Raw genomic sequence first — 288,358 nt, 5'->3', positions numbered from 1 at the left:
ACTGAGGCTGAAAAAGTCAGTAGAACTGAATGGGAAGATATGTGTCTGCTATCTGCTCCCTTCAAAATAAAAAGAGGCACAGCTGATTAGGAGCCTTAGCATTGGCTAAATCCAGATATTCAAGAAATAACAGTGGGTAACAAACAATAACATTTTATTGTACGCCGATGACATTGTTCTGACATTAACAAATGATTCTCACTAATTAGCAGCGTTAACTGAATGTGTTGAAGAAATCAGGCTAATATGTAGGTAGAAAGTAATTTGGCAATAATTATCCTAAATAGTGGAAGAAATAATGAACCAGCCTGAATTCAGCCTTGCTGCTTGGTACCGTCGGGGTTTGTAGCATGAGCTGTTTGTAAATCTAAACATGACAACATTAGAACCACCAAAATATCGTAAAATAACGCATTCATTTTAAGATTCTGCTTCTCATTTTTAATTTTCTTCTGCACATCACCATTCCTTCCCTTCTGAGAGCCTCCTGCTCTGTTACTCCTATCATACCATCTGCTCGTCTGACCACCATGAGCTTTCAGCCGAGTAGCCCCTCATCCTTGGAACCTGAAAGAGCTCTCACACATTGTGAAAAACAACCATGTGATAACTTATGCATTATGGGCCTGGAGGAAACAAAAATATTTATAATATTCATCCTCTTTATCGTATAACAACACTGACAGATAATCTTGCAAAGTTTACACTTTGACAAAGAACTGGCATTGTTAGAATCTTTGACCTCTTTGAGAATGGGGAATTTAGGACATTTGACTCACTGGAAGCTCGATATAATATATCAAATATATTAAGACTTCTACAAATATTTATAGACCAGAACCTTTGTATACAAGAGGAACAACTCACTAGAAATTCCAGATGACTCACATCCGTTAGATACGATTTTTTCTTAAGTACAAGCAGCAGAAACACAAATTTTATTCTGACATGTTTTGCTTGAATCTGGATAAACTTTCATGACTAATGATGTCCTGGAGTATTATCACCAAATCTGTAATAGATAATGATGTGTGGGACAAATTTCTTTGAATACCTTGCAGAATTTCAATTTGCAGGTCTAAAGAATTACAATTTCATATTTTGCACCATATCTACGTACCGTAAACCACTCAATCAATCGGTTACAGATACTTCTGATTAATTGAGCTTTATTTATAGAGCTCCAAATCACAACAACCGTTGTCTCACAGTATTTTATAGTAAAGACTCTAATAGTATAAAACCCATTCCAACCTCTGCACCACCAAAAGCTGTCAAAGAACATCACTGACAACACCGTAGATCTGCATTATGTTACTTATTTCACAACCTCTGCTGTTTTTCTGCATAAACTGCAACATATTCAAACCATCTTCTACATGAAAGAGGTATGAGCTAAAAAGCAAAGTGAGACCATGCTGATAGGCGAGTTCACTGACGGTGTGATTTATCCTGCAGCTGCAAACATTAACCTGCTGCAGAGACCCGTTACTGTCCATCACTCATATATTCTTTAGATGAGTGCAGCCAATTTTCATCAGTGGGCCATGCACTGTGCCCCACCCCCATTTCTCTTGGTCACTCTGCACATGAGTAAGGTCAAAATGTCCTGACCACAGTTACTGGCCATAAGCTAAATAGCTATTTTTTGCTGCTGTCATCAGGATTATCTGGTGGCTTAATTGCACTTCCTTTTGCTTGGCCTTAGCTCAGCAAAAGCATTCATTTACACGATAAAGTGTCTGAAAGCTTAGACGTAGCAGATGAAGATGATACATTTCTTTGAGGTTTATGTAATGCAAGCAGGTTGTAATGTGTGCTCGTTTAAAAAAAATTAAAAACATATTTACATTCTTATTAAAACATTTCTATAATTTCCAAGCTCTGTTTGACACAAGGATATCCTGGTGGCAAGGTGGTTAGCACCACTGCTGCATCGCAAGAAGGCCCAGGCTCTGAATCCAGGCCGAGGCCTTTCTGTGTGGAGTCGCTTGTTCTTCCCGTATCTGCATATCTGCATAGGTGCACTTAGTTGGGGCTCTACTAAAATAGCTGTTGGAGAAACAGCTTTATAATTTTCCCTGTAGTACCAAGGGCCCAGGATTTAAAGGTAGAATAATGTCTCAGCATCTCTTTAATTGTACTTCAATGTTTCTCCTACAGGCCTCCAGATGGAGTGAGCTGCAAAATAACTGTGCAGAACCCACGAAGGGAGAAAGAGAGCAAATTGCAACAGAGAGTCAGAGAGACATACAGAGAGACATACAGAGAGACATACAGAGAGAGAGACATACAGAGAGAGAGAGAGAGAGAGAGAGAGAGAGAGAGAGAGAGAGAGAGAGAGAGAGAGAGAGAGAGAGAGAGATTCCACTGCTTTGACCAAAGTGCAGCATTATACAAGTTTCTTCTTATTTTCTTTCCCCTGAGTGTTGGTTATTGTTGTGCTGGATACAATATAATATAATATAATTCCTGATAAAACAATAACCAATCAAGCAATTTACATTTACTGCCCACACACATCATCAGCTTCCTCCAGAGTTTCTAGTTAATTTCCAAAAGTTGAAAATTACAACAAAACATCTTTTGAAATTTCCCTGCTCAAAACAAAAGAAGAATATGAGAACAATCAACTACTCTTATAATAATGAACAACAATAAATCAAAAATACTCCTCTTGTCATAACATAGTGGACATTCATTCTGCTTTTTACGTTTTAGCTGAGCAGCGATTTAGAGGAGAAAAACTTCACACATTTCCCTGATCTGTCTTTTGATTTCCAAGTGATGGAGCTGGTTTAAACGTGTATCCTGCTTATTTCTGCACCCCTCCCCACAAAAATCCACACAATTCATTTAAAAACAATCTAATTTCCCCACAAGCCGTAAGACAGTTTTTCAAACTCATGTCATTTGGAAACGGTCAACTTTTGACAGATAATAACGGCCTCATTTCTCTCTGGCTGTTTAATTAGATTACTGTTTTTATGCATTATGGTGATTGATGGTCACAGAAGGGGTTAATTGTGACACTTGGCTTTTTCAACCTCCCCCGTCATGTCAAAGACAAATACAGCAGTTAGGACACCACTCATGGGGACGAGACACAGACGTTTTTGTATCCTGTTTGAGAGACTTGACTATGTTAGCAGCCGTATCTATAACATATGTCCTGTCGCTATCTCTCTGGTGCACATGCACACACACAGAAACATGCATAATACAATCAGCAGCACTGAAAACAGCCTCAATAAATCAGTCATTACACGCAGATTTAAAGATAAGCTAAGTAACATTCTATACTTTCTTGCTGTCAACAAATCCAATGAAAAATATCTGTATTGTTCCACTGTGGAGCTCCATTGTTGCTGAAAAACTATTAAAAATGCATTAGTGAGCTACACTGCTGCGATGAGTGGCATGTTCCTTCTTTTTTGTTTTGATTTAATCTCACATGCATGTTGCATTAAGTACCCACTGGAGCTCCAAACGTGTATAAAAATCCTACCAAATGACATGTTATTCCCCTTTGAGAACTACAGCACAGAAAGGTTTTTTGCCTTTTTAGCCACAGTCGCCGTTCGACTCTGTGGATTTAGCTGCCTTTCTGTCGGCTAGTGCTCTACCACTTTGGTCCACACAAACATTTCTTAACTGTGTTTATAAAATTCTGTGTTACACATTCAGTACGTAAAGATTTTCATGGTCCCCAGAAGGCAAACATCATATTTGTGTTTTTGACATGGGGGCTGTTATTCATCAACCCAGTCTCTTGGCAACTAAGAAAACTGAGCTTTAAAATAAGTTACGCAAACCTTATCGAGCAGCTTTTATTGTCTAAACCTATCATTTGGTTGGGCAGCAATACTGCCCAACCAAATACCTTTTTCTAATTAATAACTTATTTTGAATCAATAATATATTCATACAGTATTTAAAACAATACAAAAGAAGTGTTAAAAAGAAATCTTGTCCTATTAAGAAGTGAAAAATGTCTCAAGCCAGCAGCTTCCTGTTTTTTCATCATTCAAAAGAGGACCTTATGTGTAATTATGGGAGTAAAATAAGGGTTGGAAATCCACATCTAGAAACACAGGCGCATTAAGCAAAGCAAAACAGTCAGATAAGTCAAACTTTCTTGCTTCCTCCACTTCCGTAACATTGATTCATTAATGCTAAATTCTCTCGCAGCTGCTCTATTCCCATGTTCTTGCAGTATATTAATGACTAACCTCATATTGTGGATGGATTATCCCAGTTGTTCTCCTGACTGAAGTCTGATCCCTTAACTGCATCCTGCCATGCGATCGCATTTGTCCCTAACCACCGGGAACCCTCACGGAAACTTTTATCGAGTGGAAAAAAGTTAGTGTTCATCATCCAACTTCACTGTGTTTATGTTATGCTAATATAGTTGTGTAGCACATCATTATATACCAGCTAGTACAACTTCAGTAACCCTACAAAAGTCACTGCTGTTTAGTTTTCTGTCTTCATTTATGTTGGAAGTGATAACAGAGCTGTATGTTTTCTCAGAGATTTCTCTGAGATTTCTCAGAAATCTCAGTCAGAACAAGCTGTATCATGTTTAGGTTGAAACTAGCGAGCTGACTTCCTGCTAACTTCTAACTCTATTAAATTTAATAAATTCTGTTTTCATGGATGCCTGGATGTTAAACTTAATTGTTACACCTGGTAAAGCAGCAACACTGATCATTTTATTAAAGATGAAAGAATTTAGACAGTTTGTAACTCTCAGTGATGCCGCAGTGTTTGTTTGACTTTGTGACCTGAAAGGCGGAGTTTAGGACCCAGATTATTCCACGAGGCTCCTGACTACGGCAGCCGTAATGCTCCGACAATCCATCAAGCGGGACGACTTCGTAGCTTACCAAAGTCATACTAAAACATTGTTTGACAGATGGAGTGCCATGTACCTCATAAAATCGATTCGAGGTCAGTAAGCACAACCAGCATTCATACATAAGGTGCACCGGATTATAAGCCCCACTGTCGATTTCTGAGAAAATTAAAGGATTTTAAGTGTCCCTTATAGTCCAAAAAATACGGTACTTATCTTTTTGGTCAACATATTGTACAAAAAGTAAAGCTGAAAGGAAAACATAAAGTATAGAGGTAAGTGCTAGTGGGGGATATTTGTGAATCAGGGATGTAGCAACATCAGAAAACTGAATGTGTTTGTCTTACCTATTACCGTTGTCTTAAGACAACAATTATGCTGAAGCATAGAAAATATATATACAGTGTTGGGGGTGGATTCAAAAAGTCTGGGGAATGTAGGAGAACATACCTACATCATGCAATGATTAAAAATATAATAATAATAATAATAATAATATTAATAAAGCCCATCAAAACACACTTTCTGTTTTGTGAATGTGTAATATGTCCCACACATCTGAGCGCGTGTAAGGTTAAACACATGTGGACGGGAAGAGTGAAAGAGAGGCAGCGCTTCTGCCAGAACCTTAAACAATAATCAATCTGTTTCACATTTAAGTCCAGCAATGGAGGAAGAGAGAGAGTGAAGAACGGAGAGGGAGCGTAATGAGAGAACGAGCGGGTGAGTAAAAGCTCTTTTGGATCAAGTACAAGGAAAGTCTTTTACACTTGAAGTGGTAAATGCACAAAGCAGCCATGTTTGTATGTACCCTGACGCTCACTCGCTCTGCATTGACTCGTGTATGCGAGAGTGATCCGATGGATCATGTTACCTGCTGTATGCTCGAAACAACAACCAGAAAAATCTAATTATCCAATGATTCATTGCTCCGATAAATAATTCTCCTAAACAAGATGATCACCAATCTTTTTCACATTGAAAAATAAATCAATTTTTGTCCCCCAATCCATCAAGACTATTTTTTCTCAGTTGATATTCCTGATATTATTTCATTTATTATCTTTATTTATTTATTACTGTGAAATTTGAAAAGGAGGGCTTCTTCGATTTCCCGGGAGTGTGAGCCAGCAACCTCCCAGAACCACTCACCAACCAGTTGGAGAATCGTTTCCCCTGTGGCCGGTGGTTGCTCCCCAGTCCCCAGCGCTGTGTGATTGAAGCCTTGGATGGACTCTATGGCTGTAGCAGGTAGAGGTTTTAAAATTCTCAGTGTGGCCTTGAAATGAGCTTTGATAATAATAATAATAATAATAATAATAATAATTTAAAAAAAAATCCTGATTATGTCAAGCATCCAGTATTTATAGAAACCGACACATACTAGTGATTTGATCAACTCTTTGTCACATGTGAGTCCCCCAGTTGTTTTGGAAGTAAAAACTGAATCACAGGAATACCTCTCTACTACAACCCACTTCTTGTTTTGCAAGTTTGAAAGCACGTCCCCCTTTATTCTTAGGACATGTGGAAGCCTTGGGCAATTAAACAGAAGGTTAAATTTGTCATTTCTACTAAATCGTAATATAATTCCAAACTAATGACCCTGTTTCAGATGGTATTGAAGGTTTTTCCCTTTTAAAAAAAAAGTTTTTGTTGTATTGAAGTGGTCTGCAGCCCTGCAACGGAGTACTTAATTCTGAAGATGTTCATTTTTCCTTCAAAACATTTTCATTGAATGGGCTGGGCATTTGTTTTTTATTGGAACTTCACTGGTTCATTGAAAAACGAATAAAATATTTGTTTCAGTTTGTCTTTTAAAGTTTTTAAACTTTGCAAACCACAAAGTGAAATTAACTACTTCAACTGTACATTTAATGGTATAGATCCATTCTGTATGTATACATCATTAAAAAGCACAACGCTTTTCAATTCAAAGGCTATAATCCATTTTAGTATTAGAGGAACAACAATAGTTTCTTCCTTTGTAATAAACAGCGGTTCCTGATATTAAAGGGACTTTTTAAATCGCTGTCCTGCCTTCACACTATTTTCTCAGCAAGATACTAACGAACAAAATGCTTCGACGCTTTTAGCTTTTTGGAGGTAAATGTTGAAGAGTTAATTCAACCTCTTACCTCGATTGTTATTTATGAAACCAAGGAGTTTATCAAGCACTTTCAAAAATACAATATTCAAAATTAAATTTTATTCTGAATGAGGCCTATATATATATATATATATATGTGTGTGTGTCATTTTGCTTGAGCAAGTTAAACTACAGTTAACAGAACTTCACTGCTTCACTGTTTCACACAGGACGAACAGGAACTAGCTGACGTACCCGATTGTCCACTAACACAGAGGTGGCAGGAACGGAAAACATTAAAAAGCCTGAAGCTCCAACATCACTTGTGGTATGAAGAAAAACTTTATTACCTGACCACGGCATTTTTTGAAATGTAAAGAAACAGTGAAATGTGTTAAGGTTCATTTCTGTTTGAACTTAAATGCAGACGTAAGAAAGTAAATAAATCAATAGATAAAAAGGTAAACCAATGCAAAAACATACAAAAATAACAAAGCACATGACCAGGAGTATTAAAAACTCACACACGTCAAAACTTGTAGTAACAACAGACAATCAAAGACAACCAGATTATTTATACACAGGGTTGATTGCGAAGAACGAACAAAAGGGGAATGAGGCACAGGTAAAAGTAATCAAGACAATCGACTGACAGGACATAAAACCCAATGCAGTGGTCCCTCGCTATAACGCAGTTCACCTTTTGCAGATTTTTTTGTGCAATTTTGCATGCTTTTTTGGTTTTTTTGTTTGTTTGTTTTTACAGCGCATTGTGTTCTGCATCCTGATTGGCTGTAGACCATTGTCAATTGATCCCCTCCGTGCTGTGTCTCCTGTACAGCAGCGGTCCCCAACCTTTTTTAATGCCAGACAATATTTTCACGGACTGGCCTTTAATGTGTCGCGGATAAATACAACAAAATAAAATGATACGACCCAGACAAAAACTGTGGTATTTTGTAAATATAATAATAAAACCAAATTCACAGTGTAAATGTGTAACTTTATTAGCAGCATCCTCCTGAAAATGCACCAACAACATTGAGAGTAACATCCTCCTCTCTGCCCCTTAATGCTCTCTGGTCGCTATGGTAACGTGCAAACATTTCTTTCAAAATAAGACACAACTACAACACGGGAAAAGACCCAGGAAAACAGAGTTAACGATAAAAACCCTGAAAACCATAAATTTCACACCCAAGCCTCAACTCTTGCGGCCCGGTACCAAATGACACGGACCAGTTCCGGTCCGTGGCCCAGGGGTTGGGGACCGCTGCTGTACAGTACAGATTGCGTCAAATTTACATAAATCTTCGATCGCTAGAAGTGCGACTCTGAAGTGCTGTACTGTATGTTTGTAAGTTTTCTTTCCCCCAGCAAACACAACAATGTCGACAAAACGTTTTGCACCCTCAAAGGCACCTGCGGTAGCACCCAAAAGGCAGAGGAAGATGCTAACCATCGCACAAAAAGTTGGACTTCTGGACATGCTGGGAATGTAGAAGTTACCGTATTTTTCGGACCATAAGTGCATTAACCAAAACAAAAGAGTCAGATAAGTCAAACTTTACTCACTCATTCTTCTTGCTTCCTCTGCTTCCGTACCATTGACTCATTAATGTTGCATTCTCTGGCAGCTGCTCTATTCTCATGTTCTGGACCTGAAAACAGGGTTTGATCTTTCATTTCGTTTCATTCTATAATGCTGGACTGATTTTTCAACGAAACTTTGAACTTTGAGAGTGTTTGAACAAGAGTGACAGTTCATGCCTGTCTGAGAAAAGTGTATAAAGTGTGTAGTGAGGGGTTTTACAGCCTTAAAACATCTATAAAAATTGTAAAAAATAAAGCTGGCTACTTCGCAGATTTCACCTATCGTGGGTCATTTTTAGAACGTTTCTCCCGCAATAAACGAGGGACCACTGTAAAACAGACAAAAAAAAAATTCACACTAAACATGAAGACATAAATGAGGGAACACAGAAGGATGAGCTGTCATGTTTCAAAGTAGTGATACTGAGATCTTAGCGTGATTAGATGAACCATAACCAGATCCCCAGTCCCCGTCCATAAACAACGTATACTAGGGAGCATATGTCCTCTGCGTCTTATCAGATCAGTACAAGCTGATGGAACAAGATACAGAGAGGGGACCCTTTGTAAGCAAGCATCCTATGCATAGTCTTTATCTAAAGATCTGGACATCACAGCCGCGGCCTCTCTACACACAAAATCCTCTCCTCCCCGATCAATACACCACCAAGCAAAACAACACTATTGGGTGAAGTCGTCTCAAATTCTTCATCATTTTTTTTAATGTCACCCAACCCCCTTATTTTCATCTGTGGCTGGGTCATCAACACCCAACCAGTAATGCCCAGAACAGTGTGCATGCATCTGTGTGTGTAGATCACAGGGGTAAACCCAGAATCAATGTGCTGGAGCAGGCCATGGAAGAAGGTTTATGTGTGAGTGTGTGTATGGGCTGTGTGTGGGTGCATGTGTAACCAGATAAGCCTGTCTCAGCCCCTCATTAGTAACCGGGCTATGGACACCAGAGGCCTCTGAGAGGCTCATGCAGATGAGCAGAAATCTGAGGAGCTGTGGTAGGAGCTGGGGGGGTAGGGAGTAATGAATAACAGGGTCTCTTTTCTCTTTTCATTCTTTTGCTATCTATCTACACCCATCCCTCTTCACTTTAATTTGTTCTTTAGCACCAGCTCACAACTGCTTCGTGACAGTACAGAAAAGAGGTCTCTAGCAAATCTGGAGGCCCAGCATTGGACAGTTTAAGCTTTATCAAAAAAGAAAGCTTTAGGCCTGATCTTAAAGTAGAGAGGGTCCCAGTCTCCTGAAACTAAACTGGGAGCTGGTTCATGCCTCCCATTTCACTTTTAGAAATTTTAGGAACTGCAAGTAAGTCAGACGTCTAAGAGCAGAGTGCTCTGTTGTGAGGTCTTTAACATCTCCTAATTGTTCAGGACTTTTTACACGAGGACATAAATTCAATTCTAAATTTAACAGGAAGCCAGTGAGGAAAAGACAATGGAAGAGAAAGGTCATCTCTCTTCCTATTCACAGTCTGCACTCTCACTGAATTTGGACCAATTGAATGCTTCTCAGGGAACTTTAAGGACATCCTGACAATAAGGGATTAGACTATTCCAGTAAACAAAAGGACTGGACTCGGTTTTTAGGCTTAAAGCCTTTATGCACCATGCAAAATTCAAGTCAGCAGTCTTCTCCATGATTGTGTAGCCTACAGAAGTAGACTGAGTGACCATTTAAAGGCCTTTGCAGGTGTTTTGAGTTAACTAGCTGATTAGAGTGTGGCACCAGGTCTCTTTAATATTGAACCTTTTCACAATATTCTAATTTTCTGAGATACTGAATTGGGGTTTTCATTAGTTGTCAGTTATTATCATCAAAATGAAAAGAAATCAACACTTAAAATGCATCCGTCTGTGTGGGATGAATGTATAAATTATACAAGTTTCACTTTTTGAATGGAATTAACGAAATAAATCAACTTTTTTATGATATTTTAATGATATGACCAACACCAGTCATGCTCAAGCAATTTTGAGCTGGTGAAAGAAGGAAACAGAGATTCTGGGTTCATTCAATTCTCAAGAGAAAGTAGCAGCAGGAAGCATTTCATGGTTTGATCCAGGAGCTGAAGCTTTATGACGCTCGCTTTCATTGTTTTTCTGTGAGTGAACTGATTTTCATTCATTATAAACTAACTTTGAGATACATAGAGCATGTGACTTAAGCCTTTGCTCCACTGACGAGAAATATTTGTGGTTTGGTTTCCAGTTCTTCTCCAGACTGAAGAGCTGCTGCTACCAGCTGTTTATCTCGATCTTAACATCCCCGGTGAACCCTATTGTCTTCCTTATTTTTCACATACAGCAGTCTTATATTCAGCGTTGTCTGCCTCCAGTGTCAATTACTCCTTCTCATCATAGTTTTCAATACAGGTCAAGAGCAGCAGACCTGGCAGGCAACGGCAAGAGATGCATCAACTACACAGATGAATTAGTAAAGGGGAAATCAATGAGTTTACAGCAGGCCCATAAAACAACCTGTAACATCACGTCCATAAGCAGCACACAGCACTCTCTATCTAAAATAATTTAAATTATTACTTAAATTATTTTTTAACCGTTTTACCTTTCAAGATCGATAACATGAACGAATAAAGTGACTATTTATTTCAAAAACATGCTTCTGTGAAAAAAATAAGACTGAAACCTTTATGAAAAGATTTTAAAAATATTTAGTTTCGTACTTGTTATCAGTGGGATAGTACTCACTCATATTTTATGATTGTAAACAATATCAGATAATGTCTAGACTCATGTCAAACCCGAACTTACTTTCAGACAACCCAAAACTGAAAAAATCCCTGCTTCCTGTGGTACTCTGTTACCAAATTATTCCCAGAAATATGTTTCTGTATTTGTTCCATCACATTATATTATTATGTATCACACTGGCTCTAAACAAGGTGACACATTTTTGCTTGCTACAACACAGTTTTTATATTAATAAGCATTTGGGCAGATTCATTTTTTATAAACTCTATTCCAAGGACGAGATAAATTAAAAGACAAAAATAACTTGAGAAGAATAAAAAGATGGCAGATTTCCTCTTTGTTTACCATTGCTGTCCTGCTCTGCCCCCCTCTCCCTCCCTGCAGCTCATATCCATGTTTATAAAGAGCTGCTCTCTATTATCCTAATTGAAAAATGAGGGTAAAGTGCCACTTTATTCACAATACGTGGCCATAACCCATCTATTCATCTCATTCATGAAGGTTCACCCAGGGGCAGCAACGACAAATCCCTATTACTCCAAAGCAATGACAAAGTAAATAATAAAAACTGTTTATATGTTTCCGTCTTACAAATATCACATCCATATTTATGCTTTTTAAATCATTTACAGTTTATAATATTTTACAGTTTGCTGAGAAGCAAACAACACACACACACGTACATTTATTTTTTCCAGCTCCACTCTGGCTTCTGTTTTACTTCAGAGTGCAATTTAAGATTCTTTTACCGACTAGCTCTTCACGTACAGGCACCAGGTTATATCAGAGGGCTTCTGTACCCATATGTGCCTGGATGGTCCCTGACGTCCTGTGACCAGGGCCTGCTGATGGTGCCCCAAACTAAGCTGAAAACAAAAGGAGGCTCTGTCTTCTGTTCAGTTGCCCCCAAACTCTGGAACTCCATTTGAGGTCGGTGGACTCTGTGGTCTCTGTTAAAAGCCAGTTAAAAACATATCTCTTTAAATCTGCTTTCTATTAATTTCTTTTTGATCCATTACTGGCTGTGATTTTATATCTTAAAAGGTGCTATATAAATAAAGTTTTACTTACTTATATGCACAAAAAGGCTTCCAGAAAACCTATGTAGAGCAAGAAAAACACACACACAACACAAGTACGCACAAAGTGATGATTCATCGGATGAATTATTTTTATGACTGGCCTCTCAGGACACACACAAACTTCCCAGAATCACTAGAATTGTTCATAGCATTAACTGCGAGCATATTCTGACTCATCCAGTAAAAGTAAAAGCTGTATGTCCAAAGACGCTCATGGAATGAGCTTCTGCAGCTCTTGGAAAAGTCAGTAATGTAGAAAAATACATAGCAGGGACGTTATAATCACAAACCACTCTCATTCTGTGATGCCGCCAGTTATTAGTGGAAAATAAATTACAAGTACGGCGTAACAGCCAGCACAGCGGACCCAACTGATGGAGAAAAATAACAGCCACCTGAGGTGACAGACAGCAGCTCTCCATTCTTAAACCATCATATTCTATGAAATATTTGTTTTTTCATGGACGGTATGTTCAGAATAACAAGAAAAAGCCCAGTAATCTGTGATTAGATTCATCAAGCAGTTAGTTTTAATAGATGGTTAATTTCACTGTTAGTCGCTGTTTTCATTATTCACACAGGAATGAGTTCACCAACACAAAACAAGCTTTCACAGCTCTAATTGTCGAGTCTGATTTTTCCTTCCTGATGAATCAGTTCCTTTCTACACATGCAGCCTTAGCTGAGAAGTTGAGCAGGTGACCACTTGCTGCAAAACTCGGGTTTAACTCTGACCTGAAACAAAGCCCCAAAAAGTAATTAATTCCTTTGTAAAACAAACATAATTTTCAGTTTAATGTCATTTATATCGCCTGAAGTCTCAGGAGATGCTTGAAGGCTGGTCCACTGCCAAAGTCCTCTCAGAAGACTGTGCACAGCTTTGGCAGACGATGCTGGCTTTACCTGGCGCACCTGTAGTTTTACACTGGAATTCTTTTTTTATTGTTTTGTTTGTTTTTTTAAGAGTTCCAGACAAAACTTTCTGATATATATCATCAACTTTACATGTTTGTCCTGTTTCTCCTGCACAGTAAGAATTCATATTAGAGACCTATACATGCTTTTCCACTCCAATTAGTAGTCAAGATAATGCTCCACAATGAGTGGACGCTGCATTATCTTCCATTTTTTGCATGGTCAAAGTTTTTGCTTCTTGTTTTTGGGCTAATCAGCCCAAATATTAGTCGAACCAGTTGCCCAAAAAAAAAAAATTTCCCCTCTGGTTTATTATTATTAATACTGACAACTGAATCTTGTTTTTGTGCCATTTACAAAAAAATAATGACAATATTACAAAGTGCCAGATGAAATCAAGTCTGCACAAAACAACACACATTTTGTTCATTTGTACTCAATTAAAGGAACAAATGCATCTAAGCAGATTCTCTGCATTTCATTCTGCCACATGTTGGTTGAACGTTTGTGAGAACAAGAAGCTGCTGGGAGACCACTGAGGAAGGATTGGCTGCTACTCTGTGAGCAGAATGGCAGATCAGCTGTTACAGCGCCAGGAGGAGTCAGAGCAGCTCTTTCCAAGTTGTGCAGCACCCTGCAGAGTGAAACACAAAGGACCTGTGTGTGTGTGTGTGTGTGTGTGTGTGTGTGTGTGTGTGTGTATAAGGAGGAAGAAAGGGAAATCCCTCTAATGTTGTTTAAGTTACTTGAAAAAAGTAATTAGTTACTTATTACCGATTACTTATTTTCAAAAAGTAATTATTTACTTAGTTACTTTTTATAAACATGATACCCAACCTGAATAAAGCAATAGACATTTCAGCCTAACTAAATTTTTTTCTGCATAATCCATCATATAAAATTGAATCAAATGGAAAAATCTCTTTTTAAAAATTGTTTTATTGGTTTTAATCTTTTAATTTTATGCACATTACATTAAGCAAAAAGTAAATTATATGCAGTCTTTGACTTGAAGAAATTTCTTTAACATTTAAACCTATTTTCTGCATATTCCAGCATATCAAATGAAATCATTTTTTGTGTTTACACTCACTCTTTCAAATAGATGCAAGTAAACACAACAGGGAAAAAAAAAAATCAAAGATTCAGCTGCACTAAGTCCTGTCACTCTTAAATCTATTTTCACCTGTTTAGCAGGAGTGGAGCAGTTGGAGATGTGCCCGGTGCCGCAGTGGTCATGTCAGAGGAGGGATCTAGGGGTTTCTCTGTGAACGTCACATTCCCATAGCAGCGTGCTCGGTGCTCGCTCAGATCTGAAGTTTAATTTTTCGCTGTAGAAAGAAGTTTTCTTCCCACACAGAGTGCACAGCAGACGCTAATGTTTTTGTAATGCAAGTGTACTTCCACGCTTTTAACGCTGCATCGTCATACTCATACGTCATACAGCATCATCAAGGACCACAGCCACCCAGCACATCAGCTGTTCTCCTTGTTACCATCTGGCAGACGTTACAGGAGTCTGTCTGCTCGGACTACAAGACTTAAAAACAGTTTTTACCACCAAGCCATACGACACCTCAACCACAACACTTAAACACACACAACACTGCACTCAGAAGCTACCCTGCAGCTTCACAAGTACTCTGTTTAATCTGCACTGGTCACTTCACTTTATTGTTATCGATATTTATATTTAAAAGTGCAATACTGTAATTTTCTGCTGCTCATTCCTGTGCAATATCCCATCTGCCCTCCCGTCATATTTCTTTTAAAGATTTTCTTATTTAATCACTAGTGTACATATATTTATATTTATAGATACATATATATTTAGTCATCTTTTCTCTTTTACCATGTCTCTCTAATATTTTGCTCCTTACTATTTTTCTATTTTTTTTATTATTTTATTTTATTATATTTTCTCCTACTGTATCATGCTGCTGAGTGACTGCTGCTCGTCAAACACATTTCATTGCAATGTTGACCCTGGGCTAACTTGCATATGACAAATAAAACTGAAAACTGAAACTCTCTCCTTCACTCCATATTACCCATTGTTGATCTACACACGTCTGTTGCTGCCACGGATGTCGCACACGCTTACGTCATTGTCATGAGACACTCGCACAAACAAAATCACGGTTTAGTAACACAGTGCTTACAGGAAAGCAACAGTAATCTAATTACTTTTTTGCAATAGTAATCCTTGCATTACTCATTACTTGAAAAAGTAATCGGATTACAGTATCGCTTTACTTGTAACGTTACTTGTAATGCCTCTATATCTGCATGTGTGCATCTTTTGTGGCTGAGTCTATGTCAGCATATTTCATCTGCAAGTCATTTGGAAGGTTTGAATGACTGACACAGTGGGCCATAAACAGCTGTAGGACTATATTAACTATATTACAGTGTAGCCACCTGAGCAATCACCAGTTAAAAAGTTGGGTAAGACAGTGCATCTACATTGTTGCATAAACTGACAGGTTTAGGACTGAAATTGTACCAAAGAAGGATTCTTTTATTCTTCTGATAATACAATGTGCCACGGTTCTGGGTCAGTTTGACCCAGCATTTTGAGTTGTGTTTTGGTGTGTTTTTGCATTTTGGATTCTTTTCTTATTGTGGTGCTTTTGATGACGATGATGTCCAATCCCTCCCAGCTGTGTCTCCCTCCTGTTGCCCATTCCTGATTACCACCCTGTGTAAATAAGCCCTGTGTTTTCCTGTGCTCTGTGTTGCGTCGTACCCTCAGATTATGCCTGTGTGTTTTTGGTTTCAGTGTTCAGTCTCCAATTCATGTTTTGTTTCCATGCCAGCAATAAAGCTGAGGTTTTTGGAGTTGTAAATCCGTGTCAGAGTCCTGCATTTGGATCTTCATCTCCGCCTGCCCGCACACAGAGCCTTGACACAATGCTGATGTGGATGATTATTAAAAGGTTAAAATTAATTATTGAAATTAATTTAATTACTTACATGAGCAACTAACTGAAGAGTAGTTACCGTTTCAATCAATCGAGATGTTCATTAGTTACCTGCTGCCAATACAATTTTAATGGAATTTATCAACTGAGAATCAGAAGTCTGCACACAGGTTTAGAGCAGCCCATCCAGTGCAGAGATGTTTGAGCTGTACCATCAGACTTACACTAACATTTCAAACTGGCTTCATATGTTTAAAAAAAATTGGGAAGAGGAAATCAAACTGAAAGAAAACTTGAACAACAGACTTCAGCAATAAACATTTTAAGAAAGACGGGACAACAGAGTTTTCAAAGAATTCTTATTATCGAATAATTAGTCGTAACCACACTAGGGTAAGAAGTACGACAGACCATGGCAGTATAAATGATTCAATAATGATTTCATTGTCCCGGCCAAGAACATGACCAACAACCCTTGGGCAACATATTCATTTCTCAGCCAGATGTATGTTTGCACCCTGTTCAGGCAGAGACTTGCCCCATCCCATTGGCCAACTGAAGACAGTCCTGAAAGAGGCTATAAAACTGCCATTTTGGCAGGATGGATGGGAATCAGTCACTGGCCTGTGAGAGGTGGTTCACCAGAAGTCTGGCAGTAATCACAGTCAATTGATTTTGAATAGTTTTTATGTCAAAGCTGCACAATAGCCACATAACATGAGTGTGTACGGGATCGGGTACATAGACGCATGCAGTAAAAGTACATACACTTGTCTTAAGGTGAAGGTACTGTGGATTTTGGGCTCTGAGCCAAACCATGTGAGCATCAATCAGCAAAGTGGTGCAAGGTGCTTTAGAGTGGTTTGGACTGAGGCCAACAACAAGAGTCTGCATTCAACCTGGAGTGTCCCTCTCTTATGTATGTCACACATACTGTACATTTCTACTCTCTAAAACTTTCTGTGAATCTTCTCTCATGTATGCAATGTTTTGCAGTGTATGCAGTGCATGTAAAGGTCTGAAATGTGTCAGATATTAAGTGAACAGTCAGTTTTCACAGTCAGTGTGTTGGATGAAGGAAAACTGAGCTTCAGGAAAGGTCAAGTAGTTCCCCATGGGCAAGGATTTGGTGAGATTGGGGAGAAGGAACTCCCTTTTAATATAAGGCCCTCTGGCATAACCACCTGCAGGGCTCTCTGGTGGGATGAAGAACAGACCATGTTGTGTTACGCTTATGTTGGCACAATCATAACCAGCAATTAGTTTCCAAAATTCCAGCCTCCTAGTTGGCCACTCAGTTTGTTCCTTCTACACCGGGGGTGGCTGTAGCTCAGGAGGTAGAGTGGGTCAACTTCTAATTGGAAGGTTGGTGATTTCCTTGGGCACAATACTGAACCCATAGTTGCATTTATGAGTGTAAATGTGTGTGAATGGGTAAAAGAGAGTGCTCAGTAGATATGCATGTTAGGGGAACTGGTGCCTGTAAAAGCTGGATTAGGATTCTGGCTCATGGAACTCCCCAAAACGTCCCGAAAGATGCATCATTACATCTTCAAGTTCAAGTTCAAGGTTCTTTATTTGTCACATGCATAGTTATACAAGTATAACACACAGTGAAATGTAGCCTGACACGCTCCTCGACATGTGCAAAAAAATGGGGGGGGGGGGGGGGGTGTAGAGGAAGAACATACATATATATATATATATATATATATATATATACATATATATATATATATATATATATATATATATATATATATATATATATATATATATATATATATATATATATGTAGTATATACATTGGGTGAATGTGCAGTAGTAGCAGCAAGCAGGTGAATTCTGTACATTAATATGAATAGACATCTGACTATTTTACAGGATAGACAATATAGACATATTTAAAATTAAAGGAATTACCAGTTGTTGTGTGTTCATATGGTCTCCTGACAAGATATATATGACATACTCATTGAAATCAGTCCTTAATGCTGAACTAAAAAAAACTTTAAGGATTCAGAAGGAAGACATTCCCAGGTTATCCCATCCACCTGATCCTTTTATATCCAGAGACTGCAGTATTCCCGCCTTAGAAAGAGCTGTGTCACGTCCTTTTAGAGTAATTTAACTGTATACAACCAAACCACTGGCCACGGGAACGGTCATATAATTCCCAACATTGGTGAAAATGCATGCAAACAGAGGTCACAAGCAACCTTTGAAAAAACTTAAGGCCACTGAAAAATTAGAAAAAAGTTCAACCAGGCATTCATTATACAAAGTCCACAAAACAGCAAACACTTCATGCACAGACTCTGTCATGACTTTGTTGCTTTCATCGCACACTTCTGTAGTATATAAAAGAGTTTTTAGGACACTGGGGTTAGTTGTGAATCATTTGAGCCTGAAACCTTAATTATGTCCAAACTACATAAATTGGGCTTCAAGTGGCTCTGGTCCGATCCTGTAAAAAAATTATACTGATTGGTGCTATTATCAATGCCCAAATGACAGGCGCACTAAGTTTCTTCCTGCTGTTATGCTTAAATAGAATGAAAAGATGGAAGAAATACACAAAATGTTAAAAAGAAAAAAACAAAGCAGTGAATGATGATTTCAGGGCTCCGTCCACTTCTCCTCACACTGTTGTTCTAAAATATCCCCTTTTATTGCTTTTTTTCAGTCCTACTTATGTGAATGATTAGTACAAGTAGCAATTTGCAAGACTTTTACAGTCTAAATAATTCTCAACTAGTGGCTTAATTGAAAAAAAAAAAAACAACATTGATATTTACTTTGATTTCACTGTTTATCAGCACACCCTGCATACTTGTGAGAAAAGATGAAAGAAATTATAGTATGATCGCAACATTTGAGCAAATTGTCTGTGAAGGTTCTCAGTCATCCAGGTCATCGTAGTCTAAGGAGCTTGGAAAGGAAAGCGTCTGGACTTCTTTAAGTTACTTGAAGACGTTTCACCTCTCATCCGAGAAGCTTCTTCAGTTCTAAGGTCAAATGGTGGAGAGTCCCAGATTTAAACCTAGTGGGAGTTTCCCCCCAAAGAGGGACAAAAGGACCCCCTGATGATCCTCTAATCACCTGAGCCAAGGTGTGAAACTGGGTGTGGGCCCCAATCAGCCAGAGTTTCGGGTGTGTTCATAGTGAAACCTGGCCCCACCTTATCATGCGAATTCCTGAGGTCAGATGGCCCAGGATGTGAGTGGGCGTTAAGGTGTCTGGGGAGGAAACTCAAAACTGGATTATAGATGGCAGAGAGTTGGTGTCGTAAACCCCCACCTCTGTTCAAAGATGGTCGCTCACAGTGGACATAGATGGCTTCTTTCACTCCTCTTTCAAACCATCTGTCCTCTCTGTCCAAAATGTGAACGTTGGCATCCTCGAAAGAGTGTCCTTTATCCTTAAGATGCAGATGGACTGCTGAGTCTTGTCCTGTGGAGGTGGCTCTTCTGTGTTGTGCCATGCGCTTGTGAAGTGGCTGTTTGTCTCTCCAATGTAGAGGTCTGGGCATTCCTCGCTGCACTGTACAGCATACACCACATTGTTAAGTCTGTGTTTTGAACAAATTATTATTGTATTCACAACGTTTAGCACATTTATGCATAGGGATCGCTACCGGCACCGGTTCTGACATAAACGGTAGTAACCAGACCGAAAAGCAGCGCACATTTCGGTGCTTTATTTTGGTGCTTTATTTTCCTGAGATGTCATACGCTTTGGATTCTAGCCAATCATTTTACCTTTCCAAGGATAGTAGGCGGGCCCAGGTACGTACGTTCTTTTAGAGCAGAGCTACAGATTAAAAATGCCCAAGGCGAAGCGGTCAAAAGTCTGGCTGTACTTCACAGCAAAAGATGCAAACTCAGCAGCCTGCAACAAGTGCTTTAAGGTGATACTGTGCAAAGGAGGTAACACCTCGAATCTGATGAAACACCTGGCGACGCATAGCGGGTTTTTTTTTTAAGTCGAGAAATGCACCGTATTTGATAGCTTGCTGCCGGTTCCAAACAAAGGAGGTATGTTGTATCAACAGAAAAGGCTAACTTGGTTATCATTTTGCAGGAAAAAAGAGACTGCTAAAAATAAAAACATAAGAGGTTTTTGGACAAAGTTTGTGTTCTCCATTCCTTAAGCACCGGTTCGAGCACCGTTTAAGTACCAGCACCGTTTCAAAAGTACCGGTTTGGCACCGGTATCGGATAAAACCTAAACGATACCCATCCAGAGTCACAGTCATGAGTCAGAGTTCACTGAGAAGCAACAAATGCTGAAAACTATTTTTCACTCCTAATTCTGTTTTTCTTTTGATATTATATCAGTACTGTTCAATGCATCTGTAGCCCAATAACGTGTAGCTGGTCCTTGGGTTCCCAATCTGTTATTTTTCTAAATCACCACTATCCAATCCACCTGGCTGCCTGACAGCTTTGTGGGCAGTCGGGAAATCACACTTAAGGAACAGAGATGAGATTTAGTCACTCTCCCAGGAAGTACACCAATGAGAAATTATGCTCAGCATACAGAGGAGATTATTACCTAGACCACTCCTGTAAACATTTCGTTCGGTTTATTGATCTAGAACACCAAATCAATGGGTTGATGCTGATCAGCTTTGTATAAAAAGCAGAAATTTGGCTGCCTGTAGACGCTGCGAGAAAAATTTACTTCAAAACTAAAAAGAAATGATAAAATTGCAAAAAATCCTTGAAATGGCCTCCCCATTTTCAGGCGTGCTTTGTTTCATCTGATGCATATCAACCGACCTCTGGCAGTATCGGTCAAAACTGTGACCATGACCTTTGTCGTCTTGCAGCCCTCTGAGGGTCAGAACAGAACTAGCCAAGTCCCAGGGCCTCAAACCAGATTGCTCAAATACACGATCAGGTCACCATCGATCACAGGACGAAGACAGCATGAGGAGTTATTTGTGTAAAGGCTGCATCCATGACCAGCAAATATGTCTCCATAATGTGTAAATGTGCAGCAAGTAAGGCTTTTAGTGTCCTAGTTGATGATAAGATTTGTACAGGGGTTTTGTGAGATGGACGATTAATACCAGTGAGTCAGTAGCCGCCAAAACCTCCTTTCTCACCTCTGAACAAAACCTTCTTACCGACATGTACCATTTCGGCTCAGTCTCCCGATTTTTTTCTCAAAAGAGCATGCTGTCTTTAAAAGCAAATCCATTTCTCCACCACAAAAGAAAAGTGAGGGGTATGCAACACAAACAGCTGGCACTCAAATATTGTGCTGTGAGGGTTGAGCTAATGGGACTGCCATCTACTCATTTGTGAGTCACATCAAATGAATACCATACGGCAGGGATTTCCAAAATCTGACGTGCGCCCCATTCCGCTCTCCCATAAACACCATGCAGTCGTTATCACTTCTATATCATCAACTTAACCTCAGTAAATATGCATAAATGTCTGTTATAATCATTGGTTTGGGCCTCTCCTTACCTAGAACAAAGAGCAGCTGCAGCCAGTCAAATGAAAACCCGAAAAACTCGAGGTTCATTATGTTGCCATCATTTGGTTAAGCTCCTGTAGTTTCAGGTTCTGATGTTCTTAGTGTGAGAATCTGGTTGATTTTTCTATTTCAAGCGACTGCTGCTGCTGCAAAAGCTGACCACGGGCCGAATCGGGAAAACAGAGTTCAATAGTTAACTTCCTGTTCTTTTCAAAACACTGACGCTTCCCTCTGCAGTCCAAAGTGAACCTCTTAGAACTATATTTCCTTATTTAAGTTATCTGCAGCCACGGGTTTAAGAGGGCTGAAATGATCAAGAATGGCATCCCAACACTTGTGACTTTTCAGTCACACACACGTTCATGCAGACAGTGAGAGAGCTGCGGTTGCTGAAGGGATGTGAGCAGAAGCTCAGTAACTGTTCTGAAATGTACTTCACTCTCAGACATGGATTATGACCTAACAAAGAGAGGACAAGACAGGACAGGAAGACCAGAAATCACTTTGGGAGATGAGGACTGCTGAGGTTAATGAAACGTGATTACACTTAAACCTTATTCTGTTCTAGAAAAGTTAAATTTTGTATAATTATTTTGAGATTATGATGGTCTTTATACTAACATTATAGTGGCTAGGAGTTGGAAAGGCTAATGTAACTTGATGTACACACTGCAGTGAGACTATCTGAGAATTTCTTAGTTTTACTATACAAAGCCAGAGTACATACAGTTTACAGTAAATGCAGTTTAATAAATAAAATAATCATTTAGAAAGGGGAAAAAAACTTACCAAACCGACCTGGGCTTGTGTGATGAGGTAATTGCTCCCTTTTTAAACTCCAGCTAACCACATATTTTCAAAAACAACATTACATCTCATTAATCACACCCAGGCCTGATAACTACCAGCCCAGTCAAACTTTTAAAAATCACTTAAATAGAACCTGTCAGTCGACGTGAAGTAGGATAGAAGATTCCAGAAAGCAGCACATCATGTTATGATCTAAAGAAACAGCTGAGAAACAAACTCCTTAACGTCTGGAAAGAGTTACAAAGCCATTTGGAACTCCAGTGAACCACTGGGCCAGCCATTCTACATCAATGGAAAACTTTGGGACAGTGGTGAACTGGTAGGAGTGGGCAGCCTATCAAAATTACTCCATTGACATCTCATCCAGGAGGTCACAGAAGAACCCAGAACAACATCTGACGAACCGCAGGCTCAGTTAAGGTCAGTATTCGCGACTCAACAATAAGAAAGAGTCGAGCCAAAAATGTTACCCATGAGAGATTTCAAAGGAGAAAACCACTGCTGACCAAAAGAACACAAAGGCTCGTCTCATATTCTCAAAAAACACTTTGATGATCTCCATGACTTTTGGGGAAATATTTTGTGGACTGACGACACAAAAGTTCAACCTTTTTGACATGTTTACATCCCGTTACATCTGGTATAAAACTAACACAGCATTTCATAAAAAGATGTAATTAATGCAACCTTAATTCAGCTTTTTACTACAAAATCTTCAAGCTCGGGAGCACTCGGCTTATGGCCCAGTCAAAGTCCAGACTTTAATCTGATTGAGATGCTTTGACCTTAAACAGGCCGTTCATGGTCAAAACCTCCTCAGTGTGGCTGAATTTTCATGAAAGATATTGCAAAGAAGAGCGAGCCAAAATTCCTCCACAGTGATGTGAAACATTTGCTGCCAGTTAAAACAAACGTTTGATTAGAGTTCTTGCTGCCAACGGTGGCACAACAGTTATTAGGTTTTCAGGACAATTACTCTTTCACGCAGGGCCAGGTAGGTTTGGATAACCTTTCTCCTTTAATAAATGAAATCATCACTTAACAAGTGTAATTTGTATTAACTCCGGTTATCTTTGCCTGATCTTAAAATTTGTTAATCTGATCCATGCAAGTGTGAGAAATAATTGAAAAAGCAAGATATCAGAAAACAGGAAGTGGGAAAACACTTTTTTACAGCAGAATATAAACTTTGGAGCCAAACCACACAGCCAGTCCACAAAGACAGACCTGTTGGAGCTCGCAGTATAAATCAATTTGGAAGTTATTTTAAGGGATCTCAATTTTTTTCGCCCCTTGCTGCACTGCCACACCACATTTTAAGGTTCCTGCAGCTGCCACAATCGACTTTGACCGCTGTCTACAGCCTACTGTATGGTCATAACATATCAAATCAAAGACTGTATTTTCTGAAGAGTGAAAATTCATCCCCATTTTCATCAGGGGGCATCAGACTCACTGTACTGCAGTCTACGGGAAATCAGCCCTCGGCGTTGATACTCTGTGACCTCAGTAAAAGCTCTCCTGACGAGTTCATGGTCACAGTGCCTAGTTTGAAAACAATATGATGTTTAACTTGTGAATTAAGCTCTCCATTGCAGGTAAAAATAAAAACGCAATAAATTTAACCTTACAGTACTATTCTACTTATTTCATTGTATATGTATTATGACAATAAAGGGCCAAGTAAGTAAGTAAACAGAGGAGGATTTGTTTCACTGTGTGTGTGTTTTGAGAGTTCATATAAGTGCAAACATGCTGACTAATTCTCTGAATTTACTTGGAGGACTAAAAGAGACCAAGTGTAGTAAACACCTTTAGAAACTTTGTAATCTGTGCTTTATTTAAAGTGTTGTGTGATATCTTATACATTAGCGTAGAATAATTTGGAAGGATATTAGACCCAAAAATTACAATATTTATTTCTGTGTAGCCTTTCATACACAGAAATTGACATAAAAATACACCTGCAGACAGCACCACGTTTTGAGCTTCCTTCCTGAGCCGGCACTGAACCCGATGCTATATTATTGTACAGATGACGTGCTGATAAGTGGTTTTCTGACACAGAAATGGTTGTAAAATGAAATGATCTTTTGAGATCTTGATAAATGTGGCTGCAAGTCCCTGGCCTTTCATTTTGTTGTCATGTGAGGCTCACTATGAGCTTTAGGGAGTTGTGAAGAACCACGAGTAGGAGTATGAGTATAAAGACAGAGCTGTGGGAGAGCAGAGAGCATGAGGAGATTATGATGAAGGGCATTAAGAAGAAAAGATGGGTGCTAACAAGAGAGAAGGCTGAAAAGAAAAAAGGGAACAGAGAATGGGGGACTGCGGTGTGAGTGAAAGAACAAGAGAGGGAGGAAAAAAATGGAAGAGGCAGGATAGAAAGAAAGACCAGAGTCCAACGAGAGAGACAGTGGGAGTGAGAGCATAGGAGAGATGATGATTTGTGGCTCTCTCCAGTGTGCTAGCGTTACAGGAATGGCCCTCCAGGGCAGCATGAAAAGCCTCTTGATTGTTAGGAGTGGTAACCGGAGCCCCCGGCTCCTTGCCCTGATAGATTTATTTACATTTCAGCGCCTGGACCCTGCTCAGAAAAAAATGATGCGAGGCAGCCAGGGCATCAATATTTGGTAGTAGCGATGATCCTTTTCTCTCCAGCCCCCAGCGCTTTTTGTTTCATGACGATGACTTAATACTGCTGGCGATGCTGCATGCTGGACCAGTTAGTCATCGGCTAGATGACTGGGCACAAGTGGTTTACATGCAATTAGACCCACTGTCTACATTTCCAACGATATACATCAGTGACTGAGAAAAATACTTTAATTTTTTAGCGGCCGAGCAGATTCCATCGTGAGTCCGAGAGCCGTTTTGTCTGTAATTAACTTTAACTAACACTTAATCAATTACTATTCCATGGACGTGATTGCATTAGCGCATTTGACTGAGCACACTACCGCACTTCTCTGTTGTTGTACCACTGTTGATTACTTTCAAGTCGTTCCAAATGGTGCAGCCATCACTTCATTTTGAAAAGGCTTAAAAACATTTGTGCCGACCCCCCTGCTGTGCCAAATATTAGGCCAAAAGTGCAATCTAAAATTATAAATGGCCCTCAAGGTTTTAATTTGCGCCTACTATGTAATTATTACAAATCAGCCAGCAAATGCCACATTTTCCCCTCAGCGTTTACGCGTCATCTCTGACTGCTTATTTTCTCCTTTTACACTTTAGTTTTTAGCGTTGCTTCCAGAGTTGCCTTGCCTTAAAAGAACCTACAGTAAGTGGGAAAAGATCAATGCTCACTTACTCATATTTTCCAGACAGCCAGGAGAAACTCTGCACACAGTCCCGACCTTTCAAACCTCTGACCTCCCGTCTGTATGGAGGTAAGCGGCAGGCATCGACCACGGGCTGATCGGCACGTGGAGAACGAAGAGTAAATTGACTGGTTGTCGCAACAGAACAGTCTGCAATGTAATGACAGCAACATAAATGTGAGGATTTACTGCTGTGCAATCTCAGTTTTTAGTAAAGCATTTGCTATTTAGCACACGCTCATAGCAATGGAAGAGTCTTAATTGTTTTTTGTTTTATTTTTTGTATAGTATTTAGATTTTAGTTTGGTTTGCAGTTTCAACGATTAACCAGGTGAGATTACTGTAAGTGTCTGCACAAAATATTCCAGTTTGGACCAAAACACTATATTTAAATCAGATCTATGGAATCAAATGAAGTCCAAAAACTAACAGCAAATTGTTTTCTGTGGAAAAAAGGAAACATAAAAGCCACAAATCCAGACATCCCGCTGAATTATGATGCCAAACCACTACCTGCTTATTTACTCTTTACCAATAAGAGCAGCTACTAAATGCCAGCAACTGACATTTATTATCCTGATTTTATTTTATAAACAAATAATCAGCAAGAGGTTTTAAGGTTAAAGCACATTTTTCATCCTCTGATTTTTCCTGGGTTTAACAGCACAGCGCTCTCATATATGACAGTCCATATATTCAGCTGGGCAAGATTATCCAATGGGAAGGTAGACAGGTCGCAAATTGCAGACAAGCTCTGGCATTTTGTGACATATTTAACTTCATAGCCGACGCACACTTGAGGTCCATCAAAGAGACAAATGGATAAAAATGAAAACACCAGAATTTTATTCTTGTAAACTTGAGATCTTGAAAGCATACGATCAGATCATTGATTTATGTTTTTTATCAGATTAAAATAAAAGCATTGGTAGAATACAGTAGTTACATTTCACCTGCTCCTCTCCTCCCTACACTTGTAAGACCAGGACTTTCTCCCAAACACAAACATCACTTCCAAAATGAATGAAAAAGAGTGGTTTGTTTAGCACAGCTTTTATTAAAACTGTCTCTTCTTTTCAACCAATTCAGGATGAAAACATTTGCATTTTAAAGCTGTTGAGACAACCTTCAGTAAGATGCCAAGCGAGCTACTCCAGAGGTTAGTTATAACAGCAATCACAATCACAGTGAATTTATGACTTGAAAGTGTGGCTGGACAGCTGTCACCATCAGTGGAGGGCCTGCTGCACCTCACAACCCAAGAAGCAAGTACGCAGGGAGAGTACACTCCCTCGTGAGATCTATTGGTCGGTTCTCTCATTAATGATGGAGAAGTTTCATGAGGAAGAACATAAATTCACCCTCCACAGGGAGCATTTCTGCACTGCCTGCATTATTTATTTATTTTTAAGAAGGAAAGAAATGTCTTTGCCTTTTCTAACTGGACATACTCCAAACATGTGCACAATCACAAGAAAAACTCTCCGGGAGCAGGACTGTGAATAAGTGCAACATACAGAGGGAGAGAAGTGATATTTGCAGGCGTTCAGAGGAATAAAAGGAGGAGATTGTCAGGCAGACAAAGAGAGAAAAAAGGAGACAAGAATAGATTTATCTGTGTATGATATTCAGCCAATATTAAGGTATAAATTTGAGGGATATCAAATGTGTTTATGTACACATTTATTTGAAAACTATACTGTACCTTTATTTGTAGTAGTATCTTCAATTGTTGTGATTAAGAGTAGTTAGAGTAGTTCAGGGTTCTATTGGCTCGACTAAGCACGACTCATCTGCATCTACTTGAGGCAATAAATGTGTCACCCTGATTAACAGAAGTGTATGCATTTTTCTGGTTGTTGATTAAAAAAGTATTTATTTCTAATAGTTTTTAAAACCTCAAAAAAAATTGCACAGTGCTCAGGATTTTCCTTCAGAGTAAGGTCGAATACGCTTGGGGTTTTTTCAAGTTATTGAGCCTTAATAACGTCATAAATACAGAAAACAGCTACATGAAAATTTCAGGGCTAGCAAAAAAAAAAACCCAAATCAAATCAATCTAAAGCCAAAATCATGTGAATTTGTGCATTGATGTGATGGTATATATCATAGCTTTAACAGCAAAACTGCAACAATTTCCTATTAATGATTTATAGCAACAGAAACAAAGACTCATACCAAGCATTGTTTGTTTTTTTTAAATCCACTACTTTTTAACAGAGCTTCAATGTGTTTTTGAAAATGTAATGTTTTAACTCCTGTCCTGTTCTTACGAGGGATCAAAAATCCTCAAAAACTAAGGCAAATTAAAAGGGGATCATTTTGACCAACTCAATGAATTTCAAAGGCTAGTCACTCAGAAAATCTTCAAAGCATGAAGGTAGAATACCGCATGCCTTCATTAAATATATTTTGCATGTTAAAATTAGCACATTTTGAGGGCATCATGTTGGGAACTTTTTTGATTTAAATCATTTTAAACAAAATAAACCAATCAAAAAAAGAACCACACATTCAAACGACCTCAACCGCAAGAACGCTTTTTCAAATCATTAGTATCCTGTGAGATATGAATAAAAAATTCATCTTTGTTTCTAAAGATGTGGAGTCACTCTTTGCGCCTTGAGTGATTTTCCAAAATAGGAACAAACAGAAATGGACTGCTGCAGCAGAAGCTCTGTGCAACCAGCAGATATCCACAAGCAGACGGCTTTCAGTCTTAAGTGGAAGGGCAGCAGCCTCTCTCCCATTTAGGATAGTGGGCTATTTAGCCTGACAGCCATTAAATATGAATTAAAAACCACACAGGCCTCTTTGCCTTCGAAAATGTCATTACATATCTTTATGGCAGCCGATTGTTGAATAAGCAGTTTGCAGGGCTCCCCTGGGGGCAAGGCTGGGGATGGGAGTGGAGCGAAGTGAAGTGGATGGATGGAGGGGAGAGGGAGGAAGAAACTGGGGTGGTCAGATGTGGAGTGGAGAGATAGCAGGATGGGATGGGGGGCAGATGGGTGGAGGACTAAGGAGGAATGAGAGGATGAGTTGAGGGATGGCAGCACCAAAGCAGAAAGCAGGAAGGGGTGGTGGTGGGGGGGGGTCGGATGGATGCATGTGGAGGATGGAGAGAGTAGTGGAGGAATAACGAACAGGCAGGTCTGCTAAAACGGATGAGGCCTAATAGCAGCTGAAATGGAATCTACATTACAGGTCCTAACTGAGTACTTCAGGGGCCGGGCCTCGAAAGGAGCAAATAATAGCGCTGGCTTGAAGTGGTGCTTCAGTTTCTCTCCAGTAGATGAGGGAGATGTGTGGGGGGAAATGAGATTGAGGGGGGAAGGGGAGTACGTCAGAGAGACACTGGCCTTCTTAGTATTTTCAGGGTTTTTAAAAATATCACAAAAGGTCAGCATGTGCCTGGCAACTCATTTTTATGGCATGGCCAGGAAGCCCAAAGCTCCAGGCTGTAATTATCCAAGCTGCACCTCCAAATTGTGATGCTATTGTTCACGAAATAAAGACATTACCATCAGTCTTGTTGTGTTCTTGAATAAATCCTTTGTTGCCTTAATACAGCTAATTTCACTTAAATATATTTTTAAATATGCGCCCAGACAATGTGCATTTAATGCTGTTATTTTCACTGATGCACTTCTGTTTAACCTACAGGATAATGCTTCAACAAGATCACAGAATGAGAGGGGGAAAATGTACCATAATGTATCTTTATACGTCGCATTATCATTAAATTCAAGCCAGTCAAACGCGTCCTGCCAAACTGCACTTGTCTGATTTGGCTGTGACAAAATAACAGTACAAAGTACAGTACAGTGGCAATTTTATATTCCTCAGAAGACTAATGCTGTTTTAGAGACCTCGCTGTAATTTGACTTCATTTTGCTGCTGAACTCAGGTTTTCACATGTAATTTAATGAGGAAAATCACACATTTCTGCTCCATAATCACACGTGAAGAGAAGAAAAAAAATTCTGAATTCTGCCCAAAAAGAAACAGATTTTTACATTCACCCCATGTGTGTTAGATGAAGAGTTTGGAAACTTTTAAGCTCATTTCCAGCTTTGTATTTTCAATTGTTCCTCAAGTTTGCACGATTCAAAGCTGAAAATAATCTCTACTGGTGCAGACCCCCAATTTATCCACTACCTAAATAATCTAACCAAATAATAATAATTATAGTAATAATAACCAAAAACAATCTTTTTAGCTCCCATCCACATTCTCTTAACACACCTTTCTTCTGATTGGCAGTTCCTCGTAACCGGAAGATTTGAAGTGAGGGTGGGTGGGGCCCCTGTGCTCACAGCTACAGCTGCATGTTAGAGTATTATTATGGATATCCTGTCTCAATTATTAATAATACAGAACATAGACCACCATTTTAACTGGAAATAATGTACACACACAGTCTGGATACTTTATACAGTACACCTTGCTTGTACTGGGTTGGACCCCTTGTGCCATCGGAGAAGCCTTAATTCTTAATGGCACAGATTCAAGAATGTGCTGGAAACATTTATCAGAGATTTTGATCCATAAAGCATCAAAGATTTACTGCCGATTTGTCAGCTGCACGTCCATGATGTCAATCTCCTGCTCCACAACATCCCAAAGGTGACTGCTGGATGAAGATCTGGTGACTGTGGAGGCCATTTGAGTGCAGTGAACTCATTGTTTTTTGAGAACCAGAATTGAGGTTGGTGACATGGTGGAAGCAGCCATGAGACAGCCACTGAGACTCATCAGAATCTTCACATCTTCTATTGTCCAATTCTGGCAAGCCTGTGTGAAATGTAGCCTCAGCATTTTGTTCTCAGCTGACAGATTTGCACCTGGTGTGGTCTTCTGCTGCTGTAGACCATCTCCTTCACAGTTCAGCTTGTTGTGCATTCAAAGATCCTCTTCCACATACTTTCATTATTTGCCTTACTTTTCCTTTTCTGCTAGCTCAAATCAGAAATTCTCCTGTCTTCTTGCATGAAGAAGGCATGTTCTACCAGAGAACTGCTGCTCACCACATTTTTTCTTTTTTGGACCACTCCTTAAACCCCACAGACAGGTTGTATGGGAAAAACCCCATAAGAGCCGCGGTTTTTGAAATGCTCAGACCAGGACATGTGGCACAGGAAATTATATTTTCTCCCAGGAAAATTCTGGGAAAACCTTAATAAGAATAAAGGGAAGATAATAGACGGATGGATAAAGTGAAAGTCTTCACTGTCTGTCTGTCTTCCTTCTCTCACCCAAACCGGTCGCAGCAGATGGCCCCGCCCCTCCCTGAGCCTGGTTCTGCTGGAGGTTTCTTCCTGTTAAAAGGGAGTTTTTCCTTCTCACTGTCGCCAAAGTGCTTGCTCATAGGGGTCATATGATTGTTGGGTTTTTCTCTGTATGTATTATTGTGGGTCTACCTTAGAATATAAAGCGCCTTGAGACGACTGTTGTTGTGATTTGGCGCTATGTAAAGAAAACTGAATTGAACTGAATTGAAAGTTTATACTTGGTTTGTCAGAATAATTGTTTAATATTATTGCTTTTTTTGCTAAAGGTTACCTTTAATTTGTTACTAGGTTTTTAACATTTAGCTGCTGTCCACCTAGTGTGAGTTACATTTGGAGAGGTTATTTTCCGTTGTGGAAACAGCCATCAATAGACTTTAAATACTGAAAATTGAAACAGTTTTTCCATCTTGTGTCCATGTTGATTCCACATGAATACAAAAAAGTTGGTGAAACAACTTTGCAATTCATGAATTCTAACAACCCAAGAAGCCACATGAATGCAGGGAAATTACCTCTGACTTTCTAAGATGTTTTTCCAACCTGGAGAGGCCACATTCATTTTCCCAGTGGGAAATCCATTTCTCCCATTACCTGACACCAAAAGCACAAACATCAGAAGAAATTTGTTTTTAGTAAAGTAAAAAACTTGCAGAGCTCAGACATACAAGCACAAGCATCATTCCATGTTCACCACCTGCACTCATGTATATATCATGTATATATCTATCTATCTACTTAGCACTTTTAATTCTTATTCTTATTTTTATTTTCATGTCTATTTAAGCTTAATTTATAACAGTATGTTTGCACTGAAGCACCGCAGCAATTTCCTAATGTTGTAAACCCGCTCAACATTTGGCAATGAAACCCTTTCTGATTCTGATTCTGAAGAAGCTCATGGGATAAATACAGATAACAGTAAACAGTTGTATTTATAATAAAATTAGCTTATAAAAGAATAAAACAAATACAAAAAAAGGAAGACTGTATAGACACATACTCGAGTTTCTTTGAATAAGCGGGCCCATCACTTTAGTTGAGCAAAGGTCTGAAGAAGCCTTTTGCATGAGAGTGAAAGTCTTAAAAAACAAAACAAAATATAAAGCAGTTCAGTCACCTTAGTTTTTCAGCTTCTTGAGACTGTCATCACGTCCAGACATTCAGCCGAGCACAACAGGAAACTCCCCCCCACACACACACACTAGACACACTTAGCTTGACAAATCGACCTCCAAATTCAGAAAAAGCTAATGGCTCAGTCATACGAGAATAAGCAGAAAAATAAAATATAAATATAAAAAATATAATGAAAATATAAGAAAACAAATTAATTTGCAGCTCGTCTTTATAGAAATGTTTTCAGCTGCTTTTTTAACGAGTCAATAAAGTCTGTACAGCATAAAGACACCTTGGTTCCACTGCCTGAAAAGCCCGATCCCCACAGGTTCTAAACCTAGCACGTGGGGCCAACAGCAGCCTCTGACCTGAAGACCTAAGTGCTCGGGAAGAAGCATGAAGTTTCAACAGTTCAAAGACATACTTCACCGTGTAGAGCTCTAATAGTTAAAGCTAAAATTTTTATATGAAACCTAAAATTTACTGGCAACCAATGAAGAGAAGTCAAAACTTGAGTAATATGGGATCTTCTGTTATTGCTAATAAAATCTTACTGCAGCATTCTGTACAGTCTGAATGCAATCTAAAACTGATTTGTCTGTTGCAGCAATCCAAATGAAAAGAGATAAAATCATGAATGATCATCATTTTGTCTGCTAAAAAGTGATTGCTGATGTTTGTATGAGCTTTTTTAAAATTCTAATATATTTCTTTATATTAGTAAATGGGCTTTAGTCAACAGGATGTATGAAGGGGTAATACACAGTGGCCTTGAGAGGTCAGTGCAACTTCAGAAAACATCAACCAATTGAAAATTGCTGCAAAACCACACAAAAACAACAGGGGCTGAATAAAACACAGCAGAAGTAGAAAGAAAATCTGAAAAACACAATTTAAGTATTTTGGGGGGAGACAGTAATGTGAGGAACAGCTGTGAAAATGACAGAAACCAAAACATGTGAAAGACTGTACTGAGAAACAAAGAAGCAGAGAATTATGAGTGTTGTGAGGGGAAAAGACATGAAATATAATGTGTTTTAATGATAAGTCAAATAATACTGTAGATACATTAGCTGCTTACTGTTGGCTTCTGCCACTGTCCTGTCATGTTACGGTCTCCCCAAAAAACACTTCCGCTGTGCTTTGTGACTGTTTGTGCCATTTTTTGTATTTATTGTAGATACAAAAAATATATCAGCTCTCCTTTGAAAAAGATATTCGTCTTCTACAGCCGTATTTCATATACCCTGCCTGGGGTGGGGTACCTGACTGGGCGTTTTGGTTGTGTTGCTCGTCTGCTACCTTGGAGACTGTGTTCCAGGGTGGCTTGGGCCTCTTTGTTGTGCGGTGGGGGCTCTGCCGGGTGTTGAGCGGTTCTGAGAGGTGCAAGTCCCCATCGTTGGCTCACCGTGGAGTGGAAAGCATGCAGTGGGGTCGGCTGCCCACTGCCTCTGGCCCCCTGGTACTCCCACCCTTGACTGTGGGAGCTCAGGCATCAGGACGTGTACCCTCAGATTGTGAGCTCTCCTGGGTGAGAGCTCGGTCTGCAGCAGTGGCCCAGCGTGTCTGTTTGCTTCACCCTCCTCCTTTTCTCTTTTTTGTTCTGTCCCTTTTCTTCTTCTATTCCTCTGCTTTCCTCTTCTTTTAGCCAATCTGGCCTTCACCCCCAGTCCGCTCCAGCATAATATCCCCACAGGCAATAATATGAATAATAAAATAAACTTAATAAATAAAATAGAAACATTAAGAAGAGAGAGTCTACAGAGAGTGTTGGAAAAGCAAATGTGTTTGGCACAACAAAGCATTCAGACCATGATTCTGCCTACAGGACAGGTTTAAAAAATAAAAAATAAAAGACATTTGTAACGTCACCTCCGAAACAGGTTAGTTTGTAGCATAAGTTGCCATGGTTATATACCCGGTAAAAAACTGAATCACCTTCGTCGTACTGAAAACCCGGACTTAACCCTAAAGGTACCCGGATAAGATTAAATCCTGCTTTGTAGTGTAGGCCTCTGGTAGCCTGCTACCACTCAATCAAGAACCGCGACCTTTGAACTGCAGCATCATGTGGTAATAACATCCTAATGTAAAATAATAATATAATATTCCTATCGACCTACAAATATGAGCACACTTCTTGACATTCCCGTTCAAATAAAACTGCCACTAAACAAACCTTCACTGAGGGAAAGGCACTGCTGCTGCCACTTAGCAGGTTTGATAGCTAATTAGCTACTCCGCTGCAGCACAGCTTGAAAACTCGCTGGCAAATGTCACTTCAGTCCGTTTAAAAGTTGTTGTGGCTCTTTCAAAAACCAGAAAGTCTAAACAGAAGTTTGGAGTTTCACACTTCAGCCAACTTTGCTAATATATTTTTCGCTCTTGTTTCCTTTTTCCTGCAGAGCTTTCAGCCGTCCAGCTGCTATCAGTCAAACACTGACTCTTTCGCTAAGAAGTAATGAACAAGGGCGGATGGAGATAAAACCCACCTGTATCCTGGCAAAGACTAAAAGATTGTGCGTGCATGTGTGTTTGTTTGTTTGTTTGGGGCGTGGGGACATATTTTGTTGCATATTTGAGATGTGCACATTGATAAGGTTTCAGCCTTTAGATAGTATTCTGAAGTTGTCTTGTATGCATTGATTTTATTCCTGTTTCATATTCCATTAGCTTTGGAACTAAAGCCAGGAGTGGCAGGAAAGTATGCCGTTGATGCAGGCCATGTATGAGGATAGTGAGACAGTAGTGGTGTGCAGTAGGAGTGACAGATGGGGCTGAGGTTACACCTTGCAATAGTGATTGACAGATGAGGTCAAAAAAGGGAGTCTCTGTGGACTATAATGTTCACAGACAACTTTGTGATCAGTTGTGAGATTAGAGAGCAAAACAAGTTTAAATACCTGGGGTCAAGGTACAGTGCACAAGAGAGGTGAGGAGCATGCAGGTAGGCTGGAGTGGGTGGAGACCAGTGTCAGAATGGTAGCAAGAGTCAAAGGAAAGATGTATGAGCTGGTAATGAGACTTGCTATGATGTGTGGTTTGTGGCACAAAGAAAAAGACAGCTGGAAGTGTTCTGTGGGATGGACAGAATTAGAAATGAGTATACAGGGAGACATACATACAGAGGGAGAGCTCATGTTGAACTGTTTGGAGAGAAAGTTAGAGAGGTGAGCCTGAGAAGGTTTGGACATGTGCAGAGGAGGGATCATGGATATATAAGGATGTCAAAGATGGAGCTGCTAGGCTGGGGGAAAAGCGGAAGACCACAGAGGAAACTGAGAGTGAGATACAAACACAGAATCCACTTTTTTCCCTTAAGAACCATAAATCATAAATTGTGTTTATTTTATTTTTACAATTCTTCTTTATTACAATTAAACGTCTTTTAATGAGCCATGCACTGCATTTATCAGGCAGCAGTGAACACACACTCAACCTCTTTGTAGTGCCTGTCCAAACTGCTCACACAGGACAATGTTATCGTGAATAAATACTCCAGAACAGAAAACGCCATTTCAGCACCTACAACCTTGATCTCTATAAGATCATCACATTTTTCCCCTCCATTTTTTTAAATCCTCTATTGTTTTCTTTACCTTTTTGTTATTCTGGTTATCTTTTGGAAAGTTTCCTGGTTTTAATATTTTGTTCTACTATGAGCCTGGATAAAAGATCCTTTTATATTGCTACTAGCCTGCGATACAGTGGTGTTAACCGCTGGATCTACTGAGGAACTTCCCCTGAACTGTGACAAATGATTGAGAGTAATGTCTAAATTCCCTCCTGGGGAAATCCTAATTGTTATCGTATTCTGAATCTGCATAGGTGAAGTGTTAGATATACACTATATAAGGGAGTGAGTAGCTCACAACTGTACTCAAGTACAGTACTTGAGCAAGTTTACGTTCCCTGAAGTGGTGACTATGTTCAGATTATTGATTCATTAGCTGGTTGATTGGGTGGATGTTTGATGAGAGAGGCAGCAGGTAAATGGTGATATGCAAGGACGGAGCGGTGGATAAGGAAAAATAACAGACAGATGGAGGGGCAGACAGCCTGCCAGACTGATTGTTGCTGTATTGACCATGTGATTGGTCAATACATCGCTCTGTCTGAAACATTATCTGCCACTATCGGGTTTTCCCAAGCTGTGTGCAAAAACAGAAAGACCTCTCAACTTGTGTTTTCAGTACGTGCATGTGGCACGGTTCATATATGCACAGATGTGTCCAGGACGTATCCATGGATTTGATTTCCAAATACCAACAGATTCCTGCCTGATCAACCCGGTCAGGAGCAGGTAACTGCAATATTTCGGTCGAGCGTCTATGCATAGAGGTGCACGGCTTCACTTGCACTCTCCTCCTCCCTGCATCGCTCCGTTTTGTGAGTTCGTATATATATGTGTGTGTGTGTGTGTGTGTGTGTGTGCCTTCGCTCCTGTCAGTCCACTTAAGGGCCTTTGGTTTCAGAGGAGGCCATTGTATTTCCTCCATTGCCTAGCAACCATCACCAAGGCCAGCAGTCCATTGTTGCGGAGGCTGAGCACCTGAATTGCCTGCTGCCTGTTTCTACTTTTCAAAATTGTACTGTAATTTCACAAAGTGGTGTTTCAGCATTAGAGTGAGAGAGAGAAGGAGCAAGAGAGGCAGCCTCGCTCCAAATTGGAGGGTTATGAAAATTAGGGTAAGCTTCGTTTGTTGGTTTCACATCAGGAGCTGCGTGCATTTTGCAAAAGCCCAACAAACATATTGTGCCGGCGAGGAATGAAAACAAACACTCAGTGATTTGTATAGTGTAGTGTGTTCAACCTATAGTGTGTGCGTGTGTGTGTGTGAGACAGAAAGAGAGAGAGATGGAGGCAGATAAAGAGATTGATGAAGACAGGAATGGAAAGATAAAGAGATTAGTTTAGGTTTACTGCAAGTGTTTATGGCCTCCTAGTTTGTTGAAATGCACTTTATGGACTGAGAGGCTGATAAAGCGAGAGCTAAACCCACAAAGATAGTCAGACAAAGAGCGCAGAGATGTGGAGATACAGAGAGAGAAAAATGGAGAAAATGGGAAAAAAATATGAACAGAGCAACATGTAGTGGGCGGAGCTTAAGTGCTGAAAAGGTTTATGGGCTAGATTTTTCTCAGTGACGTCACTTTTACACAGTTTCCTTGAATAGCACCTGTGTGCATGGGGGCTGTCTGTCTGTCAGTCCTGAGTAAAAACATAACCCATGCCAGCAAAAACACATCTATCAGTGTTCTCCACTGGGCAATGGAGACAGACTGTGCCTTTTTCCTCAGAGGCCAATACAGACTCTGTTGTCTTTAGATCTCACCGATTGGCCCCCTCAACGCTTCCATTTTCTCAACCGCCCGCCCCCCCAACTCAATCATTTCAGCATCTTTTCTGAGAGCCTTTGAAAAATTTTTCAATTCTCCTTTATAAAGTAAAGGTTTTTTTCACCTTCCTTCTCTTCGTGCAGTGAAATTGCTTTTTTTTTTTTTTTTTTGTGCGCCAGGAATCGACGCCCTTGTGGATGACCCCAGGTGTCTAATTCAGAAATGGTAAGTGCCACCAATTTTACCGTGAAAGAAATCCGTGTCTCATTACACTGAATATTCTTGTATTGTTTTTCTTATCTTTCGTTTGTCGCTTTTTTAAATATTTTGGGTTTTTAGCCTTTCCGTTGCAGAAATCTAGGTTTGCTTTTCCAAAGACTAATAATTTGTGACTATCTTGCCATTGTGTGTCAATGTCACCGACTTTCTCTTATTGATTTTCAATTGTGCAACTGGTCCATTCTGTGTCTGCATCCTCGCATTTGGCATCAAATTGCTGCACAGAGATGTAACATCCTGACAAATCAGGCTATTCTCACTTATTCACTATGAGAGGCGCTTAAATGCACTAATAATACTGTCTAAGACACACACACACCTAAGACTGGCATGCATCTTACACTCTGTACATGTATAACCCATACACACTCAAGCGAATCAGGTTTCATTGTATGTATACACACACATACACACACTCAGATGGTCTGGTGAGATGGCAGCGCTATTGGCTGATGTGCTCTCAAGTTTCAGTAAATACTTACTACATTCTCTGCATAAATAGTGGGATTTAAACGTACTTGGAATCAGTTTACACACTGAAATTTTACACAAATTGAAGGGGCAGAAAAAAAAAATCAAGATTTGAGCCATTTAACTGTTTTTATCAGCTTGAACTAAAGAGGATAATCTCACAGCAAACGGCTCTCTTTCCCTTGCAAGCATTTAAATATATAGGCTTTTTTCTCTAATATAACAAATAAAGTCAAAGCGATGGTCTTAAATAATACGAGCGTCTAACATGCCCATGTAATTCATTAACCGCAATGTTTCCATTGCTGTAATATGTAATACACATATTACATATGTGTAATATGTGCCTATGCAGCTAAAGCATTAACAAAATGGCAATTTGCCAATAAGAAAAGACCGTCCGCCCTCAAAAGCTGACTGCAGAGGTCCAAAATGCTCCTACTGATGTTAAATTATTGATCATTATCAATGACATTAAAAAAAAAACAAAACTTCCCTGCATCCCGCAGACTTTGTTGACTTTGTGGAACAGAGTGCAGCGTTAAATTAATGCAGTTGGTTGATTCAGGGAGATAAAGGTGTTGTTTTTCTTTCTCATGGAAAATAACACACATATTTTTCAGATTCCTAAAGTATTTAACGAAAACTGACGGAAAATGAAGAAAATCCTGTGGCGACGGATCACACAGCCTCAGTGTTTGCGTTTGTTCCTGCTTTCTTATCGATTAATCTGGAGATTATTTTCTAGTTTGGTCTAAACAATGAAAGAAAATATTGGAATATCCTGTTTTCTATGAATTGTTCATTACGTGATAAGAATAGAAGCTTCATCTGATATTTGAGCAGAGATTTGAAATTTTTTCCTTAAAAATAGACTTAAAGCAATTACCAGGCACACTGCTGCTCTCCTTCACACTGCAGCATTTTACAGTACTCTGTTGTGAAGCTGCTTTTAATCAGAAGGGATTTTTTTTCCAATTGTTGTGCTAAATGTTTCAAATCTATTCATATCATTTCAGAGGAGTCCTTACGTTCTGAAATGCCATTCATTTCTTGCAGTCACATTGCTGATGGACAGCTGAGTTTATTCATGTTGATGTTGGTACATATGAACACCACGCGACAGCTGGTTAGAGGGTGTTTTCTCTCTGTTTCAGCTTGCAGGGTGGTCAGGAGCCGCGCTGAGCCTTGGATCACATAGTTTGTACCAGGCAGATAACCCTGACGGTGACCCCGGGCGCTGCCTCAAACCTCTGTGCCTTCGTCCATCCTTTTAGCCTCGTCCTTTCTCCAGAACATCACGCTCGCAAACACTTAACCCTCCGCTAGTTCCATATTTAAAGAGAGAGAAACTGCAGGAGTAAAATTGTACTTAATAATACAAGTTAGAGTCAAAAAGGAATGAAATTCTGTATTCAAGCCAGCAGAGATGTAAGATGAAGGCTTTGTGATTCCTGCTTTCAAATACGAAAAATGGCAGATGAAAGATAACGGTCACACAGAGATAACTGCAGTAATTGAAATAATAACCCACACAATTTGTCTATTTTTTTTTTTTAACCGTGTTTCTTTTGATACTGGTTTCAAGCACTTTTACAGATGGTTTCTTGACAGGCTGCCAACTGAATCATTTAATCTCTGTGAGCACAAGGAGAAGGCCGCCAAGCACAGCCAGTTCTGCTGTGAAGCTCCGGCCTTCAACTGAGGAAACTTTGGGTTGAAGGTGGTTTCCCTGAAAGCTCCTTCAGCCCGCGCCTGTCTTCACAGGAAGATTTGGATTGTATGTTAGCTCAAGGAGGCCACCTTGAGTATGACCCAAAACTTGGCAGTGACACATCAAGACTAGAAGAACCCAACAGTGTTAACTGTGTTTCATTCAGATGTACTTAGCTGCTTAACCCTGTGATTATTTAACTGATGCTTTTTGCATCAGGAACGAAAATTATTGTATTTGAAGTTAAAGAAAGAAGCTGCGTGATGGGTGAAAGAGGTGAATCCCTTAACTGTATGGATGTGGAAGTCCACAGCAGCATGGAAGACTAGTGATTTTGTTGTTTGTTGTTTAAAAGGACAACAAATCATTGTCTCCCTCATTGCTGTGTGACACAAGCTGCAGGACTAAGTCATGTCTGTACGTTTTTTCAGGGCACGCAGATTTTCTTTTGAGACACTGCATTTTAAAAAAAGTAAAGTCCTCCAGTCTCCTCCATAGAAAGCGAAGCACTCTGATGCCTTACTATTGTGTGCAGCAGACCTATTAGAATAAAAGGAGGTTGTGTAAACCTTTATCCCAATTTAGAAATGGCATAAGTTTGGATCACAAGCTTAATTTTTATTATAACTGGGACCCATACTGTACTGTTTGCAATAAAACTCATTCGTAGCATGCAAAATACCAATGCTACTGGGAAGATGGAAAGGATATCAGCCTTTTTCTTTGCTATTGTCAAGAGTTTATATTCTATTTTGTTTCAGAATGATATCTATATTTAAATGTCTTTTGTATAAGGATTGAGTCCAGGCCCATAAATGGAGGGCGTGTGGAAGGTGATGTATTTTTCCTTCCTTTCTGTTTTGATGTGAGATGATTACAAAGAGAAAGCACACAAAATGTTGTTCACTTAAACTTATTAGAATTGCCTTTTTATCATAAACTGTAGTATTTCAATAACAAACTGCCTTAAGTGTTAAAAATCATTATTGCAGCACATCTTTACAGTGCCTTGCTTCGGAAGCTTGTTGTGAACATATTAATGAAAACATTTTTGGTATGTATTTCAATCTAAAACTGTCGACATGAAAAATAAAAACATCTGCTACCTCTTTACATGCTTGTGGAGGAGAATTTTTTCTCTAAACCTAAAGGTTGCTGTGCTTGAACAGATGAGTGCCTTTTTAATTTAATTACGGCTCTAAGGATTGGTCACTGAATCCACAGATGAGGGTTAAAGGATTATTTAAAAAATTTTAAATAGCAAATTGACTCGAATTGACTGGCTTTCAAACCTGTTAATAATGGCGTTCTCTGAGTGGATTAGGAAATACTGTTATTTCTGTAGATAAAATGGCCTCAGTTTAGGTAGCAACACACCTCAGTTTAGGTGGAGTCTAGTACATCACCTGCTGAAGGTTCTCCAGTGTGTTGAACCAGAGCTTTGACCCGATCCTGCAGCACTGCAGTGCTTTGGCCTGTGTGCTAAAGAATATTCAGTCTCTCAACCAGAGGCTGGATGCTGGACCTGCTGATTGTGAGAAATTACTTTAAAAATACGAGTCACAAGAAAGAGAGAAATAATAAGTTCAGACTACAGCGATGATGTCAAGAAATCTGACAACAGGGTGAAAAATGCAGGGTTTTTTTAAAATATATAAATAAAGATCTAGATTACGTTCATTCATTTTACAATGATTTATGGGGTTTACAAAAAGGTCTATAAAATTATAGTATAATGGTAATCCAACAACTATCAGGATTATATGATAAACCTTTTGTAACGTGGGACCCAAGAAACATACGCTGGAGCGAATATGATGACAGCAGAACTTTTATTTAATACTGTGGTTTGTTTACTGGGACACAGACACTCCCGCTCTGTCTCTGCTGTCACGTCCGCTTCCCCCCTCCGACTGTCACTGCCAACATATAAAGAGACAAAATCACTGTCAGATCCTAGCACACCTGTTCACCCTACCCCTGCGCCGCCCCGGGAGCTCACTGCATCACCCCTCCTCTGCAGCTGGCCAGAGACCACACCCACGCCACACCTTTCAAACGGTGTTTTTTCTTATAGTGAGAACCTATCATTGTAGAGACCAGTGTAATGCTGGTAAATGCAGGGGCCAGTTCTTTCATTTAAAAGGGGAATTTACAGTAATTCACACATTAATTATGTAAAAGAAAATTTGAAATGTAGACGCTGAAATATTGATTGGAAATTTTGTTTCACTTATAAACTGATTATCATATATTATGGTGGATATTTGATCTTCAACCATTTACATCATATGAACTCTGTTGTAATCAGTGGAAATATACATCTTACTATGTGTGTGGGGGGGGGGGAGTCAGTGAGGCAGTACTGAATCTAGGAGAGATTACATAAAAATGGAAGCACACTGCACAGAATCACAGCAAATGAAAATAAGAAAAACATGAAAACAGAAGAAAAAGACAGTCAGTATGTTTACTTTAACCATACAAGCAATACCATCTTTGTCTAGAGACATACAAAGAAACAGAAACAGAAGAGAAACTCTGCAAGCAGAGGAGCGGGGGACACGCCTTTGTCCTTGGTGTTCTTGCACCTATCAGTCCTGGTTAACAAGAGCTTGGTAACAGTGGGGATAAAGAACTTTTATTTTAACAGGAAGACATGTCCAACAGAACCAGCAGTTAACTGTCCATTGACAGGGATGGCAGAAGGGACAGAATACAAACAACAAGGGAGTAGACAGATGTTAATGACAGAGGTGTGGACTCGAGTCACATGACTTGGACTCGAGTCAGACTCGAGTCATTAATTTTATGACTTTAGACTTGACTTGAAAAAATGTTCTAAGACTTGTGACTTGACTTGGACTTTTACACCAATGACCTGGGACTTGAATTGGACTTGAACCGGTTTACTTGAAAAGACTTGATATTTTACCCCAAATATAAAATTTAACATGCATATTATATAGAGATTGAAAATGTGACGTCATTCACGGGTAGAACCGCAAAGGATTCTGGGAACTCGTGGCAAGCGGTACTAACGCACGCAGGCTTTCAATTAAAATCAGTTACACAGCGATAAAAAGAAACACAAAAATGTCAAGAAGCTGTTGTATCATTAACTGCAATAGCCGGTCGCATGACAGCCACGGGAAGCCGACGGGTAAAGAGATCGGTTGTTATCGGATTACGTCGTTGAAGAGAAATTGTTCAGCCATGTTTCCGAAGTAACAAAGACGCGACTGGATTGCAGCCATTCTAAGACCAAATATAACGTCCCAGAACCCTCCAGCTCACAGGTTAGTCTGCTCCAAGCATTTACACGAAGGTCAGTGTTTTTTAGTAGTTAATGCGTCATTTTCATAACATAATTGGTGATATAGGTTACAAGCAAGTCTGGCGCTGAACAGAAATTGTCGCGCTATGCTCCTTTGTTTATTGTGCATAAATAGTGAATTGTCCTGACACAATATTGCGTTTCGCTTCTGTTATTATGGTACATTGACAAAAACATATACTTTTATTCACAGGATAAAACAGGTTTTTTGTATCACTAATTGCCCAGTACGATTACAGCATACAGTATTATTGTCACTGCTACATTTCTGTGATGGGTACCAGAAATTATTTCCACTGCTAATTAATTACCGTTGAGCTCAAAGTTCCCATTAATAAACGGTTAATGAATGTGTATTTATGACGACAATTTGTGAGACTGGTAAACTTATGATACGTACGATGGTCTTTCGTTCTACACGGTGCATTTCAAGGTCCTGCACCCATCCGTCGGTAAACTGTACCTGGGCTTGTTGCAGTGACCTGAAGTTACTAAACTTCATGAGTGTATGCACTCACTCCAAGAACCGTATGATTATAAATATGCATATAAATATGCTACAATGAGATAGCTGACTTCATCTAACTAGCAAATGTTGTCCAGGCTACGTTGGTGATACAGTTTTTTTTAATGTGTATGATATTTTTGTCATGCGATTTTAAAGCCGGTCCTACAACCGCATCCAAGAATAACATGCAGCTTATCTCAGAACTGTCGGTGAAAATTATTCTTGGAGCTAGGTTTAATTGAGCTGCATTTTAAAGAGGTGCAATTTCACAATTTGTGTATATTTTCTAAGTTCACTATTTTGTCATGTGTTGAGAAAAACACAGATTTTAAAATTACATGGTCTAATATTTACATTTAGCATATAACTGCAACATTATTTTTTCGTTGTTTTTTTTTTTTTAAAGACTCAAAAGGACTTGAAATTCAAAGTTTCAGACTTGTGACTTGACTCGGACTTTTACACCAGTGACTTGAGACTCGACTCTGACTTGCCTGACATTACTTGAGACTTGACTTGAGACTTGAGGATAAAGACTTGAGACTTACTTGAGACTTGCAAAACAATGACTTGGTCCCACCTCTGGTTAATGACATGCAATAGTGCCATTTAAACCTGTGGAGACTGACAGAACTGCCCAGTACATCAATGGAAGTATCCCAGCAGTAGTAGCATAACTAAGAAAATGGTGCAGGGTCACCTGATCCAGCCCTAAATATAAACTTTATCAAAAAGGAAAGTTTGCAGCCTGATCTGAAAATAGAAAGAGCCTGATCATTCAGGACATTTTGTGTTTCAACTCCTTGTTTATACCTTCACTGCAGCATTTTAGATCAACTACATGTTACGTGCAGGCTGTGTGCAGGCAGGAATGGGGGACCCAAAGTTAGTGATGGGACGTTCTGTATCGAGGCTTCGGAGCGTGTGTCGAGTAATGGAGGGGGCGTTTCCGCGAAGCGCGTATCGAGGCTTGCTTCATTTATGGGAGGAGCTGAAAATGATGACGTCCGAAGCCTCGCTGCCCGGCTGTACCACGTGACTGGTTCATGAAGTGGTTCGAACTTTGCCGCGAGATATGACAGCGATATAAAGCCCTCAGACTTCATTCAAAATGTGGGTGTTTGATGGAGAGTTGCGGTTAGAGAGAGTTTGGAGACCGTTTGGAGGTTTATGAGAGTGAGGAGAGAAAGTCAGGAGAGAATGGAGCCAGCTAAGAAGAGGAGGATGTCCTCCCCTGTGTGGGAACATTTTGATCTTATTCCTCCCAACAAGGTATGTAAATTTCTACAGAAGATGTATTTTCATGATACTGATGGTGCAATACAATTTATGTTGAGCTGTCTTGACTTTTGTACAAGGTGAAGTGTTTGCTATGTGCCAGGGAGCTGGGATATAACAGCAACACCTCATCCATGCTTAGGCACTACAGAGCTTTGCATGAGAATAAGGGGGACACCGATTGTGGAGCAAGACCAGGTGAGCCATCAAATGCAATGATAATATAGGATGCAGTAATGTTACTAAATGATATAACAATATTATACAACTGTTATAAGTTACGTGTGTGATATTTATATTTGTGCTTTATCTTTATTGTCTTTCCTCAGGAGAACAATCTCAAATAGATGAAGACCTGGTCAGCATGGTGATTGAGGACTCCCAGCCATTTAGCATTGTGGAGGACAAAGGATTCAAAAGATTTGTTAAATCATTAAATCCTAGCTATGTTCTCCCCACTAAAAAGGTCATAAAAGCAGTGAAAATTTAGGTTTTACAGAATAAAATGTGAACAGGCAGGACTGAGGCTCAAAGCCTCAGTGTGTAGCTGTCCATACCTCAACGTTACAAAAGCACAACTACTGTCCACACCCCAACCACACCTCACCTCACAGTAAATGATCATTTCCATTTCAAGCATTTCCAAATAATCATTTCCCATACTGCCACTATAAATATACACAGTGTACTGCCATCACTACAATATACATGTTTTACACACTCCTTTTGTTGTTGACATTTACAGGCTGTGTGCAAAATGCCACACTCTTCAAATTCATGCCAGCTATTATTTTTACGTCCAGTAGGTGTCCTGCTAGAGCAAATGAAGCTTCATGAAGCTTCGCGTTGGGGTGAACCAATTGGATGAAAAGCTTCAGTGCTTCATGGGGCTTCATCTGCCCATCACTACCCAAAGCGCAGACGCTCGGAGGCACAATGTAAACTCAAAACAGCTTTAATGCTGAACTCAAAAAAGGTAACAAAACTGAGACTCCAAATAAACTCAGGCAAGCAGACAGAACACACAGCATGGAAACCGGTAGATCGCACCACAAACACAGGGCTTAAATACACAGAGGGAGCAATCAGGGAATGGGTAACAGGAGGGAAACACAGCTGGGGCAAATCAGGCCTAACGAAACAGGGGAAGCAAAACCAGATACATTAACATCAGACATGGACCTTCAAAATAAAACAGGAAACAACACAGACTGAACTAAAGACACAGACTCACACGCAGGCACTGCAACAGAGGGAACCGAGACGTAAACCATAAGACAAAACACAGACAAAGAAACCAAAGACTAGAAATGATAAATAATATAATAAACTCAAACCTCTGGGTCAACGACCCAGGCATCCTAACACTACAGGCTTCTCAGGGGGCTTTTCAAACAACCTGATAATGAGGTGTTGTAGAATAGTCCGGCCTCCAAGTAACAAATGCATGCACTTGTTTTTCAGGATTACCCTGAGGCAGATGTTACTAATTTTATCAATATTACACAGACAAAAGAAGGAAAAAGGTATTACAAATTTGTTAAATGTGCACGGTTATGAAAACATCCTGGCCAAAAATGACCCCAAGGTTCCTCATAGTAGTACTGGAGGCCAAGGCCAAGGTAATGTAAAGGTAAGTTAAAGAAAACCTTTTAAAGAATAACCTTATCCTGTCAGTCTTTGTGAACATTTGAAGTTGTATTTTTCTTTTTTCAATAATCAACATTAAACTATATATTACCGACAATATAAAAATATGCAGTTTTGATTATCTATGAATACGAGACCTGACTAACTTCATTGGTGAGATGAAGTTAGTCACATCTGTCTACTAAACCTGGGACCCCATGCAGCATCATCAGATGATGCCTAAAAGTGTTGAATCAATATTAAGCTCAGACATTTCACTTTTTTTCACATTTTATCACTAACAAAATCAAATACGTATGTTTATCCCTGTGCTATTTATCCATCTTAATTCTTATGCTGTGAGTTAGCCGATTTAAAAAAGGTACCATCTGTAGTGATATCTGTCTTTTGTAACTGGAAATATATGGAACTTGCAGTGCTCAAACACCATGAAAAATGCAGCAGCAATGTCATTTTTCCAGAAATCAAGATACTCAAATGAACAAACATAAAAATAAACATGCAGCAACCTGTGTGGCGGAAAAATGAAACATCATCAAAGTGCTAAAAACTGTAATTCTTCAAATGCCCACTCCAGGAGCTACCCAGTGTCCACAGACTCAACTTTACAGCAGGAACAGACATGCTTATAGCCCAGTAATTTTAGACATTTTAGACTTCAAATTCACCTAAATGGCAAATATAAAAGGGTTAATTTTTTTAATAACTTAATTGTTTAATTTTCATTGGGACTTACAGTTTGTTATTTGGGCTCTGGAGCTTTGACTGACAGGCGGATGTCAACACAAAGCGCTGTGCCCAACAGCTGTCTGCTGAGCTTTGAGTCATTAGTTGATGTGTGTCGCTAATTATCAGGTGTGTGTGTGTGTGTGTTTGTACCTGTTTAGACACCTTTGTGGGGACAGAAAAATTAAATGTGTCTATACTTGTGAGGAGCAACAGTCACTTGTGAGGACAAAAGTGACTGTCCTCACAAGATTGACGGCATTTTTGAGACTCAAAATGTGGTTTTAGTGTCAGAGTTACAATTAGGCTATGGTTAGGTTTAGGATGAGGGTTAGGCATTTATTTTTAATGGTTAGGGTTAGGGTAAGCAACTAGGGAAGCATTATGTCAATTAGATGTGATAATTGATATACAGTGTGTGGTTTTGGGTAGAAACTGTCATGTAACTTGTGGGTTCATTTTGGTAGAAAGTATACATTCTTACATGAAACTGCTTAACATTTTTCTATTTTTAAGTAACATATTTTTGGAAAGCGACCATACACTGGGCTTTTCAGATCAGTTTGTGGCAGTCTGACCAACACATATGGTGAGTGTCATTTCACTCTGTTATACTCACAAGAAGGCACACATCTCTGCAGACCAGTCAAAAACCAGGTAAGTCACATCAAAAGAATCAAGATGGGGATATGTAGCAACACCTGCACAAGAGAAAGGGAAAAAATACGGCTCCTTTAATCTCGCTGAATAAATCTTTGGACTGTTAAAATTATTTGTGAAGTCTTATCTTTTTCTTTAAATCCATTGTGCTCCCTTTTTCACCCTTTATTGTTACAGCAGCACGCAAGGTTGGACATACTGTGTCTGTAGTGTCACTATGGCAACCTGCATATCTGCCTGGCTTTGTACCTCCTGATATTGCACTGCACTCCTTTGAGCATAATAAAGTGATTACAAAGAAACTGTCTTTGTGATGTTTGCTTGTGTTAAGTCTGATGTGTTGTAGCGCCCAAGATGCTTTGGGTGTTATTTTTTTCTTTCAAACCACATTTGCACTGTGAGAAACTGCAACAAAGTCAGCTGAAGTCAAAATACGTGGTGATCTGGACAACTGGAACTGAACAAATGCAGCTTATCGCACAGAGGATTTGCCTTTAACCTCCTGGGACCTGGCATCCACATATGTGGAAATCACATTTACGGTCATTTATACCCAAATACTCAATTTTCCTCTACATTATACTGCAACTGTTCTATCGAAATTTTAAACAAGTATCCTAATTTGTGGCTCTCATTTTTCTTAGAAACAAAAGCTGTGTAAAAAGAAATCTGGTAATTCTTTGTTTTTACATTCATCAGGCCCCAATATGCCCAAATATCAAAGAGAAATTAAAAATGCATGCTGTGGAAGAGTTCAGGTCTTAGGAGGTTAATGTTAATACAGAGGTAGGTTGCACAAGCTCAGCATCAGAGGTCTAGAAGTTCAGTTCAGGTTTAAGTTTAGGAGGCCTAAAAACTTTGAACCTGTCATAGCCTTGGTTTGTGTTTGAGACTGGAGGTAGCCATCACTTAAGTATGCATTTATTTAAAAAAAAAAAAAAAGATTTGATCTTAAGTGGGACTTTTTTTGCAACAATGTCTATTTTTCACACTCAATTTAATGTCATTACATGTACATTAAAACTTATGGATCACAGTGAAATTATGCTTTCTTTTCAGCAATTTTCACACTTTGCAAAGCCGTCCAACAGGCCAGACCGGACCCTTTGGTAAGCCTGCGGAGCACATGTTTGACACCCCTGTTCTACACAATATTCACATTAGTGTGCTTAAACGAATCCACCATCTGGCAGATCTTACAAATGCTTTGATTCCACTCTGAGTACTACACTGGACTAGCTATAAAGACTCAAATGCCCTAAATCATATCCAAAAGGAGTTGCTCCCCGCTGGCCCTTAGAGACAGTGCAGGTTAAAGGGACTACCACACTTTCTTTTAAATACAATATATGCTTACTATGGGGCTTTGAAGGGTGGCTGTAGCTCCGGACGTAGACCAGGTCACCTACTGATTTGGTGATTGGCAGTTTGATCTCTAGTCGTTCCAGTCTGCATGTCAACTATCCTTGGGCAAGATACATGAAAGCATAGAAAAAAGTGCTCATATGAGTGAATGAATGAGGCTTGTTGTATAAAGTGCTTTGAGTGCTGTGCGAGAATAGAAACGCACTATATAAGTGTCAGTCCATTTACTAAAGATGTTTATCAGAACTACTTTAATCGTTCTACTATTTTGCTTTTACCCTTTAACCAGATTACACATTGCTTGAAGTCATTTCTCTACCAACACTTGATTTCAGTTCACAGTAAGAATAGCTTTCAGTTTACCATAATGACACCAGAATACCAACATGAACAGCTTTTATATGAGTTTCAAACACGTGGGTCAAAAGCGCGAGTGGATCCATGACTGCCCCCTGTTGGTCTTGTAACGTTTTTTTTTTTTTTTGTTTTTTACAAAAACCAAAACTCAAACAAAGATATTCCTAGTTCCTAAAAGTAAAATTCAACAAACTCAACACATAAATCCTCAAAAAAACCCCCAACAACAACAACAACAACAAAAAAAGCCTAAAATATGGACCAAGATAAAGAACAATGCTGCTCTTTTCACCTTCGCCTTATCTTCAGCAGCAGACTGTCACATCTTATGTTGTAATTTATGACAGGGAACAGCTATTCCCTGTAAACTGGGTAAGATTACATATGATGCAGAAGTCATATTAGAGCCAGTTCACACCAGTAAGTGTAATATAAGCAGACAAAATTATTAAAATTAAAGACACACATTCATCTCCTGTCTCCAGGTCATACAGTGAAATTAGAATAGCAATTGAAAATGAGTCTGTGTATACTTATGCCAAAGCATAAGAGTAACTGAGAGATAATGGGATGTGTTATCGGAAATCACAGCATCTCTGTCATAGAGACTGAATGAGCATGGATTTTTGAAGATGTGAGTCAAAAACCTCAGGCACACTGTCTCACTATGGATTGTAAGCACAATTAGATGACAGTGTAATAAACACAGGAAATGTTTAAATTCAGGATGTGAGCACAAATAAACAACAATGTTTTCCCTCAAATGTGACGTGTTTAACAAGTCTTCAGATTACAGACGGCAAGTGAGTGAATGTTTCTAATCGTCTCACCAGAATCTAAAAGAAGACAATTTAACACTAAATACAAAGTTTTCTACAAAATCCTAATGTACTCAGCAACAAATCATTGGAAATGGCAAGAAAACCCTATGATATATGTAAAGTGTGTCTATGTCATGTCCCATTGTTTGCCTTGCTAAAATCAAAGTATTTGATTTTTTTTTTTTAAAAACATCATTTTTGTTTTACATGTACAGACTATATGTAATTATTACCTACAGTTCTCAAAGAAATTAAGTAAAAAAAATAATGAGATACTGATGATCACATTCAAAATTATATGGACAAAAATGGCTTTGTAAAGTTATTCCAAAACACGCACCTTTAAAGTATTTAATATTATTTACCACGTGTGCTGAAATATTAGCTGCAGTGTTATAGGTTTATTCTAGATAAATCATACACTCCACTTGCAATGGAAGTGAGTGGAGTCGGGTGGGGTCCTCGTAGATGAATCAGGTTTCTTCTACTATCACTGCAATTTTTGCTCATTGCCTCACAGCACATTGCTGCAGTTGTATTCGAGTCTTTGGGGCTCTGGTGGTTCCAAGAAATTAAGAAGCCTGGAGAACTTTTCCTGAAGACTATTTACACAAATGACAAGAAAGGTGCCTAAGAGAGTTCAACTAAATAAAGGTGGTTACACCAAATACTACCTTTCAAGCTTGTTAGTTGTATAAACTTGTTTTTGTGTGTGTACTGTATTTCCATGTATGTTTGCACATGTTTCAATAAACCACTGCACCAGTTTTTGTTTTTTTTTCCAAACAAAATATGGAGAAATGACAAGTTGCACAGGGCTGTAAGTGCAGGTATCTTAAAACTACACCATTATAAACCTAAATGTGCCTGTTTGTGTAAATTTATTTGAGCCTTTTTACTTTCTGTGATAAAAATGATAGTTTTTTTTTTTAATTTATAATTATTTTCATCTTTATTTAGTTATTCTGTGTATTTTAATATATTGACTTTTATTTTATACAAACTGGCAACTTCCGCCTGCCTCTCAGCGCTTTTTGCGTACGTACGTTACGTTGGTCAGACGCATACACACAGAGACATCATGGCGGACGTGCTGGATCTTCATGAAGCGGGAGGCGAGGACTTTCCTATGGATGAGGATGGTGATGGTAACACTATTATGTTCACTGTTAGTGGCAAATACTTTACTGTCCCCGCGTTCAAATGATGTGTAATTATTGAGGTCCGAATCGCAGCCGCTATGTTCGTAAACGGAACAAAAGCTAGACTGCGTGGTGGCAGGCCCGATAAATGCTAACATGCTAACGCGAGTTAGCGCCGTATAGTTGATCTATTCAGTCGCTCCGTAAAAGTTAGCGAGGCTACGGACATAGAGATGTTTAAAATTCACCTGTTTCATTTCGAAGGGGAAATTTACTTGGCCGGTGACTTAACTCTCATTGTGAGTGTTGTTAGCAGCTGCTAACACGCTAGTTCGCGGTTAGTGCAGCTAACGGGTAATTGTTTTTGCGGATCGAACTGGGGGGAGCGGGCATGTTAAACATATTCCCAGTCAGTTGAATTAAATTGGCGAATTTTGTTCGTTGTTAAACTTGTAATGAAGCGAACATTGCAGCAGCGTGCGCTGGCTCTGACTTGTTCATCTTTCATTCATTAGAGAGCATCCACAAGCTGAAAGAGAAAGCCAAGAAGCGGAAAGGACGAGGCTTCGGTTCAGGTGAGTGACCCCTGTGTGATGGCGATAGTTTACATAGCCTCTCTTACTTTAGCTATGCAGTACAGTAAGTGTTTCTTTGTCGACATTTCCAGAGGAGGGAGCCCGGTCCAGAACCAAAGAGGACTATGATACTGTGGAGCAAGATGGGGATGAGCCAGGCCCTCAGAGATGTAAGTAAAGAAACAGTTTAACAAAGGATTATGTCACGAACTTGAAACGGCAGCCTGTGGCTTTGCGGTGATATAGCAGAAAGTACCACTGGTTTTCTGGGTAGTCTTACATCATTTGCTGTTAATGTGATAATCACTGCTGGGTAGAACATGTTAGAACATATTTAAATACATGTTCTTAATTGTAATTGTCTTAATACTTAAGCACAAAATAATTTGTGTGTTTGTCCTCGTTACAATTGTGTGGTGCAATTTCTCATGATTATCAATTTATAAACCTTTCACTACAGCACCACAGGCTGTGTTACAGAGTAATGCAAAAGTAAAATGATCAAGTAACTTGTAATTAGTAAAGTAATTTGTTACTTTTCTAAAAGACAATACCTGTAATGATAAGTTTGGTCAATAGTATAAAGTCCAAGCTACATGTGTGAATAGAAATCTCAGAGTTAATCAACAGCAAAAGAAGAAGGATTACGCTGGTACCATTGAAATCCATTCAGATTTACAAAATAGCAAACTTGCTTCCAAAAAAGTGTCACTACTGTTATTTATTGACTTAATATCAAAGCAAAACTTTTTATTTTACATTAAATGCTTTATTGCAATGTAGCACCTTTGGCATCACACTATCAACAAGTAGAACTTTTTTTATTTATGACTCAAATACAGTGTTTGTTTGTTTTTTGTCTTTTTTAAGTTGATACACTTGAAAGTGCTACTTGGTAAATGTCCTGTATTTGTACAGCACTTTACTCAGTCATCCACCCATTCACACACACATTCAAACACTGGTGATGGCAAGCTACATTGTAGACACAGCTGCCCTGGGGCGCACTGACAGAGGTGACTTGATTCATCACATGCTGATTCCTTTCCTTGCTGCAGCTGTGGAGGGCTGGATCCTCTTTGTGACGGGTGTACACGAGGAGGCCACAGAGGAGGACATCCATGATAAGTTTTCAGAGTTTGGAGAAATCAAAAACCTCCATCTCAACCTCGATCGCAGAACAGGTTACCTTAAGGTAAAAAAATACAACAACAAGAACCACATGCTATTATTGTTTGGGTTTTTGTGTGTGTGTGTGTGTGTGTGTGTGTGTGTGTGTGTGTGTGTGTGTGTGTGTGTGTGTGTGTGCGTGCGTGAGCTGATAACCCTGGCTAGTACAGGGTTGCCGTCTGGTGATACCTGATTCTAGCCCGCTACTTGGAGTTGAACCTCAGTGTGGTTTGCAGCTACACTTTGAGGAATGGGAGGCGTGCGGTTGTTCCGTAGATCTTTCAGACAGGTTGATTGTACACCCCAAACAATGCTACTGTTAAATTGGCTCTTTTTGTTTTGTTTGACTGGTTTTTACATCCATTTCTGTTTGAGTGGAGAAAAAAAAATGGCTTGTTGAAAACATTGCTTCATTCTGGGGTAAAGGTGGTTTGAGCCCAGACAGATCACTGTTGCCTTCCACCTGCATACACAACACCTGGCTGCATAACATGTTTGTTTGACTCTTAACGATGACACCACGATGCCATCCATGAAGAATAAACTCAGAAGCCAGAGCCATGACCATCCACTGAGTCACACTTTAACTGATTTCATACAAAGAGAAGTGCCAGTGTCAAGTTAGTTACCAAAAAAGTAACCAACATTTCTCTGGTCTAATTATTGCGAAACAAAACCCTAAATCCAAAGATTTTTAATACTGCAGATGTCCTTAATGTGTGTAAAGGATTATGTTTTGGTCTAACAATCCCATCTCCTCTGTCTGTGTGAAAATGAAATTATTGGTAACCTGCTTGCTGGTTTTCTGATCAGATTGTTCTCATTTTTAACATGTGATATGGATCAAACTGGAAATTTTACACACAACAAATTTTTACTAAAAGCACATTTCATTGTCCTTTTAGTGTTTTGTTGTTGTGTGCCGTTTGTTTTTGTTTTTTTATCATCTCATAAGTCAGTTTAACAGTGGCTTGTGACACTTTTTTATAGTTGGGTTAACTTAACCAAATTCAAACCAGGAATATACAGATATTACACATTTGTTTGTTTATATTCCACGCAAATGGTAAAATAGAGAAAGATTGTTTATGCAGCCAAACTGAAACAACTGCATGAATGCAAAGGAACAGCTATTTGTAGAGTCCTCATCCCACCATTGTCATTGTATTTCAGCTGTGTATAACACTTATTCCATGTGGGAAAAACACTTGTGCAGAGGATGCATACCTCTTCTCTCTTTTCCAGTTGTATTTCAGGGATGCAGACATCCTTCAGTAAGGCATCCTGAAATAAAATTTATTGGGGGCACAGTCAGGTCTAACGATGGGGAACTAGATTAGGGCAAAGAGGTGCAAATTAAAACTGTTCCTTTTAAATATAGAAACACATCCTCTTTTCTACCACACGGTGGCAGCATTGTTTTTGATGTAAAGTAGGACCAAAGGGAATTCTACCCCAACCTCTGTCAGCTAAGAATGGAGAACGTGTAAAGTTTTCCTTAAAGGCGGTTTGAAGCAAAAACAGATTGTTGTACAACAAAGTCAGAATGTGTTCTACCAATAACTGAAGTATTTGATTTTACTGTGTACATAAATATGCAATAATTCACACAGTCTTCTGTCCCCAGGGTTATGCACTGGTTGAGTATGAGACGTACAAAGAGGCTCAAGCAGCCATGGAAGGGCTCAACGGTCAGGACATGATGGGCCAGCCTATCAGTGTAGACTGGTGTTTTGTCAGAGGGCCTCCCAAGAACAAGAGAAGGTGAGGGTGGTGTCTTCATCCATCTTGGAGCAGAAACAAGCTCCAGTGTTTGAAAAATCTACAGAAACATACTCTGTACATTCATTTCAGTAGGATTTTGTCATCATAAGTGATCATTTTTTTCCCCTCTTACCATGCAGCCACTACTGATGACATGACTACTCAAGTTTTGTAGATAAGATATAATTTAGTTTAAATGTCTCTGTGACAGATGACAAAACATTAAACACAGCTCAGAAATAAGTAGCGTAAAGTCGAATTGTTTTAAAAACAAACAAACATAGAAAACAATATCCAAAACACAGTGGTTCAATAAAGTTAAAAAAACAAAACCAAGAAATGAAGGGGCTCAATAATTAAAAAAGGAAAAAACCCACAAAAGTCAAATTACGTTAAAAAAAAATCTTTATAATGGCTGACTATAACACATGTAATATTTAAGTAGAATTTTATTATGTAATTGGTGATGAATTTTCCTCTTTCTACCCAGCACTTAGTCTTTGCATTCATATTTGCAGTAATGACAATATAGATGTTACATTTTCTCGTTACATTGTTACTGAAAAGTTTCTCTTCATTTATTTATTTATTTGATTAGAATTCAAATCTCTCAATGAATACAGAATAAAGATCTACCACAAAGAAAGAAAGCACGAGATAAAGCTAATCAAAAAGGTGCTGACTGGAGCAAATGCTTATAATGCCAACCCTTTTAACAAAAGATCATTTAGGAAGCAGCTCATTTACAAAAGAGTAAAACAAAACGAACAAACAAACTTTCCATCTTAGATAAGTAAGTAAATTAAATTTCACAATAATAATTCGTAATAATTCGATAATCCACGCGAAACAACCAAGACTTTCTGTATTATTATTAATATTGCTCTCTTCATTCTTGATTAATATATTTTTCTAATACTCTAGTTTGTTTTTAAACAAGAAAAATAAACTACACCTTTTTAAGTCACTGTCACAGCTATTCCACAAGTTACTATAAATATACTTTATTTATGCTGTAGTTAATGTTAAAGCAGGTAAAACATAAAACACAGCTTAATAGGGTAATAAATAAATTACAACAATATATTTTTTTATGTTACCACCCATATTGAGTTATATGTAGTTATTTAAGTGAAACTCTGATTTTTGAATTTATTAATTAATTAATTTTAAGATTTCCCTTTTTGATTTTAATGTGTGTTTTGTTTTAGGGCTGGTGGACGGAGGCGCAGCAGAAGTCCAGACAGGAGGCGGCGTTGAATGGAGGAAGTCATCACTTTGATAACCAGTTAATAGGCTTCTAATGCCTTCCTACGAAGCAACTTTTGGAGTTTTTGTACAATATTTTCAGTAAACGTTGTGTAGCTGGGCAATTGGTTCTAACAGAGAATTTGTGCTTTTACTTTCAGACAGACATGTACATGTTTATGGTTTTCATGAATCCCTCACAGTGCTTTCTGTTTGCTCATTGTAACTTGGATTTTATTTTATATAACCTAGGGAAAATTAAAAATTTTAAAATGTAAACCTATGATTTGTTTGTCTTTTTGTTTTTAAAATAACAGTTAACAGAGAAATCAGCCTACCAGCTCATTTAGCATGAAATTATAGATAGATAGATAGATAGATAGATAGATAGATAGATAGATAATATAAGCATATATAGACATCATATACCGGTACATATGAAGAATGTAGAAAAGAACATTTAGGATTTACATATATAATACTTTATGAAAGGGAAAATGATAATGTATAGGTTCTTTACTTTCGAAATAAGTAAAATTTACCTTTCATGTTAAGTGTGTAACTTAGTGTCGTGGTGTGTAAAAGTTACCTCTTAATTTCTTTATATTTATTCAAGGGTTTGGGTTTTTTGGGGGGGGCATTGGCTCCTTTTTTTTTTTTTTTATTGCCTGTCCCGTTTGGTTCTTTTGCATCAGAATTATTGTCTAAAGGCAAAGAAAGATTTACTTTACCAAATGGACCATCCCAGCCTTGCCATATTGGTCTATTTGAGTCACCTTTGCTTTTATTGTTTATTTTATTTTCATTTGCTGAACACGGGACAGACTTGACTGGGGAAAAGAAAAAGGAGAAAGAAAGGGGGAAAGAAAAAGAGCGGGGCAGAGGGACGATGATAAAGGGCAAAATCAGACACAAAATACATATATCAATCACCTGTTGAGAAAGAAAAAAGAGAAAACAAGCAAAGAAAAAGCAATATAATAAACAACATCATAGAGGGGCTTGAGCACCCGCCCCTTTCCTGATGGGTGCCCAAAGTGCCCTTTTGTTGAAGCAACTTTTTAAAAAAATATATATATATATATATTTTTTATGTGTGTGTGCGTGCGTGCGGAGTCCGGTCTGTGCCCCTCAACAATAATATTTAACTATTAATCACAGTTTTGCTAAATAAAAGGATCTGGCTTGCATCAGTCACATGATCACATTTAACCAATGATCGCCCTTGACGGCAGAACGCGCTGGTTACGAGCCGGGAACGAGCTCACAAAGAGCACGCGCATTTTTAGTGGTCCGGAGCTGTAGGAGAAACACAAGTTAACTCAGAGACACAGACTGATGCGACAAAACCAGTAAGTAGGTGTACAGCGTACACTGTCGTGTATAGCACCCAGGAGTAGCTTATTACGTACACGTTGGTAAGTTGTCTTGTGGCAACTGACGAACTGAAACAAACGAGCGTGCTGTGTGTGCAACAGCGCGACAAACATTACCTGTCCTTTTATTAACTGCACAGGTAGTGCTGGTCATAGCTGCTGGCTACCTGTGTAAGGCTGTCATGGGTCTGTAGCTCTGTCACCGTTTTAGGGAACATATTTAGTTTTAAAGTATTTAGAAACATATTTAGTTTTAAAGTATTTAGAAACATATTTAGTTTTAAAGTATTTAGAACATATTTAGTTTTAAAGTAAGTTTCCGGGCTTTTCCTGCCTTTCTGGAGGGATTATATTTCACTAAAAAACGACCTAATATGCATGTCCACATAATAATAATTATAATTATAATATATAATAATAATAATGGATTGGATTTATATAGCGCTTTTCAAGGCACCCAAAACGCTTTACAATACCACTATTCATTCACTCTCATATTCACACACTGGTGGAGGCAAGCTACGGTTGTAGCCACAGCTGCCCTGGGGCAGACTGACAGAAGCGAGGCTGCCATATCGCGCCATCGGCCCCTCTGGCCAACACCAGTAGGCAAGTAGGGTAAAGTGTCTTGCCCAAGGACACAATGACCAGGCCGAGAGGCCAAGGGCACCCCACCCCCGAAGGAGCCTGAGTAAGCTCCAGGCTCCAGGCGCCGACAAGCAGCCACCAGGAGTGAGCCGGTGGGTACCTGGACGCCCATCCCCGGACACAAAGAACCACCAATGTCTGAGGGCGTCTGCCACTGGTAGGGGAAGTGGTGGAGGGAGATAGGCCTCCATACCATGGAGGGCCTGAGATGTCCCTAGAGAGAGGTGGCGTCAAACAAACAGGCACACACAGATACAAACATCCATTCCCACCCTCATGCTCTCATTGGCTCCTTTTCTTTCACTCAGTTGCAGTGCAGTCCTTGAACCTGATTATTTTCAGAGGAAGCCACTAAACAATCCCCCATGAATCATTCAAGGGCAAGGAAGAGCTTTAAATGTCTTTTAAGAAACCTGGTGAGCTATTCCCTAAAACATCTTAACGAAACACTAAGTTTGTCTTTCATGAGTAGAAAAAGTTTGACATGTACTTCCATTTATTTTTGAAAACAACAAAAAAACGTTTTGCATGCGAAAATTGACATCAATGGTCATGAAAAGTACTGAGACCTATAAAAAACAACTCTTAAGCTGCAAGCAATATTAACCATGCTAAATGTACACGTTTTGTCACAGCTTATTAGTGTTTGTACAATTCCAGAAAAGATGGATTACGGTCAGACGTGTTCCCTGCTGCGTTTTATTTAGCATCGCTAATGACGTAGGGTTTACATCATCCTGGATGACCTCATCCCGGCCACGGTGACGCCCCAGCTATTTTGTTAACTCCAAAGCACCTGTCACTCTGGCCTGAGTGCCGCACTGTCATTGGCTGCGGACACAAAAAACCCACTGGCCTCTCATTTTCTTGCAGCCAATTGGCAGGCGGATGTTTGGCGTTCTCATTTGGTGTTTACTCTAATGGGGAACGTCACTCAAAATGTTCTAGCCCGACCATTGGTTCTGATAAACGTCAATGAAAGAAAACTCCCGCCTCTGATTGGCCGAGTCCTCTCGGGGGCCGTCTGAAACCTTTGGTTGACGTTGTTGTTGTAAGTGGTGGAGAAATTACTTTGTCGCTGGTGGTCCGGTTTGGGATTTTACGCACCGTTCTCCATATGAGGACACTAAAAAGTTAGAAGTCGTTGGTACTGGAAACGTATTTGCTACTTACAAGTTGGCACTTGCTGGAAAACTGAATGGGACGATGAAAACAACATCTGCGAGGCCGCTAAAGGTAAGCAGTAGAGGGATACTCCAGCTCCTAGCGTTAACGTAAGCTACCGTTAGCTTGCTGCTGATTAGCCAGGCTTGAAGTAGCCACTTGCTAGCCAAAGGTAACGGTTCGTTCTAATAACTGAAAAAAATGTACAGGACTTCTTTATGGTGAGCATTCATGCGCATGTCTGGCAGACTTTAAATGGACGATTATAATTACTAATGGGTGCAAATAAAGTTAGTGGGATATGTTTGAACGGTGCATGAACCTCATGCGTTTGAACGCCTCAAATGCGTTTATGTAAGCATGTTTATTGTTCCCTGATATTTCTTCTTCAAAGAATAGTTCTAGCCATTAAAAGCTGGCTCAGAGTCAGCAGTGGGGACAAGCCATCATCGTGTGTAGCGTTAGGATTCAGCGCAGAGCAGAACTGGTTTCTGAATACTGCCTCAGCTGTCAGCTAAGCAGTGTGAACACTGATATCAATTTCAGCTGATCTCTTTAGTAGTTGTGCATCTGCCTGTGGAAGTAAGTTAAGTCATCATCTCGTTTTTTCTGGGAGCTTCTAGTCACGATCCAGCTTATCGGAGTCCGCCTTTTATTTAAGGTGCATGTGTGATGTAACATTGACTTAAAAGACCAGCTCACAGGAAATTACCAGAGCCAGCTCTTCACACACCACAATTTCTAACCAAAACAACTGGGTTTATTGAGTCTGAATAAGCATCTAACTCTGTGTGAGGCTCCTGCCTGAGCTGACGGGTCACAGGGTTCACTGCTTTTTACTCATTCTGAAACTAGAACTAGGTTTATTTGGCATATTTTTCTCTACATCACCACAGCGAGAAAGTATTAGGTTGCACTCTGCCTTGAATTATTTAGGTCTTGTAGTTGTGGACTCTTTTGTTTGCAGGGACACCAGGACAGACAGCCTATATGAAAAGTAGGACAGAGGTACAAGTTCTTCAGTGTATTTGGCCTACAGCAGGGGTGTCAAAAGTAATTTTAGTGAGCAGGGTATGTACAGCTCACTTTGATCCAAAGCTTGTTTGACGTATAAAACCACTGGATAATATCCTTTATATACACAAAATGTCTTTGTGTGAAGAAGTATGGGTACTTAGGAAAAACATTTGCAAATGATAAGCAGTCAAGGATCTCTTAGGCAAAAGGAGTGCAATTAAAACCAGTATTTCCACATTTCATCACTCTATTGGTGTTACATGTATTTTAAAATATATAGTGGCTATTTAAAGGCACATGACCTTCACACATGTATTTTGGATCTCAATAACACAAGTATTTTACTTCTGTCTGTAAAAGCAGAGAGAATTGCAAGTGTCTTCTCTGAAATTTGCACGCTTTGCAAAGCCATCCAGAAGGCCAGGCTGGGTGTGCTTTGACTGCTGATTTTGATTAAAAACAAAACGCACACTGTAATAAACACACAGCAGTGAAGAGGAAGCTCGTTGAGAAGTTAGGTATGGTGTAGTAGGAAAAAGAAACACATTCAGCCCTCCACCCATACTCACTGTTTCCAGTGGCTGTGAAGGATGATGCTTGAAATGTAGGACACACAAGCAACTGCTGATCAGTACCAGTGTGGAAAGTTGAATGAAACTACCAGTGCACTTTGACTGTAATATTTGTCTTTTCGCGAGTGACTTTTGCAGCTCGATCTGATCTGATTTGATCACAGCTTTCGGTGTGTTAATTTGATCAATTTCCAAATCTTATTTTCATGTCCCTGAATTTTCAAGTCCCCATATGTACTGATTTGTGTCTATATACATAAAGTAAATATTTTTCACCTCTAAAGGGTGCAAGAAGTCTACATTTAGAGACTGGAGGGGTTGGTGGTGCTGTGAATCATTAGGATGGTTACAATTCAACAGCATTATTTTGATTATTCAAACTGCTTAATTAAAAAAAAAAACAGAATTAAACTACAGTGGTTGTCACTTCTTTTTAGCTTAGTTTTCTTGGTTGTCAGCATGACTATGCTGGACAACAAGCCGTAGACATGAATCCTTCTTCCTGTTTAAATGCGTCACTCTCAAAGCTTTGCTAACTGTCATTACGAAAGTAGCCCAATTTTTGGCCATGAACGTGGAAAAATAGATTTTCTTCTCAACAGAGATTTTTTTTTTTTTCAATTTTGTTTTTTTGTTACGTAGTTTAAAATGTAAAGAAAGAGAAAGTGTTGAAAATATAGATTATAAACTTCAAGGTGAGCATTTTAATTGTTGCCTTCTTAGTGTTTTAAAACTGGGCGTGATGTATCTGACTAAATTATGCCAAGAAGTTGTTAGATAACAACCTAAATGATCCTTTTTTTTTTTTTCTAACAATGTCTGTAATTTGAAGAAAACAACTTTGTTTTATTCAGGATGAAATCACAGGGATTCATATGTTGCTGCATTGGTCAACTAATATGAATGCAATGAAGGGAACATTTATCAACATTTTAAACATTTTTATTTTCATAGGTGCAGTCAGTGAAGTTTTTGACCGCACCTCATATTTGCACCCATTATCTCACTGTTGGTAATTAAAGTGATAAAGCTGCCCAACAGTTCATGGTGGCAACTATTTACCATGATGCTCAGTTTTTCTGAGGGTTTGTGTCAGGTTTCATTATACAAGTCCTCAACACTTGAAGGAACATATTATATTGATTCATACAGCAGCAGAGAGAGCACCTCAGGCGAGTATTTTAAGAGGGGTGTAGCATCCTTCTGACTGCAAGACAGTTTCCAAACTGGCAGGGTGTAAAAGTAAAAAAAAGAAAAAAAGAAAACTGAAAACAAAAAGTGCTCTGCTGCTTTGTAAATATGTGGATTATAGGCACAGGTATGCAGTCTATTAAATTGCCTTCTCAGTGCACTAAACAGGCAGTAGCTCAGCCTGCATCCAGTGGAACAGAACAAAACAAACATTACTGAGTTATTGCTCTTTGATTTCCCTCGAACCATTTGAATTTGGTTGATCCAAGTTTAAATATGTGGTTTGTAATCTGCAGTGCATCATATGCATCAGATCTCTTAACAGGATTCAAATGTTATGTGGTTGGGAGTTCACAGTAGCCTCGGGTCACAGTGACACTGATGGTGCCCACTCAAGAGGTTTTGTTCTCGAAGGGAAATCACCAAGACCGGGGCTAAAATGTTTTTAATTGCTTTTTTCTAAAGTTGGTTTTAGTTTGGCTAACTTTAAAATACATTTTGCTTTATCAGAAAATAACAGGACAATGCTTACATTTATATCAACCAAAGACCTTTTACCTAAACTCAGTACAAAGCAGTCGCGCTTACCTTCATATTGACAAAGGCTTTGTTTGAGCCAGCGTGCTAAACTGTATCTCACTCAAATTTAGTTTGCAAGCTCTTTTATTGTTAATGAACGATTACAAAACTGTGTGGAGTGGGACATGAGCTTTTTCACCTTCTGAAGCATTGCATGCCCTGCTGTCATCCAAAATGATGAGATGTAACTAGACACTTATATTACCTGTGTAACAGGGTTTGTCATGACTCTGGCAACATGAAGTTTTATGAGCTGATGGTCATGGGCTTATTTGCACACTGTTTTGCAGTTACATGTGGCAATAAAGACAGAGCAGCAGTGACTCTTGATTTATACTTCACATGACGGACAGCCAGTTGAACTTGTTTGACTTTCTGTATGACTTTCTTTAAGGTTTTGTGCCAGTTAGTGTGAGAGTGCTGTAAACATGTGTCACACATTTATTTTGCTGAATATCCTTTGTGGCTGTCTTGGTGAATATAATGTTATACAAGCTAACCTGTCTGTTTCAGCCATGCAGAGGGTATGAAAATTTAAATTTTCCTCTCGCTGAGTTCCCCCAAACAGCTGCTCACTGTCAGCGGTGCAGTGTCAGTTACACGGCCAGGCCCGTTTGGCCTACTCCCACAGGAAAACACGGTCAGATTAATAAGTAAGTAGATGAGGTTAGTAGGACAACCAGATGATTTTTTTCCCTGTTAAGTGTGCATGTCCCACTGGTGGTAAGGCATGAACTAAGCCTTGTTTTGTTTGGACTCTTTGCAGATTTCCAAAAAAGACTTAAAACCCACATCCATCTGTGCTCTTATATCTTATATTTAGAAACACAGGAAGGGGATAAGATAAAAGGCAAAAACAGTTTTAGTCTCTGCACTGCCACAGCGACACGAGGATCAATAGGTGGCTTGTCTCTAAGAGGTCTCCATGTCCAGACAGCAACTCATAAAACTCTTTGCAGCCCCACCCTCCCCACCATGGCTGGTTGCCTGCCAGTCTTGTGACACAGCAGTTAGCCAGTGCCCAGGGCCATTTGTGTCCAGGATGGGTAGATACTATGAACTGAGGTGCTTACCTGGGTGCCAGCAGCTGCTTTACTTTGAAAACATGCATGTTTGAGTCCAAAATTTGTCATTTTATACCGTTTCTTCGTTTGTTTATGAGTAAAATATTTTTATTTGTGTAAAGAAAAACACAAAAATCAGGCATCTGTTGACACTCATTATATACCGTAGTACACTATACTATAGTATAAACTATATTTGATTTATCCTCCAAACTGGGGAAACTCTGTAGTCTTTGACAAAATAGCTATGACCATTAGAGGAGTTTATAGTTCATAAAGGTGAAGTACACTTTATCAAAACAAATAAGACATTTCACTAAAATAAAAGCTAGTTTGAAATCAAAATAAATGTAATTTATATTTAAATAAAAATACTTAGTGGTAATATAATTTATAATTATTATTTTAAATTCACCCAGCAAAATACTAAATGTAGAAAAACAGCATAGCAACTATGAGATGACATTTCAGCCGGTATATGTAACAGTAAAGGTTTGTCTTGCATTTGAGAAAAAAAAGTTTTTATTTATTAAGTGGCCAAAATACAGTGCATACTTACAAAAACTCATTTTAAGCAGGTATTTGAACAGCATTGACATATACATATATTAAATACAAAATTGTTCTTAGGCTACAAGTGCAACTTAGGGATGTCACTGATACACAGGTTGAAACTTTTTACATATCAGATGATATAAGTTAAAAAAATATCAGTAAATAGATGCTGGCCACACAGGTCCTCACCCCATGTTCCAGGTCTCCACTCTACACCCATGTTAAGTTGTGGATAGCAGGATTATGCCCGGTCTGTGTTTAGTTAATTCATGCGGTTGACAGAATAGAGGCCAACGCAAACTAAGGTGTAACAGTTTTATTTGTTCCACCTGAAAAACTATAATCCAATACAGCATGGGCTGCCACTCCCATGAGAAAAGCTGTGGTAGTGAAAGCTTGTTGTATCACTTTGATCACTGTACCACACCAGACTCAAGAATTTATTACAGCTGTACTTGCCAGAACCTCACAGTCTTATCTGTCATCACCACAGTGCTATTTGTCTTTCACTTTTTAAGCAGTGGTTGTTTTATCTATTGTTGCAGATACAACTTTTTCCTTTATGATAGGAATAAATGTTTTCAGCCGATTGGTCTTTGAGGAAGTTTATTATGCTCATTTCTAGCTACATGGTTTTGTTCTTTGACTCTGCAAGGGTAGCTTTGCATGAGTCACAGTTTCAAAAAATCCTCAGTTGTTTTATTGTCCTGTTTTCTCTTCTTTTGGCTGTTCATGGTAAGCAAAGGGCTTTAACAGTGTGTGGGTGGGGCTTGTGTACTCGCTATAATATCATCCAAAGCCAAGTTTAGAAAAATAGTTTGAAATGACTGCCCTATTTGTACACTGTGTGCGTGTATGAAACTTCAGACATTTTAAAGTCTTCTGGATTGTTTGGACTTCTGAAGGAGCTGGTGCACTGCAGCTGATGCATGGTTAACGCAGACCAACATAGAAGTGAATTAAATACATTGGCCCGTTTTAATCTGTACCTAGAGCTGGGCGATATGAGATTTTTTCATATCACGATATGTTTTTTCATTTCAGGCGATAACGATATCTATCACGATATAAGCCAAATAACTATATTTGTAAGATTTAAATGTGCCGTTGCTCACAAGTAAAATGTGAAATAATCAGCAGCTTGTTTTTATTTAAATATTTATTTCCCATAATAAGTTCAACAGGGTAGATGTACTTAAGGAACATGAGACTTTTTCAGATAAATAAAGGCAAATATTGCAAACTATACAAAAGGCAGCCGCTAAAGCGTTTAAGTTTCAAAATAGAACAAACAAAACAGACTAAATTGTCAATTCCACTTAGAAACAAAATATTAATTCTAAAAATAAATCTTAGTTTGTTTTACAGAAGAACAGACAAAACTGACTAACTTTTGTCAATATCAAATAAACTGAGAACTAAAAGGAAATTCTCAATCTCTCCTTGTTGTATAGCTGAGCTTTTCAAACAGTTTTAACAGTTACTTTAGTCTGACAAAAGCCGAATGACGAATTAGCGCTTCCAGTCAGAGACTGAGGCTACGTCCACACGTACACGGGTATTTTTGAAAACGGAGATTTTCCGTTTACGTTTTAAAAAAATAATCCCGTCCACACGTAAAGGCAGAAATGAAGGAAAACGCTGCTATGAACATGCCAAAGCAGCAGGTGGCACTAGATTCCTAACCGTGCAGAAATGTTGGCCAATCAGAAGTCTAGAAGCCTCGGTGGGAAAAAGTAAACAAAGCTGGGGCATAGAAGCAGAACCGAGTCGTATGTGTGGACGGACAGTAACTGTGTGTATATGTAAGCATTTAAACACTGCAGAGAGTAGAATTAACAGTATTGTAGAAATTCATTTCACCGAAACAATAACGTGGCGCACAGTGTGACGCATGCACCAGTTTATTGTATTTTCAGACTTGCTTTCGGCACATTTACAGTGAGGCTACTCTATTTTTTGTCAGACTTGAAATAGCCGAAATACCTTCACACTACGGAACTTCTATGGCTCTTCCGTTCGACAATCTCTCCGGCATTGGAACCATCATCTGTTTTCTCTTCGGTCACGCTCGGTTGATTTTTCTAGTCGGCACACTCATTTCCTCCATTACCCGCTGGCTGCTTCCCAAACAAACACACGTGCGGCTTGGCACTTGTGCTGTATGTAACAAGTCACGCGACGTGACGCTGCGGCTGTGATTGGTTCGGCTCTGCGCTACTTAATTTGGATTGGCTGACCTTTTTTTTTTTTTTTTTTTTTTTTTGAGGACAAGAGCGGCGAGGTCTATCGCGATAGCTTAATTTCTCTATCGAGTAAAAGTTATATCGTTATCGTTCTATCGCCCAGCTCTGTCTGTACTATATTTATCTTTTTGAGTCATTAGTTAATTTTGGACTTTAAAGTACTGCAGAACCATGCTGGTTCATGCAGCAGTCATGTGTCCTGTATTCCACCTTAGGGCTGTTCGATATAACGATATATATCGGATGACGATATAAAAACATCTATCGTTGTATTTTACACTATCGTTTGTATCATGGTGTCGCAAAATAAACTGTTTACGGCAATATTTTTTCATGGTTTTGATGGTCACTGTAGTGGCTATATTCATTTCTTAAAGTTCTCTCTTTCTCTTATATTTAATATAACCACACGACTGACGGACAAGCGCCTCTTTTTATTCGTTGTCGTTAGCAACAACGACAGTAAAACCATCACGTGTCTGCTTATTTTCCACAAAGTTTTCACAATAAAGCTCAAGATCCTGTTGAGACTTTCCAAAATAAACTGAATCACGTGAAAGAGCATGCAGACTATTTACGGATGAGAAGCAAAAAAGAGCCGTCAGGCGCTAAAAAATAAACCTTAGACTCAAACGTTAGAACAGGCTTTTCCCCGCAGCACGCCGTGTAATAAATACTCACAAAGAAAACGGCGGCCGTTACAACTTATGTCTAAAAATGTATCGTTTCATGCATCGGTTAAAACACTCGACTCCAGGTACACGACGCCCAGCTGGAAACACTTCCTGCAAGTCGAGCTGCCCGAGATTCACAGAACTTTCAGAAAATGTAAAATTTTTGTGATTTATATCGTTATCGGGACGATAGATGTCTTAATATTGGGATATGAGATTTTAGTCATATCGCACAGCCCAATTCCACCTGGTAGTTTACATTGTTAGATCACAGAAAGGCACAGAGGCAGGTGGTGTCATAGTGATTTAGAAACAAACGTTAACTTGGGTTGCACATTATTGTATGGATACAATATGGATAATTAGTTTAACCAGCTATTATTTTTGCTGCTGACTAGTGAGAACAGAGATCATTTAGTTGACTGTTCCACAAAATCTAAAGGTTAACAGGACTCCATCAGGACCAAATGAGGACTTCTGACTGACGGATTCTGGTGTTTAGGTTGGCAGCTGTCTGAAATAGTGAAACAAACTCCTAACAAGTGAGGTGATTTCTATTAAATTCTGTCCTTCACAGCTAGAACAACACTAACTGTAAGGTGGGTGGCAGTAAAGCTGGACTCATTGATCAGCATCAGTGTCTTTAAGTGGATGTTCAGTTTGGTAAATTCGGCAGTTGTAGTAAATCACTCAACATGTTCTTTGAGATTAATGTTTATTTCAAAGCATATTATTGGGCATGTGCCTTTTCTTGTGCAGACTAGGGGACATTATCGTCTCCTGCTCTGCCTCGTTGATCCAGGACATCAGGAGTAATCCCACACACAGCCCTAATGAGGAGCCTGTTCCCCCAGGATGACATCATATGGGGTGTGACGTGAAGTCACCCTGCTGTGTATAGCGACTGGCCTGCAGCACGTGGGGATTCACATGAGCATTAGTGCTGCATGCCTGCAGAGGCTGGTGCTTGTTTAGCCGCTGGCTTTAGATCGGGCAGGGCTTGGTTGGCTTCACATTCAGCCTGATTTAGTAGATCTTCACTGTTGTAGGTATTGTACTTGCAAGTCACAGATCCATTTTGTTTCTTGTATTAAGCAGTTTCTAAGCTCTTTTATTTACAACAGTTTTTGTATTGCAGGACTGGAACGAATGTGCTTAATTTTAAAATGGCGCAGCCGAAGATCAAGTTGGAGTGTAAGAAATGTCTTGTATTCCTTGAGGGTTGATATGCAAATGAAAGCAGTAGTCATCTCACTTGCCTTTTAAATGTGAATTATGCAATACTAATTGTTTAGACATGAAGCAAAAAGGATATTTTGGCATCAGTGTCATCCCTGTAACATCAAATATTGCCAGTTTATTTTAAAATTAATGCACGGATCAAAGCAACAGAGGAGGTGATTTTAGTCATCTTTAAGATTGGTTAGGCTTGCCAAAGCAACTTTAGACTTATCACCTTTGGTCAATAATCACAGCTCAAACACTGTAGTATGTGTTATTGTGTAGAAGTGCTTGCATTCACATTCACTTCACTTGGGTAGGACCCACAGGTACAGGGTCATCTAACTATAATTGGCAACGCCCTCTTTTTTTCCCTGCTCTTCTTTTAAAGTCCAGTTGCTGCTAATCATCTACTCTGACCTTTCTCATGTCATGTTTACTGGTAAAGTCTTGGTTACTTGGTTGGGCGGTCCTCCATGTCATTCAGCTGTATCACCAAAGATGAGCTTGTGTCATGTTTGGACATGCACATGGGAATCCTGTGCTATTATTGTAATCATCTTAATTAATTTTCTAGAGGCAAAACACACTTTGTTATTTACTGTGAAAATTTCCAGCCTTTAGAATATTTAGGTAGGCAGTTTTAAGATGGATGCAGAGGCTTGTGCTTCTTCACAGAGAATACAAATCACTGAGTCCACCAAGGCCAGCTGAGGACTTTTGTAAACCGGTTTAGAGTTTAGGATGACAGCTGCAGGAAGCAATTTATCCATCAGTCTCTGTGCTGATGTCCTTCAGAGGCACAGCAGCATTTCTCGCCGGATGTTCAGCAGCACTGGACCAGCATTTGTGTGTCTGTGCACCTCTTTTGGTCTGCAGAGCACAGACTTCCATGAAGTCATGCAGGGGTCATCATTCTTAATGTCTTATTTTGGGTTTCTTTTTGTGTGCGCCTCTGAACCAGTAATGCATTGATGGCAGATTAGCTTCCACTTCCCCCTCTCACTTTGAGGATCAAATACCCTCATTACATTTTCTGCTGTTTCAGTCACCCATCGCACTGACCCCGTGCACAAAGCAGTGTGGTCTCTGTGTGGTATGTGGGAATGCCACTTATAGTCCCCTAAAGCCCTTTTCCACAGCCGCCTGCTTCATGTGGGGTTGTTAATTATCGCTCCTTGACTGGTGATTACTGAGCCTGACTGCAGAGACATGCCCCGGGCATAGCCTAGGACCCTCTGAGGTCTAGTAAACCATCATAATGGACAGGAAAGGAGGAAATAAAGATTGGCCTGCACCTGTATGTAAATGAGTAATCATAACTATCTCAGCATTAATGCTACATGTTACTATATTAATTTCATGATAACACATGTACAGGTACAGTTAAACTAATCAATTATTTTCTTGGTTAATCTATTAATTATTTGTCAAAACTTTGTCAGTTACTAAAAGTGAAAAGGTTCATCTGCTAAGGATGGCCTACTTTTTTGTTTTTGGAATATTTGAGTCAAGACGTTCTTGTGGATTTAAAGAATTAAATGATTAAACTTTTTCCTTTGTTTTCTTACTAGTTGTGTACATATTTAGTTTTCTAAATTTATGTAAAAGGACCATTCAGGCAGAATCTTAATGACCATGGATCAGAAATCACTTGCTGCTGTCAATTAAGGCATATCCTGTTAAAGAGGAAAATGTGTGCTTGTTTATTTTCATCGAGAAGTTGTTGATGCCACTGTATCCATTATATAAAAATCAGCGCTCACGTTTCTTGTTCTTGTCCACTGATATGTGAGTCGGGTGATTCATGCTGTGGCATTCAGAGCAGTATTTTAGAGGAAAGTGGACTAAGTGAAGTCAGACATCTCTCCTACATGCTCTGCTACACGATGACATCAGCTCTCAGACACTTTGATAAACACTTGTGTTCAGAAGCTAATACTGCCCATTTCAGCTGGCTGGACTTGGCTATTATTACTTTGCTCCAGTGAATATCAGCAAGAGTTTACGTATGACTGAAGAAAAAGTTGAAGCTTTCCACTGACCAGGAGACATTTTGTCCTAAACCATCACTGTACCTCAATCAGAACGCCTCTGTGTGCAGACTACATACACTACATGCACTTTGTGCTTACTTGCGTGGTGCATGTATACAGTGTTGGGAAGGTTACTTTTAAAATGTATTCCATTACAGAATACAGATTACATGCCCCAAAATGTATTCTGTAACGTATTCCGTTACGTTACTCAATGACAGTAACGGATTCTGAATACTTTGGATTACTTAATATATTATCATGCTGTTTACAACTACGTGAATGTACTATTGCTGTGTGATTTATTACTATTACTGAAGGTCCGCGACTCCGAACTGTAGTAAAGGGACCTCTGACTAATACGGTGGGTTCTGTGTCGGGCTCGTAGCCGAAAAATAGCTTTACTTTGTTGTGTGGGTCAACTTTTCTTGCGAGAGACAGAGAGAGGCGTTGAAAGACTGCTCCAACGGAACTTATTGTTTTCGGAGGAAAACACGAACATGGTGTACAGTCGAGTCTTAATAGCTTACTTACAACTGGGCTGTCAGGCACTCTTCTTGGCTGAAGTGGTTATTATTATATTTACATGCTTCCAGCTCCCGTTTTTCCTCGATGACAACTCGTACCTTTCCACTCCCCTTTTTCTCCCTCCTCGCGCTCACAGACCCATAACGTGTATGGCAGTCCATTCTCCCTGCAACACGGACTACACTGCCCATGATGCTACATTCTTTACGGTGTGTTCACACCGAACGCGAACAGCGAACACCGAAGCTATGCTTGTAGCATTCTGCCTGTTAGCTTAGCACAACAACAACGAAAAGGCGCTCTCTCACCCAGGAAACACACAGTCGCAGAGAGAGAGAGAGCGTCGCCCTCTAACCATGGCAACCGTAAAGCTGCCGCCTGGAACAACAGAACGTAGCTGTCAAACAAAACCCAAACAGTCCTGACCCGCGACAATATGAAACAGGAAAGTACCGCAGTGTAATCCATTTATTTCAACAAAGTAACTGTATTCTGAATACCACCTTTTTAAACGGTAACTGTAACGGAATACAGTTACTCATATTTTGTATTTTAAATACGTAACGGCGGTACATGTATTCCGTTACTCCCCAACACTGCATGTATATCAACAGGGTAGTGTTGCCTCAAGTCTAACACAAAAGGTCATACACTTAACTGCTTTTTGTATACATGCAACGTGTTGGTTTCTGACCAAAACTTATGCTAAAGTCTTTTAAAAGCAACAGTTTACCATGCATGAACAGCAAATAACACCAAAATGTCTGTAATCTCACTACTTTTTACCTCCTGCCTGAAATTTGGTTGCTGGTCCCTCCTCTTAAATTACTTAAATTCTGCCATTTTGACAGTTTAATAATTAACCACTAATTAGCAGATGTCAGTGTCTGTGCATTGTACCTGTACAGATTTGAAACCAAGCTAGCTGTTTGACATAAAAAATCTGAAATGAAAATCAAGTAAATACAGTCATAAAACTTGCTGTAGATATTACATTTGTAGAGGTTGTATTTAGGACCGGACCAAAATCCAAAGAAAACAGCTTTACTGTAATGTGTGGTTGAAAAAAAGGAAATGTATATTGTGGTAAGGAATATTACAGTGTATTGTTGCGTGGTTATGTTCCCATCTTGAAAGCTCTTTATAGGAAAAGGAAAAGTCCAAAAATAAGAGATCATTTTGGTATTGTTAGGCCTTTGTTAGGCCTAAAGAGGTCTTTGACAAGCATTAATTGAGACTTTTCTTTTTAAACAGGAAACTCTGAAGACATGCATTCATACAAAGGAAAGGAAACATAAGCATACTCTAGCTTATTAGGTCATCCACTCTCTAAAAACCTTGCTAATAGGGCTGGGTATCGTCACTGATTTCTAGAATCGATTCAATTCCGATTCACAAGGTCCCGAATCGATTCGATCCACGATTCGATTTAATTCGATTCGATTTAAATCTGGGAAATTTTGACAGTCAGAGATATAATTCAGATCAGGACATTTACATATTTTTGTATCTATAAAAAGGAAGCTGACACTCTCAAGACTTTATCCAAGGTGTGAGCATCACAGCAGATGCCTTTGTGTCAAAGTAGCTGAAGATAAAACACAGAAAAACATGAAGGTGGTTTTCCTGGCCTGGGATTTTATAAAAATATTCTGCAGTACATCAAAAACGAAAGAAAACCATTAATTAATCAACATTACCTCTGACGTTACAGCGGTTTTATTAGAGACACGGTTAAGCATTTTGCATTTTGAATAATTTTAAAAAGTTTCAATTTGTTCAGTATTGAACAGCAGAAATGAGGTTTTCTTTTCGGAAGAATGTAAAAGGGGAAAAAACAGCGGCCGACAGCGCTGTAAACAACGGTAGACTTGTGCATAACAAGCAAGCGAATAATGAAGAAAGCGAAACTGTTCCAGAGAGGGGGGGGAGAGGGGGAGGGAGAGAGAGAGAGCTGCGCATCGCAATGGAAGCAAAACAGTAAAAGAGTGAATTCATGACGATGTTTATGTGAAGCGTTTGGATCTTCTTTTGCTGCTGATTCGGTCAATATTGTTTGGAGAGAGATCAAACTAACAGCTTTAGAATCAGCGCATAAAGGGCGTGAACACAAAGCGCGGACCCGGATCAGCGAGCTGTCGGCTTTCAGCCCCGACTGTGAGAAAGGCGACATCTAACTGATTCTGATCCGCGGGTCGCGCTGTGTGTTTAAGTCTATGTGCAGAATCCCTGTACCTGCTCTCATTTACTGTTTGGTGGTTCTTGAAATTTTGTGAGATGTCACCAGAGATTCTGGCATTTCGGACAAAATAAATTTATATTAAAAAATCGATTCAGGATTTTAATGAATCGATTTTACGTTATCCAAGCCAGAATCGATTTTAATCGATGAATCGATTATAAAAACCCACCCCTACTTGCTAACTGGTGTTTTGTGTTTCAGTCAGCTTAAGGACCAGAGAATGATGATTCCTAAGAACAGTGCACTTTCAAAAAACATAAATGGTTTTTGTTAATGAAAATTAGCTCTGAATGATAAAGGATTTCATGCTTTCAGAAGGAGAAGATGACGTCACTGATTTGATTGTCTCTGATTGAAGCATTACACGTTCCTTGGGTTTTGTCCCTGACAGTGTTTAAATCTTAGCCATCAGCTGTTTTTGAGCTCTCGACTGTGCAGACTTTCTATGTTTAAACTGTGATTAGGAGTGGATTATTTTTAGGCTATCTGAAACAGGAGGTTGCTCTAATTCTGGCAGCTCAGATTAGATGGTAACTCTCTGTTTGCATTGGTGGTGGTGCTTACACAGTTGTTATTGCTCTGGTTTAGATGTAAAGATAGACACTCAGAACAAGTGCGCAGCTGTGTAATGGACATTCACGGACCCTGTTTTCATGAACAATGCTAATAGTTGACCTAAATGTCTGTGAATGTGTTTTTCTCCCCCTTATTACCAGTGTCGCACTATTTTTAGACCAGATAAACTGGAGGAATTTCTTGGTTCAGTCATGAAGTTTAAAACGGCTGCAGTGTGCAACCCAAATGTGAAAACTGTGATCAAATGATCTGTAAGTAAATCCTGTTTTCTTCACCTTGTTTTGCCTTGAGCACTCATCCAGGGGAAAAAACAGAGGTTCACATGGATCAGGTTTGCCTGTTTCTGAGCCAGCAAATGGGATAGGCAGGCTGTGAGAGGGACATTAGACTTTGCATATTTTTTGTTTGATGACTGGACAGCTTTTGGACTCATCCAGCTCAGGTGGCACGGCCTGGAGAGGGCGGGCATGGTGTGGAATCTCTGACATCAGCTGTGTGTGCATTCGGGATGGTGGTGTTGTCTTACGCATTACACACACAGACGCCCGCAGATGGTGGCTAAGCCAGCAGGGTTGAAATGTGTTTTTATTTTCCTTGCAGGGAGGCTCATCTCGCCTACTTTGTTTAATTTTTTAAATTCCTGACTTGTTTGTAAACATTCGTTAGACCTGACACTTCTTGCAGCGTACTCTTGCAGAGACAAGCCAAGTGGAAGAAAAATAAGTAGGAATGCAGCTATCCAGCTTTTTCAGTTCTCATACCTTGCTTTCTGATCCAATACTGATCCAGTACTAGATTTACATTAAAAAGCTGGATTCCTCACTGAATCATTCTTGTTTATGCAAATCAGCTTTTTTTTTTTCTTGGATCAAAATGGGTCTTTGGGTCGTGACTGTACATGAAAGCATGATTGGTCTGCATATAGTTAATTTGTTGAAGTGTATTCATTTAACTGTTCTTTCTGCTCATTTGATCAACTAAAAGTGTATTTTATGATTATTATATTTACCCAAATGCTGGACTCGATTTAAACATTGCTTTGCCAGTGTTGTAAAAGAAACTAACAGATAATTAAGGCAACAAGAAGCGTTGGTCTGGACCTCGCACCTTTGCACCTGTCGGGACTTTATATCGGTCTTACAGGCCTGGACTTTTGCCAAGTACTGTTGGCTGTGAAAACAACAACAACTAAAGTCTCCTAAACAGAATGAGGGGGAAATGTGGTTCGGATACTTCTTTAGTTTTAATCATTATTAGATTCTTTAGATTTACATTCAACATCATACTGCAAATTGTTATAGACCCTGAGCAGGTGCTGAAAGCTGAAGCTCTGTTGTGGTGGCACATTTTGCAGTTAAATCACAAAGTACTGCAAAGACATTACAAAAGGTTGTTGGCAAATGAGCTTGAAACTCTAAATCGTTGGTCCTCCTTGCTATTTTGGCTGTCCTTACTGCAGCCAGTGGACTAAAGATACAAAGTAGGATTGTATTGATTAGATCACCTCTGTAGATTGGTTCATTGTCATGGCATCTCATATAACTTTTTAAGGCAGTATCAGAACGTATCGACATATCAGAGTAGTGTGCCTCTAAATAAAATCAATAACCTTATTTGGAAAGACTATAACCCATCTTTCATGCAGCTACAACAGAGCTTTTGCTGTTTTTAAGACAAAAGACACTGTCTGAGTCTGATGAAGAAGCTTTTTCTTTTCTTTTTTGCTAATGGACTTGAACTGGTCCGCTAGTCCCCATAATTCATATGTCAGCAACATGCCTGTGCATTTCCCCCTGAGCTGTAGTTCAGTGGGATTATTGATTTTCCTCCAATGACCAGCTTGCTAGCATATTTCCTTTTGTCCAGGGCAATAGGCACACTCAAATTTACTCTATTGATTTCTGAGATGTAACCCAATAGCAACTGAAACCATACGTCTCTCCCTGAGAATGCAGCAGTTTAAAGTCCTAAATATTGTAATTGAATTGTGAAACTGTTTTTTTTTCTCTTCAGTGATAGTAAATTAGTTAAAAGTGCTTCATAAATGAATTAAGGGAAAATGAGAATTGATGCAGACCATGTCTGCGGCAGCCTAGCATTAGCTTGAGGCTGTTTCTGCAGTGCTTCGGCATTATACAAGCCCTTGGAAAGTGATGTGCCTACACTATTCCTATGATGCATCCATTTGCCCTTGAAGATGGGGTCAACGTAGTCGCAAAAGAAAGCATTGCCCGGCCCTATAGAAGGATATTGCAATATAATGAGAGGATTTTGCACCGCTCTGCGCTCTGTTTGCTTTGCTGTGCATTTTCTTGTCCAAGACTGTTGTCTGATAAGGCCATTCTGTTTTTTTAAGCCTTCTACTTATTATGTTGAGGAGACTGAAGCAGCACTTCCTATACACAAGCAGCAGAGCCATTGTGCTGCACCCTTCATATGAGGGCAACTTTGGAAGACCTAGGTGAAGATCTCGATTTTCCTCCATTCCTCAGCCAGGCAATGATCAGCCTCCTTCCCAGCTGTAGCTTTCTTATGTAATGAGCCAGTGTAGGCTGACTGAGCTCAGTCAGTAACCAGATTACAGCACTCCACAGATTCAGACAGCTGAAGGACAGCCATCTCACCACACCTTTGTTTTTCTTTCTGCTGGCTTCCTTCAGCAGCATGGTTGGTGTTTACTGTGATTGATTGTTCGCAGCTTATCCACCCTGTTTCTGAAGCACTTAAAAACTGGCTTCGACTCACTGAGAAGAAATCGCAAGAAAGCCATTGCTCTGCTCTGTTTATATGCATGTGGCTGTTTTTTAAGGACAGTATGCTATGCCTACGCCTTGCAGACAATTCAGAGCTTACTGTGACTGACAAGTCAGACAACAAAAGAGTGATTGAGACTTGAGCACATCAGTCATGTGGCTATACAAGTATTTCCTAAAGTATCTCTCTAAAGTCCCCTTGTTAGCTGCCAGGATAGCCTGAGTAGTATTGTGTTATTTAAGCTAATAAAGATCACTGACAGGGTTTTTCCTGGATATATCATTTATATATCAAGGTTTTAGCCTTTTAATTGTAATTTAAAAAACAAGAATATTTTTGTTGATCAAATAACCAGATGTAAAAGGAAAATTCCTAGTTTTCTAAGTGTGTGACCAGTCATGCTTACATATTGAGTCAGGACTCAATCCAAAAATAAAAATCCAGATTGATACCAGAGTTATCCACAGATACACTTCACTTGGATGAACCATGCAAGTATATTAACAACCAGGGAAGTACGTGGTTATGTGTTTTGTTTTGTTTTTGTTTTGTTGTTTGTGTGTTTTTAGTTTGGTGTCTGCTAAACACCTATTCCTGGTCTAGTCAGGTTGCTGATGATGTTGTCTTCTGTTCCATTAAGCTGCTTTCCCATAGAGCAGCGGTCCTCAACCCCCGGGCCTCGGACCGGTACCGGTCCGTGAGTCGTTTGGTACCGGGCCGCGAGAGTTGAGGCTCAGGTGTGAAATGTATGGTTTTCAGGGTTTTCAGCGTTATTTTGTTTTCGTTTTTATCATTAACTCTGTTTTCCTGGGTCTTTTCACGTGTGTTATGAATAAATCTTCTTTTTTTCGGTACCGGTACTAGTTTTATTTTGTTGTATTTATCCGCGACACCTTAAAGACCGGTCCGTGAAAATATTGTCGGGCATAAACCGGTCCGTGGCGCAAAAAAGGTTGGAGACCGCTGCCATAGAGGATCTAGTCCCAATCAGCCAGTGTTTCAGACTGCTGCTGACTGCTCTGGTGGTCTGCATATGAACGGCCGGAGAACTGGTTCATGTGCTGTTAACGATGGTGTTGTTTTTGTATTGCGAAGAGTGTTTTTCTGAGGTGCATCAGACCTAATTAGTCATTTCTGCACTTCTGCTGTAGTCACTTATTGGCAGGTGTGTACACCGAAGCAGATGGAACTGCAGTAATCTGGCCGGTTCATCAGTCTAGCTTTAGCTGCTAGTGCTCACTGCTCTGTCCAAAGACTGGAAGTTTTTTCTTTCTATCCCACCATCCCTCTGTGGTCGAGATGAAGCACTTAGTCACACTTGTCACTCCTGCTTCGACTCCCACCAGCCACATCGCCTCACCCTGTTTGTTTACCTTATGCCCTTTATCTCATTACTCATGTGGTTTTGCCAGGCGGAGAGGGTGTGTTGTGCATTTGCTGAGATCACAGGAAAGGTTTATGTGATTGAACAAAAATAGAACAGGCACATTTCTAGACACTGTGTTTTATCACATACTGACCATTAGAGGGGAACAACTCGGCCATCCTCATCTGGTGAAGTCTCAACATTATTTAGGTAAAGCATACTATCCTCATTCTTTGTGTGACAGCTTCTTTGTCTCTTAAATGTAGAGCAAAGCTTGAGTTTCACACAATCAAAGAAACCTTGCAGAGGAAAAACATGAGGCGGTGAATCTCCCCCTTCACAGGGTTTCAGTGAGAAAGAAAAAGCACAACCTGTGATGCAAATGTAAATATCAGCATTACCAAAAGTCAAAACACAGAACCTGTTCTGCCTAAAGAAGTGGCTTCACTTAACTAACAACTCACTTATTTTTTGCCTTTAACTTAATCTCAGTGCTTTACTTTGCCAGTGTCCATTCAGGCAGGAGTGGAAAACATTAGTATTTGCATCTGTACTGTAAAAATGCATCAGCTGTTATTTATTTAGCTTTTTACAGACAAACAAATTAGATGAGCGATCACAGTTGTAGAGTAGAATTACAGAAGCACGAGAATGAGGCATAGCTTTACTGAATTCTGTCACAATTGGACAGAATTGTTATGTCGATTATTTAACATATTAATTTATTGCACTTAAAGTGTCTTTCTTAAAGGTATTTTCTTAAACAGTCTTGAATGGCCTTAGGAAAGTTGCAGACTTTTGCAAGTTGCATCATTGAGCTGAAGTCAAAAGCCAGCTTTGAGAATAATCAATGCAAAGATATGTGTGCTAAGAAAAAAAAATCTTGTGAATGATGATTCAGACATCTGGAACCAGATTAGCCAGTCATATGTAGAAATCTCCTCGTTTTGTTGTAATGCTGCTTTTCCTTTTACATATCTTTTAAAAAAAAAATCATTTGACCAGTATTCATACAGCATTTCTTTCCTACAAATGATCAATTCTCTGCATGTCTGTTAGTGTAGACAGTCAGACTGCTCTGTAGTTTCAGGCCAGAGGAAAACGTGGTTCATAACTCGTGGTTTGCAAACAATGTTGCTGAGCGAGTAATAAGAAGTGAAGGCTTTTGGAGAGTGCGAGATGGAAATTTACAGCAATGAGGGCAGCTCGATGTTTTTGTTTCAGTCGTTTTTGTTTGTCTTACCATAATAGGACTCCACACCATCCCAGCTCTGCCACAGATCTGGGAGATTTTATGCTACATATATATTTTAAAAAGTGCTTTTATCTGTTTGCTTTTTTCAGAAATCAGTTTTTAGGTGTGGCAAAGCTCAGCTTTGTTTTTATTTTGAAATTAGATTTAATTTAACCTGCATTCATGGTAAATTAGTCCCAGTGAAGAATGTGGCAACCATTGTTTCTGGGTTGAGGAAATAAAGAGTAGGGAATAATTTAGCCTGCTGGAACTGGGGAACAAAAAGTGGACAGATATTAGCTGAACAGCTGGAGGGGCATGGTGTTGAGTCTTAATATGCAATCTTAATATTATTTGTTAACTTTTTTGAAAGTATTATGCAGTTATTGAACCTAAAAAAACATGCCATTTAAGATTAATTTTAATGTTAATCTATAGGGCTGGGCCATATCATACCGTTCACGGTAATACCATTATAACCTTAGGCAATGATAAGAAAATGAAATATTGTGGTAGAATATGGGTGAACCGCGCATGCGCAGTGCCTTTTTTTTTTTCATACGCACATGGCAGAAAAAGCATGGCGGCGACGGAGAATGAGAAGGGTGAAATAGTTGAATGAAACAGATGAACCAGAATTGGTTTGTGAAAATGCTGCAACTTCAGTGATGTGGAGCTGGTTTGGCTTTTGTCTGTCAGATACACACCAAAGCACAATTTTAGGTAGAGCATGTAAGCGGGCCGTCATTATTACAGTGTTTTTCTGAAAATACGTCGTGCCCCTTATAATCCGGTGCGTGATAATGGTGATAAATATTTTTGGCCATATTGCCCTTCCATATTAATCTATAATGAAAAACAAATCAATATATGAAAAAAGCATTAACACCGTCAATATCCAGTAGGGAATTTTGTAGCCCCACCACACAGTGGCCACCACAGGTCCTCCTCCTCCTCAAGAGAAGTTTATGGTTTCAGACTGTGATGAATTAAAGACGTAGGCAGCACTCAGGAAAACTACCTGGTAGTCACAGCAGGAGTAACGGAGTCAAAAGTATACCAGATGAGAAACAGTTTGAAAGCAAGACCTACTGATAAATTCTTCTACTGAAATATTTTGAGTTTTAAATATAGATCTTTTACACCAAGGGCCCCTTTCAGTCATCTTGTTTGGAGCTGAAGTAAACAGTGAGTGAGACCGAGCTTTTAGGGAAGGACAGAAACGCAGAACTTTGAAGGAAAATGCGAGTATCCAGTAGGACAGATCGAGTGGCAAATGTTTTCCTCTGGATTAAACGTTCTTTGTGATAAAGACAATATTGAAGAGAGATCAGGTGGATGGATACAAAATGTAATTAAATCCATAAAAAGCACCAAAACATGATAATTCAAAATGACAAGATATAGATGCTAGAGCTGCAGTTCTCAGAGTTTTGCCAAAATTCACGCAAAAAAAAAAACAACAACAAAGATTTTATCCCAATTATTTTGCTATCATAATCATACGAAGCCAGCATTGATTTATTACCAATTTAATATTGTAACACCATACTACTTCAGGGCTCGCAAAATCGCTAGCCCGACGTCCCAGAGCTAGCGATATCTCTGGTCAGGTGACCAAAATCTATCTCAGCCCCGCCCGTCGGGCTATATGATAACCCAACGGGTGGGGCTGAGATAGATTTTGGTCGCCTGACTGGAGATATCGCTAGCTCCGGGACGTTGGGCTAGCGATTTTGCGAGCCCTGTAACTTGTAATTTCACCATAACAAGTGGATAGTTTGTTTGTTTGTTTTTTGCTCACTTTCCACAGCCCTCGTGTAAAACCATAAAAAATGTGTCCTCCTTAAATACTGTAAAGAACAGCAAAGCAAACTTGCAGTCCCAATCCAAGCAACAAAGTGACCCCCTCAGCCCACCAACGGCTGACGCAGTGGGCTGCGGTGACCTCTCCGTCTCCCTCCGTGATCCAGGCCGTTCTCCTGCCCTCAGCTCAGCACCCACGTGTTGTCAGCAGCTCCTGTTACGTAAGCGCTCCTGCCAGACAAAAGCTCAGCCATCCCTGATACAAATCACTGGCTGGCCCATGTTGGCAGCAGCGATAGTACTGCTCAGTAATCCACGCAGGGTCTCTCTTGTTGAGAATGTTTTTTCCCTGGCTGCCAAATGGAAATTTTTGACAATGTAATAATAGATTTTGAGGGCATGAAATACAAGGTATTTGTTAGACGTCATGTTTTGTTGTTTTAAGCCCGCTATGACCTTAAAGGTGAACTCTGGCTTTGTAATTACCTTTGGGTGTCAAACTCTGGTGAAGTTTCACAGTGTGCGCCAACACCACAACAATTGATGAGCATTTGATGGATGCCATAAACTTATGGCCTCCCACACTTCCTCTTTCCCTTCAGGGTGTTCAGTGTCATAAACATTTTTATTGCGGTCTTAATGACTTTATTTTCCGCCATAATTTAATCCTGTGTTATCACTTTAGTTTTATTGTACAGCACCATTAAAAAGTTTTACAGTTAAGAAGTAACTGTGATCGAAACGGTTGATTCATGAGTGACCTGATGCGCTCAGATCTTATCCAGCACAGAATAAAAAATAAAATATGTGACTTTTATTATAGTGTAATGCGAGAAGACTTGGAGGACACAGACTGTCATTTTTACCAACTTGATCCTGGAAAAAAGTGTTTTTGAAGGAGGTGCCATTTGATGGTTTTAGTTTTACACATCAGCAGCAGCTAGGTTTCTATTAGTGTGCGAGAACATTCTGTCCACAGCCCTCTGTTTATCACCCTTCCACTTTTTTTTATATTTAATGGCTCTGAGTACTTTTTGCCTGTGCTGGGAGACTATACATCACATAATGGCACAGGATTATAAGAAAACACAGATTTCCATCGTAACTAGACGACCTCTGTCCTCTGCTAAAGCCATCATAGTTGGTAAAACGTGTTGATGCTGCTGCTAAAGCCATCACTGTTTAGCCATCAGAACTTAAGGTGCAGCCTGTACATCTACTATGCTGTGGTATTGTCATAACTTAGTAGCTTCCTGTTTGTATGTTTTAATCTGCTTTCTCCTTTTTAAACGCTTTCATTTCTGTCATTATTATACCAGAGAAAAAAAAGAATTTGCCAGAAAGCTGCGATGATAATTTGAATAGTTCAGTTTTCTTGCAGTGGGCCTCACTTCATTTACAGCATGTCCCTGTCAGTGTAGTAGTTATAGTAGTTATGCTATATCATTTTTTTTTTACTAATGCAATAAAATTGCCCTAATTTGTTTTGTTTTATAACAAAGGCTTGTTAGACAGTGACTCAAAACCTGTCGCAGTGATTCCCAGAGTGTCGGTCGTGGCTTCTGGTCGGCCACGAATGTGCTGTTGGTCAGAATACAGTCTAATCTACGTTTCTGTATCAGTTCAAATGAGATCTCCGCCTGTTTCGTTACACTGCGTGTATGTGGATCAGAAGATCTCACTTAACTGACAAACTGCAAGAATATTGGGAGGCCCTGCAGAGGAGACTGTCGAGCCGCTGACTTTGCAAAGAATGCTCTAGAAATACAGTGCTGCCTGAGAAAGTCTGTTTCTCCCCCGTGTGCCTGCGTGCCTTTAATAATGATAAAGAAACCGAGGGAGGCAGGGAAAGCGAGAGAACGGTGGAGAGGTGTAAGAAGAGTAAACTCGTGACTCATCAGGCACAATGGAAAAGAGTTCACTGAGTCAGATGAAGCAGGAACACTAGGTGGTGGATGAGCCATGAGACTGATGGGAATAGATGACTGTAGGTATTTTATTTTGGGAGTCAGCAGTCACTATAATATATTATTTTGCTCATCAAACTAGTGATTTACAGGCATATAGAGTAACATTTAAAAAACAAACTATCTATAGTTACATTTTATTTCCTTTTTGAACCACATTGATCAGAAAAAAGGGTGGATAATAAGGCTAGGCCATGACAGATCCCTGCTAGTAGTTTGTACCTAAATCACTACTTCATTCCTCCTCCTCATGCTGCTTATCAATAAAATGGAAGTAAAGTGAATAAAAACTCTGCACCACACTACAGTGGATAACAGCATAATTCCCACTTCCTCTTAGTGGTAATTTTTCTTCTTCTGTTACGCATATTCTAGATGATACTGAAATATAATTGAGTGTATTATGACTGTATTATAAGAAAATATATAAAAGAGAAATTGTTTGCCAAATGTTTGGCAAAGACGGATGGAAGCCCTCTGAAGACATAGTAAAGTGCTTACCAGCTCTGTATTTTTAATGTTGGACTAATTCTTTTTTACCTCATAGTGGCCATTCGTGCAGCCCTTCAGTTAATTGTTTGTTTGAAACTAACTGTTGTAGCTCCCCCTTTTGGAAACAAGGTCTTGACAGCAGCTGGATGGAGCTTATGTCTTCACATCCAAAGTTGTGTGGCTTAGATGACCATGTCATGGGTATCTACTCTCACCAATATCATACAGAGCCCAAGAAAAAACAAACACACAAAAAAAACCCACAGTGAAGCATCCTGAGACCTGAGCTTTTGGTGCACCGGGTTTACGTATGCACCCCTCAAACATTCACTAAGGGTGAAAGGGAAAGCATTAGAGATTTTTTTTCTCTTTATTTCGTATCTCCAACTGAATATTTTTGGTTAATTGATCACGTTGGCTACAGCACCAAAACAAAATAGAGGCCCCTTTGGTTTGATTTGGTCCCAAATTACATCCGTCAGACCAGGGCTACTTTGATTCATAGTCTTTGTCTGCTGTGCATCGATTGCCCTCTATATCCTTTATGCCAACGGCCCGTCGATCCTTACTCTGTCTTTATTTCAGTCCCGATGATGTTTCTGTATTGGTTTTAGTGCCAAACTGAAGCTTGCTCACTGTGGGTCCTTCGGCTCTGCCATTGAAATTTGAAGACTAATTGATTTCAAATGAGCGAAAGGCACGACGTGTTTCCTCATACCAAACCACTCCCTCAGGCTGTACTTGGATGTGACACGTCTTCACTTCTTTTACCTCTTGCTTTGCCAGACAGTTATTTCTTTGCTTTATCTTAAATTTATCTTAGTCTTTGCTTAATCTACACTCGATGTACAAGAGTAAATATAAAGTACAGATGTGGCAGCACTGGACTTCAGCTTGTTGGTTCCACAGATAGTATAAAAGATGGCAAATTACCAGTTGGTTAGTGAAGTCTGGTGAGACTTCAAGGTGCCTGTTTTTGTCACCATCCTGGTGTTTTGAAACTTCCTTTCTGACTCCTGATGACCATGAAGGCAATTTAAAAAAATGCCTTGGGAATTTTATTCAGTAATACCAGAAACTAGCAGTTCAGTAATCTAGTTCTTAAATGCATCGGGGAAAAATGTTTACTGAGAGCATAGTTCCAGGAAAGATGCATGCACAAGTTGTCCATTCCCATCTTTTTAATTTCTGGTTGAACAACACTTTCATAGCAACAGTTATGAATAATTTGGAAAGTCGCCATTCTCGTTTGTTGGTTAGTAGGGATTTTCTTGGTAAAAGCCATGACCTTTTCCAGTTAATGTTTTCAGAAATATTCATACAGGGTGTTGGTGTTGGTATTTCTGTGAACAAGGTTTCCCATTATTTTCTTGACTGCTTGCTGACTGGTCATTGTGGAGCAATCATAGTCATAATCATTGGACTAAACGAGTGGTATGAAGTTTTATATGTAGGTGAAGATGCTGAAATGCTGTCTGCATCAACAACAATATTTTCTGCATTTTACAGGAAATGAATAGCAGCTGACCCAGGGGCTGACAGTTACTACCAATCAAAACAAATCTTCTTTTTACATTAAATGGGAATAAAATTCTTTTGAAGAAACTTTCAGTTAAGATGGTTTAAATGTGAATAAGATGAATCTTTCACATATTTTTTGTTTTACACAACAGCACAACTAAATTAAAAAGTTGGAATAAGAAGCTCTACATGCAGATCAACTCTGTCTAGTTTGACACAATTTACATTTGATTGATTTCTTTCTTAATTGCAAACATACAACAACCCTGCTTTCTAGCAGAGATAAGTGCAGCATGCAGGATGGATATATAGATATATAAATTACAAAAAATATATAAATTCTAAAAAGTACTATATTTTTATAGATAAAGGTATCTTTTTTGATGGGCTAGTAAATATCTATAGGGCCAGTAAATTGCTCAATAGCAAAAATGCAGTCTTGGTGTATTGTAGATATGTTGCAGTTGCGCCGTAACAGAAAATGTTGAACAACGTTAAACCAAAGTAAAATTTCCACCAAGCACACCAATCAGTTGTGTGACACTCCATTCTCTCTTTAGATGAGATGCGGAGACACTTCCTCAAATAAATGTAGTTTAGTGGGAAACCATGTAGTAAATTATACTTGGTGCACACTCATTTACTCTTTCAGCAGGTCATATTTGCAGGTGTGATTGAAGCACTTGTCTTGATTCCAGATTTTACAGGGATCATGAGTCATGACTTTTAAATTTTTAACTTGTCAGCTTTAATTAAAGAGTCTTCATAAAAGCAGCTGAAACCACACAGTAAAGTTTCCCACATGACAAACATCACACCTCGCAGAGCTACTCGACTTGTCATTTGACTCCCGTTAGTTTCTGTTCAAGCAGTTAGTGAAACCTGTGCTCTTTGTGTCTCTGCTGTTTTCATGGGCGGGACAAGTGACTGTGAAAGGTGTCAAGTTCAAAAACATCCAGGCCACAACAGGTTTATATTCAAAAAGGGGTTGAATAAGGTTATTATATCACCTTTTGCACTCTTTTCATTTCTTATAAGCTGATTAATGTGGATGTTTAAACTCTGATGGGTTTTTACCTGCAGCCTTAATCTTACTTTGTCGTCTTTCCCCCCTTTTTTTCAGGTGTGGCTGACAGACTAGCTGAAGGTAGAGGCCGACTCCACCTTATCCATTCACTTTGCTGCCCTGTCGGGGAGAGCAGAGTACAGTCTTTTTTGTTTTGTTTTTTTCTTTCTCTCTCTCTCTCTTTCTTTTTAATGCCTGGATGCAACCCGCCAACTTGTGAATTCATGATCACATGACCGTGGATATGGACGCAGTCCTGTCCGACTTTGTCCGTTCCACTGGAGCTGAACCGGGATTGGCCAGAGACCTGCTAGAGGGTGAGTTACTGAGGATAGTAGAATTTCATTATTAACAATATTGTAAAGCTAAAGTGATGAATGCAACATGACGTTTCCTTTCCCCTTCCTTAATGGATGTTAGTTCAGACTGAGCCTTAATTTAAAGTATAGTTTATTGTTTAAATTAAGACTTGAACTTAAATATTAAGACTAAACAAGCAGCAGTGTTTTAATGATGTATTTCACGATGTATAAAATAGTTGGTGATAGCTGGACCCAGGCATAAAGCTTGCTTTGCTTTATATTTATGCTTCTCGCACTTGTGGTTTGATGTGATATTTATTAGCTTTTTGACTGCAAATAATTAGATTGAGATTGAATTAATGAGAGCTGCTGTTGTCACTTTTCTTTCACAGTAGTGCGGTGATTAGTGCTTGGTTTGAATCTTCTAACGTGTTGGGAGTTTCCTGTGTGGAGTTTACATGTTTCTTCTGGCCCTGTGCAGATTTCTCTGTGGGTTTTCCAGCTTCCTCCCACAGTTCAAATAAATCCTTTTTTTAAGTTGATTGGTGGTTCTAAATTGGCCAAGGATGTGAGATAAACAAAGTGTGTGATGATTATGGAATAAAGACGTGTATGAATGCGGCTAACTGTGGTCGAAGGTTCCTGGAGTTGTAAGGCTAAAAAAGCCCTATAAATGCCATTTCTGTTTCCTCCACCTGAGTTCACGCTCTCTATCTCAGCACAGCTTTGTTGCATCACCAGCGTTGCGTTCCAGCTGTGTTTTCCACATCATTAGAAAGCACCACTTTCTTCTAGTAGCTTCCTTCAATGTGAAAATACAGATGTAAAGCGAAAACTTATCAGATCTGTTTGTCTTTACACTTTGATCCCTTCTATTTTTAATCTATTAATTTCATTTCTGCTTCAAGTGAACTTAAAAAAAAAAGCAGAAGTGGGGATGTAGTTATAGGAAGTTAACTGGAGATGATGTTCCAGGCAGTGGACTCAGTAAGTGCTTTTGGCTTTTTACTGTTAATTATGCTATCAAAGTCTAATAGAACGTAGGTATTACTAGTGTCAGCAGGGCTCCTGTTGCCTAGCAGCAGCACAAGTTGCAGATAAGAATATGGGTTAAAATGTAATGCATTGCAGCAACATCAGCAAGACAGCGAGCTGGGGCGTTTATCCAATAAAGGAATGTGTCAGCGGCCTTTGGGTACAACAGAAAGCCCGTGTTGCATTGACTTGTGGTAAATATTTAAACTGATGAGGAATCAGTCATTTGCTGGCCAAAAAGATTCAGATAGTCCTGTTGGAGCAGTTAACTCAGACAGATGTTTCTGTCTCTCCCTTCCTCTCTCTTCCTAGGCAAGAACTGGGATTTCACTGCTGCCCTCAGTGACTTTGAGCAGCTGCGACAGGTGCATGCTGGGAACCTGTCGTATTCGTTCACAGAAGAGCGAACGTATCTGGCCCCTGAAAAGGAGATGGCTCGGGTAGGACGGCCTATACTCCATCGCCAAGATGAGGTGGTGCAAGGTGAGGTTCTCAGGAAGTGAGTTAGTCCAAAACATGAGTTCAGTTTGCAGTTTATTAGGTGCACCAACTTAATCTAAATGTTTTGACTACAACAAACATGCAGTGACTACATATCAGCTGATAAAGTGACAATTACAGAGGGTTTAAACCTCACAGTATTTTTGTAATCTGGTGCTCGCAATGGAGGCTTGAGGCTCGAGCGTGTGAGTTGGTGCAGTTTAGGAACCCAGATGACACAGGGATGTAACTGCAAAGGTTGGAAAAGATGAGAAGTTTAAACTTTCTGTATTACTTTTTCATGGTTAACCCCTGGAGGATCTTAGAAAAATGCATACACTATTGGTCTTAGAGCCACAAATCGACCCAAGACTCTCCAGGGGTTAAACACTGATATATTATTTTTTCTTTCTTTTTTCCTGAATAGCGACAGTGGTTTAGGAGTAGACTGCAGTAGTTTCAATATGAGTAAAAATGGTTGCAGAGCTGGGTTGATGTCACAGCTTCTGTGATGACCACGGTGTAACGCTGACAACAGCACCAAGTCAGCGAGCAGTTTTCTGATAATAAGCCCTGTTGGTGTTTCAGCTGTGATATGCAAAATTCTACGTTACAATTTACATTGGATGTTTGGGCGAAAGTTTAGTTGAGCTGTCTCTTAGTTTAGGTGAGTCCACACTTTTTAAAATGCAGGCATGTCCCCCTGCTGCCAAAAATAATGTATCATTCCCGAAAGGTTACTAATGCACAGTTTCATTCCTTATCAAATAAAAATACTAGCAATTGTCCTACCGCTTAATATTCTGGTCTACCCTGAGACTAAACATAATAACTACAAATCATAATGTGCAAATATGCACTTCGTGCAACACCTTTTTTTTCTCTCTCTCTCTGTAGCTACAGAGAAGCGTTTGTCGAGGGGTATTTCTCATGCTAGCTCTACCATCGTTTCTCTGGCCCGCTCTCACGTCTCGAGCACCGGCGGTAGCAGCAATGAGCCTCTTCTGGACACGCCCCTGTGCACTTTCCAACTGCCAGACCTCACTGTGTACCGGGACGACTTCAGGAACTTCATTGAGAGGGACCTTATTGAGCAGTCCATGATGGTGGCCTTGGAGCAAGCTGGTTAGTATAACTCTGTACCATACATGAGATTTTAGGCTTGACTTGGTTGCAGATAAAAGACAGTTCTTACCCCCCACGTGCTTTTGAAGTGACACGAGTGTTTGTTGTTTCTATTCCAAAATATATTGCCTACTCCTGCATTTATAAGACAACAGATCTACTGCTTCTGTTTTAAATATTTGGATTTAAAATCACGACATGCTGTTTTAAGTGACGTTTGTTGTGACTAGTTCATGTTAAATTACCAACAAGGGTAAAATGCTATTTTGCAGTGGTAGCTTGGCCCCTTTGAAGAACTTGTTGTGGTGTTACTTTGACCCGCCACTTCCAAATGTAAATTTTGTATCCAGAGTGTCAGCTGGTGGTTTTGTGAAATATATTTTGAGACATTTCTTGTTCGGTCCTTGCCTCTCTGTCTTCCGTCTTCTCCTTGTCGTCACCTCGCTGGGCAGGCAGCATGGACAGCTAAGTTTGTGAATGCCATAATTCGAGAATGAGTCGATGTAGGAGCTTCAAATTTATACCATAGGTGTATCTACTAAACCTCTTTGACAAGTTCGAATCTCAGTGACCTAGACTTAAAGGTCAAAGGTCAAGATCCTGAACATTTGTAAATGTGATAACTTGAAACCAAGGTCTTCTAATATGTGTCTTCTAAGACGCTGAGCGGTAACACTGTCGCCAGTATTTTTAATTTTTTTTCCCTTTCTCCAATGGCTGCCCCACCACGAGTCTAGTTGTGCTCGAAGTTTGTTAAAAGGTTCTTCGTTCCCAAACTTGCCAACTGCTACTCAGAACAGATAATCTGGTTATCGAGTAGTGCTGGGCGATATGACGATATATATCGTGTGGACGATAGAAAAGTGTATTTCGTGCCATTTGTCTTCTATTGTTTCTAACCTAATTTTATAAATTATTACATAAAATATATCATTAACCCTTTAAAACCGGTCGGAGCAGTCACACTCCGTTTTGCCTATCTATTTTTGAATCCCTGTAGAACTGGAACCACATAAGCTAGCGCAATAATTTTTTTTGTTTTGTGTATGAAACCGGAGGAGTTGTACTTACATCTTATGCCATTAGCTTTTCCTAGGTCAAGGGCAATAAAATTGAATCACAATTTGTGTTGAATTTCTTATTTTGTGCTCACCTCGTGTGTGCAGCTAGGGCAGGAAAATAGACTGTTTTCAACATCATTATATTAAATTGTGACAGTAAACGTATAACTCATTCAAACAGCTCTGACAGTTGTAGCAAAATCTGAATACCTGTAAAGGCAGAGGTGTTGTAATCACTAACTCATAATTATAGGCTATGACTTTTGAAGGTGAATTGTTTCATTCCAAAATAAGACAAAATGACACACTGCTAAGACTGCTGACACGAGAGGAAAACCTTCTCTGGAAGTCTTTTGACTTGAAAATCACATGTTGACACAAATGACTATCTTTTTGAGGACTTGCACAGCAGTTGTTTTGGATGAATACTTCACCATATTTGTCATGCAAACATGTGAGTTAAACATTTATTATTCACCTGCAGGGCGGCTGAACTGGTGGACAAAAGTGGTTTCAAACTGCCAGAGTCTGCTACCTCTGGCAACAAGCGGAGATGGAAATTGCCTGCTGCATGCAGCCTCGCTCGGTGAGTATCACGGGCCTTTCAAACAAGACCCCAATACAGTGTAGGTTCACACTCCATTAGCATTCATTAAGGGAACTCCAGTGTTAGCTTAAGCACTAATTGCATTTTACAATGTTGCCGTGCACGTTCACTTTGCCTTTACAGCCCACTTAGGACTCCTAGCTCAGAAAATTAATAATGCTCCAACTGTGCAGGCATTGTTCCAGACTTTTATAGTAGGCGTGAGTATAATATTCATGTGCTTAACTTGTTCTCATTAAAAGACAGTTAGACCCTTTAGCCATTGTAAGTTTGTAGTTTTTTTTTATTTGGGACATGACAATACAGAAAAACCCCTGAAACATCTGCACACCTATATGATTAGATGTGGTTGTACAAAAGATTCTGTTGATGTGTGTTTAACGACCTGATTTTGTTTCTGTTGCAGGTATGTGGGGCTTTCACGACCGAGACTTGATGCTGCGGAAGTCCCTGTACGCACTGATGGATCACGGGTTGGAGAGAGAGGCACTGAAGCGCAGGTGGAGGTGGCAGCAGACCCAGCAGAACAAAGAGGTCTGTCACAGAGGCTGCACATTAGTCTTGACTATCTTTGTTATTCCCATGACTGTATTAGGGCGGTGCACAGAGAAGTTACTAGGCAAGTTGAGGCTTTTCACATGCCTTGCATGCCAGATAAGTCAGCCTGCATAACATTTGATATTTAACGAGTAGCATGCAGTTCAGAAGATGAAGGGGCAGCGCTAGTGCACAGAATAAGATAAACAAGATGTAGTTTGAATTCTGAATCATTAGAATTTAGTTTTCGTTTTTATTTAGTTTCCTCCACTACTGCTACATTTTTAACTGTAAATACTTTAGCTATGGACAAGACTGTCTTCCTCACTCGAGTTTTGAAAATTCAGTTAACTTTGATTTACAATAATTAGTAAAACAAGATATGGGGTTGCACCAGGAAGGGCATCTGTGGTAAAACTGAGAAAGCCTGTGGTGTGGGAGCAGCTGAAAGGAGTAAAACAGGTACTTTCGATAAATTGTCTTTTGGCCTTCATTTTCATCAAAAGAAAACTTTTTTTTTTTAAATATATTTTTGTAAACCCCTTACCTTCCTGAATTCACTCTGTTCCTGGTTGTGTTATGTTTAGTTTAGTTATTTAAGTTATTCTTTGTTTTTTCAGTTAAATTATAATTAAAGTACAAAGAAATGGAAACTTGTAAATCTATTTTCCCGCATTTTTGACCAGTATTTAGGATTTATTATTTTATTTTTTAAATTTATTTTTAATTGTGCAGCAGTACTCTGGATTAAATTCAAACATTTTTAGCAGCGCTGTTGTATTTAAAAAAAAAAAAAAAAAAAAAAGTGGCACTTGCAGGTTTACATATCAAACCAAATTCCCATGTAACTCATTATTGGTTAACTAACTTTTGAAAATTGTTGTTTTTACCATGAAAAGTCACCTTTGTCCTTTTTTTGCAGCCATAGCAACATGACTGACGGCCATATCAAATGCAAACATTGATTCTGAGATGTAACTCTAAGCACAAGTATCTCCACTTTTTTTCTTAGTTGCGTGCTGATAACGCTTTTTCGCAATGTGTCAAAAACAGGATTTTAGAGCCTGTTTTACAAAACACAACTTTTATCCTCATGAAAGCTTAAAATTGTAGCACAGCAAGTATGTTTTTTTTTTTTTTTAAAAGTGGATGCAGACAGCATGCACATACCCACAGTAAGAGGAAACCACATGAATGACTGCATAATGTTCACAGCAGAATATCTGAGGCATCCTCAAGCAAATCACTTAAACCAAACACGCTCTAGTGGAGCTGCTCCGTGGGCAGTGCTCGGGCCTGTGGCTGCTCTGTGTGAATTTAGGTCATTGATTTTATTTGGTGGCTGTCAAAACTGGCCAAAAATCAAGTTTGACCATTCATTTAAACAAAACATTTGAATATCGTACTTTGTGCATTAATTCCTCACGAGTACAAAACCAGAGTGAGATATAACTGCTTCTATAGCTTCTATATTTATTTCAACATAGAGATGTCCTTTATAAGCTCTATGTAGCATTAACAAATACAGTTATTGGGTTAAGCTATAGAAGAATGGCCGGTTGATACGCTGAGTAAGCTCTGCTGTGACAAACATGGAATAATCTTTTCCTCAACATAAAATTCAAACCTCCAGGGACCTGCAGCGCTTGAAGTTTTTATCACTCATCTATTCATTACTCAGTAAGAAGAGTTAATGTTCCACTATGCTAAGTTTGTAATGTTTACAGACAGGGCTCTGAGTGTTAATCACTCTGTGTTTAGCAGTGTTGGGTTGTGAACTATTTACCATCATTATCACACAGTTGTTATTGTTACTTCCTGTAAGTGTGGCAGTGACAGAGACATTAACATCTGTAATAGGTCTCTTTAATTTTCTATAATAATAATTTTAATATGCAGCATAAACACGTGTCGTTGTTAAGCAACAAGGTAATACCTCTGTGAAACAAAATGTAATATGCTCTAATTACCTCTGGCTTGCTCAGTTTGCTAATGTGATAGCTTGTCTGCTGTCAGTGTAGACCTTTGTGTTTTTCTTGCTTTGCTCATAGTTGGTTCTGAAGTCTTCTCTCCTTCCTGCATTTTGTTAAAGTGGAAGCAGGAAGGAGAAGAATTTAAAATTATTAACTCCAAGTTTGAAATGAAAGCTCACTTTTACTTGTGATGGCAGAGCAATGCAGACGCACCAGCACAGGTCTATATGCAAACGGCAATGTTGACCACTTATAGCAGGAATTAAACACAGTACTATAAATTTAACCTTTGAGATCAGCAGCTTGGACAGAGTTAAGTTCACATCTATCCCTTACATCTGAATTGTACTTCTGGGTCAGAGCCATGTTATAACCAGAACAGCTTTTTAACCCTGCACCGCAATATTCAACGTAACCTGACGTGCACCTCCCAAGAAATGGAACTACAAATCGGGTCAACGCATACCCCGACGTCTTGAATGGCGTGGAAGGTTGCAGTGTAGGGACAAAAGGAGTTTCCGGTTACTACTCAAGATTTAAAGTCTAAATCAAGCTTCAAGTTTGCATCTAAAGGTCATATGGAGCTTTAACCTATTTGGCATCCCTATCATTTAACATACTCTGGACGAGTTTGCCTTGAGTTGTTCAGCTGATATTTGTCCTCTTATGTTTCCTAATTGTCAGTTTAACTGCACACTCGATCACTGCTCTCTTCTCATGCCAGCAGCAGTGCAGCTTTTCCAGATTTTCCACAGATGATTATTGATTCTCGCAAACCAATGGCAGTTTAATTTAATAAAATTTAGAATATGTGTTGACAGCTCTGCTCTGTCGCTACTGTACGAGCGACAGTATGTTTCTAAAGGCTCTAGGCTCAATTGTCTGCATGTAACCTTGAGGTGAGACGCCATAACGTCAGTACATGCTTTTGTGACATTTGACACGGCCTCTCTAAATGGCAGTTGTGTTTGTGTGTGTGTGTGCCCTTCTTTTCTCCTCAGTCTGGGCTGGTGTACACGGAGGAGGAGTGGCAGAAAGAGTGGAATGAACTGTTGAAGCTCGCCTCCAGCGAACCGAGAATACACTACAGCACCAACGGCACCAACGGGTAAGGCCTGGCCCGGACAATGCAGTGACTGTTAACCCAGCACACTTAGTCACAGTCATGTTTTTATTCATGAACAGACAAGCACACTCACAGTCACAACTGAGTGATCGGCCCTCATTAGTCCATCTGCTTTTTTACTGTGGCAAAAAAAAGTCCACTGGGTCGAATGCAGTGACTGTAAAGCTATAAAAACCAAAGCCACACTAACACAATGTGGTTTTTAAGTTTTACTGTTAGCCAAAGTTTCAAGTTGGTAGTAATAAACTGTTATCTTTAGTGTAAACAATCATCTCTGATAAACAAGAAACTGTTGCTGTCGTTGTTTCCAGAGTGGAGTCTTCAGACGAGCCGGTTTATGAGAGTTTGGAGGAGTTTCACGTCTTTGTCTTGGCTCATGTCCTTAGAAGGCCCATCGTGGTGGTCGCTGACACCATGCTGAGGGACTCGGGAGGAGAGGGTAAATAAGCCTGAAAAGACTTTTCATTATTTCACTTTCAGTTTAGTTTTATTGTTTTTCAATGTTCCATTTTCATTAGTTTCCATTTTTAACCTGCAGCCATGAAAGTCTGATGAGGGATTGTTGTCAGCCCTCCAGGCGTGCGGCGTGAACACCCAACTTTCTGAGCACTCTAAGCCGAGATCGAGGGGACGTAGGATTTTCAAATTAATGCCTTAGCTACATTTACTAAAACTCTTCGATGTTTGAATAAACCTTTACCTCAAGGTCAGAGGTCAGGTTTTTGGAAAATCTCGTGAACACAATGAGTTAAAAAAAGATGTCACTGTAGATTTTTAGGTTTTTATTAGATGCAAGTTGTAAGTAGTTCAGAATACTTATTACAATACACATGTAAAGATGTCACAGTAAATATACACTCAACTGCCACCTTATTAGTTACAGCAGAAATTAACTAAGTCTGACAACATTTACTGGCTGTCAGGAGTGGCACACAGTGTGGTCCTCTGCTGCTGTAGCCCGTCTTCTGTTTTTTTTTTTTTTTTTTTTTTTTTTTTTTTTTTTTGGACCATCATCTGTAAAAACCTTAGAGCTGCTCGTGTGGGTCATCTTCACTATCAGTGGGTGGGATTGTTGATTTGACCAAACTGACAAAAACTACGGTACAACTAAAGGTGTTTCCTGTATTTATTTATTTTTTTTTATTCCCAATGACCCACTGAAGCCGTGGTCTGCACATCGACAGTCTTTCTGTGCACATGCTGCAGCTTCAAGCTAACAGGCTAGCTGAGACAGAAAGCGATGAAAGCTGTTGATGGAAGACACAAAAGTGGTGTTGCCGGCCTCCTTACACAAATGTAGCAGGGCCTGTTTATTTTCTGTCCACTTATACCCAGAAAATGTATTTTTCCCCTTCAAAGATCATAATCTGTCTTCATTTGGATCCTCGAATCTCCAGCTTATGAAAGATATGAAGTCACAGACCAGAAATGGGCTTTTCATAAAGTCACAGAACCAGAAAACATTAGCAGCTGCAGCACAACAATCTCAAAGTGATGTAAAGGCTAGTTTTATTTGTATGAGCAGCCAGTTTATGAAAAACTGTGTTTTCCAGCGTTAGTGGAAATTAGTTGGGTACATTCACGTGGGATTAAGATTCCAGATGAGCTCAGCTTTTTTTAAGACTATTTTTCTGTGAACAGGAGTGTAGATGTTTGTCATTTACAGATTACAAAACTGAGGCCAAACAAAAGCTTTGAACCAGATAATCCATGATTCATGATTGCAGTATTTCAAATGAACTCTGCCCTTCTGATATCTTAAAGTTAAAACAAACAGTATGAACTCCTGGCAGCCTTTTATGTTTTCCCCGTGCTTCAGAGGGTTTCTCTGGTTACAGCTGGGCTGTGACGGCTTGCCTGTCTCGTCCCAGGATAGGTCTCACAAAAGACTCATCTTAATAACATTAGAGTTTCACTTCCTTGTGGAATAAGGTTAAATAAATATATTGGAGCACTTTGTTTGGAAAAACAAATGTGAAACCAGCATTCTTGGGAATAAACTGAAGCATGAACAGTTTGCTATCTTTTAGTAGCTGTTGTTGTTTTTTGATAATGATCTTTTCCATTTCAAGTAGATTAAAAATCTTCCAACAAGTGAGGTATTGTCCTTGTATATCTTTATTGTTTACTCGTATGTTTCTGTTGTGCTTTACTGACTGAGAAACAGAGCTGAGGTCCCGTTTCGCAGATGTTTAATGTGCTTATTACTCACCCTCCAGCTTTTGCTCCCATCCCATTCGGAGGCATCTACCTACCGCTGGAAGTGCCATCTGCCAAGTGCCATCGCTCTCCGCTGGTCCTGGCATACGATCAGGCGCACTTCTCTGCTCTGGTCTCCATGGAACAGAAGGACAGCTCGAAAGAGCAAGGTGATGCTCTCCATCGTCCTTTAAAATGATCGCATAAATATTGATTCCTTTTTCAAGGGCTGGTAGTAAGCAGCTGATATCTTAAAGCCATAAAGGCGAGTACATCAATCAGGGGAATGCTTATACAAATATTCCCCCAGAGAAGTTGATGAGTTTCTAGTAAGCACTAGGGGTTTCTTTCTTACTTTACAGCTTGGTGCCGCTGCTTGATGGGGAAGTCCTTTTTGCGTATTGTTCTTGATGATTTATTTGGGAATGATGACTAAAGAGAACTGGGCTTCCATGATCCATGGAGCTCAGCTCCAGGTTGGGCTAAAAATACAAGATGAAAGATGTTATCAGGGGTCCAGTAATGATGCTAACTGGGATATTTTTAAAATGTGTTTTTGTGTTGTTGTTGTTTTTAAACAACTGGAAAAAAAAGATATTATTAACATTAGAGCACCAGCACACTCATGTGTAGATTGGTTTTCCATTTAGTCACAGCTCTCTTCTCTTTTTGTAAGTACTGCACTCTCGCCTGAACTTGGCTAAACTACGGTGAATGCCTCTGACAGTATTTGCACACTAAAAAACTGCCCACAAAAAAACCCCAGTGACCCCAGGAATCCAAGGCTGTGCTTCTGGCTCGGACGTGGCTGGTCTGCTCCTTCACTTTGTGACTTCTTTGGCATGCAGTGAATCTTGGGATAGGTCGAGTCACATTTGTGGGGAGCCTTGTTTATACTACTCCTGATGCAGCCTTGGAAGGATTTGCAATCAAATAAGGACGCAGCCATAGTCTGAATTCCCATGCTAATGTCAATAGCATGGGAATTCAGACCATGCAGTGATTTAATGTTTTCCGATTGCAAGAGTGGAGTCTAAATCCTGATTTTATGCACAGTTCTATACTTGAAATTCACTGCACAGAAAACTCAAAACCATCCAAAGCCAACTGCTAAATATTAAATAGGAGATGAAAGATGCTGTTTGCCCACAGTCCTCACTTATGTAGGTGTATTTTTTTATTGTTTTCTGATGTTTATTCTTGTTTCCACCAGCAGTTGTGATCCCTCTCACTGACTCAGAGCACAAAATGCTGCCACTGCACTTTGCTGTGGATCCAGGGAAGGACTGGGAGTGGGGGAAAGATGACACAGACAACGTGATGCTAGCAAGGTACAAAAAGATTTTACTTTTTTAAATCCAGCTTTGGTTGTCTGTTCTGTTTGGTTTGTCACTTACAAAGGACACGGTTAACAACTAGAGTGGCACATGCTCACTTGTGCGTGCTTGCCCTTATTGACAGCTGTCTCTTTAACACGAGTCTCAGTGTGTAGGGATTGACTGCTGACTCCAGATTAGTGACAATTAGATTAGCTCAGACGCTTCTCTATGAATGAACCAGAGGAACGAGCACTAAAATAGCCGCTCTGCAAAAAAAAAAAAACCTTCCACCCTATTTACGTCAGTGAGTGACACCAGAGGTCTTATTCAGATGAAACGGCGGGCTGAGATGATGTTATGTGAGTGGCTGTTAACATTGTTTGAAAAGGTCATTGACTTAAAAGGCCATAGCACAACAAGAGTATACGACAATGAGATGCTTTTAGTGATTTTGCCATTTACTCCACCATTTAGATCCATGTGAGTCTTTACTTACTTTATTTTAACTTTACCTTTAAAGAGCACGTATTCTCATTATTTCCAGCTCAGTCTTTGTACTCGGGGACTCTGACAGAGCAGCTTTCTATGAGTCACTGTTTGGATTAATTCCTTATTTTGTACAGGAGCTTATTTTAAAGTGACTTTTGGTCACACTTTATAATACCCATCATTAATTGTGAGTTGATAGGCAGTGAGAAAGATGGCTTATCTGAGTGAAAGGGCAGGTTTACAAGATGGTAATAAGACCTGCTATGATGGGTGGTTTGGTCATGGTGGCACTAAAAAGAAAAAGAAAAAAAAGAGGAGGCAGAGCCGAGCCAAGGATGTTAAGATTTTTACTTGGAGTGAACAGGAATGACAGGATTAGAAGTCAGTGCATCAGAGGGACGGCTCAGGTCGAGCGAGGCAAGGCTGAGATTGTTTGGACATGTGCAGAGGAGGGACAGTGGATATATTAGACAGATGATGTACATGGAGCTGCCTGGTAGGAGGAGAAAAGAACACCTCAGATAAGATTCATGGATACAGTGACGGAGGACATGCAGACTGTTGGCGTGACAGAGGAGGATGCTAGGGGCAGGGTGAGATGGAGGCGAGTCTTCGAGGCAGATTTTGATGACATGCACACACGGTTGTATATGTCACGTACTTGAAGCTATTTGCTTGTTTACGATTGTAAAACATGGGGGAAAAAGACATCTGTCTTTTTAATATTTGTAAAACAAGTAATAGTAATATAAATTTCAGTTTTTTAAAAGCCAACCACAATTATATTTATAGATGCACTGCAGTGTTTAGCTGTCCTCAGTCTGTTGTTATGCTGTTATATAATAGAAATGGAAATAATAGAAATATCCTTTATTATCCTCATTAAGGAAATTCATGTGTTCCAGCAGGAAAGTGAAAAATGGAGTATGCAGATTCACACACAAGTAAAGAATAAAATAGAAGAAATAAGACAAGAAATAAGTATTTCCTTTACTTGTTCGAATAATGGTGCAATTAATCAGCATCTCCTCAACATTACACAGGGCAAATTTACAACAAAAGAAAAAAAATACAGTGAATGTTACATTAAATGGCAAAATTTACTTGTTACTGTTTATTTATGAGCAATTAAAAGTATTGCCCAGCTTTCTTATGCTTAACGACAATGCTGCGTATCCGAGGTGACCATATTAGAGACATTGTTGCTTAATGACATCATTCAGAACCAAAAATGAAAAAAAAAAAAAACCCCATCAGAAATTGAACATTTACAGCAGCCTGAACTTTAGGCTCACCAGGGATTACTTATACGTATGCCAACCTCCTTATTTGATAGATATAGCTGTAGATGTAGGTTCACTCTAAGAAGGCAACTGACTGGCATTTATCACATGAAACAACTTATGTTCTGTTTTTATGCTTTCACATCTTGTTCTCACTGTAAGACCTAAATCTCTCTTCACCGCTGTGTTTTTGTTGTTGACTTCCCTTTGCAGCTTGTTTTGTATCTATTTTTCTGCCCGTTATTATGATGCTTTAGAATCCAGCTCATGACTGTTGTCTGTGTAATGACAAAAACGCTGTTACATTATAAAAATAACGTGATCGGCTACCCAAACAACAACAGTAATTACTTTTCCATTAGCACAGGAAGCCCTGGCAGAAAGTTCCCTCTCACTGAACTTTACCTTGTTTTTCTCTCTCTCTCCCTTTCCTTCCCCCTTCGACCCAGTGTGGCTCTTTCTTTGGAGGCCAAGCTCCAGATGTTGCACAGCTACATGACGGTCACCTGGCTGCCCCTGCCATGCGAGGTAAGGATTTTTAATCCAGCACTTCTTGTGAAATGGCTGACAAGTTAGCTGAGGAAGATGGCTCAGAATTGAAGACTTCTTTAATACTTTGCCAGACAAATCTGGTTTTGGGTTATTAGAAAAGGAACTAAATCCTGATGTAATCAGATAAATGCTTCAGGGGTTGGTGATGAATGTTAATTCCTTCAATTATTACAAACAAGAGCAGAATTTCTTTCCTTTTCCTTTGGGCCAGCTCTCCCTCTGACTGCTGTATATGTGAAAACAAACAACAGTGGCCCGTTCAGGTCAAAAAGTCACGCCATGTAAACACTATCACAAAGCTCCTCTTGTGTCCCATGTGGTAACGTCAGGAAGCTCGGACGAGCAAGTTCATAGCAGTTTCATGGTTATGCTACAAGGAATGGCAGCTTACATGAAGCCCTGTGTTGTTAGAGGGAGTTTTTCTGTTTCCACAGGATAGCCACGTGATGGCTTAGTTTCTGAAAAATGGTGCATTTATCTGATTTCGGTCACTGCATCACTGCAGGTCGTGTTTGTAGAAGTTAAATGACATCTGGACATGTTTTTTTTTTTTTTCAGCATTTGGGAGCAAAAAAGAGCTTCTTGAATCACTTTTTTCACTTTCTTCATACCTTTCTTCTGCCATAAATGTGGTGGACCTTGGTTATATAGTTGTATAATTTTCTCCTACTTGTCTGCAATTTTTTTCACTAGAACTTGTTCTGCTTTGTTTGTTGCAGCAAGCCCCGCTGGCCCAGCCGGAGTCTCCTACGGCATCAGCTGGAGAAGATGCCCGGTCGCCTCCTGACTCCGGAGAATCGGACAAGGAGTCTGTCAGCAGCAGCTCCAATGGCAACGGAGACACAACCACAGGATCAACAGTCAATGGAGGGGGATCTTTGGCCAAGAACAGCTCCTCCTCTTCATCTAGTTCATCCAGCAGTGGATCAGCAGGGAAGGACAAAACCAAGAAGGAGAAGGACAAGGATAAAGACAAGAAGAGGGCAGACTCTGTGGCCAATAAGCTTGGCAGTTTTGGAAAGAGCCTGGGCAGCAAGTTTAAGAAAAACGTGGGTGGGCTGATGCCAGGAAAAAATGTTGGAGCTGGAGGTGCCAAGCAAGAGGGTGGGGAGAAGAAGAAAGGCTCATTTAGAGGGAGGAAGGGCAGCAAGGATAGCTCGCCTTCTGCCCACGCCTCTGAGGATTCTGGGAAAGGCTCTCCCTCCTCGGGCAGCGAGCGTCTCAATGGAGCCGGGAGCAGCATGAGCAGCAGTGGTGGGAGCAGCACTGAGAGCGAGCCCTACAAGTACAGCGCCGATGTGAAGGTCAGCCTCGGCATCCTGCGGGCCGCCATGCAGGGGGAGAGGAAGTTCATCTTTGCCAGCCTCCTCACCACCAGCAACAGGCAGCCCTTCCAGGAGGAGATGATCCAGCGTTACCTCGCCGATGCAGAGGAGCGCTTCCGGGCTGAGCAGGAACAACAGCGCCGCGAGGCAGAGAGGAAAAGCATCGCTAACAGCCTCCAACCCCCCAAGAAGGAGGTGGTTGGTTGTTCAGAGCTAAGTTACCGGCCTTACGAGCCCAAAGAGGAGCTATCGGAGAACTCGTCGCCTGCCTTCAACACGCTTAAGCTGTCTCCTTTGAGTCCCTCTATGTACTCGGCTGTTGTGCCCATCCCCAGGCCCTCCTTCATTGACCAGCCTCTTCCTGCAGCCCCCCTGACCCAGCATCTTCACATGCATAGCTACGTTGATAATCGACGCCAGCTAGCTGGTGGCTCCTCGGCAATCTCTTACCCTGGCCTCCCCTCGTATGCAACCCTCCCCCGGCACGGCCCCACTGCACAGCCTCCCTCCCATCCCCAGTACAATAACTCGCAAGGCCCCTCCTCCCTCAGTCCTTCCCGCCTCGCACCCTCATATCCCCCCGAATTCGACCCACCGGACTACCCCGGGGCTGAACTCACCACTGGGAACTACACCAACGGCTTCCGGGACATGAGCTCCAATCTAGACTGTCGGAACGGGCAGCCCCCTGTCAGACACTACTCGTTGGGCAGTGCTAGCGGATTGGCCGGCCTGCAGTCCAGCCGCTGTCGGACACCCAACTGCAACTACTACGGACACCCCGAGACGGGCAACTACTGCTCCTACTGTTACCGGGAAGAGCTGAAGAAGAGGGAGACAGAACCGGCCATCCACAGGTTCTGAGCAGACCCCGTTGTGGCTTGAATTTGACGAGTGGCCTTTTTCACGACTGGAGCGGATCAGCCTGTGGATGGACGAGGGACAGGGCAACCACCTCCCTCATCTTTTATTCTTAGCCGTGTCATTACCTGTTGAAAGTACCAAGTGAGGCTACATAACTACAGGATACACAAGGTGGTCTTTGACTGCCAGGGTCACGTTAGACCGTAGAGTAAACTGCACTTCTGTTACATTTTGCTGTGGCTCTTATGCAGGCGTTGTGTACGAGTGTGTGTGTCTGTGTGTGCGCGCGTGAGAGAGAGAACTGCAAACTCTCCTCAAGTCTTGGAGTTGGAACGCCTTGCTACTATCTCCTCCTAGTGGAGCGAATGTATATGGCAGGCATCATACATGACACTCATCAATACATGTACAGAACACACATCCACACTAAGTAATACTTACACTACAACATAAACAGAGATGCAAGCACAAACGGAAAAGGCGTGAGTGTCTCTGCTCCATTTCTATTCTGTGATGATTGGATTGGTTCATTAAGGGATGTTTGAAGTCACGTCTGGTTATAAGGTGATTTCAGTGTTACAGATACAGATATTAACACTATTATCATTAGATGCTTGTACCTCGGGAAACAGCACAATTAATCCTCGTCGAGTTGCTTTTTTTCCTCTTTTGTCGCATAAAATGCACACTGAAACTGTCGTGTGATGCTCATGATAAGCGTTCTGTAGGCTGCTGCGGTGCTAATGTTACAGAACGCGTTTAAGACGACTGCTCTGCACTGCACTCATTCGGGCAAAGTAACTATCACTTAAAAAAAATCTGCATTTTTGTCCAATGCTGTAAATTGGATTATGAAGATGTCAGCCCCCCTCCCCCCCCCCTTTTTTTTTTTTTCTTTAATATTAAGAGCTATTGACCAGGTCACATGATTGACCGGGCATCATAGATCAAAGACAAGATAGAAACATAGTACGATGGTAAGGTACTGTCCCGGTCCAGAGTATTTCTTCTGTTTGTTGGAATGTTTTTCTTTTTGTACTCGGGTCTTCCTGTTTCCTGTTACAATGGTTGATGTTTGTGTGGCCTCGAGATGCAATAATATGTGAAATGTGAGATGAAACTTAACGTTCAGAACAGCAGATTTTTGGAGACAACAGTCAATAACTTAATTTAGTTGAACATTAGTAAGCACATTTTGGGATTTTTTTAGGAGAAAATTTATGGCTTTGTTACCAAACATGTTGCGTTAATCAGTGGCGATTTCTCTCTCCATGACGCAAACTGACACAAACACTCGCCTGGATGTGAGAAACTGACATGGTATTAACAAATTCTGGGGGTTTTTTTGTTGTTTTTTTTTTTAAATATTAATTTTATAATATTTTCCCTCTGTTCTCTCTGAAGGTTTAGAAATGTAAAACATGTTTTATGTGGTCTCCCCTGAAATTTTAATTAATAAGGTGTTCTGATTAATTAGCTGCTTATTGGTTTGGCTATTTACTGCAAATTTAGAGGTTCTGCTGAAGTTTTTTTTGTTTTTTATTTTTGCATTCGGTCTGTCAAAGTTGGTTGTTTTTGCACAAATTTGAGCACTTTTCCTGATGTCTGTGAACTCAGAGCTTTACTGGTTTTTAGTTGGTGCAGACACTGCCACCTCTGGTTCTGGGAAGTCGGAGACCACGGGTCAGACGATTTTTTGTTGCAGGACGCAGAAGATGGTGTCACCATCTCGCTCAGTGTCCCAGTTGCCTTTTTTCAGCATTTGCAAACCAAGAGGCCGACTTCAAGTATCCACTGCTTGCCTGCGGTTTTCACAAATTCTGTACCCAAAACTCAGCAAATTATTTCATGAGTCTGATGAAGTGTTCAGTTTGATTTTTTTCTTCTTCTTTTTTTCTTTAAGACTGTTTTAGTTGTTGACAAATTAATTTCTAATATTTATTATTTCCCCCTGTAATTAAGCTATGGTGATTAACTTTGACAGAGCAACTCTGGTTGTTGTACTCTTGTCCTTTTCAGACGTGAGATACTTGACATCATGCTGTTATTGCTTTCTAACACTGGCGACACTGATGGAGAGATCCACTGTGTACATCCATATGTGCAAAATACTTTACGTCAGCTCGAGAAGTCTGACTGTGTTTAATTCGCAGTCTGAACCGCCACATCAGATTCAGAAAAAGAGGTCTGTCTCTTCTGGACTGAGTAAAGAAAGAAGTATCAAATAAGTAACACAGTCAGAGATGTCGTGACATGGCTGTAATTTGTGTTTCTGGTTTTCTCTGATGAGCTGAGCTAGTGTCAGTCAATGTTTTCATTTTAGTACAATTCCCACATTACTTACTAAACCTAAAATAATACAGTAATCCTCACCTGCAGCTGGAGCACAGCTGGCTCCCGCGTGACCGGCCTCAAAAGAAAGCATACCTAAACCTAAACCTCAACTGGCAGTTGGCCTCGTAGATTTGCTGTTGTGACCTTTTACAGAAAAGGATCAGGGTGTCTGCAAAGGGCTTTAGAGAAGCACAATTCAGTCTGCAATACACTGCCTCTTCCAAACGAGGGCGCCCTTCTTTCGTTTTTCTTGGTTTGTACTTTTCTCTCCTGCAAACCTGCAAACACACAAAAACCAAATGTTTCTGACTAATTTCTTCAGGCTTAATTTCACTCTGTGTAACACAGTATTTTCTCTAATGCTGGTCAAAGGACCAGAATTTCTTCAGCTTTTTTCTTTTTGCTGTGCTTTATAGCTTTAACAACATTAAAACACTGACGTTTTGCTCTTTCCCCAAAAGGCATTTGCTGTGTTTGTGTGTCATCATGTGTTCATGAAAGTGGATTTGTTTTCATTGAGATGAGACCCGACTGGCAAGCGTTTCTCTGAGTGCTGATGCCTGTTTTGTTTTTTGTTTTTTTAAATTTAATTATTTTTTTATGTGTATGTGTGCATACCCTTTCCTTCCCTCCATAGTAATAATTAGCTTACAAACCTTTTTTCAATTTAATTTTTTTGCAATGACATGGATGCCTCAGAAACATGTAAAACATCAGACTTTACAGGCTACGAACACTTTTTTTGTATTGAAGAAAAAAAAAAAACAGTGAGAGGATGTATAAATATGTTCGGAGTTATTTTTGTAAGCCCAAAGTTTTACAGTGTTTTTAAAGGGTAAGAATGTATATTGTTGGACATGAAAACAGGTCGGGATTGTAAGAGGCTGTATTTGGGGTATAACTGGCGTTAGGAATAAAGACATTTTGGCTGTTGAAGGTGACCCCGCAGACGAGCCTTTTCATACTCGAGGCTCTCTCATTGCAAACTAATTTCCTCAATGCTGACCTAATAATTCGAGAATATATATTTATAGTGAGATTTTTTTTTTTTAAATAGGGTTCCTTGTGGAATGTTTAGTTGAAATGATTTTAGGATGTTCTTTCTCACATGGCTAATTGTCTAGCAGTCTGGCTTTTATTTTATTGCCCTTTTTTTTTCTTCTTCTTTAATTTGTAAATGAGGTTTTATTTGCTGCAGCAACCATTTCCTGTGCCAGGTGATATTGACCCAGCTCATTTCCTCCAAACCAGAAGAGAAATGGCTCAGAATTAGTTTGGTGACAAAACCGATCCGATTATATTTTTCTATATCGTTGACACTGTCGTTTCTGTGAGAGCAGAAGATTCCTCCTCAGAAACATTAACATGGAATACTTTTGAGTTGCATGGGACTGAAAATGTTGCATGTAAATGGCAAAACATTCTACCAAATTTGTGCATTATCTGAGCTTAATTTCAGCTGTCCTGGTATTTTAGTTGGTTTTATTTTATTTATTTTATTTTTATCGAATAAATATTTTTCTTTTTTCCTTTTAGTTTTGAGAGGAGAGCTCTAAGGCTGTGTGACAGTGCAATCTGGACAGAAAGAACATCAGATTTTATGTTAGGTTGTTATTATTATTATAATTAATTTTTTTGCACCGTTTGAATAAATTCTCATTGTATTAAAGAAAGCTTTGTTTTCTCTTTCATGTGCTTTTCATAAGCAAAGTTTCTTTTGTAAAAAATCTCCAAATTCTTTAGTTGTAAAAGGTAAAGCCACAAAGTTTGTGCTATGAAATGAATCCATAATGTTGAAGAGCTACTGCAGAATTGAGTCCATACACCTTAAACCTAAATTGGGGGACCAAGCACAGAACAGTCATCAACAAGTCATTCTCACCTCACCAAAGAGGCGTCCATCCCACTCAGATTCATGAACCACATTAACTGTACAACTGACTCAAAGGGGCAGAGGGTCGTTAAGGATGGTCCCAAACACCTTTAAAGCAATAGAAGTTTCTGGCACAAACCTACTTAAGGTACATAAAGAAGGAAAAATAAGCCAAAACTCTGCAACACTTACATAAAACAACTTATTCTTAGACTGCCCTTTTTTAGCTCGTGGCTTTCATCAGCATGATCAGAAATCATTATTAAAATCAATATTTCTTCTGAGTCTTAGTCAGAAAAAAAGTGCATTTTTAACATTATTGCGTCACTTTACTGATTGAGCTAAAATCTGGCATATTGTACTCTTAATTGATCATGATTGCAATCACAGAAATTTCTTCTTTTGTATTCTGTCATTAACCTAAGTTCATACAGTCGGGGTTTACGGTTTTCCTATAACTGGGCAGCTCCCAGAAAACATCCTCCAAAAGCAGGGCACCAAATCCCTCCCACCCCTGAGTGCAAGTACAAAAGACCCACGCAGTTTCAGACCACTCACTTTATCAGGAGTTTATTAAAGTAGTTTAGAAGAAACACAAAGAGATTTCACTGAAACAGAATAAACTCAGCAGTTTTCATTGTGTTAATACTTGTGTGTTTCATCTTAACCTTGCTGCATTATACATCGCTGAATAACTCCAGCTCAGATGATGCACGGTCCTGTGTCTGGGACTGTTTTATATATCAGAGAAATCGGAGACCCTTATGTAATATTGAACAGTTTCCCATGTGGTAAAAAATCCAGACCTCTCTCTATTATAGTTCACAGGGACACGTTCTCCCCACCTGTTGAGCAGGGCTCAGTGTCGCTCTACACTATTCAGACTTTCCCTGTTCTCGCTGGAAAGGAATTTCCTCTAAATAGGTTTTCTGTTTGTCTGAAAGAGAGACTGACGCTTTATTTGCTCAGGTTTGGATGAGAGAGAAGAGGACTCTGCAACAGGATCAGAAAAGGAAACAAAAAGAAGGTAAACTAGCAGGATTGTTCTCTTCTTTTTTCTGGTTTCTAACAGCAGAGAGATTAATTTCTATTTTTTTTTTTTTTAAATAGATGTTGGCTCAGTGGCTCTGCTACAGTTTCCAGACCAAAGAACTTGACAAATGTGATTCATTCATTGTTTTCTTGGAAACATTTAAGGCCAAACTAGTCGAATTTTCTTCATATGAACTTAAAACAGTTTTCATCTGTATGAAAATAAACACACACAGAGGTCAGCTTTGGCACTACTGTGCACAAACACAAACCCTAATAAGAAGTTTGCAATACTGATGTATTTTCTTCTTTTCTTAAAATAACTATTTCTTGCAAAATTACACATATTTAAAGAACAGCTGGTACATTTATAACATGTGTCTCATGGACATACTCCACTGACATGTGTAAACATACACAGTATATAGGCCAAAACTAGGCAGATTTTTTTGTAATTTCTTTAGGTTTTTTTTTTTTTTTTTTTTTTTTTTCCCCACTTACTGAATACGGGACAGACTTGACTGGGGGAAAGAAGGGGAGAAAGAAAGAGGGAAAGAGAAACAGCTGAGAAGAGGGACGGGGGAGAAGGGCAAAAGACAAAAACCAACAGAACGGGCAGAGAAAAAAAATGCATATATCAATCACCTGGGTCACCTGCTGAGAAAGAAAAAAGAAAGCAAGCAGAAGAGAACAAGAGTAATAGAATAAACAACATCACAATGATATATGGGAATATGACAGTAAATACTAAATGTTAAACATTATTGTGCAGCACAACAGAACACAGTGTGCTTTGAGGTAGGAGCCAAAAAGGGTGTAGTTTGTGGGTGTGATCACCCGTGTGTACACCTGTGAGCATGGACGCGCTTGTTTTTTGTTTTTTAAAAGGTTCCTTCATGTAATAATCTGCTAGAGGGTGTGGGGGGGCCACAGCCCCGTCCTCCAGGGCGTGAAGCAGGTGTGGAGGAGATCAAAACTCCAGACATCCAGAGGCCCCCAGAACACAAGAGACCAAGGAAGACCAACAGAGGGGCAGCTGCGCCACTGTCCCAGAAAGAGCTGAGGAGAGTCCCAGATGAGGGCTCACTCAGCAGCCGCGGAGCAGAAGCCAGGGGGAGTTGCAGTGACGCGCCCGTGAGCTCCGCCGGCAGCCAGCTGCGCCTGAGTGACCGAGCCCCAGGCCGAGAGGCCGGGGGCACCCCACTTCCGAAGTGGCCCGAGCGAGCCCCAGGCTCCAGGCCCCGATAAGCGGCCGCCAAGGAGTGAGCCGGTGTGTACCTGGACGCCCATCCCCGGACACAAAGAACCACCAACGCACCGACGTCTGAGGGAGTCCGCCACTGGCAGGGGAAGTGGTGGTGGGGGGAGATAGGCCTCCAAACCTTGGAGGGCCTGAGATGTCCCCAGAGAGGTGGCGCCTGACACCCAACCTGACATATAGACACAGACATACAGGCACACACATATACAAACATCCATTCCCACCCTCATGCTCTCATATGCACTTACTCCACACTCAACCAACCTGGAGACAGACATAAAGAGACGTTGTACACACGATCACACTCCCCAAGCGTACTCTACAAACCGGGTCTAGGTGCCCCCGCCCCTGGAGGGGGGAACTGCACCCAGACCCAGGTGGTGTTTCCCTTTTCCCTGCGGTGGGGAGAGGCAGACCGCCCCGACTCCGCAGCAGCAGGAAGGCTCCACACTCCAGACTGCAGTCGGACGGCCAACTCCTCCTCCTAGCCCCCCTGCTCCAGCAGGTCGCAGAGAATGGGGGTGAGAGAAGACTCCAAACCTCCCTCCACCCGCTCATTGTAGTGTTGATGCATGTGTGTTTTAGGGTGCATTTAAAACCCAGGAGGGCTTGGAGCTACCTGCCAGAGAGCAGCAGGTAAGCGCATGGTCCCTCCTGCTAGCCCTCAATGTCTATGTGTATTTAAAATTGAGAGGTGGGCAACGATGCCAGGGGTGGGGTGTACACCCTGATGGTACTTTGGACTCCGTGTATCGTGCCCACCCCCAAGATCCTATATGTATGTGTAATGAGAGTGTGAGTAATGTGAATGTCTAAGTTGTGGGATAAAATTGAGGCAGAGGCAGCCAGAAGGGGACGGGGGGGGGGGGGGGGGGGGGGGGGTAGCCTCCTCTGCACCCTGGTGACATACCCCTACTCCAAGGCCCTGCATGTGTGGGTGGTTGTGGTGGAGCGGGAAGAGGGAGGCAGCTGGAGATGGGGAGGGAAGGAAGGGAGGGGCAAGTGACCCCTTTGTTCTTCTTTGGATGTTGGCTGCCTTTTTGTTGTAGCCCTTGTCATGATGACCCCACACTGCTTCCATAATGTTGAAGTGTGGACTCTGGAAAGGTCAATCTGTGGCTGATAATTTCCCATTGTGTATGTGTGTGTGTTTTTTATTCACTGTACTTGCAGTGTGTTTGGGATCATTGTCAAGTTGTAAAACAAATCCGTTGCCAATCAGATCTTTTCTGGGTGGTATTTCATGGCGCACCAAGACCTGTCACTTCTTTTGTCTTCCACTTGCTCAGCTTCCTCAAAATTGACTTTACCATGGTGAGATTAAGCCTTCAGTTATTAGCTTTCTGGGAATCGCCTTGTTGTGGCAAAATATTTTATGTCGGTCTTTGGTATTTTTTCTGCAGATTAAAATAAAGAAATATAAAACAAATTTTGTGCTTTGCCACAAGGTGCTAGTGACAAAATAACTAAAGATACATTTAAAAATTGGTTCTTTCTTAAGTTTACTTTTATGGGTAAACACAAAACTGGGAGTTAGCACACGGTGGTACTGTACACTGGATTTAAAGTAGTCTGGGTACAGCAGAGCTAAAGATAGAATCACATTTTGTGATGTTAGAACAGAGGCCTGATACCATGCTTAGAGTCCTGATTATCATAAAGTATTATAGATACTGTAGCAGTAATGTAATTTATCCCAATGTTTCATTTTTAACAGATATTTTTAGGTCAGTACAGATTATTTTTCCCGCTTTACATTTGCGCATTGCATTTAATTCATTTTAACTTACATAATGCCAGTTCACAAGAACAGATATTAATGAGTTTACAACTTTACAATATTAGAGAAAGAGTCCCAATGATCAAATGTTTCTCTATGAGAAAACACTTGATGGCAGTGGGGAGGAAGAACCCCTTTTTAACCTGAAAAATACCATGGGCCTCGACTGGTTAAGGTAAGAAGTGAAAGAGAAGAGAGAAAAGACGAAAGTATATTAAAATATGATTAAAGTAGTCTGTGAGTCATGAAAAACGAAGTTAAGCGTGTTACTTGTCATCACTTTACTCCAGTTTTCACATTTCTACCGCTATATCTCTGTGTTGAGTTCAAGGGGTTAAGTGAAAGTAGGTAAAACGGTTGTTCAAAGGAATATGACAAAACTTCCTGTCACAGTCTTTCTTCCCTCCCTTATTAACTTTCCATTTGGCAGTAAAGATGTCCTGTGCCTTTAAGAAGCTCCACACCGCTGCTGCGCTTGGCTTTTCTGTTTTTTCCACCGGTGTGTTTCACTATGGCGAAGGCATAAACAAATAGAGCGCTACGCAATGGGCAGCAAAGCCCCAGTTAACGGTGAACACATCTCTCCGTCACGCCACTTCATAAGAGAGTCCTCACGGTCTTAGTTCAGTAGGTTGTGCTTTCGCTTTTTTTTTTTTTTAATATTTGGTGTGGTCATAGTCTCAGATGCTGTCAGTGACAACAGCGATGAAAATAGTTTGCGTGTCCACAGTGAACACCTCAGTTGTAGCAGCAGCCGGTGATACAGGCTAGCCGAGCGTAGCTGCTCGCCCCCGGACGTTTCTTTCGCGTTTTAACGACTGAACATGGGAAGAGGAGAGCGCTAACGTCGCGACCGTCAGCTCATAACAACACAGATTTTTTTGATCCACTCTGCGAGCTTTAGTCCGCTCCTGCTCTTCAGTTCAGTGCGAGTTGAGCCGTCGTGAAAAATGTTGACAGGATCTAAAACCACGTTCAAAGTGAGACAAATGCTCCCAGACATCAAGGTAAGGTCACAACGCTCCGGCACGGCTTTGTTATTCACTGATACAGGCTTTGGTTTTTTGATCCTTTCATTTGTGACCGCTCGTTTTCCTTCTTCTGTCTTTCTCACACTCACCACGGAGCTTTTCTACACTTGTTTTGGGCTCGCTCCTGCAGCATGTAGCTTCAGTATGAATGGTGCACGCAATTATCGCCTTGATTTATGATTTTTTTAGAGCAGGTTTGACCTCTTTAAATTGATCTCGCAGTGCTATAACTCATCAGCACTCCTTGCGTGATTAAACACCTCACAGGCCACAGAGCAGGCAGTGTCATCATGCAGGAAACACTGACCGTCATTCACCAAACTGAGCTATAAATGTACAGTCATGTAGTCAGGTTGCAACCAAAAATCTGCAGTCCCTGCTCAGAGGTTCTTCAGGAGTGTTCACCACTCAGAGCTGGAGCTTTGCAGGGGGGAAACGAGCAAAGGCTGCCTCTGCTTCCCTCTGTGGGGATAACAAGGAGATTTATAATTACAGTAAGGGTACATCGTGTCACCATCGTTGGCTGCACACCTAATTAAAGGCCAGTGAAAGGATGGGGAATCTTAATCACCTCTGGGATTCTGGTGTGGGGATTAAATTGTAGCACATAAAGACAAACGGTGCAGATGGTCTTCATCATTAACGTCAGAGAGCTGTGCGGTGAGCGTTTCAGCCTGCTTTTGTTTACTATTAAAGGTCACCTACAGGGGTGTGTCCACAGATTGGGACATGAGGTGGCCACAGGTCCACCCTGAAATATGAATGTGCCAAAAGTGCTGTAGATACGGGCTTTACAGAGGGTTTTATATATAGAAAAAAAGAAATTACCTTTTTTCTATCTATATGACTACATTATTATACTTACCTTATTATGAATCCAGTCCTGTCGGGGCTGTAAAGGGTCTATTTGTTGCAGTTTCTGTTTTAATCCGTTTTCAAAAAACACTTTTTACCTGGATTAATAAAGGACATATAAAAGTCCCTTTGCCCAAAGCTGATTGCAGCTTCTGGCTTGAGATGTGTTTGGGATATGCTAGAATAGGTTATTTCAAATTCTGTATTATGCAGCTTTTTACTTCTACTCCAGTGTGCTTTGGACATAAATAGTGCATTTTGTACTCAGTACCTTTTATTTGAAAGTTTAAGGAAGTTATTATTTTGCAGATTTTTAAAAATATCAATTTACTAGTATATCATTAATTATAGGTAGCTAAAACGACATTAAAGTACTGTACAGATCAGTAATTATGATCCAATGATGTAATTTAGATCATTCTGAATAATGAGTACTTTTACTTTAGGTAATGCATGTTGATCCTGCAGCCTTGAATCACTTTCTTAAAAATACCAGACTTTTACTTGAATAACTCAAGTACAGAGTCCAAATATGTGTTTATCTGCTTTACAAAACATGTTGTGTGTCCACTTTGTGGTGAGAACAGCCATTAATTGTGCAGGGTGTTGCTATATCTCGTGTACAACCAACATGCAAAATGTCATGTAGCCCATAAGCATGTTGTTTATCACAGAATGCTTATTTCCTGTTGCAGTATGACTGTGACTCAAAATTAGCATGTAAACACCTCCAGGTCCGCACTCTTATCAAGCGTTTGAAGCTTGGGGCAGATTAGAGAATGAATGAGTCAGTTTCTTTACGTCATGGTGCTGGAAATATGCTCTTCAATGAAAACTCAAAGGCTTTGCAGTTTAGCATCGTTGGGCTGATGGAGCTGATTAAAGGTTGATCTGATTAAATCTCTAGAATGAGCTTGTTAACATATAATGCCTGGAAATGGCAGAAATGGCAGCAGAATTGCACGTTAAATGGCAGACTTCCTGTTGTGTTCAGATGATGGCTATGTCTTGGAATTTTACTTTTGCACACATGTATGCAAAATACAGCTCTGGGGCTACTTTGTTGAAATTTTGTTGGGGTGCATGAACTATGTAAATTTCCAGCACTTCTGATGCGTGTGCAAAATTTGTGTTTAGGAACTCAAAAATGGGATTTCTTTCTCTCTTTTTTTTTTTTTTTTTGTTACATGCATAAATAATAAAAAAAACAGAGCAATTCCATCATAATTTATGACTGTCACAAAATCAAAAGCCGCCTCATTTGGGAACCGTTGGTTTTAGTCAACTAGGTCAATTCTCTCCACTGTATTTAGTTCTGGCGAAATATTTTGGCTTCCTGTGGCCCCCTTCCTCCTTCTTTGGTCTCTGTTGATAATTTCCTGGTCACGTGATGTTGTAATGAACGGCTTTGACACAGTAAAGGTGAATTTTTTTGATGCTGTCCCCATTTAGGAGCTCCTGAGGGGGTGGGGATTTGAAGAGGCCGTTGGTTTGATGTGCAGCACAAAGCTGTGCGTACACACAGGCAGTATGAATGCGTCAGGATCCGCCTTTTTCCTTCGGGAACAGACTCTTGGCTGTGTCTTTGTGTTGCCTGTCTCTCCTCGGTTATTTTCAGCAGCCGCAGGGGGAAATGGTAACAGATGCCTGTACTCTGCCCTCAAGCGAGGCTTGCATGTGGAGTCGGGTGGGGAGGTGATGTGCGCTGCACAACATCTGGCTGTCACCATGGAGACAGTGGTTTTGCGGTTCAAGACATTTGAATTTGATTACCTCAGAACGAGACTTTCAGGAATCATCACATCCCCCCCGCCTGAACCCCATGTGCCTGAGATTTAGGAAATTAACGTATCTTAACTTCAGCTTCAATGCTTTTATTCATTTCATACCCTCAGCTCACTACTACTCTGAGTTACTGTAATGTAGAGGCTGTGCAGAGGCCACCCACACACTCTTATGTTTCAGTGCCATGAGCATGTGTTAAGATTGGTTTTAAAAAACTGAATCCAGCCTGGGCTCATCTCGGACCAGATGGCTTTGCCGTTTGGACGTTTAATCTTCTTGAATCCTGGTGTGTTGCAAAAGGCAAACAAACCGTAATCACACATGGATTTTCATCAGAATTGAGATTATAAATACTTAACACAACAGTGTGACTTTTGAAACATAATGAATTTAACGTTTAAGAAAAATGAATTAAAACCAAAGTGCTTCCAGAGCACTGAATTAAATATTAATGTCGGTTTTCTTGACTTGTGAGGAGTGAGGTTCGGTTTTAGAGGATAAAAGAGCATCTCTGTGACAAAAATGAACAAAAAAAGACAGATGATAAATAATTGTTTGTTTGTTTTTTCCCCAATTATTTTTTATCTTTTCAATTATCAGCTGCTCCCTTATTTCTGAGGGGTCACCATCGTGGATAGATTTGCATATTCAATTTGGTACTGATTTATCAACATGCACTGGGAGTGCACAGGGCTGGCTTTGTGTCTCCTACTGCAGTCTAAGTGGGATCTTTTGCTTGGGAGGAAAATGTGTTAACCAAAGGGAGTTTGTGACGTCCTAATTTATCAACTAGTGCTGGCGATCTCTGGTATGAAGCTGCACTCAGAAACTGTGCTAATTAGTGCAAATATTAAATTTAAAAGTTGAACCAAGAAGATTGAAAGATGAAAGTCAAGGTCAACTTTATATTTCCAGCACATGTAAAACCAGCGTTAACAAAGATCTCCTGTAATTATTAGTGCAGTTTTTAAGTGCAGCTTCCTGTCTAAGGTTTAATTTGACTTAAAGGCTGAAGAGTAAAAATTAATCTTGAGCAAAGACTTAAATGTAGGAGTAGTTTGTGAATTTCTAAAGTGAATTTAATCATTCCACAGATTTGAAAAAGCTCCCTCACCTCTAGTTTAAAGTCTCAGTTTCAGCTCAGTGAAACAGAAAACAACAGCAGCACTTAAATGCTACAAGGATGCGCAGGCCTGCATCTTGACAGAATAACAGGCATATTCAAGCTTGTTTTGGCTGCGCATTCCCCCTGAGTTCACTCTATCTGCATCTCCCAGCCAGCTTTGAAGCAGTCAGCATGAAAGGCACACACCACAAAGCTCCACAGAATCAAAAATGCCAGAGGACGGATCATCTGAGCGCTATTCAGAGTGGCTTAAGATCTCAGCCCCGATAGAAGTGGGCCAAAGCAGTACAGTCACCCACACCCGCTCCCACGGGGCCCCGGCAACACATTCATCACTAGCCTCTGTGCTGCAGATGCTCCCACGGCTTAAACAGAGCGTAACAATGGGTTCCTCTTAACCCCACAGCAGATTTATGGTCCGGTTAGAAGGGGTATTGATCTGGCATTGGGTGATAATTAACTAGCGGCACCATTCGCTAACGGAGAGGCTTGGCTTGTAGAGGCTCGGTCGTTTGTCTCTTTGACTGTATGGAGTGACTGTGATAATGTCACACACGGGTGGTGAACTGTCACACTTGGATAATGTTCAAGTCCAGCGCTGGTATTTCATTTAAGCCATTTGAGACATTAATCTGCTAGAGAGAGACGAGAGAGTGCTGCAGAGACCAGGCGGAGGACGTGGTGCTGCTGATGGGCACGCTGGCCGCTGCGCATCAGACTTATAACCTTTAAGTCACCGAGTCATCTGTCTAGTGGCCATGCAGCCCTCCCCTCCCTTAAATGAAGAGTGTTGTCAGGGATCCTCTGACAGGAAGTGTAGCGACTGATGACATTTGCTGTCAGATTTCATTCAGAGCTTGTGACAGGGCTGCTTCTGTCGTTTGTTCATGTTTGTCTGGTTTCTATAAACAGATATCTGCACAGAGAGATGTTTTTGGTACTGGAGGCTTTCTGGCTTTGCTTTTAGTCCATGTATTGATTGATCAGTCCATTTGGGTGGGTTTTGCTTGCGTGCAGATAATCCTTCAGTGTGATGAGCCCATGACAAACGTGTTTGCAGAGATTCAGTCATGTAACTAAGAGCTATTGTCTGAGTCATTTTTCCTCTTCTCAGTTATTAATCCATTAGTGTGGATTGATTAATTGATCATTTTTAATTAAAGGTGTGAATGTGAGTGCGAATGGTTGTCTGTCTCTCTTCATTAGCCCAGCTGTTGCTAACATAGGTAACTTGTCCCTGTCCTGTGGTAGCTGGGATAGGCTCCAACAACTCTGAAGTGGATAAGCGGGAGAAAATAGATGGATGGATTATTTTCTCGTACTTCATTCAAACCTATGACTGAAGCATGGAACAGGAAGTGTATCTGCTGACTCCACAGAAGGATCCTATGATTGCTGTGCTCAGAGGTTGAGTCGTCAGAAGTTACCTGGTATCTGATCATTGCCAAGTTAGTGGCATACGGGTGATGGTGACTTAAGAGGTGAATCTTATTGATCTGGTAAAATGTCAAGGACTATCAGTGTTTGTCTAAAGTTGGCATTTAATCTCACAAATCTGTTGACTGCTCTGCTCTCCCATCATAACCAAAGCACTGTTTTCATTTCGTGTGACCTTTGAGCCTCACCGTACCGATCTGACAGTGTGTCATTGTCTGACAGTCTACCACAGCCAGACGGGAATAATGTAGAGGCAGATATAATGAAAGACCATCTGTGTTCTTTTTCTTTTTTATTCAAGCTGAGGGTCAAAGTTCAAGACACATTACAAATCGTAGTGGAGACACAATGGTTTGTTTAAACCAATTACCAACCCGCAGTTCTTTCCAAAGTACAACCGATAGCTGGAAACATTTAACATTAACCTTTGATCGAAGCTCCAGAGTTCACCGCAGTGTCAGGGCATATCTGCACATGATCTTAGTAAAGATGTGTAATCATCGTTTTCTTGGCTAACTGTATCCGTTGTGTAAATTAGCGTTACATTTTGAAGTGCACCGGACATCAGGGCTGGACATCAGCCACAAGTCCAGCGTCAAACATTTTTTAGTCACCGTCCCATTAATGGTAAAAGAAAAAAGTCCTGTGACCGTTGAAATTGAAGTTGTTGGTCTTTCTTGGGCTGCTCAGTTACATCAAAAACCATAATCTCAGTTTAAATGTAGCTGATATTGGAGACAGTCAGAGGCAGCTGCTGCCTTAATGATCCTGATCACAGGTTAATCAATGAAACGTTTCTTGGAATTTACTTGTTCTGTGGAAAGATCGTCTTTCCAGCCCGAGCTCTACTAAACTGTGAGTGAGTCTGAGCTGTTATGGAAAGATGGAGGCGTTGCTGTGAAGGAAGGAGTTGGTTTGATTCAAAAGACAAGAGCTTCATATTCATGAGTGCAGAAAAGGAACAAATTTATCCTGATTTCATAATGATTTCGAACAAAAGTCACAATTTGAATAAAAATTAAAATTGGTTGGCCCAGCTCAGTAAGTGGGCCTCGGACTTGGTGAAGCAAAACAACGACTGAATTGTGAGATTTGCTTGTGGGAGGACTTTGACAGTGCGTCCAATTGTATGCATATGGTTTGTTATGGTACTTGCTTTGTGGGGGCTGCTGTTTGATGTAGGAAATGCATTCCTGGTGCAGGGACACCATAAACACATCGTTATTATCAGTGTTTTTATGTCTACACTGACAGTGTTTTTATATATATAACAAAGTCTTGTTAGCAGACAGTCATGATAAAAGATTTAGAATGATTGCTTCAAGGTTTTCTACAGAAATGGGTTAAACTGGATGTTCACTATAGGCCGACGCATCAATTTCCACATTAAATATTAAATATTAACCACTAGAATGCCCAGCTCATTAAAGATTGATAAATATTGATGTATAATTTAATATATTTAATAAACAGTTTCTCTAATTTCTGTGTTTCCTTTTATTAAGATCAAATGGAGCTTTGGCTGAAATTCTGCTGTTTGTCAGCATTTAGTAAAGGCTTGGTGCATTTCCACAGAGGTTGGTTGCCCTTCAGGTTTTTCCTTTTGAGTGCGATTCTATCAGATCTTTTGCTTCTGTGGTATCATCTACAGTAAAATATCACAGGTCTAGCTCTAAAGCAAATCCAACGTTCTGTTTTATGTCTGCCGAGAAAAACACTTCAAAGTGGTCCCTGTTTAGCAAAACTGCATCACGTCCTGATTTTTCCTTCCGAGTCACAATGCCATGTGACTTCCCTCATTCATGTAAGGAAATGAAAAGCACAATATAAATAAACAGGCTGTGGGAGAATGGTGGCTAAAAGCTAATGTGCGTGTGCTATAAGCCAGGCATTACACAGTGGGGGTAGCTTTCAAAATAGACCCAGGATTGTTCATATTAACAATAGAGTCCAAATTTTAACTGTATGTTTTGGTAAAAGACTGCAAATAAAATTCCTTCTCCACCAACTGAGGATATTTAACTTCAACATCATTGTTTTTGGACTGGTTAGATCGCCATTCAAGACTTTTGGTGAAGCAGAGACTCCTCAGAGTGATGCAAATTAAAATAATTTTTAAGATGCGGTAAGCAGTTTAAATATAGGGAATGAAAATGGAACATGATGAGATGTAAGTCTACCAAAAAATAAGTTTGTTCCCTCGTGATTTTGGCCACGTGTTTGGGGAAAGAAGTTTGTTCCCGACCCAGGAACAAGGCACGCTTACTGCAGAAGTCTGGCTGCAGTAGCAAAGGGAAGCCATGAGCAATGGAAACTGCAATAAGCCCTGGCCACAGTCCCCGAGGGTAAGAGGGAGGGAGTTTGAGGAGGGCAAAAGTGGGGCAGAGAGGGAGACGGGTGGGGGTGGGCAATGAAAGTGATATAGTAGGGTATTCAAAAGCCACACAATGAAAGCAAAAGTGACATGTCAGCAGAAACACGGCCCTGGAAATGTGGTTTTTAAGTGACACGTGAGTCCGAGATTTAAGGGCGGCCTTACTGTGGTCAAAGTATGTTTAAGTTAAAGTAGACATTATCTCAGTTTTCCTTATCTCTTCCTGATTTGCCTTGGTTGTGCAAAACTTGCTTGTGAAGGTTAAATTCTCTGCATTTCACATGTTCTAAAAGTGGGAATCATTCATTCCTCTCCTCTCGTATCACAGCCGGCGCTTCACCTTGTGTTTTGCTGTGTTATTAAAGTGAGTTTACTCGCCTTTCGCGGTGAGGACATGTAGACTTGAGAAATAAATGAATATCTTTGATGTATTTAAAGGGGAATGTGGGTTTTCTGTGGGTGTTGATGGAGAGACAGAAAGAATGTGCAGACATTTTAAAGCCAGATGGGAAAAAAAAATGAACAATGCTCTGGCACAAACGAAGGCTTGTAAAAAAAACTTTAGTGTCCTAACTTTTGTTTTTCTCTAGCGAGGTCTCGTAGCAGACAGTTTTATTCATTTTAGTTTAGCTCGTAAAATGGCTGAAAATAATCATATTTATGATCTTTTGGAAAATATTTGCAGGGAGAACTGCAATTAGCTGATTCCTGTTGTTTTATTAGAGATTTAAGAGTCTGGATTTTGATTTCAAAGCAAGAAATTTTCCAACTTGACATTATTAAGTGCTCGTAGTATTTTATTGTTCTGTTTTCAAAACGTCACCAAAACTTTGAGTTAACAGCTACAGTACACGTGCACACGCAGGAGTTTTTCCTGCTGAAGAAATGTCAAAAGGTTTCGGGTTTCCTGAGGAAAAACACCACAGCTGTGATCAAAATATTTACCTTTTTGTAAATAATAGGAACATGCATGTTAATCAAAATAATACCGATAATAAATACTCTTTGACTTGATTATATGGAAAACAGTTGCGCTTACACGCACAGCAACTCCCCGAGCACTCAGTTTGAGCCAGGAAAAGCCTGGCAATAAGACAAGCAACAGGTTTCATTTACTCACCTTAAAAAGTAGTGAACTGATAACACGAAAACGAAAAACCATGTGAGGCTTCATTAGCTGAGGTATAAATTTAATATTTTTTATTAAATGACCAGAAATAACAGGAAAAGGGTAAAACGGATAAATGGGCCTCCCAAAGGCCGATTTTGAATCAGGCAGTGATGACTCTGGTATATACACAATACATCTTAGTGTTCACCAAAAGAGGCTCTGGTCTGCCCCAGGACTGGGTTTTAATTTAATTGAAGCCTTATAATAAACTGTTGTTGGTGAAATGGCCAAAAATAACAGGGAAAGGCAAAGATTTCTGTGAAGTAAGCAAAGTTTATCCCCACAAAGTCAAATCACCAGCATTGTAATAAAAATACTTCTAACCAGTTTTTCCACAATATGTTTCTGTTAACGCAGTAAATCTGTGTAAGTTCACAGATTTACTGCCTCGATTAAAAACACAATATGTCGCGTAAGCGCTCGTAGCCACACCCCCAAAGGCTAACATGGAGCCGTGCACACATGTTACATACGCATGGATTTAAAAGCATCGGTACCAAGCAGCACAATTTGTGGGTTTTTTACTACAGAGACAGCCAGACGCTCTCACAGAAAGACAGAAAAGTCAGAGCCATGATGTGTGATTTTACAACCTTCACAGGGAGCAAAGGTCCTCTTTGTCAAGCGCTCCCAGTTTCTTCTTTTCATCAAGGCCCACAAAGCTTACAGCGTCAGGTTTTCACGAGCAGGCCGCTAAAACAGAATTCACCACGCTGCAAAATTGTTAGCATAACACAGGCGACTGAGTGGATTCATTGTTATTGTTCGCGCCTCCTTGCTGACTCGGAGTCTTTTCACGATAAAGCCGGTGCATTAAACGGTGATTAATAGTTTCACTGTGCGCCAAACGCAGCCAGAAGTGTTTGGAGAGAAATCTGAGGCTCTGCAATGTAAATTTGGGCCTTTCCTCTGTTCTGTACTATTTTAAAGCTTTCTTTGCCACCTGTATAATCATACCATCCTCTCACATTGCAGACCTCGGCTTATTATGGGCTCTTAAGGCGATAAATGTAAATGGCCTTCACAAAGGGGGGTTAGTAGCAAAGTTAAGTGGAAGCATGTGTGCTAGTAAGCTCACGGCCTGATTATAGAAACCTCAGTGGCTCTGTGGGCTTGGATTCTGCTCCCAGTCCTGCTCAAGTACGTGAGACCAGAGAAAGCAGGAACAAACAGAAAAGCAACATGGAAATTAAGAATCATGGGACTTTGTGCGGTTGGCTTCGTTTCTTTGTCTTTGAAAACAAGTCCACTGAGACTGAGAGTCAGACTTTAATGAGGGCGTCGGCCAGAGCCATGGTTTAAATGTAATCAAGGCCGGAGGTGACGCGATGCTCCCACCAGGAGTCGACTCGCTGTTGTTTTGTCTGCATTTGGATTTCTCGTGTAAACAGTTTGTGGTCGAGGTCAGAAATAGATTATTCATTTCAAAAGTAGAAAACTTTCATTGCCAGTGTGGTGTTTAGGGTCTCTGTAAAGTGTTGGTGAGGAGGGTTATTTGCTTATCTGATTTGATGAACTCTGTGGGCTGAGGAGCTGGTTGGTTATCTGAGCAAATATGGGACAAAGGTTCATTTCAACTAATGAAGGGGTTAAATATAAAATGAGCCTCGTACGTGCAGGTATATTTTTACGTTTGTACAGAGCTTGTTTGGCTATTAAATGATGTTTATGTCTGCTGTCTTTGCCTTCAGGAGAGGATGCTGAGTCAGACCGGGGTAAACGCGAGGAGTCGAGATCTGTTTGGGCTCCGATGCCTACCAGGTAAGATTATGCTTTTACAAACTGATTTTGTAGTTATGTCTAAAGACATCATTGAAATAGTCACTACTGTGGATGGCAAAGTAATCTGATTTGACTTCCAATTAGGATTTTTGCTTTTTTACAAAAACAAACATTGCATTAATTTTCCCTGTTTGGTTTTGTTTTATAAAGCAGATGCTCTGTTTTCCTTTGCAAATGTGTTTGGAAGTTGGATAAAACACGGGGGGACCCCTGTGTTTAAATTTTGGATCCAGTCACTAGTTTCAGATTATTTTGGATAAAATATAAAGTTCACTTTTGAAGTTTTGCTAATTTTTAGAGTCACAAAATTGAATGTGTCAGTTTGATGCTACATAATGCAAACATCACTGTGATGCCTTCCATCTTTTACATACAGGCTCTTTCCTGGACTTGTTTTGTTTCTATGATTTGGAAAAAAAAAAAAAAGAAACAGCTGCAACATTAAGCCTAAATCCGAACCACATGTTTCCCTCCCCGTGTTCTCCTCTGTTTATTCATTTATGTTTTTCACCTCAAATCTGCTGAATACTCGTATTACAACGTCATTTGCTCTTGTCTTGCTTTGGACTGATTAAAATCTCTGTCAATTTAGTCAGCACAAACTCCACAATGATTTTCCCCGTAGCTTCAAGGTCAGTAAAAATATCTCCACATAAAGCTGCTGCTGCTGCTTTCATTGTTCTCTTCGGGTTAAAATTTCCATATTACACTTGTAGCCCCGCCGGATGGAGGAATGCCACAGCAGGTGCTTTGCCTTTGATGTAGGAAAACATCTGCAGTGGAAAAGCTTGAAACACACATGAGAGAAATCTGTAAACCTCTATGAAGAATAATACAATACATTAGATAAAATCAGAAAGTCAGGTGGCTTTATTGTCGAATGAAACGTGGTCAGACGGAAGCAGGAAGTGCGTTAGTTTCGCACATGTAAATCAGTTCCTGATGAAGATAAAGCCCCTCGTCCTTAAAGCTGCTGTGATGTCAGTGATTTGGGAGCAGTGATGGTGCCTGTGAGTTTCAGCTCATGCTGAGCAGTGTAGAGAGTTTTGTGTCATATGGGTTTCAGCAGCAGGGACTGATCTATGGTGCACTTACACAGGAATTTAATCCTTTCACAAAACAAGTGTTGCATATTACACTTCTTCTTCTTTTTTTTATATATATATCAGATGTTTTTTGGAGATATAACCTTACATGTGTCAGCCTGAAATCACTTTCTTGTGCCTTCCTCGGCTGGTAAAACTCCTGCTGTGGAGAGAATTTAGCCTTCTAGGTTTACCAGGGGTCAAGCCTCTTCCCGAGGGATAATCTGCTGACCAGTGCAGGACTGCCGGTATACAGTGTGGGTTATTCGCTGAGCCAAGGCCTGCTCATATTCTTGTGTCAGCACTGGAGGTTTCCACAAGAATGGCAGCAGACCACAGTTCCTTGATCTGACGCAGGCTAATCTTTAACGCTGCGTATCAGCAGCTTCTCCCAGCTCAGCATCCCAGAGCAGACTGAGTAGAAATGTGTTTGCATGTGTGAGCTGTTTGGGAGTTTATGAGGTCAGGAATCCTATTTGACCCTTTTCAGGTTCAGTGTGTGTGGAATGTTTTGTCCAATTCTTCTCGGTTTTTGTCATTTTGCTCCTTTTATTTTTCAAAGGCGCGATAACAAAGCTGCTAAAGCTAACAGCAGCAATTGCCCTACAGAGCGCATTGACCTGAACCACAGGTCTAATAAACTTAAACCCCTATCAAGTACTTTTTAACCTATGTGTAACTGCTAGTATAAAAGTATATTTATCCTGAGTATAAACACATATTAAATACTGCACCAACCCTATTTTCTCTTTTATTGTTTCCTGTATATGTGTGTCACTGTGACCAAGTGGGGCCTTGGGAACAGCTGATGAGGTGGAAGTGACCATGAAACTGGTGTGTAAATGAGGTCAGTGTAAAGGTTGCAGTTGAATATAGGTGTGGTTTGACAACTCATTTGTGCTGGTCTGATAGCAGTGAAAGGTTTTATATAAGTCTTCTTTTAGTCTTGTGTGTGTGCATGCATCACTGTGGAAAATGAGGACCTGCTGAGGTTCAAACTGAACGTCAGAATGAGGAATATAGGTGATTTAAGAGACTTTAAACGTGGTGTGGTTGCTGGTGCCAGAGGGGCAGGTCTGAGTATTTCAGAAACTGCTGAACTACTGGGATTTTCCCAGACAACCATCTTGTTTACAGAGGATAGTCAGAAGAAGAGAAAATGGTCGGTGAGCGGCAGTTCTCTAATCACTTATTGATGCCAGAGGTCAAAAGTGGATATCAAGACTGCTTTCAGCTGATAGGAAGGTAACAGTAACTCAAACAATCACTTCTTATAAAAGTATGGAGAAGAGCATCTCTGAATACGGCGGACAGGCTACAGTAGCAGAAGACCAGTCCTGCCAGCTAAGAACAGGAAACTGAGGCTACCACTAAGATGGTAAAACGTGGACTGATCTGATGAGTCTCAATTTGTGCTGCGACATTCAGATGATGAAAGCATGGATCCATCCGGGTATCAGTGGTTCAGGCTGCTGCTGGTGGTGTCTGGGATATTTTCATGGCACACTTTGGGCCCGTTATTACCATTTAAGCATAATTTAAACAAGACAGCCTAATAGCTGCATCTAGGAGGTAAAGTGCCATGTCACGAAGCTCGGACCATCTCAAAATGGTTCATTGAACATGCCAGTAAGTTCACTGTGCTCAAATGGCCTCCCCAGTCACTGGATCTCAGTCCAACAGAGCACCTTTGGGATGGAACATGAGATTCACATCACGGATGTGCAGCCAGCAAATCTGCAGCAACTGTGTGATGCTGTCACGCCAACATGGAGCAAAACCTCTGATAAATATTTCCAGAACGTTGTTGAATCAGTGCCACGAGAACTAAAGTAGCTGTGAAGGTAAAAGGGGGTCCAACCCTGCACTAGCCAGGTGTTCCTGATGGTGTCCGGTGACTTTGTGCGCTTCCACTGACTGACCTTACACACAAACACAACGCATTGTTTTATCTTTTTTTTTTAAAGACACACACTTCCTTAATTTATCTAGCCAGCATAATTTGTTTTCCAGCAGTGAGTGTGTTTTCAGCAAACACTCACCGGACACTGCAAATGGTTGACGGCACACATGTGCACGCACGCACGCGCACACAAGTGCAAAGTCTATTCTTAGCCGTTAGCATTTCACTGTGAAATGTCGAAAGTCTCTCCTGCACATTTTTTCCCCTGCTGGCTTTAAACTTCATCTCCTTCTCCAACAGCATCTTACTGTTCTCTGAAGTCTTTCTTCTCCTTCTCCACCTTCATTCCAGCCAGATTAGGAACACAGCTGTCCACAAGAACCTGCCTTATATTAATAGACAGAAGTCAGATGTGTATTTGGAGCCTTGTCATGATTTTTTTTCTTTTTCTGTTGAGATCTAAATTTTCTGTCCTAAAACTACAGACTTGGATTTCAGGCAGGGGAATTTATCCTCTGTAGAGAAAGTGTTGAGGCAATTTGTGAGAACAAGTTGACTTTCAGACACAAAGAAATCACGAGTTAGTGTTACCGATCTGAGTGAAGGGGCTCACGTTGCACCCGTCGACTCGCTCTTTCTCTCTCCCTGCTTGAATGCATACATGCAGACACTCTTCAGAAGAATGGCTAATTTGTCAACCCTCCTCATGTTAAAACCGTCTCATTGGGTCTCATGCCACCAGCACAGTGATGTTTTTGTTACTTTGTAGCCCGTCTCAAGCTGTGATTAAAAAGGGTCTTAAATATGTGTCCTCTCAAGCCAGACGCATTGATGAGCTGAAAAAGCAGTTTGTGGAATCCAAAATATATTTGCAGACATTGTCTTGTTCTGTCAGTAGTTAAAGGGCAGCATGAGACATCGATGGTGTTCTCATGTGACACCAGGACACAGGACCTCAGAAACCGAGCCGGCCTGCAGGAGGCCTAAACGGGTCAGGACAGCTCAGCAGCCATAGGTAGATCATGTACCGCTTCAATGCTGTGACTGGGGAAGGGGGGAGATACTGTCCATTCACACACAAAGCCAAGAGGCCAGGACCCCCTTCAGAGCATCTTCACAATCCCCTCTTTCCAGAGTCTAATGTTACTGTGGGATTTAAAGGCTGTCAACCAGCTTTACAGCTTGTTGATTGATGGACAAGAGACCTCAGCATCGATATTTGCATACTTGGGTTTCGATCTCGATGTTGAGAAAGGTATTAAATTTTCTTTGTGTTCGTTGCTTTAGATGGATGTCTCAGTAAAACAGTTAAAAAAATAAAAGGATTTTTCACCTTGATAGACACGATCACTATCACATTATCACATGGAACAGGAAGTTTTCTGACACTGGGAGGCTGAGGATTGCTTCTGTGTCCAGTATTTTCTTTGTCAGTACGGATACCACTGTTTCCAAACCTGAGCTTATCCTCCCTGTTGGTTCAAGAGGACAGAAACCTTTCACTCTGCATGCGTCTAGCTGAAAATGAGAAACAAATGTGCATGGAAACAAATAAAACACACATGGTTCACATGCATCTCAGCTGTATTTTCTCATCCTCCACGTCGTTCTCTCTCATCTAAACTGAAGTTAGCGTGAAGGAAAGCCCCGTATGCTGCTAAAGTAACACATCCTGTACTCAGTCAACAATGTGAGAAATCCTGACAGTCAAAAACTGTTTCCTGTTTGGACTGAATGTTTTTCTGCTCTGAGAATAGTCTGAGTTATTGAATATGTACTGGCCTTGAGCGTCCAAACTCCAACCCAACATTTTGTTTTGGTGAGCTCTTCCTCCTGTAATGTTTTCAAAGACTAATTCACCTGGAATGTGTTTTAATGATATTTGTCTGTTACATGACGCACAGCTGGCCTGACACCTGGCAGAGTTTCAACTCTTTATAGTCTGTTTCCATCTCTGTCTGACTTTCTTTCTGGGAATTTCAATTTTACGAAACCAGTTGATGGAGGAAAAAAAAAAGAAAAAAGGGTGGAGCGGAGTGGCAAAAGATGCTGCCTCAGGCGGAGGAGTTTTATGTATCCGAGGATCTCATTCATTCATTTGGGATGCCAAGGTGAAAAGTGAGCTGGACTGGCATGTTTGTGCTGAACCTTCATTTTGAAGATCGACTTGAGCCAGAATGCGAAGCTTTTGTTCCACCGTCAGCAACAATAATGAGATATTGCTATCGAAGGAATCGGGTTGCAGGTAGAAGCATATGAAATTAGTTTCCCCTCCTAGTTTTCTAGTTTTTGCTCTCAGTCTTGGAGACATCACGAGGAGCCCAGGATGGATTTTTAAGTCTTAGCACTGAAAGGATCCAGCTCAGGCCTCACTCAGTAAACTGGGTGAATACAACAGATTAGTGCTAAGAGACTAATACAATACTATAATTTCATCAATACCTACACTAACCAAACTTTTCCATTTAAAAAAATATCCTGCTTTCATAGGCACTACTATCATGGAAAATGCAGAGGTCGAGTTGGGGGACTCTAATTAGTGGAGATGAGACCTAACAGACAGTAATGAGCTACAGCTTTCTGTGTGTTAGGGAGAAACTATCCATAGAAGTGAAAACAGTTTTTCTTTTTTAACCTGCTGTAAACCTGACTTTTAATGCTAAAGTTGGACATTTTAACAGTTGAGTCTGTGGTACTTACTTTACGGCACTACTGTAGCATAATTTTCAGTTCTGGGAGGATTGATGGATGCATGGATGCATGGATGCATGACCACCATGACACCGCACTAGTTTTGCAAGTATTTTTTGCCTTTCCTTTCAGTAGTTATGCATCACTCACTCACAGACAACTTGACAACTGTCCATTGCACTAACAGGATACTCATTAATTGTCGCTGCCAGCTTGTTGAATTATGTTTTTATGTCTTCAGTTTTATGTGATTAGACTTCAAGCTGGTTAAGTCGAAGGTCTGAACCCAGGTTTAACTGTTCTTTTACGACATTTGTTACTTACATCGACTCTTTCCTTGGCTTGTATAAACTGTTACAGACTGAATGAAAGTTTTCAGCAAACCACACAAAATCCCCTAAGTATCCAATACCGATAATAATGATTTGTAATTTTTAATGTAAATTGATGAATTTTGTACTTCTAAAAAACGTAAAAGTTGCTACAAGTTGTTACAGCAGTTGTAAAACTGTACCTGGAGCTATTCAGGAAGAGCATAAAAGACTACTGGATTAAACTGTCTCATAAACACCTTCCCTTGTCTAGCTGACTCATGCTGGGATGAATCACCTGCTTACACAAACTTTTTAAATCTCAATAGAGAATGCAAATTCTTCTCCTTTCTCTGCAGGCGTCTCAAATCTGCCAGCTACACGAATGTTTTCGGCTCTGCTGCTCCCCGGAGTGATATTAAAAAGAGGCATGCAAAACCCCAGATTGTCTCTTTTAAAGACTCGTGTTCACTGCCCAAAGAATCCTAAATCTCTGTAGCTGGGTCATGTGTGGTTGGGTTTAATTGATAAGCCCAGCCTAGAGGGTTTTTAATGGATGCTTTTAAAGGCTAAAGGGCATAAGCATAATCACAGGGCATACTCAAAGATTTAAGCTCCTCTTGCGCAATCAGCAAATTATGGCTTGTCTTCTTTTTCTTTCTCTCGCGGCATAAATGAGGGTTTTATGTGCAAGGGAAAAGAAATGTCCATTTCCTGTTTGTGCTTTGGTATGCTCCAAAACATTCATTAAACACAGCCAACATCTCCGCTGTCATTTTTCATATCAGGGCCGTGTTATTGCAGTTCTTTCATTATCCTGAGAAGGAATTCAGTGTTTCCTCAGCACGTTTTTCTTTTTTCAGTTTGGTCTTCCCCCATCTTTTTTTTTTTTTTTAAATTGTCTTTTGAATGAAATGAAAACATTTGCTTTGTCATGGACAAAAAGGCCATTTTCTCCACGTCTACCCAAGCCCAGACCCTGTTGCTATGGAAACCCACAGTCTAACTGGCAGAGGCTTTGTGTTCCTGTGGTAGACTGTTACCTCACTGCTCTGTGTGTGTGTGTGTGTGTGTGTGTGTGTGTGTAATGGTTTTCCTTTGTTCTTCTTTTGTGTTCTCTTAGTGTTTCTGCACATCTGTGTTTGTGTGTGAAAGACTTTTGTGGGTGAAAAGTTTTGTTTTTGGAACTTTGTCCTGGAATTTCAGACGCTTCTTTTCTTTCTTTCCATTTACCCAGAGACATTCTTAACAGGATTACTAGCACACATAAGTACGCTGTTTAGGATGTTATGTGTTATCAAAGCTGGAAAAACGTTCTTTCCTGGGATGATTCCTGCAGACTTTTTGTCTGTGTTGCACTGAACGACTTGTCCAGTGATGCAGTAAAAATGCAGAAGGTTTTCTGATGTAGTTCAAGCTTCTCGTCCTGATCGTGTAAAGGACAAAATGGCTACAACGATCAGAGTTCTGAAGTCAAGTCAAACATGTTTAAGTACTTTGGCTTAGTTCAAGCAACCAGTGAAGTTCAATCATGTGACCATAGCCAACAGCCAAAACATGCACCGCCCCATCTTTGTATTCGCTTTTTCTTTTGGGCTGAGAAAATCGCTGCACACACTTGTTTCAGCTCTATTGTTCATCATCTTGTTCTTGAAAGTTTCACAAAGCAAAGAAGAAAATGGATGGAAAACCATTTTGAAATGAATCTCATTGTTGTTGTGAAAGAATTCAAGTGTTTGTGAAATATTGTAGTGACTCAGAGCTCTGACTCTACTGTTATTTTCAGATAATCGAGTGAAAGTTCCAGACTTTCCGTGTGTGTGTGTGTGTGTGTGTGTGTGTGTGTGTGCATGGAAGCCAACAGTTAGTCTACACATACAGAGATTTAGGCTGCCACTAAAGATTCCCTCAAATTGTAGATCTGAGTTTTAAACATTTTTGACACACTGCTATTTCAGGATGCACCTATATTCATATCTGTTTAAATAAAAATAAAAAAAGCCCCTGTGGTGTCTTCTTTTGATCGTACTGTCAGGTGAAGGCAGTTTTGTAGGCTTTGCAGGTCTTTTCTTTTCTTTTCTAAAACTTGTGGTCATCACATTATCTTAGACATTTGCAGTCTAGCAAAAAATCTTGCTGCTTCTGTTTGGATGCACTACCCTTTGAAGCAGGTCGTGTTTCTTTCAGATTTTCATACAAAACCTAAATGCCCCAAAATCACATTAACAGCCTCTATAATTGCATTTCACAGCATCAGATAAATATAGCAGCTCATCGTACTGCACACAGTAACAAATGTTGGAGGCAACCTGTTCAAAACAGCAACTTGACAGTAACTTACTGTACCGCGGCCATGTTGGAAAACAGTTTGAGCTGAGTACACACAGACACACACAGGTATCTACGTTATCACACACAATTAAAATGTTAAATTGTGAGTGTGTGTAATTTGTCTTCTTTAAAGGGAATAAAGGTATCCACAGCACACACTTGCAGTTGTATATTGTGGTAATAATAGTACTGTTTACTTGGATTTGCTTGACCTGTCGATGATATTCAAACACCATCACTTCCTGTGCTCCCAAGCGCTTTCTCTTGCAGGTCATCTGCAAATAACCTTTGCAGATGACCTCTGGACAATTGTTTTGTGTTATTTGAGCAGAAATAGATTTTTAAAGAAAATTGCTTTGGTAATGCCGGGCCATACCTGTGGTTAAAATGATTGTTTATGTGCTTGGAAAAAAAAATCTGCCTCATTTTTTCCCACTTTTTTTTTTTAACTAATAAATTGAACCAAAATCTCAGATGTACCAAAAGCGATACAACTTAAAACTCATATATGCAAATTCATATTTCATTTCTTTTCTTTTTTTGATTTGTCAGAATGTTCAATAAACACTTTGGTTTAAAAAAAAAAGTGGCTATTTCATGGTTCAGGCTTTGCAGGGTTCAGTACAGCGTCACTGCATTCGTTGCTCTTCTCTGTCCATCCAGTCAAGGACTTGCAACAATTCAAGGACGTAACTTGTGGTTTAAGGATGTTGTTACACCCACTCCCTGCAGCCCACTCTCTTTCATACTTCTTGTTTATCTTTTGTATACTTCCTGTTATGTGCAGGAGAGGACACAGTCATGGTTAGACATGTGCAATATTGAAACTTCTGCCTGATGTGTATCGTCGATGAATTCTTATAACACTTGTGCCACATGTCCTCTTTAGGCGAGTGTGTACTTCAGAGAGCTGTTATGGTGAGGAAGAAGTTGACTGCCAGGGAAGGAAGAGGCTGGCTGTCTGGGACCCTCTTCTGTACTCACTTCAGAGTGGCCTTTGTGCCCCAGGACAGTCCCAAACCTGACGTGAGTCCCTACGCTGCACTGAATAAACACTAAAACATACAGATGTTTGTGTTAACAGTGTGTTTCTATCTTCTGTTTTAAAAGAATGACCCTTGAAAATGTATAAAGTGCATCTGACATCATGGGAACTTTATTTCTTTGAATGATATTTATGACGCAGGACAATGCAGACCCAGTGCTACTAGGAGACCACGATGTGGCTTTGGCATCTATAGAGAAAGTTGTTGTTGGTGAGTAAAACTTCCTTTTTACTCATGGCTTCCAAAAGCATTTCCATTCATGCTATTGATTGATGTTTACTTGGTAAATTATTGCCTTTGTACGACTTCCAGTCACCGGATAGATAAATTGTCTATCATGTCACTTACTGTGAACACGATGACGCAAAGGTTACTAAAAATAAGTTCAAAGAACAGTCTGATAATGTGCAGATTGTTAACTGAGATATTTCTTTGTATCAGTATCGCTGTCAGGAAGTTCACAAAAAAATTGTCTTTGATTCAAAAGGGGACTGATGATGCTCATTTCCAGGTTCATGCTTTCATCCTGGTACACAAAGTCTTTGCGTGTATCGCAACTCACAATAATCCTTATTTATCATTCACTGAGCCTTGCTGCAGCCCCTCAGTTCATGCTCTGTCTCAAACAAGCAGCATTTGTTCCTCTCCCTTCAAACAGAGCCCCCTCTGTTTAAGTCAGCTGATTGGCTGCCCCTCACAAAGCCTAGCCTGGAATAGAAGGTGGGGAGGACTGTTGTGCTCACAGCCACACAGCTATGTACCTGACATAACTGTATAAGGGCTCACAGGGATTATATGTAGAGTATTGGACACGTTTTATATTTTTGATTTATCATCAGTGGATAATCCACTCTTATTTTGAAAGTTGAGTTGCCTGGCGATTCTGGTGCTCTCATACTGGTGCAGTCTGATGGACTACCATCACTACCACTGTTTTAATAAAGTGAGACATCTTTTCACATACCTTGCTTCTCAAATAATATTTAAAGTTTTATTTCAGTTTGCAGGCTGATTTAAAACTCTGTACTCCAGGACTCCGCTGGGCTCTGGAGTCGTCTATGAATCTAAAATGTAACTTTGCTCTTGTGTTTCAGTGGGCCCAAACAGGACCAAGCTGGTGACACCAAACTCCTCGCTGAAGTTCACTCCGGAGGAGCTGGTGCTTTACTGCAGGGACATGCGAGTCGTCTGCTTCCTTTTTGACCGCCTCACTCCTGAGTCACAAGTCCAAGAGGTGTCTCCTTAGCCTAAGCATGTATCCCTAGAGAAGCTGATCTATGCCACAGCCCAGTGATCAGACACTGTGGTGAAAGCTGACGACCTTTGTCATGTTGATGCACTCACTGTGGTTTCCCTCCTCAGATGACCTACAGCATCGCTAAGACCTACCAGCCTCCCAAACCAGGGTCTGTGTTATCTTTCCAGAACGCCGCCCTCGGCAGTGTAGGTGAGTAGATTAAAGTATACAGCTGGCCACTCCTTTCCTGGCACAGAGACGGTATCTTATCTCCACCATTGCAGCCTGTCTGTCATTCTGTTAACCGTTGGCTCTCCCAGGAGCCGTTTAATAACACTCGTGCTTTTGAGCTTACCTTGTTTTGTTTTCGTCCGTATGGATGCAGCCACAGAAATGCTTCTTGGGGCACTGCTGCCTCATGTGTGCCTGCTGGGATGGTAATGATATTAAAATGACTGCGAGTCAATGATCTAAAGTATTTATTACAATCTGTCTATCATTCTGTGCATATTTTAGCTCTAATGAATATTCATAGGAACAACAGCTCAGTTAAAGTGAGAATCACATGCTGTCGTGAATCAGAAACCCTGCAGGAATGTGTTAGGACACACTTGTACAGATTTAAAGCACAGCACATGACTAAGTGTGGTTCTCACCCATTCCAGCTCCCGAAACAGAATGTACTTAAGCTGTGATCACACTTTATCATTTCCCTCCTGTGACTTCAGCTCATTATCATTTTTTTTTTAATTTTTTGCTCCTGTCGATTTCCATCATCCGAATGTGATGTTGCAGATCCTAAAAGTGGGACGAAAATGAACCCAGAACCTTAATGGTTTCTGTTCAGACCATAATGACACATAACACTCACATCCTCTGTGGCTGGCGAGATTAAAAACACTCCCCTCTGTGATGCCACAGTAAAAATACTCTCTCTGAAAACATATGTGAGGCAATCTTTCATCGGATTCAGCAGAAGTTTATGTTAACAATGATTTAAAGTGTGGCTGTGGGAAAGATTAAACCTTGTTTTATGTTCTTTCCCCTTTTTTTTTCTTAATTAAGCTTCTCAGCTTCAAATGCAAACGAGCCACAATTCACATGTCGTTAATAAAGGCCTGCTCTAAACACCCGCCCTCCATATAGGGACATTTGAGCCTGTCTCTGCAGTATAGTATGCTTAGTGTGCTACATTCAAGCTACGCTAGGCTGGCCAGGCTGAGGATGAATGCCAGTTCTTGGATAAATAATGCAAGCCCCCCTCTGAAACAAGTCATTAGATGACCTACAGTTCACCTCCGCCCTATGGGTCAAGTGTGTCCAGTGTGTGGTCAGTTCTTTGTGTTTTGAATAATACAAGAAGAGCTTCACCTCTGCCAGCGTCCACGCTCTGTTTGACACCAACATGAAACGGTCGCTCTCTTTGCCCATGCGCCGTGTCTCCACCAAGCTTTATGATATTATTCAGCTTCGTACAGAGAAATGTGTCCCAGGCATCCCAAGTTTTTTCCCACGGCTGACCCAGAGAAATAGTTTCTCCTGTCCTCCAAAAAGAGTTTTGTTGGAAAAGGATGCAAAAGCTCAGAATAGATTTCTTAAGAAGCCGTGCCTGCTTGCTGAGCAGCCAGTGCTTTTTAAAATTCTGTTTCTGCCCGGTCTTTATATCACGATAAAAAAGGCAAAAACTTATACCAGAGAAGCTAAACAGTAAAATTATAATTAGCTTCACTGCTGGACTCCCATTAAGATTAGGTTTAAATCCTGCCTTTAAAATGAATAGTGTTGTGTTTGTATAAAATACGATTCAAAGCAGTCACAGTATTATCACACTGCACCTGATCTTGCACCTTTAAAGTGCCGCGAGCATCAAAACGAGTGTTTCAATCACTTCCCGCCTACAGAAATGAAGCAGTTTCTAAGCAACCGTCGCCGAGACGCCCACATGAACTGGTTTGAATCTGCCTCGGACTGGGAGCAGGAGCTGGAACGCTGTGGAGCCACTAGCTGGAGGGTCAGCTCAGTCAATGACCGCTTTGAAATGTCAACCAGGTAAATTCACAAGTGTAACCACACATAACACTAACCAGGTATGCAATGTAATAAAACACATAGAATGTCTGTCAGTGTTATATCAGATTTAACACCAATCCCCTCTTTAGTATGCAAAGCAGCACATTTCAGGAATGTTGCTCGTCCTCGATAAGAGAAAGATTCCACGGCACTAACGCCTTAAAAGATGGTGCTCTAAGTTTTTTACATTTTTTTTTATATGCAGTGACTCATACATCTTCCACTGCTGTTGTAAATTTGCTATTTATATCTCGTCAATAAAACTGAGCACTTTTTTTCTGCTTCCTGTCAGCCTGCCTCGCTTCATCGTGGTCCCACAGAAGGTTTTAGACACCGAGCTGAAGAAAAGCTTCGCCCACTTCAATGAAGGACGCATCCCTGTGAGTGTTCTGGAGTCATGTTTTGTTTTAAATTAACACTTTGCCATTTGTGATTCACCAATTTCTAGGAAGTGTTTGGAAGTATATGCTTCAGAAAATATTCAGCTGGATTTTTTGCAAACACATGCAGAGCTGGGCTGTGGGGATGCTGTTACAATATTCCACAGTTGTGTCCAAGAACTCAAGAAAGCACCCAGAAGCACTATTTTCACAGATATCTTCCTGCCTTGAGAAACATTTAAAACTTTTCTTGCAACTCAAATGAAAAAAACAGAAGTTCCTCAGACTTGGTGCCTGTTTCCCAAGTGTCTTTAATATATTATGTCAGAATGATCTCTGAGCTGCAATCATGTGTCTGTATTCGCTGCTTATTATCATTCCAGCGAGACTAATTATAAGATGAATGCTGCAGTAAGAGCGTGTTATTAAAGAGGGTGAAACTGTTTTGTGTCACAGCGCTGGTGTTGGCGACATCCCAGAGGCAGTGATCTACTGCGAATGGCCAGCTTCCAGAATAACATCTACCATGAGAAAGATGACATCAGGTGTGTGTGTGTTCAATGCTTTGCAAATGGATTCTAGTGCATCAACATTTGACCACCCGCACTTGAGTCTGAGCTGTAGGGTGCAACTTTCACACAGCAAAGTACAGGTTACAGTAAAGTAATAACAGGTCGTCTGCTGGACTCCAGATCCTAAGCTTTAGTCCAGAATGAAGATGCAGACTAAGAAGACTTGGTTCACAGACTTATGAAAGTGTCTGCACATGGCTTGTTAGATACATTTACATTTGAAGATGCTCAGATTCATAATTTTAAAACCTTCTTCTGCTTTAACTCACCTGTGTGCATTTATTTCTATCACCCGAGAAAATCTATCGATGAACACAAAGAACGAATGAGAGAAACAGAACACTTTGAGGTGAATATTGCAAATCGTGAAAGAAGCACGAGGCTGCAGTTTAACGTGTGAGGTCAGAATATGTTGCAGAATCATTTTACACCAACTGTCATTTTTCAGTATTAACTGCGAAGCTTTTGGCAAAATCAGTACAACTTTTCCCTCCAAGCTGAAACGACATTTGAACCAGTTCCTTCTTTCTGGGGAAATAATAGTCTGCTTTGCACCTTTGCTTCCCAAAGGGCCATTTCATAGATTTATATCCATATGTTATGTTGTGGGTTTGAATTCCACGGCACAGAAAATTACACGGTGTCATGTAGGATTCGGGGAATGAATTGGCATGCATCACTGGTCAGTTTCATTATTTTGCGTGTATTATTTCAGTTTTCTGCCTCCTTGATTATTCAGCTGATAGACATTTGTTTTTATGCATGAATGAAGCGCCATGGACACCTTATTAAATGCTCAACAGCTTTAGTACAACGTACCAGTGTGGACACCCCCATCACTGTGTCAGACAAATATCTGAGCTAACTGCTCTCCCGTAGGCCTAAGAGAACTTATGAGATTTTAAGATTTTAATAACTATTTTTAAAGCCCCTTGAGTCCTCAGTCTCTGACCTGTGAGCTCTGTATGTTCCAGTATGTAGAAGCCTTTTGTCCCAGCGGCCTGCTGCTGAAAGAGGGGATAGCTGAAACCATGAAGTAACTGCAAGATTTTTCGCACTTTCTGAAAAAATATCTGCATATAGATTTGCATAAAAGAGTTTGAATTAGTATCGTTTTGCTATATTTTTGGTTACTTTATTGCTCAGAAATGATTCATTCAGTTTTTTTTTTTTTTTTGGGAAAAAGTGAATCTCATCAATGATGTAAAGCGATATCAGCTTGCTTACAAATGTTACACTGCCAGTGACAAATGTTTCACAAAGTACGGCAGGCTCGTTGCCATTCGTTAACAGCTGGATGTGCTCTTGTGTAGAAACCTGGAGATGATCCTGTTTGGTTGCCAGTCCTCTTTGTGTGTGGTGGTGGAGCTGGGCGAGGAGCTGCCCTCGCCTGCCGACATCCAGCTGGCACACAGCCGCCTGCGCGCCCTTTGTCTGGGAGGTAAGGACAGAAACGCACACGTCCACACCTGAATGTGTGTTTACACACAGCACAGAGAGGAGAAAGGAGGCATCACAACTGCCGTTATTGATAATCCGCTGCTCATATAAACCTCTGTCAGGACAGGTGTGTGGTCTGAAGGGTCAAAAAAGGGACAATATTTAGCACAGTGGAACAGTGGTTAGCACTGTTGCCTCACAGCAAGAAGGTCCTGAGTTCAATTCCTCCATCTGGCGTGCTTGTTCCCCCCTTGTTTGTGTGGGTTCTTTCTGGGTACTCTGGCTTCCTCCCACAGTCTAAAGACATGCAGTTAGTGAGGATAGGAATGTAAGTGAGAATGGTTGTTTGTGCATATGTGTTAGCCCTGCCACACACTGATGACCTGTCCAGGATGTACCCGCCAGCAACCCTGAAAAGGATAAGCAGAAGAGGATGGATTGTATAGAAGTCTGGGAGTCACTTCTTTTGTGACTTCAGTAACTAATTTTCTAAAGAGTTCTCAGTTGCTGCTTTAACCTCCTAAGACTTTTGGTCTAAATCAGCGGTCCCCAACCTTTTTTGTGCCACGGACCGGTTTATGCCCGACAATATTTTCATGGACCGGCCTTTAAGGTGTCGCGGATAAATACAACAAAATAAAACTAGTACCGGTACCGAAAAAAAGAAGATTTATTCATAACACACGTGAAAAGACCCAGGAAAACCGAGTTAATGATAAAAACTATAACAAAATAACGCTGAAAACCGATAAAAACCCTGAAAACCAGACATTTCACACCTGAGCCTCAACTCTCACAGCCCGGTACCAAACGACTCACGGACCGGTACCGGTCCGAGGCCCGGGGGTTGGGGACCGCTGGTCCAAATAACCCAAAATGTGATGTCCACATATGTGGACGCCAGGTCCTAGGAGGTTAAAGACTTATTTGATACGTGATTATCATTTCATAAATTATGGCCCCATTTTGAAGCAGATTGGAGATGAAGCTTTATTCACCTTGAATTTAACAAGTCATGTCTCGGTGAGTTCTTGTTTGTCACTTCTGATTCAGAGCAGAAAATGCTTCATCTATCTTTTCTAAGCAGTCTATGGAATTTCTGTGTTAAGCTTCTGCATTTCTCCTACTTCCTGAACAGTCTTTTGATTTAAATCACACCCTGACGTGATCTGCTTTAGTTTAGTTAAAGTCATGTGTTTCCAGATCATTCTCTCCTGTTTTAAATAGTTGTTCGGGGCATTCCTGCTCAGATCACAACACTCTTTGTGAGACGGCTCTTACTGGTGCTTTTGTCATATGAGCACAGGCAGCACATTCCACTTAAGAGCAGAGAGGCCAGAGGCCACAGTGGTCTCAAACTACTGGAAATGCTGAGCCATCTTTCTAACTGTCTCTCTGTCTGACTCACACACACTCACAAACACACACACACACACACACACACACACACACACACACACACACACACACACAGGAACAGTGTGTAAAGGTCACAGTACTACACACGTTTGTCACCTCAGTGTTTTGTCTCGTTGTGTGCGAGTGTTTCACAGTCCAGAGGATTATTCTGTAGAAATGAAAACTCTGGTACATCTTCACCACAACTAGATTAGAAAATTAGTCTGAACTGAGGATCGTCTTAGCCGGCCGTTCATTTGCATTTATGTGCGTTTTACACTTTTAGGGAGAAAATTGTTATTCTGTCTAATACGTTGATCGTGGCTTTGGCAGTAATAACCACACAGCAGTATTAAAACACCCAGTAGGTGCCACATTTACTGATTTTCAACAAATGAGACATTCGATCGTGGCTCAAGAGTTGGGAGTTTGCCTTGTAATCGGAAGGTTGCTGGTTCAAGCCCCGGCTTGGACAGTCTCGGTCATTGTGTCCTTGGGCAAGACACTTCACCCGTTGCCTACTGGTGGTGGTCAGAGGGCCCGGTGGCGCCAGTGTCCGGCAGCCTCGCCTCTGTCAGTGCGCCCCAGGGTGGCTGTGGCTACAATGTAGCTGCCATCATCAGTGTGTGAATGGGTGGATGACTGGATATGTAAAGCGCTTTGGGGTCCTTAGGGACTAGTAAAGCGCTATATAAATACAGGCCATTTACCATTCGTGAGACATTGATGAGAATACATAATATTTTAAAGGTATTTAAAGCTTCAGTCTCCAAACTGCAGAAATTGATTTCTTCTTTCATGCATTTGTATTTATGATGCTGCCTGAATATGATCTGGTGCTCTTTTTCTGTTTTGACTTGTAGATATCTCCACATCTATGTCGGTGCCTGATGACAAATGGTTATCTACCCTGGAAAGCACCCACTGGCTAGACTACACAAGGTAACGGCTCTGATTGGCCAGACTGGCAGTGCATATCATCCCTAACAGAAGACACAAGTCTAACAAAACGAAGCCTTTTTGACAGTTTGCTGGCTAAAGAATTCAAAAACTGCGTTCAGGGTCCTGTAAAAACGAACATTTTGCAGACAAATCGAAGCCATGAAAGTTTGCAAGCCTCATTTAACAGCATTTAAAAATTGAATTTTATGTTTATAACTTTATAGCTAACACTAATATACAATATGCAAATTGTGTTTGTTAGGTATTGTAACTGTATTTCTTATGTGCCGATTCTGGTGCATGTCACGAACCTGCCTCTGCCTCCAGGTCCTGTTTGAGGAAGGCTTCAGAGGTAGCCTGCTTGCTTCGTGGTGGTCACCTGACTGTGGCACTTCAAGGTGAGTCACGTGACTCCAGAGCCTGTCTCATATTATTCAGTTCATTCATTATTCACAGCACTTCCCTCTCATTAATGCCACATTAGGGCTTACCTTGGAGTAGACATATACCACGGACAATCACACTCCGCTGAGCCTACATGCACACTGTCAATAAGCCCCCATGCAACATGCTTTTAAGGACACAGTTACACCTGCTTGCAACTGTTGTTTCACATGAGGTCAGACAGCAGAAAAGCAATTGGCCTTCTAAGTTAATTATAGCGTTTAATTAATGAGTTCAAGGAAAATATTCTGTGTCTGACGTTGTATTTTGGTGGACTTTTGAATCTCTTTTTTGGTTTAAACTTCTGTTGTTGGCACATGGATCCATTAAGGCTATTTATAGGTGTGATGCGGTGTTATTGACACTTTGTTCTATTCAGGTGCCAGATGACTCTGCAAGGTTTTCCCTGCGTAAAGAAACGTTTGAGGTTTTGGTCACCCCACCAAGGATAATGCCGTTCCCCCTTCCACTGTTACACAATCATGGTTTGGCTTGCAGCTGAAGGACATTCTGTTAAATAAGCTGAAAGACTCATTGTCTTTAGTGTGCGTGGATCGATCAATCTTACAGGCATGTGCAATCGGGCCCTGCTGTGGTGGGAAAGAAGACCTCTGCACACCAAGCTCCTGGATGGATGCTGGGCTAATGTTGCTTTATGTGGCAGGAGGTGCAGAGGGGGTGCGTCTCTGTGTTGCGTCTCTGTGTTGCAAAGAGGAACGTGCTGACTTTTGTTTGTTTGGACCCGAGCTGTCAACTGATCACCGCTCAGCAGCGAGGCGTTTCAGGTGACGAGGAAACGCTACTAGGCAGGCCGGGTAAACCCAAGCATGCTGCGAGGGTGACCTCAGCGTGCCTGACTGGGACTCTGCTTCACAGAGACAGGCTCTGGCCAACAGATGACATGGTTTTCTTCCACAGAGGAATTTTCAGTGCCCAGCAAAGCAGTTGTAGGGTTATTATTTACTTAAATGTAACAGATGTTTTTATCAGATGCTTAGAAAAACATGAAATCTAAACTATTTCTGTCAAATAAGGTAACACAGACCAGTCTCGCATACTTTATCCAGACCAGTCATGTTTACTTGCACATTAACTGCCTAAAAGGCCCACTTTGAGTGGGATGGAAAATCACTGGATGATTGTGTTGTTGTTGTTCTGACTCCTGACGTTCTCATTGTTTAGTCTCCCACTGACGTTAAACTTTTGTTGGCCTGTGGCCACGCTGTGCATGAACGTGAAGTAAACAAATCAAACAAAGGGGCATGTCAGAAGATGATCATTTGTAATATTCCTTTAGATTTCATTTTGACTCATTTTACAGACATTTGGCGGATTTCTGACCATCTGGTCTGGCTTCCTGTTGCACGCTCAGTGTAACACTACATTGCTCAGACAATGGCCGTTTTCAGCTGAGGATGTTTACTGCTTGCTGCTGATCTTTCACTTTCTCTACCAGCTAGGCTGAAAGGACGACAGAGCCATGCTCAGTTTGGGTCTGCTAACGTTTTCCTGCACTCTGAGTTGAGCATTAAGAGCAGAATTGATGAATCACTTGCTGGATTGTTTGGTTTTTGCTGTTGCTCAGTGACTGAGTGAGCTACTCGAATAGAAGGCGCGGCATTCAGCATGTGCTCTTCCTGTTCTGACGTCACAGAGGTGGAGGACCGGGACATGAGTTGCGTGGTCTCCAGCCTGGTGCAGGTGATGTGTGACCCCCACTGTCGGACAATGTATGGTTTCCAGGGTCTGGTGCAGAAGGAGTGGGTGATGGGCGCGCACCGCTTCTACAGCCGCATTAACTACCACCGTGACAACGACAAGGAGGAGGTGAGCGGCCATTTTTGAACCCATTTATTTTTCCTCCTAACAAACACAGCCACAAGTTTCCAAAGCTCTTGGTTTCTAACCCTAGTCCCACCCTCACCCTTATTTTGCTTCTGTTTCCTCCTCCTTCACCTTCTGTCTCTCACTTCCATCATTCATTCATCTCTTCCTGTTTGTGCTCTAACTTTATTTACTATGCTCTCTCACTTGATCTTTCCTTCAAGGCTCCAGTCTTCCTGCTCTTCCTGGACTGCGTTTGGCAGCTGTGGTCCCAGTATCCCTCTCGCTTCCAGCTGACAGAAGACTTCCTGTTGGCACTGCATGACAGCGTCCACCTGCCACTCTTCTCCACCTTCCTGTCAAACTGCCAGCGAGAGAGATGCAAACGCTCCCAGGTACTGAACGCCCCCCTATATAATGATTAGTTCAAATAGTGGTGAAGTAATTGATTAACATGCAGTTGCTCGTCATTAGTTAGAACAGCAAATGCTGACTCTGATTCTCCAGATGATTGTAATGATGATGATGATGAGTAGGAAGATGTAGACTGCAGAAAACAGACATTTTCATAATAAATGACACCTCCTACCTCCGCTATACTCAGAATCTCGGGCAGTGCTACACGCCCGTCAACGGCTGGAGAGATGTGCTGCATCCAGATTCTTCCACAGATCCGTCTGACCCTCCACTGCCCCCGGTGTGGGACTGGTCCCTGCAGTACAGCAAGCCGAGACAAAGCCGTTTCACGCAGCCCGTGCCCCCGACTCCTCCGCTCCAACCGCTGCTCAACGGCAACCTCAACACCAACCCCGACAAACACAGGGTGAGGCTGGCTCGTCTACTGCATGGTGCAACACGTCCCCCTAGTGGCCGTGTTTAGAGTCTAGTCTGTGTTAAAGTATATCAGCAGAAATGGGTGTGGGATATTTTTGCTTTTGGTTGGACAGCGACACTTAAGACTTCAGATTGGATTCTACCTAAGCAGCAATTTGTAAACACACAAGTTTAACTTCAGGGCAGAAGAGAAGAAGAGCAGACCACCAGTGTGAGGGTGCAAGAAGAGCTGTTGCAGAGGTTTTCGCATGCATATTTTTAGTAGACTGATATCTTAAGAACTTGGATGTTTGCGTCATACCACTGCTCCTGCTTATGGTACTCGTTAAAGATGCAGCCACTTCAAACTCACTTGTCTTGATTGTCCATAATGGCCTTTAAACTATCTTCTCAGTTTACAGATGTATTATTTTACTTTTATCTAGATAAATGCAAATCAGTGGAATTAACCAGGAAAAGTAGAACCTGCAGGCTCCCAGAGAAAATGTCTTGCGACTGGAAGTTAAACCGCCAAATGTTTTCAGTTCAAATGTACGATTACTGTTGTAGGTGTGTTACAGTTTGCCTGATTCTGACCTCTGACATCTGCCCACCAGCTGACCGACGCCGTCCCGGGCTCAGTGTTTCTGCTCTCGCGGGGCACCTTCTCCTGTCCAACTAACCTGCTTCCGTGGCGCAACAGCAGCAGCAGCAGTTCAGGTGTTTACAAAAAGAGCCACCGGAGGGCGCTGTCCTCTGAGAATGTGCCTGGCCTGGAGAGACTGCTGAAAGCTTGGGCTCTAGTTGAGTTTCCCCAGGCCCTCACATCTACGTCTGGACCTCAAGGACCACTTGACCCCTATGAGCCCTTACTGCCCCTTCTTATGGGCCCCTGCATGGGCCTGTGGAGGGAGTGCTACCTGCGCGGGGCGCTCCATGCGCAGGTATGTCAACAGTCTGATGCAGGCATATAGAAATTATTCATTAAGAATGAGCGGGTATTGTTAGTGAAGCTTCATATGCAGTTTCTCTGTGCATTCGAATGAAGACCACAAAGAGTCCTGAATGTGATGATGTCTTCTGCTTAACACTTAAAGTTTCCAGCTATATTAAACAGAATATTATTAATAATGTAAATATAAACTAAAAGGTCAGTTTAGGAAAGAAAATGTATAAAACACTCAGTTTGAGCTGCACTATTCTAGTTCAAATATGGAGGACTGAAACTGCCAAATTTTAAATGCATCTCAGAGTGACTCAATTACATGTTAATATCTTACAAAATATAAATATAAAATGATTATTGGAATTAATAAATAAATAATTAATTCTGTTTCTATATGTTTATGCATTGACTTATCCATTTTCTTTATTTACAGTCTATTTATTTTTTAAATAATATATTGTTTCTGTTATTTTTACCTTTTAGTCATTTTTACTTTAATAAATTATTTTATTATTTTTTACATTGTTTGCATCTTGCTTGTATGTATATTTATTTATTTATTTATTTATGCTTCATGCAGTTGATGAGCGTTCATTCAAATGATCTCATGAGGTAAACTTTGCACTTGTTTGTTCATTGATGCCAAACTCAAAACAACTGGAACACATCTGAAGGTGATCAGCTGAATAAATGCAGCCAGTCAGGTGTGGCTGTTGTTTTTCTTTTCAAGCGCTGGTGACATTTAAAAAGTTGTAATCTACGTATACACAAAAATAACTGATTTATAAAATGAAATAACTAAATGAAATAAATTACCAGCTCAGTCAACCAGTAGGTGAAAAGCTTACTCCATGACAGCCTCGCTCATTTGCATAATGAAGCAGAAATTTTGGAAAAAAACAGAAAGAATAGGAGTAAATTTGTCAAACAAAAATAAATAATGTAAACCAAATACAAATATAAATACACACATAAATATTAAATGAAAGTTAATAATGGTAAAAGGAAATTAAAAAATAAAATAAAATGATCTTACCATCTTTTTTATAACTCCTAATTTTATTATTTAAATATTTATATAATTATATGATTTATTTTCTATTACTGTACTATTATTATTATTGAAATCTTGGCATATTTTAGGGCATATATGCATAACTTTTTGATGCCAGTAGTTTCAGTCCTCTGTATAATTATTATACTGTATCAAAGTTAAGTGTGTAAACCCGGACGTGGGTACCCGTGAACCTTCCTGAAGCCCCCGTCGCGAGCGCTGCACTCCTGTGTCCCGTGTTACATCCTCTCACTTCCATTCCGCTCCTTCAGTAGATGACGTCCTCTTTGATGCGAAGATTAGTCAGAGCAGTTATGAGCAACTCCAAATATGGACATGGTTCAGCCTTTGTGATGTCTGTACATCAGCGCGTCTATCAGCGTCCCCATGGTGATGTTAAGAATAGTTGAGCACCGTGTGGGTGGGTGGGTGCCTGCAGCTATTTTAAAAGCACTGTGGAGAAATTCTGTCAGGCTGCTGAAAAACCATTTCAGGTTTCAGAGACAGTTTTGTTTCACACACTGCTGAATGTTCCCTTCAGGAACACGAGTTCCTCTTCTTTCTTTTGTTAGAAGCATGGATTCATTCAGGCATTACTCAGTGTTTGTGGTCTGCATAGTTCACGTATTAAACAAACACCTGTTAGTCTCTGTGTTTTTTAATAATAATAATAATGATAATGCATTTTATTTAAAAAAATAGCGCCTTTCAAAGCACCCAAGGACTGTTTTTATCTGAAGAACACACACTTCAGGATAATTAAAAAAACACTTACTACAAAATTCAGACTGACTAGAAAACCACTCTAACTGGGTCAGTATCTATAGGTAGGGGGAAGCATTCGTTCCTAGGCTTTAGGGCTCATGAGGTCTTACCTTGAAGCGTTCCTTCACCATAGACTGCATATTCAATGCAAAGTACTGCTGATATACTTTACGTGTTTTTGTGACAAAAACATACAAAACCAACAACGCATCCGTCACTCGAAACTTTGCGGCATCTTTAGAGGCCTTTGTGCTGGACACACCTTTGTCCTGAGGCCTGGACCCTGACCTCGCTGGACAGGAAGAACAGGCAACACTCCGCTCCTCCCAGTTTAGCAGCATAGTTATTGTACAACAGCAGGTAGCAGCTCTGTGGCAGGTTTTTCCTACAGTAGGATGCAGATGTTGAACAAGTTTATTCTGGATTTTATTTGGAACCAGCTGCTAATGCTGGTATGTTTTCACTCCTACTAGTAGTGTGTTCATACATACCGTCCCAATTTCTTGTTTTTGCATATTTGTCACATTTATATGTTTCAGTTCATTGAACAAAGATACGCAAAGTCACACAAAGATAAACGGAGTAAATACAAAATGCACTTTTTAAATGATGATTGTAAAAAATGAGGTTTTTCAAACCTACTGGGCCTGTGTGGAAAAAAGTAGTTGCCCCCTAAACTTAACTGGTTGAACAAACCTTAACAGCAACAACTACAATCAAGTGTTTCTAAAAACTGACAGCGAGTCTTTTCGCTGTGGATCAACGGTGGCTCAGTCTTCTTTGCAGAATTGTTTCAGCCACATTGGAGGGTTTTTCAGCACGAACATCCTGTTTACGAACTATCTCAGTCACATTTATGTCCTGACTTTAACAAGGCCACTTCAAAACCTTCATTTTATTTATTTTTTTCCATTCAGATTAGACTTGCTGGTGTGTTTTGGATCATTGTCCTGCTGCACAATCCGAGTACTTTTGTGCTTCAGAGCATGAACTGATACCTGGACAATGTCCTTCATCAACATGTTTTTTAGCCTTTTTTTGAGGTTTTTTGGACAGCGGTGGTTTTCTCCTTGAACCCTCCCCTGGAGGCCATTTTCACCCAGTCTCTCTCTTATTGTTGAATCATAACCTCTGACTTTAACTGAGGCAAGTGAGGCCTACAGTTTTTTAGATTTCATTCTGGGTTCTTCTGTGTCCTCGTGGATGAGTTTGAATGCGCTCTTGGTGTACTTATGGTAGGCTGGTTACTCCTGGGAAGGTTCACCACTGTTCCAAGTTTTCTATTTGTGTATGACAACGGGATTCAATGGAGTCCCAAAGCCTTAGAAATGGCTTTTTGACCCTTTCCAGACTGACAGATATCAGGGACTTTTTTTCTGCACTGATGTTGTTTCTTTAGGTTGTAAAACTGAACTCAGCTTTCCAAAGAAATGTGATTAATCGGTTATGTCATGATTTTAAATGGGGTTTTGATCTGAAACTGTATGACAAATATGCAAAAAATAAGATGTTAGAAAGGGGACGACTACTTTTTCACAGCACTATGATGTGGTCACAATGTTCTGATGTCTTACAACTGCAGCTTGAAATACTGATACATAAATATTTTCTCCACTCATCTTTTCAGTAAGAGTTTCCTCTGGACAAGTTAGTGTCATTAATGGAAAGCAACAATGAAGGTCACTTTTAAAAAGCAGTTTTTAATACCTTATCATTGCTTTCATGCTTTTTAGTTTGTAGTTTTGGTCCCAGAAAAATGCAGGATGAGAAACCTTCAGATTGAGATGAGGTTGGATTAAAGTTGCTGAGCAGTCCCGTAAGTAAAACTTTCTTCTGCTTTCTATTCTCAGGCGTTCTCTCACCCCCTCTCTGCCAACCACCTCCACCCTGTGGAGAGGCTAGCGCAGGAGGTGCAGCAGCTCAAAGACAAGCTAGAACAAGTCTCCACCAGCACGGATCCTACCCCGCCCGCCGTGACAGCCGAGCCCCGGAGAGCCGACACCAACCTGAACCAGAACACCAACAACGGCACCTTCCTCTTCCCGGCGTCGAGGCCTCAGAGCGCAGGCGCTCTCAGAGCAGCACCCCTCCCTACCTCGGCCAACCAACACACCTCCAGGGGCGCTCCCGCCGCCTCTGCTCCACAATCCAGGCCTGCTCACAAAGACACGGGTGGCAGCAGCAAGCACACATTCCTGTTTGGGCACTCGTCTGTGATTGATGCACATCCTGACCAGCGATACTACTCGGCGTCCAGTAACGCCAAGCTGCCTAAGAGTAACGGACCCTCGCTAGCTTCCTGAGATCTGACCGTTTTCCACCCCGTGACCGGGTACTCTAACCAAATGACACAGACATGTCCCTCAGTGGTGCCACGAACTGAGAGGAGCAGACGTGTAATAACGTGTCCATAAGGCGATTAGAAACAGAGACATTGTGACGGACCACATTGAACTGAAGCTGTATGAAATGATCAGTGCAAGAGCTCTTTCCTCTGCTACTTATCACGTGTACTGTATCAAATAATGTGACAAGTCTTTTGTATATTTGAATAAATATTCCTTTAATTAAATTGCAAAGAAAAAAAGTCATGCCTGAAGGTGCTGAATGCTGGAAGTACACCTCACAGTATGCAGAAACCGTCGCCGAGACTATTTCTTTGTAAACTTCCTGATGTCACCCTTTAAGAAAGAGACAGAAAGCTTGTCGTTTCTATTTTTACCTTCTTATCCACGGGGGGGTTGCACTGACAGGGCGGAGTGGAGATAAATGTGTTAAGCGATGGGTCCTACAGGCACTTTTCAGGACGTGATCTAGAATGGACACACTTGAGCGTTTCAATGGATTTAACCTCTGACCTGTGTGCCCTTAAGGCTCCATGCCTCCAGAAGACTTTTTTTTTTTTTTTAAGTTGGTAACGCTTAATGATTTTTTCTTTGTTGCTGTTTGTCAACGTCAAATAGAAGATTAAATTATTGTTTGGAAAATAATAATTTCCAAAAACCGTCATTTTCTAACTCCAGGCGCTGCGACCAGTTGAATTTAGGGCATGAGCGCTATTTTGGTACCGCTGTGCTCTCATATCTCTCCGCTCACATGCACGCTGCTCGGGAGCAGCGAGAGGCCTATATTCAGTTTATGGTGTTATGTCAGCCTGGAGTTTTCTGGATGTTTCTGCAGTTCCTGCATGATGAAGATCATTTCAGGGCTTTAGTATGATATGTGTTTGTATTGATCGCTAATGGACATGTGGATACGTGTGATTATTTTCAACCAAAGTTGGTATTATTTGAAAATGTTTCCATCATTTTTATGGTGGTGAAAAAAAACAAACATAATTGTGCTCTTTTGGACTTCTGTACCTTGAGAAGGTAGCAGTGTTTGAAGTAAAGGGAGGCTCCGTTCCTCCTGTGTTTACCTTCTATTTGATCTCCTCACGTCCTGCCTGCTGCCGTATTAGTATGCAGTCAGCATTTAGGTCAAGGATTTGTCTGAAAAGCACAGAGGGAAGTATTTGGTCCTGCACCTTTAAATCCAAACAGTTTGCATGATGTGGGTGTCGAGTAGATGCACTGGCGTCATTCCCACGGATGAATGAATTTGCACCATTGCTAAAAGGGATGTTTAAAGTATCCATTATCATTATTCTTTCTTTTTAAACGCAGGATAACAGTTGTCAGATGTCCGTCTGATACCGGCCTTCTCTCATGTCAAAAGGTACCTCACTTGATAGCACTATGAATTATTCAATTGCTGTAAATATTCATTATGTCAATATTAAGGCATTGACTTCAGCTACAGTTTCAGAGCTTTCCAGGTGTGATGCCAATGGATTTGCTGGTCTTCTGCGGAAAAAAAGTCATCGTTGTCCCGTTGCATGGAAGATCTAATTTGATCTTCAGCTCACACCTGCTGCTGTGTCTTTGTATCATTTCATGTTTTTGGTACTTACATTTGCCAGATGTACATATTTTTCTTTTTTTGTACTCGCATGTTTTGATCCCTGATAAATAAAAAGAGAAGTGTTACCAGCTCTGATTGTAATGACATGGCGTGCTCGTACACTGTTCACACAACCTTTTTATTTTTTAACAAAATAAATATTTACAATATGATCTGGAACACCTAAAAGTAGCACGGCACTGTACAGTGAAGTCGAGATTTCAAACCCAGCTGCATCAAACATATAGTCAGTGTGAAACAGCTTGAGAATCATGTGCAAAATGATCAGTACTTTCACAGGAAATGTTCAGAGTAACAGCGTCTTCTGACAGGAAATGTTAAATATACAAAATATCTACTCTGGTTCGCTTGTGTTCATCTCGGGTTTGGGTTATTTCTGTTTTTCAGAGCTCAGTAGAAAACCTGATAGGATAGGAAACCTCTCCATGATGTCGTGAAGTCTATGGAGATGCATTTGGGCACTTAAATCTATGCATGTTAATGTCATGCATTCTCAGACGTTTCACCTGATTAGCACAAACAACAGAGCAAGATGAAATAAAGTAGGATGACCACGACTCCAAAGTCAACAGGTGGCTTTCATGGCAATGAATTTAAAAATCAATCAGGTCACAGCTTAAGAAGTCCAGAGAGTCGGCATCACCCCCGTGAAGCGGCTTCACGTTTATCCCCACTGGCTGCCGTGCTCCTTCCCTGTGTATTGCTCCTGCAGGATGCTGTAGGGTCCATTGAAGTACCCGGAGGAAGATGGACCCAGGCCTCCCAGCTGCCGGATGGACTTGCACATGGGGCAGGGGTAGTCCGACAGACCCTCAATGTCCTCGAAGGCCAGGTTGACGATCTGATCGCAGCAGGGATCGCAGTAAAGATGCCCGCAGGAGAGGCGCTTGAGGCGGGCCTCGTAGGAGATGCAACACTGGCAGTGCGGCAGGTCGGGGCCCAGCGACAGGGAGCTGGTCAGGGAGCTGCTCTCCAGGCTGCCGGCTTGGCTGGAGCTCAACTTAGTGGGAGACCTGAGAGGGAGAGGGAACAGGACGTGAAGACAGCCTGAAAACTACACATTGCATCAAGCTGTTCAAAATAAAATATGATTGTTTAAATCGCAGGTGTAGATTTCAGAGGGATGAGATTTAGACCCCACGTTTGTCCCCTCAGAATAAAAAACACAAAGGCTGCAAAGACCTTACTTAGAAATTCCCCAAATATGGAGGTTTCCTAACTGGTGCTTGATTTGGTGCTTTTCTTTGCACAACAATTCCCCCATGTACTGGTAAAAAAATAAAGTTACAAAATTTGTTTTAAATTAAGAAAAGTAAGCTTTGATTCTCCTGGGGGAGGACATCCCATCTATTATATTTGATACTATTATACTCAACAACAAAGTGGCTTAAATTCTGTACTTTTTCAAGCCAAAGAACTAATATTTGCTGGTTCCAGCTTCTCAAATGGAGCCTGTCTAATTATGTGTTTTTCTTGAGATAAATAAAGACATTTCCATCATAAATGCAAAAAATGTTCCCGTTTTATGATTCCCATTTCTAATATTAGCTTTGTTTGCAGGGTAGAATGAAACATTTGAAGAAGTGACTCAGGATTGCGCTGGTTTCTGAGTCATGTTAATTCATTTTATAGAAATAATAAATCATTAAATACAATGCAACCCTAATACAATAAATGCATGTAAATTCACAAAGCAATGTGTCATTTTCATGGTTCTTCAATGGCTCTTTACTAGTAAAAATCTCCAACTCAGAATTTTTTTTCCAAATTTGCAATGAATCCATCTCTTATACAGAACAAACCAAATAAAACAAGCATATATATTAGACTACACATACCAGAAATACTGAAAAACTACGACAAAAAAACATTTTAATGAAATATATATAATGTAAAGCCAGGTTGTTTTCCTTTGATTCCAAGCGTCCCAGCTGTGGCCTCACACACAACATCATCTCGTTGACCATCTTAATAGAAGGATTCATGTTAAAATAACAAACACGACAACCAATCAAGTTTTTATGAAAGATAAGGGCTGTAGATATAAGTAAATGGTGCTTTGATGACAAACCTAATTTCTTTGGGACTTGGCAAAACAAAAACAGGACAAATAAGTAGATATTTTGGCTGCTGGTTTATTTAAACCAAGACAGTCTGGGGGTGACAACTATTACTAGTCAAAGCCATGAAAACAGGACACGGCAGGTGTGATGGGATCAGGTTTTTCTGGTGCACGCTGAACACAGATGGTGTTGCTGTGCACACATTTGTTCCTTGGAAAAAACCAATAACTGGTAAAACAAGACTTGGTCACAGTTAGGGTGGAGTTAAGAGGATTGTGCAAGAACTTCAGTGTGTGCTGATACAAATGCGTCTGAGCCTCATTCCCAGCCTGAGTGGACAGCTACCTGTTAACCTCAGGTTCTCAGATTAGGACTTCTTCTCACTGCAGAGTGTGGAAATGCAAGCAGAAAAACAGGGTTTCATTTGAAATGTCGCTGGCAGGATTTCCGAGTTGTGTAACATGAACTGGCTTTCAGGAGGCAAAGCTGGAGCGATTCTGGAAACCTGTTGTCATAACAACTGTGAAGGACGGTATATAAAAACCCCACTCTGATGTGATTTATCATCACAGCCTGATTTTAAAACGCCCTCTACGAGAAAACATTGTGCACCAGTGACCCTGTGTGGGGAGTAGTACACGATTAAGGATTAGACAGAGTGCTGAAATTCAGATTGAATAAGCGGACAGATTCGACTCAAACATCGGGCTGTGTTGCAAAAGCACGTCATAAAACCCCGAAACACGAACAGCGAGTGCGGCATTCTGTGGATTTGAGGCTGTGTCCTGTAAACCTGATGAAATTCAGGCTGATCAATCACCGCTCACCTTGACGACGCTGAATCTTTGAAGCAGTCGAAGCTGAAGGCTGCAAGGATCCTCCAGAGCAGATCCATGCCGGTTCCTCTCATGGTAAAATCCAAATTTCATCGACCTGCTTTCTGCCCAGCTTCATGTTTTTCCTTAAAAGCGGAGTCTCTTTAAATTGAGATAGAAACAGTCTTGCGCCACCCCCTTCTCCCTCCACGCGATTTTACACAGACGAATGAAAACGAGGCGCGTTCGTCCTCATCACCATTATCATCATCATGGCCATCCGCGGGCGTCTGAAAGGACGTAAACAACGCGCAGCTTTCATTCCAAGCTGCTGTGCGCGCTGCTTTCTGCTCTCGCTTTTCCTCCTCCTCCGCAGAAAGAGGTGCTTCATTTGCATCAATCAGAGGCACACACACGCGCGCCTGACCCGATCTCACCAATGAGCTCAAAGTGGAGCAGGACACTGAAATGGCCTCAAAATACCTCGGGCTATAAAACAAACGGGTAATCTGGCACTTGCTGCTAAATCTGAACAAAACACATTCTCAGATCAAATCTGCAAACAGCCCCACGTGCCTGCAAGTGCTGCGTTTATTATGTTTATTATGCATTATAAAAATGTTTATACATTTTTGTCCGTATTGAGCTTGTTGTGCAGTACATTAAAAGTGTGCACATTCACAGGAACAGTGTATTTGAAAGCTTCAAATAATTTTTATCTGTTAACTCAGATATTTTATCCATTTATCTTAAACAAAAGATCACATCTGTAGTTTTTTAATTAAAAATAGGTTTTTCTTTGAATTTAGCATTTTATTTAGTGGTGCAATGACACTGCCGGTTTAGTTCATGTAGGTATTCATTGTTTGGGTTCTTTTAGACATTTTCAGCAGGTTTTTGCATTTTTTCAGATTTCTTAACAATGAATACCATCTCCCTTTTCCAGAAATACTCCAGCAGTTCTTTCACTTAAACAAAACTACATTTTAACTGTAATGTTTTGCAGGATTTGGCCACCAGATGGCGACAAATATTTATTCTTAACCTATATGAGTCATACTTTAGTTACTGGTTGTTTCATATTTCATATTTGAGGCAGGCTTGGGGGGAGAACCTCTCCAGGATGCGACAAAGACAGAACATGAAGCGGAGGTCTATAAAAACCTATATAATTCCTTTTCAATATTACAACACATGCATTAAAATAAAATCACGACTGAACTGTGGTTTCACTTGAAACGTTTGCTGGTTGCAGATTCTGAAATAAAAAGGAATTATTTAAGAAAACAGGTGCCTGAATTTATTTTGTCTTTACACAAATAAAAACATCTCCCTCAGAAACTGATGCAGAGTTGCAAGTTGGTGCAGGCTCAGAAAATTAAGAGTCTGCTGATTAACATTTCCTTCTCAGAGCCACCAAATAATTTTGCTCATAGTTTTAAATGTATCAGTTTTCAGGCAACAATATAAAATAATCCAATAACAATTGTCCTGCTTACTTTTAACTAGAGCACCACACTTGTTCTCTAGTTCTACTGAAAGAAAGAAAACCCTTAAATTCTTTGTGACAGTTTGAGTCATTCTGTGGTTAATGAAGGGTTTCAAAAATAGACACAAGGTCCAATATATTCACACAGATGAGGGCTGCAGTCTTACCCAGGCCGCTCATCATAAGTCCCAGTGCAAGCTTGCATAAAGTCTGTGTTTCCTCCTGGAGTGATTCATACAGCTTTTAGTGTAATGAATTGCAGATAAGTGCTGCCAGAAGCACAACATTAAACTGGCCCTGACTGAGTTACTGTGTGCAGGAAATTTGATCCTGTTCAGTAATTAAATCGCACATGAACTGGCATTTTGTTACAGCAGGCAAAGAAGATGGAACTGAACACAGTTAGATTCATCAGCTGCAGACAGACACGGACATGCACATGCTCTAGAGCTGCAGCCATCTGCCTTGACTGGTTTGTTCTGTATAAGTGATGGATTCATTGCAAAAAATGGGGGAGAAGACAAAAGAGCAATTTGAGCTTTGGTTCAAAGGCTGGCCTTCATGTTTGAGTATCCACCATTGTGACAGTATGGTCATGTTCCCTGATGTTTGTGTTCCCTGTCTCTGACTGCGTGCTAGTTTTTCTAATATATGTCCAATTCTGTTTCTTTTTTCTACCTTTTCTCTCCTTCCGATTGTCTGCCCCTCTGTGTATATGTAGTCCTGTCTTTCCCTCTGTGTGTCCTCCTTCCATCTGTTGTCTGTGTCCCACATTTCATCGCCTGCGCCACCTTCTTGGCTTTTTTTGTTACTTTGTTTGGACTGTGATGATCGACTTTGTTAATAAAGCTCGTCTTTTATTTTGTCAGTCCGTAATCATTTCTGTCCAACACAATTATTAGGAGAACCTGGTAAATTTCCTAAAGGCTCCCTGAGAGCTCCATTTTCTCATAGATGCACTTCTCTTCATTGCCTTCGTATTATATTCAGAAGTGCAGTCTGCAGGCTTAACTGTGACTTCTAGAGTTTCCCAAAGCTGAATGGTAGGCAGAGCCTTCAGCCACCAGGTTGCTGAGAAACCAGCTTCCAGTCTGGATTCAGGAGAGAGAGAGAAACCCTCTCTAAGACCAGGAGATTAAGTACCTCCTAGCTCCTTAAAATCTCACTGACCTCAAGGGAAGGCAGGTAGGAGAATTCATAAGGATTTAGGAAAGACATAAAACGGTGCACTGAGAAACCGGACAACATTATGCTACGCTCCCTAACACCATGATGCCAGATGTGTACTGTTTTGAAACTACACTGTGCAGAAAATGGGCTACAAAATGCCCATTTTACTCACTGCAATGTCCTCTTAAGATATGAAAATACATCTTTTAACCTAAAAAGCTGCTGTATTTTGTAAAAGCGCACAGTGTCACTGAAAGTTGAGCACAGACGTATTTCTGTGGCCGGTCTTATGTCCTATGAAAGAGGAGAATATTTAAACGAATCTTCTTGTGGTGCAAATTTTTGTTTGCACCACAAGAAACACATCTGAAGCCTGACGTTGTTGTGATAATGACTTCTAGGGTTGTTTATCATTTGCCAAGGTGAGAACATCTTATGAGTAATGAGTGTGTAATTGTCACTTTTGGATGGGTGATTCATGGATTTGAGTGCAGTGTTAAAACTTTGGCACTGTCCTAAAACTCTTCCTCTCTCAGTTCTCATGCTGAGGGTTTACAGCCAAGCACCACTGAGTTCTGTTCCTCTGTTGTACTTTTGCTTTCTCTCTAATCCTTCCTCTCATTGATCTGGGCTGCTTTGCTGTTTTTAGAGAGAAAAACATTCCTAAAACCTGAGCTTACACTGGATTATTTTGTTTAGTAGGCCTACATCAGTCTCTTCCTCATCAGGTCTGATGGTGTTTGAGCCTCTAATTTGTTCTGCTTTTAGCAGAATGCTGGTTATTACTGAAGTGGACTTGCGGGGTCTTTGTATATCAAGTAGTAGTGCACTGTTACTAGATCACCCTGCGACTGCAGCATCACAATAATTTACACTGCTTGGTAAATCTGTCCCATATCTGCTGGATAGTAAGCCAGTGCAACTTTTCCTTCTCATTGTTTGGGATTTCTGTCCAAAATGCCATCTAACCCACCATCCATCTCTTATCCCAGGTAACCTTAAAAGTTGCCGTACAACAAGGGACCTTAATAATTCAAACCAAATTATACAAAACCTTGAATTCACTTTGATATCAGTTAATAGTTCACTAGATTTAGAGAGCTGATATAAATCTACATTGTTCATTCAGCCACATTCAGAGTTTGTTCTTGAAATTTACAAATATTTTAGCAGCTTTAGGGATGAAATTAAAAATTCAATTATTTATTTTATTATTATTATTTTTTTATTGAGCAAAAAAAAATTCAATTATAATTAACATTTAGGTGATGAGCGCCACTTTGTCAGCGTTCACTGTTTTCACAAATGGTTGGATGGGCCGTCACTATGAATTATGGGATGGCATTTGCTCCTCATAAAGGACGATCCCAGTGTATCCTCTGCTAAAGAAGGTATAAAAGGAAGCACTGAAGAATAAAGTCAGGTGAGCTGCTACAGGCTCTCAGACAGCTAGGGGACTTCCCATGATGCACTTAGCACTTCTCGTCCACTCCCATTCGTTCACACTGCATGTGTTCAGAGGCCAGTACCGTGTGTCATTAACTTTTGCCTTCTCTCTCCTGCAGTTGCTAGTTTGTCCTGTTTGCTGTTGATGGTCTCTCTGCTCCTCTTTTCCTCTCTCTCTTCTTCCTCATTACCCAGCCTGTCGTGGCAGATGGCTGCTCCTCCCTGAGCCTAATTCTGCCAGAGGTTTTTTTTTTTTGAGGGAGCTCTCCTTGTACAAAGTGCTGTTCATGAGTGATAATAAGATGGGATTCTTTTTCTAATATTGTAAGGCTTCGCACAGTTTCATCACCCTCTACTATCAGCATTAGCAGGAGGAGGAGGGACTGGTGCTGGCAGATAGCAGCTCTTTATTCCAATCTGATCAATAGATGACCCAAACAGACAACAGCAGCTGAAAGCCTGAAGCCAAATGAAAGGCCACATCTGATCTGAATGCTCCTGATGACAATCAGACCACAGCTGCAGCGTCAGTGAAAATCTGACAGGAAGTCAGAAGCACTGAAGGCACAGTGGGGGTGTTACGCACAGAGAGAGCAGGTATGATTTTAGACCAATCAGAGTCAAGGTGATAGTATCCTAAGCTGGGGTGTTTCCAGGATTTTTTAAAAATGGGGTGGTACAAGAACATTCCAAGAACCAGTCGGGAGGGGGGTCATGGGAAATTCTATCAAAAATAAACACCATATCAAACGGACCATAATTCATTAGGTGTGCTTCATTAGTTACACCTGTTCAACGGCTCATTAATGCAAATATATGATCAGCCAATCACATGGTTGTAATGCAATAGATGCATTCACGTAGAATGGTTAAGATGACACATTAAAGTTCAAGCTGAGCATCAGAATGAGAAAGAAAAGTGATTTCAGTGACTTTTAAGGTAGCATGTTTATTGGTCTGGTGTGCGTGGATTTTCCCACACATACATCTCTAGTTTACAGCGTGTCAGTCCTCTGGGTGTAAATGCCAGATGTCAGAGAAGAACGGCCAAATCAGGGTATGCAGAAGAGCATCTAGCACCTTGAAGCAGAAGAACTACAGCAGCAGAAGACCACACACACGACAAGAGAGACAACCATTCACAACTGTGGCCGATTTAGAATCACCAGTTAACCTACAGTAACATGGCTTTGGACTGCTGGAGTGTCCGGAGAGAACCCACAGCCAGGCACACTGAGAATATTTAAACTCCACACAGTAAGGACCCGGCTGCCAATAAATAACATAAAAACACTAATATAAAAATATACTATCTCCAGTAATAACCTGATTTTTTTACAGCTACAAATGTGCAGTATATTCCTGCATTGAACGGTCTGCAGTTTCCAAAACTGGGATTCTGAATTCCTTTGAGATTCCTTGTAAAAATGTATCACATCCTCACAATATTAAAACCAAAAGGTTTCCTATTGACGCATCCTTGTCATCACCCACACTTTTTTAACACAGCCAATTACAGGCACGAGCCCGAACACGTGCAAGGAGAGGCTCGTCTTGCACACTTCATTGCACCAACCATTTGGGGCATATGGACCAAATGACAGTCTGAGCGAGCTCCACTGATCACGAGCGACAAGAGCGCGTTTTCTACCTGAATGTGCGCGTCCAGAGTGACTTCACAGTATTCAAACTCACCAACGGTTGAATCACAGGGCAGAAAAATGAATCACCTTCACTTCACTTCCTCATGTACAAACCAGCGACCCCCCTCTGGTTCGTCAGAGGAATGGTGCCTGCTGTAAGAGAGATGGGAGCACAGGGAGCAGGAGGGGGAGGAAGCAGAGGGGGCGGTGTCTCCATCTAAGAAGGATGCTGTGTAGTAAGTGAAGGGGCTGGAGGAGGGGAGGAGGAGAGTGCAGCTCTTTGCTACTACGTCAGCGTACATCACAGGATCGCACAGGACCTTTTTTTGCTTCCAATAGTCGGGGTGACTTCCTTGCGCTGAAAATCCCGGTCACCCTAAAACCTCCCAGTAAGGTAAGAAAATGAATAATCTGCTCTGATCAGATCATTTTGTCTTTGCGTCACTTCTTTAATTTTCATAACTGCGTTGTTCCCAAAGGCGAATGACATTCGGGAATATCCGTGTATTTCTGACACAAATCGAGATCTATTTTCCACTAAAACACGAGTTTATAGGCCTGCGCTGCGCAATGCGTTGACCCCTACACATGCATCCAAAGACAGTCAATATTACGCAGAGAATTAATAAGAAACATTACAGCTGGAGAGAAATTAAGGCTAATTTGGGAGTAAAAGGCGCCGTCCGCTCTTGTTCCTGCGGGCAGGTCTTGTGCGCTAAGAGCCATTCTCGTCTTCATCCGTCCCGGCGCACAGATTTCAGACATGAAGAGAAGGATAGGAGCAGATATGAGGTTATATTTTATTACCTTTGAACAGTAAAGAAGACCAGCTTCAAATCACTGCTCCAGTCTAATTAGCGGTGTTGTTGGCACCAATGCCCTTGCCCTTCCTGCCTCTCCTGTTCCGCCTTCCGCTACCACTACACGGTCACAAATGTGCCACCTTAAACCAGCTGCACTCTTCTCTCACTATTTAGAAAGTTTCCGAGCTTGAGTTACGTTTAATTTGTGCGATCAGCTCAAAGGTGCCCGTGTGGCCGGGGTTTCGTGCGCTGCGTCGTGCACCAGAATGACCTTGTAGAAACCCAGCGGGAAGAACGTGACGGAGAAAGAGTGATGAACATTTTTTTTCTGCTTTCCTCTGTGGTTTTGCTTTGCGGTGGTTTGTGTCAGCGGTGCTGAGAGGACTCTTCTCTGAGAGGATGCTGTTTGGTGTTCATGGCCACAAAATGCTGTAAACTGCGTTTTGAAGGCGGAATATTGCAGTTAATGGATGCGGGAAAACAAATTAGTGATTTGTTTATCGTAGATGATGCATTTTACAACTTTGCATGTGTGATGTCTTGTCCCTGCGGCAGCCATCACTGCAGCTCAGTCAGCCTCTGAGCTATTTATGCATCCAGCCAACAGGAGGGGTTGCAGATACTGTTTCAAACATACAGGATTACTGACAGCACTTAAAAAATGTAAATATTTATCCCCCTATTTAGGCTCGAAACACAGCGCTTGTTACAGGATCTATAATTTGTCTTTCATGTATCTGACATCCAATGACGACCAGTTTATTCTTCAGGAAATGTGTCTTCTGTGTGCAGTTTTCATCCAGTGCAGCTTGTTCTGCATGCAGATGCTTTGGACCTGCAGGTATGGGTGTTTCCACTGAAGCACCAGGAGGGGATGAACCATGCTTACATTTCTAGGCAGAGAGGCCCAATCCAACTACTGCAGTCAAATCCAAAGTCAAATTCAATTCAGTTTTAATTATATAGCACCAAATCACAAAAACAGTCACCTCGAGGTGCTTTATATTGTAATTTTAAGACCTAGAATAATATATACTCCCTCAAACAACCTGGCTGTTGTTGCAGATATGCAACAGAAAATGATTGCTTCAAACATTATTAGATGATTTTGGTAGGCACCAGGAATCAAATACATAAGATAACACTTGCTTCCTTTATTTATGGTGTAAGATTACATTCTGACATTTTCCAAACAAAAGACTGATTAAAAAAATGTCAGAATGTAAACAATCTTAATCTCTAAATGGGTAATTTGGCTGTTTTCTGAATTTTTCAAAAGATTTGACAGAATTTATAAAAGCCTATCAAGATTTTGTATAGTTTATACACCGAAGCATCACTCAAGGCTCTATAAAAACAGGCTGAGGTGCAGGTGAAGGTGTTTGCTAAGCTTGATCCAAAGGAGCAAAGGGAGCTGCTCTGTTTGGTGTTCTCATTTTGTGCCTGCTACCCCTGCTGATTGGGCCGTGCTCCGGTGTGTCCGCTGAGATTAGCCTCATCACAAGTTACAACTCGCCTCTCCCTGCAGCTGGGGGTGGTGGTGCCGGATATATTTGCATAATGGCTGAAAAAATGCATTAAATAAGTAGGTATGACTGTCTGCGGCAGTGTGGAACACAACTACACACCTGTCAACTTCTCCATCCGGGTGTTGTAAAGTTCAGCAATTAGCACAGCTGTTCCACCACTTCAGTGAAACGCTTCATGGCTTCTCCAGACAGATCAGCTCTTGGCTCGTGATGCTGCTGCTGCTGAGACACTACTCCCTGCTGAAGATTTACTGCAAGGGTGAAAGATAATCGATGGCCTTTTCCCTCATCTCCACATGGTGGTGGGGGGAGTTCAAGCAGCAATTAATGTCAAGCACATAACTCTCCATTAACAACTGAAAGTGCATTTGTTTGTTATCGGCCAGAACCAATATTGTCTCTTCTGCTTTTAATTAGCCTTCAGAAGCTCTTTTATTTTTTCATTTTTGATATACAGTATGGAGTTATGTAATAAATGATTGGTGGTAATAAATCTTAGAGTAAAAGTTCCAAACCTTCCATCATAAAAATTATTTCACAGGTTGAATTTATTCATACCTGTCTCTGGAAAGACTGAGCGACTCAATAGTAATAAATCAGACTAATTATTACATGATTTTACAGACGTGACTGCATATTTTAGAATGAAATATTTCTGTCACTGAAATTCTACTAGCTTTTTCTATTACCTCAAACCTGCTGGTTTATTTCTATAAATTTCGGATAAAAAAACCAATTTTTAAAAGAAGCGCTCTTTTAGTCATTCCTGTGTTTTGTTCTCAGACAGAAAGGGAAGCACAGAGTAGAAATATGATATACTTTATTGGTCTTTGTGGGAATTTAATCCATTACAATCATTAGAGGCTGTGGGAAGCCAGTGTACAGTACCCAGGGACGCCAGTGACTTGGTCAAGGTCACAATGACTGAGCATGTTTTCATTGTGGCAGAAACCAGAAGTGCTGGAGGAAACACACAAAAGCACAGCGAGTAGTGGAGATAAACCTGTGTTCTTTATAATCCCAGCAGGGGGGCAAGTCATCATGTTGTATGGAAATTTACAGGAAAATGGGTCTCAGTTCCCTTATGTTCTGACCTCCACATACAGTAAGGGATCTGCAAAATAATAAAGAAAGACCAGAAAGATTAGAGGATAAGAGAGGGAATCCTCATTAGCTAATGACTTTTCAGTTTCAAGTCTAGTTTCAAAACAGCAACATGGCAATGGGGAAAGCCATCAGCTCGAGGATTCACAGGGCTTCACCAACCAATAAGAGACGTCGTGGTGACTACATGCGTCTGTTATAAACGGTCTCTGGTTTGATCCCAGGATCGTGTCCTTTGAGGCAACAGTGCTGATCCTCATAAACACAGCCTGGTATTATTACCTTGTGAGTGTGGATTAAGCAGATATACTGAGAATTAGCAAGCTTTACCGGTGCTGCGTATATTTTGAAGCAATAAAAATAATCCTGGAGGAAATTCTCAGCTAACTAATCATCTTCTGCCTCCAGGTAAATATATAGTTATTGTTATGTACCAGTACTGACCATAACTGTAATAATTAAAAAAATAACTTTTGGTTCCTCACAAAATATTGATATGAATATTTTGTGTTTCTTCATTTAGTTTTGATTTATTTGCCTTTGTATCACTGAAAGTGTTAGTTCAGATCTTCTCCACTGTAATATTTGACTTATTGGAATACATGGAAGGATTATGAAGCAGATTATGAAGAAACCATGGACGCTGTAATTTAGCACCTCTTCTTCTTTCCTCTTGCTACTATAAATACTGTGTCCAGTAGAATAAAACATGCTCTGTTATGAGATGAAACTGTTTGCTGCTCCAGTTTTACACAAATACCTTTCATGTGCAGGGACCCAAGAGCAAAGCTTGTAGTGGCAACAATCTAATTCACACAAGCATGAAAAAACATTGCACCCATTGTTCACTGGGAGAGAAGAGCTACAGCAGAGTATCTGCAAAGTGCACTGCTAATGATATCTACATGCTGAGTTTGGCCTACAGCAGCTTTATAGCCTCCTTGTGTAATCCCTGCAGCATATTCTTGGGTGTTGGGAAGACTTTAGCTCCAGCCACGGTACGGCATCCTGCTGGAGCAGAACTCCACAATGCACACCTTCACAAGGATGATGCAGAGTTCTTGTCACTGGATTCTAAAGCGTAAGCATGCAAACGTCTAGACCCCAGGGGCCACGGACTCCAGAGGTGTCATTTTTCTTCTTTCTAAGATCATCACTGATGTAATGATCATCTAACAAATATTCTCTTTTGAAGGTCACTTGCTATTACGACATGTGCTTTTGGTTGTCATGGTTGCATCCTGTTCCCAAATATTTACTTTTCTGTGACCTCTGATTATACCTTCATACTTACTTCTTTATAACTGCTTGTTCTCACACTGCCTTCCAGCCTAAATTATCTTCAGCACAGCCACATGTTCCCCAGCTATAGGGCTGGATATTATGACCCTTATTTAAATAGCATTGGGTAAATGAAACCTTAGGAACCCCAACTTTTTACCACCCCCTTGCAGAGCTTCCTAAGTGATGGTGTAACGTTGAGTGCACTTAGTTTTCATTCACCTGTTCCAAGGATGTTTTCATCCTTCTCGAAAAGAATTCCATCTTATCATATTTTATCATTTCAATTTCTTCAAGACTGCCTGCTCAGAGGCTCATCATGGTCATATTGTGAAACAAACCCCCCACCCCACCTCACCCTACGGACAGTGGCTCTTCCAGTTCCTCTTGGTATGATGCAGTGGGACTCAAACCTTCCAAAACCTCATCTTTGGATATTTTCCAAGATGTTTTTTGGCAAATGTGAGACAAGCCTTTGTGTTTTTTTTGGTCAGTAGTGGTTTTCTTCTTGAACTCTTCCATGGAGGTCATTTTTGCCCGGTCTCTTTCTTATGTTGAATAATGAGCTCTGACCTTAACTGAGACATGTGAAGTCTGTGGTTCTTTTTTGACCTCTTGGATGAGTCGTCGCTGCAGTCCTCGGTCACTCCTCAGAAGCTTCACCACTGTTCTAAGTTTTCTCAGCTTGTGGCTCTCACCCTGGTTAAGTGGAGTCCCAAAGCCTCAAAAATGGCTCTGTTACCCTTCCCAGACTGATAGATTTCAGCGGCTTTGTTTCTCAAGTGTTTCTTTAGATTGTGGCTCGATGTGTTGCTGTTTGAGATATTTTAGCCCGCTTTACTTTATCAGACAGGTTCTAGTTAAGTGATTTCTCAAGTGATTCCAACAGGTCTGCCAGTAATCAGGCCCGAGTGTATTTATGGAAACTGAACAAAAAAATGTGGTCAATCACAGTTAATTCACCATTTAACAAGAGGTGCAATTACTTTTTCACACAGGACCAGGTAGGTTTGGTTACTCAGGTTATCTTTGTCTAATATTAAAATTTGTTTGAAACATGTGAGTGTGACAAATATGTAAAATGCTGGGAAATCAGGAAGGAGGCAAACACTTTTTCACACCACTGCATCAAATCAATGACTGTGATATTTGCACCTCCAGTGCAGTTTTCATCCCTCCTTGCACCGCTTACAATCACGCTGGCAAATGGGGCATTTAATGTGCAGTAGGTCTCTTATTTTGAAAACCGAGCAGGTTCTTTATTCTGTTTCCTGTCCTTTTCATCTGCTCTGTGTAGCTGGATGTGATTGTGATGTGTCTGACTGAGTTGCACCAGCTGTATATCCAGGATTAAATATCTCAGTTATTACCCACAGAGGATAAATCTCACAACTTTCCACCCAGCACTTTATAAATAAGTCCAATAAGTGAACATATCATTCGTTCTTCAAGGCCATCAAGTTAAACCCTACCACATTTCACTTTATCCCCCCAAATCAGGGGTGCTGATACTCCTCTACTCATTCAACTGGAAGATCTTATATAGAGTACATCTGTAACCCGCGCTCACCCCAGCTCGCACTTCCATGCAGTTTGTGTCTGAATCCCGCTTGTGTTTATTGTGATAATAGCGGCTCTGTTCTGTTCTGTGCTGCTTTCCCTGCATCAGAGTTTCCACATATGGAAAGTCGTTGAAGTTTGAAAGCAGACACATGCTGACAGATATACTGCAGATGGAAATCTGCTTTTGACTCTGGCAGTATAATACTGCAGTGTGTCTTTGTAACCCCCCACCGAGCTGTCGTTATGGTTGTAGACTTCTAGCTTATCATGTCATTAATGCTTAATTCGCTGTAACTGACACATATTTGTACATATTTGTCAGTTTCTAACAAACACACATTCAGCTGCACTGAAACTGCAGTGGACTTGTGGAGACGGTGCACCAGTGCTGAATACTAATGAACTAAAATGACATTAAAGTGAGCTGCTGTAATATGTTCATGTTGTCCACACAGCTTTTTCAGGAATTGAGCTGAACCTCTGCAGCTGCCCTGGGTCTGACTCCTCTTCAGTCCATTTTGCAGCGTGGAAAGCCAAAATGGATGCAGAGAGCTGACGTCACAGTGTTTGACACGGTGTTGCTAGCCACTTTGGTGCCACCAGGGTGACGGTGCACACTGAGCAGGGAGCAGTGATGTGAGTCATGTTAGTTGGGCTGCAGATTCTCCCAGAGGGGAATTGTGCATGCACAACCTAGCTTTGGGATGGGGGTGCAATCTAGTCAGTCTATACCAACCAAACATCGCACCCTCCTCTTATGGCTTTACCCTGGATGGGCCCGAGGCCATGCAGGAACGTGGTGCAGCTGAATAGCTGTCACTTCCTGTGTGACCCTGTGCAGATGTCTCAGTGCGGCTGGTGCGGATGAAAAAGCAGGAACTGGACAGAGATGGTGAGAAGTGGTTTATCGCACCAATACATCACTCCTGAGGGACGAGCCGAATCAGGCACCTCTGTCCTTGTGGCCAGAAAACAAGACATGAATAATTGATGGAATATTCACATGGTCTCAGCTGGAGTTCCCTGGATGCTTAGACTAGGCTAGCTGATAGAAAAATGATGAATGAGGAAGGATGAAAAATGCCGGGTGAAGCTGCCTGAGGAAGATTGGCTGGAGCAGGCTGATGAGTAAAAGCCAGTGTGTTTGTGTGCAACACCTTCAAAACAATGCAGATTGTTCCAGCTCACCCTGCTTAAGACTACAGGGCATTTCAGTGACTTTTACAAGCAGGGGACAAAAACACATACATGAGGATTATTATTAGTGGCAGATATTAATGTTGATGATATCAGACCCGTAGAATGAATAAAAAATTAGCCAATATAAATCACTTTAAACAAAAAACGAGTCAGTTTAATGAGGAGCTTTATATCATTTGTAGTAAGATCTTATTTATGAGTGATGATTAAATGGAGTTGGTGGGTCAGGGCAGTTACAGTTGTCATTATCTCTGGGTAACTGTACCAATACAGCTTACAGATTTAACACATTATTGTTCTGGGAAAAGTGTTTTACCTTTAAGGCAAGCTTCTTTATTTAAATCTAGAAGATTCAGATTAAGCAGCAACCTTTGATGCTGAAAAAAAAGTGACAGCTCTTAAAAATGGCAGCTCATCAAAAGTGTGCCAGTTTGCAGGTTGATTGGCTAATTGGACTCAGGTGAGACACATTCAAACAGGGGAAACTCGTAAGTGCGGGGCAGGTGATTACAAGGAGGGAAAACCTCCAAAGCAAAGCAAACAGAGACACAGAAAGAGAGCTGGTGCCAAAACGGAAACAGGAAGTATGGTGAATATCAGAGACACAGACAAAGAAACACAAGCGACATGGACAAGGTGAACAATGGGGAAACACAATAAAAACAAAATAACTTGGATAAAAAGGCAACATTAGACTATCAGCGCCATCCCCACTTATTTTTCCCATAAACTGTCTTTAGATTTTCATAACTGCTCTGTTTGTACAGCCTCCCACAGCCAGTGAAACACATACAGTATATAGACAGTCAGCTGGCACGTCTCGCTTTTCCACTTTAGTGAGCTGATATGAAATGAACCCGTGGCTGAATGTAATCTCCTCCTGTGGTCTGAGCTCATAATGGCAGCGGAGACCGTGCTTTATTATGAGCATTGGTGGTTGTTGACTGAGTATTTGGGAGGGGGTGGGTGGACCTTACTGACCCCACCCAGAATGCAATGCTCCCGATGCACTCAAGAGAGCAGAAAAGACTGTATGTATCTGAGATATCAGTAGGCTGAGAATGAACACACAGATGTCTGTGTGCTCGGGAGGATTTTATGTGCATCTTAATGGGCTGTGAATAATTAGTTAGATTAGACCTGTTTCCCCTTATTTTCCAGTGTTGATTATAAAGAAAAAGTGTCCAGCAAATGATGGAAGGGCACAGGAAACTGGACTGAAAGCTGGGTGTGAGAAAGTTATAACGCCTGAGTCGCCTTGATGAAAGGCCTTGGCTTTAGTTCTACTTGTGTTGACTTCAGAGGGGATTGTGACAGCAACTTACCTGGCATCATGATGATTGCAGTGCTTGTTGTTGCCAAGAAACTGAAAGGTTTGTCCTAAAATACCTTGGTACCAATGAATTTGACACCACAACCTCAGACACCCCCTCAGTCTATTAACACCACGGATTGAGAATGTGATGTGTAATTTGAAGGCCAGCCCGTGAAAGGTACACAATATTGTGAAATACACTGAAAATTATATTAATTTTAAGCCGATTTAATGTCTTTTTGATTCTGGAATGAATCTTTTTCTATCTATCAGCATGTCATCTTGATCAAGATGTGCTGAGCCACAGGGACAATCAGAGGAGAATATTCACTACGTGCGTCACAGCATGAAATCAAAGATGTCAGGAGGAATGAATTCAGTGCATGACATTACCAGCCATCTGCAGCTTGCAGGAATTACCACTGGGCCGTCTTTGGCTTTTTCACACTGCTTTTTTTTAATCACTCTGACTCTGCTCGTAACTGACATTAACTTGGATGTGGGGGGCGATCTGATCCCACCTGGATCACTCACTTAAGGTCAGGTGTGGAAAAGGCTTTCAGCTCTCTAAGGCTCACCTCTACGTACAAACATTTGCAGCGATTCACAGAGAAGCTCTCATCACTCAGGCTCGTCTCTGTCACGCTTGCTAATTACTGCGTCTGTGCTGTCAAATGCGCAACAAAATTCAGTGTGTCAATAAGAGCTTGGGTAATAATTATGAATATTTACTGGGTTCATGTTGGTTAGCTTTTTATAATAAGTTGCAAAAATCGTTGCAAGTTATCTTTTAATGTAATGACTGTTATATTTTGCATGGATTGCCATATTGTGCATTGTGCAAGCTGTGCAACAAGTAACATAAATGCTGGTGAGGGTAGTTTTTTTTTTTAAAGAAGTTTTGATCTTCAGTAATAACTCTGCAATCATTTCACCACTCAAGTGGAGAGATGATGGGACAGCTAACCTTTCAGGTTATAGGATTGTCGTGTTTTAGAAGCAGGACAGAGAGGTGTGGTGAGTGCAGGTGAAGGTTTACGTGTTGATGACGACAGGTAATTAACAATGTGCAGTGAAGGGTGGGGGGTGTTACGTTATGTGACTCTGGAAAACACACGGCTTTGCAGTGAGTGTTGCATGTGCTTCATTGTCTAAATTGCACTGCACTTGTCCCACTGAGTTTTATGACCTCTTGTTGTCTTTCACTTTATCCTATAAACTCACTTATTCATGTAAATTCTGGTGCCAATAATCAGTTTGCATTGGCAGTGCACAACCTAATTGGGGGCTTGATATATGAATCCTTCTCAGGTCACTAACGAACACAGTGCAGAGCCTAAAAAGCCCAGTCCTGTCTGGGTGGAGAGGACGATCAGGTGGTTTATTGTATCAGGTTGAAGAGTATGACAACACTTGTCATAAACAGCTGCTGATTGATGAGAACAAACCAACCAGTGAAGCTGTGGTTCAGGAAACCAAAACAAACTGTTGCAAAGATGCTCTCCAAAGAGCCGAGGGCAACTCACTGCAGTAGGCTGCAGCTGCGATCACATTGTGAGATGGACATCAATAACTTTCTGACATGGTCTGAACTTTGTCCCACACCAGTCTTTGGTTTATAATGGCCAATTTTCAGCCTCTATCTGGGTGGTTCTGAGATCAACGCTTAATAGCAGTGATCTGTGTGCTCAATATTCTTTTTCACTTGTGTAACATGTGTGTCAAGTGTGATGGGATCTGATCGAAGCCAGTCTGTTCAGATGATGTTTTCAGTGTTGTTTTATAAAGTGGTTTAAGGGTGATGCTGCTGCGCGATGAACTCTGCATTGGTTTCTTCTACCTCATCCATCTCCTCTCAGCACACCACTGCTTATCTTTTTCTGGGCCGAAACCTGTCTGCTGCTAAGTGGGTCTTGGATTTCCACAAAATAAAATGTCTCATTCTTATCAGTGCGTGCCACAGCCTGGTGTCAATGACAACATCCATTTTATTAGCTCAGTTTAACAGATGCTTTGGATTTTTTTTCTCTGTATGAAAGAGTAACTGTTGAAAGCTCAGGGCCATCAGCGAGCGTTATGAATGGTGGTTATACGCTGCTGTCGATAGAAGTGCCTCATCATTTAGACTAATTTAGTGGCAGATGGGAATCTCCAGTGCTCTTTGAAAGGAATATCAGTGAGGCTTACAGTTTAAAATACCACCGGTTATATGGATAGCTGCAACAAAACAGATTAATGATCACATTATCTTGTCTTAACGAGGGGAAACCCCAAAGTCTGGTTTTAAAAGGTCAATTCTCACAGATACAAACAACATTATGCTTCTTCCATTATCCCTGTAGTGGTTTTTATTTGGAGCAGGTTTAAAGGTGCGCTCAGAATTTAAGGGCTGATGTACTTTGTCTGAGATTCATTACTTAAGTAATTTTTGGTCACAATATATTAACACATGAACACTTTATTCTAACCTGCGAATCTGTTAAGTGAAGCAAATAAAGTCACAAAGATTGCAGTTCCTCAAATGGCCACTTGGGGCTTACTTCAAATGGATGTCAAGCTGCATAGGCTTGTTTGTAAAATGCCAACACATTCTTGGTCCCATAACATATTACGCTATGTGACAAGTTGTCAGAAAATGCCTGACTTTAGAACAAAGATAAACAATGCTGATTTTCTCCTACATAACAACAAAAGAAGGTGAATTTTCATAAAATGCAGATTTAAGGTTTAAAGGTATGCATCATTATAACACTCTGCCTTGACTGACGTGTATTTCCGCTAGCTGTCTGCACTCTTCCACCTTAGTTTATTTCAGTCACTGAACTCTTGACTTTGTGGTGTTGTAACTGTTTGGACAAGTTTACCAGCAGAGACCTTTTAGGCAGGCGGCCTGGTTGGTAATGTGCGCGATGTAGTTGTGCTGTTGCGGGAAATGAGAGACCACACCTCACTGCTTGGTCAAAGAGTGAGAGTAGCAAGACTGTGTGAGAGACTATGGCAGCCAAAAATGTGTCTAGATAGCTTAATTTGAGGTAAGACAGTTATCAACCTGCTGCATGCTGTGTTTGATGCCTTTGGAAAAGGTCAAGTTTGCTGCAGGTTTGCATCGATGACTCTGCTCGTCTCGCCATTTCTTCAAATTTGTCTGTGATTATGAGCCTCGGGTCCACTGAGGTATCGATGTTTGTGTCAAAATGTGGGGACCTGTCCATAAATACACAAACCATGTGCGATGTAAGGCTACATCCATCTATTGTATTCTTTCTGTGATTCATACACATTTAGGAACCACAAGTAACAACAGTATTTATGGATTCATGTTTTTGACCACATGCCAACCGTACGTCCAATATCACAGCTCCTTTTAGCTCTCTTTGTCTCCACCAGCTCCTGAATTACGTACTCATTTACCAGTTCTGCAGCTGGTGGTAAAAGAATGAGCTGTTAATGGTGAAAATGTATTGGCCTTGAATGCAAATATGGCTTTCACCATAAGTAGCCTACTGGCATATTCATTTATTAGAACTAAGATCCTCATGTGTTAAGTTGTTTAAGCAGATGTTTTTCTATTTTCTGAAGCAGTTCCTCCACCCGAGTGTGTGACTTGTAACTGTGTGACTTGTGCAGTCTAGACTGCAGTGTAGCTCCAAGACAGCATCATTTATTTAACTCCCATATTTTTTGTTTTGTTAGCATGCTTTTAGGCTGCCGCATTTTATGTTGCATGTGTGGCTGTGTGTAAGGCAGTGCTTCCCAACCCTCTGGCATTGTCTCTGCTCACTGGAAGAAAATAGGATTACATAATTAAGTCTTTCATCAGCAGCCAACGACAGGCGGAGTATTTGCTCGGTTCCCCATTTGACTGTTAATTTATTATCATTTTACACGTCTTCGGAGATGACAGAGCAGTTTGGGAAAATGCTTTGTTTCACAATAATTCTTTGCACGGCACAACTCAGCCAGCCATTTCTGTAAAACTCCCAAAGGCCAGCAAAAGTGTATATTTATTGAAAATCTGTGAACAGGGAGATATTTTCAGTGCTGAGGAAGCAGCCACAGCTGCACACTAACCCTACAAATGCACTCCACCAAACTGTTTGTTATTCATAGGCAGCGAGTCAAGCAGAACACACTCTCATCTCAGCGTCTCCGGCTTGTGAAAGGCTTATCATAAGGTGATGGGATACTTCGTTATATTCAGATGGGCCTCAAGAGTCCCCTGGTACAAAGGTTGTGACCATGGTGATGAAAGAGGATCAGTTATTCGGTTGGCTTCTTAAAGAGTGGTTGATAATAGATTGAGCCATATGCAAACATGGATGTAGAACATTGTGGCTCTATAATGGCTAAAAATAGAGAAACAGACAAACAAATTTGTCATCTGACATGTGACGTAGCTAAGGTGATGCAGGATCAAAAGGTCAGAAATAAGTTAAGAGTTAATGTTACCAACAGTGATAGTAACAGCCTAACACAGTGGTAAGACCCGCCTCCATGTCCTTTTTTGTCACAAGTCATAAAGGTAGAGAGTGGACTGGTTGTTTTGACTGGCTGCTGTCATTTCAAATGACTTCTTCTACTGCAAAGCATTTTCGGTGTTTAGGCAGCTCACTTCATTAGGATGAGTCAGCATTTAAACACTTGAATGCACTGTACTCCAGTCCATTTAAGAGTGTATATTTTCCCTTTCAGATCATCTCTTTGATCCTTTCTAATTTGTGCTGCAGTCTTTACGCTACAGAACACAGACAAAGTGTCTTCCTGCTCTGTCGCACAGTGATTCAGACAGGATGGTGGATAAAAGCTGGAGTCTCAGGTTTATCACTTCTCTCTTTGCAGCCGTGAAATTCATCTTTTTCTGCAGCAGCAAGCACAGCCATCACGGCTGACGTGTTTCTTAATGTGTTCTTGGTAGAATCGCTCTCAAAATTGCTTCTAAAACACAGATCAGAGGAAGTTAAAGCTTTAGACTCAAAGGGGGAAAACCATATACACTTTATACGCCCATCTCTGGCAGTTATCTTCATTATATGAATTCATCCAACACCATCAGGTTGGTGCTAAATTCTAAATTTTATTAATAACGTGTGTTAATTAGGTAACACTTACAAACAGGTTCTGATATTGATGTCGGACAATATGAGACCAAATGGCATTATTTACTTTTTTAATCTTTTGCATATTGTAAGTTCCAATCATATTAAAAATTATACACTAATCAGCCAATTTACTATAGCCAAACCTTGCTAGTACTGGTTTAGACCCACTTTTACCTTCAAAACTGACTTTTGGTTGACTCAACTAGCCAGTTAAGATGCAGGTCATATCCATATTTGTCAGATTGTTATATACAAAAGAGTCTGTAGAATTTAATAAAAGGTCTGTTTAACTGTTTTATGCTTGGTTGTTAAATCTGATAAGCAGTCACTGCTTTCAAATACGAATCTGCAAAGATGTGTAGATTCTTCACACACATCTTCAACCCAGTGACAGAGAAGACCCCCGTTTTAAAGTGTCAGTGTAAAATATGATCTCCACCCTGGCGTCCGGTGCTGCGTTCTGGGGTGGAATAATGGCTAAAAGGATTATTGAATATTATGTCACAGTAAAGCCAATCTTTGACCCTTTAAATGTAAAATGTTATCATGGCATTATTTCCTCCCATTACACATTTGTGTGGACTAACTTCTGAGTTTCTCAGTTTCTTCTGCTTCAACATTTCTAACCTTCTTATTCGTGGGACTGCTGACCAGGCAACAGATTGATTAGCAGCAGGTGAACATGTGAGTCCAAGCTGAGCAACCAAAACAAAGCAGTTTGTTAATATGTCTGTACTGCCTTTATCCTCCGTATGTTTCTGATTTTCTATCTGCCTGCTGTATCTCTATAGAAACGACATTGATGCTTGTTTTGCTTGTTAATAACACATGTTTGAATCTCCTGGCTGGAGCTCCATGAATTGGTCATTCACTTAACACAAACATGCAAGTGAAGACTAATAATGAGCAATGAGCAGGATGAGATCCAGGCTGATGACCAAGCACCAAATGCCTTTCACAGCATTTGCTCGTGCTGTGATGCTGCGCTTCACAGTGTGAATGTGTGGAAAACAAAGATCTCCAGTCTGTTTAAGATAACCTCAGTGCGAATGATGATGGATAGGTGGACCAATAAGTGATGTTGGATGAACTATAAGAATAATTAAATCTGTGCAGCAACCTGAATAGTTTCTGTCAAAATCCATCCAGAGTCTGCGACCTGAGGGACTCACTGTAAGCCAAAAAATCCAAAGCAATAACTCAGCTCCAAATATTTGCTTTTCTCTCACTTGATTTGAGCAGAACTGTTAAGTGAGAAATTTAGTGACCCTGCACCGTACCTCTGAGGCCCAACTAACTTATGTACACAAGAAATCGATGTAACCTCGACTGCTTGTCGCTGCAGTTCAATCTGAAGTGTTTGTGTTTTTGACCCCTGTGTGTTTGTGACTGATGCAGTTCAGCAGTCATTAATCCTTAGTTCTCTGCCTGTATAAAGTACAGTGGTGGGAAAAATACTGGAAGAATCAGCTTCTTCACACTGGAAGAAGCTGAACTAGAACAGATACCTGAATTCAAGCTCCTTAGAAAAGATAGCTCAAGCTATAGATTAGTACAAAGAAGTCATCCTAATTGGGCTTTCATCAGCACAGAAAAGAAGATCAGACACCAACTAGGGAGGATCAGAAAGACAAACGCAACAACACTGTCATCCCCTCTGTATCGGAAAAACTCAGGAGAGTCTTCTCCAAGCACGACATCCCAGTGTACTTCAGGCCCAGCCGCACACTCAGACAAACACTGGTTCATCCCAAAGACAAAACTCCTAAACACAAGCTTAACAATTAGAGTATGCTATACAGTGTAGCAAGGAATGCTCAGACCTCTACATTGGAGAGACCAAACAGCCACTTCACAAACGCATGGCACAACATAGAAGAGCCACCTCCACGGGTGTCCACCTGCATCTAAAGGACAAAGGTCACTCTTTCGAAGATGCCAGTGTTCACATTTTGGACGGAGAAGACAGTTTGAAAAAGGGGTGAAAGAAGCCATCTATAGCCACTGTGAGCGACCATCTTTGAACAGAGGTGAAGAGGCGAAGGTAGACATTTGGTGGTCTGCCATCTATAATCCAGTTCTGAGATCCCTTCCCACACGCCTTAATGCCCACTCACATCCTGGTCCATCCGGGGGGACACTCCCACTGGGCTTAAATCTGGGACTCTCCACCATTTGACCCTAAAACTAAAGAAGCTTCTTGAATGAGAGGTGAAACATCTTCAAGCAACTTAAAGAAGTCCAGATGCTTTTCTTTCCAAGCTCCTTAGACAGCTTTAAGGATCCTTTGACTTTTCCTTTAGCGCTGGCATAATATCGGCATTTGTTCTTTTTTGTGTGATGTGTCTACACTGTTGGATGCATAGGGCCTTTTCATGTTAGCATGTAGCTCAGAGCACTGCTCTGTCTCACTGTTGCGTCCTTGTGGGAAGATCTTGGTTTAACTTTATTTTTGACATTTTTCACCTTTCATTCTGAGAGGTACAGAGCATAGACAGGAAAGCAGGGAGAAGGTGGATTTACATGCAGGTGATACAGGTGCCATTTAAGTAGATTTGTATTCTGTAACCTCTGCATTTATTTTGCTGTTCTCTTCTAATCCTGACAGCCAGAGTGAAAGAGGATCTCACTGATGCAGTTTTCTCTCGTCTCCTTGGGTTTTGCTTTCAGCTGGCTCTCACTGAGCTTGTTCTTAGACACTCAGTTGTCCCAGCAGACCTCTGGGTCGTGTGATGTTGGCTCGGCAGTCTGTCTGTTCATCACCCCCGAGGCTACACAGGAAGTTTTCAGGGATTCCCTCCCTCCTACCTTCCCAGTATTTAACATCCTGCCCCCTGTTTTGCATCTGTAATTTTCTTGCTATAATAATATCATTGTGCACTTGTTAACACTTTTACAAATGGGCCAGTGTTATTTATAATGAGCAGGAACAATGATAATGAGGTTAGCTTGGCACTTACCCAGTGTTGTTTAATACTGCCCATCTGTAGTGCCTGACATGTTTCTCTAATTACACTGTCCACTGATTTATTGATCCGAGCTCTCTCTGCACATCTGATCACTCCCTGAACATTCGGGCAACATAGTACACTTTTTATGAAGTCCAATATTTCCCCCCAACAGGAGAGAAGGTTTTCCAGGGCCTTTTAATGTCACAAAATGACAACTTTAAAGAATCATTTGAACCTTTTTATTTTGTTATTACTGGTGCCAGCTTCTTGACTACTAAGAGTAACTTCCGTGTTAGAGCCATGAAATAGATCGTAAAATAATTACACACATAATTTCTTTTTATTTTGTACCAATAATATTTTTAAATATTTTTTTGTGAAAGACAATAACAGGGGACTAAGCGAGGAAGAGAATACTTTATACTTTTTTGAGAACACTTCAGGTTAGTGTTCATAATTAGTGAGTAACTATTACAATTCAGTAAAACAAGATTGTAAGAATTTCAACTGTTGATCATTTTTACCTTTGTGACCTGAATATTTCACACTACTGAATATTTACATCATGGTGTGCTTGTACTGATCATATTCACTCTAAGCAGGCAGATAGCGCTGTTCTTTTGACCTGCTGCAGAACATTCAGCCAGCGTTTGTAGTCGTGACGCTCGGAGCTGCTTGATCCCTCAGGCTGAACGTTGTCTTTCTCTCTCCCACTGAGCTGCTGCTGCTGCTGCTGCAGTTCTCTTTAAAGAGACTGTGGAAAGCTACTAAAATTACTTCAGTGCCTGCTACAGCTGCAGTCGACCCTCAGAGACTTTCTCTCCAAGGACACGTCATCTCTGCCTGTTCTCCTGAGCACATACATGTCGAAGATTTGTCATCGCTGCAGGCAAACAGTAAACAATCTTGGAGAAATTCTGCATGGCGGGCAGATGTCACGGCTTTATTAGCTTCCATGTTTGCTTGTGATTTCTTAAGATGAAGCAATGGGATGGAGAGATTTTGTGTCTCAGAATTATTTGATTTACAACCCTGTTAAACTTTACACCATCACTAATGGGTGTCATTGGGTGCAGCCTTTTAATTAGTAACCACGGCAAAGACTGACACCACAGGAAATTGGAATAAATGACCTCACTTCAGTAAGATGACTAGTTAAATCCACTGGACACTAAATAATTTACAGGGTTAATAACCTGCTCACTAAATACATATTATTATTCTTAGACTATACTAGAGTAGCTTTGCATGATTTACATGAATAGTTCATAACAATACTTGTTTGTCTTACGCTAGGCCTCAGTACAGCCCCTCTAAAACAAGCTTTTTATCAATATTTAAGCAAACTTCTTGACTGCCCCTCATAAACAAAAGACTTGCTATAGTTCATGTGAGCATCCACCATTATAAGAATGGATGTGTGATAGAAAATAAGAAACAGTGAAATAGATCCCATTTGAGGATTTCTAAGGACTCAAAGAGGCGAATGTGTCCAGTATTTAACACAATATAAATTGAGACACATTTTATCTCCTTCTTAATGTGGTGAATCATCACATTAATCCTTCCAGTCGGGAACTGTTCGTAGGATGCCAAATTGATCATACAGTAAATGCTCAGTTTATTATGTCTATTTGTTGAGCTTACAGCCTTTTCCTTTGGCACAGCATGCTCCTGTCAGTAAGACAAAACAGAGCAGCTTCACAGAGACAGAGGTGCCATGAAAAAGAGCAGGCAGTCCTGCTGATACAATCAGGATTGCTAATTATGACTCAATGAGGAAAGACAAGTTCTTTTCTGTACAAACTAAATATTTTATAAATACCTAATGATGTCTTGAAAAGGGAATCCTCTATGTGGGAATGACTCTTCAGACCATTTTGAAGTAGTATTATATTCTGACTGTGATATCATGGGATTGCCTGACTGTTTCCAGTATTCAGTGTCTGGATTTAAAAACAGTACATGGATTATAATCACAAGTGTTCTTGGGGTAAACTTGAATTTAACCCCCACCACGGCGGTACTTTCTGTATATGCTGACCTTTGCTGCAGCTCTTTGCTTGTTAATTGCACAGACCTGTGTCACAGCATGGACCATTATATGTTCGGTAGCTCTGTGGTGCACCGCTGTAAATGCCACAGAGTGATTTGGGCTGTAGAGAGAGCTGTGAGATAACTATTAATATAGGCCACTGAGCTCTAGACTCAGTTGTCAGCTTCTTAAAGCTGTCATGTCCTTTTTTTTTCTCCAACCATTAGTGCTGAGCCAGATAATATGTCCTGCAAATGTCAATGCGATGTGAATGCCTGTGGTCCTGTGCATTTCAGTATTAATTACCTTGAACCTAGACTGTTTAAAAATGTGTCTCTGCCTGACAGGTATTGTATGACTCATGCTAACTCTACTCTTTTCTTTGCTTTTCCACAGGATTTATTGTGTCTGAGCCGACTCTGTCCAGCAGCAGCAGCAGTGCAGTGGAGCTGGGAGCTGTCCTCAGTGCTGAATTTATCAGCTCACATAAATACCCATTGCACACTCATGTGCCTGGGCTGCTCCTGATACTTCCTATTCCTTGCAGCAACTGACCAACACCACCTCTACATATCCAAGATGGACGATGACGGTCGCTACAGAGACAGCCGCTCAGACTTCGTCCGTGGCGCCAAGGACATTGCCAAAGTTGCTAAGAAGCAGGTCGGTAAGAAGGTGGGGCGTGGCATGGACAAAATGACAGATGAGTACACCAAACGCTCTTATAAACGATTTGAAGAGGAAGATGACGACGACGATTATGCTGGCGTGCCGAGCAATGATGGCGGATATTATCGCAACGACAGCCGTGCCAATGATGAAGAAGGCCACAGCGACTCCACTGAAGGACACGATGAGGATGACGAGATCTATGAGGGCGAGTACCAGGGCATCCCGAGAGCTGAATCGGGGAAGGCTGGCAGCATGGATGGCGTGACAGCCGCACAGGCACAGCAGTTCAGGGATCTTTCGGCCTATGAGGGCGAGAGGAGAAAAGATCAGGAGGAGTTGGCACAGCAGTATGAGGCCATCCTGCAGGAGTGTGGCCACGGGAAGTTCCAGTGGACGCTCTACTTTGTCCTGGGCCTGGCACTAATGGCAGATGGTGTGGAGATCTTTGTTGTTGGCTTCGTGTTGCCCAGTGCTCAAATAGACATGTGTCTCTCCGAGCCCAACAAAGGCATGCTGGGTAAGACATCCAGATTTCACTCTCTTGCTTGCCCTGAGCTCGCTTGTCAACACTCAGGAGGGGGGATTACATAAGAGCCAATGTGCAACTTTTCTTTCAACTAGTCTACTCTGTATTGTCTCTCTCTCTTTATTTTTTATCTGTGTGCCTCCTTTGGCAGCGTAGGCCACCACTTCACATTTTATCTCTGCCTCATCTTAGCCATTACCTTTGCAGCTTATTCCCTGGTAATTGGTTTTCGACGGCCTCGTTGGCAGTGGAACTACAGCTATTTAAGATTCAACTGCCCATGCAGCTCCTGAACAGCAGCAGCAGAATTTAAAATCGAACGCTCAGCCAGTCCAAACATAGTGTTCTCTGCTTCACTTCAGCTGTTTTTAGCTGGATACAATGTGTGTATTTATGTGTATGCATGTGTGTGTGTGTGTGTGTGTGTGTGTGTGTGTTCACACTCAGAAAATGAGGCACCTTCTTGGAGTCCAACCGCTTGTTTCTGTGCTGGTACCCTCTAAAGCAGGGGTCCCCAATCCCAGTCCACGAGGGCCGGTGTCCCTGCAGGTTTCAGATGTGTCCTTGATCCATCACAGCTGATTTAAATGGATAAATTACCTTCTCAGCATGTCTTGAAGTTCTCCAGAGGCCTGGTAATGAACTAATCATGTGATTCAGGTGTGTTGACCCAGGGTGAGATCTAAAACCTGCAGGGACACCGGCCCTCGTGGACTGGGATTGGGGACCCCTGCTCTAAAGTAATGATGTAGTACCATGGACAGGGCACACCAGTCTTGAACTTCCTGTAAAATGTATATTTTAATGTATATTCGAATGCACATTTTCTTTGTTTTTTTTCTTTGCACCTTTAAATTTAGAGTAGATAGTTTAAATATTTACCTTTGTAAACCCAGAATATCTGGTCAGGCTCCGAATCCTACCACGCCATCTGTCATTGGCTGTACACCAAAGGCCTGAGTAAGTGAGGGTGAGTATCTGAGGGTGGTGCTGGACGTGTATGGGTACCTCAACACAGTGAGGAGGTGTGTGGTAGCAGTAACAGATGGGTTCAAGGTGGGGTTAGGATTACATCAGCTCTGATGCCCGTATTGTTTTCAGTGGCTGACAGATGAGATCAGGCAGGAATGTTTGTGGACCACAATGTTTGCAGACGATATTGTGATCTGTGGTGAGAACCTGGAGAGGTGTAGGTTTGTTCTGGAGAGAAGAAGAATGAAAATCAGTAGAAGTATGGTGTGAAGATGGTGGAGTTTTAATTGGGAGTGACCAGGATGGACATGACTAGAAATCATTACATTTTTAATCTCATGATGAGCAGTTTGGAGACAAATTGAGAAAGATGTGCAGAAGAAGGATAGTAGATCAGGTAGGAGGAAAACAGGAAGACCTCAGGGACGATTCATAGCTGTAGTGAAGGAGGACCTGCAGAGTGGTGGTGTGACAGGGAAGGATATTAGGGATAGGGTGAGATACAGGCAGATGATGTGCTATGGTCGCCCCGAAAGGCAGGAAGAAGAAGAAGAAGAAGAAAAAGGAGAAGTAAATACACTTCAGTGAAAGTGACGCATGATTTTGATTGAAGCACTGCTGAATCCATTAACAGATCCCTGTTAGAGCTCTGCCTGGACTCTGTGTTGTTGGTTTTATTTACTGTAATGTTGATGAGTTGGATGCGTTCTGATTACATAATTTCCTCTCAGAGGGGTGTTGACTGTTCAACTGTATGCTGCTCGATGCACATCGTCGCAGCAGATGTGGATGTTGAATATCTGTGGTGTTTAAAGTGAACATCATGGGTTCATAAAAGTGTCCTCTGTACAAACATTACCTGTTAATTCTGATTGACAGTTCAAGTGCTCAAAGTTTGTTTCAGTATGAAACTTTCATTTCAGATTAATTTGAACTTTTGGTGATGATAGACATTCTGATTAAGTGCAGGATGTTTTTATCAACAGTATTATATGATTGATTAACTGGGCTATGCATAAATCAATGGAAACAGCCCAAACAGGCTTATGAGACACAAATAAATAAAAAGAAATCAGGGCCATGAAGTGAAAATAAGACAAAAAGCATGATGCCACCTGAGAAGGGCTAATTTACCCATATCCCCAAAAGAACATTTCATTCTGTCGCCCTCAGTGCACCAAAACATTGAATTTTAAAGATTTGGATATTCTTGCATCTTAATCAGGACAGAACGTCTTCTAATTTACATAACTCACACAGTCCGTTATCCTCCTGGATGTTTTTAAATCTGCCAGCTTCAAGGACAAGAGGAAGGGTTCCCCATAATGTCTTTGATTCCTCAGTGATTTTGCAGTATAAGGTTCAGAATCACAGTTAAGCTTCATTTCAATATTTTTTTGTAGTTTTGGCTTCAACAAAATGTCTTTTTCAAATCTAGTAAACATCTTTGTTCTGATTTCATGTTGGTCATATTAAATTATTCAACATGAAATTCTATATCGCTCATGGAGAGCTGTGTGAAACCTTGTTATTGAGTCGATCTTCTGCCAAATTAAGCAAATTCATCATTTTACATTTTTGCTTTCTGATCCAGGAATCCATGTCAGAAAAGTCAATGTACAAAAGAAATTATGAACATACAGCTAAAGCTGGTCTGTACAGAGTCTGCTGCAGTTTATTATAAATGATTAGTGCCACATTTATGCAAGATTATCACTCAGTATGGTAACACCCAGAGCATGAGTTACTGTATATGTGTAATACATGAAAATACATGCTCAATTGTCCAGATACAGAGGTCCACAAGATCACTTTTGTTCATCTGGGAAGACCTTACCAGAAACGTTCATCAAGATGTATGCTTACGACAGCCAATGGTATTCATGAATGTAGCCTGTATATAAAAGATGGAAATGGTCACAGTGACATCACCCATTGGTTCTGGACTTTGTTGCCACAAATAATCATACTTCTCAGTTAACAACAGCAAGTTCTTACCACCGATAAGACAGAGAGGTCCAACTCAGTGATGACGACGAAAAGGAAAGATGGAAGAAACAGGAAAGAGGCGGAAGGGCAAATTATTAAAGAAAGCCAATGAAATAACTACTTGTATATAATTTTTCAAAATATTAAAAATTATTACATTTTTCAAAACATTTTCCCTCCAGCTCTCAGACAAACACATTAGCCAGTGCATATGATGGATCATTCTAAAAGGAAGTGGAGCAAAATTAGAAAACTTGCGACTTGAATTGCTGCCTAGTCTGGCTGCCATCTATACCTCCTTTCCCCTTCTTTCTCCCTCTGGGTTTGTGTCATGCTGGGGGAGGGGCAGGGAGACACGACTGGCCTCCATTCCCTCCCCTCTTCCTGTTACGCAACATTCCTGACTCATGCGAGAGAGCCTCTTGTGCTCGTACCTCTCTGCATGCAGTCTCCTCTTCCGACCCCCATCCTCAGGCTCCATCTCAGCCTATCCTGCTAGCTGCTCTTACCCCACGCAGTGTTCTGGATCATCTGTTTTGTGTGTGCATTAGTATGTGCATGTAATGGGTGACTGCAACAATGTCGACATCATCACGGATCCGTCGTTTGACATTTCAGCAACACAAAAACTAGAATTAAATAAGGATCAAACACAGGAAATGATGACAGCTCGAGCGGTCTAAATAAAACCCTGGTGCAGCGTTTCTGCTCGACGAGCTCGACGAAACACATCGACACAGCAGTGAAACAGTGAAGTGGTTGTCATTGATTTGCCCTTGTTGTGAAGCTGCAATGGACTGTAGCTTTTTTGTCATATAGGAGACGGGAGTATGTTCCATGCAGGATATGTGCAGGATCAGCGCATCCTCAGCCTTTTGGTGTTAAGAAGTTTTCTCACTGCTCAGCATTCAGTGTATTTCCAGCCACAGTTCTGTTAAATATAGTCTTGAGAAGGTTTTTTAAATCTGTAACCTTTGCTACAATATGTTCACTGCCTCCTCTAATTATTGCAGTTGCATGGCTGCATTTTGAGACAGCGACTGCACAGTTCTCCTCAGGCTAAAAGGAACCTTTGTGTAATATAATGTATCCTCAGCCTTTTCATGGACATGGAATAAGTAACTGAAATCAAGGATGAAGGGATAAAATGGGTGAAAACAGTCAATCGGTCCTGGGGATGATCTGTCAGAGAAAACTGTAGGCAAAAAGATTTGGATATTGTAGCCTGCTGTACATGTATGAGCATCAGAAAGATGTTAAGTTTGCATATCAGTACTTCTCCAATACTAGAAAATTAATATTGAAGCTCCTGGGTTACATATTCATTTGAAAAACACTGAGCTTTGTTATCAAAATGAGCTTTTTCTTAAATTTCATTTGTATTTTTATAAACCACTAAAAGTAATATTTCCAGTCAGTACAGAAACAGCAGTCGTAAATTATCTTTACTACACGCAACACACAAATAAGCCTTATAACAAATGATTCAGAATACCAGAAAAAACACCTGACTTTGTTTACAAAATTGGAAGCAGCGTAAACAGTGCGGAGGATTTGATGAGTGCTGCCAAACAGAGCTGCAGGTAACCGAGCAAACAGCTTATTCAGGAGATATTTCCCCTCTTTTTGAAGGCATTTTAATCAGCTGCTGCAGTGTTTGTTTGGACCAAACACCCTTATTCACACTACCATCACAAAGTGAGACCACTGCAAAGCACTTATAGCATTTATTACTTCAGCTTTCAGTGGTAGCAGTGGATATTTGCTGGCTGACTTTCAGTCACCACAAGAAACTGCAGCTGTATTCTCCTCCTGCGCTACTTTTTATTTAGTTGTTCAATAAAAACAAAGCAGGGGAAGCACCACAAAGGAGAACCATGCTAATTTTTGCAGGTGATATGAAGGAAAACTAGAAGTTTACAGAAGACATCTCAGCTCACTGTGCTTCACAAGCAAATCGAAAAGTCATAAAATCCACAAACAACAAACCACTGGATGAAAAGTGAATTATTTAAATCACACAGGAAAATGAAATAAATAGACTAATATATAATAAGTAGGGTATAGAGGATGCATATGCTTTTTACTGAAAGACTGACCTTAAATGAACTCCTTTTGAGACATTTTAAATGCTTTTCATTTAACTTATATAAATCTTAAAACCTAAGTGAAAAGATAATCGTTTGCTCAACAGTTGAACACTGACTGTCTACTGATATTAATATCTAGAAGACATGTACATGTACCTTTTGCTTCCTGTGAACATATTGTGTCTTTAAAGGAACCCATAATTACCTTGAACCCTAATAATGAACCCTGAGGGGCACATTTGTGTAGATTGTACCTGTAGGAATACAATTTGGCTTTACTGTACCCTGTTTCTGAGACTTGTAAGTTCATGAGAGAAGAACACTGCAGTGTAAGCCATCTATAAATGATCAGTTCTGCTCTACAAGAGCTGCTAACATGTCTCCCTCACTGGATCCTTAAACAAGCCCCGTGTACTCTGCTAGTTGGGGAAAACCTGCTATTAATAGAAGCCTCCTGCCCTGCCCCCTCTTCATGCACATAGACACACAGTCTCGCACACTTTTGTCCATTTCCACACACATGCATATACACTACCCTGGAGCCCTTGGGAGTTCTGTCACAGCGCTGACTGGCCATCGTGCTCCCCCCTTTCTCACCCCCCCCCTCCTCCCCTCCCCCTCATTCAGAGTGCAAAGGTGCTCAGCTGTCTGGAGATTTCTGCTTCTCTCCTTTCTCTTCATTTTGCACCTCGTCCTGCTCACCTCTCTCCTTTTGTCTCTCTTTCTGTCTTCACCACATTTTGTTTCAGCTTTCTCTGAAAAACAAAACGCAAAACACGTTTCATGAATGATTAAAATGTAGACGAATAGAAAGCAGTGGTTGTTTTGATGTTACTGAGCATCTGCAGCTTACTGCAGCATCAGATTCACTGGAATTCAATGAAGTGTGTTACTAGTGGTTTGAAAATCATGAAAACGTCACCAATAGGAACATTATTTAATTGAATGCAATTCTAGATTCAAGAGTTTGTTGGGAAAACTGTCAAATAAAAAAAAATCACAAAGAAATAGTCGGGATCTCATTACTGCTGAAGGATTTCAAATACAAAAGCCGTTGGCAGCAGAACTGTTTTTGATAGGATGCTTCACCTCCACACTGTAGGCTGTAATGGCTTTTCTGTCTCCTTCTCCTTTTATTTAACTGGAATGAGGCTCAAGCTGTAGACTGTGCAGAGTGAATGCAGCCATGAATGTAGCATCTTCTCCAGCTTGGTGTTGTGAACCCAGGCATGATGAAACAGAGGAATTAAATCATATATTGCTTTATTTTCTGGTTTCTTTTCACTGAATCATACTATAGTTTACAAAAGAAATGGCATGCTATATTGAACTAGTGCTTCAGGCTATTAACCTAATCAGGTAAGGTCATTTCCTCATAGAATTCTCTGTGAATGAACTTCTTTGCAGGTCAGTTTTGCCCTTAAAACATCATTTGTTCACTATAAAATCCATATGCTGCCTTTTTGCCATTTCTACCCCATTTCCATACAGTTTACATCATATGGTTCATGTTCTGCTGTAGTCCCTGTTGGTGGTGACCCCATTTAATCCCATAAGGGTGTAGCCAGAACAACCTGCACAAGCATCAATCACAGCATCCCATCAGGCACCACTACTGCTAAGAACTGGGTCATTGCAGTGGTTATGTTTTTTATTTTTTTTTTTGCACTATGATGCTTCCTTATTTAACAGTTTAAAACAAAAGCACAGTGTTGTCTCTTTGGCCATTAAATAATAAACTTTTTTCATTAGCTTTTTGGAAACATTTCTGTTTTCTGCTGATTGGTTTGCAGCTTTTCCCTGTAAAGAGCTCCCTGCTGTGGCCAAAACCAGCTCCACGAGTGTAAAAGTCCACAGGCTGTAAAAAAAAAAGAAATACCTGAAAGAAGCCACCTGTTCATCCACTGGGAATATAGTAGTATTGATTGGTCTTTCGACTGTTATGTGCATCTTTAGGAATTTGGTGAAAAATATTGTTTTTACTGCCAGAATGTATTTTACCTTTAATATTTTAGTTGGTTTCTGCCGTATTTGTCCATTTAAAAGTACATAAAAGCAACAACTTGGGCTTAAATCAAACTCTTCCCTAAGATAATGTTATTTTATTAGTCAAACTAAATATTGATGACATTGTGGTTTAGCTTTAAGGCGAGCTTTGTTAGCCTCTTAATTAATTATTTTACCCCTCAGATATAGAAGAGCGATAAATTGGGACACAATTCATCCTCAAGCCAAAAGCAGCTGCTAATGCATTCTAGCCACATAGACAAGCAAATGTGATGACAGGGGAAATGATAATGACGTGGTTACTGGTCACGACAGCAATCAGGCTTCCAGCTCCCAGCTGGATATGGTGGTTTAGAAAGAAATATTTACCATTTGATCCATCCTACTCACTATGGCTGTCTGTCTGTTTGTTTACTTTGATGCTGCTGCAATGCGGCGACATTTATCATCACCATCACTTGCTAGTTGTTGCTGCTGCTATGAAGGATATTTCCAGGAGAAGTAGCTCACAGCGGTACCGCTGCTTTGGAACACACACAGCTTTATGATTCCTTATCTTCAGCGGACTTTCTGCTGTACTTCTTAATCTCCTGAAGATTTAACCTAATTCTATAGGATGTTAGCAGTGAGTGAAAAGGAAATAAAGCATAAAACAAGTCACCAGATATGATTGGGTGACCATTAATAACACACACACTTGTTCAATGAAGGGAATGAAAGTCACCTTGCTCCTCATTTCACAGCTGCAAAAGTTTACACTGAAATATACAACCAAAGGACAGACAGCAGGAATGAAACATGTGCAGCCAGAAACAAATACACACTTCAATAATTTCATTTAAAGGTCTTTTCATTTAAAAAGAAAAAGGACGCCCACCGTCACATTATTCTAGTTCAGGACATCCATCCTCTGTGTTAACCTGGCTTTTCAACCAGCTTCATCATCCCAGCACTTTGCACCTCTGTCAGACTGTTTAATAACGGATCGTATTACCAGATGCGTTTAAAACCTGTGTAGAATTATTTTTCCCTGCCTAATTCAGTATTTTTTCTGGATGTCTTACACCAGCGGTCCCCAACCTTTTTTGTGCCACGGACCGGTTTATGCCCGACAATATTTTCACGGACCGGCCTTTAAGGTGTCGCGGATAAATACAACAAAATAAAACTAGTACTGGTACCGAAAAAAAGAAAATTTATTCATAACACACGTGAAAACCGAGTAAACGATAAAAACGATAACAAAACAACGCTGAAAACTGTTAAAAACCCTGAAAACTATACATTTCACATCTGAGCCTCAACTCTCGCGGCCCGGTACCAAACGACTCACGGACCGGTACCGGTCCGAGGCCCGGGGGTTGGGGACCGCTGTCTTACCCACTAGCAGTTGGCAGGACTGTGTTGTTTTTGTTATGCAAGAAACAATATTAAATGTAACAATGTGATTCCCATGGCATTGAGTATAGTTTGTGCCTTGATTACTGGTACTTGTCCTCAGGTTAATGACCGTTTCAGATTTTCCCCATGAATTCTACCTTGAAATAGCAGTCAGCCTTTTCGGTCAGAAACTGAAAAATCTTGTCATGATAAAACAATGTCATCTCAAGGTTCACTGATACACTTATACCAGGACCTGTGTAGCAATAAATCTATTATAGCCCAGCAGTCCTTAATGAATCTGTTCCTTGGCATTGACACTACATGCACAGCTCATGTTCATGAACTGTGTGCTGAATGTTTCTCAGTAAACCACTCTGCTGAATGGATGGTGTGTCTCTGGCTCTTCACCTTTACTGTTTGCACCTTACCTGAAGGATAAAGCTCACAGGGTGACATTAAAGGATCAGTGTCTGAGCCATGCTGCTTCACAGCAGGAATTCGACAAGACTACGTCTTGGGCCTTGTTCTGTCTTACACATACACTCTGCTTCTTGTACCACTGTGGTGTTGAATTCAGTTAGAAGTTCACAATTCAGTAGAAGAAGTAATTGTCACCTGTCTGGTTGATGTCTCAGAGTTTAAGTCAAACCTGGACAAAATGGTGCTACTGTTCCTCTGGGACAAAATATCTCAGTGAGACCGGATCTGTCCTTCATCACTTTGCTGGTTCTAGTCATAGACTGTACATAAAAGATGGACACAGCCACTATGACATCACCCAGTGGTTTGCATTCTTTAGCTTCCTGGTTGTATTATTTATCAGGTCATTCCATTATAATTACCCCAGTACACAACAACATCAAAAATTATGTTTGAGAACTTCATTTCAATAAGGTGACGCTAACACTGTTATTTGAAGAGACCACGCCCCTATCATTAACAAAATCCAGAAGTACTGTTGTTATGAAGAGCAAACTCAGCAACAAAGGTCAAAGTGGACTGGGATATAAATGCATATTCAACCTCTGAAGTTGGGAATTTTCACAGTGAATGGAGTTTTTAGGGATTAACATTGTCATTATCATTTATCTGCCATAACAATGACACTCATTTCATGTGCACGTGCAGTAGTGGTGCAGCAACGGATCAAAAATCTCACTGTTCAGATCAGATCACGGTTTTAAGTCACGGATCGGATCAATTTTTGGATCAGCAAAAAAAGAAAAAAGACAAAAATGTAACATTTACTTAATGAAGTATTTTTTGCCTGTTAAAAACATTCAACTCAAGACTCATTCCACGCAATTATTAAAAAAAAAAAAATGATACAATATAGGGCAGTGTAGGGCTTTGTATCTACCACTCAATTCAATTCAATTTTATTTATAAAGCGCCAAATCACAACAACAGTCACCTCAAGGCGCTTTATATTGTAAGGTAGACCCTACAATAATACATACCGCTCATTATATCGCACTCCGCTGTGATATAATGAGCTGTCACGGTCACGTAGCTTTCCGTTGCCCTGGAGGTCCACCCGTTTGTAGTAGTTAGAGCAACAGAAGATGCCTGGGACAGTTCAGCCATAACTTTAAACTTTTCCTGCTCATACATGCTTGGAACAATCTTGCCACTAAAGCGGACGCGCAACGGGATATCATCAAGCACGTTCATCATAGTTTAAACCCCTTGTTTTGCACAACGGAATATGGCCTCCTGTCTGCAGCTAAACACCCCAATAGCTTCTGTAATAGCTTCAGCCCGGTCGGACTGGGCTGCTTAAATGCCGCAGACCGCTAGCGCTGGCCATAACTATCGCTTGACAGACCCACCACGCGCACCATACACATACTTTTTTTCCTTCTTTTTCGAATCTTCAGATCACGTGTGTACCGAACCGTGGAGTGGGATCGGTTCGGATTACGGATCAACCGTGATCCGTTGCACCACTAATGTGCAGATACTGTGGAAAGCATAAAGGGTCCCCAAAAACGTGACTCAGTCTAATGGGTTTTTGCAATAGTCAGTAATCAGCAACCTGTGGAGCTCTAGGCATTGCATTATTCTATGCATTTTAACACTTTTTCAAAATTTCAGCATCACAGTTAATTGAGACATTTTCTACTCAATCTTTTGAAATGTCAGATAAAACAGTCAGAACAGAACTGTGACCCTGTGCTCTTAGAGTAATGAGCCTTAAAAATACTCCACAAAATTTTACTAAATCTTTCACCTCCAGGGGGTAGTATTTCACAAAAGGGTGATTTAAAATGATTTTGGATCTGGTTCGATGTTCTTTTTACTTTTTAGCACTTTGACTGTTTTATCAACTGTCTTTGCCACTTAAATTAATCCTTAATCAATAAAATTGACTGAGAAATTTGACTCTAATGCACTAGAAAAAATACATTGTGCTTATTCTCCAATCCAATTGAATATTTTGAGAGCTTTGGGGTTAATTCTTGCCAAAAAATAGTATACAAATGCATGATTACTACCTTTTCACATACAAAAAAGTGATAATGAGAATTTAAATATAGATGTCACAATCAGACACAGTATGGTGAAAAGTTTCTCCTTAAATATTCAGAGTGATCTCACCAATAACTTGTCTCACTGAACACCCTCAGAGTGCGAACACTGTTGACAGGATGTCAATAAGGTGCTGATTGCAGGAGAACAACTGGTGTATGTGTGGTGTGGGAGCATCATCAGTTTTGCAGAGAGAGAAAAGGTTTGACAGACAGAGTGTGGGATATGAGTCATGTTGGCACCTTAAATCACAAGTCGGGTTGACAAAGGTGCTGCTTGTTTCTGTTAACGGCATCTCCTCCCTGGTGGCAACTTCCTGATGCAGAAGAGAATAAAGCAGTTTTATCCACGGGTTTCAGTTTATACTGTTTGGCTGTATAGAGAATTTCATTTGGGTAGAAACACCAGGAAGCAGCCACTAAAGGGATTGTATTGAAGTTGTAAAAGAATAAAATCTTTAGGGGCAGCGAGTGATGAAAAGGTTTCTTCAGATTCAAACAGAGGTGTCATTTATAGGAAAGCAACACAACATGTATACTTATTTTAAGGCTGCAGCAGTTTGTTCCTGTTCTCTGGTTCCAGCCTTTGTCTAAGATTTTTTTATCAGCACTTTCATGTTTTGGAAGATTGTCACCTTTTTGGTGACATCATTATTAAGCCCAGGTCTTTAATGCATGCTAGCTCATTCAACTTAGCCAGTGTCTCAGATGAGTATATATCCATGTATGTCACTAAAACTATTCAGTGTAATTATATAAACCTTATAGTTTCCAAAACACTAATATTTCATATTATGAATGTAATAAAGCTCTAGTTAAAGCTAATAATCATTTACCAACACCTCTAAAGTTCATTTATTTGATCTGATTACAGATTATACCATATTTGAGCTTGAATATAAGCTCAGCATGGCCCATTTCCTAGGTTTGTGCTAACATCAGCTAATTGCCACCTGCATTTTGCTCCATGCTCCAGTTTTAGAGATTCATCTTTTGCCTGCTCACACTTTCTGAAATACACATCTGAAATATTGCAACAAGGAAACAAGGAAACAAGGAAAAAAATGCTTAACTGTCTTTTGTGTGAAACCCAGCTCTCAGTTACAACCTGATTATACTATAATACTATAATACGTGTGTATTGTACTATAATACACATGGTCTTGATTAAATTTGAGAACCCCTTGAAACCACCTCCCTGTTTAAGTCTCCTGTCTCTTCTCGGTCACTTACTGTTACTCAAACTAGTATTGTCCAGTAATCAGTCTCTCTGGTTCCTTTACTTTGCTGCTTTTTAAAAGAAAAATACATTTATACAATTTAGGGATAGATCAGTGTTTCTTTTTTATTATACACATAGTGAAGGATGATATTTTGCATATTTCACAAAATCTGTTGTGAATAAGATGTACGCCACGACCCTCTCTGCTATGAAATATATGGTTTGGATGATTATATTGCATTAACTTGCTGTTTCATGCTTAATGCAAAATGCTTGAGTCCAGTGAGGCAGTCAGATGAGCTAATTTACTGGGCAGTGGAAGTTTAATGAAAGTGCAAGTGGAGGCTGGAAGTAATATCAATGAGTTTACTGATGAATAATAACTCATTATCTTGCCCTTTGTCTCTCTCCGTCTCATTATCTCTTCCCATGACGTTCTCTTCCATTACTCTTCCCTCTTAATCCCCCCTCCCTCCAGGTCTGATTGTGTACCTGGGGATGATGGTTGGGGCGTTTTTGTGGGGCGGCCTGGCCGACCGAATCGGGCGACGGCAGACCCTCCTCATCTCCCTCTCCATCAACAGTGTGTTTGCCTTCTTCTCGTCCTTCGTCCAGGGCTACAGCTCCTTCCTGTTGTGCCGCCTGATCTCTGGTGTGGGGTAAGGGGATAGATGAGTCACTCAGACACAGCTGCCAGAGCTGGAGATGAGGCAGTCACGACCCACTGTAGTACATCAGTCAAACTGATAAGCAGAGCAATGTCACGTGGCACAGAGCAGATTAAATATGAAGTGGCTATATTTCATTAAAAGAAAAAAAAATAGTGTGCCCTTAGATACTGGTTGTATTTGGTGTTTGCTGTATCTCAGGTGAAGTGTTGAAAGGTACTTTTGGGCCTCCCATTTCCTCAGGTTTGGGCTTAGAAACGTCAACAGCTTCCATAACATGGTCCAAAGTCATTGACTAACAATGTGAACACTGACCTACTGCAACAAGCCAACCTGTCTGTAGTTTTACTTGCATGCAGCATCTTAAGGCTGTTGTAAAAGGATTTTAGTCAAAGCATTTTGTGCTCATTGCTGGTGGTTATAGCAGAATGCCAGCAGAATGACAGCCTGCATGAAATCATGCCCTTTCAGCTGGTTGTAAGAAATAATTCATAAATATTTTTCTGTTTTCATTTTTGGTGAAATCCATTAAAATGATTTGCTGTACATGCTATAGTTGAAAGACACAAACAGAATTAATATCTATATTACAAATCTTTAGAAATATTTCATTTAATATTAGCACACATGCAAGAAAGTATGTATATAATACCAAGATGGACAGTTCAATGAATTCTCAGTCATTCACTGATAAATAAAAAAAATCACAAATGACTGAATCTTTTGTTATGGGAACAGATGCTACCTTTTCTAATTCGGTTACCTTCCGTTTTAACTCCACAGCATTGGTGGCTCCATCCCAATTGTGTTTTCTTATTACTCTGAGTTCCTCGCCCAAGAGAAGCGAGGAGAGCATCTGTCCTGGCTCTGCATGTTCTGGATGATTGGTGGCATCTACGCATCTGCTATGGCTTGGGCCATCATCCCACACTATGGTAAGAAAATGTACAGTATTTAAATATGAACATTCTAAGCTTCGAGATTGTTTCCTCACGCACCAGTAGGCCAGTATCCATTCTAAGCTATGTAAATGCTAATTTTGTCTTTACATTTCTCTACAGTTTTTATTGCAAATGACAAATGCTGCAGTTCTGTCTCACGTCTCTTCTTGCTTCCTTTCCTCATGTAGGCTGGAGTTTCCAGATGGGCTCAGCCTACCAGTTCCATAGCTGGCGTGTCTTTGTGTTGGTGTGTGCCTTCCCCTCTGTGGCGGCCATCTCTGCCCTCACCACCATGCCTGAGAGCCCCCGCTTTTACCTTGAGGTCAGCCTGACAGCTCATACCCCACTTAGACCTTGTGGAAATATATTTTTGAATACATTTTGAATGCTTGAAAGCATAAACAGCCTTAAAGACAAAGTGCTGCTTATGCACTTTTCCAAAACATTTTGAATAACTTAATATGTACATATTTATCGTCCAGGAGAAATCTGAACATTGGAGATTCTGAAATATACATCATAGATTCTGAATTCAGTTCAGTATGTTTTAAACACTGACACAGAAAAAAAAACTGATTTTTATTTAAAAATGCCCAATATATAAAAAAAATCAGGCATGTTGTCAGTATTTTAGTACTAAACCACTTTTAGCTAATCATGTTAGCTGCTGGTTTATACCACCAGATGTTCTCACTTCTTGTATCTCCTTGTTTCTACATATTTACTTATTTATTTTATTTTACACCTGCACTCACGTCCCACGCACTTTCATTCACATCAGAATATCTCAGTTTAGTAAATGAAGCTGCAGCTGGTGGCAGACAAAGATAAAACACTGTAGAATCAACAACCTCTCATTTGGCATTTTGAAACATTTCCACGTGTACTGTGTGTGGTTTAGTCTCGATTTGGACTGAAATGTAGTCAGGCTTTCACATAAACATAACTGCAGCACTTACTGAAATTTAACGAAGAATAAGAATCAAATGGAGGGCAAGATTACAGGCAGAGAAATAAATGCAGAGGCAGCAGACTGAGGTAAAATCCAAAGCAAAATGAAAAGGTCATAAAATACAAAACAAGACGCTGGGTGAGGAACATGAACTGACAACTGAAGACTCTGCACTATATATAACCTGCACGTTCTTAATCATCCAGGTCATGGTATTCTGAAGGCTAGAAATAAAAGCAAGTGGATTTCTTTTTGATTCATGAAAATATTCAGTTTCTAATCCAAGAGGCCAGCTATGTCCACTGTGAAAGATCATCACTGAACAGAGGTGGTGGCTCACGACACCAGCTATCAGCTGCCCATAACGCAGTCTCGAGATTCTTTGCGAGCCAATTGTGACCAGCGTAACTTTAATAGCTCAAAGGATGTTGAAGTATGGCTGTGTTTCAGAAAGTAGCCACACCCCTGGCTCGCGTGAATCTCAGAACCACCTCCAAGGGCACGAAGGTTACATCTTTATCTGTTTAAGAAAAACAAAAACGTAATTTATCTAAGTGTGCACATTGTTTAATAGTTGTATAAATATGGATTTATCTGAATGTGACTCTAAGTACTGCACAAGATTTCCTATATGCCCAGACCTAGTTTACAAACGGTAAATGAAAGATCTTGTCTTTATCTAGGATTTTAAGTACTGAAGAAACCAAAAAGACGTCCAGTTGCCTTCAGTTCAAATGGTTAGGAATAAACTAAGTTAAGATAACTTGAAAACGAGTGTCACATTAAAATTAAAAATCTATTCATAATAAAACAAACAATGAACTAAAAACAAACAAAACAAAAAACCCAAAACAAATAATCATCCATGATGGAAAGACAACAACACCAAATGAAAACGAATATAATAAATAAATAATAAAATATAAGCTGCGTTAATTTAACTGAAAATGGAAATGAAAGATCTGCTAAACATCTTTTTTTGTGCCCCTCCTAAAAGAATGGCAAACATGACGAGGCGTGGATGATTCTGAAGCAAGTTCACGACACCAACATGAGGGCCAAGGGTTACCCCGAGAGGGTCTTCTCTGTAAGTAACACTCAAGAATGTTAAGCTTCTTTCATGCTAACACTTTTGCATTAATGCAGAAAATAACATCATCATAATAGTTTGCAGTTTGTGGGCTTATAGAGTGCAGCAGGTTTAGAGCTCTGTGCTGCATATTTTTGCATATTAATGAGTTAAAACAGATGCTCTTTAAACTTCTGTAATCTCTTTATGCCTCAGGCTGTACAGTTCATATTAATAATTTAAATGAAAAATGGTGATTCAAAGATGTTTTATAATCTTTTCTTTGAGTAAAATTATTAAAACAACTTTCTGTTTTACAGATTGTGGTGTTACTGGTCAGCTGTTAGCCTCATAACATGGATACATTGTAATACTAACTGAACTTTAATGGAAAAATACATCATTTTATATGAAGTTGTGTGATTATTCTATGAAACTTTTTTAACAAAGAGATTTGTAAAGCACTCTCAAGAGGAGCACGATTAACAATCGTTAAACAGAACAATTAAATCATACCTCCCAGGTGACCACCATCAAAACAGTGAAGCAGATGGATGAGCTGGTAAACCTGGGCGATGGTGCTGCCTGGCACGAGAAATGGAGGATAAAGCTCACCACGCTCTTCCATCAGGTAAGAAAAAACCCTGATTATTCTTTTTTAAAATCAATTTCTTACTTGATACATATTTAAATGAAAAAGAACGAGAATGAAAAGGAGAAAGGATTCAAACTACTTGTGGCTCAGGAGGTTGTCCATTAATTAGAAGGTCTGTTTTGATCCGTGGCTACTCCAGAACCAGGTGTAATGGATAAAGTGCCTGAAATGAATAGAATAAATAACTGAATGTTTCTGTAAATGGTCTCATGTGGTTTGTAGTGTAAAGTGTTCTGAGCAGTCAACAACACTAGAAAAGCAAAACACAATTCATTAACCTTGTTGCTGCAAATGGACAAGAAAATGTGCACAGCAAATTTGTGATATCAGCGATACATTTACATACAGCTACTTTAACTTGAAAACAATCAGTGGATTTGAAAAATGTATACAGTCTTTTGATAACACTTTTTGTTGCTTTACTTAGTCCTACGTCTGTGGAAACATAGACTGTGTATTAACCTCCTAGGACCTGCCGTTCACATATGTGGACATCACATTTTTTACATTCATCGGGCCCCAATATGTCCAAATATCAAAGAGAAATTAAAATGCATGCCGTGGAAGAGTTCGGGTCTTAGGAGGTTAAAGATGGATCTAGTCTCCCACTGGTTTGTGTTGTCCTGGTCTGGAGGCTCAAACGGAACATTTTTTGCCATCGTTGCTTTGATCTTTTAAAACTGGGACGACTGAAGGTTGTGTCTGAGAAGCCAAGAGCCACAGAATCAAATGGCAGCATCTTGTTTTCTGTGACGATCAGAACTCCACTGACAGGCTTTGAGTTGGCTTCACTTGTTAAAATGGACCTGGTCTTGATCTGAAGGAATTGTAACTAAAAAGAAGGTATATTAAAAATCTCACCAAGGCTCTGTTTATCTTGTTAGATCTTATTGTGTGTTTAGTGATTCTGTGTGTTTGTGTTCTCCCTTTTCGGTCTTTGTTTACACTAAAACTGGAAAGGGATTCTGGGAGATGCTTTTTATTTCTCACAGTTGGTGAAAAGAACCCTGTTTTCAGAAATGTCTGAAGTCTATTGACTTTTTAGCTGAGTGTACTTTACATTTATTACTTTCTCTTTGCACATCTCTTGTGTCTGTCTGTGTGTTTCTTCAGGTTTGGAGTAATTTCCAGACCATTTTCTCTCCCGAGTACCGGCGCACCACCTACATGATGATGGCTGTGTGGTTCTCTATGTCCTTCAGGTAGGATCAGGTGTATTAACTAATGCAGGATTTTCTGTGTTGCATAGTGAAATCTGTTTATTTGTCTAAACTAAAAAGAGCAGATGGCTGTTGATCACAGCGGCTTTGTGTTTGTTTATCAGGAGTCAGTTGGCTGTTGGTGATTTAAATGTAAAGGCCAACATTATCTCCTGGTCTAGCTGGCCACGGCAGGTTCATAATTATAATAGTTGGTGAAAGCAGGAATTTATCAGTGAGTATAAAACAAAAAGGGGCTTGAAGCAGGATCTGCGAATGGATGCGATCACTTTCATGTCATTTAGTGTCAGCAGTGCTGCTGAATCACTCAAATGGCTCTTTTTGTAGCTGAGAATGAAAAAGCAGAATCAAATAGAGATTCACCCTGAACCCATGACCCCTCCCACAGGGTTATGCTGTTTTGTTGGCATGAGCACTACAAATCAATACGAACAAAGTCTTGGGCGATCACGTTTATTCTGTGATCATCATTTCTATCCTGATGGGATCTGTTCCAGGATGACAGCACTGCTTTCTGCAGGGTCCAAAGAGTTATTCATGGTGTCTCTCTCATGGCCATCTTGGTGTTCATCATGTTACTGTTGCTCCACAGTCATCGTTACATCTGAAGAATCATGCGGCTGTGATGCCATTGCAGCCTGGCCACTATACCAAAGCACAGCTTGCCCTATTTCACAGAAATATTCATGTATTAAATAATCTTTAACACATATCCTAAAAATGTGATTGTCCTCAGGCACCACTTACCACGTTGCGGAAGGTGCAATAAAATATTATGCCTTATTTAAAATAATGTGAATCATGTGCTGCAATCTTTATAACGATCCACAAAATAATGAATTGATGTGAATTTATTTTAACGTTCAAAGGCATGCAAGACAATAAATTTTCACCAGTGAACCTTTACTAAGCCTGGTAAACAGGTTCAGTTTGATACAGTAGTTTGCTAAAGCAAAACATAACATTACTTGGATTTATCTAACATTTATTTCAGTTAGTGCCAATATATTATGTATATAACTAATAACGAAAATCCATAAAGCCATAGTGCACTGAAATATTAATTTACTCAGTAACGCTCGTCTTCCAACATCCTTCTAGAAGCCAGTCACTAATCAAATTTCCCTGGACGTTATATTCTATTGTTCCTGAGCAAAAGTACACAACATTATGTTTAATTAAAGGCTTAATCGAAGGCTTAATTACCTCGAGCTCTCTCCAACAGAGCGCTGAACAAACGGCTTGCAAATTCATATTATGTAGATGGTAAAAAAGAAATGACACTTATGTATAACCATAAAGCGTCTCTGGCTCTTTTTTCCCTTTTCTCTTAGAGGTAAATTGATCTTTTCTGTGAGAGAATTTTTCTTTGTCTTCCAGCTACTATGGTTTGACGGTGTGGTTCCCCGACATGATCAAATACCTGCAGAAGCAGGAGTACTCCTCGCGCACCAAGGTTTTTGTCAAGGAGAAGGTAGAACACGTCACCTTTAACTTCACCCTGGAAAACCAGGTTCACCGTCAAGGAGAGTACTTTAACGACAAGTGAGTTGTCTTTTACTCCTCATTAGTGTTTGCGTTTTGAATGACAGCGAATCCTTTGGAATTGGGCTTCATGTCAGTCAGATGCCTTTTGGTCCAACGCTTAATGAATGAATTCATTCAGACAGAACTAGCTTGTGGTGGACGGCAACAAATGAGATGCAAATATAAATGAGGCTCCGAAATGTTTTATTCTAAACACTGGTTTGATTGCATGAAAGCCCTGGGGACTTTTTCATGTTCAACTAGCCTGTCTTTGATGTTTCCTTTGACCTTGCCTTTTCAGCCTGAACTCTGCATGTGATTTCAGATGTTACAAATTTACAGCATTATGCTAATGCCATATCTGACACTCTTGTGATAAATCACTTGTTTCTCTGTCTCTTTGCATCTTCCTTTGTCTCTGTCTGCTCTCCACCTCCGTGCTGCACCCGTTCATTTTCTCCATGCCTCCATTCCTTAATTCCACTGTTCCTCCATGTGTTCGCTTGCAGGTTTATGAACCTGAAAATGAAGTCTATGGTTTTTGAGGATTCCCTCTTTGAGGAGTGTTACTTTGAGGACATCACCTCCACCAACACCTTCTTCAAGAACTGCACCTTCATTGCCACCCTTTTCTACAACACTGGTAGGGAACACACATACAAACACTCGCAGGTGTTTTATAATAGGAAAATATGGTCTTGTATAAGTAAAACCTTTAAATTAGAAGCTTTTATGTGTGTTTCAGCAGGCCCTGAAAAAATGCAGAATAAATTATATATGGACATTTATGGTAAAAATGTAATGTTGCTGTTGCTCTGTGCCCCTGTTCTTTCTTTGCTATTTATAGACCTTTCAGAGGTCTCTTTATAAATAACTTCCTTGCAAGTAGTTCTACTGGCTCAGTTTCACTCCTGTGTTTTCTGTTGAAAAGTGACAGTTTGTTGCTACTGTCTAGTAAATACATAGTTACCGGTGAGTTCTGTGCGCTCTGTGTGTTCTCTGAGCAGTTTGGCTGTTTGTCAGACTGCTAAATTGCTTCCTTATTCACCTTCACAGAATGACTGGATCTATACTGAACTGAGTATTCTGGAGCTGCAAAATCCCCTTACACACCGGGGGATTGTTATATTAATGTTATTCTTTCTTCACTGAAAAAGACAAATGATACCACATGTGGAAATCTATATCACACAGTTTCAGATTCAGCAGCTGTGTCCACACATGCAAACACCGCCCTGGTCTCGCTTTGTTGGTTATTTGCAGTCTTTACACAAGTCAAGCGATCACTCAGCTGTGCTATCACTGCTGGCCAGGAGTTCCTTGTTATAATGGAAATTAGAAACTTGTTTGCTTATTAAGGATTAAGGTCTCTTTGGGTTTTCTATGCAGAACTTGAGACTTTAGTGCTAGTTGCCATGGTGCACCTTATTTTTACACTGCAGAATGACGAGGAAATAACACATGAAAAATGCAGCTGGGCTGTACCTCATTTTAGTCTTTGAATGTACAGATCTACAGGTTTAAAAAAGGCTCAACTTTGCACACTTTCATTTTCTAAGGTCTGACATATCAGGAAATCTTTTTAGAATAATAATTGTAACATATGGCTGCATGTACCGTATCTGCGTGAGTCAATCTGAATGAAGCTTAGCATAAATATCGTCACATTTTCAGAGATGATTAACATCTTTATATTTTAAAAAACATCTAATACAATCCCAGTTCTTTTGCACCCAGGTGTTTCATATTCATCTTACATTCTCCATTTGCATTTGTGTCGCATGTCATGTTCAATGTACGTTGCCTATCATCAAAATTTGGATACGCAACAGAAGTTTGTTTGATTCACCTCTAAATACAGACTGAAGAATTGGAAAAGGCACCACAGGTCTGGTAATAAAAAAAATCATCTAATCCTGAGTAAAAATGTCATGAATGTTTAACTTTCACAGTGTTTGACTGTGCCCATAAAAATTAAGTGGGGTCGACATTAAATGGAGAAAAGTCCATAACAATCAGCTCTCAGTTTTCTTCTTTTAGGTTTATTTGGGCTCAGCGTCATGCTTCAGTATGGCTGCATGTGTCCAGCTCCAGGGTAGCAAAATACCCCCAGAATGTGGATTTGAGCTACTGTAGTTTAATTTTCTCTCTCCTTTTCATTTCCTCACATTCATCCTTCGGTTGCTTCCATTATTCTCCACTTGGCAGTGAATGATAGATGATTTTCTCTTCTGGGAAATATTTTGGAATTGCTGCTCATCCTATAGGTTCATTACTAGAGAGCTTAATTTTGACAGGACCTGCTCATTGTAATCTTGTGTTCTTTATTTCGTAAATTCAGCACCAAAGCAGCTTTTTTATGCTGCTTAGTGAATACAACTTGTGTGAATTTTCTGATCGACAGATTTTCTGTGACCCCTCTGTGGTCCAAGAGTAATATTTGATCTTGCAAATGTTGTCCTCTTAGTATCATTCACTGAGTGTTAATAAAGTGTCTTGCTTTGTCCACCTGACAGCAGTTTACTGACCAGTTCTTTGAACCTCTTACTCTTTCTGTCTCCTCTCCTGCTATCCTGAACATCGCTCCTTATCCCTTCTTTCTCCTCACAGATCTTTTCAAGTACAGGTTGATCAACTGTAAGCTCATCAACAGCACTTTCCTGCACAACAAAGAGGGCTGCCTGCTCAGTGACATAAGCGATGAAAATAATGCCTACATGGTCTACTTTGTCAGTTTCCTGGGTACCTTGGCTGTGTTGCCAGGCAACATCGTCTCTGCGCTGCTCATGGACAAGATCGGACGGTTGAGGATGCTTGGTATGGGCCATGTTACTCAGTGGTGCTTGAATCAGAAGTTAGGCCTGCTTTGATCCAATTCATTTTTAAATATAAATACAGCACACGTTTAAATATAACTCCCTCTGCACTGTAAATCACTTGTTTTAAAGAACTTTTATCAGCTGCTGCCTGAGGGCATGAAAAGACAACTTTCCTGTGGAAGATTACTTCTTTTGCCGTGTGGTGCTAAAAGAGCCAACAAGCAGCACAGTCCAGATTGTGAAAAAAGAAATCCACAAACCTTATTATGTGTAGTTTTCCTACATTAACCTGCTCATGATAAGATTTCTGGATGCCATCTAGTTCTGTTCAAGGGCAACTCATCCAAAAGCAATATAGATGGAACAATGGAACAATTTTGTTTGGTCTGGAAACGTATCCTATTGGTCAGAATGAGAAATTATAGCTATAGATTTAGATAAGAAAAAGAAAAATAGAGGGAGATAAAGAGAGATCATTTTATTTTATCTGTTTAATAAGTGTTCTGTGGAATAGAGATTTATGTGCAAAGGTGCAAAATGATTTGATCCTCAGTCATTTTCAGCTGAGTTATGCAGGAATCCCATCAGTTCTTCTGACATCATTCTTTCCCCCTCTTTATCCACAGCGGGCTCAAGCGTGATATCTTGCATCAGCTGTTTCTTCCTTTCTTTTGGCAACAGCGAATCAGCTATGATTGCCCTGCTCTGCCTGTTTGGAGGAATTAGCATCGCCTCCTGGAATTCCCTGGACGTGCTGACCGTCGAGCTCTATCCCTCTGACAAGAGGTAGGTAATCCAGGCAAGCCCAGAAATCTCCCTGACACCATAAAGGCTGTGACGTGTTAAGTTATGTCATAACAGATGCCCCTTTATGATTGGTTGGCTTGCAGGGATGGATGACATTGTGGGATTCTGGGTTTTCTTGATTCCAAATAATGGTTTTAAAAGGAGCTTCTCTGGGTTCCACTTTATATTTATAACTTGTAGTATAATATATATATATTGAAAGTAATATAAAGTAAGAGCACCTGTGTTGTCAGACTCATCAAAGAGGAGCACTACCTTTAGTAGCGTGCCAAACGCTGTTGATTTTTAGGAGCTCTAGCACCACCCTGTGGTAACTCAAGCAACTGTTTTCTCTGCTGGTTTACTTTAAACATGCTCAGGCACCGAAGTGACTCTGTGCTTCTTATCTTTCTTTTCTCAGAACCACAGCATTTGGCTTCCTCAACGCCCTCTGTAAATTAGCGGCGGTGTTAGGCATAAGCATCTTCACTTCGTTCGTTGGCATAACCAAGGCTGTACCCATCCTGTTTGCCTCAGGTGCACTGGCAGCAGGCAGTTTTCTGGCCCTCAAACTACCTGAGACGCGGGGCCAGGTGCTGCAATAATGTGGCACCAACAACTTTCCAGAGGGCAGAAGAGTTTTTGCCACACTGTGAACGAATAGCTCAAGAGCCCTCCAAATCCTGCACTCTAACCTCTCCCCATCTACAAGAGTAAATTGTAATGCAGGTAAATATTAGTAATTATTTGATTGGTACAACTCCATTCCACAAAGAGCTGTAAAAAAGAAAAAGCTAAAGTAAAATCTGCTGCCTGTGCCTCATTGTTACTCTAAATTGGAAAAGATGAAAACACCAGAAACATAGTTAATGACATATTTAGTTATTAGAGTCTGTCTCCCACACTGTAAATACATTCCTCTGGGGTTGGAGGTCAGGGATGGGGACTCTTGATGATGAGCCATGCAAATAGACTCATAGAAATGACCACTAGCCATTGTTGCAGAATTCTCTGTAGTCACCTCCATTCTTCCGAGCAAATCCAACTCACCTTTCCAGTCTTGAGTGCTTTACCATTGTTGGACACTGACTCAAAAATGCAACATTTTCTGCCTTGATTTGAAGCATTTTTGACTTTGCGAGGTAAAACCAAGACACTCTTCTCTTGGCTTCCTCCTTAACAAAGATCTGTCGTCATTCTTTATCTCCTGAGGTCTTGTGTTGGTGTACAGACTAACTGCCATTTTTTTAGATAATAGAACATTCCAGGTTTGCTTTTGTTGCGATAAGGAGCTCCATTGAGCTCCTCTCTCCCTTTATTGCATTGCTATAGTGAAACACCGCTCACCTCCAAGCAGCCATAAGGTCATACATACACATTTCCCACTCAAAGGGAAAACTGCATTCTACCATGAAACCCATTTAAATCACAAAGGTGAAGATATCTGTTGAAATGTACATGTAAAGCACAACCACTTGTCAGTGTGAGTGCCCCTAACATTTTCCTGACTTGAAGAAAATGTTTAGAATCTCACACTCAATCATCGTTTCCAGCCACTCTGTATATCCCTTTGTGAGAAATGCCTTTTTAGTACTCTTTCTCCCAGACTTACAGTATGTTTGTCTCTTGTATGCTTTGGAGGGTGTTCTGCATGTCACAACGTATGTATGTAACGTTATGAAAACTGAGAGTACAACATGTAAGCAGCACATGTTGCATCTGCCCATCAATTACTCTGAATTAAGTTGTATTTTGATATTTTTTATCCATAAAAGACAGCACAGTGCTTTTATTCTGATGTAGGGATCCAATACTTCTGAACTGTTCTTAAAGCACATGCCACAGATTTAATCTGGTTATTACACATGAAAAAAAAGAAGAAGATAATAGAAAGTTTTTTAAATGTTACCCCACAAGCTAATGTTTTAGATGCAGCCATAGATTGTGTTAGATGTGTAAGCTGACCTAAATACCTTTATCTGTTTGAGCTGAATGTTTTCATTAATGTGAGTGTGCTTCTTGGTGCAATATTGAACCTCTGTGCAATATTGAATATTTTGTTTTTATTTATTTATTTTGTCTTCTACCATTTCACAAATGCAACTTTGATTTGTGGATGGATGTGGAGTAACCTATCTAATATACAGTAGATAACTAACAAGGCACGATAACATACAGTACTGGACATGATTAAAGGACAGTTCAAACCAAATCAGATTTGCATGTTTTTTTCACCCAAACTCCACAAACCTCGATTTGAATAATGTTACACATAAATAATTTTCTCTCCATTGTCTCCACCTCCCCACCAAAAGAAGTTTGCAGCGAGCTAACATGGCAGCAGTATTTATATCCTGTCACTCTGTCATTTGCACATCATGAGCTTCTCGTCATGTGTAGATGAAGAGCGATGCTGAGTAATACCACTGGCTGGTGTAGTTCAATAGAAAAACCAAACCAAACAAAAGAAACAGGAAAATATTGCAACATCTCATTTGTAAGCCTGTCGTGGACCACAGTCAGCAGCTTTAACCTGGACACGCCCAGGGTTCCAGCACAGTCCTCTGTAGGTTTGAGAGCCTACAGGTGTGAGGCAGAAACACTAACCACTGAGCCACTGTGCTGCCACCTGAAAATACTGAGTAGCTAGGTCATGATTTCTGTAAAGATGCTATTGTTGATTTTTGGGCACTTGGTGCACGCCAACGCAAGTGTCATCTGATTCTCTTAGATTCAGGAGAGGGAACGATGCTTTCCACAGCTTACACCGAAGCAAGGTGGAACAATAGCACTTTAAGTCAGAGAACAAAAAAACTGTCCCTTAATCTGTCTTTTGCTCTTGAAACAAGAAAAAATACAGTTCAACAGTTGGAGAGTAAATATTTGAGCTGTTGTAAAGTACTTCAGGCAAAGTAAAGGACATGTGATCGCACGAGAGTTATTCATCTTAATTGTTCTTATTTTGGGGCTTGTATGTTCTTTAGGCCTGTTACAGGATTTACTGCATTTCAAGGGGATTGTTATGCTGATGAGAGTGTGAATTTTGGACATTGTGTTTAAGTCTGCTGTATGGTTGAAAGGTATCCAGATATAACATGAAATTCATCATAGAGAACTCACTGCCAAGGGCTGACTGTCATAAATTCCACACATACAACAGCACAGAAAATATTGCCACATTCCCCTGATCCGCAAAATGATTATGATGTGTTCACATTTGCAATGTTTAAGAAAAACAATCATCGACATGCCAGATTAACAAGAATACAATCCTTTTCTCCAGACTGCCATTTTCTTAGGATAGCAGCCATACGTAGACTCGAGACAGTCGAAAACAACAGACAAACCATTGCACTAAATGAACACTGTCATAAAGGCACAGTGGAGAATCCCTCGATTCCTTCTCGACACATCTGGATGCGGCCTTGCTAGAAAGTGAAGTGAAAGACAAGGTTTAGCAAGAGCACAATGACCAAAATCTACCAAATGACAATTTTGTAATTGTGAACATGAGGTGCTCACGCAAACCCCCCCCTCCACCAGGACAGTGACCTGCCCTTTATACATTTTCCCGTCTCACTCTGATCCAAATCTGACATCGGACCCCTCATCTATGAGTGTGCCATGAGACCACCTCTCATTAATTATTGCCAAATATTTCCTATGCCCTGAGTTTACATATGATACCATTAATTCTCTGTTATACATATGAAGATATGTAAATAAAAATAACTAATGTAACTAATAAGATAAGCCTTTCAAACCAATGTTGCAGTCAGTCTTTGCCACCCGTCACATGAAACAAGAACATCTGGACTTTTCATCTTTTCACGACTCTTAACAAATCTGACTTTAAGGGTTCAGATGTTCTTGTTGGAAATCTGCAACAAATAACATCTTTAGAAGCCCAAACGGCCAGCGAGCCTGAAAATAAAATTAGCCAGATCCTCCCTTAAGAGCACACTGATACACAAACGCACATTCACAGCATAAATATAAATGCCAAGCGTTAGCAGTTCAATTCTCTGTATATCGTCCTGTATCACCCATGAAATTAAGAGCAAGGATGTCAAGATAATCGTTGTATTTGTTTAGCATGGTACACTGTCAAGACGCTAACATGTCTCGGTGACTCGGTTCACGTCAAGATTGTCTCTTGTAGATACATATCCTAGCTTATGTTACAGGGTTTTTTCTATAATTAACGTGTGGCCTGAGCAACAGTCAATTGTGAGTGCAAAAAGTTATCAAAGCAATAAGTGTTTGGATATTTGTCTTTTATTCTCTCCTTTGAAGTTATTGGGAATCGGAGCACATTAGCTATACGCTGGCCTTGTCCACGGAAATGCTGGTTGTTGGCTCAATAATGACACAGAAATAAACAGCTGACATTTGTGTGTACTCTCTGAAGCTACCCTAAGTCTTGACGCCTTTGTCAATAAAATTGCATTGCCATTAATTAAATGTAAGGAAGAATTTATCACCCTTGTCACTGTACTGTGCTGTAGAAACTGTAGTTGATTGTAAGTTTAGAAACTGTGGTATCATAAATATTAAAAAACAAAAAGCTGTAAAAAAAAAAAAAGCAGTGTAAATGAACAATACTGTATGTTGTCTTTGATTTTATGTATTTTGTAAATGAGAATGAAACACAAGTAAATACATCAATGTTAAATACCAGTTATAAATCATAATTAGAGTAAATATGGCGGCATCATTTCTGTTTAAAGGTGTGTGAGATTTTTTTTTCTTATATTTTCTCATTGTTGATTTTTGGGTTTACATTTTTCTGTGACCCTTTGGAATCACAATGGATAACAAAGAATCATGATGAATAAACAAATTAAAAGAATTATTTTGTTTTTTATATTACCATTAAGTATAATGGGATATTCACTCGCCCTAGGTACTATTGTTCATCCACTCATTGCCACAAATATCTAATAGACCAATCAGATGGCAGCGACTGAAAGTATGTAGACAAGATTACCTGCTGAATTTCAGGCTGAACATCAGAATGGGGAAGAAAGGTAAGTGACACTTACTTAATACAGCTGTTGGTTGTCAGACAGGCTGTCTGAGTGTCTCAGAAACTGATTGTCTACTGGGATTTTCCCCGTCACAGCCATCTCTAGGATTTACAGACAAAGGTCAAAAGAAGAGAAAAATACCCAGTGAGCAGCAGTTCTTTGGTCAGACAGGAATGGTCGGAATGCTGTGAGGTGATAAGAAGGGCAGAATAACTCAGATTACTACTTGTTAAAAGCAAACTATGCAGAAGAGCATCTCTAAACACACAATACATTGTACCTGGAAGCAGATGTGCTACAGCAGCAGCAGAAGACGACACTGGGTTTCATTCCTGCTAAACCAGCTAAGACCAGGAACCTGAGACTATGTTGAAAAAACAAACAAAAAAACCTCAAAAACATTGCTTGGTCTGATGAGCCTCAGTTTCTTCTGCAACATTTCGGATGGCATTATGGACTGATGATTTCACCTTATATTTCCTCCAGCGTGTGTCAGAATTTAGAGTAAACAATATAAAAGCATTGATTCACCCTGTTCCATGTGGTAGGACAGGAGATTCAAATCATGGATGAAGAGAGTGACAACTCTGCAGCAACTGTGTGATACTGTCAGGTCAATATACATCTGAATCTTGGAGGAATGTTTCCACACATTGTTGAACCTGTGCCACAAAGAATTAAGGCAGTTCTGATGACAAAACAGGGTGGAAATCTGCATTAGCAAGGGTGTACTCAGTCAGATGCACTGCCTGAAACAGGAAAACATAATGCAGGGTGATGTGTTATTTGAGGGAAAGAGTATTCCAGAAGATATTCTCTTATTGGGTGTTTTGATGAAGGTAATGGACAACATGGTTGGTTACACTGGTTGCTTAAGCAACCCTACACATTTACTTAGGTTTAGATGATTCACATAATCATCATAATCCTTGAACCACCTGGTGTCCAATGCATGTGCAAACATACTAGTTTGATTTCTTGTATGTTTGTTTATATGTTTGCCAGCATACAAGAAATCCAAAGACGAAGAATACAGCCAGAAACGGCTTTTCCTGCACAAGACGACTCATTTATCCAAGATAGGCTAAGACTTTGTTAATATGGGCTTAGGGGTGGGTTCATCTTACTGGCAAAATCCTGATAATAAGTGTGAGTGAGACGACTCAGAGAGACTCAATCGTGAAAATGACTCTCCTCAGAGTGCTTTTTAAAAATGCCTGGCAGCTGGAGCCCTGATGCTACTCTTCACACCATGCTTAACCTGGACAAATTTGATTACAGAAACTTATGGAACGTCTACATGACTGTGGGCTGTTTAATAAACTATAAATATAAATGCATTAAAAATGGAGTGGGTGTGCAAACAATAAATGGCAACAATATACTAGCGATGCATCCAGTATGCTCAAACTCAAGAAGAAGCAGAACAAATGAAATTGGAAATAAAGGTAATAATACCATTCAAAGAAGAAGAAAACGGCGACAATGTAACAGCAGAGGGGGGCGAAGCGGGAGATGATACACCCTTATTCAGTATACAGAAAAATATTGGTAAAAGCTTATTTATTTTAGAAATATGAAATCAATGGTAGGCAGAAGGTAATTTTAGTTATTTTATTGAAAAGTCTTATCAATTATGGAATGACAACATTTTTCTTTTTAAGAGAGACAGACTTTTTAAGAGAGTCTAGAGATGAAATATAAAATGAAGTAGTTTGCTGTGTGTAGAAAACCTTCGTGAAACAGGAACTTCCCATTTCCTGCCGCAGATTTGCATTTGGGGGTGTTGTGTATTTACTCCAGCCCAGCAGGTGGCAGTAACACGCTGGTTGTCAACATCCAAAGCCAAGTAGAACAACGAGACAGCAGCAGCACTGAGCATACTTTGCTGGAAGGTTAGTAGCCAAATTTACTTTGGTCAATTATTATAGTTATAATATTAAAGACAGAGTGTGCGTGTCTTGTGTGAAAATGTTCGGTGTAAACACAGCTTCCTTCTCTCAGTTTTTACTATGAAAGCTGGAAATCTCAAGCTAGCAAGCAACGACTTCATGCCACCAAGCAAACAGTTACACAACCGTCCTTTCGGTCGGTGTACCTTTGTAAAAGGGACAATGGGAGAGCTGTGAGGTCTTTATTAAGTTGCCAGGGTAATGCAGTCTGTAAAAATTAAATGCGCATGTGTCATTTTAATCCATGCATGAATGACTGACTGCATGAAGTCGGTTTTGGCGCTGAAGCTGCTCTCACGGCAGCACAGTGGCTAAATAAGAGCCTCCTCACCAAGCTAACAGATATTTTCCTGTTATATGGTGAATCAAAAGCATCCTAACCCAGACATGATAAAGACACAATACCCCAATTCTTTTTCAGAGATAATTTGTGCCTCAACAGAAGAAGATATCTGTTTATTGCTTTTATCATGTAATGGGCATCGACTAAAACTGCTTTTTCACCCCAGCTGAAGCCCTGAACATGTCTTTACTTGATTCTCCAGATGTTGTCCTGAACACAAGTATGTCACATTACCTTACATGTCACATGTTTTTATGCCTTCCTAGTTGGTCAACTGCTACAGCTTGATGCTTCCCAGCGTCCTCCGCTGTGCTCGGCCCGTATCCTCCCATCCTGCTTTAACCCGTCCCTTTGCCCACTTCAGACCACATATGGACCCAGACCCCAGCCGGCCCGTTCAAAGGGCTATCACAACCAAACTGACCGACGCGCTGAAGCCAGACCACTTAGAAGTCCAAAATGAAAGCCACATGCACGCTGTGCCCCCCGGTTCGGAATCCCATTTCCGTGTCCTTGTTGTCAGCTCCAAATTTGAGGGCCTGCCGCTGATTCAGCGTCACCGTCTGGTTAACGAAGCTTTGAAGGAGGAGTTAAGTAGCTGTGTTCATGCACTGGCGATCCAAGCAAAGACTCCTGAGCAGTGGCAAAGTAACCCTACCGTGGCTAAGAGTCCGCCCTGCATGGGAGGTTCGAAAGGTGATCACACAGTGGAGGAGAAGTTAAAGGCTGGGCGAGAATGAAGTGTTGGACTGTGAAGTAGTTTCACTGTGCTGAGGGACTGAAATGTGAAGACTACAGGAAAATACTTGACAAGTATAAAGAGCAGCATTTCCTCTTTTATTTGGAGATCATTTTGTTGTGGTCTTATTTCTAAATCTTTTTTTTAATTCATTAATAATGCAAAATTTGGTTTGAATGGTTCTGTTGTTATAAAACTGCATATAAATTATATGATTTTAGATGGTCACAGGTGTTTTTATCATCCAGGTGCTGCATGAATACAATACAGGGATGCACTCTTCTTCTTTAAGCTACTGTATGGTTTTATTTTTGTTTGATTTGTGCTCATAGCATTTAGTGATTTTCCTGAAATCTAAATTTCAGGAGAGCCCCTATTTGCCTGTATACTTGCATTTACTTAGTCACCTCTTAGAATAAAGCAATGCTTGCATTGCTGTGAGTGGCAATAAAAAGTTCCATTTGTGAGACTTGATAATTAAAAGTTTGAATGAAGTTATTCGAGTAGGTATTGGGTATTGAGTATTGGGGATAATACGTGAGTGCAGTTTAGTGTTTCTTACTATTAAGTCTGAAGAAACAGGTCTTCTGTGTTTGCTCAACCATTAAGTTACAGTTTTCCACAGTGGTATACTACAAAGTGGGTACAAAAAGGCAGATTTTCTTTGTGTTGGAAGGCTCAACATCTGAAACCCCAGTAAGAGATGGGGTGAAGTCAGGGTTGTCTGTGCACCTTCAAGCAAACGGTAGATATATCAGGTGCTTCTTAGCAGCAGTTCTGGCAGGATGAACTGTGAAGAGTTTGGGGCTTTACTCTGCTCAGATTCAGCAAAATGCTGCAAAACCAGTTGGATAGAGCTTCACCGTGCAACTGTATAATGAAGCGAACTGCAAAAGCAAATCAAGAATTACTTAAAGCAAAGATGGGATCTCTGCCCACCAGAACATGTTTTCAGTTATTAAATGCAAAACTGAATGCAGGAAGGTTGTTCGTCCAAGTATTAAATGCAACCAAGTGTTTCAAACATATGTTCATTTTAGCCTCTGAAAATGGGGCCTGTGTGTAAAACTGTCTGCAATTCTAAAGTAGTTAGTTCAATACTTTTGTTAAAGCGCTTTAATTAAACCTGAAAGTCTGCAGTTCAGTTACAGAAGAAAAAAAGTTATTGTCTAAATGCTGTGGACATAAAACGAACTCATGAGATGCTGCTGGTGTTCAGGGAGATGACGGCAGTGTTGCAGTTTCAACACTAGAGGGCAGTATGTGTGAACAAATCGGATTATTTGAATGGCTAAATCAAAAAACAAAACAAAAACGTTGACCTAGTGTTGGATATCAGTTATTGTGCTGCTTTTTAATTTTCTCCTTATGATTATGCATGTAGTGATATTAAAAACACAAACTGGTATAATGCTCAAATCCCAGGACTAAGCTAAGAGAAGCTTATCAACAAAATACACTTTAAGACAAAAATGTGTTTATTTAAATAGAAGTATTTTATTGCTAATTTGTAAATTAGATGTATTTTGAATTATAATTCATGTATTTTTGTTCTCAGAGTTTCACATTGAACTTTTACACAAAAAGTACAAAATGGAGTTTCTGCTTGTTCTCAGGATGATGCATACTTTACAGTCAGTTTGCGTGCGCTGTATGTGGGTGGGCGTCTATTTTTGAGTCGTGTCACTGCAAAGGTCAGCCTGTCCTGTCCTCAACCCTGATGATGGCCAAAAATCACCTCTCACGCCTGCGAAGGAGATAAGACAAGAAAAATAACTGGCGGGAGTCTGACTCAACATAAGGTTTCATTCAACTGAAAGATTCATTTGAGTTTTGTTCAGATTACGTGTAGGACAAAAGCAGCAATGCCAAGCAGATATCACCGAGCCAAAGCAAGCGTTAAACGCTGTGCTGCAAAACTGTTCAAAGTTATTGTTAGCTCAAGACAAGTTGCTGAACTCAGGCCTTTGGTGGAATGTGATGTCACCTCAAGGTAATGCGTGTCATCTTCTACAATCATCCCCTGCCTGGAATTGACAGCCTGTCAGGCCGCACAAAAGGCTTCGGTGAGGAAGGTGAACAACTGGTGTCACTGGTTTGGAAAAAGGAAAAACAGAAACAACCACTTTATGACCCCTGCTTGCCCATTAGAGTCAGACCTAAGGGTGCAAGAAATGAAGCTGGGGCTGTGAGAGAAAGCCGTACGTTGGGCTGCAAGGCCCCGGGACCTGCAGACTGTCTCTACTGACGTGATTTATTGGTCACAATTCCAGGTGCTGTTATGGATGGAGAGGGAAAAGACATCAAGGATGATGAGGTGGAGTGCAGGGACTTGTTTTGCACTTAAAAGGTTGGACTGTTTTACATGCGCTTCTAGTACATCACCTATTCAGCCGTGGCAGTTATACGGGAAAATAATAGGGTTGCTCGGTCACTGTTTTGGCCAGAGGTGCAGTTCTAAGTGTATCCAGAGATCAGTAATTTAGCTTTCACTGAAATGGCTGTTCATTAAATAATTGGGTCAACTAGCTCAGCTAGGAAAATAAAATTTAAGAGTTGCCTGTAGCAGTACAATTAGCGTCCAGTCAGATGGAGACTCCACTCATGGTTGTTTGGAAGGTGACAGTTCAGTGAGAGTGAGCGTTCATTACTTCAGTTTAAAAAGTTTTTTCTTTTTACATGTTCTTATTTTTGTTTGTTTTTTCTTTCTTACTGTATTTAATCTTTACAGTCAGCTTGGCACATTTGGTCTAAAGACTTATTAGGATAGTCTAGTATTTTTCCCACATTTTTAAAAATGCTGAAGTAGAGACATCAAAAGAAAGAGACATGTAACTCAAAGGATCCTGTAACTTCCAACTGAGAAATGTCTTTTTTTCTTTTGATCCAAATAAAACAATTAAAACAGTTTTTATTTTTAGCCAGTTATTCCACAGCTGTTCTTTTTATGTCCTTTTCGCCTTTAAAATTAAAGTTAATTATTAAATGCTTCAAAATAAGTAATAAGAGATGTTTCAGGGTGGCTGCTGAGTGGCTAGAGTTTATGAAAGGGCTTGATTGATGTTTGGATGTGCCAAGTTAATGTAAAGACATACTTTTATGAGCAGTGTTTTATTCTATTAGTTATAAAACGCCAGTTAAACACCAACTTCGCTAAATATATGCAAGGTGTATTTTATGTATTAATTTCTGCAGGTACTCGTCTATCAGAAATTCACTGTAAAGCTATGGTTTTTATGATGTAACTGACTATAGTTTACCATAAGGAATTTCTGTTATTGTTGAAAATGGGGTTCATTCTTCCCTTGTATCAGCTCATTCTCACACAGAACTACTGTTCACTAGATGTATACCATGCCTCTTCCATCATCTCCAGACTCCAGCAGTGATGGATCTGTCTCCGGTCTCAGATCTGGCCTGCATGGCCTGGGGGGTGCACCAGGTCAGTGGGAACCCACCTTGGCAGTTCTGTTTCTGCGTCAGAGGCCTGGGACAGATGGTGCCAGCCTGGGCTGGGACCCCGGGCAGGGCAGGGTTCCCGCGATGAACAGTCCCTGATTTACGCTGCGGCTCCGGACCGAGGGCCGGAGTGCAGGGGGCTCCCTTTGCGCAGCTGACCCTGGCTGGCCGCAGGGTCATCCATCGGTAGGGACAGAGAGGGGGGAGGTGGGGTGGGTACGACAAATGGGTGTCTGAGAAAGGGTGGTTTGTCTGTCTCGAGGGACTGGCGTCTTCTTTTGGCCCCCTGGGCAGCTGCAGGATCTGTGCAGCATGTGTGGAGGAAGAGTCGCCTGTTAAACACATTTCATTTAAACCCCTCTAAGAACAACACTCATTACATTTACTGCCTTTAATGCCAAACCTGGTGTACTGCACAGTACCAATAGCTCAACAAAAGCACCCAGTTTGGTCCTTTAGTCTTTGGTGTTAATTGGAACAATTCTATATCACAGACTCAATATTAGCAAAAAGGTCTCAAAATGATCAGTCCTACTTACAATTTAATAATTACCGAATTACTTTTATGAGCTCCCGCGCTCCTCTGCTGGTGATTAATCTTTAGCTTGTTTCATGTTGTAAAAAAGAAAAAAAAGAGTTGAACTAAAGGTGATGGTAATAGGCTATTAAGGCTTTTTAATTGGAAAGCCCCCACCCTCACCAACTCTCTCACACCACACCGCTGACTAATGAAATCAGTGAATAGCTGCCTTGAAAGGAAAGGACAAAAGCAGAGATAGGGAGAAGACAATATCCTTGTGTGGGAGAATTAGTTACACTCGGTAGTCTAAGTATTCAAAGCGCAGAAAAAAAAAGATTTGGGGGGTGGAGGAGGATTAAGAGAAAAGTCTACACAGGTGGGTTGCTGGGAGGGAGGAGGGGTCACATGACAGCACATTACCTCGTTTGATAAACAACAGCCGGGGCCCACAGGAAGGAGGAAGGGAGTTATTTTATAGGCGGAATTAACTGCTTCACCACATCAGGTATTCATTATGGTAAATCTCCCAGGTGTGCTGTACATGCAAGTAAAAGCAAACAACTTAGGAGGTTGGACTAGATGCAAAACAACTTGTGCTGATAGGTACAAGGTTTGCTGAATGAACTGATACCTAATCACAGCTGAAGTGTTAAATGTGATTTCGAGAAACAACCCGCTCCCCCCCCCCCCCCCCCCATCCTTTTATTGTACAAGCACTCACTGCCATTTGTGCACCTTCATTATTGCCAAATGTTTAAGACTGTGCCAAAAGTTACATGTAATTTACTAGATGAATGAGATAAAGTCATTAAAGCGCTCATGTACATAAGCAAAACCACATTTTATGTTACAATAGAGAGAAGTGTTACTAGTTGGCTACAGATGGCGATTATTTATATTAGATAACTAAAAATATTAGTTATCTAATATAAATAAGTATAAAATAATCCAATCAAAAAAGAATAAATAACTGAAAGTAACAGATGAAATTTAGTTTCCTGAAGAAAATTTTCAGTGTAAAATAATCTTTAGTGTCTCAGGAAATAGGTTGGTGATTGTAACTCTTAAACTTAATAATGAGAAGAAATTAAACTTTTATTTATATTTTAGAACGTCACCTCATAGATGCTCATTCCACTTTCATGAGTTAAAAGTCCCAGTTTTCAATGATTTTCGATAATTGCTATTTAATCACAGACTGTATATAAGAGATGCATGTAGCAATTGTGACATTACCCATGGATTAACAATGTCCTGTCTTGCATTTGAGAGCTGAGCGGTTTTCCGTTGCTTTGCTGGTGGCTTGGAAACTACAGATGTGAATCTGACTGAGAAACTGAGCACACTGCACACTCTTCACTTCACAAGATAACCCACCCTAAATTAAAGCCTGTTTAATACTCTTTTTTACTTTAATGGGAGCAGTAATGTACAAAATAAACATTATGTGGTCTATTCAGTACGACTTCAAAATAATGATTGAGACCATAAACTCATCAGAAAAATGTTTACTGAAGTCATAGAAGGAGGGATGTACTACCAACAAAGTTCAACAAAGCAGACTCTCCTTTAGTCTATCGTGGTTGACAAAACCTAAAACCCAAGTCACAAGTTTCATGTTGGTGGTTATTGACTTTGTCTTTGAACCCAGGCTTTCTATTTCAGGCTGTGTGCGCGTTCACATAAAAAGGGGCGTGTGTGAGTTTTGCCTACTCTGATCAGTGACATTATCTGCAATTATGATGAAATATACGAAGACCACAGAGAATGTAACAATAAAATGCAACACTGTTGCAAATATGAGAAGAGATCAACGCAGCAGAAAATTACTAATCTGGTGTTTTAGCGCACAGAACGGTAAAAAACCTCCAAACACTTTAATTGCAGTTAACTATTTTAACATTGAGTGTGCTCTAAGTGGTGACAGCTGCTCGTTACAACTCTGAAACTTTAAACTGGTTACATTTAAATATTAAAGGTTATTGTTTCACAACCTAATAAGGGAAACATGGAAATTGCTTTGTAACTTTACATTTATTTAAAAAAGGAAATCAATAAAAAACACTTAATTTGTGACATTTGTGAGGTATGGCTCAACTTGAACATATAAAACATTTTCCCCCAGCAGGAGGTTGTATATGTACATATTGGGAAAAAAAATGAAGTCATGGTTGACCCGGCTGATTTTAAAACAAAACTGAACATAATCCGCTCCTGTTTATTTAAAAAAAAGTTACCATGGAGACTAACTTGTCTCACAAACCCATTAATGTTGCTAACTGAGAAGAATGTAGGTTTAAAGCGCCTTAAGATTAAATAACATTTATATAAAGTCTTTGGTTGAACTCATTTCAAAAATCACGCTTTTCCATGAATTAAAAGGTTCATCTCCAAAAGTTGAATTCGTTCATTTGGACGTAGCGTTTTGTGGGAGAAATGTTTCGTCACTCATCCAAATGACTTCTTCAGTCTCAGCTGACTGCAGGTTTCCCCAATCTTATAAACAGTGGGCTGGTTTCAGTCATTATGCAAATGTACTGTTTATAAGATTGGGGAAACCTGCAGTCAGCTGAGACTGAAGAAGTCACTTGGATGAGTGACGAAACGTTTCTCCCACAAAACGCTACGTCCAGATGAACAGATTCAACTTTTGGAGATTTACTTTCCTGGATGATTGAGAATGCATTAAAAGGTTCGTCATTCATCTGGGCTTGACTAACAAAATGTGTGACAAATCAGCTGACAGCTATGGTGAAGAGAAAAGCGAGAGAAGAAGAGAAAGAAAGTAACATCTTTATCTTCACTGACGTGTGACACCCTTTTTCCTTACTCTGTTTTTAGTTCCCAGTGTAGAGCTCAGTCAATCACATGATCACAGCAGTAAGTCACGGGAGTTTTTCCTGGGGGTGTTAAAGCATGGGGCTGGTTAGGCTAGTTTTTGGGCCAGAGTGCACAGGCCAATGCCTTAGCCCTAAGCCTTGTGCACTCAGTAACTGACACGCATGCAGCTCCCCTTCCCTCCCCTCCAGGGCACTAACCAGAGGAGTGTGCATGTCAAGACAGATGGGTCACAGATAAGACTCTTTCAAGGCCTTCTCTTGCGACTCACTCATTACCCTCTCCCAGCTCTCCCTCAACCTTTTTGCTCGACATCTGTGATCTTCCTACTCCTGCTCACAGACTTCAAACCTGTGTCTCATTCCTGTTGCACCTCACTTGCTGTCAATCACATCATTCTCAGTGCAAGTCATGACCCAGTTTGCACACTTGGGCTAGCTGCTCCTTGCCTTAAGTGGCATTCTCCTCATAAACTTATTTTGACCTCTCTTTATCAGCTTTCATTCAGCATTTTAAAGAGTGCTCCTTAATGCTGAGCTGAACATGCTCCGTGTTCCCTCTTCACTCAGCCTCTCTGGGGTTCCCAGGTATTCATGACTGAACCCTGACACAAGACTTTCTTTGCCTCTATTTCCCACCCCATTTTTTAGCACTATGTCTCAAGGAGGGTTGCATTCACTTAACCCCCTGGAGTACTCTACACTCTATATGATCATGTTTATATCTCATGCACAGCCTGAAGCTATTATCATATTATCATATCATATCACCATATTATATTATCACCTCTCCCTTTGGGTATTACTCGGTGCTTATGTTTTTAGTCAAGAGGTTGTAAGTTATTCAAACACCAGTGTTTAGAATATTTTGTGGGATTTGAGTGACAGCCGGTGTGTAAGAACGTTCAGCTGACCAACAAAGCTCATGATATTCACACAGCTGCTTTTATATTTGCTGCAGAAAGACACATAAACCTGTGCTCATAAAGCTCCACTCCAATAAGTTTATCATCATAAAATCAGAGTGAGAGTTAACAGACACTGGTCACATTTATGGCTCAGCTCCAAATATCATAAACGGAACTGATCAGCATCGAGTTTTCTCTTGTGGTCATTGGTGTCACTCTGCACCTGCTGCACATTAGTTTTCGATGATGGACGTATGCATTAGCAGTGTTAGGAGTATGTAGGGATGTCTGTTGGACAGTCAGTCTAATGCTTTGGTTGACAATATCTGTAAGTACTGACTGAGTGGTTGGCACAGTGGTAGCTGTGTAGTTTTCCTCCACAATCCAAAGACATGGACGTTAGCTTAGTTCAGAGGTGGGCAATTCCAGGCCCCGAGGGCCGGTGTCCTGCAGGTTTTAGATCTCACCTTGGGTCAACACACCTGAATCACATGATTAGTTCGTTACCAGGCCTCTGGAGAACTTCAGGACATGTTGAGGAGCTAATTTAGCCATTTAAATCAGCTGTGTTGGTTTAAGGACACATCTAAAACCTGCAGTTGCCTGGAGTTGCCCACCCCTGGCTTAGTTGGTCACTGTAAATTAATTCAATGTGATTCAATTGTATTTATAAAATGCCAAATCAAAGCAACAGTCACCTCAAGGCACTTTATATACAGAGAAGCCCCAACAGTCCGATTAGATTTGATTCTGGATTTAACTGTGAGAAAATGAAGAGAAACCAATATGAGAGAAATATGCGGATTACTGGCACGGAAGTTGCCTCGAATGCTTGTCTGTCTCTGTGTTGTTTGCCTGTGATGGGTTGGTGACCTGTCCATTATCAGCTGTGTTAGAGACCCTGGCCTTGTGACCCTTGTTGGATAAGTTTTAGAACAATAGATAACTGACTCTTGGATGCCACAACAGAGTGCTACAGAGGTAGTGCAACCTATGTTAACATCACTCTGGTTCACTCAACAAAAAGCCAGTTTTCTCACATAATAAGCTCTTTTTGAGCGTGCCTTGCAGGTAAAAGTCTGTGTGGACAGTGAAAGAAGAAACCCATTTGCTGAAATCCAATCTCGGCTCCATCAGCTACAGTCTGAGTAAGATTCATAAATAATAGCCAGCAGGCGGAGCAGGACGTCTTAAACCTGATATCCACAATTTGGATATCCCAGATAAACCAGCAGGTGCTTATTCTTGTTTTGGCCAGTACTATCATGATTAAATGTTCATTTTTACAGGGGTTCTCACTCTGGCCTTGGGAGGGGGACATATGCACATGCAATGCAGACTTTATCATTAGACAGACAGAGTTGTGTATCAGAGCAAGAGTTTTGGACTCAACATTAAATGATCTTTAACTGGAATCTTCACTGTATAAAATCATGTAATGTAAAATGACACACATTTGAGAATAGCCAAAGTAACTGTTAAGTAAATAGATAGTGGGTCTAATGTTTCCTGCCTGCCTTCTGCACACTCTACCCAGACAGCGCAGTTGTCAAGGCTCAGATCTAGACTCAGACACAAGACACTGAAATAAAAGTTTAACAGATTTATTGCAGGCATGGAGAATAAACAGGTATTGCAAGGCAGTAATTTTGGAGCAGATGGTCAACTGAAACACTCTCAGTTTATCTTTGGATGGTGTGGTAGTGGAGAGCAAGAATAGAGAATGGGGGAAGACATACAACTAAGGGCTCCAGGCCGGACTAAAACTGTTGCATTTCAGCCTAAGGAGATAGCTATCTGCTCAGTCCATGAGCTAAACTGGCACCCTGCTTTCAGATTCTTGTTCTCATGGCTTCACAGAGGTAAGCCAGGTTAGATCAAGGTAAGCAAACCCAGTAACATAGCCCATACGGACCATAGAAGTCAAACAACACCATCACAGTAGCAACAACGAGGCATTTCTTTAGACTTGAGTAGCAGGTAGGTTAATGACCAATTGTACACAGGTTACTTGATTGCAAACAGCTTTCAGGTGTGTCAGTTGTGCAGGGAGTGCAGGGAAATCCTGTGTCTGAAAGGCAGCATAAACCCATAATGCATACCGACAGGAGAGAGAGGGAGAGAAAAAACAAAGTCGAAGGACAGAAACGGCAGGTTAGCATCAAGGACCAGAGGACCACAACAGGCATGGCAAAGTTTTTCCACTGGTGGGAATGCATCCTGAGCTTCTGCTGCATGTTCCCTAGACACTCTTTGTGATTGTAAATTATCCTGAAAAGTTTTTCAGAAGGAGTTGTGCAGTAAACAAACAAATAAAAAAAGGTATCTGCTTCACTCAGGTTGTCGGTTGTGGTCTAAAGTAAATTGCATTGGACACAACCCCCTAAATTTAATGCCACTGCATTGGAAATAGATTTCCAAAGCTGTTTCATCCTCTGACAATCTGTTTTGCAGTAGGATCTGTACAGATTAAGTGCAGCCTCAGAAAACCAGTGGTGTGCCTTTCACGCTTCCATTTTGATTCCAACTGAAAACAGCCAGCTGTTGTAATCTCCTAAAAACATGCAACACTTTTGTAGTTTTTCAATCACGTCTAAAAAGGATGCCCCCTCTATGGGGTATCTTTAACTTCTATAATATCCCATAAGCAATATTGTTAAGGCTGCAGCTCAGGTCAAAGGGGTCAGCCATATGCAAGGCCAGCAAGCACAGGGTTAATCTTGGCTCTTCCAGATGTACTCACCAACTCAAAGGACCTGCGAACGCTCTGGTCGGACTTCCACAGAACGTGATCTATTGTTCGTCTGTCAGCTGCTCCGTGATATATTCTATCCTACTCTCGTGGACAAAACATATCTGAGCGATTATACAAGTGAGGCCATTTGCCCTGCAACAACGGCAGCCCGGTGACTGTGGACACCAGGCAGCTTGACCTCAGGGTCTCGCGCTTCTTTGTTTCCTTTGACCTATGTTTCTTTTACCCCCCTCTGAACCTAAAACCTCTGTCCTTCCAGTTCTCTCCCCCCGCCTCTATTCCATGCCCTTTTCTCCCACAGACTCTTCACACACATACAAATAAAGAAATGGGGCCCCCTTCAGTTTATTTTATTAGCACTTTGAAACCCGGGCCTTTTACAGGGGAAAGGACGGAAAAATAATAGGAAAGAGGTTTAATTAGGAGAGTTGTTAGGGTTCAAATAAAACAACAGGGTCAGGGGGAAGTGTTGGGTCAAATAGGAGTGTGTGGGTGTTGATATGAGGACTTTGTCATCTTTGGGTTTGACCCCCATATCCACAGAAAAAGGAAGGGCAACACTGAAGACCTGAAGAGTGTCTTAAGATAGGGGCACACTTTCTCTGAAGTGTTAGCAAGGCCACGGGCAATTCTTTTACGAATCCAAAGTGAGAATGTGAATGAAGGAGTTCAAGGTGTTGCACACTTTCTACTCTCTGAGGATTTACATTGTTCCTACAAAAGGATGGCTGCTCACCACATAAAGCAGTATGTACAGTTTCAGCTGTGTGTCTGTGTATACATATGTGTTTGTTCAGTACCAGGTGTGCCGTCCCCTTCCTTTGTGATCAGCCCATCTGTGGATTGTGACATGGAAACCCCTGCAATTTCCTTTACTCAACTCTTTACCGGCTTCCGACTCCCTGAGCGTACGATCCCCTTCTGTCCCCCTTCTCGCGTTCCCTCTCCTCCATTTCCCCTTCCCCTCTTCCTCTCCTCCCGAGTGGCCGCTCCCTTCGGCTTTCTCGCTGTTTACCAAACATACCAACGGCCTCCTCCTCCCTCTTCCCTTGCTCCTGCACATGCATGTCTTTGTTTGCGCTCATCTGAGTAGAAAATGCTTTCCAACTATTGGTGCGGCTGCAGTGTGAGACAGAAGGCCTTAAGTGGTGCTCGCCAGGGGGGAAATCGGGGGCTCTGGATGCTGCTGAGTGCTAAGACACTCCATCCACCTCCTCCAAGGGTGTGCAGGGGGTGAGGGAGGGTGAGAAAGGATGATGCAGAGGAGGGGAATCCCCAGAGCTTGGCACAAAGAGAGCCTGCACTGTGATCAGTGAAGTCTTAACACCATATCATCAGAGGCAGACAAAGAACATGATGAATATATTGCAAAACTTTGTTTGTTTTTCAAACCATGGCTTCTTGCCACTGTTTCACAGATGAAACAGTCTAAACATTTCTAAGGTAAGAAATGGATCTGTATGATTTTTATATATGTATATATATATCTATATATACATATAGATATTGGTATATCAATCTTTATGCTTTTTGCCAGTGGTGGTGTGTTTTTAAAGGAAGCATTCTATATCTAATTTTATGTGAGCTTTATAGCTTGTCCCCACATGTGAAATCATATGACAAATCCCTAGAGATTTGGATTAAAAAGGAAACAATGCATTTCCCGGAATTCTGTAAGCGGTACAATATTCGGCACAAAGGGATTAAACCTTTATCTCTAAACTTTTGCATCAGTCACAGTCAGATGTCGCTGCCAAAGAGCCCTGCAGATGGGATGATGAGCGTGCTGCTCGGTGAGATGTAGGTATTATAAGTGGCTTGCTCCAGGATGACCAAGTAGGTCAAGAGAATCAAGGCGGGAGTGAAGGGGCTCACAAAGCTGTGAGGGGAAGGTCAAGCGTGAAATCCCTCCCTCCTTGCCGCTGTGACCCCCCAGGGAGGATCTGTGGACAAGCAGTGAGGTTTGTGCGTTTGTAGCTGTACTGATGTGGCAGTAGTGCCAGTCAAGCAGAGTCCTGAAAAATCCATGTTACATAAGTTAAACTACCTGAAGGACCTATTTAGTGGTACAAAACAACCTTGGCAAGGTTGTTTTTAATAAAGTCCTTTCCTTCTTTCACAGTTTAAAGTGCTTTGCTATATCAGCAGCAGCTATTTTCAGGACATAGAACAAAGGAGTATCTCATGAGAAGGCTGTCCAGCTGACCTTTAATGCAGAAATGCCTTTAAGTGTAGCAGGTGCATCTATTGGAGCACAGATACTCCAGGTAGGCAGTCCTGGAATGTAGTCTAAAGTAAAGTGAAAAAATCAGCTTTATACAAGTATGTGGGTGTTGGCCCCGTGGTTATGTGTGAAGTTGAAGAAAGTGTTTGAAGAAGCAAATGTTGAATTTACTTACTGTCTGTTAATAAAGGTGATATATTGATATACTTATATTTCAACTAATAAAAAGACAGTCACAACTCTACATTTATCACAGCTTTAAATCTATTTAATTAGAATCAACCGTTTCAACTCAAGTGCCAATGACTCGGATATTCTTTGTGATTGACAGGTGGTATCTGTTTTATTTAAACCTGTGACATGTTTAGTCTGGCCTCATCTTAGTTATTGGACAGTGATCTAAAGGCCAAAGCCTCAGAAAAATTCAAATGAGCCTGACAGGGTATTTAAAAAGATTTCCAATTATTTATTTTAATAAATAATTCCACTGTTATAGAGCTAAAATACAAGTGGCAGAGATTTCAAGCAACGTGTCAGTTCAACATGACCAGCAATTTCAACCTTAGAGTAAATAAAATGTTCAAGAACCCCAACAGTCTCATCACAGCATCTTTGCAGCTACTGGTGCATCCATATGCAATCAGAAAGAGTTTTACAAATTTGATTTTCATTTAATAAATTACTGATAAGATCATGTTCCTTTTGGTTGTATTCAGTTTTCTTTATCTGGCAAGACAACTGCTTCTTGTTCAAATATATGTAGCTTCTTTTTCATATATCTGTATATATAAGATACTCATGCATGCAGGCTTCATCTAGGGGCTCATCTTCCTCCAGCCAGATTGTGTTAGCATGCACTGCCGCCTCCATTTTTGTCCATATTTTGTTGCCTCGAATGCTTGTCTGTCTCTGTGTTGTTTGCCTGTGATGGGTTGGTGACCTGTCCATTATCAGCTGTGTTAGAGACCCTGGCCTTGTGACCCTTGTTGGATAAGTTTTAGAACAATAGATAACTGACTCTTGGATGCCACAACAGAGTGCTACAGAGGTAGTGCAACCCATAAATGTTTTACAGGTGAAACTGTGAGTTTACTGGCATTAATTAAGAATTTATTTATCCTTCAAAGAGTCACTAAAGTTGCAAACACTGGGCTCATTGTGTTGTAATTAACACTGTTAAGGCTTTGCAATGTCATATTGTCTGCAGTAACATTAAAGTGCCTTATCAGGATGTCAGTTACATAGGGGTACCATGTCTTGATGATCCCTAATACCAAGACAAAAGCAAGAAACCCAGGCATGTCCGACAGCGAGAGCTGTATCAGGTCCGGATGGTAACAAAAAATGGGAGCAGCTTCAACAACTTCCAAACCAGCACAATGCTACTACTGCACATTCACCTAATGTATATAATATATAATGTTTTTCCTCTCTCCCCCCTTTTGCACAAGTCGAGGAGCGTGTCAGGTTACATTTCACTGCGTGTTATACTTGTATAACTATGCATGTGACGAATAAAGAATCTTGAATCTTGAATGTTTTCAAATTATGCAAGAAAACTGTCTCCGCTAAACGTGGAGACAACATACTTGTTTCATGCATGCAGTGGGAGATATGAGCAGCTGGTGATGGTCTGAAAGCAAACAAATGACTCACCCGAGGAGGAAGCTTTTGGTGGAGCCTGTGATATTTGTGCTCGACAAGCAGAGCCCTAGAAAAAAAATCCCATTTTCAGTATTATTATTTTATTATTATTAATTATAGTTTTATTATTTATGTGACAATATTGTGCAGGGTCCTGAAGAATTGCATGGTTAAGTCACTTTTATGTTAGACTGAAGGCTTAAGCAGTTATTTTGTACTTTTACTTGAAATTTACAAGGAAAACACTACAAAGATTTGGCTTCTGCTGTGTCACTATGATTGCACCACAATGCTACTGCACTTTGTGGCAAGTGAGGCCACAATCTGAAATAGTTAGTCTGTCAACAATGACAGAAGCTCATTGGAAAAGAAGGATAGAAAGTCCCTTTCATTTTGTTTTCACTAATAAAAGCTGTTGCCTCCAAGCTGCAATATCAAATACAGCAAATTTCCTTGAAATTGTTATATTGTTATATAATTTGGAGGTTATATTATCCAACCCTACAGGCTCCTTGGAGTGGCTGACGAGCTGGACAAGTACACACTGAAAGCATGATTGATTAATGGATTACATACGTTCATAACTATACTAGAAACAATAAATACTAAATAATTTTCCCACAGTGTTTTATGGTTGATACCTGATCTGTAAAGAATGAGTAAATTAGGTTATCTTATTACAAAGTGGTGCCTTTGATGTACATGTTGAGTATATGTGTGTAGGTGTGTCATTGTGTGAGGAAGATTCCTTCTTGTGTGCCCTGCAGTCGGGTTGCTTATCCTGTCACACCCTGTTGCCTTCATGTCACTCCTGCACGGTGCCTGCTTTTCTCACTCTCTCTCCACCTCAACGACCAGCAGCAGAGAGACCCCCCCACCCCCCAGTCTTCAGACTTCTATTTGTCTGAAGACTGAAAAATAAAATAACTTCTTAATGAGTTGTTTAGATTAAGTGTGCACAACTTTTACATTTCACTTAACATTGGAATGATAAAATATGATTACATGCTGCAGTTTCCATTAATGAAGCAGAGTTGTTGCTTTGTGATGTAACTGTTGAACTTTAAATGGATCCATAAAACAGAAAGGCTTTTAGATTCTTATGAGACGAGGCTCTGTGGTAAACATTATTAAATTAAATGAGTATAAACTGAAGAACTACTGCTAGCTTTGATAATTAAATATGTGTTTATGTGAACTAAATATGAATTTCCATGACAGTGTAGACAAGCCTCTAGGTGGAACGACCAACTTTTCTGGGCTCCTGGTGTCAGCATGTTGTCTGGATAACAGGTAACGGCTGTTATTTTTCTTCTTTTTATGTTCCATGGGCTGGTTGTTAATTACAGATGCATTTTACAAAGTGTAATTAATATCAGATTACTCCACGAAAATCACTCCACAAGTGGGATAGAAACAGAAGGTAGAAAACTCCCACTATCACAACCCTGTCCTTTGCCATAGCTGTTTACAGAGGGCAGCTCGGTGATTGGTCGGTTCCAGGTTCCTCCCACAGTCCAAAGACATGCATTTAGTGGGGTTAGGTTAGCTGGCGATTCTTAATTGCCCATAGGTGTGAACGTGGGTGCGAATGGTTGTCTGTGTCTATGTGGTAGCCCTGCGAAGATCGGTGACCTGTCCAGGGTTTACCCTGCGTCTCACTGTATGATAGCTGAGATAGGCTCCAGCCCCTCTGCAACCCTGTTAATGATGAGTGGAAGAGGATGGAAGCTTACAGAGGTTTTGACCATTACAAACCAAACCACCTTACTCTGAGAAATCTCTGTTGAGATAAAGTACAAATTCATTAAGGACATTAAGGCATAAAGACAGCCTGACTGATTTTTCAGTTTCAGATTAAAAGACTATAGGTGTCATTTGTCTAAAGAATATAATGCAAACATTTACACATGTAGAGCTCACCAGTCTCTTCAAATCTCTACAATACTCAGGAAAGGAAATAATTACTCAGGATTAAAATGGAAACATGACTTAAAGCCCTGAGACCAGGCTTCCCAGGAAGTATACACCGGGACTGGGAAGGAAGGAGGGGAAGTTTCCCTCTTGAGACCTCTAAAGTAACTGCGTCAAAAAAACAAAACAACTTTCTCTACCATTAATTAACTTGGAAAAGCTCCTTTCACTGGCTTTAAGTAATTGAGAATTTAAAAACTTAATTGGTAAACTAACCAATATGCTTTTGTTTCTATGGCAGCAATACATCATCATCACAATGACAGCAGAAAGCCTGATTTCCCTTGTGAGGAAAGATGTGCAATGCATCAGGCTTAGATAATGAATGGCAAGTAACTTAACTGAGGCTGAGTGACTATTGGCAAGTGATGACTTAAAGGTTTCCTTTAACATGCTGTCACAGAGAATAATGCAGCTGCCACAGAAGAATGTCCAGCTGAACGCTGGTGTTTTCATTTGCCTGAATTTTAGGTTGGAAGACTGTTATTATGTTGAGTACTTTTCATGACCCCTTAGGCACGGAGTCCTTTCCAAAACAGGTAAAGGTGGTGAGGTTTGTTTCATCTGTCAGCAGCCCTCAGCACCATGTGTGAGGTGAGAGGGAATGAAGTGCACTCCCAAGTGCTCCCTAGCACATCAGCATTACAGTTGTTATAATCTCTGGTGCATGTTTCATGCAGACGTGAATGTGATTGTGTGTGAAGAATGATTGATAAATTTTACATACGTTAGGTCCCTGCGGACCCCAAGAATAACTTATTGCAAGAAGCAAATATAACTGTATTACATTACAGTTAATTTCCATGTATTGTAAAATTAAAAATCTTCACTTTTCTTTACTAAAACTACAACTTTAATCCCAAGTACAATACATATGATTTCTTAAAAGCTTATTTACCATCCTTTGATTTTTGTATCACTTACTTTCAGCAAAACGGTGTGTGCTGTATTTATATGAAAAAATCAATCTGGGTCATTTTGACCCCAGTATAAAAGTAAATGAAATAAAGACAAGCAGACCACCAGCCAAAGACATAACTTCTCCAGCAGGTCCCAGGCCTGCCCCAGGGCCTCCATTACATGCTAGAAACACCTCAGCTTATCAAACAGGTACATCCTGCTCAGGTGCTCCAACTACGGCTCCTTTCGATGTGGAGCTATAGTGACTTTACTCTAAGACCCTCACACATGATTAAGCTCTTTACCCTCTCCCTAAGGCTTAGCATAGGAATGTAGCTCAGCTGGTAAATCGACAGCTTCACTTTCACACTCAGCTCTCTCTTCACTACAGGCCAGCACAGAGTTTGACTGCACCAATCTGTCTGTCAGCTTCCTGCTCCACTCTCACCTCACTCATGAACAAACCTACAGACACTTAAACTTCATCACTTGAGGCAGCAACGTGTTCCTGACCCAGAAAAAGCACTCCACCCTTTTTGGGTTAAGAACTGTGGTCTCAGACTTGAAGGTGCTAATTCTCGTCCCAGCTGCTTCACACTCAACTGCAGACAGTCCCAGCACATGCTGGAGATCGTGACCTGATGAAGCTAACAATACCACATCATCTGCAACAAGCTGAGATGAGATCCTGATATCACTGAACCCTCCACTAATTGGCTCTGACTAGAAATTCTGCAGCAAATCTGACTTATTGCTGGCAATGTGAACCACCGCTAACTGTGGTTGTACATGGACCAAAAACAACAAATTTGAACACACACTAGAGGCAGTTATAGCACTCAGTTTGCTGCATGCTATGTCCAGGGCATGCTTGCATATGACAGGAGAAGCAAACAGCTGTTTGTCTATCTTTCAGGACAAAAGGCATCACCTTTTTCAAATACATTTTCAGCTGAACATTCCACACATCAGCAGGTAGAGTTTTCCTCACTCTTAGGAGGATCATTGCTGTGCAGGTTCGGGTTTGCACCATAGCAGCATCAGCTCTCTTTTTCATGTGGCACAACCCAGTACTCTCAGATAGATCAAGTTGATTGTAAGCCCAACAAAGGACAATTGTTGAAAATTAGCAATAGCTATAAACCTATGTGCGTTACATCAGTTTCATGTTTTGTACTTGAACTATGTTAAACTAAATAAATTCAAATTACATCTCCACCATTCTTATAATGTCCAGTTTACAAAGCTTCCCAAAAGATGCACGCAGTGAGGGCATCTCAGCTTTTCTTCTGAGTGCCAGCACAAGGTTATCTATGGACATAACAATTTTACGGTGAAAAGTTTGGACATAATTGCTGTGAAATTTTATCTTCATATATCAAATACTTTTTAAGATATATATATATTTTTGAAAAATGGTTCATCTACCCACTTTTAAGGTAACTTTTTTGCTACATTGAAATCCTAGAAAGTATTTAAACATGAATTTCTCAAACATTTGAATCCTGAAATTTTCACTGATCTTCAACATCAAAATGAATCAGGATCTTTAATTTGGGACAGATACATCAAAACATGTCTGAATACTGGCTTGGTAAAATATGAAAAAAAACCTGTCCTTTGAATTCAAATATTTTAGCTCGTGCTAAAGAAAAACTTTACAAAAGAAAATTGGCAACAATGTCTGAATGTTATATAGTTACAGTTCACAAAAGTAGAAAACCAAAACAAAAAAACCCCAGAATACGTTTTTACGTGAAATTCTCAAGAAAATTAAGAAAATGCTATGAAAAAATAATAATAATATGGCAAATCAATTAAGGGGAATAAAAAAAGGATCATCTAATGTGAGTAGTTTTGCATAACCGGACTGCTGTGTCCACATGGTGCAACTGAAGATGCTAACCTTAAACCCCTAATCCTAACACCTAACCCCCTAACACAACCAGAGCCAAGCAGGGATCAGGCAGTGAGTATGCTAACTGTCTGAATGACTGCTGCAAGAATTTGCATATTTTAAACTCCAGTCTTTCATCATTTTTCAAAAAGATGCATTTTGGAATATATTTGACGTGTGAAGTTAAAATTTCACAGGACTCATTCTATATTTTCAAGCCTTTTACCATAAACTTTTTATTCAAGTCAGAGATGGTCGAGCTGAAAATGTTCTAAAAAACTGGCTGATTTGAGATATAGCGAACCTTTGGACAAAGTAACTAAAAGTGTTAAATAAATCTAGTCAAAATCATTTCCCCTCTGAAATATGGTTACTGTAATACTGCTCCATGCATGCAAACAGTGAATGCATAAGAGTGAAAGTTTGTATGTGTGTATTACTGAGTAGGAGGCGGGCCTGTTGGCGGATTGGGTCAGCAGGTAGAAAGGCAGTGGGCTGAGCCGGGAGCCACAGCCCCTCCCACGGGTCAGTGCAAAAGAGGATGAAACCTGTCATTAGGGAGGTGTGGGGAAGAAAGCTCTCAGCAGGGAGGGCATTGTCCTGGGGGCGGGCTGGTGGGACGGCTCTTTAGTGCCTCAAATAACACGGCCCCTGGCAGCCATTGTTACTAAGTGAAAGGGCCCAATGGGGGGGTCACAGGGGTGAGGGGGCTATTCTCAACACTGGTCAGTGGGAGAAAGGACTCCGTGGGTGAGGTGGCGGAGAGGGGTGGGGAGCGAGTGGGGGTCGGGGGCTTTTATACAGTTGTTTTCCTCTTCTTTGTTGACAGCTCATCCAGAACAAGGTTCCTGTGGTTGTCTCTAGCTGCAGGAGATTCATCAAGTGTGTGCACTACAGAGTCAAATATCAGTGTATAAAACAATAACTTGCATGTGCAGTTTCCTCTTTTCTTATTTATCAGATTTTTAGATTTCACGTGTATTTCTGTTTATTTCTGCATGCACGTGTTTGTGCTTCCTCTTCCTGCAGTGAGGGTGCATCAGCGTGCCTGCTGAATAGCAAAGGTTGACATCTATGCTAGAGCTCAGTGCAGAGTCAGGACCTTTCACTCTTTCAGAGTGTTTTAAGGGGATGGGTCACACAGATAATGGTGAACCCGAGAAAAAGACCAAAGCTTTTCTCTTTACTGGAGGTCGTGGACAGCCTGTCACTCCTCTGCACACCAGACAACAAATAGGACACAATATATCTAGATGACAGCTTAAGTTGTGAATTCATTTGCCGGCAATTCTCTTTCACGTTTGGAAAGAGTTATAAAGATTATATTAGCGTGGAATCATCAGAGAGACAAATAAATTAGCCAATAAAATAAGCAGATGTTTGTGGAGGTGAGAAAAAAACTCAAACTGTTTATTTTTGGCTGATTTATTTCTAACTGTTAAACTAAGGAATCCAATATAGACAATTTACAGAAGCCGGCAGTCTTAGCTGACATTGCTTTTGAAAAGACAGGAAACTATATACATGCATTAGTTTTTATAGTGGCAACAAACCTGAAAATATTTCTTTTAAGATTTTTTTTCTGAACAAGGTGAACTTTTTGCACTTTAACCCATGGGGCCACTTCTTTGCTAATGATGTATACTTTACTTTATATGTCAAAGCTGTTTCCACAGCCAGAGTACCTAATAAACCGATAAACTGGACCAATTACCAACTTCATTAGTGGGCTTTCATCCAATCACAAAGCACTGATGACTTTAGAGGGCCAATAAATTTGCTAGGTTGTGACCTTAACGTTAAGGGACCTAAACAGAACGAGAGGGGACAGATGGGGGTCAACAACATCTCACACTTGTCACACCCTGGTGTGAAAGTGTGTTTACATCTCACTTTTGTATGAGCTTTGCTCACTTTTTTTTTAAAAAGAGAGGCTAATTGGTCAAAAGGAAGAAAAGTTAATGGAAAGACTCAGTTTTATTTTTATATTAATTCATTTAGATTAATTTGTTCTTGGAATCAAAAGAGTTTTAAAGATTTACTCTGCAGGAAGCAACATAAATAACAGGATATGTTTGTTAATTAATAAGATTAATATATAAATACATTTGTTAAGCTGTTTGGATTTCTGGAGTAAAACAAAAATATTTAATTAGACTGTTTTTTTAATTTTTAATTTTATTTTGCTCCTGTAATTATTTTACCAAGACCTTGAATGTTTTGAGAAAAGAAACAATGCTCTGTTAATGGTAATAATTGCTGTTTAAGTAGTGGCGAAATTTACCTTTTAAATTGAGTTTGTTCACGGTGTTTCATTTACCAGCTTTAAGAAAATTTGCTTCAGTCGTACATTAGGGAAGTGAAGAAGTTAGCAGCAGGCCCCACTAAAACTGTTACAACCTGTTTTTTCAGGGGAAATGGAGGAGAGGTGGAGGAGGAGGAGAGAGGCAAAGCTAATCACTTTCCCTGCTGACTTCACATGATGGAGGGAGGTAAAGATCACAGCTCTACGAGCACATTGCAGCCGTCCTCCTCTCCTCCCTCCGCTCCTCCCGGCCTTTTGAAGGAAGGCCTGGGGTGCCTGCTTCGCTCCCTCTGCCCACTGGGCTATTGAAGGGAGTGATGGATGGCTTCATAAGGAGACTAGATCCATCTTTCATTCACAAGCCTTCTCCTTCTTAGAAAGACTTTTTCATTTTCCGTTCATCACTCCGTCTCCTTGCAGTTACTCTGCGTGGTCAGTGATAACAGTCCTCACTTTTTTTTCATCAGGTCCAGTTTCTTTTTCTTTTTTTCTTTCTTTAATCCATCCATCCTTCCTATGTATGAAGGAATGTTTCCCTGTCCATCATATTCCTTCTGTCGTCCTGGTGCTGGGGACAGATGTAGAGGCCTTCTTTTCCCAGCATTCCCTGGGGAGAGTAGGGACAGGTCTTAACACCCTTCTGGTGAAGGGAGGGGGGAAAGGCAAGACGCCAGGGCAGTTTGTTGTTCAAAGGGTCATGTAGTGGGAGTCAAGTGATGCATAAGTAATGCTTTGTTTGGACTGATCATGGGGAAGGAATTTTCTTAATTTAGTTTTAATTTGGTTATTTTTCTTTGAAATGCCTTTTGAAACAAAGACTGGGGAGGTGAAAAGGCTCTGAAGGTTCACCAAACTCTGAACGGTGTCAAAAACATCATTTTTCATTACAATTACTCAACCAGCTCAAAACTGTGAAATTCTGCAAAACTCCCACACTTGTAAGTCATAAAGAGGAAAACAAATATCTATGTGGTGTTATTTCTACATCATTTCAGGGCAATATCCATCCATCCTCTTATCCATTTTTTTTTTATTATCAACTACAATTCAATTTAATTTAAACACACACAGTCACAATAACAGTTGCCTCAAGACCCTTTATATTGTAAGGTAGACCCTACGGTAACACATACAGCAAACCCCCCCCCCCCCCCCCCCCCGAACAATCATATGACCCTTTATGAGCAACCACTTTGGCGACAGTGGGAAGGAAAAACTCCTTTTTAATAGGAAGAAGTCTCCGGTAGAACCAGACTCAGGGAGGGGCGTCCATCTGCTGATCAAAGTATCTGTTTAGCAGCAATCTGACAGTGTTGACCACTGAGCTGCCCAGTCTGACTACATCACGGATACAGCCCTGGTAGGACGTACAACCCACTCTGTGATGCTACAATTGCAAATCTGGCCTGATAATAATAATTTTTCTAAAAAGAAAAAGGTTTGCCAAAGTTAGGAGGTTTCATCTAATGCTCAGCTTGATTTCATGTCACTCCATCCATTAGTTGTTTGGGCCACTGTGTTTGTGGTGCAAATTCTTAGTATGGCTTGCCCAGTTTATAATTTAAAACTACAAAGAGGAACTTTTCGTACATTCTTTTAATGATATTTCATCTTATCTTGACAAGAAGGGGAAAATTAAATAACCCCAGTTGACATGCCTCAATCCCATGCACATTTTGGACAGAAGTTGCCAGGGCTATGATTTTTTTTTAGACATTTACCTCCCCAGTGCTGAGCACTAAGCAGCATGCTACTTATCGGCTCTTTGCTCCACAAACCAGCAGTGTGGTCAGTCTGTGAGGATCCATTCAGATCTTTCAGGCTTCCTCAGTCCAGGCGTGAAAATCGGCTACATTTAATCAGCCACGGTGGAGAATTTAAAGAAAGGGATCAAGAGAGCTTTGTCTTAATGGATTGGCTACAGTTTAGGGGTCCGGGAGACTGAGTTATACCTAGTTAAAAGCACATCACTTTCTAACAATATAATTCATACCACATGATGTGTCCCTGCAAGATTCTCGCATTCAGAATGATATAGAAAAAAAAAGTATGGTTTTAATATTTTTCTTTGTTATTTGACATTCAAGGGCCAAGTGAATTTGTGCAGTTTAACTCCAAAGATGATTTTTGATTGATTGTTCATTCAATTATTCCATCAATGTTCAAAAAACAAAAAATGAAAGAATAAACCAGCTTTTGTGTGCTGGAAGTACATCAAGCTGAGTCGCTCATATAGTGGGTCAATTCTTTCGGTCTGTCTGTACATTAGAATTTCAAGCTTACGGCCATGGCAATTCTTACCAATACAGTAAGGCCATACAAGACGGAGGCGACATTCAGAAAAGGGCCAGTGCAGTCAAACAAAGCAGTAAATCAAGTGGCTTGACACATGCTCACCAGACAGTTTGCCATTTGTCACAGTGCCTGAATGGAACTAAAAGCAAAGTTGTGGACGCATCGGGGTGATCGGCATTGCTCAGATACTGCACAAGAGCCCTTTTCAGACAGCTGCAACACTGATTACATTGTGTGAAGGCCAATCAAAGGGGAAAATGACGAGAGCAGTCACGCCGGACACACACAATGCACAAATGGCAGCGGTCAGATGGTGGAGGAGAGAGGTGGTGCTCCAGAGATTTTAAAGGCGGATTTTGGGATACAAGGCCAGGAATATTGAAAAGTCTCTCACAGCCAACATGCAGTATAAACAACTTCATAATATCTGAGTTAGACTAATTCAACAAGTGGAAGTAAATGTTTTAACCATTCTTCATGTTCATGTGTGATCAGTCCAGCTCAGTAATCAGTTCATCACTAAAGGTAACAAAATAACATCAAACCCATCCGAGCAGTGTCAGTTCTTTCTTTGTTCTGTGATTTGTGTTTACTTGTTTTTGTCAGTTGTATGTATGTCAGTAACAATTATGTCTCCATTTTAAGTGGAAAGTTCAGTAAAATTACAAGAAAGAAAGTACCTTTGCAATATTTCATACAAGCATTGCAATAAAGACATTAATTTATTATAACTACTTGCTTAATTATTCGACAGCAACGTGTTTTAATCTCATCTGCTATCAAGTGCTTCTTTAAACACTCGGGCACCTTGTAGCACACTCACATTGACCATTTCATCATATTTTACCATATCAACTTCACCTTGTTGGTGATCGTTAATCCGAACATTAACTAAACGTTAAATGCGATGTAATAAAAGACAGCAAACTAGAACCAACTGAGTTTATGGACAGACTGCCAGAGCTGCAAACAAGCGATGCCACAGTGGCAGATTATTGGTTACTGTGTCAGCATTATGAGGCCGCCGGATACAGTTACAGCTCGGTGCATATTGCATTTTGTTTCACGGAAGGAATCTTTGTGCAAATCAATCGGCTGTGTTCATATTGATTTGTGTGGAACACTTGTGAACGTTACAGTGTCCGGTGCAAATGGAAGAGAGCTTTGATAGTACATTCCTCTACGGAACTATGTAGTTGTACTAATGCAGCTGCACTTTATTTAAGTATTTCTTTGTTATTCCACTTTCTTTTTTTTCTCCACTATATTTTGGATGCAAGTTTGAACACGCAGCTTTAGTGCTCAACTACTTTAAAGTTTTTTTTTTATTTAAATCTACCAGTAAATAATTATTTTTATGGATAAAGCTACTAAGTAGCATATAAGTCATTGAAAGTGTCTTAAGTATATTCTGATGCTAAAACATTTGTACTGTAGGATTAGGACTTAAATATTCTAAATATTTACTTCACCACTTTGGAAAATAGTTATTGAGTACACAAAATTCATGTTTTCTATTCCTTTTTACAAAATGTAAATACTTCTAATCAAATATTCTGATTACCCATAAATCACACTGCCTTGTGCTCCTTGTGCAATTTTTAAAACTCTCAAAATCAGATGTAGCCAAAGTCGATGGGTTAGCTGAAAACCATGTGATTTCTGTCACTGTGAGTGAGCAGCAGGGCTGTAAAACTTTTTAACTAATCCAATTGTGTCACCTTTGCTCAACACACCTGGAGGCAGTGATACTGTTTCTTTATAGAGATGTAAGTGTGAATCATATTTAAAGCCAGAGGGAGCCTGTACAACAAGACACACAACATACCGTTTCCTTATCTGACTTACGCTAACATTGCCAATTTAATCATTGAGTACTTACACGTGTATATTTGTATATAGCCAATGCTAATTTCCTACACTTGCCCACTTATTGCCATTAATTGACTGAACTGTTAATAGGAATGTTGTGTAATACCAAGTAAAATGAATATATAAAACAACTGAAATAAATCAAAACGAATCAAAACTACATTTATAGCATGACTTTATGTAACTAGTTAATGTTAGGATTGTATGTCTGGACTAAACTGTTTTACAGAGAATCTGCTTTAAACTGGCAGGTAGAGAATTCCAGCAAGCTGTGTCTTTAATTGAGACCACAGTTTGTGCAAAGGAAGGCTCTACAGTTTCCTTCTGATATATTATCCCAGAGAGCAGTCACACAAAAGCGGTTATAAGCTTGTTAAGTAAACCCAGGGTTTCCCCACTCTAACTATGACTGCATTTACGTAAAACAGGCTGTTGGCAGCGTTTGATCAAATGCAAACATTTGTGAGTCTTACAGCAGAAAAGTATAACTTGGAGAAAATATGAAATGGTCAAACATATAATCTGATCTGCGTCCAGCGCAGCAGTGTGTGAGCGGAGTGTGTTAGAGTCAAGATGGCAATTAAATCAATTAATTGACTTAACAGCACAATGACTACACCTGTAAGACGTTTTTAGCCTTATTTTGTTTCAATAGTAAAAAACACATAGATGAAAACAAACAAACAGCATTCAATGCAAAATTTTCAAAAGGATTCAAGGAAACAATTCAAAAGGCCCTCTTTTGAATTGTTTCCTTGAATCCTTTTTGAAAATTTCAACAAGTATGAAGGGTTAGGATCCCTGTTTAAGGATGACACTGCCTTTTTACGGCTAGTTGCTTAAAAAAAAAAATCAAAGACAGTATCTATAAACCATTGATCTTATCTGCACACTCAAGTCCACGGGATCTTCCAGGAACGGTGACGTGATGTTTCAAGGAATTGACTGATGAATAGGCAGCAGTTTTGTACTTGTTGATCTCTTATCTTGCTGCAGAGCAGGTTATGTTACCTTGCTAAGCCCCAAATCCTACCCCATAGTACAGACCGCATAAATGTTATTTGCAGATATGCAAAACACACACTCAGAGAGACAGGAGCCAAATAACAGAAACATATGGCTGTGCCACTCTCTCTTTCAGTCTCTTGTTCTCAGCTGAGAACAATGATAAAAAAAAGTATGATGAAGATGATGGTAGTAATAACAACAACTGTCTGTTTGCTTTGAGCTCCTTTACAAAACCCTCAAAGCTTTAACAGCTTTAATAGCTCAGTGGTGTCTTTGCAATGTGAAACATGCACTGAAGGGGTTTAAAAGTCAAAGTTTCTCTCACTGACCTGTTCTTTCTGTTTGTTTCATGACACACACACACACACACACACACGTATTTGCTACCTACGTATCAAGAATCATTTTGATCATGTGCCTCACGGGAACCAGAGAGAGTGTTTAGCCTCAAGGCATCCCAAATGGGACTCCGTGTGTGTGTGCGTTTACTGTTTGTGTGTGTGTGCCCGTTCATGCGTGGGAGGGCTGCTAGAACAGGAGATTTTTTGTGCTGGGGAAGAGAGAGGCTTGGGCACTTCATCTTCTCTTCTGTGCACTGCCAAAAAGGGCAGAGGTCAAAAGTCAGGGCGATTGGAGAATTCCGCGCTGCATGCCGACAGATCGGGTTTCAGGGGTGGGGGAGGGTCACGGATCAGCCTGGAGGGATAGGTGCTTGTGTGCGAGCATTTGTGAGCGCGTTTGCATGTGTTCATATATGCATGTATCTGTTGTGAGGGTGCACATGTACGTATTTATGACAGGGCTTGTTCAGGCAGCACTTTTTAAAAAGACATCTCACCAGAGCTTTAATGCTCAGAGAATCCGGAAGTTGCTCTTGATGTTCGTTGCTTTGCAGGAGTCACTGGAGGAGACTCACCCATCACAAGACAACACCTAAACTCAGAAGTCAGTTTTAAAACATCTATTGAAAATATGCTTTAGATCCATTTTGGTGTATTTGTTCATTTGTTTGTCACCCAGGAAAAAATCTGAAACCTGTTCTGATTGGTGGAAGCAGAACTGCTATTAGTTAAATTTCAATAATCATTTAGTAATATTTGTTTAAAGTAATAGGTCCTTATTGTTATCATAAGGCACTTTCACTGCTCAGACAGAACTGATTTGTGGCTGTTTTGGGTAAATCCATTTTTAATTGACTTGAATCAAAGATTTAAGGCCTAAACACTAGAAATATTGTAGTCACATCCTGCTGTTGATTTTGGTCTTATGGTTCTGCTTCATAGAACATAAAAATAAAATTGTGTTAAATAATAGTTTATGTTAAAGTTAATATAAAAAAAGCTTTAAAGAAATCATTGATTGTTGTGATTCTCAAGTGGCTTTACGACTAACACGAGTTAGTCTGAGTAAGACTAGAACTGTCGACTCAACCTCCATCAATCCTTAGGGACGTGTCTTGGGTTTAAACATTTAGCAGAAGGTGGAGTCATTGAAATGGTTTGATATGTAAAGGGAGTACAGACCTCAGCAACTAGCAGCTCCAACTGTGGCCTTTGTATGTGATCATTAACGAACATGTGCTCTGGGTATTCGCTGGCTCCTGGGGAGCCCGGACTGATCACCACAGCTGTGTTTCTATTGTGCTTACCCGCCATGCTGAAAAATAACACAACACCGCAGCTCTGGCTATGTGCTGGAATTTATTGTATTTACTTTCCAAGGCGTAAAAGAAGCAAAGGTTGAAAACAACCCTGCAGTGGCCCAGCACTCAGGAAACATTAAGACGGATAATGGGAGCAATTTTATGAAACCGAATGACGGAGTGATTTATGCTGGTGTGTGCTGGGGAAAGATTATCTTACATGAAATACTGACAAGGAGGTGTAAAGAAAAGTGGGGTGTAAGCTCTCTAGTTCTTGTAATGTTTCAGTAGCTAGGTTTAAAAGCCTGAGTGGAATAAACATCCTGTGTGAACACCTCACTCAGAATAAAATCGCCCAAAATGGTGAAACTGTCTGGAGTAAACTAAAGAGAAATTGCACCATATAAACAATTCAGTGGTTATTGCATACTTCCTGCACATGCCCTTTGCTATGTGTGCATGTGTGCTGTGTTACCAAAAGTACACAAGGATGTAAATGTATGTCCTTTCAAAAAATTGTGACTTCAGAATTGAATTGCTGTGTTGAATGAATAATAGATATCTGTCCTCGAGGAACTGATCAGACGTGCTAGAAAAAGGATAGCATTCACCATCCATGCAAACAGCTAGGAATTTTCAATTAGAATGAAAAAAAAGTGTTCAAACCACTTACTGCACTGCATGTGTCCCATCCCAGCACAATCTTGTAGGGAACTGGTTCCCAGTAGTCGTTCCTTAGAATTGTTAGTCCTCCTGCCTATCGATCCCACTTATTGTTTCCACTTGCACTCGTGCTTCAGTCACCTGATTTCAGTTGATGTGTCAGAGGAGGAAATGGGGGCACAGTCTCCAGCGTGATATGGACATTTTATTTAGATTTTGTTGCACAAAAGGATGAGATCATGATGTAACTTTGGCTCTTTACAAGCATCCACACAGACAGCATGCTAATGCTAAGGTAGCCAACAATCCAGAGTGATTTAAAGCTGAGTGAACAGTTAACAGGTAACAAGGTGATGAGCAGTTAGGCTCCAGCCTCCGTTTCTTCCTGTTCGTGTTTCTAAAGAAGAATCATTGTTTTAAAGTTTCTTTGTGGTGGTTTTATCTTTGCCTTGTGTTGCCGGCTTTGTGTTCGTACCTTTATTTTGTAAAATGGTAATTATGTGACATTTTTCTGAGAAACATGAAAGTAATGTAACAAGTTGTGTAACAAATTACTTTCTCCTGGAAGTAGCTAATTAGCTGCATTACTTTTAAGAAAAGTGTTTTGTGTTATATGTGTAATAATTACTTTTTGAGTAATGATCCAAACATTGATCAGAACTAAGAGGCGAAATACCTGCAATATGCATGAACATTTGACCAGACAGCATGCAGTCAGTTTGCACAGATGTGATGTCTTTGACATGCTGCTTAACGATGATGGTGACTGTCAAAGAGGAGCCAATGAGAACCCGATGAGAACTGATAAGGAATCAAATCAATAAGTGATACTGATAATGGAATCAGAATTGCTTAATTCATATCAATTTCCATCCCTAGTTCTGGGACACTGACACCTACGCATAACACTTGCAGCAGCTGCTCAGCCATAGAAATCCATGCCATGAAGCTCCTGGCAGTTTCTGTGCTGATGGTAGCACCAAAGGAAGTTTGGAAGTCTTCAGTCACTGAGTCAGCCGAGCATTGGCAACTTTCACCTCAGTACTCAGTGATCTCGTTCTGTAATTTTGCCACTTCATGGCTGAGTTGCTGTGCTTCCTAAACGTGTTCACTTTATAATACTACCAATTTGTTTACATATATGAAGGATTAAAGCAGTGCTGCAGGTTTTTTACAAAACAGACAGATTTCTTAAATTGAATGAGACTTTTATGCTTTTGAGTTTCATGAATGTGGTTTGCTTTTCACTTTCAGTGTGCATTCGCAACTGTCTGTCTAACTTTTTAGAAAACGTCAAAATATGTCAAACAAGGTTAAAATCACAAACTGTGTAGCTAATGACATAAACACCAGCAAAATGAGAAAAAAAAGGAAAATTAAAAAAATATACGGTGCCAGTTTTGTTGTTTCCAAGGAAACTCAAATAACTACACTGAACAAAAATATAAACGCAACACTTTTGTTTTTGCTCCCATTCCCCATGGGATGGACGTAGAGACCTAAAATTCATTCCAGATACACAATATAACCATCCCTCCCAAACAGTGGTCACAAATCAGTCCAAATGTGTGGTAGTGGGCACATCTGCTATATTGAGATAATCCATCCCACCTCACAGGTGTGCCACATCAGGATGCTGATCTGACATCATGAGTAGTGCACAGGTGTACCTCAGACTGCCCACAACAAAAGGCCACCCTGGAATGTGCAGTTTTTTGCGCTATTGGGGGTCTGGGGACCCAGAACCGGTCAGTATCTGGTGTGACCACCATTTGCCTCATGCAGTGCAACACATCGTCGCATGGAGTCTATCAGATTGTCAATTGTGGCCTGTGGAATGTTGGTCCACTCCACTTCAATGGCTGTGCGAGGTTGTTGGATATTCGTGGGAACTGGTACACGCTGTCGTATACGCCGGTCAAGCACATCCCGAACATGCTCAATGGGTGACATGTCCGGTGAGTATGCTGGCCATGCAAGAACTGGGACATTCTCAGCTGCCATCTGCCCTGAACAATGTGAACCATGATTCATCCGTGAAGCGCACACCTCTCCAACGTGCCAGACGCCATCGAATGTGAGCATTTGCCCACACAAGTCTGTTACGGCGACGAGCTGGAGTCAGGTCAAGACCCCGATGAGGACGACGGGCATGCAGTTGAGCGTCCCTGAGATGGTTTCTGACAGTTTGTGCAGAAATTGTTTGGTTGTGCAAACCAATTGTTCCAGCAGCTGTCTGGGTGGCTGGTCTCAGACGATCTTGGAGGTGAACCTGCTGGATGTGGAGGTCCTGGGCTGGTGTGGTTACACGAGGTCTGCGGTTGTGAGGCCGGTTGGATGTGCTGCCATATTCTCTGAAACGCCTGTGGAGACGGCTTATGGTTGAGAAATGAACATTCAATGCACGGGCGACAGATCTGGTTGACATTCCTGCTGTCAGCATGCCAATTGCACGCTCCCTCATTGCTTGTGGCATCTGTGGCATTTTGCTGTGAGACAAAACTGCACATTCCAGGGTGGCCTTTTGTTGTGGGCAGTCTGAGGTACACCTGTGCACTACTCATGATGTCAGATCAGCATCCTGATGTGGCACACCTGTGAGGTGGGATGGATTATCTCAATATAGCAGATGTGCCCACTACCACACATTTGGACTGATTTGTGACCACTGTTTGGGAGGGATGGTTATATTGTGTATCTGGAATGAATTTTAGGTCTCTACGTCCATCCCATGGGGAATGGGAGCAAAAACAAAAGTGTTGCGTTTATATTTTTGTTCAGTGTATTTGCCAAAAACTAGGCATATTTTGGCAGGGTTTGCAGTGTGCCCTTAAAATATTTGAGGACACTAGATAAGTGAGCAAATGAAAAGTATCTAACAGCCATCTTAGTAAAAGGCAACAACCTGACCAAGACCTTAGAGCTGGATTAGAAATTTTGATTCAAACCATCATTAATATATATAGAGGAGGTCAGAAGACAGTTACAGCAGCAAGTGTCTATAGTGATCTGTAAAGCAGAGTGGAGGCTCTGTCATGATTTCAGTCAGTGGTCTTGGGGATCTTATCACAACTGATACAAATATGAATGAACAAAAGTATCCCAAAATGAAATCACTGCCAGCATCTGGCTGACACTAGTTATATTTTACAGCATGACATGGATCCCAAACACACTGTCAGTGCAGTAAAAGCATACCTGGATTGGACCCAAGACCTCAAGGGGTGCAGATCATCTCGACAGAAAACAGAACAAAAAGCAAAAAGCATCTAAAGAAGGACTTTGAATGTCATTCATGAAGCCTGGAGAACTATTCCTGAAGACTACCTAAGAAATTACAAGTGAGCTTGCCTAAGAGAGTTAAAGCTATGTTAAAGAATAAAGGTCGTCATACCAAATGTTGACATTAATGCTCATTAAAATTGTACAAACTCTGTTTTTGTCTTATATTCTGTATTTCCATGTCTGTTTTTACACACCTCAAAAAAGAAAGAAAGATAAGAAAATGAGGTCTTGCTCAAGACTCAAGACTTGAAAGTATTTAAAAAAAAACCTGGATACTGGTATCTAAGTTGGGAAGCAAAAGATGTGGAGCTCCATCTTCTATCAGTTATTCATTGTTATGATACAATATAAATTTTAAGACCATATTGAAGCACACTTATTTTACTTTATATTCGATTTTGCTTCACTACATTTGCAGAGCTGTGCCTTTGGCTGTTGTTGTGGTGGACACAGGAAGTTTTTTTTCACCAGTGAATTCTGAACAAAAGGGCCTCTCTCTGTGGTTTCCACGCAAGACACCGGGGCCAAAGGATCAGCTCAGTCACAAAAAACAGATATTGTACGACAGTACTGTATGCAAATTCGTTTAACCCCTCGCTGGTTTGGACACCGGTTTATAGAGATTGACAGACCACGTGACTTTCGCGCGTTGCATTGTGGGTACCAGTGGCAACAAAATCAAAACACTGCATCAAGCGCTAGCATTTCCAGCACAGGTAATCATTAATTCTGCGGTTTTAATCACTACTTGCATTTTATTTGCCCCAAAACAGTTATGTAGAAAACAACGGAGAACACGGCAGGTCCACACAAAGACAGACGTGATGAAAAGGCAAAAAAAAGTAGGAGAAAAACATCAAAGGAGTGAAAGGGTGAGACCCATACGAGCATACAGAGTGGAGTAAGGACGTTAGCGTGCTGCCCGACTTTCATCACGCACATATTTATTATTATATGATCCTAAGTGTGAGTGCATACACTCACAAAATGTTTAGTAACGTCAGATCCCTGCAACAAGCCCAGGTCCAGTTTACTTTGGTGATTTGGACTATTCCATTTCACAGCTGTTGTTAATTTTTTCCTTTATCTCCTGTACAGGCAAACACATCTATTTGTTGTTTCAGGTTGTAGTGTTACACAACATTTTCAGATCTAATAGAAATATAATAAGTGTTTCATAATTCACTCAATTTATTGTCTTTATTTATAACTGGCATTATTGTTTCATTCTATTATAGAATCTTACAAGATAGAGGCAAATTTGTATTCCATTGTGCTTTATTAGCTGCTTTGGTGAAAAACAAATCAACAATGCAAAAAAACAAAACAAAAAAACATTTCAGAACAACATACTGGAAAACAGTTATTCATCACTTGCTTGCTTCAATACAACACTTGGGCACGTATATGTGTGACTTTTCATGGCTGTTTTGATCTCGCTCTTTCTCTTACCCGATCAAATCTGGCTGTGGTAGCAGCTTTAAACTCGGTCTGACCCAGGTTGATAGAGGGGGCACAGTCTGGATCGCATTCCAGCATTTTGTAGGCTGGTTTTCCTACAAAACACAACAAACATTAGCTCGCAAAGCCACAGTGAACAACGCAGTATAGCGCAACGAATTCAATTCAAATCAATATAAGACTTATTTGTAACCTACATCAACTATTATGTTATGATAAATTACGTAATAACTACAACAGAAGACTGACCTTTGTGGAAATGCTTGGAGCAGACTAACATGTGAGCTGGAGTGTTCTGGGACGTTACATTTGGTCTTCGAATGGCTGCAATCCAGGCCATCCGTCGGCTCTTTGTTACTTCGGAAACATGGCTTGAACAATTTCTCTTCCACGGAATCCGATAAAAACCATTAGGCGTCGGCTTCCCGTGGCTGTCATGCAACCGGCAATTGCAGTTAATAATACAACAGCTTCTTGCCATTCTTTGTGTTTCTTTTTATCGCTGTGTGACTGTTTTCATGTGAAAGCCTGTGTGCGCTAGTACCGCTTGCCACTCGTACCTACAATTCTTTGCGGTTTTACCCCGGAAATGGAAAACATTATTTAAAATTTCTGTTAAACTTTCCAAAGAGTTTATATTTGTTTGACTGTAACAGCCAAGGAATACTAATGGTGATTGTGCGATTATTTTTGCTGAGATTAACCATAAAAAATTATCATTAAATTACTGAACAATGATTAATAATGAATCTTCTTTTATTACTCACCACAACCCAGTCAGGAGATTTTAAATAATTCTAATTTTTATTTTAACAGATGATGAGAAATTAAAAAAATAATTTATTAAAACATTATTTTATTATTATTATTCTTTCATTTAATATATAATAATGAGTGAGTAGGTAGATTTAGCTGAACAAGGACTCGTTAGCTGCTTATTCCTATTTCCAATCCAGTTCCAGGCCTGGATTTTAGCTTATAGCTAACACTGATCTTCATTGTCCAAGTCCACATGCATTAACTTAAAGTCATAATTTTTCTTTATCAGTCTCTCACAGAGTTGTGGAGAAATTTTAGCCTGCTCTTCTTTACAGTATTACTTCAGTTCATTGAGGTTTGCTAGCATTTGTTTGTGCACAACTCTTTTAAGCTCCTACTTAAACCATTTCATTTGATGACCATGATTTGACCATGATGTTTCAGACAAGCTTTAGCTGTCAGATGGATGGTCTCATATTTGACACTAGAATACTTTGGTATTCAGAGGAGTTCATAGTGACTACAAAGTGCTCAAGTCATTAAAGTTAAATCATCATCCCCTTAACTGCTGTACTTGAATTTGAGTTGGTATGAGATGTTTGTGCTAATATGCTACATTTGGTTTTTTTTGTCAAACCTGGCACTGTGCATATTGGCCAAACATTTCTATTTGGTCGCCCCTATCCAAAGAACATTGTTCCAGACGTCTGCTGATTTCTTCAGATGGACCTCTGCAAATCTAAGCTGTGCTGCCACATACTCTGAAGATGGTATCCCCTTGCAACCCTTGCAAACAAGCCAGACCTGCTTAATCTCTTTTAAATGTATTATCACAACATTTAATATTAAGCATGCTAACTGAGGCCAGCAGAGTCTTAGATGAAGCTACTGATTTCTGTAAGCATTCCACAGTTAGTTTAACCTCGGAGTGAATTTGCTGGGATGTTCACTCCTGGAAAGATTTGCATCTGTCTTCGATGTGAAGATTCTTTCTCATAGTTGAATGATGGACTTTAAATTGACCTTATAACCCTTCCTAGGTTGATGGGCAGTGTTAATATCTTTCCCCTTTGAGACAGCGTTAAGGCACAGTTGAGTTTTGGCAGTTTGCTTCAGAAATAGACCTGCCAAAATTTGCACTTTCATAGAGTTACTCATACTTGCTGGTGACTAAGTTATCAGGTACATTTGATTAGCAACCTCTGAATGTTATTTACCCCCCATGGAAACAGTAATCTTTCATATACTGCTGCATTTAATCTTTCACACATTGCTTCTGCCTTTTGGCTGAGCTTGTGTTAAATAAAAATTACACAGATTTGTTTGGTTGTTCATCTGAGGCTGTAATTTTGTAAGATTTTGTAAAAAAACAACCAAAAACCCCCCCAAAAAGCTGGTTTCAAACTCTAGAGTTTGACAAGAGTATTACACCACAGCCACTACCTGCTGCCCCTAATGCAGATTTAGTAGCTACTCTGTCAATTTGGACAATTAGTCTGAGCACTTTTTGTATCTTTTACAGATATTTTGCCACTGTTTTCATGCTTTGCTGTGGTTTATTTTTCCTTTTTGACATGCCCGGGGTTCATGAAAGAGTGCAAATGAGTCAATGATGAATTGGATAGAGCAGTCTAAATGTGGGGTTGATCTCCCTGCCCCTCTCTTTTTCCACTCCCCGGGCTGTTTGAGCAGAGTGTTCGGATCAGGGCCGACTCTCGGGCCCTAATGGAGGCAACTCATTTCAAGAGGGCTTGTATCTTTGATGCGGAGCTGGTTAACAATGCATCCTTTCTTTCACTGAGTTAGAACTCTCCAGCAGGGTTCCAGAGAGAGGGGAAAATGTAAACTGGGGATTAGCTGGACTAATGGCCCCAACTTGTCGTTGATGTTAATTAGTGTTAATTAGGACTCTCTTCATTTAGCAGGTGGGACTGAAAGTCCAGGGCAAACTTTTGGTGTTTTTGCAAATGTCCTGGCACATTTTTATGCACGTATGGTCAAATCCTCGTACACACATTTTCACACTTGCACACAAGCCAGAGCCCCTTCTTGTTAATTTCAGCATCCCGTCAGCGCTAGCACTTGTACACTGACGGCTTTCTTCTGTTTGTTCTTTCCTAGTTGTCAGAGGCCATTTGCTTTCGGCACAATGACTCCCTTTTACTGGGTTTGATCTTCACAGCTATTCAACCTCCTCTTTTCTAGTGGTCAAGATAAGACTCCACCATTTCATCTCTACTCTTTGCACAGCCTAAAATCTTACCATATCCCCTCCCCCTTCTGTATGTTTGTGTGCCCAGTGATCCAAGAGAAAGACAGTGGTTGGATTTGGAATCTTTTCTGCTTCCAATGTCCTGCTACTGACACATAATTGACCACTTTGTTTGGTCAGTTAACCCTTTATTGTTCCAGAGGCCCTTTGGAGCCATTGAGGTTGCCAGTAGTGGACCGTTGTGCATCATATGCATGTGCAAACACATCTACATACATTCAGGATATGGGTGACCCTCTCACATGCACACACACACACACACACACACACACACACACACACACACACACACACACACACACAGAGGGCATGTCCCAAACTCTACTTGAGGGGTGTTTTTACTTTGACATGCACGGCCACCCCTTCTAACAGGCTCACTCTCAGGCTTGATGTCCCAGCAGGATTTCGTGGTGTGAAATGGGGGGCCCAAAGTTTGTTGCTGGTGGGAGTTCAGAGAGAAGAAGGGGGAAATGTTTCTCTCTGGCCAACACCTGGTATCACTTTATTAACCCTTGGCTGCCTTGACCCCTATGAGCCAAGAAACTGCAGGGCCAAAGGGGGCCACAAGGGAGTAAGAGGCAAGGGGTGGAAGAGGAGAAGGGGTGCAAGGGGTGTATGGACGTCACTGCGCAGCCTTTGAAGGCAGAAGCGATGCCCCTGCATCGGAGGCATGGCGATGACTTTACCACTACTGTGACCCCCCTTGACCCTGCCCCCTCCCCACCCTGTGTACACCCCAAACCCCACCCCCTCTGATTGCAGCTGCTGGATCCCATTGGACTGCCATAGACTGCCGTGGCAGCGGGAAGAAGAGAAGGAGAGATGGAAGGAAAGAAGGGAGTGGAGAGATAGACGGGGAACAGCAAGATGGGCCTATGGAAAAGGTCAACTGTTGGTCAGAGGTTTTTATTGGGATTGCAAGAGGGAGGGAGTGGGAGAATGTGTTAAAGACCACCGTCTGAGATTTTAACAACAGGGAGGGGAATTTGGCCTTTTTCCACCCCTACACACGTTTAACTGTTAGATGATGGCCTCTCAGTAGATCTGTGTGCAAGTGGCCTAATGGTTAAGTATGCAGAAGTTGGGTGCACCTCTGGACACTGCTGGGTCGCTTTCAGCTTTCAACTTTTGGGATATCCTGCATCTTGACTGGTACTGTACAGCAGCCAGACAGAAAACTTCAGTACCAGCACAGAGGATGTCCTCACACCATTTCCATTGCTTATTAAGAGTTATCCAAGATCTCCTGGGTCAAGTAATTATAAAGGGTCTAGTAGGCCGGTGGAAATTCCATCAAAGAGACATCATACTGGAGGATTTAAACTTATCCAATCAAAAGTTATGATCAGTCCGAGCTGAGACAGGAAACCCTAAATGAGCCCCTGATTAGTTACTGGCAGAGTCAACAGGGAGTGATGATCCACAAATAGAACCTGTAGGAACAAGTTAGCTCCTCTGACCTTTCACAAAAGTTCCATCAAGTTGCTAACTTGCTGTTTGTCTTACTTGTATTCTAACCAGCTGCTGCACATTTATAAGCAAAAATACATTTTAAACTCTTAAACTTGTAACTTAGAGGCAAATTATTTTATCTGAACATTTCATAGATTTTAAGGTGACCAAGTTACTTCATTTCCCAAAGAAACAAAACACAATCTCCCCTCTGCTCAGGAATATTTTTTTTGATTGTAGTATTACTTGTTTGACTGGCAACATTTTCAGAATAATGTGTACTAATGTAGAATTTTAACCTTTCAGAATGGGTATACTTTTACTTTATACTTTTAGTAACTGGACAGCTTATGTTGTGAGCCATTTACTGTACAGTATGGAAACACTTAAGGCCTGTTTGTAGACAGTCTGCTGTCACAAGTCTTGACATTGCATAAAGAATGGTGGTCAAAATGCTTAGATATTCTGTCACAACTGCCTCTGCTTACATGATCACTTACATCTTTGTATGCATTGTGAGGGGGAGATATTTTCCTCCAGTGGTCATGCAGTGCAGTAAACTACAGTAAGCAGAAAAATCCTGGAAATTTGCAAAGCGTTACACAAAACAAAGCAAAAGAAAAATGTATATACGAGCAAATAAAGCATTGGCACTATTACAGTAACAACAACAGTGCTAGGAATCACTGGACTTCCTGACGTTCTTCCACTTTTGGACACAGATTCTCATCCCCCTTAAAGCTGACCTTCTACATCTTCCTATGTCTTCTCTATGCTATACATGCTTACAGCTCTTCTTCCATTGGAAGGTGTTTCTGGCCTTAAAATGTTTATTTGAACAGGGTCTCAGTGACAACTATATCTCAGTTTTCTATTTGTTTAACAACTTCTTATGTTAGCAAGTTAAATTGTAACCTACACATTTATACTCCACTAGGTTAACCCTTTCTTGGACGAGGAACCATGTTTGCTCACTTCACTGACCTTGATTTGCAACAGAAAAATAAAAAATGTTGAAAAAAATCAATCAAATAAAAAAGTGCTGTGATATAATTTAATAATACTTGAAATGTTGAATTTCCATTCACTCAGTAAGTGCCCTATAAACGGTTAAACCTGTTATACATCATCTTATTATACCTTGTCCTTGCCTCTAAATTCATATTGGCTCTCCAAAAACCTCTGAATGGTGTAAGGCAATATGTTTTTATCTTTATTTGTGGAGTGGTGAGTTCAATTAAGTCATGACATTGTATTCTTCTAAACACGTCTGAAGTTGATCTTTAATTTAGGATAAAAATAGTGGAAAGGTTAAACCAACGTGGCTTTTTTTGCTCAACATAGACAAATATTCAGTCATTAAAATAAATTGGTATTTATAATTCTATCTACAAAAAGAAAATCACTTTTTTTTATGATCAAAGCACTTTTTTGGTTCCAGATACATTCATTCATGAAACTGCAGACAGATTTCCCCACTCTAGGAGCCACAAGATGACTCCAAACTGCCCTCACTATCTCCAGCCTCTTTGCTGTGAGCAGACATATTGCCTAATTTTTACTGCTCCCCCTATCACCTCCTGAGCTGAACACAAATATGACATCTGTCCAAAGACACAAGTCCTCAGTGAGCCTCTTTCTGTGGAGGGGGCAGATTAGATGCTTTTTCCATGGTCTAGTTGGGCCTGCATCCTGGCTCTAGTGCATGATCAGGAGGTTGTCTCCTGACTCAACCTCTGCAGTGTCAACACTGTTCTGTTGCAGCTCACCTCGATCAGGGAGTCACAAGGGCTCCGGCTTCAGCCAGGGTCCAGAGATTAATTTATGGCCTGACTGCAAGACCACTGTTTGAGAGCCAAAATGGCCACAAACACTGCATGAGGAAGGTGGAATAGATAGATAGATAGATAGATAGATAGATAGATAGATAGATAGATAGATAGATAGATAGATAGATAGATAGATAGATAGATAGATAGATAGATAGATAGATAGATCGATCTATCTCTCCTTTTTTCTCTCTCTTCCTTTTCTTTCTTTCCCTCTTTCTCTCTGTGGGCATCTTTTTATGGAACTGACATTCCTGGAGTGATCGAAACAGAAGCCCTTGTTTAGAGGCGAATCCCTCCCACCCTAACCCCCTTTTTCATCTTCCTAGTTTTGGAGCCCTGGGTCAGAGGTCAAGACCCCCTCCAGCTTCAGAGACATGCCAGGTCATGCAAGCCACATAGCATTCCCTGTATAGTCCGTCCCCCCCCCCCCCCCCCCCACACCAGCCCACCACACCACCCTGCCTTCCCTTCACCTCAGCAAAAAGGCCTGATGCCTCTTAACACTGACTAACACGCTTACACAAGAGGTGTGACACTATGTTTGACTGAGTAAGTGCACGCGTGACATTTTGAGAGATGCCGAGTACTACAGATAGTGAGTACATGGGATCACTTGTGGATTTTACATTGGTGAAGATGAGTTTGGGATGTCGTGTGATAACGTTTTAAGCTTTCAAATATGACGCGTTTCAAGACAAAAAGCTGTCTAGTTAGGCAAGTCAGTAAAAATGTATTAACGAAGCAGGGAAATTCTACTTTAGATCTGACCTACTGTGAGTAGAAAGGGAAACATCCCTCTATAGAATTTTGTTTGCCCCCGATAATATGATAAATGTAAAAACCAAAGTAAATAAACAGAAGATGTCATGTCACAAAACAAATTGGCGATGTGAATAAATGTGCTTAAAACAAATCCTTTCCTGAAATGATAAGCTAATGCTTCATCTGCCAGAATTTTAAACTCTCTTTCATCGTGTCTGTGAAAAGACGCAAGCACTTTAATGAAATAATACAAAAATAGGAAATAAAGGGTAATAAATTAAAGCCCAGCTGAATTAGAACTGTCAGGAAGCAATTAGGAAAACACCATAATTCCTCTAAATGGGGCCAAAGTTGAACAGATAGCAAAATGTGTTAAATGAAAATAACCAATTTTGGGAGCGTATCGCTGCCAAATGTTAAAGGTCACGAGACTCGGTGGGGCCTTCACTCGTGTCCTCTTCGCTTAGTCAGCAAATGGAACCAACGTTGAATCCCACAAGAAACAAGATGAAAAATGGGTTTGAGATGCACAAACAGGGCAGAGATGTAGTGCAGAAAAGGGTGACCCCTTCCAACAGATAAACAAATAACTAAATAAATCCTGGGGACACTGGGGGTGAGGGAAGCTACCCCCGAGGGGTCAGAGCAGGAACAGATAAATCTCCCTTAAAGACGCCATGACTCTCCACAGTTAACCTCTTAATCAACCCCAATCGCCCAAAGGAAACAGCAGTGACTTTCAAAAACTCAGCCCAGTGTCTTTGCAGTGAGTAAACACACTTGTGTATTTGTGTTCCCTAATAAATGTATAGAAATAAGGAATCATTCGCTTCAGTTTGATGACAATTTAATCATAAAGAGCTGTAGAAAAGGGGAAGTTCTGTGGAGTTCATTTCCAGCATCTGAAGGAAATTTAGATTGCACATACCTTTTTAGTCAACGTGATCGTTTTTTCATGCACAGAAATACATGTTCAGGCAAACACACTCATTTCCCAGTGAATCTAAATTTCACTTCTTCCTTGTCTGTCTGTCAATACTCTTTTCTGAAGCACCACACAAGCAATTAATAAATTGTGCCTCTGAGCACAAAACACTCAGATACTATCTTTTCGAGGGTCATGCAAGGCACAAGACGTCATAACAAACATGTCATTCTTGCCTTTGAATTTCTATTTCAGTCATGTGCTCAGGTTGCATACCTGCTCACTTGATGGCTTCTTTCCTCAACGGGACGCATTTAGCATCAGCTGAAGTGCAGTTGCATTGTTGGCACGGGTGTTGTCAGGTTGTCCATAAATTAACAACTAAACCAGTGGCCCTTGCATTTCCAAGGCCATCCGGTGTGGTCATGTTTACCACCCCTTGCCCTCAGCCTGACACCCTCATGTGTCAAAGCCTCCTGAACCAGTTGGTCCAGCAGTCCTTCATGAGCATCAAACAGAAGAGGCAAACTGTCATATGTGCTGGTTTTGAGATATATCTGGGTATGAAAGGGGAAAGGTTACCCTGATGAGGGCAGATATCCTGATACTTAATTTATTAAACACTACTTTTTTATGGTGTTTGAACACCATGACCCTGCTATATGGCCTTTTGCACCACTACAAACTTTCAACTAGTGGCTCTGTAGTGGTGTGCTTTACTCATTCACCTAACAAGTGAGAGATCTCCGGTTATGGAGTTGTGTCATGAAGGGCATCCAGTGTAAAAATGTGCCAAATCAAACATGCAAAATGACCCCTTGTGAATAAGAGAACAGCTGAAAGTAGCTTCTTCTACAGTTCTGAAACAGGGTGAATCAAAGACATGTAACAGGACGAAAACAAACATTTTCAAGCCAATCACTAAGACAGAGTTTGATCACACATGGCTTCTTTTGTACAAGCGCGTAAGAAAGAGACATTTTTTTCTAATCTACTTCAACTGAATGGAGACAAAATTAAGAATCTTTAAAAGTATGTTCAGATCAAGTTTGTATGGTAGCTCAGAAAGCCAAAATCTTGATGTTCTTATTATTAATTTTTGACCTGTGACACTTTTATTGTCATTTCAGCACAAAGATGATACTATGACCCAAATGACTAACCTGGGAAATTTTGTGGATATGTGAGTGTTGCATTATAACATGCCAAGATGGAAACAGTGCTTTTAAATTTTTGCTATGTCCTTGTTTCTTCAGATATTTTTGTCACCTCTTTACATCCAATATATAACTGGTGACCCACTTAGGATTAATGTTAGGGGTAGGATTTGGTTAACACCCTCTTATATTGAATTTTCACCTTTCTGGATCACCCAGATGGATATGATTTTATCATATAAGTTTGAATACTCAAATACAACATCTGCTTTGTGAAAAGCAGGACACGTGTATTTGTCTCCTCCAAACTGAGAAATCACTAAGAAAAAAACATTACTCAGTGCTCAGTACAATAACTCTGACAGGGACGGGACTTTATTCATCAACAATGGGCCTTTTCTTTAATTTACAGAGTTCATACCACCACTAAATCTTTGGGAGTAAATTATAATTATCTTTGACAAACGCATGCACATACACACAGAACTGTGATCTCAGTCATCAGCTGCATTATTATATTCCAGATAGTTCTGCCATAAATGGATGCAGAAAAGCTACGTACTGACCCAGAAACATTAATCAGAGTGCAGGAAATGAAGTTTAAGATTTCCTGGGGAAGGAACTACTTTCAATTAATGCCCAAGCCCAATGCAGAAACAAAACCTACGCCCATGAATTTACAGTAACTACCCGTGATGACCGGCTTCTGCTTGTGAAAGCATCACAGGATGTAAAGATCAACAACACTCTGCTCAGCTGAGCTGCAGTGTTAGCTAGCTCCAAGTTCATTTGGTTAGGACCAACAGAAGGTTGAAAAAATAGGTCCTAAATTAAACTGATTCAAAAATTATTGATTTTACTTATTTACTGTATTTTGAATAAACTGATCACAGTTCTTTTCTAATATATTCTTTTGGAGCTTTGAGCACCCAGATATCATATATAATATCAGTTATATCAGTTTATCAATAAAAGTTAGCGATCTCTACGTCTTATATCCAACAAACTGGGCAACTCATGCTAAAAACAGTTTAGACAGATATATACATCCTCTGGTCTATAATCCTTTGATATTACAGCCCAGATATAAAATGTGCAAATATAATTACAAGTCATAATTTTATCTCATTTTCTTGATTTTTAAACTTTCCCTATAGACATTAATCTGTTTGTGAAGGTCTAAATCAGGAGTGTCCAACTTGTTATAGTTCATGGATCACAATCTGATTATAATAACCTGTGTGGAAAAAACAAAAAAACATATAAAAAAGTAAATGTACATTTGGTAAACTGTGACATTTTCACAGTTCATAAACCATCAGTTTAAGAAAAGATCCTAAGATTTTTTTAAAGAAAAATAGACATGTAGAGTCGTAGTTTGTGTCTTTTGTTTCACATCAGTCTAAAAACACTTGTATACACATATTTTCACCACACCGGAAATTGTAGCACATTGAACTGAAAATCACCTAAGGAATTAATGACGTCACTATAATTTTTAACACTCTCCACACAAGTGGACGGACCATGCAGTGGGCCAGTTCTGGCCCCTGGGCCCTATGTTTGACACCCTTGGTCAACATAAGAATTAAACCACGGTTCACAAAACACGTCTTTGTTTTCATTTGGTACAATGTTATTACTCAAAGAAGGCATGTAACAATGGCCTTTTCTCGTCTTAATGAAAGACTTAAAGAAGAGTCTCTGCACTGATGTGGTCTTAATTGAGGGATTAATGAATGGATATTACGTACATTACCAAACCATATGCTGATCCTCGTTTAATTAGACTCTTTTCGTGAAATCCTGGTCAAATTGATCGTAAGCCGGGTCGAGTCGAGTTACACTCTAATTATTAGGCCCCAAACCCTGAGGTGCCCTTGGTCACTGGCTCTACAGCTCATGGGATCTCCTAATGGAGAGTCGCGGGGCTAATTGGGACACAGGTAAGGTTACATGTGACAGCAATTAAGCCGAGCAAAGGGCCAACTGTGTGGCCTCCGGCGATCCCGGCGCAGCACTCGCGATCCCTGAGTGCTGTTTTTGTCTTTTTAGCGCTTTTTTCTTTTTTGGGAGAAGCAAAGCTGAGAAGTTTCCCCCCTTTAGTCTATAGCAGAGATCAGATTATGTAGAGAGCCTAAATCCCATATCGTTTTCAGCTACTCTGGACATATAAATTGCTAAAACGTTTGCGTTTTACTTTGTTTTTAGTTCACTTTTCCATTTTATTTTATGTGTATATATATATATATATATATATATATATATATATATATATATATATATATATATATATATATATATATATATATATAATTTAACGCACACATGTTACGACGTTTATTTAAAGACTTATATGTAACAAGAAACCTGGTTTATTCAATTTCATCGTTTCCATTAGATAAACAATTATTTTCCCAGAAATCAGAGACAACTATCATGTAAACTGACAGTAAGAAAACCAGAGACTGTAGTTATTGAAAGAAAAAACAAAAGCCAAAACCAAAAAACAGCCTGCGTGTTGTCCAGAGGGGAAGTGCGAGAGCGTGTCTAAACGCATTATCACTTTTCAAACCTCGGTCTCATGCAGCACGGGGCGGTGGGACACTCGACCCCCTGGCAGCGGTGTTGCTGGAATTACCTACACATGACAAATCAAGACCATATCTGGGAAAATAATCGGGTCCCCGCTGCGTGAAAACTCCCATTAGGGAACAACACTGCCACTGTTAATTACCGAAATGGGCTTTTGTTCGCTGGCAGAGACTATAACTACAACACAACAAACCCGAAAAATCAACACTTTCTCCATTGCTGGCCGATTTAGCTTGGTGAGACCTTTGGCACCTTTTGCTCTTGTTGACTTTGTGGAGGACACGGGGGCTGTTTGCAAACACCGCCAGCATTTAAGATATTCAGTTATTATTCTGTAAGTTTGCCCGCGGCGCTGTTTTTACAGTATTTAATTGGTGGATAGGAAACTGCACGATTTCAGTGATGACCAGTTTATCAGGAACCATCTGGAGTGTTTCGTCCACGCCGACAGTTGGTCTGAGATTGGTCACAAGGCTGTGGCGTATAGATAAAACAGTTGGCAAACCATGACCTCTAGTCGTTCATTAGTGGGAAAAACATTTCCAGAAAAATACCAGAAATATGTTCTAACTTATAATAAGAAATAACTTATGATTTCAAGAAACACACAATTTCCTGATTCTTAAAGATGCTCCTTTAATATGGCAAAAAGCTTTAACGAGTCGAATAGTTTTTTAAATCCAAAACTTTCATTTTAATAAAAAAAAAATCGAAACTTCACTTTAGTTTTAAGTCGTAGGCAACTGTAAATACTGAAATATTGTTCATTCCAAAAGTTTAGTAGGCGATATTTCTTCCGCCTCCGTAAACTACATCGTTGTGCATTTGCGCTGTGGGATTCAAACCTTTGTAAGACTCATATGCATTAAGATTAGTTTCCAAAGTAGATGCAATGCCATAGACGTCTGCTCATTTGTGCACTTCTTAAACTGGGAGTTAAGTTGAACACGGGGCTTTGAGCCCCGCCGGAGTGGAATGTGAAAACTGCCCTCTCGCCTTCAAGCATCTAAATAATGACAACTAATGGGCTTTTATGCGGGTAAGCCACTTAAAATGTCTCTCACTCCCATCATTAAGGTTTAACCTTTAAAAGACGTAAAATCTTTTTAAAGAACAAAACTATTTGAAATTATTAGAGAAATCTACAAAGCTACCACACGTGTTCAGCAGCTTCTATTTTATTAACTTCTTAAAATTGCTTATTGGTCATTGGTTATAATGCACAAAATGCACAGTAAGCTTATAATTTCTATTGGACATTGATGGAGCCCACTTAAAAGTACTTGTATCGCAACAAGCGCCACTGTCTGTCAATCCCATCCAGTCATACGATGTCCAATCAGGTTGCCCCTTTTTCCTTTTTTCTTTTTTTAACCACACTTTTGGGGCCTATCACGCCGGGCCCTCAAGCTCTCACTTCTCCAGCTGAGGGGAGGGGATACGACCTTATTTGGGATTTATGACCTTATATGGAGCGCCGCCAGTGGAGGGCAGCCGTAGGAGGCAGCCTTGCCAGTGACACTTTGCCGAAATTGTAGCTTTGACTCTCAGACAGTCGAAGGGTAAAGCGATAGTACAGTCGAGCGGCAAAGCTTGTTCAGCGAGGTGTTTCTATTTAGACTCTTCCACACTGACGATCATCCAGAAGACACTGGAGATATTTCGCCCGTGTAGTTGGTAAATAAATGTCAGAGCGCCCACTGACGTCGCTTTCCAAATCGTCACCTCGGCGCGCAAGAAAAAGAGGAACAAGGATTGCGTGCTCCCCGGGACTTGCGCTCCATGGGCTGCGTTATCCAGAAGCTTGCTGGGACTAAATACATCGAATGATATGAGCATGTAGTCAGTGTTAATTCTGCTTTTCATTCAATTTAGACGTAGTGTTGAGCTTGTGGCTGAAGAAAGGCGCATGAGGCAACACGTTTTCTTCTATATTCAGTTTCATTTGTCCAACTTTAAATTCTAGAGGCAAGCAAATAATCAGACGGCTTTTAATTTTGACAGCAGAGACTCTGACTTACTGGACTGACTTTCCCGAGAGGTTACGCTCTGAAGAACAACGTGTTTATGGATATCTGCGCAGCAAGGAACATCGGGAGTTGTAGGCTTTGCACTTCTGAGTCGATCATGTTGATACCTTGCTTTTACTGTAAACTTTGATAGATGTTTACAGGAAGATTTCGGCGACAATAAGAAATCACAGTTCTGATACGCTCAGACTGACCTCTGGGGAAAGTGGGACGCGCTTTTTCGCCCTCCCTCGTTTTTTTCTCCCGAGACGTCAGGACGGATCTCTATCACGCAATCTGACTCTGCTTCTGTGGTTTAAACAAAGACCAAGTGTTTTGGGATAGCATGGCAATGGTAGTAAATCAATGGCCAGAGAACATTTCTGCAGATCCGGGGTCTCAACTCCAGATATGCGGCCAGGAGCCCGGCGGGGCACCTGGAACACCAAACGGTTCTACCCCAGGGAACGACGCACTTTCCGGGGACAAGATCCCCAACGTGGACTGCATGGTGTGTGGGGACAAGTCCAGTGGGAAGCATTACGGTCAGTTCACCTGCGAGGGATGCAAAAGCTTCTTTAAGCGTTCTGTGAGGCGGAACCTCACTTACACCTGCCGGGGGAACCGAGACTGCCCCATCGACCAGCACCACCGGAACCAGTGTCAGTACTGCCGGCTGAAGAAGTGCCTCAAAGTCGGCATGAGGAGAGAAGGTAAGGCTGGCTGCTCTCTCTCTCTCTCTCTCTCTCTCTCTCTCTCTCTGCGTGTGTGTGTCGGATGTCAGACTGTATTTGTAACACTGCAGACATTTATTTACAAAACGTATTTATGTGCGTAAAGCTGTGCGCAGTATTCTCAGTTTTTAAAACAAGAGTGCCATTAAGTCTGGAATTCAGTCGTAAAAGATGTAAATGTTTCTCTGGTTTCACTTGTTTCATTACTTCTTAAAAACACATTTGAAACAAGAAAACACGAGTGCAGACGAACCCCTATCAAAAGCAGGCGAAAGAAATCAATAGACAAACCGAAGGCAGTCTTCACTTTGACAGATTTGCTCTGACTGCAAGAAAACAATGCATTCAAACCTAAATTCATGTGACGCTCACACAAAAAGATATGTGTGTAAAAGAAAACCTCGTGCCATCTTTTGTTTTGCATGCACCCTGACTGGTTTACGCGTCTTCACTTTTTAGTTATTATTATAATCAGCATGCTTAGACCTTCTCACACTTCACTTTTTTTTTTACTGAATCTGAACCATTCATCCCAGCGCTCTCTGTTCCGTGAAATCCTCCCTTTGTCACGCAGTTTTAATTATGCTGTTTGCACACCGACACCCCGAGCCGCTATAAGAGGATGCCGCTACATTTGTTGCATTGTGTTGGATTAACAACGGGTCAGTTAGTGTCAAAGAGGAGCGGAGCAAACGTGCTGGAGAAGAGCTTTCCCTTATGTATTGTCATTCGGTAGCGCTGCATCGAATCAGGAAGCATGAGATTGTGCATATTTAAAATAAGAACCAGCATGTCTTCTGGTTGAGTTATAGATTCATTAAAGTAGTTTCTGCATTTTGGAAAGAAAATAAAGAAGAACGGGGTACTTTTAATTTGACCGATCACTATAATGGAAATGTCATATTACTATTACGCACGATGTTACACAAACTGTGCACATAAGCCATATGCGAACAGGTGAGATATGAGCAGTTAGGTTTTAATTATACCGAGTGAAAAAGTGGCGTGACTTCAGCGGTCCTCAAGAGACTTTAATGAAGATGTCACACTTCGCCGTTTTTTATTTTCCCTCTCAGAGGACAGAATAAGGTCAGCAGCTGCGTCACCGTGAGCAGTCCTCCAAAGGCACTAGGCAGTGGAAGTTGAAGGACAGACCCCGCCGCCTTTTGCCACAGCCAAAATGTAAATAGCAGACAAAGACGTTGGAAATAACCCGCTCTCCTTAGAGACGAGCTGAGAGGAGATGATCCCTCAAGGGTTAGTGTGATTGAAGTCTGTGCCTCTGGCAGTGTATGTGTGTGTTCACTGTACACACAGTATTACCTCATGTTAAGTACCCGCAAGCCACACCAACTCAGTCATGCTCCATTCCGACTGAATGAACCCGAGGAAATCTCCTGACGCGCCGCTGCGTGGAGAATAGCCAGTCCTTCTGATTCAGTCTGTAAGAAGGAAAATGTTAAAGAGCTGAAAAGACATCAGTGAAAGGGAGTTTTGGTCACAGTTTGCACGAAAATATAGTGAAATAAATACGTTACAAGAAAGCAAAATATTAATAATTTAAGCGTAACATCTTAGAAGGCGTTTATGGGAAATGAACTGTTTTACAGCCATTTTTTAAGAATATTTCTTGGCGAGGCTGAGACATTAAAATTAAGCATTTTCTCATCATCTGTAGAAATCACAGTTTTTTTTGTCTTTTGGCACAAATAGATTCTTCTAATTCAGTCGGGCAAAAACCAAAAGTTAAAAAAATGTTTCTCATTTAAATAAAACCTGAAAATATCAGTCGACTGAAGAAAGAGTGTGAAAAAAATCACGAAAGGTCTCATTTTGAAGGCAGTCGCTCATTTACTTGTTTATATTGACCATTTCTGCAGTGTTGGTTTTTAGTTGTGTGCAAAAGGCTTAAATGTGGAGTAGGTCAACTTACACTGGATGAGCTCATCTGTTGGTCCATTTGGGGTCAGTTCGCTGTCTTTAAATCCTCTTTGTCGACAGACTTCTGTTTATCAGCGATCATTTGTCTAGTTAGGACCATATTTGCTAAAGCATATTCATTGTCGGGGAATTTTTTACTGTGATTTTAATGGCAGGACGATTTCCAAATACAGAAGGAAATAGAAGTAAATTAGACGTTTCAGGGGCGTTAAAAACAGCTAAACTGCGTAAACACGATTTTTCATAAACATTAAAAAATAAAAAATAAATCCTGACGTCTAACTTTATTATTCAATCGCGCATTAACCAGCCTAGAAGTTAAAGATGATGGGTGTTAAAGAAAAAGTTTAACGACTTTTAAATCATATGTTCTCTCTCACCGTAGAGAGCATATATAAATATTGTTTTCTTCATATTTTTTCAACAGGCTAAAGTTTTCAAACAGATGCACATTTTTAAATTATGATTTACACAAGACATCTGCTAAATTCCAAAGTTTGACGATACTTTTAAAATAAAGCAGCAGATGTGCATGAAGATGTAGTTTGTTGAGCTGATTTGTCATTCTGTTAATTATTTAGAAGCCTTTTCACTTCCCTTCAAATGTGCTCGGTGATAGCATGTAGGTCATATGTGGGTGCAGTTGGCTAGGACATGTTATGCAATTATTATATAACATGGTTCACCGGCTTCATCCACAGATGGAGTATTAGGATATGGGAAGATTATGTTTTTGGATAGCAGAGGAGAGTTGGTGATTAACCTAGTTTTCATCTTCTCGTCATTCCGCCTCATGTAGAAGCAAGAGAACTCATGCTTCAAGTTCATCAATGACAGCGCTTCATGATATTTCTGCTACAATAAATAAATATTGATCTGCCTGAGAAGTCGTGCTAAAAGTTTTATGAGTGGATTGTGGCAGATTCTGAAATTCTTTGCTTTCAAGTGAGTGGTATTTGTTTCCCAAAGGGGACATTTGACCTCTTTCTGTAGACTGCTGTGTTGAACATAATATCATTTGTTGGAGACTCTTAACCAGGGCACCTTTCAGCAGCATGACAGCAAACATTTCACTGCTGGCTTCAGTAGGAGTCAAGCCCCTAAAACCTTGGCAGCGTTAGTGTCATTGTCTCACCAGGCAGCTACATAGAACCTCCACTTGTTCCTCTGTCAGTTCAGTTTCTAGGATGACTAAGTAGAGAGGCAAAAAGAATCAGCCTGACAGTTCCTTTGAACCAGAGTGAATGTTTTAATTTTGAAACATGCTGCAAGGACGAGCCACTGACTTTAGTGAGGACGGAAAAGACACGTGGGAGTTTACTGCTCTGATTAATTCATTCATACACAGTGATAAGGTCATCTTGTCTCTTGTATGTGTCTTGAATCAGCTGTATGCACGCAACATTTGTGGACACACGCACAGCTTTTGGAGTCTAGTGATAGTAAATAGTCTCAACATCCATTTGTAGCACAAGAATCTGTAATACCCAAACTGAACATGCTCGGTGGGGAGACTGCTGCCTCCTCTGACCCACAAAATGCCAACAGCAGTGAAAAATATAGGTCAACCAAATCTAAAACATTAATAACACACAGGCTGAAGTCAAAGTCCAAAAGTGTGAACCGTCAGGGGCCTCTACGGTGAATAAATACCCTGCTGGAGTGCTAAAGTCTAACACGGTATTAACTAATCCATCCTCCACAGCGAGCAGGCAATTTAACACCAAAACACTGCAGTTTGGCCTAATTTTGGCACTAAAAATCTTTACGTATCCCAGTTGTTTGGCTATCGACAAATTTAAACACTTAACCCCTGTAACTAGACTCATGAGCTAAGTCATTACCAGAGAGCTCTCAGAGGAAAATGACTACCAGTCAAATGGCAAAACCACACAGTTTTCTCCAGGGTTGAAAAATGAAGCAAATGCAAAAGTGCCAAATACTGCAGTTCCTCAGTTAGCCAGTTGAGACCGGTAACAAAAAGAAAGTAATTTCCCATAGATTCCTATTCTACGCCATGAATTTTAGTTTTACAGAGAAAAAAAACACGTCACCCTACTTTTGGGGAACTTGGTGCTCCTTGTTTATATATGTTTAAAAAAATGTTTGGAACTCTATGAAACAGAGGTGGATGTCACGTTTCTGTCATTTGACATTTGGAGTACCGTTACATCCTGGTACCTTACATCTCCCTTCATAAAATCTTGATTCTGATTCTGCGATCCTCTCGTACCTGCTGTCACTCTCATCCAGTTTCCTGTCCTCACAGAGGGAGTGACCCTTACTGTCCAATCAAATTCTTTCCTGTTCTTGCCCTCATTTCCTGCAACTTTTTACATGCTCATTTTAGTGCATGATTTGATCGCTTACACATCCCATCACGTCCCAATCCCTGCTCCAACACACCTGATTCAAATAACCAACTGGGTATTATGTGCTACAGCTGTCTAAATCCGGTGTTTTGCAGTACTGAAACACCTAAAAACCTAAAACAAGCTGTCCCGAGGACCAAAATATAGAACCACTGCTTTACTATTATTGCCCAAAGAAAACTGTCCTAACTAACTAAAAATACTTCTTCACATTTTCTTGAACTTGCATGTGTTTTTTAAAATATGCTTAGCTCAAGTTAAACATACAAAAAAAAGATTTTGTTCTTAGCAGTCGCTAGCATTCTGTCACATGCACGTTTGACTCCTGAAATAATTGCTCCACCCCAATGTCAAAGGTCAAACCGTCTGCTACTCATCATTTTACTGAACACTGAAGTGTTTTGTGTCACAAAATAAATAAATACATGGGGATAGTATGATCACCAAAAATTTGGTTTGCTGCCTGAGGGCAACACCATGGCATAGAAGGTTATAAAGTCCAACTTCAAAGCAGAAAAAGGATGTTTACAGCTGTTTTTCGGCACTATAGCTAATTTCCCCTCTCAGAAATATTGTAAGGGGATATTTTTTAATAGCTCACCCTTTTAAACTCCAGTCAAGTTTGAATATTAGGAGTGCGTCTGATTTGACTGATGGGTGAGTGACGACATATGCAGATGCCTGTCATGGTTCGACTGCTAATTTGAGTCGCCTCTCTACTGTGTGTGAGTCACTTCTCTACTTGGTGCCTTTTGAAGCATTTTTAATGCAATGAATTCATATGACCTGCTGTGTGGTAATTATATTAAAAGCTTAAGGATAAATCCGTGTTCCACTTTTGGTGAGTGGAACACGGATTCTAAGATTTTCTTTAAAATCGAATGTGGTCCTGACCAAAATCTGAGTGTTAAGGCTTCAAAAGTTAGCTTCATAAACCAATGGGTGATGCACGGCGGCTACATTCTAGTGATGGGTCGGTCGCGAACGAAATGGCTCTTAGAGCCGGGTCTTTGACATGAATGACGCGAGCCGGCTCCTTATCGCAAGCTGTGGTTTTTTTTTCTTTCTCTCACCCTCTCTCTCGCACTTATTTCCGCTTCACTCCGCAGGTGAGCCTTGTGCTTTACGCTGGGAAGAGGGGGGAGGGGCGGTAGTTACACTCAGTTGCACAGGAACAGAGCGGGAGGGAGAGAGAGAGAAAGAGAGCCAGGGACAACAAGGTATAGTGATGATCCACAACTATTTTCAGTTGCAGATGATAAAGGATTCAGAAAGTTTATTCATGCAGGTCCATATGACAAAGAATATGCATGTTCTTTTAGTTTTCATATTATAATTTACATTTAATTGTGTTGTGGTTTGCAGTGTTTTGTGTTGTTTCACTTTAAATTTGTAAAAGGAAAAAGCTGAAAACTTAAATAGTTAAAAGTTGAAATGTGAATAGTTGGTTTTTGTATTATATGATTTATTTATTACATTTTATGTGAAGTGAATAAATAAAAGTATATTTACAGTGGCCCCTACAGACAAAGCACATACAAACTTCAAATCACGTACGAACCCTGGAGCACGTACAAACTCCAAAACACGTAAAAACTCAGAAGCACATAAAAACTCAAAACACGTAGAAAAGAGAACAGAAGTGCTCCAGGATGCTAGCGGCAGTGTTGAACTTTTGTTACCTAGTGGCTACACAAGCCAGCAAGTACCAACGACCGGATTTGGTGTGTGGTAGTAACAGGTAAATGACCTTTTTTTAAAAAATTTGACTATATATGAATGCTTGTGTATAAATACACAAACGATACACATATGCTTTCATGCTTTCAATTGTGTAATTTAAGTGATCTAGGTAGCTCTGTTTTGGAAGTTCAGAGCTACCTAGGTCACTTATGCTAGAAATGCTAGAAATGCGTTTTGGAGTTTGTACGTGTTTTGTCTCTAGGGGCCACGTCATATATTTATATATAAACATATATAAATATAACAACTTTTTTTTTTACATTAGTAATTCCTTTTGTGCATAATTTTATATTATTGTTAACAATAAATTAATTAAAGCAACAAAACAACCTGAAGAGCTGGTTCGGAGCCGAAAGAGCCGGCTCTTTTTAGTGAGCCGAACCGAAAGAGCCGATTCTCTAAAAAGAGCCAGAAATCCCATCACTACTACATTCATCTTTTATAGGCAGTTTATGAGCAAAATATATTTTAAGGTGTTACAATTGTGCCTATAGTATTATCTCCAGTGCTAAGGCGTTGTATTGCTGTGTACTACTGATGCCATTTCTTGCTCATCCCACAGAATCACCAATGCAACAACAGCAAACGTAATGTGACCTTTCTGGTCCATTCACTCAGTCACTCCAGCAAACTGACTCTGAACTGTTTTGCTTGCAACTGAAGTAGCTCAACCTGTTTTCATGTGTCACTCAGGTCACTTGTACTAATGCACAGTCGAGAAAGAGTCATTAAATATGTCAGTCTGTGCGATGTGAACACCCCAACAGCCTTCTCCTTTAATCTGCCACACATGTGTTCCCTAACATAGCACTACTGGGAAGCCATGAACATTTATATTTTAGGGGCTTAGCTGATGATCTTATTCATGCCCGTTGGGTAGAAGTGTAGTAGAAGTATTTATAGCCGTACCAATAAAAGTTGGAGATGAAGCTCCAATGCGCCATAAACAAATGCACCTTTACATGATAATAATTCAAGAGGGACATCTTAGTCCTGCTGTGGCTCGCTGTGTGGTAAATAAAGTCAAGAGGAGGGGCGTGTGGAAGTGTAAATAAGTGTAACATGAATCAGACCCACTGGGCTGAATTCACTTTGCTAATTAATTTAGGAACTGCCTCATCAAAGTCTGAGAGAAAGAATGAGGCAACCTCGGCGATGCAGCAAAGCTACCAAACTTCCTCACGCAAAGCTCCTCTCATCCCTCCACGTCTCTTGTCTCTCTCTGTCTGTGTCACCTCACTTCTCTGCCGCTCCTGCACTGCCTCCGGTTTTTCTGCGCTCCCGTTCTGTTGTGTCTCTCACGTTCGCTGCATACCTCAGCTCCTTCATGATGTTTGACAGACAACTGGGGACACAGCCAGTCCTCCTACAGCGTGCAGGTGGTTTGTTCTCAAAACATTTCTCTTAAGATGGAACCAAAAAAAGGGTAGTGAAGTTGAGTGAAGAAATACTATTATCGACCAACTTTTCATTTGTCTACATTTTATTTCTCTTTGAAGTGTTGCATTCATTTATATAGAGCTTTGTAAAACCAAACAGTGAAGTGCAGGAGGCTTAAGATCGCTTTCAAGTGTTGCAGTCAGCCATGACTGCACTGCAGAGTACAGACACCTGCATTTAGTTTGCATACTACCCTGGCAATTAGTAACTGATATTTTTACAACCTGAGCCAGCTTAAACGTGTTGCAATCACAAGACTAACATATCTATTTCACGAGGAAGGAACAGGCCTTCACACATTTTGATAGTGAATATTGGATTGGTGAGGATCAGTGACATGCGTGCTGCAGTTTCTTCGATTTTGGAAGCCTCGTCCCCGAGAGAGAGGGAGGGGGCACGGAAATGAAAAAAAAAAAAAAGGTGTGTACAACAGGTAGGCATTTATAGACGCATGGCAGGAAGGCTTGCGTTTGAGGCGTGGTCCTGCTCCTGAACCTTAGATAAAGTTACTTCCAGCTTATGGAATTTAGCAACATTAGCATTCATGTTTGTTTCTTATGAATAAAAGTCTCTCCTTTTAACTCTGCCCTTCACCAGCTCCTGAGAGTAAAATCTGTCTTTAACTACCAAATGCTCCACTGTATTTCCTTGCTGTCTGCTAACTTTTTCATGCCTGACAGGGTGCATGCACTGTTATCAAAGGTTAACATCATTATGTATACAAAATGGAAGATAGAGGAGTACAAGCAAACCAAAATAGTAAAGCTGTGGGCTGACACATTGAAACAACGACCCGTAAAAGTCACACAGCTCATCGGAGCTGAGGGAAGCCGCTCTTTAGGTCCAATAAATGTAAATAGGTTCACTGACAGCTGTGAAATCCACTGTTGTTCTAAAATTTTGTGTCACGGTCATTTTAATAAAGAACTGTTTTGTGATTTCCTGAAGTGCTGGATAAAGTGCTTCATGGTGTTTGTGGTAGCTAAAATATTTCTGTGAGATAAACAGAAGGAATAAAAAAATAAGAGCCTGCTATTGAACAATACCACTCCATGGGCTAGGTGAGTGAACCATGGACCACACAGCACAATATTTGTAGATACCACATAAAGGTCATTCTTTGGAAGAATTAGCACAAAACCCCGAGCTACAGTGTAATCATTATAGAAATAGCTGGCTCAAGTTTTTCTTAAAAAATATGAATGAAAAAAAAAAAAGCCAAAAGATTAATAGCAGTGCTTACAAGCTCCAAGACCGAGAACTGAGAATGAATTCCAAATGAAAGTTGAAAAAAAACCCCAGCTAAACATTTAATTATTTCTTTTTTTTAAACTTTGCTTTAATTGCAGGAGTTTCGAACGCCTCACGGACACAAACACACACGTGACCTCTCTCTGTGACATGACTCAGGGACGCAGTTTCATTTTGGGAAACGTGTTTATTGTTTGCTTGCCAGTGGAAGTTTTAGAAATGGAAAAGCTACTTATTAAATGCAGCTATTAGACTGAGACAAATCTATAATGCGTCTGTGTTGCCCCGGCACTGTGACCTTTTAGTCCAAATGTTGATAGGCCTTAATTGTATTTAGCTGCTGTAATTCCACTAACAGTCTGACCCAGAGGCTAATCCAGGGCAGCCAGGCAGCGAACTGTGCTCTCTGCCAGCTGCCATTTGCTGAAGTGGCATTTTGAAAGTCGCAGCTGAAATGTCCCATGGTACCTCTGTTTGCATGCACTTTCCTCCTCTCCCTCATTCTTTTGCCCTCATTTCATGGCCTACCTACACAGGATGCTGTTTTGTTTGGGGTTTTAGGGATGTATTTGCCTTTTTAACTGCTTTCTCTGCCCTCAATTTGGATTCAGATTAATTTTATTTAAGAGAAAAAAACAAAAACTGTTTATCTTTTTAAAGTTACTATCTGACAAGCTCAGTCAATTGCATTAAGGTCAAGCACAGTCCACCAATTAAAAAGCCGGAAACGGATTATGGCACAAACTCAAATCTGACTTTATGCTCCCATCCCCCTTTTAATTCTCTGTTTCCTTTTTTTTGTCTGTTTCTATCTAATGTCATTTCTGTCTCTTTTGCTCTCCCTTGGCCCATCTCCGTGTAAATATATCACATCTCTTTGTCTCTGCACTGGCCTTTCTACCTCTCCATTTCTTTGGACCTTACTCCAATCACCCTTCTGCCCTTTCCTTTTTATCTGTTCCAGAGTCTTGTACAGCAGCTGTAGGCGAGTAAAAACAGAGAGCGATGTGTTTTAGTCAGGCGTACTCAAGTGCTCTGCCTCTCAGGCACGAGTGACCCCCACAATGAGGCTTTTGAAAAGTCAAGTGGATCAAGTAGATTCACCAACATCTGCGGGATTAACCACTAATCAATATGAGAACATATCAATAGCTGTGAATTCACAAATAAGGGACATAAGGAGCAGGGGCGGATCTAGAGAAATTTTCTTAGGGTGGCATAGAAATCAAATGGGGTGGCAAAATCGAAGCCCTTTTTTTCATACACTTATGCAGGTGGTTATATATGGTTAAAATAATCCAAATGCAGTAAGCATACACGTTTTTCATATAAATAAAGTCTATAACTTAATTATTGTCTGTAGCCCACATAATTAAACACTTTAGCTACATAAAACATGTGAGTTTTGATGCTATGTACTGTACAGCCTGTGTGATGAATAAATATGTAGTATGTAGTATAAATGTAGTATAAAATCCAGAGAGCTACACAACATGGAGCTACACAACATGGGGCGGTTCATTTACAAATGCAAGTCTAACTTAGGTTTACACTGTTTGTTGTCAGAAAACAGTCACATTGTTACAGCTTAAATTACACAAAATGTCAGAAATCTGCACTGTCATGAACAAAAATTGAAACCTAATTTTTTCATGATTTGTTGGATTAATCCACTGAGGTCTGAAATACAACCGGCAATTTCTGACTCCTTTTGAGTTTACGTTTGTATTTCACCCTCAAATTGTTTATTTTTTATTCTTTTCCCTTGCCTTGTTTGGTATCTTTTCAGCTCAACTTAATTTAGTTGTTTTGACTGACATACTGCATTAGTATTACTGACCTGAAATGAAATCACACAAATAACTTAAAATCCTAGTAGTATTTTTTTACTGCAAAAAAAAAAAAAACCCACACAGACATGTTGAGTAAATTTTTATAACTTGAAATGCAAATATAAAATGTACATTTTGTAAACATATACAACTATTTATCTAAAAATGCAGCCAATACACCTGCTGTTGTTTTTTCATTTTGTATAGGAATTTGTAAAATATTACTAAAACTAAAAGGAGAGAACAATCAGGTGTCGCAATAAGATGCCCCACAAATGATGTGTGCCAGTAAAAAATAAGTTTGTTCTCCTGTCTTTTGGTGGACAGCACAGGGATAAACCTGCAGCCCTGACAACAGGAGGTGTATCACTCAGCTGGTTTTCTAGTGACAGTGTTTACATTGCAAATGTGCCTTTGTGACATTCATTAGTGCCCTCACCGACACACAAAACAAAACAACGACTACACAACACAACAACTACATAACACAACACACTAAGTATACACTCCACACTAAACGTTACAAATCTGCCACATCTAAAAACTCTCTCTCTCACTCGCTCTGTCTCATAAACATGGCTTGCTATGGGCTGAACCATTTGTTAATGGTGCAGGGGGGGAACACTATGCAATATATTCAGTTTTAGCATTTATATTCACTGTTGACTGTAACTACACTCAAACTGTTAATGCTATCTTATTTTAATAAACAACACTGTCATATGCAAAACTGGGGTGACACTTGGGGTGGCAAGGGATCATTTTAGGGTGGCACTTGCCACCCCATGCCACCCTTCTAGATCCGCCCCTGATAAGGAGCAGCGGGGTCTAAAAAAAAAACTGTTTCTTTCAATTTAAATTGTGATGAATTTAATAAATTCCTCTTGGAGTTCAGGCGCACTGTTTTACAATTTACTCAGTGCATAAAGGGGAAAGTCAAAAGTAGTTAAAACCAGGTTGTTCGCAGTAGAAGATTTTTTTTTACATGAAACCAGGACAGAGTGACAGATTCAGTTCACAGAAGTGCTCTGACTTAGATATGGACCAAAGCGCCTTTTGAGTCTGTCTCCCTAAAGAAGTTACCAGACAGAGTCTTTTTAAAAGTGCCCTTTTTGGGATCTGCTACAGCATTTTTATACTATAAGCTAAATAAAGGATGCATGCTGTTTTGTAAAAGGCCATTGTGTTTTATTTTATTTTATCCTATTTTTTATGCTGCAAAAGACACGGAAACCATCAAGAGGTCCAAATTCAGTGCTTAGAATTAGCTGTAGTGAAGGTTAGCTACCAGCAGCAGCTGCCTGTGTTGGCAACTGCCTGTCAGTTAATGCATACATTTAAGCCTTTAGAAAATGTATACAGTACATTAAAAAAATCACCTACTGTGCATTGGAATGAAGGAGGAAGTTAGCCACATGTTAGTTTCATCTCTGAAGTTCATTATAGGATTCTGTGGGGTTGACTCACTTAACCCCATGTGGTCACTGGAGAAAGTGCATTTTAGCATTTCTTTTTAGCCTTTTTAGCTGTATTTGGCTTTTAGAGAAAGCAACTTTATTCACCTTAATTTAACACAGTTCTTGGTGAACAAATTAGGAAGTCAGCTGATGTTTTCACAGAGAAAAAGTTTGCAAAAGACAAGTTCAGGAAAGCCTCCCAGTAAACTGCAAATATGAACATATTTCTCAGATCCATTCTCCTTTACCATCATCAGAGTCACCCTTTAACCATGTTGTTATTGATTCAATCGCAAAGTTAAAGATTTCATAATCTTTGAGAAGTACATATTCCAACCTGAACCCCAATGTTTCCTGTGTGTCTCTAAGATGTCTCTGTGCAAAAACCTCACTGTCAGATTATATACATACATATATACACAGATATATTTTTCATTAAGGGATTTTGAATGGGTTTAAAAAGGCAAATAAAAAAATCTTTGTGTAAGAAGGAGTTATAAGCAACATTTTCTCTAATCTGGAAAATCATTCACAAGCCTGTATTACAATAAAATGTCTGACTGAAAGGATCAGCAGTGTATGATTTAGCAGTCTTTCACTTCACACTTAAAGCACCTCAGAGTGACAAAAAAAACCATATTTGGCCAGGTAATCTCTGTGGAAATTGCAACGACTTGCTCTCGGAGCACTTTCACTCCTGCTGCTCAGAGTGCAGTTTTATTTTCCCTTGTTTGTGAAATCCTGCAAAGACAGATGCATGTGGCTAATCTGACAGCCATCTTTTGCAAAGCGAGACAGGAGCCGCTGGAGTGCAAGCGACGAGGAATGTCCCGTTGTGCAACATTGTCTTTGAGACAGGCAAAACCTCTTCATAGCTCAGCAAAGTGAGACTGCGCTGTTTGCCAGAAGAGATCACATTCTTTTTTCGGGCACACGGGTTGACACAAGTTCACAAGGAAAACTAGTACTTTGAGGTCAACACCTTTTGTGCAGAGGTATTTTTTTCTGTTAAAAGGACAGGCTAGAATTAAAGGCATTTTTATAACTTATGAGTGATTTGACCTCTCGTTTTTCCAGACGTGCCATGGTGCGTTCAATTGGCACAGCTGCTGTGTGTGAGGTGACAGGTGATGGAGAGTTAAAAAGCATTTTCCAAGCCCTTCGTCCTCCCTTTTCTTTCACCCCCTCCCTCCACCTGTCTCTTTATGTAAACCACAGCTTTCTATCTGAAGCCCCATCTCGGGCTATATTCAAGCACATTGAACTCTGCACCTTCTCTCTCTTTCCGTCGCTCCACTCTTCCCCAGACCTCGCATCGCCCCCATCTCCCTTTTCTCAACTTATCACCTTCCACTCACTCTTTCTCCTCCTTATCTCACCATTTCAGCCTTTTGCCTCATTTTTTCAACCCCTCTTTGCATTTTCATTGCGTCTCTCCTCTCGCTTGCCTTTCTCGCTGGCTCTGTGTAACTGAAGATGGAGTTATTAGTCAGACAGTGGATGACTGAACAGGTGTTTTCCAAATGGGCCTTTGAGCACTCGCCGCATCATCATTGCTCCACACCAGAGGGGGGTGGGGGTGGAGGTTAGGGCTTTGTGTGTATGTGTGTGTGCAAGAGCTTGGCCTCTGCGTGCCCCTTTCACCTCAGGCTGGGCCATTTGCCAGTGCAGGGACTGAGGGCGGGGGTGTTACCGTACGTATCCATGAGTGTGTATGCATGTGTGGGTGCATAACATATGTAGGTGTGAAGAAGTGTTATATTTTTACCAGCTGCTGCTTGTCGTTACTCATTGAGGCACAACAGCACTGTAGAATAGCCTTGGCCTGGCCACTTTCCATCCCTTCGCTGAAAAGACGAGCGCTGACACTTTTAGGGGTACGAGAAATGTTGTGTTGCTACACTTGTCAACCCTTAACCCCCATCCTGCCCCCCCGATCACCCGGCACATTTGACATGCTCAATTTGCTTCTTTCTTCTCTGTCTTCGTCGCGTCTCCCTTCTGTTACTCCTGCAGGTTTTTAGGACCTTGACCGTGCAGCGCCCCTTTGGATGTAGTAATTCTGTAAACTACTATAACAAGCTTGCTAAATGATAAAAGTTTCATAACAAACTGATGGAAGATTGCAAAAAACACAGTTCTTGGCCTGTCTTCCAGAAACATCCAGCGGCCTGCTTCCAGAGGAAACAGTGGATCTGGAACACAGATATGAGTTTATATTAGTGTGCTCCAGTCCCATTTAGTCCTTAATGACTTGTGTAATTAAATAAAAATGCTGAAGCACTGTTAAAAAGTCTCAGGTTCACCCAGATAAAAGTTCAACTCATCCTCTTCTTTGTTTTCAAACAGCAGTACAACGAGGACGTACATCAAACTCCCAGAGCAGTCCAGGGCAGTACCTGAACAATGGCACCGACCCGTACAACGGCCAACCCTACCTGTCGGGCTTCATCTCTCTGCTGCTTCGCGCTGAGCCGTACCCAACGTCTCGCTACGGGGCTCAGTGTATGCAGGGGAACAACCTCATGGGTATCGAGAACATCTGCGAGCTGGCGGCCAGGCTGCTGTTCAGCGCTGTGGAGTGGGCCAAGAACATCCCCTTCTTTCCTGATCTGCAGCTCATGGATCAGGTGAGTGTGAAGAATGACCAGAGTAGACCAAACCTAATGAGAATGAGACCAGGCCAGGCTAACTGCTTTCTACTGTTTTCAGTCTTTATATTGGATTAAGTCACACAAACATGAGAGCGGTATCTGTATTTATTTTCATCTAACTCGCAATAAGAAAATAATTTTATATCTATATATCTATATATATATCTATATATATATAGATATATATATATATAGTTCTACAATGGTAAATTGTTCCTTAATAGATCATGCACAGAGAAATGCCAGAAAACAAAAAAAAGTAAAGTAATAACTCATAGTTCAAAACACTATTTTCAAGCTACTGGCTAAAAATTCATAAAATGTCATCCCCACTTACATTTTGAACAGAACTAAGCTAATAAATATTTGAAAAACACATTAATATTTTTATTCCTCTTTTGTTAACCATCATGTCGCAGCACATCTGTTTTGGCACAAACCTCAACTCCCAACATTTGGTTCAGATCGACCTGACATCAATCATGCATATATAGATTTATATCAGCTATAAAGTCTTGGCACAGAGTAATCCCCTGACCTATAAATATTCACATGCACCTCTGACAGACATAGTCATCACAAATATGTCCGCTGTATCTGCACCAAATCATTAACATATCATTAATGTCAAGTTCACATGTTGAATATTTCTGACCTGTAATGTCAGCATGCACTCAGGTGTTTTCTGCAAACCCCACTCTTTTTAGACATGTTATCAAAATCCATGTAGGTTTTCTCTTTTCAATATCAAAGCGCTGATATTGTGTCAAACACTGTCTCAGAGATACACAGCGGGTGCCCTTTGGCATCTGTGTGTGCAGGTCTGTCACTGTTCAATTCAATTCAATTCAATTCAATTTTATTTATATAGCGCCAAATCACAACAAAAGTTGCCTCAAGGCGCTTCATAGATACAGAGAAAAACCCAACAATCATATGACCCCCTATGAGCAAGCACTTTGGCGACAGTGGGAAGGAAAAACTCCCTTTTAACAGGAAGAAACCTCTGGCAGAACCAGGCTCAGGGGGGGGCGGGGCCATCTGCTGCGACCGGTTGGGGTGAGAGAAGGAATTCCACATGTGTAAAGGACCCCTTTGGATCACATTTAAAACTATATGTGTAACTTTTCCAGCATCCAAAGTTAGTGGTGGGAAACATGCAAAGTAGAACTTCAAGTCTAAACCTAACCAGTAAAAAAGAAGTAAAAATAGAAATCCCCAAATGGGACACAAACTGTATTCTCCTGGCAGACAAACTTGTGACTTGCTCCATCGCCCCTTTAACCTCCTACTTTGTGGACTTTGTAGCTTTTGCAAGGAGAACTATTGACACTCGCCATTCAGTGATACTGCGGCTGGTGCAGAGGGCACAGATGCTAAAGGACACTCTGTGCTTATCTCGGTTATACCGGCCAAATCTGATAGAGCAGCAGTATTTGATGCCCTAGGATGACAACTTGTTGGGTCACCTCAATAAATTCTAATTATTTTTTTAATGTTTAACCACATCTCCAAACATGTTTCTGTTACATAAGAAAAGTTTAATCCTCTTCTACCTGTCACAGTGCATGCTTTCTCACCCTCTTGTATCCTTTCCAATCTTTTAAAAGTAACAATAAACACCTCATCAGACTAGCTGTCTAATTTCTGACGGGTAGGCGTGTCAGGAATGTTCTGTCATTCCACCGTTTCTGTGTGCTTCCCTATTCTGTAGTGAATAGGTACCTGTTTGAATGAATGAAGCTCTTGTATGTAATTTGCATTAAGTATTGGATAATGTTACCAAATTCATATCATCTCCAGGTGATATGTGGTGGTTTAAATGACCGAATGTTAAATATACCCTGTGTCCTTCTTCGCTCTGGATTAATGTGTATGTGTTGCTCTCTGGTTACATGTCAGTGATGGGTATAAATGCTGTCTGAAGCCTGCTGAACTCTAACTGGAGGGCACTCAAAGTGCTCAAACTCTGAGCAATTCTCAAAAGGGCTGTCACAGTTTTAGGCTTCAGACACATTTTGCCTTTATTCATTTTATATTTGCAACTAAAAGCAGAAAGGCCAAAGCCAAATTAGTCATCCACATGGGTAATCTGAACAAAAGTAATAATCATCCTATACCGCTTGTTTCTAGGTGGCTCTGCTGCGAATGTCATGGAGCGAACTCTTTGTTCTAAATGCTGCCCAGTGCTCCATGCCGCTTCATGTGGCTCCTCTGTTGGCAGCGGCCGGCCTGCACGCATCACCTATGTCAGCAGAGCGTGTTGTGGCCTTCATGGACCACATCCGAGTCTTCCAAGAGCAGGTGGAGAAGCTGAAGGCCCTGCAGGTCGACACAGCTGAATATTCTTGTCTCAAGTCCATTGTGCTCTTTACATCTGGTGAGTTTAAGTGAAAAAATGTGGTGTAGATTAATTTAAATGACAACTATAAATCATTAAAATGCTGTGCAAAGGTGCTACCTATACCTGCTACCCATAGGTGATATAAAAAAAATGCTCAGATTCATCCTAAAAGTTGCAAATACAAGCTTTAAGAAAGAAACAAAAGGTTTGTTAACACAAACCCCTGTACGACATACACCTTGTCTGAGGTGCATTTGAATGGAAACCAGTACTATGGCTGACTGAGAGGTGACCTCTAATGCTGCAGTAGATTGTGTCTCATTGGCTCCATATGTAAATGCTGCTGTTAGTCAGTCATGGTCTCTGCCCTCCATGAATTTGACTGTAATTTGATCACTTTGTCATACTGTAAAAGGCAGCTCTTGACCCCTGTGAGCTGCTCGTGCCTCACTTGAACCTCTTTGTTTTGCTAAATAGAAGAATAAGCTTTCACTACGCATTATAAACTTTGCATTTGTATTTTGAATTCTGTCCATTTGTGGGAACGACTCTTTGAAAAGCAATTTATTTCTTAATTTACAGTAGCAAAAAGAATCTGTTTATATAAAGTTCAAGAAACAACAGATTCATTATATTGTATTGTTGCATGCCTACTATTTGGACCCAAAAATCCAGTGTTATAAACCCCTTATTATACACAGTACAGTACTCGACAACAAAGAAAATGCCTTTATGCTAGAATAGATTTGTCGGTTTGCATCCAAAGCTTAGAAAAACAGGGCTCTTGAGCCTCACAACCTTACATTATGTGGCAATATGTCCTCCCCACTGAGTGACAGAGAGAATTAAATCAAAATATAATAGTTTTACTTCTTGGCAAAACCCCTGGCATCTGCATTGTTTTGATCCTGCTTATACACAAAGCCTGTTGAGGTTTATCCCAGCAGTCACTGGGCTCCAGTGTCAGCCAAAATACTGTCACATCTGGGATATTTCAGAGAGAGATCATGCTTTGTGACCCAGGGGGAAATGGATGGTGAAGAAGCCAACACTGAGATGTCTATCGTCTGTGTTATTTTACTGCTTTTTCCCCCCTTTCCCATCTTGCATGGCTTGTCAGATTCACTCTCTGCCTACTGAGCATCTTCACCAAGCTCTCTGTATGTAGGTAGCCAAGGATCCTCCTCTCCCTTCTTTTGCCTGTTTTCATCAGCCATCTCGCCTTCATGATCCCATCTATTATTAAAACCAGTCATCCACCCCTCCTCCCAACGCTCCCCAAACCCTAAACTCCAAGACCAGCACAACCCAAGCCCCAGGACCCCTGCCCCCACCACAGGAGTTGAATTATGTATGGTGCATTTCAGTGAGAAGGAGGATTCGCCATGACCTACATAACCCCTATAGCCCTAAGCATCCCATGTGACCTCCCTATATGCGCAGAAGCACATGTATACACATTAAAAAGCTGCACATCTTGGCAAGACCCTCGAACAGGATATTGTATGTCTTTGTGAAATATTCACACTTTAATGATCAAATCCTGAATTTGATGTAAACATGCACACACCGTAAATAGACCTGTTAATAAATCTGACCCTTGCAGACCTGGTAGGATGACCTAACAAGCTCAGACAAACACCAATTGTCTCCCACCTCCCTCTGAGTCCCCTCCCACCACTCCCCCTGTGAAGCCCAGTCCGATCAAGCTACATCAGAGAGCGGGCATCTCAGTCCTGCCACCCTGATCCTTCACCCCCAATGACCCGGTGAGTGCCCAAGGATCAGACAAAAGAACACGGCACTTGGCGTAGAAGGGCACCCACAGAGCTGTCGCTTCAGCACACGAAGTGGTTTCAGTCACACAGACAGCTTCGCTAATCCCGACCGGGCAGTGACTGCCTTGTCACGAAGGACTCCAAAATGGTCGGGCTGACAAAAACGCAGTCCATCTGCCTCCCGAGTGGATGGAAATACAACCAAAGTGGGAACAATTATTCACCCGGAATGATGAGAATAGCGGCTGCTGGGCGGGTGGGGAGGGATTGACATGCTTGATTAAAATATGAGGTGAATTAATTATTTTTTGTGGAACTGAGGCAGGGTTTTACACAGGGGACAGATCAAAGTGTGAGAAGACAAAGGAGACCTGTGATGCAGGGTGACGGGTTAAAACTCACGGGCCAACGCCTTTTAACCGAAAGACTAAGCTTGAGAATAAATAACCCTCATCGAATACCTGCCTTCAATATGTGGGTTCACGCAGGGGGCAGGGTCAAAGAGCACTCCCACTTCTCGTACAGTATGTGGCAGAGTACAGTAGAATGCGTCTTTGTTTTGAGTTCACACATCTCTGACCTGCTTTGCAAAATCCCCTGTGATCTCCGCTCCACACACAGGGTGTGAAAAGCACCGCGTGCTGCGTTACACACTCTTGGTTGTGCGAGACTCTTGCCCAAGGTGGGGGCCGGTGAGACGAGAGGTAGAAGGAGTTGGAAGGCAGAAAGTGTCTCCCCAGCTGAGGAGAAAGTGAACACAGACCACAGGGGTGGAAGTAGATCTCCGCTGTGACAACCTTGATTTTGTCAAGTTGTAGCCAGATTTCTCTGAAAGGAAAATGCCCTGTTACATCCTGGTTCTTTCTGGCAATGAATAAGTATTAGGTGAAGACACCACTCTGCCACATACTAAAAGGTTTTGTTAAAATCTTGCACAATTGAAGCTTCTTTCACTAAGAACAAATTTCATCATATGCCAAACAGTATTAGCCTAACATAACATTAATCCAGAACATTAGTAACCAAAATATGGTATGAGAAGTCATTTTTCTTATGCAGTTATTCCTCGTCCTGCAATTCTGACTTACGTTTTGACACATGACATACTGGAACCCGCAGAACACTGGTTATTATTCCATGGCTAACACCTGATTTATCCTTCAACATAAAATCTACACAGTAAGCTATAATGTAGCCGCAAACCCCTCTGACCCATCAGTCTAACCTAGCAAATGCAAAGCAGCCCACAACTACTCTGGTTGGCCTAAAATTAAATGAAAGTCAGTGTGTCACAAAACTCACCTTAATGTCATACAGTCATTCTCACAAAAAGACTACTGCTTGAGTTGGATAAATACTTATATCAGTTCTAAATCTTCACTTTGTATTCCTTTCTACTAGACGCCATGGGCTTGTCAGACGTCGCCCACGTGGAGAGCATCCAGGAGAAGTCTCAGTGTGCTCTGGAGGAGTATGTAAGAAACCAGTACCCCAGCCAGCCGAACCGCTTTGGACGCCTCCTCCTCCGCCTGCCGTCCCTGCGCATTGTCTCCTCTCCAGTCATCGAACAGCTGTTTTTTGTGCGCCTCGTCGGCAAGACTCCAATTGAGACGCTCCTCCGTGACATGCTGCTCTCGGGCTCCAGCTACAACTGGCCCTACATGCCCACAGTACAGCGAGAGCGACCGATCTCTCTCCACTACAATGAGAATGGGCCCTGAAGTGGAAGGACAGACCAAGGAGAAGCTACGGGGGAAATTACGGTTGAAGGCTGACCTGACTGCTCATCAATCCATCTCTCCTTCCCTTCATTGTCTGCGTTCAACTTCTCAGCTTCCCAAGAAGAAGTATCTCCCTCACCATTCCGCTTTAAACACCGACATTGATACACCATCATCCCAGTTACACAAGCCAGGCTAGCTTTCACTATCGCTAATACAGAGACTTTGTGGCCCGTTGCAGCTCCTCAGCCGAGTCTACATTTGAGATGTGGCGTGAGATGGACAGGTTGGTAGAATGGGTTATTGCGCAGTTCACCAGCAGGTCTGTTGGACTCACTTCAGATGTCATTCTCAAAAACCATGCAAACAATTTCAGCGAGCATTTGCTTCATTTTCGGTGATACACCTACACATACGGAAACTGTGTGCTAGCATCTGCGTACGAGCATGGAGAATACTGAGCAAGGGCTTTACCAATGGGACAGCCAAGAGCACAAAGCCTGTTGTAAATATACCAATTTTTAAAAAGAGAAAACCAGAAGCCATTAAAAAAAGACAAATGCCAAAATGTCTTGAACTTTTGCAGAGGATGTTTTATTGTGTGTTTGTATTAGCACTGTTTATATGGAGAGAAAACCCATGATTGTGTCCATATGTACAGTATATCATCGATTCATAGACATCTAAGGCATATTAGGGTTCAATTGGGGAAGCTCAGGTTCAGAGGGTGGGCAGACGGGCATGTCAATATCAGAACAAAAAAGACAAACCCAGCAAATTTTACACTTAGCAGCAGCCTGTGCCAAAGCTGACAAATCATACGGTTTGGAGTATTTTTGTGATAGTGTTGGCTATTAAAAGAAAAGTTTGGTTTGTCTATAATTTGACTTGTTGTGGGGTCTGAGGGGCGAGAAGGAGTTTGTAATGAATACAAATAAAAGCGTAGGCACTTGCATTGAAAAGTAGTCAGTTTGAATCTGCAGAATCACAGCACTGGTAGATTGTTTCTACCCTTACCCTGTTTGACTGAAGTATATTTTTTCTTACTCTAAAGACCCATGGTGTTAACATCGGGGTGGCAAAGCTCATCCTCCTTATTGTCATTACTTTTTTTTTTTTTTGTCAGTATTGGACCCTTTAGACAGGGGAGTGGGAGGGTGGTATGGGCTTTTACAAAAGTAGCTGTACTTGCCTTAGAACAAAGATTCTGTCACTGAGCATTTATCTTATGACTGTGCCATAATCTCTCGTTACCTGTTATAACAGGTATTATGTCCTGTCAGGATTGGAAATGAGTTTGCATGAAGTTAAAATGTGATGTGCAACATGTCATTGAAGAGTCATGCACAATCCAAATATTTTAATTGAGTTAATGCAGAATCCCTTCTGCTTTTTCTTATTATACACACACACACACACACACACACACACACACACACACACACACACACACACACACACACACACACATATACATATACATATATATATATATATAATTTGAATTTGTATATGTACTTCCTGTCAGCCAAAAGCCCGGGCTTCAGACAGTTCAAATCAGAAAGTCTTTTCCTCCTCTTCACTCTGTTTAATCAGTAAATTTCTAATATGGTTATCTCAGACAGAGCTCTGGCTGTGAGAACACAAGTCCTACACACCTGCTGTTCAAACCTTTGTTTATGAGGGTCAGCCAATCAAAAGACTAAGGATTAACTGAGCGGCTGCACTGAGGCCCAATATAAGATGAATAAAGATTGCTCTGATTTCCCTTTGCTGGGAGAAGGCACAACTGAACCATTTTGACATCTTTCGCACTTTCTGTTTTTAGACCTCATGCAAGCTCTTTCGATATCCTGGTGATATTGTTGTGTAGGGAAACCCCCTCGATTCATGTCATTTGAGCTTATCGTACCGATACCATAAAGTAATGTATCACTAACCTCTGAAAACCTCAGTCTATGTTACAATATTATCCCCAATGGACTTATGACTGTGACTTAGCTTAGGACTATTTTAAGTTGGTTTTTATTGTTTGACAACTTGTCTTGCATGTCCAGCACGGCACCCTAGTGTCAACCACCAGTGTTGATACTGAAAAAGCCACCTTGGACTGTAGAAAGCTGTTTGTTGGTGAATAAATTGACAGAAAGTTTCTATGAATTGTTTTTATCCCCTCTACTTTTGTTTGGAAATATGGATTATCCGTTAATTAAAATAAAATTGTTTTGTTCACACTAACTTTTCTAATGTCTTTTACTATCATCTTAAAGTAAATGCATAAGAAAAAATGCAAGCCATTCCGCATTAAGCTTTTTTTGTCCCCTGAGCTCTTTAAGTTTGAGGAACACTAGCTCCTAATAATGCAATTTAACAGAAAATCTTACAAAGAAGTAAATGTTAAAATATTTTAAACATTTTTTTAATTCCTTTGGGTCCTTTGGTGACCCTTCAGATATCATTTCTATGCAAAAAATGGACTCAGAGGCACAGATTTAATCTGTCATAATTCAGAACATTTTGTTTGTTTGTAATTTTCTAGTTGTCAAGTGAAAAGAAATCTTAATGTGAGTAGACAAAAGCTTTAGAATATATCATAATTATCTTGGCACTGTGGCTCTTAGGTAGAGACCTGCAGAAAATAAATCTTAGCTTATTAGTGATTGGATATTTCTTGCCTAAACCTTACATCTTCATTGTTTCAGGGTAAAATAAGTCACTTGGTTGAGCAGATGACCCATGAGCTGTAAAGCTGCAGGTCATTCTGCCTTGTGCATCCATCTCTGCTCTCCAATGCCCCTGCCAAATAGAGGCTGAAAATAGCTTTTATCTATCCATATCTCATCAAAGCAGCAGGACATTACCACTCCTATGAAAAAAAACAAAGAATTAATTGTTCACATTGTCTATGCATAGACAATGCAACATGGGAAAGCCTTTTATTTGCATGTAATCAACTAGGTTTCACCTGTTTTACAAAGCTGTAAGACCATCATATATCTGCCTCATATAACTGAGCTGACAGAGACTGTCTTTATATCAAAGATGGGAAATTGTCAGTTTTATGCATCTGATGTATCTAAACTGACCATTTTAATGTTTGATCTTACTTAACTGATTTTTTGGCGCTAAAAGCAACAAGAAGATGAATACCAAATAATCAATTATGCTAGTAAGCCTGACATAATTACCTGCTAATTAGTGCTAAGAACAAAATAATAAAATCCTAGAATTTCACCAAAGCAGAAGAGCGAGGTTATTAGATGGGTTGCTGTACAGGTAAGTGTGCAGCGAGTCATTATTTGTTAAAAACTCAGCTAAGAAGTCCAGGATCAATTAGCACAGGTAAAGCCATCAGAGAGCTACCAGCTTCAATCACCTGTCAGTCAAATCAGTCAAACCTTTGGTAAAGCAACTTTTATAAAACATAAAATATTTTAAGCACGCAAAGATAGAATTCACCAGTTGTTATGAAAAGTACACTAGAAAGAAAATTTATTTCTGATGTAACAGAATGAGCATTTCAACATGGGAGTCCATGAAAAGAACCTCTTTTTAAGCCATCTGCTAGCAGACATTTGAGTCAACGTCAGGTTTTGGAATTTCCAGGTGGTTTCATTTTTTTCATAAACAGATGAACTGATGCTTTAAAAGCTTGGGGTCTGTTCTTTATTTTATTTGTAATGCTTGGCCCATGTCTTGTACAATCCAGACACAAATGGTAATCTTTTGATTCTAATACATCCATATGCTGACTTTGGATTATGTCCTACCATAGCAAAAGATCAGACGTTTAAGTTTTGACAACACACACAAATAAAACATTACCTGTCACCTCAAAGAATTTAGGGTAAATCCATTAACTGGTCAATTATACATAAAATACTTTGATTCAAGGAGGGAAAGAGACACCAATCAATACTGTGGATCAATCAGTGATTTTAAAATAAATAGGGGATTTTGTGTGCTCGCGTTAGGAAGCAGCTCAAATGTTGATAGAGGCCTGGTTGATGCATGACAGAAAGTAAACAAAAACTGTGACCCAGAGCACACATGCTCTGTGACCTTTGGGTTCAAGGTGTGTCACCAGGTGTATGCACGTGTGTGGCTGCACATGTGCTCAGGTTTGAGCACATATAGCTGCTGGTCAGCTCTCAGTGTTCACATCGGACAAAGAGGAGAGAAAAGAAAAATAGAGCAAAAACGGCTTGTAACTTTAACATGTCAAGTTCTCTTCTTCCCACCGCAAAAACACAAGGGCTCACACAAAACACACTCCCCCACATGGTAACCTTGTGCCCTTTACACCCAACCTCCCCTCCTCCACCTCCCTCTTCAATCCTTCAATCTCCGCCCTCTACCCTAACCACCCGCCGCCATCTCACCTCCCACCCCAACCCGTGTGTGTGCGTTTGTGTGTGTGTATGGAGAGTAGCCGATTGACTTATGCCTTCATTTCAGAGCTGTCACTCCTGGCCAAACACCATGACCCTTCAACCTCCATTTTGGAGCTGCACATTTTTTTCGTTCCCTCACCATATGAATATAAAAAACACATGTGGCCAAAAGGTGTGTGTGTATGTGTGAATGTTTATGTGCACAGGTAAATCAAACTGACAGAGCTCCTTTGAATGGCAGGAGCTGAATTACTTTTGCACTTCAATTTTGCACACCTGCCATTTATGGCAAACACTAGGCCCAGCATAAACCATAAAAGCAAAATACGTTGCTTCAAGATACAAATCAGAGCCAGTAAATATCACAACCTCCAGAGCCAGCTGCAGCAATTACAGTCCTTTTTTTTTTTTTTACTCTGAAGTTAAATTACTTGGGATATTAGAAATTACTGAATACTACAGTTGGTCTACTTTATAGGCTAATATGTAAAGACTTAGTTTTTCCTTTGAACAGAACAGCTGAAAATATTCTATAAACAGTTTGTGTCCCTTTTAGCACAGTACATTCATGTAGTGCACTACGTGTAGTAGTGACTAATGTGTGAATTTTTGGAAAGAAAGCGTTGCTCAGTTTTAATCCTACCAGATACGACAGTTGCAGTGTTAGATTGCAGCTGCTGAACATTTGCAACTTCTATCAACTTGCCTTTGTAGTACTAAACTCTAGCTAACATCATCACTGGTGCTGATGATATACCCTACTTCTACTAGGTTAAAATTGGTTAGTGGTCCCTTCTTTTGCACTGCAAAGCCCAGATGGAACTCAGTGAGGGTAACAACGTTATACTATGAGTGCACATGCCGGTACTTAAAGTGCACTTTATGTACAGTAGCCTTGGTTGGCAGCACGAAAAAAAACTACATTAAAAATTGATGAAGTTTCTGCGTGTAGAATTAAAACACCTTCAAATGACTGTTGTGAAAAGTTTTTCACAGAACTGTTCTGCAGCCCTGTGAAAAGCTAAGTACCCTCACTGTTGCCACAATGGGGGTAAGTAGCAGCCAGGCACTGACAATCAAAGCATTTGATCAACTGATTATCAGCAAGTTATAAGAATAGAATTTTGTGAGTGCACTCGTCTGGAGCATTTACGTGGGTGTTAACACAATATCACAAAAACCTAAGAGCTATATCTCAGACTCTACTTGAGTTCAATTTTAAAGTTCATGACTGCACAATCAGGAAAGGACGGAACAAGAAGAATTCTCCTTGTAAGTAAGAAGGCTGACCAGGAGGACGCCCCTTCTCTTGAACATGGCAGCATGGTGAAGATTTGTAAATTAACCACAAGACCTGTGGAGTAACGTCTTTTGGACAGATGAGACAAAAGTGGTGATGTTTGGTCATAATGCACAGTGCCATTGTTGGCGAAAACCAATCACAACACATCAGCACCTCTAGCACAAACACCTCACACAACCTTCAAGCATGGAGGTGGAATGGTTTTGATTTTGGCTTGTTTTGCAGCCACAAGTCCTGGGCACCTTACAGCCATTGAGTCAACCACAAATTCATCTGTATACCAACGTTTTCTGGATTCAAATGTTAGGCCATAGGTCCAACAGTTAAAGTTGACCCAAATATTAGAAGCAACAGCTTAGACAACAGAATTGCTGAAAATGCACAGAATCAAGGTGTTGTTATGATGCAGTCAAGGTCCAGACCAAATTGCTTGAAATGTTGTGATGGCACATCATTGGAGCAGTGCATACAGAAAATGAATAGTTTAACTTATTGCTGCTGAAGCTGGCTCTAAAGAGTCCTGTAAAAACATTATTTTTAATGTGACTGGTTTAAATTTGCAAGATAAACATAAACCAGTGGGTCATCTCATCGTGTTTACATCCATCTTTCATGTGCAGTCTATAACACACACATGGCTATGGATGCAAGAATGCATTTTGAGACACGGCTAGTCACTAATTGACTAATTTAAACAGTTTTTTAGGGGGACTATTCAGCGTTAATCTGGTATTTGTTTCACTTATTTTCTGTGGTTTCTCTTTTCAAAACATCTTTATTATATCAACCAATTATTTAATTGTATAACCTTTTAACTTCACTTCATTTACCATAACTTCACTTCAAGATTTTTTTCACCTAAAACCAAGTGAGAGTCAATTCAGTGTCAGTGTAGTGCCACACTATATTTACATTCACACATACACAGAAACAATGTATCCATCTGACTTGTCTGTAGGTAAGTGGCCATACCAATCAGGTCCCAGCCAGAGGTCGACATGACAAACACAATAAGGCAGCAGATTCATCACCCTGTGCGCTCTGACAGTAATTGTCCTGTGTCCATGTCACGGTTCCACCTTGTTAAAAATACTAGGGATGCTCCTTTGACAGAGATGACATCGGCCCCAGTCACATACATTTAAGCCAGACACCTTCGCCATTTGTTATGACACACTTTCAATTTAACAAAAGGGCCCCACTGAAGATGAACAGTGCCCTACGTGGGAGGAGAAAGGCCGATGAATATAGGGCAGTGTGTGTGTGTGTGTGTGTGTGTGCGTGTATAATTTAGTCTTTGGTAGATGAGGTGAGACATCTGGAGGGATTTTGTTTAATAAAAAGGCACATTTCGTCTTGTTGCTAAATGTGAATGTTAGCAGCACAAGAGCAAGCCAGACGTCCATCTCTGGAGAATACGGCAGTGCAGATCGATAGGTGGGATGTCAGATTGAATTGAGGTCACTCTTTGTCTCCCCAAAGAGGTGCCACTTACTGGCAAAATAAAGCGGGTATTAAGTTAAGAGTGTGGGGGGCGGTGGGAGTGGTCGACTCATATCTGTGACCCCTCTCTTGTCGGCGTGGTGAGGCTTTTTGTGCTGCAACATGTTCATTCTCTGTTGTCTGGAGGGAAGGTGAACATTTGACACCGAGAGAGTCTATTCTTTGAGGGATCAATAACCTGATGGATGTGGTGAGACTGCTGTTCCTCAGTTAGACCCGCCACCATAGTCGACCTTAAAATGTTGACTCTTTTATTTTGCACATTTTTAGATTGAGTAATGTGGTGGACTGGTGGTGTGAGGCAAATGGAGTCACTGCAGTCTGGGGCTTTATTGATTAGTCAGTGGAGCAATCATTTGTTTGTCTGAAACCATTTCTAATATGTGTTTTAGTTATGTTAAGACGCCTACAATTGAAATACTAAAAGTTTGTTGTTTTCTTCTGCTACTCATTGCTACAATAGCTATGGGTTTTTATGACTGCCCAGACAGTATAAATCAGTGTAAGGACTGGCTGAGTGGTGGAGGACACACACTTGGAGGCAGAAATGATCTTCGACTTGATTTATTTACAACTCTTACCAGACAAACAAAGCCATTCAGGGTGATTTTAAAAGAAAAAAAAAAAACTAGGAAAGCTGAAAAGAACAGAAGAAAACGAGCAGTCAGACAAAAGAAAATCCATTGGAACTATCTTAAACTGTGTAGAAAATTGAATATAGACCCCATGAATCCAACTATTTTATGCTGAAGTCCCTTTGTAAAGAATGCTAATATTGGAAACCTGGCATATTGAAAGAGAAGTGACACTTCCTGGGAAACCAGAGGACACTACACACTCATATGGATGTGACCTGTTAGCTCAATCATGTTATATTCAGTAATACTTTAAACTGGTAACTGATCCCACAAATTCATCAGTAAACTCTCAGTTGCGCAGGCCTAGAGACCAGTCAGTGACACCCCGGGCAACCTTTGGTGAGATGTTGCAAAGGTTTCTGTATATTTGTGAGTGAAATCGGGTGCAAATAGGGTGCTGCACTAAATAACTTGTTGTGATTGTTTGATTACTAGCAGATTGTTGTGGTCACTGAACGTAATCCTTGTGTACCTTGTAGTTCTGGTGTGGTTAAGGGAAGATAGCATCTGGGAAGGTATCTGGCAGAAAATGTTTGCCAAAGCAAATATATGAATTACCACAAAAGTTCATACCATCGGTCAGGGTTTCAGGTTAACAACAACAGCCTCAGGTGTTGTTCGCCAACAGGGTGCTGGTGGAAACTGTGCTACTGTTGGCCAAAAAGGGGGAGGGATATGAGGAGGCAGTGAGAAAGCAGAAAAGGAAGAAATGCGTTGATTAGAGGAGGGAATTAAAATGTAGGAACCATGACTGCCATAGTGAGAGAGATGACTAATAAAATGGAATGTGGGGCAGGTATGGTGTTAAGGAAGGAAATGTGGACGAACAGTCAGTGGTGGAGTTTGCTAAAAGAATGGAAATGGCTGTGGTAAACACATATTTCAAGAAGAGGAAGGAACATAGAGTAACGTGTAAGAGTGAAGAAAGGTAATCACAGCTGGGACTACCTACTATGCAGAAGGTGCAATCTGAAAAAGATTGCAAGGTGGTGTCAGGGGAGAGTGTAGCTATGCACCATCACATGGTAGGCTGTAGGATGGCTTTTGAAATAAAGACGAGGAAGCGAATGAAGCAATAAGCAAGGATACAATGTTTTTAAGTTGAAGAGAGATGAATGTTGTTCAAATTTCAGGGAGGAATTGAGACAAGCTTTAGGTGTTAGGCAAGTGTTACCAGATGACTGAGAAAGTACACCTGCCCACAAGGTATTTGGTGCATCCTCTGGACAAAGGAAAGAAGACAAGGTGACTTGGTGATGGAATGATGAAGTACAAGAAAGTATTCAAAGGAAGAAGTAAGAAATTTAAAAAGTGGTATAGTCAGGGAGAAGAAGAAAGTAGACAGGATTACTGGGACACCAGGCATATAGCAAAAAAGAGAAAGGTGGTATATGTGACACTGGCCACTATGTATCAATTGGCTAGACAGACGGAGAGATTGAGTTGGAAAGGATGTTAGAGTGATTAAGGATAGATATGGAAATGTACGAGCAAGTGAGGAGAGTGTGCTGAGAATGGGGAAGGAATACCTCGAGGAGCTCATCAATGAAAAAAAATGACAGCACAAGGAGGACGTGTGGAGGACACTCACTGAATAAGGAAATGCAGACGATAAGTAAGGAGGAAGTGAGGACGGCTCTGAAGCAGCTATGACATACCTGTGCAGGTATGGGGATGCCTAGGCGAGAGCGGTGGATGTTTTAACCAGGTTGGTTAATACAATCATGGATTGTGATTGGATTGGATAATTGAGAACTGGATTTTCAAGAATGAGTGTGACGTGCAGAGCTGTAGTATCTATACAGGGATAAAGTTGATGAACCGTACCATGACGATGTGCGAAAGAGTTGTTGAGTATTTTGGAGAGAAAGTTAGAAAGATGAAGCTGGGATGGTTTGGAAATGTGCAGAGGAGAGACAGTGGATATATTGGATGAAGGATGTGGAACTTGGAGCCGTCAGGCAGGAGGAAAAAAGAGAAAGAAAGGTTTCATTGATGTAGTGAAGCAGCAAAAGCAGAAGGCTGCTGTGATAGAGACTCCCTAAAGGGACCAGCTGAAAGAGGAAAAAGAAAATCTGTTAAGCCCTTTAATGACTTTCTTATTGTCTGCTTTTATGTCCCCCCAACTATAGTATTTTGTTCAGTCGCATCAGTCTCATTGTGGCGTCATCTGTAGCTAAAAGCTCTAAACACCTAAATGACAACACGAGGGATAAGTGACGATCAAAGCAGTTAGCATCTAAAGAGCTAGACATTTCCCTGAGGAGGTACTTTAAGCTACATGATAATTAAATATACTGGACTAAAATTGTAAAAAAAAAAAAAAGTTAAAGAAAAACAACCAAAATTAAAGCTAACATTGTTTTATACATAACTTGA

At 40.5% G+C, this 288,358-nt stretch overlaps 8 protein-coding genes and 3 long non-coding RNA genes across 17 annotated transcripts in view; 7 read left to right on the top strand and 4 right to left on the bottom strand.

Annotated features, from left to right (window-relative positions):
- The window catches only part of ntrk1 (neurotrophic tyrosine kinase, receptor, type 1), an 82,684-nt gene extending 56,832 nt beyond the window's left edge, over window positions 1-25,852 (bottom strand). Inside the window, exons 1-3 of one of the 3 annotated variants that reach the window (XM_082551907.1) lie at window positions 25,811-25,852; window positions 23,954-24,042; window positions 8,526-8,611 (exon numbers count right to left, since the gene is read on the bottom strand). In XM_082551907.1, the coding sequence (XP_082408033.1) occupies window positions 8,526-8,602 (77 nt within the window). In that variant the 5' untranslated portion in view covers window positions 8,603-8,611; window positions 23,954-24,042; window positions 25,811-25,852. Of the gene's footprint in view, window positions 1-4,232; window positions 4,361-8,525; window positions 8,612-23,953; window positions 24,043-25,810 lie in introns of those variants that run through there. The other 2 variants (XM_082551908.1, XM_082551909.1) reach the window with 2 other exon arrangements.
- Window positions 25,853-25,897: 45 nt separating this feature from the next.
- LOC309717383 lies at window positions 25,898-34,704 on the bottom strand. Its single transcript, XR_014279679.1, has 3 exons — window positions 34,354-34,704; window positions 31,627-31,705; window positions 25,898-25,970 (listed from the first exon to the last, which is right to left on the bottom strand). It is a non-coding gene; the product is annotated as an uncharacterized lncRNA (long non-coding RNA).
- Window positions 34,705-35,482: 778 nt separating this feature from the next.
- Window positions 35,483-39,592, top strand: LOC309717384. Its single transcript, XR_014279680.1, has 3 exons — window positions 35,483-35,514; window positions 37,750-37,795; window positions 39,478-39,592. It is a non-coding gene; the product is annotated as an uncharacterized lncRNA (long non-coding RNA).
- Window positions 39,593-51,785: 12,193 nt separating this feature from the next.
- On the top strand, window positions 51,786-56,914 carry rbm8a (RNA binding motif protein 8A). 2 transcript variants are annotated; one of them, XM_082551536.1, is made up of 6 exons: window positions 51,786-51,878; window positions 52,394-52,453; window positions 52,546-52,623; window positions 53,512-53,648; window positions 55,251-55,387; window positions 56,599-56,914. In XM_082551536.1, the coding sequence occupies exons 1-6, from the start codon at window positions 51,818-51,820 to the stop codon at window positions 56,645-56,647; spliced, it is 522 nt and encodes a 173-aa protein (XP_082407662.1). In that variant the 5' UTR covers window positions 51,786-51,817; the 3' UTR covers window positions 56,648-56,914. The 2 variants fall into 2 exon arrangements, with proteins under 2 accessions (XP_082407662.1, XP_082407661.1); XM_082551535.1 differs by having other exon boundaries at window positions 51,786-51,884.
- Window positions 56,915-57,880: 966 nt separating this feature from the next.
- Window positions 57,881-106,808, top strand: otud7b (OTU deubiquitinase 7B). Of its 2 annotated transcripts, none has more exons than XM_082551904.1 (12): window positions 57,881-57,987; window positions 86,588-86,847; window positions 88,180-88,350; window positions 89,245-89,472; window positions 91,018-91,119; window positions 91,547-91,674; window positions 94,652-94,758; window positions 95,088-95,215; window positions 96,996-97,145; window positions 98,192-98,306; window positions 100,516-100,594; window positions 101,338-106,808. In XM_082551904.1, exons 2-12 carry the CDS (start codon window positions 86,763-86,765, stop codon window positions 102,805-102,807), a joined length of 2,763 nt encoding a protein of 920 aa, XP_082408030.1. In that variant the 5' UTR covers window positions 57,881-57,987; window positions 86,588-86,762; the 3' UTR covers window positions 102,808-106,808. The 2 variants fall into 2 exon arrangements, with proteins under 2 accessions (XP_082408030.1, XP_082408029.1); XM_082551903.1 differs by lacking the exon at window positions 57,881-57,987 and adding an exon at window positions 59,566-59,895.
- Window positions 106,809-111,510: 4,702 nt separating this feature from the next.
- mtmr11 (myotubularin related protein 11) lies at window positions 111,511-149,933 on the top strand. Of its 2 annotated transcripts, XM_082551709.1 has the most exons (17): window positions 111,511-112,094; window positions 122,558-122,627; window positions 131,859-131,995; window positions 132,156-132,225; window positions 133,110-133,249; window positions 133,378-133,462; window positions 135,154-135,301; window positions 135,615-135,702; window positions 136,159-136,247; window positions 137,588-137,715; window positions 139,976-140,054; window positions 140,382-140,452; window positions 142,153-142,325; window positions 142,547-142,717; window positions 142,927-143,145; window positions 143,753-144,079; window positions 147,751-149,933. In XM_082551709.1, exons 1-17 carry the CDS (start codon window positions 112,038-112,040, stop codon window positions 148,201-148,203), a joined length of 2,505 nt encoding a protein of 834 aa, XP_082407835.1. In that variant the 5' UTR covers window positions 111,511-112,037; the 3' UTR covers window positions 148,204-149,933. The 2 variants fall into 2 exon arrangements, with proteins under 2 accessions (XP_082407835.1, XP_082407836.1); XM_082551710.1 differs by lacking the exons at window positions 111,511-112,094; window positions 122,558-122,627 and adding an exon at window positions 124,499-124,580.
- Window positions 149,934-150,003: 70 nt separating this feature from the next.
- On the bottom strand, window positions 150,004-153,210 carry LOC309717278 (uncharacterized protein). The gene is made up of 2 exons (XM_082551712.1): window positions 152,754-153,210; window positions 150,004-150,876 (listed from the first exon to the last, which is right to left on the bottom strand). The coding sequence occupies exons 1-2, from the start codon at window positions 152,834-152,836 to the stop codon at window positions 150,528-150,530; spliced, it is 432 nt and encodes a 143-aa protein (XP_082407838.1). The 5' UTR covers window positions 152,837-153,210; the 3' UTR covers window positions 150,004-150,527.
- Window positions 153,211-158,547: 5,337 nt separating this feature from the next.
- Window positions 158,548-206,233, top strand: sv2a (synaptic vesicle glycoprotein 2A). The gene is made up of 13 exons (XM_082551711.1): window positions 158,548-158,883; window positions 177,766-178,558; window positions 191,240-191,420; window positions 192,213-192,364; window positions 192,559-192,692; window positions 194,320-194,409; window positions 194,915-195,022; window positions 196,160-196,248; window positions 197,647-197,811; window positions 198,303-198,436; window positions 200,404-200,610; window positions 201,239-201,398; window positions 201,820-206,233. Exons 2-13 carry the CDS (start codon window positions 177,949-177,951, stop codon window positions 202,001-202,003), a joined length of 2,214 nt encoding a protein of 737 aa, XP_082407837.1. The 5' UTR covers window positions 158,548-158,883; window positions 177,766-177,948; the 3' UTR covers window positions 202,004-206,233.
- Window positions 206,234-208,214: 1,981 nt separating this feature from the next.
- On the top strand, window positions 208,215-209,945 carry bola1 (bolA family member 1). Its single transcript, XM_082551707.1, has 2 exons — window positions 208,215-208,323; window positions 208,990-209,945. Exon 2 carries the CDS (start codon window positions 209,011-209,013, stop codon window positions 209,461-209,463), a length of 453 nt encoding a protein of 150 aa, XP_082407833.1. The 5' UTR covers window positions 208,215-208,323; window positions 208,990-209,010; the 3' UTR covers window positions 209,464-209,945.
- A 1,432-nt stretch (window positions 209,946-211,377) lies between these two features.
- LOC309717274 lies at window positions 211,378-263,469 on the bottom strand. 2 transcript variants are annotated; one of them, XR_014279658.1, is made up of 3 exons: window positions 262,995-263,469; window positions 258,932-259,050; window positions 211,378-213,224 (listed from the first exon to the last, which is right to left on the bottom strand). It is a non-coding gene; the product is annotated as an uncharacterized lncRNA (long non-coding RNA). The 2 variants fall into 2 exon arrangements; XR_014279659.1 differs by lacking the exon at window positions 262,995-263,469 and adding an exon at window positions 261,731-262,259.
- nr2f5 (nuclear receptor subfamily 2, group F, member 5) lies at window positions 256,095-280,379 on the top strand. Its single transcript, XM_082551706.1, has 4 exons — window positions 256,095-257,587; window positions 271,994-272,274; window positions 274,432-274,678; window positions 277,822-280,379. Exons 1-4 carry the CDS (start codon window positions 257,221-257,223, stop codon window positions 278,139-278,141), a joined length of 1,215 nt encoding a protein of 404 aa, XP_082407832.1. The 5' UTR covers window positions 256,095-257,220; the 3' UTR covers window positions 278,142-280,379.
- Window positions 280,380-288,358: the final 7,979 nt, after the last annotated feature.

The sequence above is a fragment of the Aulonocara stuartgranti genome, assembly GCF_965226115.1.
Source record: "Aulonocara stuartgranti genome assembly, chromosome: 11".
In the NCBI taxonomy this organism is placed as follows: Eukaryota; Metazoa; Chordata; class Actinopteri; order Cichliformes; family Cichlidae; genus Aulonocara; species Aulonocara stuartgranti.
Note: the sequence above shows the minus strand (reverse complement) of the source record. Positions and strands in the feature narration are given on the sequence as shown.

Bases quoted from the DNA above. Each gene is read 5' to 3' on its own strand.
- LOC309717278 (XM_082551712.1), bottom strand. From the start codon at position 152,836: ATGAGAGGAACCGGCATGGATCTGCTCTGGAGGATCCTTGCAGCCTTC. The intron at 150,877-152,753 runs GTGAGCGGTGAT...TCTCCCTCTCAG, and splicing joins AAAGATTCAGCGTCGTCAAG to GTCTCCCACTAAGTTGAGCT.
- otud7b (XM_082551904.1), top strand. From the start codon at position 86,763: ATGACCGTGGATATGGACGCAGTCCTGTCCGACTTTGTCCGTTCCACT. The intron at 91,120-91,546 runs GTGAGTATCACG...TTTCTGTTGCAG, and splicing joins GCTGCATGCAGCCTCGCTCG to GTATGTGGGGCTTTCACGAC. The intron at 94,759-95,087 runs GTAAGGCCTGGC...CGTTGTTTCCAG, and splicing joins AGCACCAACGGCACCAACGG to AGTGGAGTCTTCAGACGAGC.
- rbm8a (XM_082551535.1), top strand. From the start codon at position 51,818: ATGGCGGACGTGCTGGATCTTCATGAAGCGGGAGGCGAGGACTTTCCT. The intron at 53,649-55,250 runs GTAAAAAAATAC...TTCTGTCCCCAG, and splicing joins GCAGAACAGGTTACCTTAAG to GGTTATGCACTGGTTGAGTA. The intron at 55,388-56,598 runs GTGAGGGTGGTG...GTTTTGTTTTAG, and splicing joins CCTCCCAAGAACAAGAGAAG to GGCTGGTGGACGGAGGCGCA.
- bola1 (XM_082551707.1), top strand. From the start codon at position 209,011: ATGCTTCCCAGCGTCCTCCGCTGTGCTCGGCCCGTATCCTCCCATCCT.
- mtmr11 (XM_082551709.1), top strand. From the start codon at position 112,038: ATGTTGACAGGATCTAAAACCACGTTCAAAGTGAGACAAATGCTCCCA. The intron at 132,226-133,109 runs GTGAGTAAAACT...CTTGTGTTTCAG, and splicing joins TATAGAGAAAGTTGTTGTTG to TGGGCCCAAACAGGACCAAG. The intron at 136,248-137,587 runs GTGTGTGTGTGT...GCTCTTGTGTAG, and splicing joins CATGAGAAAGATGACATCAG to AAACCTGGAGATGATCCTGT.
- nr2f5 (XM_082551706.1), top strand. From the start codon at position 257,221: ATGGCAATGGTAGTAAATCAATGGCCAGAGAACATTTCTGCAGATCCG. The intron at 257,588-271,993 runs GTAAGGCTGGCT...GTTTTCAAACAG, and splicing joins AGTCGGCATGAGGAGAGAAG to CAGTACAACGAGGACGTACA. The intron at 272,275-274,431 runs GTGAGTGTGAAG...GCTTGTTTCTAG, and splicing joins ATCTGCAGCTCATGGATCAG to GTGGCTCTGCTGCGAATGTC.
- sv2a (XM_082551711.1), top strand. From the start codon at position 177,949: ATGGACGATGACGGTCGCTACAGAGACAGCCGCTCAGACTTCGTCCGT. The intron at 191,421-192,212 runs GTAAGGGGATAG...TTAACTCCACAG, and splicing joins CGCCTGATCTCTGGTGTGGG to CATTGGTGGCTCCATCCCAA. The intron at 198,437-200,403 runs GTAGGGAACACA...TTCTCCTCACAG, and splicing joins CACCCTTTTCTACAACACTG to ATCTTTTCAAGTACAGGTTG.